Genomic DNA, 288,358 nt, shown 5'->3' with positions numbered 1-288,358 from the left:
TGATACATTATGAGAAAAAAAATTCTCCTCCTCTCTTTCCCCTCTCTCCCCAAACTCGCTTTATTTAAATACTATGACACTGTAAGGTGCTATCTCAAGCCTACACTTCAGGGAAATTGCTTAGTTTTATTAGTGAATGGAAGATGAGAAACAGATGAGACTAGCTAGTTGTTTCTCTGCTCTCCAGTGCTCTGCTCCGTCTTTATTGGTGGCGAATACCTTTAACTGTGTGGTGCTTGGTGGCAGCACCAGCCAAAACAATTGTGATCCATAACCATTAACTTAAGTCGGTGGTTCTCAAAGTGTGGTCCCAGGACCAGCATCCTCAGCATCTCCTAGGAACTCACTAGAAGTGCAAAATCTTGATCCCCACCCCAGAGCTACTAGATCAGAATCACTGGGGGTGGGCTCAGGAGGCTTTGTGTTAACAGCCCTCTAGGTGATTCTACACACATGAGTTTGGGAACCACTGTTTGCAATATCCACTGGTCCCTGGGGCCAGAGGAGTGTATCCATAGAGCCTGTCCTGTGTTTGGGCTAATGACTAGAGCTGCTGAAACTAAATTCCTAGAGGGTTCTTGAAAATGCCTGTGCCTCTGGTTTAGGACAGGATGGGCATATGAACTAATGCTTCATTGCCATACAACAGTGAGAGTCTTGCTTTAAGAACCTGTTAGTGCTTATAGCAGGCTTTCACCATTCGGAGATTAGGAACCTGGCCACTAGGCTTGTTCATGTCCTCATCCTCAGGGCTAAGGGCAGCTTATCTGATTTCTCTTTTCCCAGGAACTTTAAGCATCCAGACATCAGGGAGGTGACTCAACACAATCACAGGGTAGGAACATACTTTCTAAACAAAATCTGAGGAGAGCACATTATTCTATCTAAACACTGATTACCTAAAACCCCCATTTTGATATTTTAGAGAGAGTGCCTCCTAAAAAATGTAACTGGGAAAACATGAGGCAGACATGGGAAATTTTACTTGCAGATGGGACATAAACATTTGAATAAATATGAGAAAAATTTACAAGCATGAATTTACTGAGTAGTTGGTGTTCTTTTGCTCGTAGTGGGATCTGGTTTTGCCTTACATGGTATAATTCAGCATTTCATTTTATCACCTTCTTATTTATGTAATCTATCAATAAATCAGCTGTTAGTACAGTATATTCTACAATTTGGAGAGGTCAAAGATAATTGAAACAATTTGATAAAAGGCAATAGAGAATAGTGGTTAAGAGGTAAGATTTACCAGCTGCGTGACCCTGAATTAATACTTAACCTTTCTGTGCTTAAGTTTTCTCCTCTGTAAAATGGACATTATACTAATACACCAAATGGTTGTTGTGCAGATAAAGAGTTATACAGTAGTATCTGGCCTATAATAATAACTATTAGATGATACTTTGGACTGGGCCTTACTATTTTTTTAGACTGTTTTTACATTTTCTGACTATATTTTTAAATCTAAGTGTAAATAAAGTTAAGATGTTAGATAAAGGATTGTACTTAATTTATTGGAGTTTAATAGTCTAAAGTTTCCTAACGAGTATGCTTATGTTCTGGTCAATTGAGTTTTCTAAATAGCTAATATTTAGGATTGATAATTGGGCTATTTCAGGGTTTTTGGATCATTGTTTTGGATACAATGATAGTTCAATTCTGAAGGTATAGAATATTGGATTAAATTTATTAAGCTTGTTCTTTAAAAATGGTGTTTTGATTACGTCTCTGATAAGTGTTGACTTTGATGTCATTTTCCTCTTTTCAAACTGAGCTCAGGTAAAATCAAGTTAGTTAGGAGTTTTGGTTTGTTGGGTTTCAATGAGTTAGTTTTATTACATGTAGGTAATCTCTAGTTAAGAAACCTATTATTTACGATAAGTAATCTGTAAGTTAGTTTGAACTTGTAATAAATTTCCTTATAAACCATGTCTCCAAAGCATGAGCAGGCACAGGGCAGCCCCCAAAAGCCTGTTCAACCTGAAATATAGATACCTAGACCTACAGTGCTGCCAGGCCTAATCATCATGTAAGAATTTTCTATGGGAAAAGCAATTATAAACGACAATCAGGATACTAAGGTGACATTTTTCTGATCCTCCCGTCCCCTTCCCTAAGCTGTGTGACCCTGGCCTCATCTATAACAAGAATGATTTGGATCAGCCCTCCAGATACCTCTTTGGGAGGTGGGTAAAGGGGGGAGCTTTATGATATCATGATGGTGAAATGTGTAGGTATGAAGTTTTGGAGGTGGGAGATAGGATAGTTTCTAGGGTGCATGGGTGTTAAGGGACTGAGAACTTTTGGACCTATGCTCAGCAGAGTCTTGGCTGTGGTGAGAGCTCCAGGCCAGGTGAGGGCAGGTGAGCCACTAGCAACCTGCAGGTTCACTGTGGGGCAGTTGGCAACTAGAGCAGAACATTTATATCTGAGTGTTTGTAAGTAGGGGGCTGCTTGTAATGCCTCTGTTAATTTTTTTCTTAGGGGACTTTAGATGGATGAGGACCAGCAGTTTTATCAGCTTTAAATGCCACTTAAATTTTGTTTGTTTTACTTAGTTTGCTTGTTTTACTTACCTCTAATGCTGGAAATAAGTATTTTCTTGTATATGTAGTTTTGTCCTTACCTTGAAGATCCTACTTCATAGTCTGTAACTTAATATCTGTAAACCCTTTTATCTACCGATGAAATACAAGAAAATTTTCATTCAGTTTTATATGAGCATGCATTTACATTTGTGTTCGAAGATTGCGGGGTGTGTGTGTTTTAACACACAATATGCAAAGCATTAAAGATCCTTTCTCCTTCCACTGCTTATTCTTCGTAAAAGGATCTGAATTGTTTATAGAATCCAGCAAGCTTTTGGTAAAGTACATGTTTTTAAATCATGTCGAACATGTCAAGAAAAAACAGACTTGAGCTTGTTAAAAATTATTCCTGTCAAGTCCCATGTAGCTTCACGTGTCGAACATGACTTGAAAATGCTTTCCCCAAGTGGCCGTGTCTTAACGATTTATGTTCTTGAGGGAGTTCCTTGGAAGGAATTAAATTCTGGGAGGTCACATTTTTCTTTCAAGTTTGATTTCCAAAGTGAAAATGAACTTCTGTTTTTCAAGTTGAACTTGAAAAAGATTCAATGAAGGGCTTTTAGAACTGTGCAATGATCGTGTTATATGGAACTGGGATTCCCCATCTGTGCAGCCAGAAATGAAACTTGACAGTTTTTTTGTGGCTATAAAAATGAAGAGAGAACGGGAAGAACAGGTAAAAATGCGGAGTCTGGGAAACTGTTCTAGTCACTTAAATCTTAGTACATAAATGTTTATTTATATTAATGAGGTTGGACAAAATAAAAAGAATATTTCTTTTTCTCGTTAAATATCCTGCCCCCCTGCCAAGGATTTCAATTTGCAAATTTCTCAGATATTCTCATTGAAAACATATGAATAGCTAAATCAATATTTAGCCTAATTAGGAAATAATACAATTTTTACAGTGAAATTCCAATCAAGTTATTGGATTTCGAGTTACTGGAATTCCAATTGGTTATTTATTTTGTCTTGATATTTGAGCTTAAGGAGAAGGGAGGTAATAGGCATACTCTAAGAACAGTTTTACATACTAAGTTCTTGAAAAGGAATATATCTCATATTTTTCAGAGTCATAATGCAGTACTTTAAATTGAGCCATGGTGAATATCTATTTCAGAAAGTATTGGAAAGTGTTCGGAATTCCCTATTATGTTTCTTTTGCTCAGATACGTTTCTTGTACCCCATTTCATGTTAGTACTAGACTGTATCACCCCTCAGGTGGCTTGCAGATCTAGAGCAAGCTGAAGTATTCTTTTAATATACTGTTTTAAAAACTTTCTTGGGTTACAGATAATAATTAAATAATTCCATTTTTAAGTCTTATTGTTGAGTGGTGGGTGGTCAGAGGAATAACTATGAAGGGGAAAGAAAATCCTAAGGAGGAAGTAGTGATAAAATTCTTTTTAGACTAATTGTTATTGCACCATCTTGAATGGGAATTTTTTCTTCTTATTCTCTCCTTATTCAAAGATGTAACTGCTATGGGATTGACTTTTTTTCCCCAATGGCTGTAGAAGATTTATGATGATTCATTTTATTCTGTGTACAATTTCTTTCCGTGAATGAGCTGACTTCATGGCCATGGACATGAGCAAGGCGATTGACCTGTGTGGAAAAACCTAAGGTCATGGGGAGTCATTTAAATTTTGCAGCTGATTGTTAAGAAGTTTACCTCTGTATCTCTAAATATCATGCCTGTTTTGCTATTTCATGGTTTTTTTAGTTTTAAATATTATCTATTTATTGACTTCTCAAGATGAGGATTTAGCTTTTTTATTCCCTCAACCCAACCCCCTAGCACATATATATCTCCCGTCCCCATATCTTTCTGTTTAGTTCAACATTCAGTGTTTACAGTAATCTAATCTAGATAGATTTTTCTCTATGGCTGGTGGGTGTCTGTCATTCTTTGATCTCCTTTACTCTCATCCTAGAGATTTCCTCTCTATTTTAATGCCTGTCTCCTTTAACACCTTCTTGGTTTACTCTTTCATTTTGGTGACGCCCTGCCTCTGGTAGCTTCCAAAGGTAGATTAGTAGAGGCATGTTTTTTGCATATCTGTACTTTTATTTGATTGATAGTTTTGCTGGGTAAGGAGTTCTAGGTTTAAAATCCTTTACCCTTTCTATTTTGAAAACATTGTTCTTTTAGCTTCTTTAGTCTTTTGGCTTCCAATGTTGGTGTTGAGAAGCTGGAGACATTCTGATTCCTGATCCTTTTCATGTAACTTTTCTTTCCTCTGTAAAAGCTTTTGTGGTCAGTTCTTAAATCCTAGTGTTTTGAAATTTCACAGTGATGTCCCTTGATGTGCGTGTGTTTTAATTAACATTTGTTGAGTACTTGATGTGTTCTTTGAATCCAGAACTCTTTTTCTTTAGTTCTGAAAAAAGTTTTTGAATTAGTTCTTAATTTCTTCTTCATTTTCTCTCTAATTTTCTACTTAATGTTCTTTCTTTATATGTTAGGTCATCTGGACTGATCCTTACACTTTCTTATCTTTCTCTATGCTTTTCTGTCTCATTGTCTTTTGCTTTACTTTCTGGGACATTTCTTAATTATCTTCCAGTCCTTCTACGGAGCTTCTTATTTCTGCAATCAGGTTTTTAATTTTCAAGAGCTTTTGAATTTTGTTTTGTTCTGGTTATTTCTTTATATAATATCTTGCTCTTAGTTCATCTATGTTCTGTCTCTTATCTTTTTGAGACTATTAATGAGTTTTAAAAATTTTCTTCACCTTCAATAGTGTTTCTCCCAAGTTGTTGTATTTCTGTTTTTTGTTTGAGTGATTTTCCTGAGGTGTCTAGTAGTCTTTGGTTGTCTACACCTTTAAAAGTGGGGGAACTAAAAGGCTGTCTGGAAGATCTGAGCATTTTGACAGGGCTTGTCGACTGGGCGGGTAGATTTTGTGAGTTACCTCCTGTCGGTAACTTTAGATCATCTTAGGCTGCTCAGCTTTCCCAGGAAGATCCTTCTAACTCTTAGTAGGTGGGTAAGGCCTGGCTGTCAGCTTTACAGCTGGGTGGGGATAAGGCTGGGGCCTCAGCATTCAGACAGCAGCTGTTCATTTCATCCCTCTGGTTCTTAACTGTAGGTTCTCAACCACGCCTTGTATTCTTGGGGCCAGAAACTCTGTTTTAACCTCTTCTGAGAATTAACATCCAGTCTTCTGCCAGGGTGGGAGGGGTAAGTCACTGGTAGTTTGAAGTGGGGTTGGGGAGTGTAGGGTTCAAACTGCTCAAGCCATTTTTGACCAATCTTTACTTTAACTATTCCACCCTTCCCCAAGAAAGCCAATTTACCTCTGCTTCCAGAAGAAGTACTTCCAGTACTTGTTACCTCCAGTACCTAAGACTTGAGAACTCTGCAGCGTAAATTGCTTAGGTTCTTAGCTTTTCTCCCAAGCTGGTTTAGGATGGGCTTTATCGAATCTCCAGTCAGTTGCTGCTCAACCTTTTGTTTACCAGTTTCCAAAAATGTTATCACCTCTTCTCCCATTCTCTCCATCTTTTTGAAACAGTCCTTTTGCTGCAGTTTTAGTGGGGCTTTGAGCTAGATCTAGAACTGATATTTGTGTTAAATTCACTCCCTTTGCTATAACTCCTGGACACTTTATGTGTATGTTTTCCCGTCTGCTGAAACAGTACCCTTTCCCCACCCCTGAGTGTTTCCCCCACCTTCCCTATTCTGTTAAGGATAACCATTTTTCTAGCTACCAGAGCAGAACTTAGGGGCCATCTTTGACTTTTTCATTTTCCTTGTTTTTCCCATTACATATTCAACCAGTAAACAATTTTTCTTTCTTTCTTAAAGTTTTATTTTATTTTTAATTGACAAATTATATTTGTACATATTTATGGGGTACAATGTAATTTTTGATAGATGTATACATTGTGGAATGATTAAATCAGGCTAATTAGCCAAACAGTTTCTTTCTTAACAAGTCTTTATCTTACGAGTCACAGGGCCCCCATATTCCTGGAGGTGCCATATAAGTAACAGAGTAGATAAGGGCTGGATAACAGCTCTGTCCTACTAAGACTCGGTCCATTCTTAAACTAGATACTTCATTTGGTCCCAGGAGGAGAGAAAGGAGTTGGGTCTTCAAGTTCTCTAATTTATTCTCTCAAGGGCTGTGTGGTGTCTCCTGGGTGAAGTGAGCATTATAGTGAGGACTGATGAAAGGGAGAAAATACCCTGAATGATCATGGGCAGATTTGCCAAGTCGCCACCAAGAGTAAGAATACCAGATATGGGTCCCAATATCATATGACCCAGACCTTGTCATTTTTGGGTCACATTTGTTTCAGTGGTCTTTGAAGAGTCTTTCCCTCTTCAACCTTTCCTTGTTTCATCAAATTCGTCTTGTTCCTTGTTTCCAGATGGGTGTTCTTAAGACAACCTTCTTTATGTCACTTCCTTAGTTGAAAACTTGTTACCTGTAAAATGAAGTCTGAAGTCATGACATACAGGGCACTTTCTAATCTGATATGTGACTGGCCATGGTCAACAGATGGCTCTTGTCTTTGCTCAGTCCCTTTGCTGACTGTGTGACCTGGGTCAATCCCTTCACCAGTCCTGGTTCTCTCTTCTGCTGCATGGGAGGATGGTAATGCCCAGCTTCCAGGATTGCATGATGACCTAAGTTATTTTCTATTCATATTAATAGATATCTAACTTTATCACCTATTTTTCTCTAGCATTTACCTCCCCTTTTATTTCCTAGCCAGCTGCTTTGTCACTGTTCCCCGCATGTAACTTGCTCATTTTTGCCTCTACATCTTTTGTTTATGGCATATTTAGAATTTATAAACAACTAGATGAGTGATCAGATGCTTTTAAGACTGATGTAGACTCTGACAGGTTAGGGCCCTGTTCTGAATTCTTTGGGTCTATACCAAGCAACTTCTATTGTTAAATGTTTTGAGTAACACTCCTAGATATGCTGTCCTAGAACGATGGCCTTTTCTTTCTATTTATCTAAAATGGTGCCCATATTTCTGGGCCCAATACAAAACCCATTTCTTTCCATGTGTCTTTCTGGATGACTGTAGCCAACAGTGCCTGACTGCTCATTTTCTACTTAAATAGTAAAAAATCAGAAAATGGTCTGTTTTTCATGTTTTATGTATATACATAAATATATATATATATCTGAAGTCCAGCTAAAATACTTGCTCCTCAATTTTCCTCATTTGAAACATAGGTGAGTGAGATTACATGATCTCTAGAATCCAAAGTAAAAAACTTGTTTTTCTATTTAATTCCTAAGTAGCTGCAAAAGTTGTGATAATTGTGAATAACAAATAGAATGGATGAACACAGTAAGAATTGAATATCTGGTAATTCATTGTATAGTATGACCTTGGGCACTGAATGCAGCTGACATTTCTCTATTTTAGTAAAAGGGAGTTATATTTTCCTTGGAGTTCTGCTCAAAGTTGAGACTGTCCATGATGGTTTAACATTTGGCATATATGTCCATTTAGATGAGTTCTTTCTCAGTGGTCCTAAATTTACTACACAGTCTATAACAAAGATATTAGGATTTTTTTCTGATTTCAAAGGAAGAGTTAAATATTAACTGTTTAAATTATAGAACGATATAAGTTAAGTAATGAACTTTCTTTATAGTCTTAATCCCCAGATGTAACCACTACAGGTTGAGTATCCCTTATCTGACATGCTTTGAATCAAAAGTATTTTGGATTTTTTTGGGAGTTTGGAATATTTCCAGATACTTAGCTGATTGGGCATCTCTAATCTGAAAATCTGAAGTCAAGAATGTTCCAGTGAGCATTTCCTTTGAGCGTCATGTCGGTGCTCAAAAAGTTTTGGATTTTGGATTTTTGAGTTAGGGATGTTCAGCCTGTATTAGCAGTTGGTATATAACAGAAACATTTGCAAATCAAGGGTGTTTTCTAATTATTAATAGCTTATTTGAAATTCCCCTTTCTGAATTAGTGTTGATGAGGATATGGAAAGCACATGAAAAGAGAGAAGATAATAAACAAAATAAAGATACATTCTGTGAGCAGGCATCTAAAGGGTCTGAAATTCTTTCTGTTAGCTGTTCTGCATTTTGACTTGGAATTTGGTGAGTGAATGAAATTCTAGAAGAGAGTGAAAACATTGTGGTTGAACAAACATTGACATTTTATCCTCTTTTTCTTTCCCTCTTCTTTAGAATAATGTCTCGAGTGTATGCATTTCTATTCAGTTCTTTCTAAGAGAAATTATGTTGTGTTGAGTGATGGTCATGCTATCCTATTCAATTTTTTATATACAGCAGAACAGAAGTTTCACTTACATGATTTTTGCATTGTCTCAAATTATGACATAACATGAAAATCCATTTGATGTAGACTGGAAAGCAATGTTTAGTGTTGAAATTTTCTGTTATTTCAGGCCATCTTTTAACAATGCCAAAAGTTGCTCCGTCTTTTAAAAAAATTTTTTTTAACCTCCTGTCAAATAATTGTAGAAAGAAATATTCTTTAATTTCAATAAGAAGCCTATTGTATGGCAGAATATACCTTTTATTGTCCTAGAAAAAGACTTTCACTAAAGAATTGATGTTCTAAACTATTATTGGATTTTAACTCCAAAACAGCCCAGGGATAGGCATTTTGAAATTCTACTTTGTTTTTTGTTGTTATGCTTGTGCTATTAATTAGTTTCAGAAATGGGACTCTGCTTGTCTGTTCCTGCATTTGGAGCTCTGACTGGGGTTGCAGTTCTAGTTCTTTGCCTTTGCTAAGGGATTGCTATATTAAAGGGATGTTGACAGCAGTAGTATTGAGGACTTCAAATTATCCCATGGAACATAGCTCTGGAACGCTAATGGTTGCAAGTGGAAAGATGCAATCTGACATTAAGAAAACTGATAAAAATATTATTCTATACATTTCAGTGAAGGCATTCTTTTCATAATAGTCATACTGAGAGAGTATGTGTTTAATCCAGTGTTGCTGGTGTTGCTAAAAACACTGTTGAATTTTTGAAACAATTGAATCTGGAATCTGTTAGTATGTTTATATTTTTGGTTTGTACTCATATTAGTAATATGATTAAATTCTCACTGGAAAGATTCCAGTGTTACAGAGTTTTATTCCCCACACTTTCAGTCCTACTTCTTTCTTCAGAGTTAATCACTGTCAACAGTTTGGTATCTGTATTCACATTCCGTGTATCATCCCTCTCCTGTATATCAACACACATACATACTCTCTTTAAAAACATGATTGAGATCATATTATATATAAATTGTGACTTGAGTTTCCCCTCTCCTAAAAATATGTCTTGTAGTTTTCCATGTCAGTTCATATACATTTACCACACTTTCTTAGTTCCCCATGTATGAATGTCACAATTTCTTTAGTTGTCCTCCTGTTAATAGACATTGGGTTGCTTTTCAATTTTGACCATTTCAAATGATGTTTCAGTGATCATCTTTGTACACACCTCATTGTGTAGCACAGTCTTTACAATATCTAACATTACTGAAAAACTGTCCTTTGAGGAGGGTGGATTTGATTATTGGGAGCAGCCTAAAGTTATATGGCAACAAATATGGTCAGGCTCTTCAGGAATTCTAATATTGGCACATAGAGTTTCCAGATTTATTGCTGGAGTAAATGTCTCAAGATCATTAATTTGGAGGATGATACTTATCTGACTATATTAATCCCTGTGTGTGTTTAATTTATCTCATTTTATAATCAGAGAACTATACCAGATGTGACTTGAATTGTGTTTAGTTGTAATAGATTATTTTTCTGAACCTTTAATTGAACATATTTTGATTCTTCATTGACTTTTCCCTCAAGTTATAATTGATGTTGTTCTTGATTGTATTATCAATCCTCCAGTTTGTCAGTCTGGCTAAACCTGCTTACTTTTTCAAGGAAGTGGCATTTGACTGAAGTTGTGAACTATTCTCTCATGTCTCCATCCCTCATCACTCTCTTGTGTGTTCTTATGGCACCTGATGCTTGTTCTTATGGCACCTCATGCTTATCTGTCTAGAGCAGCTATAGGTTATTTTGTGGTTCTGTCTTTACTGTGTTTGTCCTTGCAGACTGAGTGCCTTGACAGCTGGCATTGTCTTATGGATCATTTCATTCTTGGTCAGACACAGTGTATGTTAAATACATGACTGATTATAGTAGTGAGGACTACAGAGAGAGCCTGGGGCTTAAATTGGGGAGGGCCTTGATCACTAGGGAGAAAAGCTTGTGCTTAATTCAGTAGGGAAGTAGAGGTTTCTGATTAGAGGGGTGATAGAATTATAGTTCCAATTAAAAAGATTAAGTGTTAATAATGTATAGGATGCAATGGAAAATTGAGACAGGAGTTGAAAAACAAACGAGGATATGGTAAAAGAGTTCTGCCTTCTATTTGTGTAGTGATAATGGAAAAAGAAAGGAGGTAATATTCTGAAATAGAATTTACCACAATTGACAACTGATTGGGTTTAATATTCATTGATTCATTCATCTAACTTACTGAGCAGCACTATGAGGCGGGTGCGGTGTTAGGCATTGGTGGTAAGGTGCAAAGGATAAGTGTAAGCCAAGGGTGCTGAACAGGTCTGGAGAGTAGGTGACCTGTGGAATGATGATGCTGACTACAGAAATTGTAAATTCAGGAAGAAGGAACTGGTTTTTTTTGGACAATTTTGTTAGTTTTTAGACTCATAGGCTGTCAGGAGATATTCAGCAGGATGTTGGCCATATGAGTTGTTTTGAAATAGATTTTGGGTTTAATCTGTGTGGAGGTGATAGTTGAAGACATAGAAGTGAAAAATTGCAAAGCATTAGATTCTGAGTCACTGGAAAGTTACGTTGATCCATTGGCACAGAAGCCCAGGGTTTCCAGAAGCCCTCTTCCTCTAATGGTAAGGGCAGTAGACACGTGGACTGAGAAATGAACACTGAATTTCTGAGGGAAGATGGAAAATAGACAAAATGAATAATATGAAGGGCCCAATAACTCCTAATTTTATTGCATCTGTCTCTCTACTTTTCTGACTTGGCTTCTGTGATGTTTAACTTTGTCTCTACTTTCTAGGCTATGGTGTCTAGATATTTGGTCAAACACCTGTTTAGATGTTGCTGTGACGATTTTTTTTCCTTTTCAGATGTGATTAACATTTAAATTAGTAAACTTTGAGAAAAGCTTCATAATGTAGGTGCACGTCATCTGATCGGTTGAATGTCTTAAGATAAAAAAGACCAAGTTTCCTTGAGGGAGAGGAACTTGTGCCTCTAGACTGCCTTCCGACTTGAGCTGCACCATCTGTCCTTTCCTGAGTCTCTAGCCTGCTGGTCTGCCTTGCAGATTTGAACTTGCCAGCTCCCACTAATGCAAAATAAAATTAAGAGATAAGTTAATCAGTCTGTCTTTCTCTAGATAGGTTAATCAATCAGTCAGTAGATAAAGCTGTAGATAGATGTAGCTACTTGTATTTATGTTTATCTACCTACATTTGCTTCTGTATCTATAGATTGAGATATACATCCTGCTGGTTCTGTTTCTCTGGAAGATTCTGACTTTTACATATTTCCACCTAACTAGAGTCAAAGTAGTGTTTTCTATTTTCGGAGCTTGAACGTTTAGCTCCATCTCTGCTGCTTTGAGTACTTTGGCAGACAATTCTCCTCTTTCCAGGCAGTTATCTAAGTCTACTGTTGCTCGGTAAGTACCTGTGTGTGCCTCTCTTGTGCCATTATATTATTGTAATTGTTGGCATGTGTGCCTGTTTTCTCAAACTAATCTGTGAGCTTCCTGCAAACTAGGACTTGCTCCTACTAGCTTGTGAAGCTCAGGTACCCAGCCTACTTGGCATGTAAGTAGCCTATGAGTTGAAAAGCACTATTTATCTGTAGAGTGAAAGAGTTTAGCTCTGACTTGACTCTTACATATGATATTAGGAAGGAAATTAAAAGGAGAAACACTAAAATGGAAAGTGTGACAGAAAAGCTCCAGGAGAGGTTGGCAAGCACATCATCAACATCTTTTAGATCATGACGTTGTACTGAATGGCAGGTGTGAAATGTATTGTGTGATTTGGAACACAAAGTGAGTGCTATCTAATCAGCATTTGTTTTTCAATTTACCGAGTATTTATTCATACATGATTTCGCCCAGTTATGGCCAGATAAAGCCAGACTTTAAAATATTTCATAGAGACATTTTCAAGAAAACAGAGAAATGTCAAGAAGGAAAAAAATGCTTATAACCTCATTACCCACAGCTAACTATGAACATTTTTTGTGTAGATCTTCCTAGGAATTTTTAGTATTCACACACAAATACAATGATAGCAGAATTTTTAGTATTTACAGACATATACAATGATAGCATGTCACATCTGCTGTTTTGTTATTTGTTTTTTCAAGTAAACGCTAGAACATCTTTTACTCTTATTAACTATACATTATTTTTAATGCCTGCATACTATTCCACTGCAGGGAAATACATACATTTAACCAGTCCCTTTATTATTGGACATTTAGCCTGCCTACCTCCCTCTTTTCTTCCTTCCTTCCTTCCTCCTTCCTTCTTTCCTTTTTTTGCTATTCTAAACATGAACTCAGTGAACATATTTGAACATGTATCTTTGCGTACTTGGCTATTATTTCCTGAAAATGAATTGTTAGAATTTCTGGGTCACAGGTAACCAACCTTTTTAAAGGAGGTTTTTGCTATATGTTACCTAAGTGCCCTCCAGAAATGTTTTACCAATATACATTAATTCTAGCAGTGTATGAGAATTAAAATGCACTCTTAAAACAGGTATAGGTACATACTTGACTAACTAATTTGTTGTTGTTTTCTTCTAAGGCAGGTTGCTTTTTCTTAAGTTGTGAGTATTCGCATAAGATCTTGTTCAACCTGTTAAGCCTATTAGTGATTCTACCGGGATAAATTAATAGTCATCATATATCCATACTTGTTTGAGCAAAATACTCAAGCTTCCAAAATATGAGTAGCCAGGCTTGCAGCATGTATGAATGACTCACTTGTTTGTTTGAAATGAGAAAATATGGGAGGAGGCAAGTCAAATGACTGTGCATCTTCATCAGAGAAACCATGGTATAGGATGTCAGAACAATGGGTTAGCCCCAGTGCCAACCTTTGGGGGATATAGAGTCACACATTAAATCATGTTGTATTTATTTTCATAAAATTCCAAACTATGGCAAATGATACAACTATTAGTTAAAAACAATGGTTTTCCAAGGACCAGGATGATCCTTCAGTTTGTACCTTAATGTGTCTTTGGGAAGAAATGTTAAAAGAGTAATGTTGTGTCCTCAAATTGAATTTTTCTCGTATGGATTACAGTTAAACTGGTAGTGTTATTTAATAATAATCCAGGAACCTTTTAGAACAGAAAGGAATCTGTGAAAGCTAAGGTACTCCGGTTTTTTTGTTGTTGTTTATAAAGATACATTTATTTAGCATAAAAGATTATCATTTATTCCAAGATCAGTTTTTTAAAAAAATAAGCTTATTCTAGGAATCAATTTACTTCTATTGAAATTATTCAAGACTCTTTTTCCTACCAAGATTTAGTTTATTCTCCATTAGTTCAGAGACATTCTAGAAACTTCACATTTCTAGCCAGAAAATGAAGACATACTTTGACAGAATCAGTCCTGGTGTTTCTTATCTGTGTTTACTGCTGTTAACAAATGTAATAGAAAGTAAACCCATAATATGAGAAATGAGACTTAAATTTTCTCATGTTCAACAATTTTTATTTTTATTAAACATCATTTAACAATTAGAATTTTGAAAATGTATGGATAATTTGAAGTAGTTCCCCTTATTTATAAATTAAGGGGACTTGGGGGACTAAATAAATTTTGCTGTCTGTGTCTTTGGTCAGACTTCTATATTTTTCTCTCCTAGATTTCAAGGGAAGACTACTTTTATTTAAAAATGTTTCTGTGTAATCAGGTCTGAGAGTTTGATTTCTTAAATATTCAAGTGGAAGTAATAAGACACATGTTAACATGAAATTTTCTCTGCTCAGACTCAAGTTATAGATCCCTGAAAACTTACATGTTCCAGCTTAGATAAATTAAGAGGTAGAGGAAGTATAAAAAAAAGTGAATAAACAACTTAAAAACACAGTACTGATACTAGGTATGCTGATTCTAGGCATACTACTGCAGAAAGGAATAATATAGGTGTAGTTGCTTTGCTACTGCTAGTTGGAGTTAAAATTGCTGGGTTAAAACCATTGGGGCTTGTGGGTCTTCAGTTGTGCAGACTTTTTATAGAGATGCAGTGTTTTGAATCAGCAAAGAAGTAGCAGGGGTGTGAGTTGTTATGTGAAGAAAGGACAAGTAGTGTGTTTGTGAAGGGTGTGGTAGGGAAAATAACTCTCCTTCAATTAGCTTATATGTTAGTTGCCTCACTTAAGATTATGTTCAATTAATATCATAAGTAAAAATGTCATGAAGTATTTTGACTACTAGGTATTTTTATAATTCTTGTGCTCTTCAATCCCCCAAGGAGTCCATTGTTATGGTTAGAGCATCATTCTCTTGACTCCAGAGCCATAACTTGGCTGGAGGTGCCCAGTAGTGTCTTGTCTTTGGTTGTGGAGAAATATTCATTCTCCTTCACAGCTGCCATTCAGAAATGCCTTAAATTTATTTATACTTTCACTAGTAGCCAAGAGAAGTAAGACGGTGATTTTATAAAAGTTAAGAATTACAGTATCTCAAGCATATTATGCATATGCTACTTTCTTGTTTTCTTGCCCTTTTCTAGTATGTGTGAATGCTGAGCAGGGGTTTCAACCCTGTCTTGGTGCAACTACAGGTCAGTTTACCAGGCTGTAGACATGACAGGTAGGGGAAAACAAGGATACCGTAGTAAATTGAAAAGAAACAAAACATTTTCAAAGTCTTCCTCCTTCCCGTTAACTCCAAAAAATTCCTTTTGTCATTAGAAGGATTTGGACAGTCTCATTTATGAACCCAGCAATCTCACTACTGGGCATATGTCCAAAGGAAATAAAATCAGTATATCAAAGATATATCTGCACTCCCATGTTTGTTCCAACGTTATTCACAATATCCAAGATATGGAAACAACCTAAGTGTCTGTCAGTGGATAAATGGATAAAGAAAATGTGTGTGTGTATACACACACACACAAAATGGAATATTATTCAGCCTTAAAAAAAAGGAAATCCTGCTATTTGCAACAACATGGATGAACCTGGAGGACATTATGCTAAGTGAAAAAAGCTGGACACAGAAGAGAACTAAGGCTACTGGAGGAGGGAAAGGTAGAGGATGGGGTTAGCAAGAAATTGGTAAAGGGCCACAAAAAATGAATACATTGTGTAATGATAAATATAGTAATTATCCTGATTTGATCATCACATATTTCACACAGGTATTGATATTCAAAGCTGTATCCCACAGATATGTACAATCAATTATGTTTCAACAACAACAAAAAATACTGCATAATCTCATATGTGGAATTTTAAAAAGTCAAACTTATAGAAACAGAGAGTAAGTGGTGGTTACTGGGAGTTGGGAGAAATGAGATGTTGGGCAAAGGGTACACTGTTTCAGTTATGCAGAGTGAATAAGTTCTGGGGATCTAACATACAGTATGGTGACTATAGATTATAATAATGTGTGAAATTTGCTACGAGAGTAGATCTTAAGTGTTTTCACCACACACATAGGGTAACTGTGTTAGGTGTTGGATATGTTAATTAGCTTGATTGTGATAATCATTTTACAATGTATATGTGTATAAAATCACATTGTACACCTTAAATATATGCAATTTTTTTTTTTAAGGTGACCAGTAAGGGAATCTTAACCCTTGACTTGGTGTTGTCAACACCACACTCTCCCAAGTGAGTTAACCGGCCATCCCTATATAGGGATCCAAACCTGTGGCCTTGGTGTTATCAGCACCACACTCTCCCAAATGAGCCACGGGCCGGCCCGATTTATGCAATTTTTGTTTGTCTATTACTTATATACCTCAGTAAAGCTGAGGAGGGGATTAGAAGGACTCATACAATCTCATTTGTGTACCACAACAGAACTCAGGGATAGCTAGAGGCTCACTTGTAGGAAAAAGATTTTTGCCAAGATAATTTTATGATTTTCTCATCAAATATTCTTTTTTAAACAAGAAACATATGTTCAGGATTTTTTCTTTTAATATTTTCAAATATTGTATCTTAAAACTTTTTTTGCAGTTCTCTCATTGAAATTATTTATAGACTCATTTTCCTTACCTATATTTAGTTCATTTTCCAGATCGTTCAGGGACAGTCTAGAAGCACCCAACCTGTAGACAGGAATTGAAGACATGCTTTCATAGAGACAACGTGGAGCAACCCAAGTGTTTCTTATCTGTTAACAAGTATCATAAAAGGTAAATCCATAATACTAGAAATGAAATCTAAATTTTCTCATTTGATCATTTTTATTATTTTTAAAAATTAAGCTTTGGTTTTAGTGCTTACAGTCTGCTGGGAACTATGTATCTTCTAAAATGCTTGAGCGTTGGCCCTCGTTGGGTGGCATGATTTCTTCTGGTGTCCTTACAAAGAGGAATCTTTGGCCCTGAGCTTCTGTCATCCAAGGTCTCTGATAATATATATATAAAACTTTTCTGAAAATGTATATGTTTCTTTTAGAATTATAGAAAAGGCAATTAAAATGTGAATAAGAAACCCAGTAATCCCAATTCTATAAAATCTGGTTTTCCAACACAACAAAACCTGTGTCGATTTTTCAATTACCTTGGTGTAGGCACCTTCTTGTCAAAGATGTTTTGGCTGTAAATCATGCAGCCCTCTCAGAGCGAGGCATTTGTGAGTGTAATTGCCCAATTATGCGTGAGGTATGGTCAGCACAGAAATCCAGTTCAAAGAGCAGAAGGTCATCACCTGTGGGTTGGAGAGAGAGAGAGAGAGAGAGAGTGTGAGAGAGTGTGTGTGTGTGTGTGTGTGTTTTACGAGGTGGAACACAGTGAAGACAGATTAAAGCAACAATACGTCAGGTTTAATCCTCTATAAATGAGCATTGAGTATTGCAGCTAATAAATGTGGAAATGGGTAATTAAAACATGATGTGTAAGGAAACATAAGTTTTCTTCGTGGTTGTCCTTTTAGGATAATTTGTGGTGTTGAGAACCTGCCTCAGGCTAATTAGGATGTGCTACTGATGTGATCTAAAAAGTGTTCAGCTCCAGAAGAAGTTGCCAAAAGAAGGGAAGCCTAGGTATATACAAGCCTGGAGATGGCATGCTGGTTTTATTTAGGGGTGAATGGTTAAAGCTGATCGCCGGTATGCCTGTGTTTATCATCACGTTGCATATTAGCAGCTTGTGTCTTTCCCTTTTCACTAATATCTGGTTTATTACATAGATCCACTCTCCCATTTCCCCATGTTATACTAGATCTTATAGTCTCAGCAACAGGATCAGTGCTGAGTGTGGTATGCGTCCCCCTACCAATAGATAATGTGTCATTAGGAATGCTTTCAGCTGCAACAAAACCCCTGCATTGGGGTAATTTTTTTTTAGGTAGCAGAAGGTCCAGCGGGCAGTCAGTCCATGGTAAGTGCAGCAGCTCAACAATGTCATTAAGGTCCAGGCTCCTCCTATTGGGGGCTGGGGTTCCTTTGTCATGTGAGTTCCTCCTCAGAGTCACAAGTTGGCTGCTGCATCGCCAGGAGTTATTTAAGGTAGAAAGAAGAGGAGAGGGCTTTCTCCTAGTGAGGTTTTTTCTTTTTTTTAGGAGAAGACTATTTCTGGTGACTTCTGCCTATGTCACATTGGCTAGAACTGTGTATAGCCACCACTAGCTGCAAGGGGGTCTTGTGTATCTGGGTATTTGGCTGCCCTGGAAAGCAATTATTGGATATAATCCCTTTGAAATAATTGCTCACATAAGATGGTAGTACTTCATGTGGCTTTGCTTACGTTTTTCAGTAAATGAAAAAAACTTAGCATTCATTTTATTAGAAAGAAAAGGCTAATTGTAATTTTGTTTTCAGCTGTTGCTATTGAATGTGATCCATTTTTCTCTGACTCAAATCTCAATGTCATAAACTAGTTAAAAGTCATGCCAATTTAGGTATTTGTATTAAGTATTCACAGATTTTTTTTTTTTTAAACATTATTTGACAGCCTCTTACAGAGCAGTGGCTTTTCTAGGTAGAAGGGGGAGTGATCAGTGGATGAAATAATTGTAAGTGTCCTCTGCCTTCACAGAGCTGCTGATTTGCAGAGCCAGGCAGGTGGACAAGCTGGTAGCTCTAATAAAAGGAAGCACAAAATACAAGCCAGATATGCAAGTGGGAGGTAATATTTTTATGAGTATTGTGGGAAGAGGGTGATAGTGGGGACATAGAACATAGGTAGTGTTATTGTTTAATTTCCATATTTTAAAATTTATTTTTATCATGTTTAATTAGTATAACAAAGAAAGGTGTTACTTTAATATGGAAGGAAAAGGGACTTTTATGACTCAAGTATGTCATTAGAGATACCTTAATTCCTCTTATCTCTTTCTCTCCTTATTTTATAGCTCTGTCATAGGCTCTACCAAATGCCAGTTCTCAAAATATCCACTTAAGGTTTGGGGATATATTATGGATTTTAGTTTCCCCAAATATTGTTAACTTAATAAAATTAAACCACTGTTACAGAATGAAAATCTTTTAAAAAATCAAAGAATATCAGAGCTCATAGAGCAGAAATTGTAAACCTCTCTTCACATGTCCCCTTACTCACTGCACACACCCAGAGTATGGTTGGTTTCTTTTCACGTAATTAGAATCATACTATATGTATTGTTCTGTAACTGTTCCCCCCAACATCTTTTTTTGATTCTTTTCTTTTCAGTACACATGGAATAGTGTTTTTAAAATCAAGAATGGTGCTACCCTCCCCCAGGGATTTTTAAAAAATATGTGGGGGCATTTTTTGAACAAATATCCTGCCTAGAATACTAATAGCATCCTGCTGAGAAACAATGATATGGAACTACCTTGTCTTTTAAACATTTCTTTATATAATTAAAAAATGTGATTGTAACATAACTATTTCCTCACTGGTGGTCAGTGTCCTTTTTTTTTTTGGTTGCTGGCAAGTGCTGAGATCCAAAACCTTGACCTTGGTGTTATTACCACTGTGCTCATGTCTTCAAACATATATCTCTGTGTATGTGCAAGAGCATAGTATAAATTACTAGAGTAATTGCTGGGTCAAAGAGTATGCATGTTTAAAATCTAGTGATGCTCCCAAATCACTCTCCAAAAAGGGCTGTGCAAAATTACAGTACTAATAACGTTGCGTACATTTTTCCACATCCTTTCCAACACTTGATATTATCAGTTAAAATTTTTTGCCAACAAAATAAGAAAAAAAATAAAGTCTTGTTTAAATTTCCACTTTCCTTTTGAAAAAAGCCTATTACAGCGTACTTTCAATATAGTGATAAGTGACTAATTGGCTCTTAGAGATAGTTATTGCTGGTCTGCTCTGGATATCTTGTTGCCTATTTCACTCATGTTCCAAAAACAGATTTATTTGCAAATCAGTCACCTCTTTGGAGTGTCTTTTAAGAATTTGCTATGAGTCAAATGTGTCCTCCTCCCTGCCCCCGAAGTTTATGTATTAATCTTCATTGTAACAATGTTAAGAGGGTGGAAAATCCAATTATGATACTTGAAAGGTGGGGCCTACAAGAGGTGATTAGATTGTGAGGACTATGCCTTTGTGAATGGATTGATGCATTCATGGAGTAATGGTTCTGATGGCTTTAAAAGGAGAGCAGATGAGGAGGTCAGCTCTCTCTTGCTCAGCTCATTCTCACTGTGTGACATCCTGAATCACTGTAGAGTTACCACCAAGAACAAGGCCCTCACCAGATGTGTTCCCTGGACTTTGGACTTCCCAGACTCTGAAACTGTGGGAAATAAATTTCATTTCTTTATAAATCACCCAGTTTCAGGTATTCTGTTACAAGCAACAGAAAATAGACTAACATAGAACTGATATTTGATTTATGAAGACTTGATATTTGTACAGAGAGCCATGTTCTCTGAACTGTGGTTGCTACCTAATCAGTAGGTTGATGAAATCAAATTAGAGATCATGAGCAGCATAAGAAAAGAAATAGAATAGAAAATATTGGAACGTATCATATATGATAGTATAGTAAGAGTAAGGCAAGTTTCATGAAACTTATTTCATATGTATTTTCATTTGTGTTTTGGATATGTGTATTTATATGTATGTATATATGCGTGTATATATGTCTGAGTGCTGCACTGTGATGTAAAGTATATTTCTGTGGGTTGAAGAATACTGGTATGGAAAATCTTAGCTTTAAAAATGTACTCAAAGCACATTTTATTTCTGCTCTAACTTAGGCAGCAGTTTCATACTCAATTGTGACATTAAAAAAAATAAGTTGTCAATAGTATCAATACTTTTCAAAAGGTTAAAGACTAAGGCTCTTTTCGAGGAGCTTAAATGCTTTAAGATAGATGTCACCTAATTGGGTCTGGAGATATAATAGGTGTGGAAAGTCAAATTGGCTTGGGTGCAGAGAGAAGAAATGAATAGCTACACCCTGCTGAACTTAATTTCATTGAGCAATTTAGTTTTTCTGTGCTCCAGTGCAGTTGCTGTGCTTGACTGTGTAGTGGCTGTGTTACTGTGCAGGTAAGAGAATGCAGAGGACGTCCTTGAATTTCAAGTTTCTCTCTGTGGGTGGCACAAGTTCAACTGATCATCCAAGAGAGGTTGCTTGAACTAATTTAGAATATTTAGCTTGCCTTGATTCCAATGCTGATCTTATGTTGCTTAGAAAATTACCTGTTGATGATTATAATAAATGGTGGTAATTAAAATTTAAAAAATGATGGAACATTCTGCATGTGGGTGTATTTAATTATCTGGCAGGTGTTCATGTTTCTAGAGTGTGAAACTTATGGGTAAACAATAGCCTTTCTGTTAGAAATTCTGCCCACACTTTTGTGCACACTTCCCTTTTATAGGTGGGTATTTTCCATCAATTTGAGAGTAATAGTGATGACTATATGTGTTGTAGACTAATTTGTGTTGTACTATATATTTCCTAAGTGGTTATATATTTTTTGTTTTACTTTAAACCAATTCTAAGTTTCTTACTTGAATTATTCTTATTCAATAATTGTATCTTCATAAAAAATATGAATTTTTTATTTTTAGATTTGTAAATAATGACGTTAGAAGAATTGTGCTTTTAACGTTCTAAAATATAACCACACATTCATTTCTTTTAATTTTATAAGGTATTCCTAATACATTTTTGGCAAAGATAAACACAAGATAATAAATATATTTCATCATCCAAAGAAGATGGAAACTAAAGTTCTTTAAAGACTATCAACCACTGTGTAAAACTGAGTCCTAATGTTCTAATATAGTACTTAGGTTCTATATTGTTAATATTGAAACAGAGAGAGGCAGGATTAACATCGGGTGTGCTTTATTGTGTTACTTTACATTTAGGTAAAATCTTCTAACCCAAAAAAGTTTAAAGTAGTTTTATACATATTCTTGTTCTGTCTCATCATATCTATGAGATGGCATCTTCTGTCCCTCTCAGTGTTTGGCTGGTGGTACCAAGGTATCTGATACCTATTGTGATTTCCAATGAGCATCTCCTACCAGCTTAACGAAAGTTTGCTTGCGTAAGAGCTTTAAGCTCTTTGCTGGTGGTGAATAGGATGACTGACATTTCTGTCAGGTGGCTTCTGGAATTTTGTTAGTTAGACAGGAAATCCTTCAGATGTATAGTATATGTGTGTGTGTGTACGTGTGTGTGTGTGTATCCCCTGGGTCCATGTTATTACCTGACACGCCCCCCCTTCCCCTTGGAAAACATTCCTTTCTATTCACCTTTCATCTAAAGAAGTTGCTGCATCTGGAAAGAGAAGACAAGGTTAGGTTTAGGTGATTTCTGTGTGTGTTAAAGTTTCATTGTTTCTCCTTCAACAGTTCTGTTTTGTTAACTTGTGTCATAACTTAAAGTGATGTAAATGCTAATTAAACCAATTGGTTTGATGAAAGAAGATTGCATATTGCAACAAGAAAGCCTTATTAGTAGATGTTTAGAAATAAAAAGCGAATGTCATATTACAATTTATGTCCAAAACGTATTCTGTGAGTTTCTTTGAATAGAATTCTGTGTTCCTCAACCTTTTTGTTTTTTCTCTTCTTTTTGTAAGGTTTGTCCTCCTTAAATTTAAATAATAAATTACAGGGAAAGAGATTCATCGACGTTTAGATAAAACTGAAGAAATGCCAGTAAGTCATTTGCAATATATATATGTTTTTTTCTTTGAAAAAATATTAGATATTGCCTTAAGTTGTTTGGCATATGTAGTTGTTGAGGCTTAACGAATGAGTTTCATGGCATGTTATCAGAATATGAGGTAATTTAAAACAACTGTGTTACAAATAGGTTTAACTTCCTCTAATTAAGGAAGACCCACACAAAGCCTTTCAGAAATAGAATTTCCTGGTTCCTTACAATGGCCTTATAGAAGGAAATAAAGATCTGTTTTATATGCAGGTTCATTTGTGAAGGATTCATAGAATACTGTGTTTTAACATGGCTTCACTGACTTGAGGAAGTAAAGCTACTGAATACAAAGGGTGCATGGAATGAGGGTGTTCTCTGTCTTTCCCAGTGAGAGACCACGAGCTTCTAGAACCCAGATCCACCCAGGCTAGTGATCAGTGGGGAGTTCCAGATGTGAAGGTTGAGCCATTGCTTGCTGTTGTCTTTCCACTGATTCTGCCTGTGAGCCTAACAGTCCCCCTAACATTGGATGAGGTGTAGCATATACACTTTCCTATGATAACCTGGTGTACACTCTCCATGTCCACCTTCTGGAGGATTATGTGGAGCATAATAAGCACATGATGGCTAAGCCTCTGTATGCAACACCTTCTTCTTAATTTTACCAGTAAACAAGTTATATTTTTAAAACCCCCAGAATATTAAGGTCTAGATTTTTATACTAGCTCTGTTCAGATGTGCTATTTTTGTGGCTGACAATAATCACCTTACCAGTAAGGATCCCCACCCCACCTGCCCCATCTACTACGCTCGTCTGTTACCTAACTTTCAAATATTTTGCCTGAATTTTTAAAAAAATTGTTGCCTCTTCCATGGTACTCACCCAAAGAGGTACAGTGTAAGTTCTGAAGATGGGATGTAAATTGCCCTTATCATCTGTTACATTGTGGGGGCTCCCAGTATTTACACCATTGTGTCGTCCTCTCCTTCTGAATGTGGGTTGGGTTTGAGACTTTAACTGATAGAATTAGCAAAATTGATACTGTGCAAGTTACAGGGCTAAGCCTTGAGAAGTCCCAGCAATTAGGTTTAAGAAGTCCAGGCCCTGCTCGGGTCCTGAGGTATGGAGCTGGGAAAAGCCAAACCCAGCTACAACTAAGCACACTGCCACTGCTGCCCTGGGGCCCAGCCCGGGGCCTGAGGGCTTGGAGCCAGGGTAAGCTGGACCCAGCCATAACCAGGTAAAGAGCCCACCAAAAGCACCATTTCCACACAGGTAGCCCACCATAGCCACTGCAATTGCCATGGCTGCCACAAAAGCGGCTAGTCTCTATAGCAGCAGTCACAGCCACTGTGGAGATGGTATGCCAGACTGTCAACTGTGTTGACACAAGGAAAGGCACCAGCAGAGAACAAAAAAGAAAAAAAAAAGAAGAGGTCCTCTCTCCTCTCTACAAATCACACTCCAGAGTAATAGAAGAAGCATCTGCTTTATGATAACAGGGGAGGACTTGATCACATCTGTCTCAGTGCTGGACAGATCATCTAGGCAACAAACCAACAGAGGACCAGTTAATCTATCAGATGGACAGAACAGATCTATGGGTATTAGAGGGGGGAGGGGAAGAGATTGAATAAGGGGCATAAAGAATAAGTATTTGTAGTAATAATGAATATGCTAATCAAATCAAATCAAATCAAATCAAATCAAATAAATAAAAATAAAATAAAAAGTCAAGTTACCTTAATGGAGAGGTTGCATGAATGGAGAGAGGTTCTGTTACTATGTGTGGGGAAGAGAGGCCTGGCCATCCCAGTATCCTAGCTTGTCCCTGTCAGCTGAATGTAGCCTTATGTAACGATGGGGGACATGGCAGAAGAGAACTGCTCAACTGAGCCAGACTGCAGAATTGTGAGCAAATAAAAAAATTGTTTTTTAAGCCTTTAAGTTTTAGGGTGGTTTGTTATGTAGCAATAAATAAATGGAAACACCCCTTTATTGGTGTTCATTGACAGATAATAGCTACTTAGCAATAATTTGTGTTTACATACTAGAGAAGCAAAATATAGATTATTGCTAATAAGCTATTAAGAAAGATTTATCAATATATTACATGCCATTTACTAATATGTGTTGTGTTAAAAGGGAAGGAAAGAAATGAAATAGACATTGAAGAGATTTGAATGTCGCTCAGTGCTGTTATAATGAAATAGAAATTTTCCCATCCTAACTTTGTAAGATATTGATGACTGAAATTTTTGGCAATCATGCACACCACAAAGTTGGAAGAGAAATGTATGTAAGAAGATTTTTTAAATTATATTTTGATGGGATGAGTTTTAAAGTTCTTTTTCCTCACAAAATCGCTTTCAGTTGATGTTTCGAGCAAAATGCCTCTGTAAGTTGACTAATTACAAATGTTTTCACTCAGGCACACCAGCTTCTTAATCTGTCTGGAAGCTGCTGTCTTAAAGTGAGTAAGCTTAGGAAATAATTATTCCTCAAAGTACACAAAACTCCCGAGCAAGCTTTTGTTCTGTAGACAGATCTGATTCATCAAGAAACATCAAGATAATTGTCACGATTTCAAACTTTAAAAGAAACCCAGGAGCCTTTGGCTCAACTATAAAACTTTCTGTTGCTTTCTTGGCATAATGCCTCAAGTTGAAATTTTTGTGCTGTATGTTGCTCCATTTTTTTGTATTTTATATTTTTGCCCCTGGGACAGGAAACTACAGAGCAAAATAATTCATTTTGGTAACCGATGCTGGTCCTTTGGTGACTCACTATTTTTGAGTGATTCGTATAGAAAGGAGATGTTGATACTTGAGTGCTGCACCCTAGTGGATACAAATGATGGCTAAGATTTTATTCTCCCATCACAGATAGTTTGCAAAGTGGGAATCACTCTTGACACCTGAAGAGCAGCATTCATATTAAAGTACTTTCCCATCTCATAATTTATTTATTTCAGGTAGTAGTATACTTCATTTTACTTAAAATTCTTAATAGATTTAGACAGTTCACATTGGAATACACCAAATACACAGTGTTTCCTCTCTCTTGGGATTAATCTGTATGATTGTGTAAAAGTAATTTTATGGAGAAATGTTTTCTTACCAGACTGTAAACTCTAGGAGGGCAGAATCATGTTTCACTTGTTCATGACTGTAAACCCAGAATCTAGGACAGATCCTGGCATTTGTAAATCTACACTCAAAAATTTTTTGAATGAATGAATTTAGCTTTTTAATCAGCATCTCCCCCCATCCCAGGTTGCTGGTTTAGGTAGAACAATAACAATTCCAGATTGGCAGGTTATGTTGAGGGAGTCATATTTTCCTATTTCTTCCTCTTGGATAATCACTGATTACAGTTCCATAAAGTATTGATAGCAATTTTTAATTCATGTTTCTAAATATACTGAATGTTTTCAATATATTTTTCTAATCTTTACAACAGGTCATTTGGAGTTAGGGCTTAAAAATATTGGTGTAGTTAAATTTCTTGTAATTCCTTATTGAAAACCTATAACAAGGGATTTATGTGGTATGTAACAAGGGATTTATGTGGAATGTTAAGAATGTTAAGATGGTTCTGGAATTACTGAGTTGGAAGATACTTGAGTAAGAGATGCATTGGAAAGACTTTTTCTATTATATGACGAGAAAATTTTTAGGGTCTTTGGAACTTGAATTAAGATTCTATTCTTGTATTTAAATTTTTCCCCCACTTGGAAGTAAAGAAATTTTGGTTCTAGGTTTATTTTTCTCAGATTATATTATACTCCCTTTCATTAAAAAAGCTTTAACAAATATGCATTGAGCATTTATTTTATGCCAGATACTCTTAAATTCTTGAGGTTCCTCAGTGAACAAAAAGACCAACATCCCCGCTCTAGGGAAGTTTGCATTCTAGCAGGGGAGAGAAACAGAAAATAAAAACCACAACAAAAAGCGATAGATAGTATGATAGGTTTTAAGGTGATAAGTATAAGTACTATAGAAACAATAAAGCAGGATAGTGGAAATCAAGAAGAGAGAGTGGGTTATAATTTTATATAGGCCAGGTAGGCCTCCTAAACAAAGTAACTTTTGAGCAACAGTGGGGGAGGAGAGGAAGGATGTGTTGGTGGGAGACCTGTCCTGGCTGAGGGAAGGGCCAGAGAGCTGAGTGCCCAGTCCTAGCCTGCCTCCTGCCTCTGAGAAATGCTTTGACTGTTAAACTTGGTCCATATTGCTGCGGGATCATGCTAGCATGATCATTTGTGAACCTTATGAGAAATGGTTATTGTATATCACTCTGTCACCCTATCATCAAATCATAAAATAACAGCAAAAAGAGAAATTATTAGAATAGAGCCACATAATAAGATGTGACCTTGAGACATTTCTTTTGTCCTCTCTGGTTTCATGGATTTACACAAAATATACAGTGCCTCAGTGACAGATAACTGTTGTCCGAGAATTCCTGGTCAGGCCCTAGAGGCCTTTTATATGTTTAAGGGTTCAAAACTATTGCCTTTGCATTCAAGGTAGGAGACCATATAAATCAGCTAATCTGAAAAAAGGAATTGGGATATGTAAAATTCTTTAAATATGTGCCTATACATAGTAAGTACTCTACAAATATTGAATCTTAAAGTCTTAAAAAAAAATAAGTAAAAATGGAACTAATGATTTCTGCACCTACAGAACTGGGAGGAATAAAGATGATGTTGTCAGAAGGCCCAGCACAGAGCTAGACATAGTAAGCCCTCGTTAGTGGTAGCTGCTGTTCATTAAAAAACAAAAAACAAAACAAAAAACCAAAAAACTCACTAGCGCTATAGTTTTGGCTTGATATGTTTTTATCTCTGAGGTGTCTTCTACCTGATATTTTAAGCTTACCTATCCCTACCCTGTTCTTCAGCCTTTTGAAAATAACCACTTAAGTGTTTGATGAGTATGTTGATGAAGCAGATCCAATATTTAAAGGAATCTTAGAGTAAAATACTCTGGGAATGATCACCCTTTAATTATAGTGTCTTTGAACTCTGAGTTTCCTTTTTATTATCTTTTCCCCTCCGTGACCCACAGCCCTGATCTCCTTATGCCTAGATTACTGTCTTAGCCTCCGTTAGGGTCTCCCCACTAATTACTACTCTACCTCCCCCCTTCTATTCTACTTTCTACATTGTTGCCAGCCTAAATTTTCTAAAACACTGCTATACCTCTTTTATTTTCATATAATTTATATTAGCTCTTTGTTACCAAGTCTGAACTCCTGTGCCTAAATTTCATGGAGCTATGTTATTTTTTTGTTCAGTTTGATTTTCCATGATTTACTATTCAGTGGAGACTGCACACCAGTTCTATACATTTCACATGCATCCCTTACTCAAAGCTTTTTTGCATGTGCCATTCTTTCCACTTAGGTTATTTATCCTCATCTTCTTTATCTTAAGTCAATCCCGTTTTGTAAGGTTGTATTCAAGTTCTACACTATCTTTAAAGTCTTTTTCTGACTCACTTAGATTTCAGGATTTTTTCCATTTTCAATGTATAAAATAGTAAAAAATTATATTAGAGAATGTGTTTATAAAAGTACTAAGTGCTCATTTTTGTCTTATATTTGAGGAAAAATATACATTCTTGTAGAAATATATAAATAGAAATATAGAAAAATATAAATTCTTGTAGAATTAGGTATTCTATAACAGTCTAGCCAAGCGCTGACTACTCGATAAACATTTGAGTGATTCTCTAAATTCTTGTTTTTAAAATTGATTTTTAAAATAAATTTGAGAGTGTAATATAATATGGTTTATAAAGGAACATTTAATCAGATGTCAAGCAGGCAAACTATTTTAAAAATTTCTTTGAAAAAATGTAAAAGATGGTACCCTAGATTTTTTTCTTTCTTCTTACAGTCTGAAATGATATGTTAGAGAACATGGAATTTGTCACCACTTCTGGTTTTTGGAGGTTGTTAGGGGAAAAGGAAGTATTTCACAAGTATTTTGCAAATATATTAGATTTCTCTGATAAAAAAGTAAAAAAAAAAGAAAGGCACGGGGAGAGGATGAAATGGAAAAGTGCACCATGACTCAGCTAATGTGTTTTCTCTATGTTTATGTTCATGACTCTCTTGAGTTGGTAACTATCCAGCACCTAATACTTGGTATTTGCCAAATTGACCTTTTTTTTTTTTTTTTTGCTTTTTAAAGATTACTTTTATTGAGGTATAATTTACAGAGTGAAATACACAGATCTTAATGTATAATTTGATCAGTCGTTAGAAATGTGTACTCACAAACAACCCAAATCTGAATTAAGATATAGATTATCCTTGATCCCCAAAACATCCTTGAAGTCCCTTGGTGTACCTTTCCAGGAAACAATACCTACTCGGCTATGAGAGGCACCTACTATTCTTTTTTTTTTTTTTTTTTTTTTAAAAAGATGACCAGTAAGGGGATCTTAACCCTTGACTTGGTGTTGTCAGCACCACGCTCACCCAGTGAGCTAACCGGCCATCCCTATATGGGATCCGAACCCACGGCCTTGGTGTTATCAGCACCGCACTCTCCCGAGTGAGCCACGGGCCGGCCCGGCACCTACTATTCTAATTTCTATCACAACATGTTGATTTTGACTTTTATATACATGGATTCATATTGTACATATTCTTGTGTTTGGCTTCTCTCACTCAATGTAATATCTTTGAGATTCATCCATATTGTTGCATGTGTCAGTAGTTTATTTCTTTATATTGCTGAGTAGTGTTTCATTGTATGAACATGCCTGAATTTGTTTATTCCTTTTCCTTTTGATGGACATTTGCATTATTTCCAGTTTTGGGTTATTATGAATAAAGTTGCTGTGAACCATTGTGTACAAGTCTTTGGGCAGACATAGGGTTTTTGTTTCTCTTGAGTAAATACCTAGTGGTGGGATTGGTAGGTCAAAGGGTTACTATATTTGCCTTCATAAGAAGCTAGACTTTTTCCAATGTATGAGAGTTTGAGTTGCTGTCAATCTTTGTTAACACTTGATATTGTAATTCTTTGTAATTTAACCTTTCTATTTAGTGTTAAGTCATATCTCATTGTGATTTGAGTTTTTACTTCTCTGATGTTGAGTACCTTTTCATCTGCTTATTAGCCATTTGTATATCTCCTTTAGGGAAGTGTCTGTTCAGACCGTCTGTCTATTTTTATTGGGTTGCTTGTCTTGGCAGGAGTTCTTTATATATTCTGCATATTAGTTTGTCAGCTATATGATTAGTGATATTAGCTTATATTGGCTTTTTGTTCTTGGGAACTCAGAGGCAACAATTCTAAAGAATTGCTGCTGTTTACAGGGGACTGTGTAAAAGCAAAAAGTTTGGGGGTGAGAGGGGAGGGTGGAGACCAGGCAGCAAGTGAGAACTTGTATCACATGTTCTCTCCTTTTATCTCCTAAGAAATATTTTTCTCTCTTCTAGACTCTCCAGAAGACTTCTCTCTGTGTCTTGTTGACAAGACCAGTTTTCTTGGCTATCACTATCTGCAAAGGAAGCTGGGAAAGTATGTTTTTTTTAAAAAATAAAGTCCTGGGCCGACTTTGGTAGAGTGCTGCGCTGGGAGCGCGGCGACGCTCCTGCCGCGGGTTCGGATCCTATATAGGAATGACTGGTGCACTCACTGACTGAGTGCTGGTCACGAAAAAAACGACAAAATAAATAAATAAATAAATAAAGTCCTTACAATGGTAGGTAAATGAGAGAAGGACATTAAGAACGTCAGTAGACTATGCACAGCCAAGGGCAGAGTGTCTCAGGAGAAGAAATATTTCAAGCTGTCAGAGTTGCAAGAGCCTGTTCAGGGAAATGTACCATTTTGAGAGAAAAATTTATTGCTTGAAGGACCTTTGTGGGTGTCCGTTTAAGTGCGTTGGTAGCCAATAGGTCAAACATTTAAGCTGGGAATTTGATTTGGAAGTGCTCAGTAAATAGATGGTGCTTGGAACTATGGTGGTATTGACTGCGCAATGAGCGCTTATAAAGTATGAGAAGAAGGCAGAATTTGGGGCCTGGGGAGAACTTCCTTGCAGTGATACGCAGAGGAAATTGATCTTTAAAAGAAAGAACCACTACCTCTATGTAGACTGAGAACAACCACTAGAAGAATAGAGACAGTATTAATATAGACAAGGGAGGAATTTGGGGAAGGAGAGAGTGGTCAGTGGAGTGGAAGTGCCACAGAAGCCATTGCTAAGGTGTCAGAGATATCTCTTTGGATTTGGCAGTTAGGAAGATATTATGGATCTTCTCAAAAGCAGTTATTTGGAGTGGAGGGAGCAGTAGTCAGGAGTTCAGAAGATGGTGGCATTGAGTCAGCATACTTAATTAGGAAATTTATCTGTTACTCCATTAAAAAAAAAACTGGAAGAAGCATTGAAATATTTATAGAAATTGAAGATATAAGAGAGAGGGAGGAGATATGGGGACAGAGAGTGAGGGATTATCTTTTTGGATAGGGTAGAAGGGGGCTGGGCCAGAGGAATTTAGCAAAGAATAAGGACACTTTATCTTTTAAAGGTGGAGGAAGGGATGGGTGCAGTATTTGTGGGAAGGCAGTGATACGGGGCTTGGGTAGGACATGCTGGAAGCAGAAGGGGTTCCCCTGACTGCCACTATTTGCTTTCAACTAAGAGGGGCAGGAATAGTCATAGGAAGAGGGGCAGCTGAGATTGGCACTGGGATGGGAAAACTGCTTTATTTTTCTTTATCTTTTTAATTCCACTTTTGACCAGGTCTACAATATTCTGGAAACACTACAGTTAGAAAAACATTGCTTATTGATGTTGGCAAAGTTGACAGTTTGTGTGTTTAAGGAATTCAGTCTTTGGTAATGTATCAGCCCATGTGCTTGGATGGGCTTAAGATTGAAAAAGTTGGCTTTGGTTTTATCAACCAATATTTATTTTAAAAATATGCCTACTACATGCTAGGCAGTTTGATAGGGGCTATGAAAATATTATGAAATATGAAGAAATTACAGAATAAGTTTGGCTGCCCTAGCCTAAAAGTAAGAATACTAGCCTCCTTCCTTTTTCTTACCAGCTATACCACTTGGTAATGTAAGGGAGCTTTGGGGCCTCAGGATTTCTGTAGTTGTATAGTGGATGGTGCAGACTAGATGTGCACTATAAGATAGTGAAAAGCTGATATGTGGTGTAGACATAAAACCTATAGATCATTCTTAAGGGGGAAGGTTACAGAATGTGCAGTGCTTCATTAAGCAGCATGGCAACACAGAAGTTCAAAGATCGCCATGAGATTACTGTATGTGCGGTATGATGAGTCTTCCTGATGAGAATTTTTGAAATGCCGATAGAACTCTATCAGGTATTTATGGTGAAATATAGCATTCTGTACAAAGAGCTGGATTTCCTCAAAAATAGCTAAAATTCAAAAAGTAGTTTGTCTATAAGGATGAGAAGGTTGTATACATCAATATTTTAGTCAGTTAATGGTAAGAGTTGCCATATGGGGATTATTTCTTTTGTGGTGAATGAAGTATGCTTGATGCCAAATTCCCAAGTTTTTAGATAGTATGTTTTATCCTTAAGATATTTCAGGGAATATCCATAATTGGTCTTAGGAGTAGGTAGAGAAAGAAAGTAATTTGACAGTTTCCAGATGGCCATTAAAAAAATAATAAATTTTCCTCGAGTTCTTGATTAGTGATGGTAACAAACAAGTCCTGTGGGATTCCCCGTCACCATCAGTCAACGTGTGAAAGGCTGACTTGGTCAGGGGAATCCCTGACCCGTGTGGGTCTGAGTGCTCGCAGCTGTAGGGTTGCCAATCACACCCGCCAGACAGAAATTAAAGGAAAGGCTTTTTATTTCAGAAGATGCTGACTGGGAGACAGAGGGTAAAGTCCCAACTGATAGACTGAGTCCTGGGATGTACATAGATAGGTAAATGTTTGGGGGAGACAGAATGTAAAATCTTCAAGTGTGATGGACAGCTGCTTCCTGCTTTGAGAGATTTATCAGGTGAAACAGGAGGTAGGGTCTTCAAGTGTGATGGACAGCTGCTTTAGGTGCAATCTTAGTTAATCATTAAGAGCTAGCTATAAAGGGAAAACAATTAGTTCTATAGTGAAAAACTGAGTGTGGGGGTTTTACTACTAACACTATGTTTATACTAACACTATGAATTTTGTTGTATCTCCAGACAAATCAAGTAATTCTGATGTAAGTATGAATCTGCTGTAACCCAGATTTAACTTTATTAAAACAGATGGTTACAAAGGAAGAAGAAAAGTCTTTTACCATGCCCTGTGGGCAAAGCTGAGACTTATTTATCCTCATCCAAAGGCAGTCTCTCTCTGTTTTGGCTTGACTTCTGGGAGCCCAGAACTCTTAAAAGATGTTTTCTTGAAAATAGTGAGCTCTTTTCTTGTCTGTCCTGGTATTCTTGGCTGAGTTTCCTATATTCCAGCTGCTTTTACTCATTAATATTCAGCTTGATCCATAGTGGCTGAGAAGGCAGCAAAGGGTTGGAAGTTAGTTCAGTGAAAGATCCTATGAGTGCTTTTTGAGGAAAGATGCTAATGTGCCCAGAAATAGTGTAACCAAGTTGCATTTTCTCGTCAGTTGAATACTTAAAGCTTTCAACTGATTTAAATAGACATTTTTTTCTCTTTTTCATTTGATTTAAATTCAGTTAGGATTTAACTTTTCTACCTCTTTTACAGTAAATATGCTTGCTTTTCTTGTTGAAAATAAAATGAGTTAAGATAAGCATTGCACATTTCTTAGCTCAAGCATATTTACACAGATTGACATATTAAGTTATTTTAAGAATTGCTGTCAGCAATGTGGCTGAAATGAAATTGATTATAACAATGGAAACTGTTAGAACTTCAGAATGTTTATTTCCCTTTTAGCATATTGAAAAAACACGTTTAGATATTCATCCAAGGATATAATTATTTCTTTCAAAGATGGTTATGAAAATAGTAATCAACATATGTAGTTTATAAGTCTTTGTGATGTAGAATCTTTTTAGTAGAATCTTTGTTTATTTTGGGAGAAAGTTATTGTGTTCTACTGAAGAAAATCTGAAAAACATAATTAGTGTGTTTATTTCTTCAGACTACTTTATGAAACCTTATTTTGTAGAAATCGATGTCAATTTCTAGTTACTCTCTGTTTGTTTATTAAAGTTTGAGGCTTCATGTATGTTTAGAAGAAAATCCTGTTACCACACATACTTTTGTAACAATTGCCACCACAACTAAACCTGTGCATTAGAGAAAAAAAAAAAAAATTCTGGTGGGGCTGACCGGTTAGCTCAGTTGGTTAGAGCATGATGCTGATAACACTGAGGTCCAGGGTTTAATCCCTGTACTGGCCAGCTGCCCCTCCCACTCACCATCACCAAAATCTGGCAATACCTCTCTTTAATTTTAAGTAATATTGATATAAAAATTATTGGGCAAAAAATGAATTTGGTATTTTCAAGTCTTAATGGGATTTGAACTTCATTGACATAATTAGAGATGAAGATTTCTTGTTACCTCATTTACAGGTCAGTTGTCCAACATAGTAGTAGTTTCTGGGCAGGGTTGGTGGGAGGCAGGTAGATACCATTGTCTCACCCATGGAGGCTAACTTTATTGAGTCATGTTTTACAGACAATATTCCTATCCATACTGGTGGCTGAGTTTGTTAAGATTATTGGAGATTGAGCACTTTTTCTGAAGTTGCTACCACGGAAGACAACCATACTTTATCACTGGAATCCACCTGTGCCTCTCAGAGGCTGACATGAAATGATTGAAAGTAGTTGAGCTCCATAGTAACATGTCTAATGTTTTGTTTTCAATCCTGCCAGTGTTCTGATAAAAATGCTGAGAACATTTAGCATTTGTTTGTCCCATAAGTATTTACTAAGTGCCTAGTTATGTATGTATCAGAGACAAAAATTTCTTGGATTTAACTCAGTTTTTGTACTGACAGTTTCTGCTAACCAGCATGGTTTCAAATGACTTCAAGTCCTGGTCAGTGGCTACTATGGAAAAAGAATAGAGGAACATTCTTTAACGAAACAAATAAATAATTCAAAATCAGTATTTCTAGTTACATAATTGAATAATTCTTCTTGTGGTACTCAGGGTAAATTAAAATACTGAAATGGGAAGTTAACTGGGGTAGGATGTACTATTACAAAGTGCAAAGATAAAGCTATCAGTCATCACCTGCATATAGCAACTCAAATTTGCCTTGTTTATAATACCAAACATTAAAATGTTTTCTAAGATATACATATTAAGGATGAAGTATAGGAAATTAATATTGATCATAATAAGAGATTTACAGATGTATATGTTTTATGTGTGTATATATATTTAAAAACTTAAAGTAACTTTGAGCTTTTTCCAGATAAAATATGTTGATAGCAATATTTTGAAAAAGCTACAGGACTCATAAATGAATTTCTTGTATCTAATATACTACTGATATATTCCAAATACTATGAAACTTTAGGTTTTTTCTTCCCTGATGGTTGAAGAACTTTTTTATTTTATAATGTGTGTGTGTGTGATGCTTTGTCAATATAAAATCAATAGTATTAATAGTCAAACCACTGCCATATTAGTATTCTAAGATGTTGCAGTGGGCTGTGTTGGTATAACCACTGTTATCACTATTTTTTGTATGTCTTGTACAGTAAACCTAGAGGAAGCAAATGGGGGTTTGGGGGAGATTTGCTGTTCTAGACCTAATCTTCACCTATAAAGGAGAATAAATTCAGGAATATTCTATGTAGGAATATTGTTGGAACATATCAAAAAAGTTTTTAATATATTAATTATTCATCTCTAAAATATAGGCCAAAATAGAGATAATTTTCTTGATTATGGTAATCTACAGAAATTGACAAACTGCATGGGAGTAGTTTGAAAACTGAATACTGTAGGTGTGGAATTTTAGTACTGTACCTCTTGGGAACAGGTTTGACATTACCTTGGTATTTTTGCAGAGAGCAATGTTGCATAGAGAAAATAATTTCTTATCAACTTCTCATTAATCCTAATATTATTCTTAGAGGGAAAAGAAATATCAAGTGTTCTGAATTTCTCTACGGGGAAAGCAGAAAGTAAAACTCACATTGTTTTAGGTATTTTATGTGCAGCGGAATTTTAGACTTCCAGTAAGAAAATGGATATGACATCCAATAATGTTTTTGTTTAGTCTTGATTATTAACAGTGATAGTCACAATTATGTTTCTTTGATTGTATAAACAATATTTGCTAATGCTGAAAATTTGAAAAATACAGCAACTTACCACATAGAGTTGAGCCCTCAATCCCAAAGGGCTTGGAAAGGTGTTTTTAATTTTTAACACTTAGTTAAAGCCTTGCCTTCACAAAGAAAAGTCAGGTGTGTCTGGTGATTTAGCAAAATTTAGAGATTGCATAATCCACCTATCAATCAATATCAACTGTGAGAAAATGACTGGCTATTTTATGATTTTGTCTTAAGAGGGAAGAGATTCCTGTTTTAACATTTTACCTAAAAGAGTTTGGTCCCAAAAGTTGAGTAAAAGTTTTTAGATTTAAATTAAGTGGACTGATCAGGTAGGACTAGGTGATTTGGACACCTCAGTGCCATGCATCATTTAGTCAGTTAAAACCGGAGACAGCCTTCTGACTGTGTTTGATTCTAACAATGGATTGTTGTAGCCACTAATGCCTTAGTGCGGGGACAAGAAGCTGGACTGATGCTGAAGGCAGAAGAAAAACACTCTTCAACAGTAGTTTTCCACGAGAAAAGCTACGATAAGGAAACAACATTCATTCAACAAATACTTTTTCACTTACTCTGTATTCATGGCACATTCTCCAAGAATATGTAGAGAGAAAGTAAAGAATCCTACTCTTGGTTTACCATGTAGACAGAAGACAGAGCAGTTACATAGTAAGGGGTGGTGGTAAGTTCTAGACTAGAAGTGTGAAAAAGACGTCAACTCTAGAAATATTCAGTCATAATTAGAACACATAGAAAGTTAACAGTTCACTCTGCTGTCCATTTTTTCCCACGCTTACCTGGGAGAACTTAGGAAAACCTGTAATTAAAAGCAGTAGAGACAGGTACAGCTATTTTAGAAATTTGGTTCTGATGAAGATGGCTTCCAAGGACCTGTCAAAGTTTTGCAAACACTCCCTCTGCTGCAATTTAGGACCCTTGGAAATATGAAATTCATCAGTTCACTTGCATGGCGAGGATATATGTTAGACAGAGTTTGATCTTATTTAATCCACATGAGAGAAATGTGAGAAGGAGGCCATTCCTGAGCAGTGTGGAGGCTTAGTGATCTGAGTGTCACTCAGCATGGGACTTCTGAGGGATATTAGTTGTCTACTCAGGAAAAATGGGACCCCATTGTTCTGCCTTGATATTACACAATTTGCCTAGTAATCTAATTTCATCCATTCAATGTACTGTGTATACATGAATTACTCTCAACTCTCTAGCTCCATGCAGAGCACCAGACTCATACATCCGACTTCAGTTACCCAGAGTGACTTTGTGTCATACAATGAATCCTTATGCTTGCCCTTCTTTCCATTTCCCTTCTGTGATTCCTGGTGCTTTTCCATCCTTTATAGTGGATTGAATTACATTCCCCCAAAACTCCCTGAAGCTTGAATTGTGTCCCCCAAGTTTTATGTATTAGGAACTTAGCCTCCACTAACTGTTAAAATGGTGGGAAATCCTATTATGATAATTGAAAGGTGGAGCCTTGAAGAGGTGATTGGATTGTAGGACTGTGCAGTAGTGAATGGATTAAAAATGGTGATAAGGGGCGTGGCTCTGATGGCTTAAAAGAAGAGGAGAGTGTCTTTCTCTCTGCTCTCTTTGCTTCCACCATCTTGCAATGTGAGACCCCTGGGCTGCTGTTGCCACCACCAGATGGACTTTGGACTTCCCAGCCTCAGAAATGGAGCAATAAATTTCATTTTCTTTATAAATCACCCAGTCCTGTGTATTCTATTAATAAACAACACAAACAGACTAATACACCCTTACATCTTAAAGTGTGGTCCATGACACATCAGTGGCACCTGCGCTTGTTAGAAATGCAGAGACTGGGGTGCCCAGCCCAGATCTCCTGTGTTAGTCTTCATCTTACCAAGCTGTCCAAGTAATTCTGTGCACATCGACATTGAGGGTGCACCGTCTTAGACTCCACCATCTCTCTCACCTCCTGACAACCTATCAATCAGTGATGGCAAGAGTGTGTCTCTTCAGTAATCTCTATAACAAGGGAGCGGATTTGGGCTCGGAAACTATTAAAAAACAAAGGGGAGGGAAGGGGGAGATAGCGGTCAAAGGATACAAAATTCCAGTTAGACAAGAAGAATAAGTTCTGATCTATTTTACAACATGGTGACTATAGTTAATAACAATGTATTATATACTTGAAAATTGCTCAAAGAGTAGATTTTAAATGTTTCACCACACAAAATAATGTGAGGTAATGAATATGTTAATTAGCTTGACCTAGCCGTTCCACAACATATGTATGTCAAAACATCATGTTGTATACCATAAATAAATACAATTTTCATTTGTCAATTTAAATAAGCAAATAAAAAAAATTTAAAAACCGGACAGACATAGTAGAGAGATAAAGCTCTCTGCAGCTCACTGTTGCACCCCAGGCCTCGGTGCTCTAGATTGCTTCCTGTCTCCTTCAGTCATTTACCTGCCTGCCTTTGCAAGCATCTGAGTCTCTAAGCATCTTGCCCAGTGCAACCTCGCTTTACTGCACCAGGTCAGGCCTTCGTTTTCTCTGGTCTGAATGACCAGAAGGGCCTTTTAACTGGCCTTTTGCCCACATTCTCATCTCATCATTCTTAGATCTACCTGACGAGTGGATGATGTCTTGTAACTACACATTACACACCTGCTGGAAATCCTTGGTGGCTTCCTGTCACTCACTGTCCTTTTCTGAGTGCTCCCTGAACACATCTGCTGTTGTGGTCTCTGTATTGCGGATGTGCTCTCCACTTCCCTGATCTCACCTTTTCACCTTTCCTTCTCTTCCCTGACACTTGCCTGTAGTGTTCCTACTCTGTTTCCTTGTGACCACCTCCCTGTCTATACTCCGTGATTATTGCAGTACCTGCCTAAAGGAATGCTCATTGTATGACTGTCTCTTCCAAACTAGGATGTGAAGAATCCCTTGGGAGCAGAGAATGTATTTTTTATTTATCTGATATCTAGTATACTAAGTGTGAGGTCTAATAATTATAGTGACTACTCAGTAGATGTTTATCAACTTGAATTAGTTACACTGACTAGGAAATTCTGTTTGTTTTCCTGGAATTATTAAAAGGTAATCATTATTTTTTTTACTTTTGGAACTCAGGTACACATAATTAGATTAATCACAGTCCTTGGCTTATGAGATTCTTATCAGTAGTCCATCCTTGCCCCCGTTTTTGTTTTATTTATTTAATAGTAAATTAATATGAAGGTACTTCAAAAAGTTCATGGGAGGAATCCAATCAAGATGGTGGAATAGATGGTCCGCAGCATCACTCTCTCCCACAAATTAACCAAATTTACAACTATAAAAATGTAACATCAGCCAAGCTGGGCCCACTGGAGCTCAGGGGAAGAGGAGGAGAGACCTACGGAGTTCATGACCACAGGAGAAACCACGAAGAGAGAAAGAAAAAACTGCTCTGAGCATTTAGGGCTGTGGCTGCTTTAAAAGGCTGGAGCTGCTGAGCGCATGGACCAGGAGCCAGCAGAAGCCACAGCTGTGCCCTTCAGATGGAGGTACTTGCAGGCAGCAGGAGAGAAGAGGGCCTTGGTGGCCCCCAGGACAGCAAGACCACTAATAGGGTTCCCATAGACCCACGCAGGAGCGAGGATCCAGAAGAACTGAAAAAGGAGCTACTCAGGGCCGGTGAGTCATCGCAAGGGACCAGTCCAAGGCTCATCCCTTAGGAGGTGTTTGGAGTATGAGCGGTGGGGCAGATGGGCCCACCAGAGGAACACTGGGACACAGCAAAGACAGCTGATCTGTCCCCCAATCAGCTAAGGACCACTCAGAGGAGACTTGTCAGGAATGCAGAATTGCATGGGGTACAGTTTGATGAAAAAACTCAGGCCCAGATCAGAGATTCTATAGAACACAGATCCACCGGGTCTCTGGAGAGCCGGAAGTACCTATAAGATCAACCATTAAACCCTGAGCTGCACAAAAAGCCTTCCCTAGTGAAACAGCAGCAAAGTAGCAATTTAAACAATCACACACTCAAGTACTGATTCCCACAGGAAGTTCCCCCATGTTAGAAGCAAAGGACAAAAAATTAGGGCCCAGGCACACCACCAATGCCTTGGGGCCTGCCTGGGAACCGGAGGCTTGGATCTGAGGACCGGACCCCACTTCCACTTCCAGGCAAACTGCGCTGGTGCCTCAGGGCCAGCCCAGGGACCCGATGCAAGGAGAAGGGGAATGGACCTCTCTCCCACAAGCAGGCACACTGAGCCAGCACTTTAGGGCCTGCCCAGGGACCTGAGGCATGGAGAAGGGGACCGGACCTCTCTCACACAACCGGGCACACTGAGCCAGCACCTTGAGGCCCACCCAGGGACTCAAGGTATGGAGTCGGGGACCAGACCACCCTCCCACAACCAGCCACAACGTTCCAGCACCTCGGAGCCCACCCAGGAACCCAGCGCATGGAGAAGGGGACTGGAACTCTCTCCCACAACCAGTCACAACATGCCAGCACCTCGGAGCCCACCCTGGGACCCAGGGCATGGAGAAGGGGACTGGACCTTTCTCCCACAACCAGGCACACCAAGTCAGTGCCTCAGGGCCTGCCTGGGGACCTGAAGCATGGAGAAGGGAACCAGACCTCTCTCCCATAACCAGGCACACCAAGCCAGTACCTCAGGGCCTGCCCACGGACCCGGGGCATGGAGAGGGGGACCGGACCACCCTCCCACAGCCAGGCACACCATGCCAGCACCTCAGAGCCCACCCAGGGACCCAGGGCATGGAGAAGGGGACTAGACCTCTCTCCCACAACCAGGCACATGGCGCCAGCACCTTGGGGCCTGCCCAGGGACCAGAGGCATGGAGAAGGGGACCAAACACCCCACAACCAGGCACACTGCCAGTGCCAAGGAGCATACCAAAAACAGCACCTCCATGTGGTGTGGCCCACCACAGCCACCACAATAACCATGGCTGCCGCAAAAGTGGATAGTTGGCACAAACACCACGCAGATGGTCCACCAACCACTGGAGTGCATTGATACAGGAGAGTCACCAGCAGAGACAAAAAGAAAAGGATGTCTCTCTACACAAAGCCCATTTCAGAGTGACAGAAGCGTCTGCTCTATGATAATATTGGGGAACCTGATCACATCACTCAGCATTGGACAGATCATCTAGGCAACAAATTAATAGAGTAACCATTATTCTTTCAGAAAGAGAGAAGAAATCTAGGGCAATTAGAGGGGGGACGGGGAGGGAATGGGAGAAGGGGAGAGATTGGACATGGGGCATAAAGAATAATTACGATTTGTAGCAATATATATGCTAGTAATATTGATTTAATCAACATGTCTCAATGTTCAACCCCCCAAAATGTGTATAATCGATTTTGATTCAATAAATAAAATAAATTTAAAAAAATTTTATGGGAAGATTTGTATTCTTTTAATCCTATTTTCCACAAACATTTTGAAGTGCCCTCATATACACTCATGAAACCTGCCCCCAACACAAGAACCAGTAAGTTATTGTTAATCTTTACCTATGCCCACCTCCTTCATATCATTCCCTGCTTACCCAATACTCCTCATCCTCCCGTCCTTGATGACTTACTCTTGAATTTTCTTGGACACTTACTCTGTGCCAAGCATGATGATGACCAAGGGTTTTGTTAATTTACTCAGTTCTCCCAAGAACTCCGTAAAGTAAGCATTGCAATAGAATTCTTCCTTTTCTGTATTTACACAATTTGGAGGCAGTGGCTAGGAGTGTTGACCCAGGGCATCCTTACCTAGTTGCTATTTTTTTTGTTGGTTTTTTTTGTTTTGTTTTTTTTGTTGTTGGTTTTAATGGCTCAAAGTATTTCTCCAGCAGGCATGAGGTTGATTCTTGGTTTTAAGTTTATGCTCATTAGTCCTTTTAGGGAGACACTTGCCTCGCTGAATCACTGTTTCTCTGCAATAAGGTTTAAATCTAGAAAGGTTGATTTTTACAGCCTTCTTGCCATCTACTAAGATAATTACTACTAAGATAATACAGAATCTCTGCTGTGTATATGAGAAATCAGAGTTTTTCTTTTTGTAAAAGTCCTATTGTTGTCTAAGCCTATATTCAGAAGTAAATATGGTTCATGATTTTCCTTTCCAATATTTTCAATCAAAATATTTTTTTTGTCTTAAGATATATTGGTAACATTTCAGCCATATCTGTATTTTATAATAATTTCTCTATGATAGGTATAGTAAGCACATTTGATGAGTTAAAGTGTATGGTTGGGTCTGATTAAAAATAGTATACTAGTATAATAATGGAACTGTTTGAAATTAGAACTATAAAAATCATGCTTTGTGGTAACCTTAAATATAATGATGATTTGTTATTTAAAAGATTGTGAAATGGTTCACTTGAATCTTCCTGGGGAAATGGAATTTTGTTAAATTTTGAAATTTCTTATTTTTAAATGTAGACTTTCCATTTATCAAATTTATTAATTTATTCCTAATTCCTAAAACTAAAGATAAGTTTTAGTTTCATTTCCTTTCTGCTTTCTCATTTTATTAATTTGTCCATTCTTCTTAGTTTAAAAATTTATTAACCCTCAGCATCAATTGTTACTTTTTAGAAGAATCATCTACTTTTTTGTGTGTGAGTTTTATTACATTTTCTGTATCATGTTGGTTTTTTTATTGAGTATGCTTTTTCTAATTTTATTTTGGTATTTTACTTTGTTCTTTTTCTAAGTTCTTTATCAAGAGGCTTGATTCATTGTGTTTTTTATTTTGTTACCATTATAATCACTTAGTCTTAGGCCAGTAAACTCCTGGTAGTACTGCTTGGCAGCTTTTTGTGCATTTTGTTATATATCTCATCATTTTAAAAAATATTATTATATTCTGAATTTCTTCCTGTGCTCAGGCTATAACGTAGTTTTTTTAGTTTTCATATTCAAGACTAGAATCCCTTGTGAAGTTCTGTTTTTACTCCTTGCTCTTCTCAAAACAATTGACTTAATGTTATAAATAATTATAACATTTTTCTAACATTATAACATTTTGCTCACATTAAATTCTTTTGGGGGAGGGCAATGAATCTCATTCAGAAACTCTTTTTACACTCTTGCTTTAGTTGTGACCTTCTCAGATGTAGGTCTTGTTGACGAATGGTTTCAGATCATTTAGGTCATGAAATACTTTTCTTCTGTCTTTAAAAAACAGGTTTTTGCCTCAGTCCTGAGCCTGTGGTGATAATATCCTTTGTGTAAATTTTCTTTCAGGCTTCCTCTTTCTCTTCATCTAAATCTGAAGGATTCTTTTCTTCGCATGTTAAATGATATCTCGTGTTCTTTCTTGGCAGGTACTAAGGAGTATCTCGTTTTTGTTTTTGTTTTAAAAAGAGTTTAGAAACTAACCATGAGACTGGTTGTTTTGTTGTTGCTTGTGTCTGCCTGAGTGGTTTTAACATGGGGATTGCTTCCTAATTATGTAATCTTCCCCTTCCATTCTTGGATATTTAAATATATATATTTTTTTTCTGAGATTTTTGTTATATTGTTCAGTTTCTCAAAACTTTCTGATCTCTGGTTTTCTTGGCCCTTGAATTTACCTTGCCTCCATAGTATTCATTTGTGCACACTGTCCTCATACATCTTCAAGTCAGTTAATTCTTTGGAGTTGATGTGGTTTTGATTTTATCAACTCATGAATACTTTTAGTTTCTTTCTAGAGGAGTAGTTTTTAAACACTTTTGAATTGTGGACTCCTTTCTGGGCTTGAGTACAATTACTGATAAGTATCCACAGAAAAGCTGTGGACTCCTTCCACAGGAAAAGGGAGTATGTAATTTCAGAGTTTCATGGATCTCAGGTTTCTCTGTGATTCTTCTTCCCTTTTTAAAACCTCCCTGGAGAACATACTATATATGAGGGTCTTCAAGAAGTTCATGGAAAGATTCGTATTCTCTTTTAATTTTATTTTTTCCATGAACTTTTTGAAGACCCCTGGTATATACTGCTTGAACTTGCTTGTTCACTTAAACATTTATGAGGATACTTCAAAGAGTTAATGGACAATGAAATTGAAATTGAAAGATAATTTGAATCTGGGTAGAGAATCAAGATGGCGGACGGTCCCCAGTGTCACTCTCTCCCACAGTCAACCAATTTACAACTGTTAAAAAGCAAAGACTGCCAAGCTGGGGCTGCTAGAGCTCCAGGGAAGAGGAGGAGAGACCTATGGAGTTTATGAAGGTGGGAGAAGCCATAATGAGAGAAAGAAGGGACTGCTCTGACTGTTTTGAGCCCCAGCTGCTTCAAGGCTGGCCCTGGTGAGCACATGGAACAAGAGCTGGCAAAAACCATAGCTGTGCCCTTTGTGTGAAAGTGCTTGGAGACTGCAGGGGAGAGGAGGGCCTTGGTGGCCTCCAGGCCAGCGTGGACCAACATAGGAGCAAGGAGCTGCAGACAGTTGAAAAAAGGAGTCACTCAGAGGCCGGTGAGTCATTGCAAGAGACTGATGCATGGCCCGTCCTATGGGAAGTGTTTAGAGTGCAGGGGGTGGGGGAGATGGGCCCACCTGGGGAACATTGGGGCACAGCATGGTGTCAGCTGATCTGTCCTCCAGTGAGCACAGGCCCGCTTAGTGGAGACTGGTCAGACCTCACAAGACCCAGAAGTGCCTAAAAGGTCAACAATTAAAATCTGAGCTGCACAAAAAGTCTTCCCCAGAGAATCAGCAGCAAAGCAGCAATTTAGCTCAACCACAGGCTCAACTGCTGGTCTCCACAGGAAGTTCCCCATTTTGGAAGTAAGCAAATGACAACAAATTAGTTCCAGTGCAGAGTTTAAGTGGTGGGGGTAGCAAATAATCTAACACAGAACTGAAAGAAAACACAAATAACCCACAGATCAGAGACATACTTCTGGTATTAACCAGTAAAGGTCTAACACCACCAAAGAACACCTGTAAAACCTAGAAGAGCCAGAAGCCCCCTGGGCTCCTGAGCCAAGATGAGGGGGACCCAACAGCCTCAGCCATACCCCTCTGATGTCTGCATCCAGCCTCATGACAATCGAACCTCCACAGAAGCCCCCTGAGCTGCTGAGCTGGGGTGGGGGGGTCTGAGGGCCTCAGCCATGCCCTCCCTGACATCTGCATCCAGCCCAGCAATGACCAAACTGCTGCTGGAAGCCCCCCGGGGTCCTGAGCTGGGAGGGAGGTGCTGAGGGCCTCAGCCACATCCCCTGATGTTTGCATCCAGCCCAGTGACAACCAAGCCACCGCCAGAAACCCCCCGGGCTCCGGAGCCAAAGGTGGTGGGGGGGGCGCAAGCCTCAGACTCACCCCTCCCCCCACTCCACAACTTGGCCAACTTTGCCCCCACACCTCCATTTCTGTCCCTCTACCCTCTTCCCCTCCCACTGCTCTGCAGCAACATCTTAGAATGTAAAAAAAAAAAATGATTTTCTTTTTTAAAGAAAGATAATATAAATCTTTTTATGAACTTTTTGAAGTACCATCATATTGTGGATGTGTATGGCAGGTCCTTTAATTAGGTGGGGATGGTGGGTATGAGAAGTAACAGTCAACCTCTCCCGTAATTGCTGGAGTTAATGATTTTTGTTTTGCTTCTAATTTAACTGGCTTTTAATAATCACATTAAGTATTATGTGCTGCCTCTGTAAATAGGCATTGATCTTGGGGAAATTTTGATGGACCAATTGGTACTTATGCATTTTTTCACTTTATTGTTTTAAGTAGCCTGTCTCCTCCTCCTTGTCACTCTCATAGAAGTGAATAATGGCAGAGGAATGGTAGGAGCTCCTGTGGCAGGTACAGTGACACCCCGAACCCGGAACTAAGGCAACAATGTGGGAATGAAAGGGTCATGATGTGTGGACATTAGCTTCTTAGGCAATGATTTACATGTATTTTTAATGCCAAGCATGACAAACTAGAATTAGCAAACAATTATTGCTCACCTGTGTGCCAGGTTTGAGACAGGCCTCCTGTTTCACTTGGATGTAATTGAAGTGGTGCCTCCTTACTGGCTTCTCATTCTATGTGGGTCATTGTTTCTTTCACACACAAGTGTTTTAGAAGAGCAAAAAATTCTATGTCTGCAGAAGAAGGCAAAATATTCTTTCCTACCATAATGGTATTTCTTCATTTCCCTTTATACCTTCTTCTTCTGAATATTATAATTGAATATGTTATTTTTAAAAATTGATTTCATATCTTGTTGCCAACATATCCTAAACTTCTTTGGTCATTAAGCAGGTGAGTGGTTTTTCTGCAATGATCTAAAGAGCCAGCCAGAAAATTATATTTGCGGTCAGCCTTTGCTTTCTGCTTGGTGTATTTGTTATTTGAAAAGTGCTTTCTCTTTTGAATTGGACAGGCGTGAACACACAGGCGTGAACACACCTGGTGAGTGTCCTACAGATTGCCCAAAGTGTTCTCAGTCATTCAAGACTGGTTTTTAACCAGGTTTTAACTGTGTGTCAGAACCAGTTGGAGAGCTTTTTCAAAATATACACATGTGAGCATCTCGGTTGTCCTACTGAATCAGAATTTCTAGGGGTTGGGGCTGGGCATGTAGCTCTTAGCACAATCTTCTTGGGTGGCTGATGTATAACCTTGATTAGGAAATACTGATCTAACCAAGAATGTTTAGTTCTTCCTCTAGCATTACCAAGAATGTTTGTGTAGTTTTTCCCTACAGGAGGAAGTCTCCATTGTAAGTTTCCATAAATTAAATAGTGGCATATAAAATCGTAGCCATATGAAAATATCAGTATACCCCTAAATAATGAATTTGCTAATGGGTGTGTTCTTTTTGACCCTTCCCTTTAGCTCTGTCTCTGTATATCTCCATAGTTTTAGATAAGTCCCAAGAGTGGGCACAATGCTTCATGAGAAATGTTTGGTAGTCAGAGTCAAAACTTGTGCAGCAGTGACAGATGCAGATGCGAGAGTGAAGCTGTCATCACCTTGCAGTTCACTATGCCCCACTGGGCACAAGTCAGTTGGACAGGGAGGGACCTTGTTGAGATCCAATAGGGAGGAGAACACACACTTTTTCATGTTAGCCCATCCTCCAGGGCTAATGGGAAGGTGGTACCTGCAGTTCTGTAGTTCTTGACATATTCAGCTCTGTCAAGCTTAGCTAATGGCTGTTTAGTATCTTAATTCTGTGTGTGTGTTGTTTTTCATTGTCTATTTGTTTCACAGGCATGACTTCCTCCTCTCAACTGTTCTCATCTTGGAGGATTCATGTTGTTCTGGAAAACAGTGTTTGCTCTATAAGCAAATACTGGAGGGAGAGAGAAAGGAATAGATCAGTAGATGGATGAGTGAATGAAAGGTGTACTTAATGCCTTTGAATGGAGGGGTGGCTTGGGGATGTTGGAGGGTTGAAGGACAGAGAGAGACAGAGGGAGAAAGAAACTGACGGGCCTTTTCAAGTAAGTCTGGGAGATAAAGTGGATTTCATTAGGGTGTGGGAGAATGCAGCTTGTCTTGGTGCCTGTGAGGTTCCTCTTGTAGCAAACAAGAGCACTGACTTGACTTCATATATATACGTGTTACCTGTGCCCCTTTTCTCCTTTCCCTCTCTGGTTAGCCAACATTTTCCATTTGCATTACATGTAGGTCTCAGTCATCATTACATAAAAGACCCAATTACACAAAAGTCTCACCATTGCTGCATGGTCAGCCCTTCTACTGGAGTCTCTAGTCTTCCTCCTCTCCCGACCCCCAAGTTACTATAGCACTTGAGTCGCCCCACTCACTTTTGCATTTGATTATTACCTCTCACGGTTTGCTTATTGCTTTATGTGAGCAAGGTAATTTATCTTCCCCAGTAGATGGTAACCTCTGAAAGAACAGCACTGCATTTTAGGTTACTTCTGCATTCCCGTGGCAGCTGGATGAGCTGTGGCTTATGGGTCCTCCACAGATCCTCATGGAGATCTCACAGGAGCACTTCCTTTCACCTCCAGCCCAGCCTTGAGTTCATTATTTCTTTGACCTGGTTCTAGCTGATTAGGCTGTTTTTCTAGAGAGTTTACCAGTAGTCTCAGTGGGAGGAGAGGGTAATATAGACTGGTTTCAAAAATTCCAAAGAACTAGCAAGACCTGTTTTGGGCCTCTCCCCTCCGATTCAGGTATTGTCAAGTGGGCCCTATGTTCTGGTTTATCCAGACTTGCAGGAGTACCCCTCCATTTGCTAAACCTTGGCCCAAATACTTGGGATGGGCAGATACACCAAGTGAACTTTCTCCCCTTTTTTCTCTCTGTCTCTGTCTGAATTTATTCGCCTTCTCTTTCTCCCTCTCTGCTTACCTCCCCTCTCCCCAACCTCTCTCCCTAGGGAATTTGTAATGTCATGAAGTAGCCGGTATTGCTCCTGCTATACATTTTGCTACACAGCAGAGTGAGTATTCTCCTTGAATTAACTGTTGTTCATTGACTAATATCCTGGTATTCAAGAAATGCAATGTTGTAGGCTAAGTATCTAATACTTATGAAGTCGCACTTGGCAAGTTTTTAACCTTGGGTAGCTGTACCATAGTAACATAGCTGTATTACAATGTATATAGTCTGCAGGTGGTCTCTTCAGTGTGTGTTTGAGAAGCAACATTAACAAATTCATACACAAATTTTATTTCTTGTCAGTTATTTCACTCTTTTTCAGAAGAATAGCAAAACAAATTTTAGATTTATTATTTCTGTGATTTCAGTAAATTTGATTAGAGCAGCTCTTTTGAATTAGAGTACTAAGTCACCTTCTGAGTCAGTACAGCCATGACCAGGAGTCATAGGTATTGGCATAAACTTGGGCATTGTGGCTCAAATCGGTTGATCAGTTTAGATTTGAGTCTTCTTCCTCTTCCTGTTCTTATTCTTATTTTAAGAACCTGATTGCTTGCTTACTTGTGTTATTTTCATACCAAAGAGTGGTTTCCTAAACTGGCCACTTCCATTCATACATAATTTGAATGTCTTTTTTGTAGCTAAAGAAGATTGGGAGTATGTGTATGAATAGAATCATGATTTTCACCAGCAGAATAGCTACACTGACAAGGAGCTGGAAAGCAACATTTTAAACATATGTAAGAGGGCCTTGAACCACACAACAACAATGTTTCTGTCAGGCTACTGTCTGGAGGGCCTGGCTGGAAGGCTCTCCTGGCTGGACAGAAAGTGTGGACATGGGGTGGACACATGGCACTGACCAGTTCACATCCTGCAGCGTCCCGGGGGTGCTGAGGTTTCCACAGTGTTGCCTGCTGAAACCTAGGGAGGACTAGGCTTTCTCACTCTTTCCCAGAACCCTGGAGTTCCACTGTCTGAACTCAGAGTCCAGCTTTGCCATTTGCTACCTTTGCAATCTACGGTATATTGTTTAAATTCACTGTGTCTCAGTTTCCTCAGTTGAAAATGAGGATATGAATCACAGCTACCTTACAGGATGATTGAGAGGATTCAGTGGGTAACTTACTTAGAACAAGGCCTGCTATACAGTAAGCATGTGTTTCATTTAGTCATTATTCAGGTACCAGTGACAATACATTCGAATGTTTGTTTTTCTCATGTGATAAGAAGTAGGCAGCCCAGGGCTCTGTGGTGGTTTCATAAGGCCATTCATGCATACTCTAGCATTACCACTCTGCAGTCCTTTGGGTGTCTTTGTTACCTCATGGTCATATGATAGCTGCCTCATCTCCAGCATCATTCTTATGTCCCAGGCAGGAAAAAGAGGAAGGGCAAAGAGCAAAGGTGAGCACCAGCTGAATTGTCTCTCTTTATGAAGAGATTTCCCAGAAGCTCCACCCATCAATTTCCACTTATATCCTGTTGGCCAGAATTATAACACATGGCCTTATTTATAAGGGAGGAAAGGAAACATAGTTTTTTAAATTGGACATATTATCATCCCCCAAAACATCAGGATGGTTATTGGTAGTAAGGAAGAATTAGTAAAGGGATATTGAATAGGCAAACCAGCAGTGTCTGCCACAGCACTCAGTACCATTACCAGAGAAATCGTCCTTGAATGTAGCTGTCCCTAGAGATAGGGACCTCAGAGGAAGAAGGTTTTAGGATCCTGAATAGGCATCGTGGAAATATGCAGAACTGTGGGGGACTGATCACTAGAGTGAAGCAGTAGCATTCATTTCCAGGCCATACAGGAGGAGATATGAGCCTACCACCAGTCCATTCTACATCTTTCTCCGGCTTTCCTAGCCTTATCCACCTACCCTCTCCCATTACTGGCCAGGGACTTAATGTCCTTATCAGATGTTTTCACTCTATTCTGTTGCCTGCAAGTTCCATGTTGCTTTTAGGGACCACCTAGAGACAATGCAGTGTGGTGGCCCCAGCAGCACTGAAGACAGGGTGCAGGCTGGCCCCATCATCCACAAGAGGTGGGGAGTGGGCAAGGAGCATGCTTTGGGGATTTGTCCAGTGTCCAGCTCTCTGCTTGATGTCTTTTTTCCTCCTCTAATCAAATTCTTAGGCCTACGTACTTCCTCAGTTTTATTGGATTCCATTCCCATGCTGAGTGTTGATGAAATGGAAAAAGAGCCTTTGCCTGAATTTGTCAGCAGGGGAAAACTTGGCTCACACTCTTGGACCCAGGCATGGTGTTTCCCATCTGTGGCAGCCATCACTGGAATGACATGCTTACAGGACACATCAGTCAGTGATTGTGAATTTCTTGAAGGGCAGGAGGCCAGATGGCATCATCTGGAATTCTACCTCAATCAGAAACAATGAAAACTTTCTCAGTATGGGAACAACTACTTAAAATGTAGGCTTGGGCTTTGTTATAGGCTGGTTTATTAGTAGCCAATATTTTGGGCTGCATTCAGTCAAAAGCATGAGACCAGCCAACACTGAAGTGCTTTCCATACCTGTTTGCAGCAGTCTCACTTCCCCTCCAGCATTAGCAAACTTTGAAAAACAAACAAACAAAGAAAACCTTGGTGTGGTGGTTTCCCAGGATTTTCTTCAAATCTGTTTCTAATTCCATTAGCTCTCAATACAGAGCTAATGCAGGTACAATTAAGGACAGCTCATTATAAAGGTATAAGTGCTTTGTGGTCTGGTTAATACTAAAAGTGTTATCTCTGTACCCTCTTCTTTAGAAAAGGGGTTCTTTTTCTCAGTCAAATGGCTTGTAAATGCAGTGGATGAGTGAGGGAAGTTTATTTTTAAAAAATTATATTTAATTTATTTAGTGCCATTTAAATTTCACAAATTAGTTCATTTGGTACAGAGAAGATATATTTTTAAAGTTTGCTAGTGAAATATAAATACTACTGTGTCAGTCTAGTCTAAAAAGGGAAGATGTTTGAAAAGACCAGTGTGTCATTAATTTAATTGTGTGTGTGTGTGTATAGTGGTTTTTGTTTGTTTGTTTGTTTTGTTTTTTGTAAATGGAAGCCTTCTCACAGTATAACATTCAGGTATTACAATTCTCCTTGAACAGCCTATTTCCTTCAGAGTCCCCTCCTCAGAGGTAACCAATATTTTCACTGTTGTGTGTCTTTCAAGACTTTTTTTCTGTGCATTTATATTTGCCCATGGAAATTATCCTTAAAACCGTATATAGTGTTATACTGTGCATTACACAACTTTCTGCTTTTGACAGAACAGTGTATCTTGAAGGTTATTGCCTACCAGTGCATTTATACTTATCTCATTCTTTTTCATTGCTGCATAGTATTGTATGTAATAAATACACCATAGTTTTAATCCTTCCCCTATTGTTGGGCATTTAGATTGTTGCCAATGTTTGGGGGATTTTTTTGGCTTTGTTTTTGGATATTACAGTGATACAGTTCTAGTGTTTGTCTTCCTGTACATATGTGTGAGTGCTTTTCTAGGATAGATACTGAGAAGTAAAATATTTGAGGCATAGGGTATGTATATTTTAAATTTGATTAAATATCTCCAAATTGCCTTCTAAAGTGGCTGTGCTAATGTACCCTCCTAGCAGCAATATATGAGAGTTTCAACATACTTTTTTACATGGCATTTCTTTCTATGTTTCTAGGCAGCCTTTAGTGTTTATCTTTTATATACATTTTTATTATATAATATGTCTGGGGCTACATTTAGTGTATATGTATTTAGTAATGCTTTTAATTTGAAATAGTGGTAAGTATTAAATCACTCTCAAAATCACTGAAGCAGCAGCAGCGCAATGAGAAATTGTGTCCTCAGGTTTTTCTCCTTCATTGAGGTATGTGTGGAGAGAAAACACTAACTATTGATTACTATTTATAGTTGACATTGTTGGTTTCCTACCAACCGTCCATCCTCATCATTTTATTATTAGAAGCTCCCGTTTTTTTCTTCAGAGAAGTGACACCAATTCAGGGGAAAGTCTTTGAAATATCATTTTCCTTGCCACTTGAATTTAGGAATAAGCATCTGATGATATTCTAATCCATGAGATAAGGCAAGACACCTGTAAAGGGACTTCTTCTCATTATTATTATTATTATTATTTTATTATTATTATTATTATTATTACTTCTCATTGTGGCACCTGCAGAAGTGGCCACGATCTTTTGGTTAAAAACAACATGTTGAGGGTGGTAGAATGGGAAGATGGAAGGAAACTGGATGCTCGGTCTGCTAGATCAGTTAGGATTGCTCTCAGCTGCAAGAAACAGAAATTTAACTGAAGTGGTTTAATTAGGGAGTTCTTTTTGTCATGCATTTTTGGCTCAGCTTCTCAGTGATGTCATCAAGGCTCAGGTTGTTCTACTTTCCATGTGCTCATTTTTTCCCCTTTATGCTTGTTACCTCCTGGTCACAAGGTGGCTGCCTCAGCTGAAAGGGGAAGGAGCTCTTATTAGCAGAAAGCAAAGGCCTCTCAGAGGATTGGCTCTTGTATCTCATTGCCAGTACTGGGCCACATGGCCATCTTTACCCCAAGGGTAGCTAAGAAGTCAGATCAGGAATAGGGAAAACAGTTCTCATGATTTGCTTATTATTATCTCATGATTTACCTCCAGGTGCAGTCTTAGCTAGAATTTCGAAGTTATATAACGAATTATGTTGTTGCTTAAGCCATTTGGGGCTGGGTTTTTTACCACTAGCAGCCAAAACAGTTCTAACATACAATTAAACAAATGGGGATATAATGCCAGCAATTACTGTGCTTCCTCCTGCAGGCATGAATCTGGTTATGTGTTCCTTTGATGGATATGTTATTTGTGCCTTTTTTGCATGCGTTCCCTACATCTTATGTGAATAACGCTTTTATTTTCTTTTGGAAGACCATTCATTCTTGGTTTATGTAGGGGCAGCTGAGTCAGTGTCAGCACATGCTCCAGGCCTGGCCAGAATTATCACCTTAGGTTCACTGAGACAGCAGGAACTTGGCTGGAGTTATGAAGATGGGATGAATCCAATATAGAGGAAAAAGGGAGCTGGGAGAAAGAGAACTTTGTGCTAAGTTTTGTGCTCATAGCTTCTGAGCTATCTACCCCTGACTCTTCACTCTGCTGAGTTGTTTAGGTTGTGTTTTTAGTATTTGCTACTGAATACCTAACATATAACCTCCAGATTAACTATTCTTTCTTATCTTAGTTGGCTCAGAAATTTGATTTGGGTACTTTGAGAGGAGGCATTGGTGGGATCCTGTGGGAACAAACAGCCAACCACTTTCTTGTCGACATAGATGTAGGGAAGAAAAGCTTAGAGTTTCCTGGTAAATGCGCAGGTCAGGTACAAGGGAAGAGTGGGGCATAGCACCAGGGGGCCTGAGATGCACTGGCTGAGCACATCGCTCCCTTAAATGGACATTCCTGGGGGGTGGAGGGGAGCAGGACACTACTGGCACTAGCAGTAGTGATGATAATTGAGCATTTTGGCCTGCCCGGTGCTGTGCTAACAAGCATTTCACACTCATTATCTCATTTAATCTTCATAGCAGTGGTCTGAGATAGGTGACATGGACAGCACCATTTTATAGAAGAAAATGAAGTTAAGAAACTTGGTCAGTGGCAGTAGTGGGACTTGAACAGTCTGATTCCATGACTGTGTGTAGCCCTGGGTGACGTATTTCCAGCTCACCTGAGCGACCCCTACTCTGTGTTCAGCGTTCTTCCAGGAGTCCATGTCCTCCTACAGTTCTGGTCCCAGCTCACCCTGCCACCATTCCACACATTTCCATTAGCTTTGGCCTGTGAATTCTGCCCAACTGAGGCCTGTAGACTTGCTATTTGCCTTTCTGGGTCACTTTATTTGAAAGTAACATATTTTTTTGGAGCTCTGTAGCATGTATCAGCAATTCTTATTTTTGAGATTTTGGACACTTTGGATAAGCTTTATTCTGTAGAAAAATGTATATATGAATGTAAGTTTGCATACAGTTTCATGGGCTCATAAATACTCTGAAAACCACTGTTTCTCTTTGTATGCTGAGAATCTTCTAGTTACTAACAGACTAGATGCACAAGACAGTGGGGTTGAATGAAATATTCCTGTCATGTAAATATCTTTCTGGTGTTTCAGGTTTCTTCCTAATTCCCTAGAAGGGAGGGATAGTCTCAATCTTGTATTGAATAATATATTTGTATATTATGATGTAATTAGCACAGCTATTTGTCTTATAAATTGTAGGGTTTTATTTATAGTGGCAGTTGAAAGGAGCACCTCTGCTCTGTTTTTTTGCCAAATCCTTCTTGTTCCAAGTAGTAACTGCATTTCATAGTCCATAGTAATGGGTCAGGAATTTTCTTTATGGGAAGTTAACTGGACAAAGTAGAAATAAAATTTTCAGGCTGGGTAACAAGTTTAATCAAATTTGATGCTCAAGAAATGATTGTGTGCTATAGACCTACCACATTACAACAATGTCTATTTTATAGAGAAAGCAGGAATTTGGGATTCGTATGGCATTGAAACTTGTTTCAAATTTTCCAACTCCACTTTCTTACCCGTTTGAGTTGACCGGCACATGAGCTCTTTTTTTTTTTTTTTTTTAAAGGCCAACTAAACTATTAAAATTCTGCTTCATGTATGAATTACAGCTTTTGGTTTTGGATCACTGGTGCTAAGATTTAAAATCTTGAAATGGTTTTGTTGTTGAAAGCTGACTTCCTGTATCTCAGAAATTACTTGATGTGAAAAACATGTCAGTTAAAGTCGTTTTCATGATTTTCTGAGAGACATACTGGTGCCTTTCAAACTAAAGTCTCCATTTAATAAGATTTCTTCTCTCATGAGCTAAAATAGGTACTTTGACAAAGCAGTTTCTTGGTCTAGAATGCTTTTGTTGAGGCTCACTGTTGCAGAACAGTGTCCCCTGCTGGTCTTCTGCTTTGTCCTAGACAATGAGTGAGGCTGACAGGGTTAAAAGATCAGCATCACAGGACCTGGGGAGGCAGCAGCACTTCTGTTAGGATGCTTGGGGCCTGCCGTAGTAGCTCCTGGGGAGGACCTCAAAGGGGGCTGTGCCTCTGAGTCCAAAAGAGGCATCCTGCCTTTGCTTGCTGTCACCTATTGTTGGTGCCTGGATCATGTGACTTTTGATTCTGGTTCATTGTAGGTATGAATTTATAGACATTACAAAGCATCCATTTGGTCTCCCAAATATGTTCTCTTTGAGTAACAGACCTCAGCATTTAACTTTAAAGCTACAGAGGGAGGCTGACATGAAACTCCACTCTGCAGTTGTGACTCCTGACAGTCCTTACGTTTGTGAGGCATTCACCACTGCTTTTATTCCATGCGACACAACTGGTTTTACCAGAGTTCCCCAAGCTTTTGTACATTGAAGAAAGAATTAGAGCATCAACACTTTAATCTGGATTATGTTCCATCTCACTTCCTCCTCATCTTCAAAGAAATGTGCACAATTTTAAGGTGTAGTATGCTCAGTTGAAAATCATATTGCTACAAGATTATTTGTTTGCATTTTTTTTTTTATGGACCAGGTGGTGTGGTTTGCCCTCTGACATGTTTCAGGGCTTATCTGTGTGAGTACCTCCTTTTTTTTTTTTTGATTGGTTATGTCAGATGATGGTATACTTAGGAATAATGTTCATGGCAATGATGTCAGAATGATGTAGCTGATTCATCTTTCTGTTCACAATGTTACCACCATGTCTTGTTTCAAGGAATGAATGAATTTATTACTTGAGCACTTTTAAGAGTGTCAGGCATGGTGCTAATTTCTGGAGATAGAAAGTTGACTGAGACAAAAGAGAGAGCTAAAGAAGAGGAAAAACCATTCCTAAACAGTGTGGTGCAGTACATTCAGATGCATAGGTTATAATGGTGGCATCTGGGGGTACCTCCTCTCTGAGGAGGGTCCTATCTTAGCTGATGAAAGAAGTAACACAGGTAAGTCAGGTGAAGGTGAGGTGGGATACTGCCAGTCACAGAAAGCACAGAAGCAATAATGGCTTGATGTGTGCTAGAGAATATAGTCAGTGGGGACACAGTGATAGGTGGCTGGTGGCAAGAGATCTATGAAGTGGGCAGAGTCCTTATCCTGGAGGGCCTTGCATTACATATTGCAAACAAAACAGATTTGGTCCTTTCTATAGAACTGACCAGGAATAGACACAGTCAGTAAACTGAATAAGTTGATGGTTCTGTAGGCTTGCTAAATGAATAGAGGTTTTAAAAATCCATCATAATGGATGCTGTGGGACTTAGGATCATTTTGTTTGAAATTTTGTTATGATGGTTGATGAAATCAATTAATCATGGTTTGTAGCACATGGAAATGAGACAATGGTAATAGTTCTCTCTCAGTGGAGAATGAAGTATTTTGGTTGCAAGAGGAGAAGAAAGGTGCAGGCTATTTCCTTCGCAGCCTCTCCAGGCTGGGGGAGTGTGCGTGGGCTGTGATTTGTAGGAGGCTTGTCGTTCTGTGGGTGGCGGGCACAGCGGAGGGCTGTGAGAATGCTGTAACGATTTGTATGCATGTAGCTCTTTGCAGTTTTGTGAAGGCTCTTCATCTGTGTTCTTAATTTTGAGCTCACAAAGTCCCTGTTTAAAAAAAAACAGTAAGGGGCCGGCCCTGTGGCACACTTGGGAGAGTGCAGCGCTTGGGAGCGCAGCAGCGCTCCCGCTGGGGGTTCGGATCCTATATAGGAATGGCCGGTGCGCTCACTGGCTGAGCCCGGTTCGGGCGACACCAAGCCAAGGGTTGCGATCCCCTTACCGGTCACAAAAAGACAAAACAAAAACAAAAACAAAACAGTAAGTATTTCCAGTTATCATTACAGCTGAAGTTAAGAGAAGTTAAGTGAGATATTCAAGACTGTGCAATTAGGAATTAAAAGATACGTCATAAACCCCAAATTTGTGACTCCAGAACTCATGTGCTTTCCATATCACCACACTTTTGCCCTATCTGATGGCAGTTCAGGAGACCTGGTCCTTTTGCTGCCGGCATTGCTTCCTTTGGCAGAGAGATTTGCCTGGGCAGACCACTGACAGTATAGAAACTTATCTTGATCAGGTGAATGTGGTGTTGGGTCTGTTCTCTGGAAGCAAGATTATTTTGGTTATGTGATGCCTCAACTTTGAATTTTTCCCTTTATGTTTTTGCCCAATGTACCCTTTACATCAAATAACAGTCATGGTGGGGAGGCACAGTGTGAGCAGTGCTGAGCTGGGAATGTTGTAAGAGCTAACACCTTTGTCTTTTTATCTTCACAGTAGTGACTTGCTACGTACTCAGAGCTGATGAAAATATGTTCTATTTTTGATGAGCTGCAGTATTTTAATTCTGGTAACCCCCATCCCCCCCTTTTTAGGTAAGAATGTGAGAGTTTATATTTTTATTTGTTCACCTAAAAAGGTAATAAGATGAATATATGCAAAAAATGTTGAAAAGCAAGTTAGGTCTGTTGTGTAGTTAACCATACTGTGCCAATCAGTTTTCTGTTTCTGATAATGCACCGTAGTTAGGTGAGATGTTACCAGAGGGGGAAGCTGGGTGAGGGGTACACTGATCTCTGTACTGTTTTTACAACTTCTTGTGATTCTATAATTGTTTCAAAACAAAAAGTAAAAGAAAAATAATTAGTATATGTTAGTAAATTTAATATTAAGGAAATCAGTTATTTTCTTTAGATTTGAAACAATTTGTCATGACTAAATCATAGCACAAGTAACATACTCAATTCATCCATTCACTAGATATTTATTGAGTTCTTTACTTTGTGTGAGGGATTTTAGTTGTAGAATAAGGAAGATGTGCCTGACTGCAAGGAGTTAACTAGAAAGAACCTTAATCTCTTTGTTTCTCAGCTATAGAACTGGGTTTCTTAACCCCAAGCCATGGATTTCAGGGGTGACGTTTGTGTGTACAAATATATGTGCTTTCTGCAGAAAGTGTCCCTAATGTCCACCAGATTTTCAAAGTTTAAGGACTGCTGCTTTGGATGATTAATTCTCTTGTGTGGATTTTGAAAGGAAATTTTAATATGCAGGAAAGCCTCTGGCATCCTGAATACATTAGGCTCTTGCTTAATAGTCTTTGGGAAACTTCAGCTGAGTGATGGGAAAAGTGTTGGATACTTAGAAAAAGTTTGACTTCTGCTCTGGATTAATTGGATTGTGTCCCCCAAAGTCCATATATTAGAAACTCAAATCCCAACTCTAGCTGTTGAAGGTGGGAAATCCTATTATGGTAATTGAAAGGTAGGGCCTTGAAGAGGTGATTAGATTGTAGGACCGTGCCATAGTGAATGGATTAATAATGGTGGTCAGGAGCGTGGTTCTGAGGGCTGTAAAAGAAGAGAGCATGAGGATGTATCTCTCTTTCTTCCATTTTCTGCCATGTGAGACCCCTGGGTTGTTGTTGCCACCACCAAGGCCTTCATCAAATATGTTCCCTGGATTCTGGCCTTCCCAGCCTCTGAAACTGTAAGCACTAAGTTTCATTTTCTTATAAATTACTCAGTTCCAGGTATTTTGTAATAAGCAACAGAAACAGACTAATACAACTTCCTAAACAAAAGTGTTTAGAACTATTGAACTGATCAGCATTAGCTGTGATTTTGGGGGTGGTTAACTCATTAAGCAATGCTTGTACATTGATTAAGAAACTTGTAAAATGTTTCTGAAGGAGCTTTTGTGTGAAGTTTAATACTGAACGCTATACTGGCACTTGAACACATTTTTATCACCCCCTCCGTTCCAAGTGGCCAACTTGCCTAACACATCTCCATTATTCAGAGTCTGCACGGTCTTTTAAATGAATTCCAGGTAAAGCTTAAAATTCATGATTTATTTTACATGTTGTCTCTTCTGTATATGGTTGGGACAGGTGTGTGATTTTTCTCTTAAAATCAATCTGGAACTTATATTGACTTATAGTGCCCTGCAACTGTAGATATGCTTCTTGGTAGCATTTAGGATGTTTCACGTGATTCCATTTTAAAGGAGTGAGATTCTGTTACAATAGGAGATATAAAATGTGAGAAGGGGATTTTGGACTAAAGTAAGTCTGCTTATACCTATAATAATGTATAATGGTAATTATAAAGTCATTAGACTGTGGGTCCCTTGAAGGCAGAGTTAAGCTCATTCAAATTAGTCCCTCAGCTTGTAGTGTGGGATCTGGAAGCCTATAAGCATCCAAGAATTGTTTGTTAAAAAACCTTTGTATTTAAGTACTATTTCTCCTGTGTAGGTACCAATGAACCTCATAATGCTCACCCAGGAATGTATGGGAAATCATCACACTATCAAAGAACCGTAGTGGCTAGAGCACTCAGTGTTGTTTTGTTTTTAAAATGTTCAGAACCTCAAATGGTTTCCCCTAAATGTGCATAAAATATTACTCCACTCTTAGCAAACTTTTATTTTAAAAGCTTACAACTAATAGTTGAATTTTATCCAGTTGCTTAAATAGCTAATTTTGGGAATGGAAAGCATCTTTCTTTTTTCCATAAAAGGAAACTGAGGCCAGCAATCAGAATGTGAGCTGAATTAATTTTTGTTCATGTTGTAATTTTTCTGTTTGTTTGGGGCTTTCTCTATGGATGTTTCACATGCTTAACCATGATGATGTTCATTTTAGATTTATGAACTGCTTAGGAAGGAATTCTGTTTTAATTTCTCACAGCATAACAATTTCTTGAATGCATAGATCTTAGTGCATCTGCTAATGAGAATGTAATTCTAAACATTTACGCATACTGATGATGAAAAGAATAAAAAGCATACCACATCCAGTTCCAAGTAGATTCTCTTTGCTGCAGTATCCATGGGAAATGATAAATGCCTCATACTGTTGGAAAACATACCAAATTAGATGAAAGAAACATTTAGAATAATAATTAACATTTGCATTTCTATGGAAAATGAAATTAAAAATACAATACCCTTATTTGCTTCAAAGAAAATGAAATACTTAGGTATAAATCTAATAAAACATGTACAGGATCTGTATGCTGAAAAATACAAAATGTTGATGATAGAAGCCAAATAAGACTTAAATACCTGGAAATTCATAGCATGTTCATTGATTGAAAGACTCACCATAGTAAAGATGTGAATTCTCCTCCAAATTCAGCTATAAATTTAACACAACTCCTATCAAAATCTTATCAATTGTTTTTGTAGAAATAGACAAGATTATTCTAAAGTTTATGTGGAAATGGAAAGCCCATAGAATAGTCAAAACAACTTGGAAATAGAAAAAGAAAATAGGAGGAATAGTCTTCCCAATGTTAAGGCCTGCTATATAGTTACTGTAATGAAGATTTTGTGATACTAGCGGGTGGATAGATAATAGATCAGTGGAACAGAATAGAGAATAGATCCATCCAAACATGCTCAATTTTTGACAAAGGAGCAAAAGCAATTCAAGAGAGGAAGAATAGTCTTTTCAGTAAATGATGCTGGAGCAATTGGATGTCCATAGGCAAAAAATAAACTTGAACCTAAACCTTATACTTTATACAAAAAATTAACTCAAAATGGGTAGGGAAAACATAAAACTTATAGGAAAACTATAAAACTTATAGGAAAAAATAATCAGGGCCTAGGATTAGGTGGAGTTCTTAGACTTGACATCAGTTAGATAACAGGCAGAGGATATGCACAGACGATTCACTGAAGAGAATACACAGATGGCAAATAAACATACGAAGATGTTTAACATTATTAGCTATTAGAGAAATGCAAATAATGAGATATCACTAGATAAGAGTACCTCTCAGCATCAGGGAAATGCAAAGTAAAACTACATTGAGATATCACCTCACCCCAGTTAGATTGGCTATAATCAAAAAGACGGTGAATAACAAATGCTGGTGAAGGTGTGGAGAGAAGGGAACACTTCTTCACTGTTGGTGGGACTGTAAATTAGTACAACCACTCTGGAAAACAGTATGGAGGTTTCTCAAACAACTACAGATAGATCTTCCATAAGATCCAGCAATCCCCCTTCTGGGTATATACCCAGAGGAATGGAAATCATCATGTCAAAGGGACACCTGCACTCCCATGTTCCTCACAGATCTGTTTGCAATAGCCAAGACATGGAACCAACCTAAATGTCCATTGATGGATGGTTGGATAAGGAAACTGGTATATGTACACCATGGAATACTATTCTACCATAAAAAAAGAATGAAATACTCCCATTTGCAACAACATGGATGAGCCTGGAGAAACTTATGTTGAGTGAGGTAAGCAAAGCAAACAGGGATAAATACCGCATGAGTCACTCATATGTGGGAGCTAAGAGAGAAAGAAGGAAGGAAAGAAAGATCACACTAGTGTGCTGGTCTTACAGAGGGAGAGAACATTTCTTGGGCTACAGAGTAGAGTTGGGGGGAAAGAGGGTGGCGGAGGGAGGTGAGGATAACTGGGTGGGGGACACGTGATACAAAAGCAATTTCTGGTAATGGGTAGGCTGACAGTATGAATCTGGCCCTCGCATCATGCCACGAGGGGTGACAATCAGCATTATGTCTCATGAATATTCATAATAAAATAAATAATTTTTTAAAAAAAATAGTACCTCCCTGAATGGCTAAAGTGGCAAATAATGACAGCTATTGAGAATATAGAGAAACTGTATTATTCCTGTATTGTTGGTATGGCCACTCTGGAAGATAGTTTGGCACTTCCATTTAAAACTAAAAATGGACTGGCCATGTGACCCAGCATTTGCACTCCTAGACATATATCCTAGAGAGATGAAAACTTGCACTCAGTGTTTACAGAAGCATTATTTGTAATAGTCCCAAACTGGGAAGTACCCAAATGTCCTTTGGTGGTTGAACAAACTGTGGTACATCCATATCATGGAATAATACTCAATAATAAAAAGGAATAAACTACTGATACATAGGATAACTTGGACAAACTCAGAGGAAATAATGCTGAATGAAATCAAGAAAGCTGATCTCAAAAGAAAACAGATTGCATTTATCTAACATTCATGAAGTAACATAATTATAGAGATGGAGAACAGGTTACTGGTTGTCAGGTTGGGGATGGTGTGGATGTGGCCATAAACGGTAGCACGAGATAGACTTCTTGTTAGATTTATGGATTGTGGTGGTGACACATGATAAAATTACATAGAGTGACACACACACGAGTTCATACATAACTGGTGAAATCTGAATAAGACATATGGACTCTACCATTGTCATTTTCCTGGTTTTGATATTGTACTATAGTTATATAAGATGGTAACATTGGGAGAGGCTGAGTGAAGGATGCCAGGTACTTCCCTGTACATTTCTTTGTGCTTTCTTGTAAATTGATAATGATTTCAAAATAACACGTGTAAAACATAGACCTGATACTGCATCTTCACATCTTAAAAATTGTAGCTTAATTCCTAGTTATTTTTCTGTGTGGTGCTATCTAATTGTAGTTCTAAGAAATAATGATACACTTATTGTACTTTAGGCATTTGTAAACCAATAGAACTTTTTATGAAAAAGTTAAAGCATACATATTTCCTCCCACTTTAACCGTAGTTTTTGGTTTTTTGTTAAAATAAGTGAATTACTGAGTTTTTGTGGTACAATTGGCTGATGTAAGAAATACTCCTGTGGCCACTATTAGTAGTCTTTTCAGATTTACCTCAGAGTAATTTTTAAAAAACTGTGTTCCTCTCACATGAGTTTTCTGCATGACAGGTGTGGTTGAGCGATAGCAACACAAGTTTCCAGGGATGGAGCTGAATGCGTAACAAAAGGTTAAGGGGTTTTCCAACAGATCACCAAGAATGTTTTGCATTTCCTGAATGATCTAGGTGTTGGTTTAGCAAGGGATTGAGTGTGCATAAAACTGGAGCACATAAGTGAACAGACTTTAAAAATAACAATAGATATGTTTACTCTGTTAGAAGGAAAGAGTTACTTAAACTCAGGCCAAGAAGTGTAACTAAAAGATGCCCAACATTTCTGGTGAATTTTATGTTAGAAAAAAGTTCTGGGATAAGTGATTTAGACTTAGAGTGGGACCACATTTTATATTCATTCCAGTTAATCCAGATTCTATCTTGTGCCTTTAGTCCCTTACCAAGTAATGAAAGCACATAACATTAGAATACTTTGTCTTCTGTTGAATTAAATGCTTTCATAATGATTATGAGAAAATACTTTCAGATGATTAACAAATGATTAGAAATTGAGGAAGCCCTTTTCAAGTAGATATTGTCTTCTAACAGTGATACATGCAGATATATCATGTTACAGAATGAAGTGGCTATTTTTGTGGGATGAATTTTCTAAAGAGCATTTTGAAATATTGGAGGTTAAAGTTATTGTAAAACATAATTTCCCTCTCACAAATTAAAGCTTTTGATCCCTGTAATCTCCAAACATAAGTTCTAATGAAGATATTAAGATCCAAGTGTCTGAATTCTCTGTTTACGTAAAAACATTAAGATAAGGAAAATTAAATTAAAATTTGGATTTTTAAAAATGCCAAAGATTATTTTCCATTTATATCTATAGTAATTTAATAAGAAACAAAATGGTTTAATCCCAAGGAAGCAAGGATTGCAATTGATTTTGCTTAGCAATGTTCTCTTTTGATTAAAAAGTAAAAGATAAAGTTTTAAAAAGCATTTGAAAAGATAGTTCTTCGGTTTTTATCACTCAGCAACCTAGAGATTAATAACCCTTTACAAGGCTGACAAACACTTAATTTTTGCAATAAGCATTGTTAATTCCAATTGAAATAAGGCAGGCAGAGAGATGATACTCAAAACACCTCAGTATTGCTTCATTTTGAACTTGCTTCATTCTCTCAGCACTAATCAACGGGAAAGACATGTAGGTGACACTGGAAAGTTACTTTCTGGTCCCTTCTCCAGGTACTAACCTGACCCAACCTGAGATCAGATTGAACCCAACTGAACATCTGTCATTTGATAATCTCAAGGTATCTCAAGCGCTCAATGAGAAACTAGACGTTTCTCAGGTATCTGGGTTACATACTTGGTTAGATAAGCCAATTCTAATTTCATTAGCACCATTATTTCTGCATAAGTTATACAAGAAAAAGACTTCTTTTTCAGATAGTACAGATTACCATAAAGCACTGTGTTGTATTGAATTTATTTTGAAAAGATATATAACAATTAGGAGCCCAGAAAGTTTTATTAGGTTATACTGTGTCCCTGTGTTACAAGGTAACAGACAAAACAAATGCTACTTTTACAGCTGGATAAACTTGGACACACAGAGAGTAGGTGATTTGCTGACAATCAAACAGAGAATCATAGGTGATTTGCTGACGATCAAACAGAGAATCGGGTGGAAGTCCAGGCCCTGAGCTCTGGCCTTGGACTCCTGCACATTTAATGATTGAAAACACAGGGGTGACCTGAATTAAAAAGAAATGTGTGGAAGGTCATTTACTGTAATCTCTTCTTCATTATAGTGCTTAGAGGGTGAGGATGTTGTTGTCTTAGGAGGAACAGAGACGGGATTCAGCACTGGAATTGGAGTTTATCCCACCATATGACAAAGAGACAAGGAAAAGCTGTATGTCATTTTATCCTGGTCAGCAAATCCAAATTTGTGAGCATTATAGGAAAAGGGTTTATGTTCAGGGTTTTTTTTTTAGTAGTACTTAGATGAAAGGCAAATACTGATTTTTAGGAAGGTGGCAGTTTCACCTGCTCCAGCTGTGTTGGGATCATAATAGAGGTCTGAAGAGTTGGACAGGCAGCTACATGAAGTGTTAGCTCATCCTTTAGAATGGTGTTTCTCACTCATAAATATTTTGTAATATCCCTTTTAATGTCCTGAAATGGGAATTTCATAGGCAATATAAAACACATTTCTAACCATTTTAAAAGTCAGTATAATGCCCTAACTGTAATGGAAGGAGAAATGGAAGTCATTTATAAATGTTCATATTCATTGCTCAGGCAAAACTATACTTACTAGAAGATGTGATGAAACCGTTAGATGCTCCATGTATGTGGAACTACCATGGCGAGAAAGCACTTGACCAGACACTGTGAGTGGTGGAGTGGCCCATGATGCAGTTTTCAAGTAGTCATCAATTATTATTATTTTTTTTTTGTCTTTTTGTGACCGGCCGCACCGCACTCAGCCAGTGAGCGCACCGCACCGGCCATCCCTATATAGGATCCGAACCCGCGGCAGGAGCGCTGCTGCGCTCCCAGTGCCGCACTCTCCCGAGTGCGCCACAGGGTCGGCCCTAGTGATCAATTATTGATCAAACCAAACAAACTAAGCCAACTAAAGTGATCTCTCCATGTCAGTGTTACCTGCATTCCTGGAAATTTTGGGTATGTATTAAAGTCAAGCACAAACATTGTGTTTTTATGTAATAAAAATACAATATGAAAAAGTTGTTTTTGTTTGTTGATTTTTGTTTTCTTACCAACATAAACATCTAAAACTTTTGAAATCTATCAGGATGTAGGACAGTATACTGTTGCACACATTGTGAGATGCCCCGTATCCCTGCTTTCTGCCCACCAAATGCTAGTGGTGTTACTCAATTATTATGACTACCCAGAATGTCCCACACATTTCCAAAAGGCCTGCAAGGGAGAGTTACTCCTACTGAGAACTGCTATTCATATCCTGCTACTTTTGGATGATTTGCTTACTTTTCAGAAAGAGCCACTCTGTCATACCTTCTAATTTCTCCTGCTCTCATTGGTTGTAGTTTTGTTGGGAGGTGGGTTGGGGAGGAGAAAAAGGATTGTAGTGGTGAAGAGTCTATGGAGAGTATGTGGAAGATTTTTTGCATTAATTCATGAGGGCAGGTGGAACAGTATCCTTAGTGCTGCATTGGCCCCTCAAAGCACTATTTGATACAAAGCGAAAATTTGTTTGCATTTTTTCAAGCAAATGAAAAAGTCTTTTGCTTGACTTCAGTTTCTCCATAGTTAATCTGAAGATTATGTTAGATACTATTGTGAAAGGATTGATAATTGGAATTTTTCTTAGGAACACCTAAGTGTTCAGTACTATCGACTATAACATTTCACAGCCTGTCAACCGCCTGGTTTTGGCCAACACAGTAGAATCAGTCACTGACAGCTGGGTGTGTGAACCAGCAATCAAACTGATAGCTTAGAAATAGTATTTGCTGTAACATCATAACAGTGATTTGTTATCATATTGTACCAAAATAATGTTAATTGTATTTCAGATTTTACACCTCAGGAGGACGCACGTCTCTGTCTGCCTCATCCCTACCCCTGATCCTCAAAGCCGTGTTCATTCTGGGGGCCTGATCCCAGCTTCAGTTGATTGGACTAGGTTGATCACCAATCCCAAGCTGGCAGGGTCCCCTTGTAGGAGCTGGTGTTGAGAGGAGGGAGAGAGAAAGAATGAGAGAATAATTTGAATTGAAGAGAGAGAATGAGAGATCCTATCCCTCTGGGTAGTGGATTCGGGTGCTGAGGGCTGAGATCTAGCTGTTGGCCTGGTTGGTTCCTCCTGAGGGCTGTGAGGGAAGGATCTGCTCCAGGCCTCTCTCCTTGGCTTGTGGATGGCCGTCTTCTCCCTGTGTCTCTTCACATTGTCTTCCTTCTATGCGGGTGTCTCTGTATCCAAATTTCTCCATTTTAAAAGGACTCCAATCATATTGGATTAGGGCCCAACCTAATGACCTCATTTTAACTTGATAGCCTCTCTAAAGACCCTGTCACCTGATAAGGTCACATTTGAGGTACTGGGGGTTAGTACTCCAACATCTTTTTTGGGGGGACACAATTCAACCCATAAGTGGTGCTGTAAGCAACTGTCCTGTTATATGGGTTGGGGAGCACAGGAAGGTGATTTGCAGAAAGAACGAATAAGGCACAAACAAGACATGGAGAGACATGACCTCACAGATTCCTGACTTGTCATTTCCATTTTTTCCTGGAGCTCAATTGTATTCCTAATCTTGGATCCTATGAGCTACCATTGTGGCCTTCCAATACATTCCCCTTGCTTAAATTTGCTTAGGCTGGTTCCTGTTATTTTTATCCAAGTAATGCTCACTGATAGAGAACCAAATTGGGGCAGGCATTCTAGTATGCTGCTGCAAGGAACTGGATATTACCTTCTAGCTCTTTTGAAGCCATCACCGATTAGGTGGAGTGGAAGAGAAGTAGGAAGAACCATTAGAAGCCTACTGTAATGGAGTCATGCATGAGGTGATGGAGGGAAAGGGGGGATGGAGCCAATAGACATTGGTCCATTTCAGAGTACCTGTTACTGTATAAGCTCCTTCATTTAAGCAGGGTCTGAATTAAGCACACAGATTAAAGAGATCCAAATAAAGAGGGAGAGTGGTGAGGAACTCATGTTGAGTTTGGACTTTCTGTCTTATGCAGTGGGGTTGTTGGTATGCTGTTAACCAGACAGAGGACTGTCAGTGTTGGAGGAAAGATTATGAGTCTGATTTGGAAGTGCTGAGTTTGACGGCCTTGAGGGCAGTGATCGCCAGGAAAGCTGGCTGTGGTAACTGCAGCGCAGGTGCAGGGAGTGTCCTTGGAGGTCACTGTAACATGTTATGATGGTGGAAGCTATGTTGACTGGAGGCTCTCACCAGGGAGAAGAGAGAATCCCAGAAAGGGCCATTTATGAACATTACCTTTTGAGGATCAATCAGAAGTGTCAACGAACAAGACCAAGGCAGAGAAGCAGCCATCTGATGTAGCAATTATGTTTAGCAAACTCAATAAACATTTAGCAAACATTTGTCAGAATAGTGGGGACAAAAACTGTGAAGTTGTGCTGCTTACAGAGTTACAGAGGCAAGAACTGTACATTGAAAAAGCTGAGGCAACAACATAGATTGTTCCCTTAAGATTGCAAGAAGGGAAGAGAATGATCGTGTGAGAGGAAGGCAAGATAGAAAGCGTATTCCCACAGGCAGGGGAACATCCACGTTCCTCCTAGGGTACAGTGCTTAAAATGGCCATTACTCATAGAGGCATGCACGGTGTCTAGCACTGGCCGGATGTTTGATATATATTATCTAATTTACCCCTTCCACAAACCTGTGAGACTTTAGAGAGAAAAAGTTAGACAAGCTACCCAGTCTTTCTGTGTACCTCAAATTCATACAGCTTGTACAAGGTCAAGCCAATAAAGGAACCGAGGTCTGTCTGAATCCAAAGCCTCCCTCATCTACCTCCCTGAAAAATGAATTATCAGCTAAATACAAGAAAATACAGGGAAGGAATTCAGGCCATCTTTGGAATTTCTAAAATGGGATTTGCTAAGCTTTCTGCATTATTGAATTAAGTGAATGATAATAGGGTTTAAAAAAAAATTTGTAAATGGCGGTAAGAGGCACAGATGTCCTGTTTGGTTTGAAAAGAAATTGGTCTGGAGTTAGATGTGTAAATGAATTAATAGGAGTAGAAATTCAGACTCACCAATTGACAATTGGGGGGGGGAATCAGTAATGGAAAACTAGATGAACACTTTCACTCAAGGTCCCTAATATTTGTTCAGTACCAAAAAGAGAATAATTAACCAAGGGTAGATATCAGTGTCAGAAAGCAAGAAAGGCATGAGTTTGAAACTAGACCAGGAGATAACAAAGTGCTAGATTAATGCAGGAAAATTAAATAGAAAGGGTCGAGTGAGACCTCCAACCCTCCCTCCCAAAGATGAATTCCAATAGAGATGAATTCATTAATGAATTCCATTAATTAGTTCTCCACTGGGTAACATTAATACATGCCACATCTTTTATTGTATATATCAAAGGGTATGTGTAAAATAAAACCACGCAGTTCACAGATTTCAAAGTTGGCTACCATTTATTGCAGTAATGCTTTCTAACTCACATTCCCCTGCCTTCCTGTCTTCCTGACTCTTAATCCCACTAGATCAGACCATGTGTGTTTTTGTTCATCTGTTTCCTTAGCAGTTCCCACTCTACCTAGTGTATAGTGGCCCTCAATAATACATGTTCATTCTGTGTTCTTTCATTTCCATTTAATTCAGGAATATTAAGAGATTTAGATCTTCATTAGACGATTTTAGGTACTTGATCAACAACTCACAAACTCAATAAAATATACACTATTTAATTTCTGTATCTGGAGTTAGAAAAAAGGGAATCTTAAGTTTACATTGGATTTTTATATGATTAGAAAATGATGTCTTAATTATCCCTTGGCCTTTGGTTGCAAGTCTGCATTTTTCTTAGGTCATCTTGGGTTTAAAAACAACATATCTGTAAATGTAGTAGATACTTTTATATTTAACTGTAACATTGTCAAATTGATACATAGCTATAGGAGGATACTCCAAAAAGTTCATGAAAAAATTCATATTTTTTAGTTTTAATGCTCTTTGATGAACAGTGGGATTGTATTATCTTTTCATTCTATTTTTCCACAAACTTTTTGAAGTATTCTTGTATGTTGCGTAAAGGAACAATGTTTTTTCTTGATTTTCTTTTGAACTTCTAATTGAAACATACATGTATACAGGGAAGTACATATACTTAGTTGCTTTTTTTTTACTCTGCAGATGTCCACTTTCACAGTAGAGTTGATTGGTTGGTCTTGCTTCTTGCACTTACTTTAACAGATCATAATGTTCACTTCTAGGTCTCCCTAATGTGCAGCTGCTAAAGGCAGGAAGAAGGTCAATGTCCACCCTAAAAGAACAACATAAAAAAGGAAAGTCATTTACTTAGGACCTGCCAGAAGCAGTGCCATATGATAATCGGTTTGATTTTTGAATTAAAGTTCTGTGACAATAGCACAGACAACTGAATGAGAAATTGTCAAATCAATATTTATATCGATTTTACCATTGAAAGGAAATCAGTTGTCTTAGATGGAATTAAAATTTAAGGCCTTCTAAAATTATTTCCTGTAAATTCTTTGTTCATTATGGTAGATGATACCAGTTAAAAACTTTCATTTTTATGGATTGATGCCTTATATGCTAGCACTTTATTAGGCTTTTATATTCTCTCAGTATTTGGAGGTCTTATTTTTTTATTGCAAGGTGCTGAGCACTTGAAACTATCCTTGAGAGTTTTTCTGTTGAGCTCAACTCCTGCAAGGTGGGAATAATTTGCTGTGGCTGCTACTGGAGATGATTTTAAAGGATTTCCCCCAACCCCCAATTGAATGCGGGTGAAAAATGGATGTGAACTTAAAAACTTACACAGCTTTATTAACCTCTTAGGAGCAGCTCTGCTAAATTAATTGCAGCAAACTCATTGAGATGTCCTTTTGTGGTCTGCTGATTGTTTCAAGCACTTTGGATATCGTGCCAAATGTATCACCCCTTTATAATCTTAAGCATTTTAACAAACGAAATACTGTCCAGTTTCTTTGCTTGGTTTTAAGTGTATCCTGTTATTTTAGCAATCCACATAGTCCATCAAAACCATAGTTTGCCTTCTCCACTTAATCCTTTTAGTCTATTTTTAGACTTATTAAGTGCTTCTCGTGTAGTTGATGAAAAAGCTTTTATTTTAAAAATGATTTCCACATGACCCTGCAGGCCTCCCATTGTAGTTTAACAATAGTTGAGATGTTGCCTGTTTATTCAAAACTGCCAAGTAGAGTCAATGCTGGCAGGTTAGGGAACTCTAGACTTACAGCTGGGAGAGCAGGAGAGGGGAGTAATTTAACCTCTTCTCTGCACAGTTATTGATGCACAGAGTTTCAGCTGCTTATCCGGGGTTAGTCCACTGGTTAGGCAGTGGTAGATCCTGATTCCTAAGCACTCTTGTTTTGCCTGTGAATACCCAAAGACATTTAAATCATTACCAAAGAAATGCCTTTCTAGGTTTTTTTTTTTTTTTTTTTTTTTTAAGGTGACCGGTAAGGTGTTGTCAGCCCCATGCTCTCCAAAGTGAGCGAACTGGCCACCCCTATATAGGGATCCGAACACTTGGCCTTGGAGTTATCAGCACCACACTCCCCCAAGTGAGCCACAGGCCGGCCCTACTTTCTAGTTGTTTTGCATGAGACCTCTAAAGGAAAACATACTTTTGTCCTGGATATTTTTAGTTTTAGCTTTGAAAGAGAGATTTATGACCTTTTGTTTTTTCCCTTTGGGATAGGGAAGAAGGGCAGTGTTAAAGGGGAAAACACCCGGAAACATCCCCATACTATTAATAGGGAGGAGAAAGTCAGGCCGTGTGAGGGTTAATTCTAGGTGTCAACTTGGTTAGATGAAGGAATGCTGAGAAACCTGGTAAAGCTATCTTTTTAGGTGTGTCCATGAGGGTGTTTCCATCAGAGATTAGTATGAGAGCCTGAGTGAACTGGGTGGGAAAGACCTATCCTCAGTGTGGGCAGAAACCATCCAATCTGTTGGGGGCCTGGAGAGAACCAAAAAATGGAGGAAAAAAGTGAATCTGTTTCTATCTGCTGGAACTGGGATACACTCTTCTGTCCTGTCTGTGGACATCAGAGCTCAAGACTCTTTGGATTTTGGGTTCCAGAACTTACACCAAGGATACCACTGGCTTCCCTGGTTTTGAGGCCTTTGGACTTGGACTGAGCCATGCTACTGGCATATAATTTGCAGACGGCCTATCATGGAACTTTTCTTCACAATTGCGTGAGCTAATTCCCCTAATAAATCCTCTCATATATTTATAACATATCTGTGAGAAGTGCCCTCACCTGTCCAATGCCAAAGGATGAACATGGAGACACAAGGTATGACGAAGTGAGAGTTTAATGGCGGTCACGCAAGATTGGGTGTCTGAGGGACAGGCACACCTGGAACAGTTACACTGAGCAATTTATTCCCTAGTGCATGAGTGCCTCCCCCAGTTCCTCGTTGGCTGAGTACTGTTGGGTATACAATCTTCCCGAACCTCATTTAAGTTTCATTATTTCCTTATAAGATATTTATTGTTCACTTCCTGCTGATGGAAAGGATGAACTCAAGACAAGCCTGTGAAAAAGGCCCACCGAGAAGTCCTGAGCAGGGAGAAGAACCAGGACATGAAAAGAACAAAGGGCTGGTACCCAGCCACCGTCTTGAGAAGTTATTTCTCAAAGGTGACGTGCTGTTGCAGTGACTTCCCGGGAGTGTGCATTCTCTGGGGTTGTCATACCTATAAACTGGTTAAGCAGTTTTTGTTAGGCTATTTTTGAAAATGAATCACTTAAGCTATTTTCTTACAATATCCTATCAATTCTGTTTCTCTGGAAAACCCTGACTAATACAGGCTGCATTGGAGCTACCTCTGTCTGTCAATTATACAAAGCCTGTAACACGCACATGTGCAACAGTGGTCTGGCAGCCAGGATTATTATTGTTTTCTAATAATCTCTCAACTCTGCCTTTATGTTGAACTATTCTTACCCATGCAATGTGCATAGTGATCTTTTCTGCTGATTTAAAAAAATTCAGAAAGAGGGAGAGATTGTTTTTACAGTCTATTTCCCAGGATCCCCTATTATATTGAAGTTGGTTCTTTTAAGACAATTTACTATATCTTTAATTTTAACTCTCTTAATCCTCGTGCCTATTCCTTTTTCTGCAATATGCTGCTTAGAAATTATATACATAAAATAGCCCAAGTAAATCTATTTAGGAAGAGAACTAGTTTTCAAAAATTGCTGTCTATCACCCAAAGGTGATTTGGCTTACTTATAAGACCACCAGAGGCCTACACTCTATGTTGTATATCGTACAATAGTCTTGGTTTTGGCAAAGTGATCATTCCTGGTTTTGACTTTCTAAGGTGACCTACAAAGGTCTAAGACATGTAGTGAAATGTTGAGTTGCAAACTAGGGTCATGTGCAGGGTAGGACTTGTGTGGGGGATCAGGGAGTTAGCTGCTGTCTGCACCTGGATGAATTTTGTGGCACACTCCTTGTTTTGTATTCTTCTCAAAGTAATACATTTTTCTTTCTTTGTCAAAATGGTCCAGAAAAGAAAAAGGCCACGAGTGATTCATATTGATTTGTCTGTAAACTTGGGACTCATTAAAATCTTGCTATGTAGCCCTTTCTGTATCAGTGTTAGTGTGCTCAGTTTATGGTACCTACCTTATCAGTTATTTGTCTATTGTCTTGATCTTGGTAGGAAGGAGAAGAGAGGTTTTCAGCTCTGGCTGCTGCTTGTTGGGAAGGAATCATGTTGGATTCTGCAGAGTTGGCATTGGGCCAATACATCTGTACAGTTAAAAGCTCCCTAGGTGATATTGATGTACAGCCATGGTTAAAAAACATTGAAATAGACTAGCGCATGCAGATCAAAGAGTTCAGGGAAAATATACAACCTCAGATTAATTCCACAGGATCAGGTAGAGGGGCTGTTTTTGCTTAGATCTGGGGAGTGGTTGCAGAAGCCCAGGGATATTGGCAGCCCTGTTGGTAATGGGAAGATAAGCTCTCAAGGATTTAGTTCTATTTAGGTTCATTCTCCCAATTGACTTAATAGAAACTCTCATCTTGTTCTGAAATAGTTGTGAATGGGAGCCTAACTGTTCTCTGCTACTAAAGACCAAAAATACTGGTGCTTTAGAAAAGTCTTGTCTCCACTCTTGCTTGGAAGCTACTGAATCAGTGTGGTATGTTTCTCCTATTTTATTCCCAACCCTTCTCCTTCTAGATAATTAAAGTGATCAAGTAAACTAAGCCTCCTCCCCCTAGTCCTTGGAAATTTACAGCATACATTAGCATATCAAAGGCTGGGAAAGTCCTGTGGTTAACAAGCCAAAAAGTCTTTTGAAAACTTTGCTAAAACAAACTCATTTGCATAGTAAGAGACTTTTTGCTCCTATACCTACAATTGAGCAGTTTGTCCCTTCTCACCAGATTGGGAAAAATTGGCCAAGTCACTTTTTGATTCAGTGATTTTTTTTTAGGATTAATTTCTAACAACTAAACTTCTCTTTAAATTCCCCTTTGAAGCTGGACTGAATTAACAAATGGAAGACCTGGCAAAGCAGTTTACTAATTCATAACTATATCCCTCTGCTTTCTTTGTGTTGCCAAGTACTATAATCTTTGACCTGAAAGGAAGAATACTGCTAACAAGTAAATATTTAAAAGGTCCGGTGAAGTAAAATGTGTGTGAGTTTGTGCCTGGGGAGACGTCTTCTGGATGAAAGAAATGAGTCACTTTTCATCTCCTAATGAAAGTGAGGTGGTTGTTTTATAGTATGGTGAAAGGAAGTATTTTAAGTGCTAAAGGTTACATTTCTTTTTCTTTTTAGATTTAGTTAGCCATTGGCTTCACTGATTTGAGAGCTGTGTGGTACGTCATAATTCCTAAGTGTATTAGTTCCCAGTGCAGGTGAGTGAGCATTATTGTGAATGAATGAACTCTGTGCTGCTAAGACTGCTTGGAACAGTAAGAGGAAACGGAAACATGACTCACTGATGTTCTTGAAGAGTATCGAGGGGGAGTTGCTCACTTCAGAGCCAGACCTAAAGCAGGCAGTGATGGAGTAGGCAGAGTCCAGATTGGGGCAAGACCAGGATTGTAGTCCCCACAATGTTACTGACTGCCTTAGCGTCAGTGGCAGGATCAGGGAACCTCTCTACCTTCTGTGCATAGCTGGATGTGTGACTTATTTGTCACTAGGATAACTTCCAGCTTCAAGGTTCAATAAATCCTTGAGTCCTATGATTGTCTGGTTTGTGTGGAAGTGGGTGTGTATGTTTTAATGGCTTTCAGATGGTATTCATTAAGCCTCCATTGAATGAAACTTTATTTTTTAAATTTGATGTGAACTGCAATGACAGTTTGACTAGGAAGGTTTATAACAGAAAATGAGGAAGCACATAAACTTTGATTTATAAGACTGCTGGCAACTTATTTCCTGTGGCTGTGGCATTGGGTATATAGAATGGTGCATATGTAATGCTTTTGAAGAAAAGTTAGTTGTCTACAGGCAAGAGTTTTGCTCCATCAGACTTTTTTCTAAAAAGCTCAAGTAGCTTTTAGCTACTCTGTTTGGTATGCTTTACTATATTTATAAAATTCTTAGATCAGCCTACTAAAATATATCCACAGACATTATCTCTTAAGAACATTACCCGCATACCTGCCACCTTCCAGTCTTTAGCTCTTGCTGCATACTTTTTATGCAGTCACTATTATGTAAGAAGATTCTTGTGTTCTACTACTTTCATTCAATTATTTTCTTTCATGCAGGCTAGACTGACAGCTACCTAGAAATGATGGTGCTATCCCTCTTAAAAATTACCTACGTATTCTTTAAAAGTGATAATCTGGCTTATTTATTTTATGTTTGGGGGAGCAGGGGGTAGTTAAAATTTGAAAGCTTCCATAATTTTATTTCTTTTTTCTGCAGTTTAAGCCCACAATATATTACTTCCTACCAGTGTTTTTTCTCCCTCTTCAATAACTGGTACCAGTAGTCCTTACCTATTCCTTTTGCTGATTATATTCTGCAAATTCTCAAATTCAAAAAGATATGTCTGACAATAGCAATAAGTTCTATGTAGAATGCCTAGCTGCTTGACTTGTAATCCCACTAGGTGGTGGTATTGCTGTTCTTTTCAAATTATCAATAAATAAATAAATAATAAAAAATAAGTAAATAAAAATGTTTAAAATAAATAAAAAATAAAATAAAACAAAAGTGTTGAAATCAAGATTAGAATCCAACTCTACCTGATTCAAATTTTTGTGCTGTCTGCTCCTTTATGTTGTTCCAGCATGTTATTGAGAGGGGAGAGGTAAGTATTTCAGCCTTGCTTCTTATATTGTCTATTCAATAAATTTTTCCTGAACACCCACAAAGTTAAACTTTTTCTTCTGAAGGAATTGAAAATAATTAGTGGACAGGAGAAGAGATAATGTAGGTGGCCAGACATCAGTGACCTCAGGCAAACTAAGGAAACCCTACATGACCAGGCTTTGTGGTGCCACGTGAGTTCTCAGAATGGAGAGAATAAATAAATAAAATAAAGAGCCACTTTGGAGGGTCAGAAATGGTGCTGCAGAGGAAGGAGGCCTGGAGAGAGTCTAGGACAGGTTGGGAATCTATTGTGGGGGCCTAAATGGAAGGCAGAGAAGCTTGGGTTTGATGAGCATTGGAGCTTGGAGCAGGGGTTTACAAGGTCAGGGCTGTGGGTTGGGTTGACTTGGCAGGGTGTGTATGCCAGAATGAACAGAGGTGGAGCAAGCTGCAGCAGGTGGGGCTGGAGCTTTCCTTACAGGAAGAAGAAAGAAAGGTAGGGGAAAGGTCAGACCTTGACTCTTCTCAGTTTTGTTCAGAGGGACATTATCTTTGAGTTTGGGTGTGAAGGTTGGGTTAAGACTTAAAGGAAAACCTGAAAGTTTGGAACAACTAGGGCCCAGTAGAGGGTGCTGATGAACCTTGAAGTCAGGTCGATCAGCACAGTTAGCCTCTTTTCTCCACTTAATGAGGCTGCTGGGGACCGACTGAAGGATTGGAGTGAAGAGGGAATGCTGATGAAGGGAGGCCGGGACTGTACCGACTCCAGATAGAAGTTGTACTGAGGGGAGGCCGATTGTTTGCAGTAGAGGGGATCAGTGTTGTTGGCAGAGGGAAAAAACACATTATCTGGAAAAAGAGATTGACAATACAAAGTAGGGAGCAAATTCATTTGTGTTGCCAGTAGGAGATGGGAATGAACAAAGAGGGGGAAGATGGGATAAAGGAGGTTTTGAGCCAGGGAGGCTGCAGGTGGAGAAACCCTTGCAGGTGACCCAGCTGAACCGAAGGCTCCTTGTGGGTGCTGAGCAGTAGTGGTTAGTTAGTCTTGGCCAAGCCAGTAACTTCTTACTTACCCTGAGCAAGTCTTGGAACGCGATTCCTCACTGGTGGGCAGGTTGTTAATGGTACCCATCTCATGACCACACATTAAATTGTAGAGTACGTGCCCTCCAGGTGGTACCCAAACCAGTGGGTCCCCAAACTCGACTGATAAGCGCACTAGGTGATTCTCTGATCCTTTCCCCAGAGAGTCTGTGCATCTGGGGTGGTGCCTAGGGGTCTGTATTTTTTTGGAAGGTGGGGCAGGGGGTAGCTGGCCTGTACGGGGATCCAAATGGGGTCTGTATTTTAATAAGCACCACCAGGTCATTTTGGGATGAGGCCAGTTTGGGAAACTGATATTTACAGTTTGGATGCTGTAAAGCCTGGAACACTGCCCTCTGTACTATTTCTTCTTTTTAGTTCCTTCCCCATGCTGTCCCGTCAAAAGTACAAAAGACACTTCTGAATTTTAACCTCTAGGTTGTTAAGGTAATTAGATATTTGACCATTTTATTTTATGAGCTACCCTGAAATTTTAGTGTGATGCAGGATCCTTCGCCGCTTACGAACCCAGTCTTGGCCAGTGTTTGAATTCAAATACTCCCTTGCTGTGAATGCAGCAAATTCTTTCCTCCTGCAACGCAGCTTTATTGAGGATGGGTTGTTCTCTTCTGCCACCTGCTGGTCACCTACAGGCAAACCGTACTGTGTTTTGAGGATGGCCCTGTATGTGTAAGACATGATTTCAAACGTGATTTTCCATGAAGTGGGGATGAAGCCAAAAGTCATTTCCAACAGAGGCATCTGCTCTAAGTTAAAACTTTTACACTTAATGTTGCAAATCTGACGAAGTTAATTTCCTCTTCTTTGGAGCTTTTTCCCAGCCCAGGTGTTAAAAGTTAACAACAACACATTTTAAGAGATCAGTTTGCTGTGTTACTTTCGGAAGGAATGTTCTTTATATGCTGCTTGTCTATTCTATGGACAGGTGATTCTGGGAATTGAGGGCAGTGGTGAAGATAGATGGGGTTCAAGCTTTATATTATTGGGGAGGGATGATCTTGGAAAATTGCTTACTTCTTTTAGCCTTGATTAGTTTTCAGTGTGGGTGCTTTGAGTTATTTTAAACTGTGCCTGCCTCTGGATCCCAACTTTGGCAACGATCTAGCCCTGACAATTAATTTCTACACATTTTATAGAGTAGCTACTAGGTGCTGGGCCACACAGTGGTAACCCTCTTAGATTCCCTCTGTCATGGAACCAGCATGACAGTGTAGCACATGACCTCTCAGATTCTTTGTTTCCTCATCTGTAAAATGAAAGAGCATGATCGGATTATCTCTAAGATCTCCTTTGAGCCCCAGCTTCTGTGACTTGAATAGACAGACACGTAGTATGAAGTGTACAATTTAGCTTTCCTCATGACTGTGGGAGACAGTGTCCATTGTTGTGTCCTTCCCAATGGCAACAGACTGTCACACTCAGAGTCCTCTTGACACTGGTGTTTTGCACAGGAAGCTTCAGAGAAGGCAAATTTCATGCTTTACATTTGTTGGGAAAATAGAATAATTTAATCAGGCCCCCTCGCCTTAGGTCCGGTTGAGGGTGGTGCTGCGCATTCTTTGTAAATAAGTTGTGTGTGGGTGGAGTTAGTGCGCCTGCCCAACGCTGTGACCTGGCTGGTGTTGACTGCCTCAGGAGGCCACCCCGTGGCCATGCTCTAGAACCTATGGCTCCAAGGACCTTTTTGCCGCTTACCTAGCTCATAGACCTGCATGTGACGGGTCTGGTGACCCAGCCTGGCATGTGAGGAGTCTGGGGACCCAGCCTGGTGTGTGAAGTGTTTGTGATCCAGTCTGTGAACGGGCTTGAGGGGTCTGTGAGCTCCAGACCCAGCCCTAGCTTGACAATTGGCATAGTTGGCAGGATTATGGGTGACAGCATTTGATGCGTTTTTAAACATTTTTAAATATTAAGTGTTGGAAAAATAGCAGGTGTCTTCCTTTTCTTTGTCCTATAAATTTTATCATTTAAGAAACAAAACTAGCATTTCACTTGGCAGCTATATCTATAAACAAAATGTAAACTTTCTCAAAGATTAGTGGTTCTTAAATGGGGGGGAGGGGACATACCTTACACAAACCGTGAAGCTTTTTAAATAAAAACAGGTGCTAAACAGAAAACCCAAAACCCAATCTACCCATGACCCATTGAATTAAGAATCTTTCATAAAGATGATTCTGATTGCAGCCACGGTTGAGAATCAAGGCACTGATAACAGTTTCGGTTGGGCCTTACCCATCCTATGTCCCTTGTCTGAGCAGTGCTGGCCCATTAAATGTATGTCCCAGGCATCATGCTTGGCTCTGGGTCCTAGCTACCCACAAATACTTGCGGATCATCCCTTCTGTTCCCACCTCTCCCTTCTACCTTTATTAGGCTGGTGGCAAAACACTTGATTAGACTATTTATTTCTTTAGTGAGAGGCAGGCTATACTCTAGTTAAAGATTCGGATCTTTCCTTACACTTCATTGTAATCTCATTTGATAGAGGATGTCTCTTCTGGAAAAGGCAGAGCATATACTTACATATTCTTAAGTAATTTAGTTAACTCTTAGGTGATATCGCTTTCTATATATTAAGTACAGGCTATAAGTTGCTATAATTTCTTACATGCTGACTAACTGGTGTTGTGCTATATTATAAATTAAAGGTTATTTATCACCATTAACTTTTCCCCCCTTATTTTGAAATGTTACTTTCTTTTAGCTAAACATTTTCTTAACTTATTACCAATAATGTGTTTTTTATGGAGCTCTACAGTGACTGGCACTTTTCTTCTGTGTTCATTTCTTTTCCTAGAAAAATGATCCATTAAGCAAACTTTAGAAATGCCTGGAACACGTTTTGATTCTGTGTGTGTGTAGTTTGACCAAATTTGGAGTTTTCTATAGCTGTTTTAAATAACTGGCATTATTTAGGTCTGCTACACCTGTCCTATTTTTGTAGCAGTTTTATTTGTTTTTTATTTGGGCAGCTGGCTGGTAACAATTTCTTTTAACTTGTCAGGATTTCACACTTTTTTTTTTTAAAGTTAAAATTCCTTAATTTACAGGGCAATATACCTGATGTAATGAAAAGAAAAAGACAAAGCTACAACAGATAAAAGACCTCAGGAATGTACATCTAATTGACACTATGTTGCATTAATCAATAGCTGCTCTTTTTGCAAACTGTGGCCATGACAATCCTGAACAAGAAGGATTTCCTCTTGAAGCTGCAGTAACTTTTCTGACTATGGATCATCGTTCCTTCTGTGGCAGATTTTTACAGTTCCTCTAATGCATTTGAGACGACTGTCTCTAAGTAACCTGCAGCTTTCCTGACAAATCCTCGCTCTCTTTCCTGCCCTTTTCTGCTGTTTTTAGAACCTTCTGCTACCATATCCACCGCTTACACCACCAGATCCATAACCACCACCATAGGGACAGCCTGCGTTTCTTCCACCAAAACTATCCCCCTTCATGGGTTCATAATTTGATTGCTGTTGTCCACTGTAATTTCCAAAATCATTGTAGTTCCCACAACCACCATAGTTACCACCGCCAAAGTTTCCTCCTCCCTTGTAACCATCATATCCTTCACTACCGCCACTGTATCCACCACCTTGGTTTCCACATCCTGGTCCACCACCACCATAGCCCACTCTACTACTATAACCAGGACCACCACCATAGTTGCCACCTCCAAATCTATTATATCTACCATCACCTCCTCCATAACTACCTCGGCTGCCACCCCCTCCACCCCATAACCTCTTCTACCAAAGTTTACACCACGGCCAAAATTACCTCCACCACCTCCAAAATTTCCTCCATGACCCATAAAGTTGCCAGCTCCACATCCACGATCTCTTCGTGATCCAGCAGACTGCATCTCTTGTTTAGAAAGAACTTTTCACTTCACAGTCATGCCGATTAATAGTGTGGTATTTCTGAACAATGACTTTATCAACTGTATCATAATCATCAAAAGTTACAAATGCAAATTCTCTTTTTTTCCCTCTCTGCCTGTCTTCCATAACTGCTATGGTTTCAATCTTGCCATACTTTTCAAAGTCTCTCAAATTACATTTTTCTGTATCTTCTTGAATACCAGCAACAAAAGTTTTCTTCACTGTTAGATGGGCACCAGGCTTCACAGAATCCCATCTAGAAACAGCTGTCTTTGGTTCCACTACTCGCGCATCAACCTTGTGTGGTCAAGCACACACTGCTGCATCCACCTCTTCAACACGAGAATAAGGCACAAAACCAAAGCCCCTGGAACGCTTTGCTGGATGGTCTCATTACCACACAGTCTGTGAGTGTGCCCCATTTCTCAAAATGTTCTCTCAAACTATCATCTGTAGTTTCAAAGCTCAGACCACCAACAGACAGTTTTCTCAACTGCTTTGGTTCCTTTGGATCATGGCCCTCACCCCACCGGCGTCGGCGGCCAGAGTCATGCTGGGGGCGACCAGGTGGCAGTTTTACCTCCACTTTGAGACCGGACTCGCCCCTTACAACTCGAGTTCAATCCACACTTTTCTTTGAACCATTCATTACCTCACATCGTTTTGGGAAGAAAAATGTGCCCAAAAACTAGGCAAAATGACACAACTAGCCAAGATCTTGACAGGTTACTTTAGAGTTTTATTTTTACAGATGAAATTTGGGTGCTCTGTTCTCTTCCTCATGATTCTGGCACGAGTGAAATATTTCCCAGAAGGGAATCTGCCTCTCCATCCCAGCTCCCCACCCCTCCCATACGTACCAGCTGTCACTTTAATCACTTGCTCTTGGCCTTAGCCAGTGTCCCCCGCTTGTCCGCCAACTACATCTACTTCAAGGACTATTAGGTCACCTGCTGCTACTTTGCTGCTGCTGTTGCTGCAAATAACCTACCAATTATTGAGTGCTAATAATGTCAGCCCTTTCTCATTTAGTTTTCATAACAACCCTAAGAAGTAAAGTCGCTGGTGTCTTTGGTGTGCAGGGGTGTGAGCACAGAAGTGAGTAACAGGGAGGGTAGAGCTGTAAGGCTCTGTGGTCCTTGCTCACTTGGTACTCTTTGCACATTGCTGTCATAGGTCTTCCTGTGTTTCATGGAGATGACAGTGTGGCTGGGCTGGGGAGGAAGGAGATTAGACAGGCAATCTCTGTTGCTAATGCTTTCATTTGTGTTTACCAATCTCTCCCAACCCACGCCAGTCCACCATCAGTGGAAAACCCCTGGTGTTTATTTGTGGGACTTCACCCTTCTTTGAAGTTCTTTTTAATGGCATATCTTGGAGTAGCATATCATAGTAACAGAAGTTCTCTTGATTAAACATATTCGTTTTGACCCTGGGGAACAAAGGTTGCATCCCCAAATTTTTGAGTGTCTTAAGTGTTCTTCAGGCCTTTTGTTTTCTAAGTTTCTCCTTAACAAATGAGTTTATTAATTTCAGATTCTGACAAATGTAATTGCACAGGGACAACTGAAGCACTCATTATCAAATTGAATTTCCCTTCTATAAATAGCGTTTTTACTTGGAGATTTTGAAGACTGTCGGAAGAGTTGGCAGTGCATATGACTGTAAATCCGTTGAGCCGAAGAGAAAAACATATAAAGATAAAGCTGTCTTTATATTCTGCTTGTTTCATTTTCATGTGTCCCAGAAAGCTTAACTTTGTTAAGTTTTTAAAGAAAACACGCTCATGCAATGCATAAATTTTAATAGACGTAGTATGTGGGTAGACACAAAAGGCCATGACCTTAATCAGATTTGTATATTGCATATAGAAATTTTGAAATCAATTTTTAGTTATATCCAGCTGTTAAGTGTTCCTTTAATTACCCAGAAAAGGTTGTATGAAAAAGATCAGGGGAATTGGTTTATGAGAGGTACCAAGTCCACGATTCCTTTAGTTGCATAGTGAGTGGAAAATGTTTAAAACTATTTTATAAAAATAAATTTTAAAATGATTTGGGCAGTATAATACCATTTATGAAACTTTAACACACAAAATAGTACTACCACTTGTTGAAGAACACACAGATGTGCAGAAAAATTGTGAAAAAATATGTTTGGGAGGGATACGCACCAAATGTAGAATAATGGGAGACTGGGGAAAGGAGGGACGTTTCTCTGTAGCATATTATGTTTAAGAAACTGAAACAAATATGTCAAACTCTTAACTATTAAATCTATGCTTGATTTCTCTTGTTTTCTATGTTTAAAATAATTCTGAATTAAAAATTAGGTGGTTAAAAATTTAATGTATGTTAGCATACAAATTATGGGAAAATAAAAAAGCCAAAATTAAAAAAAATTAAAACAAGCCATTACACTTTGTTCTGCTTGTAATATTCCTGGATAATATTTCAGTATATCATCCTTCTCTATTCTTTATTCATTTAGTACTATATCTGCACTTGTGGTATAATGTTTGTGTGTTTTCAGGGAAATCATGGGTAGAGACTTTAATTCTGCATATTTACTTGAAATTGTAGTATAATAATTTGAAATTAGTTATTTTCAAATTTTAATATGTGTAAGCCTCATCTTGGAGGCTTGTTTAAATGGGGATTCCAGATTCCTCTCCAGAGGTCTGTACTAAATAGAATCCAATAACTCCCCACAGCCCAAAGTGATTCTCATACAAGTGTCCTAAGGAATACATTTGGGGAAACACTGGCTTGAGCTTTTTGTGCTTTTACTGTCCATGCAACTCTGAGTGCCATTTTTACTTTTTCTAATTCAGGGTCAGCAAAATATAGTCTATGGACCAAATATAGCCCACCACCTGTTTTTGTAAATAAAGTTTTATTGAAACCCAGCCAACTTCATTTGTTTACATATTGTCCAGCTGCTTTTTTGTTACAATGGCAAATTGAGTAGTTGCAACAGGTGCAGTAGAGTTGGCAAAGCCTAAAATATTTATGCCTGGCTCTTTACAAAAAAAGTTTGCAGATCCCTGTATTGAATCCAGCCTTTCATGTGGGAGAATGTCAAAGACAGTCCAGTAAAGAAACTGGAGTACATTTACCAGAAGAGGGTTGAATGTGATGGTAAAGCACATTTAGTCAACCAGTTCAGGTTAACAAGCATTGATTTAGTGCTTACTGTGCACCGGGTACTGTGCATACGGTGACAATAGCCTTGGTTCTCCCTCTCAGGTGCTTACAGTCTTGAGTGGCAAATGCATGATTTTAAGTGTGGTAGGTTAAGCACAGAATCTCTCTGCATGGGGTGTTATGGGAACACGTAGCAGGTGCACCTAATAGGAATGCTGTTTTAGGAATCTTTGACCATTGGTAACTTGCACAGCAGGTGCCTGTAGTAGATGAGATTCAGAAACCCCTCCCAAATTCCTCTGATGAGTGGAGTGTAATTCCCTGCCCCAGTGATGTTGGGCATGGGCATGTGACTTGCTTTTGCTAATGGAATGTTATTAGCCCTGATGCAGAAGAGGCTTGCTTAGGCAGTTGAGCTGGAGTTCTCTGGTGCTGTTGCTGTGGCAGATAAGCTTGGACGGGCCTGCTGGTCCTAGGAGGTGAAGAGACACCTAGATGTCACCACTAAGGTGACCACCCATCTTGCTGTACTCAGGACTGCCCCCATTTTAAAACTGAATTTCCATGCCCCAGGAAATTCCTCATTCTCAGGCCCACAGGGACAGCTGCATTGGGGCAGAGCCACTCCCAGCTGAGAGTAGCTGACTTCCAGATGACCCACAGACTTGTGAGATATAACTGATTATTGTGTGAAGCCACCGAGTTGTGGGGTAGTTTCTTATGCAGCAATAGTGAAGCGATATGGTGCCCGAGAAACACTTGCTTATTTGAATTGAGACAGCCCCTGGCAGAAGTTTTGAAGAGTGAGTAAAAGTTAAGCAGGTGAAAAAGATGAGAAATGTTCCAGCAGATGGAGAAGTTTGCGGGATCAAGGGCCTAGAGGCTGAGAGTGTGGCTTGAGCTGGCAGTGTGGAGGGCATATTTGAAGGGGCGAACACAGGATGTTGCAGTAGCCCAGGTGGGAGACCTGTGGGCATTGGCCTCAGCATGGCGAAGACAAGGCCGCTGGTTTGGGTGTTGGGCAGAATTCTCAAGTCTGCTACCTAGGAACTTGGGACCTTAGTTAGGCAAGTGATTCTGTCACCTTATTCTTAGTGTATTCATCTATAAAATATGTATAATAATACATATTTAATATGGATTTTGTTAGAGGGAAGAAACTAAGATCCTCTGTTCCAGGCACTATTAGACACTGTACAAATGTTCCACTTAATCTTACCAAGAGCAGTATCAATTGGATGGTAGTAATCTACTTTTATGGATGAAAAAATTGCTGCCCAAGAGAAGCTACCATACTCAGAGGGATTATCTGTCCGTCTGTCTGTTTAACTGGGCATATGGTATGAGCTATGTAGGTGTTAGTTGCCATCCTTTTGAAATGGAGTATTAAACAATGGAAACTAGTTACAAATGATTGTGTGCTAAGGTTGTTCACACAGAAAGAATTAGTGAGACCATGTAAACTAGACATATCCAGCAAAATTAACTTCTCATTTGGCCAGACATGAGTTACAAGTTTGTATGTGTGCCTGTGTGTGACCATGGGGGCAGGTAGGGAGGAATTTTTTGTTGCCATTACAAGTATTTTATATAAGTTATATTAATACAGAGACACAGTAGTTTGGGTAATTTAAAGTGATTTAAAAACCCGTATCTATTTGATTAATATTGTGTTTCTATTCAAAGAAGATTGTAATTGATTTTCACAGCACAATTTCAGTACTGTGCTTGAATTAACAGTGGGAGAACAGGAAAGTTTGTGGTTTCTTTATTCTGACTCTACACTTTTCAAGCTGGCAGCAATGATCTGTCTAGAACAGTGTGACCAAAAGTAAGTTGGTCATTATGACTATTTGCTCATTGGTTTCAGAATTTTTTGAAATTTTCTTGGCTCTACTCTTTTTTTAAAAAAATATTTTTTAAAAATTCTCATTTATTTTCACCCAGTGTTCCCCAGAGGAAAAGGGATTTTGGGGTCTTAAGAAAAGAGAATACTCTGAAGTAACTGAAGATTCCTTCCTGTATGCCATCTACACATTTTCAGTAACTTAAAAATTGCTCTTCAAATTAAGGCCACTTTGGCTAAAAGAGTAGTATTTTTCGTCATGTCATGACCTACCTTACACAAAGCCAAAAATATTTTTAAACAATCAAAACAGGCATCATTGGCTTAAAATTGAGTTTTTAAAAAGTAGAATGTCAAAACTTTCAATCCTTTAAAGGTTTTTTTTTTTTTTTTTTTAATTCAAGTCATATTTATATGACAGAGACTAAAAGATTCAGACAGTAAGAGCTTAAGGTCAAACAATAAGTCACCAGTCCAGTGTCAACTACTCAGAACACTTGGCATATATATCTCCAGATTCTTATTAGATTTTTGGTCAAAAATTTCTATAAATTGCCAATTGTTGGCAATTTAGACTGCTTCAACTAATCCCCTATTAGGCCAAATTTTCCAACTTTTGCTTTTATAAACAAACACAAAATAAATGGCTGAAAAGAAATTAGAAAATATAAAAAGTATAAGAGTACAAAAAAAAATCTCAGAATTCTTACAAAATGAACAGAAATGCTTAAAGATAGAATTCCCCTTGGTATTCTCCAGCATTAGTTTCCTTTGGCTGCTATAATTTAAAAAAACAAAAAAAAGCTACTGTAAACTTGGTGGCTTAAAACAATGGAAATGTATTCTGTCATAGATCTGGAGGCCAGAGGTCAGTGTTGGCAGGACTGCACTTTCTCCAGAGGCTCCAGGGAGCTGCAGTTCTTTGTTTCTTCTAGCTCTGGTGGCTGAATCACTTCAAGCTATGCCTCTGTAGTACATCGTTTTTTTCTTCTGCCCCAAATCTCCCTCTGCTTCTCTCTCATCAAGGACATGCATGATTGCATTAACAGCCCAACCAGATACCCAGGATAATCTCCCCATCTCAAAATTCCTTAAAGAATCACCTCTACATACCTTTTTTCCATATAAGGTTAACATTTATAGGTTTCTCCCCCACACCCATACTGCTACTAAAAAAATTAGTGATTATGGAGCTATTAATTTTTTGTAAAGTCATTGTGTTTACCAAATTATCATGTTAGCCAAATTTAGTATGCTGGAGCCAGCCTGCAGTGACTGTGAGAGCCTGTTCTTAAATTTTCAGGATTTTAGCTGGCTGGTGATTAAATTGTTGGTAGCTTGAAATTGGCCGTGGTGCGGCCCTGTGGCGCACTTGGGAGAGTGCGGCGCTGGGAGCGCAGCAGTGCTCCCGCCGCGGGTTCGGATCCTATATAAGGATGGCCGGTGCGCTCACTGGCTGAGCGCGGTGCGGCCGGTCACAAAAAAAGACAAAAAAAAAAAAAAAAAGGAAAAGAAATTGGCCATGGTGGAAGTCTTTATACTGTAGAAATGGGCAAATACTACAAATCATGGCTTCCCACATCCCTTCCCCCAGCACACCACTGGTTGGCCAGATCCCCCTGACCGCTAGAAAACCCAGCTCAGAGAGTTATTTCTCACCTGTAGAACCTTCTCAGATCTCCAGAGGCTTGACTCAAGCCACCTTACTTGTTTTTTGCTTTTTGTATTTACTTTTTTGAATTATGTTAAAAGTAACTGCATATTTGTCTCCTACAATCAGTTTTAAATTCCTCTAGGGCAGGGCCAGATCTTTTGCGCTTTTGAATCAGCCTGCCTGGCTGATCTCCTAGCAGGGGATCAATAGATATTTGAACTGATCCCTTTATCTGTGCTCTTTCCCATTTCTGGAGATGACTCCCATACTTATGCCTAGGGAGTTGCAATAATCCTAAATATGTGTATTTGCATTTCTGACTTTTTTCTTGTTTGGAGACATTTAGATTTGGGAACTGGGTGCCACTGATTCAAAAATTTTAGGGACATTATACCCAATCCTGTTAACCTATATCATTAGGAATAAGATTTATCTGGTTCACTGGAAACCACTGCTGGTATCAGCAGTATTTAACTGTGTCTTGCATGTAGTAGCACAGTAAAGGTAGGCTGAATTGATAAAATTGTCTGTTAAAAAGCCAGATGTATTCAGTGTAGCACTATAGAGCCATAATGAAAATAGTTTTAAAGGTAGATTAAATAGAATAAACTCTTTGGAAGGTCACTTAAGGTTGACTGAAAAATTCTTTGTCTACCAGGAAAAACGGGTGTAAAAAAATTTTCCACTGCCACTGAGCAATTAAATTCACCTGGTGGAACCCAGGAGGACCCAGCCTGTGTGGATTACCAGGTAGAATGTGGGCTGCTTTTTTGATTTTGGCTCACAGTTGATTGCACCTGATTCTGGGCTGGATCATTGGATTCTGGAGTTTTTGCAGATGGAAGCCATGCAGATGTCCTAACAAATTATGAAAAGCATACAGCTTATGAGTTAATAACCTTCTTTCTTCTCAAAGTGAAGCAGTATAAGTATATAAATAATGGAATTTATCATTAAACCTTTAATTCAGATTATATATTTTTGCCAGTTTATAAATTTTTCTTTTGCTCTTTGTGATTTAGTGATAAAGGCATGATTACAATAAAGGTCTAATTATCTCCTTGCCCTGAAACATTTTAAGATCAAAAGAAAGCAGTAGTGTGGAAATGAATGGATGGTTCCCTTGTACACCCTTTCATCAGCATTGTTTAGATGCTGGCTGTGTAAGGTACTATAAGAGACACAAAGATGACAGATGCACTCCCTACCCTCAGAGAGCATTATAGTCTAATATCGTGCCAACTCAAAGGTGGTCCCAGGACTGGCATTATTACCTGGGCGCATTTAGGAGTTCAGGTTTTCAGGCCCTTCTCCAGACCTGAATCAGACTCTGCCTTTTAATAACATCTCCTTTGATTTATGTGCTTAATAAAGCTTGCAAAAAACTGGTTGAGTCGGTAGACAAAATTAATAAATACAGTGATCACCGGAGAGGTTATAGGAAAGGAATCAAGAACAAAGGAAGTCATGATTTAAAAAAAAATATTTATTTGGAATTTTAATTTGATCTTAGAATAAGTTTGCTTTTGGTCTTCAATCAGAAGAATCTCAGAGTTGATGCAGTGTCCCGACCCGCGGGATATTCAACGCAGACCCTGTAGGGGGGAGTGGGAATTGGATGGGACAAGAGACGTGAGAAATGGAGACAAGACAGTATTCTGATCAAGTCTCGTTTATTAGCCAGAAGGTCACAGCTTATATAGACAGCAGGAGGGAATCAGCAGATGGGGAAGTATGCAGATGTTTTCTGGGAGAAATCACAGGGCAAATCTTTCCAGGAAATGGAACATTTCTCAGCTATCTAAAGCAAAGCAGCGGTGATCTACGCCTAGCGCTGTGCAAGCAGTAAGAAGGAGAAAAGGGCGGAAAGGTCACAGCATTTATATCTTTAGTGTCAGAGGGCTATTGGCAGGGCTTCATGACCCTGGGCAGGCTATGACTGGGCTCTTTGGCCCCGGACAATGCAGGACCTTCTCATCTGAACCCATTGGACTGGGGACATTTTCTTGGTTAAGATTGCTGTAGACTTTGCATCCTTGATTACCAAGTGCTCACCAAGTCTCTACGGTTCATATTCTCTGCCTTTATTCTCGCAGTGAGCTCCACCTCGGGGGATCTGGGCAGTAATGGGCTGCCATATTGCTCCTGTATCAAGTGATCCCATGGGAACAATGTAGCTAAGGCTTAGGATCTGTTCGGAATCCTTTTCAGACACAAAGACATTGAAAGGTGGGATTTAGGCTTGTGATGATACATAAATATGATGTTTGTGTTTAATCTTTCCGTTTGAGGGGGACACCCCATTAATTCCATTGAAAGGTACGTGTGACTTTTAAAGCCAGGGTTTAATGAAAAGGCATTGCTTTTGCAGTGGTAGGTGAGGGCAACCTGAAAGTAAGACTGGCTCCAGATAGGTCATTAGCTGTGTTTTATCTTCCTTGACTTCTTTCTTGTATACAATCAGTTGTTTAAGTCCTTGGGGAGAATTTAGTGTTCTGTAAGGCATTTGCTGTGGTCCTGGAGCAATATGCTTTTTGTTGTTTTGTTTTTTTAGTTACAGTTATCTGGCTTAAACTATTTAATTTTAGATGTTGAGATAAGCTTTCATTATGAGTGTGTACAAATTACCTCGTAGGAAGATTTCCATTTAAATCTACTCTTAAATTATTCACAGGAGATGACAGTTGAGAAACCGACTGCACCCTGACTTAGAAGCTGAAGGTCCCTGTGGGTTGGCTGGGTGATTCATGTGGTAATCTGATAAGGGGCACACTTTCCTGCTCCCTACCCAGTCAGGGCTGCTTGTGAACTTGACATGGTGGAGAGCAGTTATCCTCACTGCTTCATATGGGTTTTTTTCCCCCACTTTTGTCCCTGTCCCTAAGCCTTCTGTTTGTGTGCCTCAGTCCCAGACAAACCACCCCACCCTGTCAACTCTAACCATCCGGCATGTTCTTCATGGGTCTCTAGCTTCAGAGTTCTGCCTGTCCTAGTCTCCCTTCTAGGGTTGACAGGGCAGGCAAGGTACACATGGAAATGAAAAGTCAAAGTGCTCATTTATGGCCTTTGAGGCCAAAAACTAATGGCACTTGAAATAAGTTCCTATTTGGGGCTGGCATTTTACACAGATGGCAAATAAAGCAATTGCATGCCTGATGAGGTTGAGGGGTTTGTCTAATCCTATATCCTGTTGTGTTTAACAATTTTTATTAAATCAAGAGCTTTCATTTGAGCTAAATTCCTTTTTAAGGATGCTGGTATATATTGAAACATGAATTATTGTGTCTTTTGGCAAGGACCTTCCAAACTTATTCAATCTATCTCTTTGACTCTTGGTAGAAACATAAATAAATCTTTCTAAGTTAATGAGTATTTGACTCAGTAATTCCCAAAGAAGATGATTCTGGAACTTCTTCTAATAATATATTCTGGTGCCTCTCAGTTTTTACACTTACTTTTCTTTAATGTATTACTTAAATCGTTCATAAGGTAGTATAGAGTAATTTCAGCAGTGACAGGTAAGTGACCCTCATATGCTAAGAGCTTAATGTAAAAGAGGCAGTCATAAACCTGATGCAGATCTATCCGGGGGTCATTATCCAGGGGCTGCTACTTCAGCCATTTCAACCCTTGGGCTTCTATCCCACATGTAAAGGACAAGGGTGCTGGCTGAGAGGCAGCTGCCACTGCGTGCTTCTACTAAAGCTGTGCATTCGATTCTGTGAGCCCTCATCGAGTCCCACTAAACATATAATTTACACGAGCTTGTTTATCTGATTCCCAGAGCCTGAAGCTCAGCTCTGTGGGAAGTGGTAGGAAGGGAGCAGCTATTGGCACATGTGATGACAGCAGAAGTTTCAGTTTGACAGCCTGACAGCGAGAAGGGAGACAGGGAAGCACACAGCACAGTAAGGAGCGTGGCTAAAATCTGTTCAGCAGGTCTGTTGAAAAGGTCTGGGTAGAGTGTATTCTATTGTAGTTTATCATGGGAAAAAATGGTTAGATTAAGATGTTTTATTACTTTGAATATTGTAGCTGAAGTTATTTGAAAAAGCTAATTATACTTTAAAAGTAGGGATTTTCTGTGGCTGGGTTATTGTGAAGATTAGCAATGATATACATGCAGCATGGCACAAAGTAGCCCCGGCCCTGCTGCTGAGAGGGGTGGATTTGTATGGCCCTTGAGTTGACAGTCCAGATAATTAAAATGTGTGGTTAACTGTAATTACTAAATAAGTGTAGTTTGGGTGAAAAGAAACTTTCAAACAGCCCACTTACGTGGTTTTCTAAGCTGATTGGAGTACATATCTAACATGGACAGTTAAAATCTAAATATTTCTTCCAAAGCTAGTTAAAATCATTATATTTTCTTTATTGGCCAGTAGGAACAGCATTGCGGGTGTTTATGTATTTTCTGGAGAGATGGTCTCTTTTTTTCTATTCATTTTATATTTTGATATTTTCAAAAGTGAGGAAGAGAAAGAATACATTGGATATTTGAATTTTGGTGTTAGCCACTGGTATTATACATAACTATATTATTTTTGCCTTTATAATAGTGGTCAAAGTAGAGTTACCATTCTAATTTGATAACTGAAAAAGGCTCAGAGCATTTGGTGATGTAGCAAGCTTCGCTGGTAAGTGGTGAAGCTCTGATCCCAGTGGTGTCTGACATGACCTGGTCCTTGTTACTGAATCTCCCGTGTGACACTGGGTATGCACATATTTCTCTGGGCCTGAGTGTCCCTGTCCATAAACTACATGATCTCTTAAGGACGCTTTTAGTTTTTAATGAGTCTGCATGTGTGCCACCTGGACTGTTCTGTAGCTTCGCCCTTCAGCCCTAGTGCCTGTTCTCTGTCCTTGTTTCTGTAGTGCAGCATGGGCTGCCTATCCTGGGAACATTTTGTGGAAGCTCTATGATTTTCTTCTGCAAGTGTTCTAGTTCTGGTAAGCTTAGAGAGCTTTTTTCTTAAAATCTCAGTGAATTGGAGTGGAAGTGTAATGCAAGATCCTGCTTTTATGATTTTTAATCAAAGTTTATTTTCTGTTGTATTTGTCAGTTTTAATATATTTGATCAATGCTGAGTAAAGCAAAGCTCTGGACCTAGTTCTCTACTTGTTGCTTATTCTCCTTACTCTGAATACTGCTTTGGGAAAGGGCATGTTGTCCCCAGCCTTTATGATGGAAAGTTGCGTGTACTTTTAACACCCTTAGGACGGAGTTATGTTGACGCTGTGTGAAGTGTGACACCCAAATGTTACTGGGGACCTCAATCCCTGTTAGGCTCAGTTTGTTTTCAGGTCAGTGAAGAATCAGAAACCCAAATCAATAGCAACAGCAAAGCTTTAACAAGTATAGGAAATATAGGAAGGAAGAAACACTTCAAGAGAGAAGTGGGCCATTCCCTCAAGCGGTGAATGGCTCTTACATGCAAGTTCATAGCTGTTTTATTCTACTAATTTTGCGTATGTATTTGTAAGCTTGATTGACACCCTTGATTGACATTTGGGGTTATGTAATCTTTTTTTCTAGTGCATATGCCCCTACCCATAATTCAGTCTGTTATAATGATATGTATTTATGGATTGCATATGTATTTAAAGATAATAAGCATTAGCATGTCCCAAGGTTACTTAAGGTCTCAAGGTGTCCCTTCTGTGCATGTTTCTCTATCTGGAAAATCCCTGGTGTGCCCCCGTGGTTAAATTGCGGGGTCTTTCTTCTGTTATGTTGCCCACAAAGCGGTGTGTCTGGGCAAAGTTATGGACGAAGTAAGTTTTTCATACCCCCCCCCCCAACCTGCTCATGACTCTGTTTAACGCAAATGCATTGCAAGATGTGGCTCCAGATATTTTGCAATGGAGTCTGGAGGCTCCAGCCTGTAGTTAATTGCCATTAGCACGACTCTCAGATGATGTACATGATAGGACGATCATTCAAAGCTAGGGAGGAGTAACCTCTGGGGGCTGCCAGTGAGGAGGCAGAGGAGGACCAGTCCTCAGCCCCACACTCTGGCTGCTGCTGACAGGCTGGAGAGGGAACAGCAGGTGCAGGACTGGCTGCATTTCACCTTTCCTGAAAGCTGGGAGTGAAGTTTAGCTGGGCCAGTTTTCTTCTCTTTCAGAGTATATTTCCTCCTTAGAGGAGGCATTCCTAAATCCATCTAGGAATGCTGGAGGTGTATATAATTACATAGTGTATTGAATCCCCTTCTCAAAATCACACTTTCAGAAGTATGAGCTAATAATTAATAATCCAGTTCTTTATCTTTTTCTTTTCCTTTTTCATCTCCAGAAGTCTGTGTTCTGCACAGACTAGCAATTTGCTGGGTTCAGAAGTTTGAGCGGCCGGTGAAGTACTGACTGCGGCGAGGCGGGGTTTTCCATCTCCAATGAGATGCCTCCGGTGCGGGGAAGGCCTATGGGCTCTCCCGGAGCGCTCGCTGCGTCCTCGGAGCAGCGGGCACGCAGCCCGGGGCATTGTTTGTGGAGCGCCGCGCGGCGCCCGGGCTGCACGGACGGACGGGCGAGGGCGCGGGGCGGGTCCCGGCTCTGCGCTGTGCTGGGACCGCGGGCTGCGCTCTCTCGTTTGTCGCACGTCACCTGTGCGGGTGAACTTTAGCCTGCGTGCTGGCCGGGCGCGGAGCCTTGTCCTCCGGGCTGCGGAGTCGCTCCCTTCTGCAGCGGACGGCTGGCTTTCTGCCCCAGCGGGGAAGGATGCCTGCGAGGGGGCTAGGGGCTCAGTGTGGGACGCTAGGGACACACCAAAGGGTCGGAGTGCCTTGGTTCTGGTCTTCGCAAAGTCCCGACAAGTGTTCCTGAAATGAACGCCCAGCTTCATTTTTAAAACTGTACTTTTATTTATTTTTTATTTTATTTTTTGCCGTGGCTGTCTCTGATTTAGAAACCGAGTACCACAATGCGGCTAGGCTAGTACACTTTGTTTTGTTTTTTCTTTCTTAACCCTTCACTTCCCCTTTCTTTTTAATTGGGTGACATAGAAGCAGTCTTTTTGCATAACCCTGTGCCTGACTCTCAACGTTGTCTGCATAAGTAGGAAGGAGGCTGCTCTTTAAAGGACCCGGGCCAATTTAAAAAAAACAAGCTTTTTGTTCGTTTCGCTGTCCTTTGTCTCTGGTCGGTTTTGACGTGAAAGAAGATGAAAAAGGAAGGCTCTTCAGGCTCTTTCAGACTCAGGCCAAATTCAGGTTCTCTCTCACGTGCTGTGAGTTGGATAAATTTCTCCTCCCTGTCCAGGCAGACAAAGAGGCTGTTTCGCAGTGATGGGGAGCTCTCGGTCTGCGGGCAGCAGGTGGAAGCGGACGATGAAACCTGGATATACAGGACCCAGCCCAGAAAAGGTGACTTGACTTTTTTTTTAAATTTATTTAAGCATTTTTAAAAAGTTTGTTATGCAGAATTCTTTGTGTCTGTTACTGATTTCTCTTTATGATTTTTGCCCCCGTTAGGGGTTTCTTTTTCGTTTGCTTTTGTATTGGAATTCAGCTTCATTCGTTTACATGTCTAAAATAAAAATGTTCTTCAAACGAGATTCATCTAGAGATTGTATCCTTCTAGGAAGGCTAAATTAGCGGTGGTTTGTCCTCAGCACTCTCCCTCTCTTCATCAGATCCACACACTCATGTGACTTGTGGAAAGTTCAGTGGTAAACCACCATCATGGAGAGCGTCTTCTGATCTTACACCGATCTGGGGTTAGAACGCGGAGCTCTTTTCTGAAACCGCACTGAGCTAACTTTGAGAATTGCGTACAGTCTTCTTGTATCTTTCTTGTAGGAAAACTGATAAGTTACATGAACATTTGAATTTAACAAATGCTGAGATGTGACATTAAGGAAAATGAACACACAAGGGGCTTCCACTTGACATCTTGGCCAAAAGGAGTTTTTGGATTTCTGTCAAGTGCCTTTTCAAACCAGTGTTAGTCTCTGCTCCCAGGATTAGCATGTTTTGCTTCCCTCAAGGTGAAGAAACATACCAGTCCTGCTGGGAGAGAGGGAAATATTTCAGTATTTCTTAACACACCTCTATTTTATATTTAGAATTTCTGATTTCTTCCTCTTGGAGTGTTTACTGTACAGATTGAATTGTTAAGCTCTAAAATGGTTTCTCCATTGGTGCAGTGGCAAAGCCCAGCAGGGGGGCGCTATTTAAATACTACAAAGAAACCTAGTCCAGACATTCCACGTGATTGTGTTTTCCCTGTTTATCACATTCTTCCCGTGCCAGGAGAAACCTCGCCAGAATCTTTCAGGGACCTGTTCTTCACCCTCTTTTGGGATAAAAAACTGCTGAAATGTGAGAGAATCAACTAAGCTAAATATGTGCTTATGGGTACAGTGATTATATTGCACACATTGAGAATTAAATGCAGCCCTTCAAGGATAATGGTGTGTTATAAACCATTTGTTCTTGTCTGTTAATTTGTGGCACAGGAGGGACTCGTTAATACTCGTATGAAGATGTCAGTTGTTTGTTATGTCAAGAAAGGTGGTCAACAGTGGTCTGCTGATACTGAGCTTAAAAATGTGGGATTTTAGTTCAGATGCTGTATAAATGCCAGGCTTAGAAAAGCCAGTTGTGCTTTCTGGCTGGAGTTGTGTAGTTTAATAAGTCCATGAACTTTGCTTTTCTAAATCAGGAATAAGCTGTGGTTTTGGTAAATGGTTGGGTTGTAATGTTTGACGGGTGGATACAGTAGTACTGTGGCTGCAAAAGCGTGTAGTTTTGATTCCTTTGCCTTTGCTAAATGTTACTTTTGGGGACTTGTTTTGCTTTAAATCAACTACTGTCAAGATTTTGTTGAAGATTGTATTCATGTGAGCTTGTGGCTTTAGGATTTCTACTGTAGATGCTTCATCTAAATTAACATTAAAGGGAAAGAGACTGAATTTTTGTGTATTAGTTTGTTGGTAAATAAAGCAAATACCGTACACTTGACTTGTGGAAAATAAAGAAGTCATTGTGAAGAATAGGGGTGATGTGTAAAAGGAAGGGAGGACTTGTTTATGTAACAATATAAGAGATTGTGCCCTTTACCCTTAGAATAAGGGGATACAGTAGCCTCCTGAATATAAATGGAGGCATAATATAGTATGTAAATTTATGTGATGCTTAGAAGTAATTGGGCATGAATGATATATGATTTTTAACATATGGAAATAGTGGGAATCCTTAAAAAGCTGCCTATATAGATGAAAATTCATGGTATTATATTCTGTTTTTATATTTTACTTACAAAAGAAAATTGGCTTCCAGCTTTGACGTATTGTCTCAGGGGCTTGTTATAACAGTCGATCTTTATTCCATATAATTCTTTCCTTTGGAGAAATGCAGAATTGACATTTGTTTACACTAGCAGATGAAATGAGGAAGTCTTTAAAACAAATTGTGAAGGATTGAAGTTTTTTCTAGGAATGCCCAATGGCCATATTAGGATTTGATTGCAAATAAATATTCATTGGAAGACACATTGGTCTGATGGGAATGTGTAGTATCTTTTATATCTGTCTGCCCAGACCACGTGCAACAGAATCTACCTTCCTTCTGGTAGTTTCTAATCTTACATCAACATTTTTTGATTTGCAAAGGTTTCTAAAAGCCTGCTCTCCCTCCTACCCTCCCCTACATACATATACTACCATCAAGTGGTGACAGCTAGAGGTAGGGCAACTGTAGCTTAACAAGCCAACCTCACATCAGTGGTCCCTCCTGTGGGAACTCTGGTTGGCAGGGAGTCCAGTTCTGCAGCCTCCTGGCTTCCTTCCTTCCCTCCAGCAGCTGCTACTAGATCAGCCTACTTGCCTGTTCCCTGCTCACTGAATCCAGGTGACATTGCTTTGCACCATTAACCCACCGACTCCCTGCTTGATCAGTGTGAATAAGACATACATTCATTTTATAAAACAGAAGGTCTCTTTATAGTGAATGTCTATGCTGGATTGCTTATCAGTAACATCAAAATAACATTTTTAAGTGGTTATACTTATGGATATCTATCAGTACAACAAACCCATAGTTGTATGATTTAATGTTGTCACTTAAACTCAAGAAACTAAGGATAAAATTACAGTGCTTGAGATTTCTTTGGAGAATCTTTTCATAATATTAGAAGCTACTAATGTGCATCTTTCTAATTAAACTGCTATTCCTGATCTTAAAAAGTAATTAGAAGATACATATTGGTATGTCCAAATCAATCACCAGTAAGCACTTGTATATATTTTTTTGTTACGGCACATTACAAGTTTCAGAACTCTCTTGTATCGACATTTGTATTCAGGGAAGTAAGAATGTATTGGGTAAGAGCAACGATCAGTTCTTATATTCTTGTGTGATGTGACCTGCTACAATAGCAGTTGAAGTTTTGACTTAATTAGCTGTAAAAATCAAAGGTATGAATCAGTATCTTCATTAGTGTTAAATTCAATGAATCATGAGTTGTTTTATTATATGCCTGTATAGTAAAAAAATGCAGTTTTAAATGAGACAGTATGTAGCTTTTCATGTGAACTTGTGAGAGAATTTACTGGTGAATCTTACTGAGTACTATGTGTAGGATACAAAGAAATAAAGCATACAGATCCTGAAGTCATAGAGTTCATACTTATATGGATGAGCAGATAAGACATCTAAGGGGGAATTAAAAAGGAAATTAAATTGTGAAAAAGTGTATCATGAATGGTCTAGGTGAAAGGGTCCAGATAAAGAACATTTTCATGTTTTGTATGGTCCTCTGCTGTTAGCATTGAGTGAAACAATATTTAATGAGTACCCACTTCTTTTCCAGCACTGTGGAAGGAAAACTGACTAGTGGTATTTATTCTGTGATTCCCTTTTTTTTCCTCACGCAAATAAAAGCCAAAGAGGTGGAATAATAAAGAATAATGGGGTATCCTGTCAGTGCTCAGAGCATGTTTTGTTGTGTCCCAGCTCTCCATTTAGCTGGCCCAGGGGCATGATTGATGATCTTGGTATTGGCAGGTTGGCAGATAGAGAGGGTAATAGTATGCCAAGCCTTGCTGTAAGCAATGTTTTCACTCTTTCCTTCTGTACTTTATCATATAGACTTAGTAATGTTACTAAATTTGAATCATTTGAATTTCGGTGTCCTCCCTTCCCAGCAACTGCAAAAATGGCCATAGAATGACCTTACTAGGTATCAAGGGTAATGAATAATCCATATACTAGGTAATCAATTCTTGAGTGTGTGAGTTGACTGTATTTAAAGTAATTTCATTCCACCCCCCCTCCATAAAATAGTTACAGAAAGCAGGATCCTTGTGCATAATTAGATTAGTAATTAGATAGTACAATGGAGAAAAATGGCATGGGGGACTAAAAGCAGCATGGTCAGGATCCTATTTCCATGTAAATAGCTGTGCTTTATTTTTGATACTAAGATTTTTTTAAATTATGGGACTTAAGAATAGTTTCTTTATGGCATTAAGGAAACCTGAAAAAAAAAATGGCAAATATTGTCAAAGTAGCCTTCCAAATTAGTTTTATTAGTAAAACTAAATAAGTTTTATTTATTCTGAGAGTCATTCATATATCAGAAAAATAGCTAAATAGAGTTTATCTTGGTGTCTTAACAAAAGACATTAGAAGGATATTCTCAGTGCAGTGAATGTAATATTTTTTTCTTACTTCCTTTTGGAGTTGCCATTCTGTGAAAGAGACAAGCGGTGAGTGGCACTTGACACTATCTGGTCCAGCGAGACTGCCCTTTATCGACCTTCTATTATTTTTTTCTTCTGGAGTTGTCAGTCCTTATTGTCTCTCTGCCTTGTTTCATTGCAAAAATGATTTTGTTTGGTAATTAAATTGAAGTTCTGTCGAAATGTTTTATCATTTATCACTTTTTTAAAATTAATAAACTTCCTATATTAAGTTTTAAAAAGTTGTGGACTTGTTTTGAGAATTAGACACTTACTTAGATTGCTAGAAATATCTTAGAATGATAAAAGAAGTAACTCATTGTCAGGACTTGGGTTTGGAAGTAAGTAACCTGTGTTCTTTTCCATTGAAATGTTTTAACTCAGTTATTAAAACTTTTTTGAAATTGTTCTTTACAAACAGTTATTTTTAAAAATAGTTTTAAAAAACACTGCCCGTGGGAAGTATCTGGCAATTGTTATAGAATGTGTTATATTTCCAGGTAATTTCCAAGTTTTTTGGTTTTAACTATATTTTTTTTCTATCAAAATAGAGGTTTTAAAACAACGACAATATTTCCTAGCAAATATTTCATTTAACGCCAGTCTCATCAATTTTATCTCCTAAAGGTCTGTTGCCTTTGCAACATATAGCTTAGGCCCTCATCCGTGATTTCTGCACTTCTGAATAGTCTTCTATCCTCTCTTGCTGTCTGAACTCTGTTCCACTTTCATTCATCCCTGAGTCTATATTGTTGCCAGACTGATCTTCCTAAAAACCAAATATAATTGGGATGCTCTTCTGTGGCTCCCCATTGCCTACAGAATGAAGAACATATCACTTAACTTAGCATGAAACCCAGTGCGATCTGCCTCGACCCTGTCCCCCCTAACCCCTGTAACTGCAGAAATAGCGTACAGACTCATTGCTCTTTCATGACTCCAAGAACTTGCATCTCCCATTTCCTTAAGCCCCCTCCTCTGCCTGTTGACTTCCTATTTAACCTTCTAGACTGACTTTGACTCTGTGAAGTCTTCCCTGATCCCCTCCGGGCAAAGCTGATTACTGCCTTGTCTATGTTATTTCTCTACCTTCTTCATCTCTCTGTAATTGTGTTTATCGTAACACTAGATCATACTTCTTTGTTTACTCGTCTGTGTCTTGAACTAGACTGTGAACTCTTTTAGGGACAGAGACCCGGTCTTATTTATCTTTTTTATCCCCAAGGCTAAGTGCCCAATAAATGGTTGCTGAATGGTGACCATGACTCATCTGGGACTCTGTTAACAGTGCTGTTTGCACAGGCTAATGTGCCAAACAAATACTTTGTGAATTTGGCTTAAAGAATGGGTTGAGGTTACACTGTGTGCTTATTACCAGTGCTCTCAATTCTGAACTTTTTTGAGTGTAGCGAAAGAAGAGTGTTCTGTTTGTGGGAACATAATTTTGATGGCAGCTTGCTGTTTACTGTAGCTCTACTTCAACTATACACATTATCAAACACTTTGTAGAAAAACTTGATCGTGGTTTGTTTTGACCAGTTAGTAAAGTTGACTTTAGTGAACAGAGGTAAGGCATAGAACTGAGGATGCCACACCTGATAAGGAGAGGCAGCTGGTGCTATTGCAATCCTTTCTCAGCCTGCATTCCTGCTTTCAGCTTTGCGTACCCCTGTCGCTCCAGATCAGGCTCATCTTAACAAAGCAGCCTCAGTGATCCTCTTAAATATCAAAATAAGCCTTGTCATGTAATTTCACTGCTTGAGACCCCTCAGTGGTTTTCTTTTTCAGGCAGCTTAATAACCAAGTCTCGACAGTGTTCTTTAAGGCCGTACATGACCTGCCTCCCTCACTGCATTACCTCCCTGCGCTACCTCCTTGCTCTTCTCCACAGTCATGCTAACTATGCAACTTGACCTTCCCCTCTACCTAGAGCCCCAGCTGAGCACATGGTTCCCTCCTTCCCTCCCTCCCCCTTTTCAGGTCTTCCCTCGAAAGTCATCTCAGTGACCCTATTTAAAATTGTCATATGTTACCCTCATCCTGATCTTTTTCTCCAAATCACTTACTACCATCTAATACAATATATGTTTTATGTATTTACTTTTGGTATTAGCTATCTTCTCCAACTAGAATTTAACCTCCAAGACAGAAGAGATTTGCATCTGTTTTCCCAAGCCTGGCATGTAGTAGGGGTTCGATAAATTTTAGTTGAAGGAGTGAATAAATGGTGGAAAGAGCACGTCTTAGTCCTTTTCTGTTGCTTGTAACAAAATACTCAGAACTGGGTTATTTATAAGAAAGCAAAACTTACTGCTTACAGTTTCAGAGGCTAGGAAGTCCAAAGTCCAGGGAACACATTTGGTGAGGGCTTTCTTTGGTGGTGACTTCAGTGACAGCAGGGTATCACATTGTGAAATGGTGTAGAACAGAGCAGAGACTAACCTCCTCATTCACTCTCTTATTAAAGCCCTCAGGACCACGCCCCTGACCACCATTTTTCATCAGTTCTCTACTGCACGTCCCTACAATCCAATCACCTCTTCAAGGCTCCACCTTTCAATTGCCATAATAGGATTTCTCACCCTCTTAACAGTCACAGTGGGGACTAAGGTTCTAATACATAGAACTTGGGGGACACAATTCAAGCATCAGTGAGTTTTGGGGGGACATAATTCAGTCTACTACAGAGCACTAGGTCTCAGGACATCTGGATATCTTGCTTTTGTCACTTGTTAATTGTATGACCCAGAACAAGTCACGCAATCTTTTCATGCTCTAGTTTTTATTTCTGTAAAATGGGATAATACCTATTCATTATATACATATCAGTAGAAGGTGTAATTTATTTATTGAACAAGGAGTATTTCTTTTACAGATACTTTATCAACCTACAAATTAGATTTGGTTGAATTTAATGGTATTGGCCATTGGGTTAGCAATCTCTTCACTATCAATAGTCAATTGAGTCAAAAGATGGCTTTATCCTACTGTGGAATATACTATTCTGTAGAATTTTCAGTATAGAAGTAAGTGTTTTTGGAGTACTTATATAACCTAGGCAACTCAAGTGGAAGCTATCACTTCCTTTACATAGTCCTCCAAGGAATTTGTACTTCACTGTTTATGTCAAATCCTAAGATGATTAAAATACTAAATTGAAAGTTATGTCTGCATTAGTCAACCCGCCCATAAGCATATAGCTAATACTTAGTGAGTGCTTTCCATCACTAGACACTATTAATAACACTTTACATGAATTAACTTAATATAGTCTGGATATCATAAGTGTCCAATAAAAATAATAGTTGGTTCGTTAAGCAAGGAAGGGTCAGATCACTAAAGAGAAATGAAAACTGGGCAGAGAAACTTAGATGTGGCAAGACAGAACCAAGTGTAATTCTTAAGAAGGAGAAAGCATCCAGGGCATTTTGGGGTCATGGACTAAATAATTTTTGGCTTAAGGGCAGATTCTCTGATTTGGGGATATTTGGGTACCTCGTCATATCTCTCTTGAATATGAAGCTCTTTGAAGTCTAGCCTTGTCTTATCCAGCATCTTGCACTTTGCAGATATCAGGTAAATATTTGTTGCATGAATACATGGTTGAAACAATGTTGAAGGAAAAATGCTCAGGTTATGGCATGCAAAATGGATTGGAGCATTAGGGACTAGAACCAGATCATCTCAGGGATGTTGTAGTTGAGAAAAGACAGAGTGCTGGTCAAAGCGCTTATTTAGGCACATGAGAAAAAGCAGTTATTAAACTATATATTTTTATGTTAGGCTATCTTTATTAAGGGAAGTTATAAGTTTGAATAATTACTTGTTCCTGTGGTAACAGCATCTGTGATTTTCAGAGGTATAGTTACACTTTTTCTAGCCTTATGAAATGTGGGTAGTCTTTACTGTATATTTCTAATCTTCCTAATTAAAGATTATATTTATGGCAATAACTGTCATAATAAATGTGATTGAAAAACTTATGTATAATCAACATACACACTCTTCGTATACACAAATGAGCATGATGTGAGGCTGGGGGAGCCTGAGCTGGTGGCAGTGTTGTGTCCGGTCTGCCCCTCTTCCACCTGCACATTTCTTCTCAGTACCATTGAACTCAGCTTTTCAGAGTGTGCTCTATCATTCCATGGCTGACATTTGATGATTAACTAGTTATCATAGATATTAAACCAGCAATTACTCATTTAGTTCTTGCTGAAACCCATTACTGTGCTGGCTGTATCACACTTTGGATATTTGAACACATATGATAAATAGCGAGCTCTCTGCCTAGCCGAGCAGTTGTCTGAGACTGTCTTCCTGGGTGAAGGGAGATTGTTAGCCAGATTTGCCAGCCGGTGCTTCCCAGTCAATACCCCACCCTTTACTAGACTCATTCCTAGTGTTCAGGTACACATTTGGGTATGTACTTCATATGGCAAGCATGTCATGTGTTCTTGTGTTTTGAGAACTCCTGTTGCTCAGTAAACTTGGTATAAAGCAACCTTTTGAGAAAGCACTCTGAGGGGCAAGCGTCTCCCAGACTCAGTGTGAAAATGGCTTGAATCCTGAGATCACCTGGAGTGACCTGGCCCTCAGGGCCTTTCCCAGAGTGGGCACTCATTAGGGTTGGTGGAATGAAGAGGGACTCTACCCTGCCATTTTCCTGGCCTCTTATTTTTGAAAAAGACTGTGTTGAGGGTGGTAATGAATGGAAGATAATGGAAGAAGGTGGCAATAAACTAGAGGGCAAAGGAGGGGATAAGCTATAAGGAGAGAGGAGATAATGAGTCTCCGTATTTCTCTGTTCTGCCTTCTCTTTGTTAAGAGCTTTTTGATCCCATCTTGTAAGTCAGTAAAGTAATGGTAGTCTGTGGGAACTCAGTCACGTTTCTAAATATGCTGCTTGCATGACTAATTGTGCACTTGTAGTATTTTAGGTTTGTTTGTTTTCACGACATAGCTTAATAAAACTTTTGTACATGGTTGAAAAAGTCACCGTACAAGGATAAAAGCTAATCTGTTCACTGGTTAAAATAATTTTAGTGGTACAAGTAAATTGTCAGTGTATGTTTATCCTTCTTGAAAGAAAACTCATTTATAAGCAAAAGCTATAAGCAGTTGAGATTTCAATAAACTGTACCACTTGACTTTTGTCTTTTCCATAAACTTGAAAAGAGAAAATGGAATAAATATATGTTACTGTTGGTACAGTTTCCTTGCCTCTATTCCCTATGGTTCGCTTTCACTTTGTAACTAGAAATGCCTCAGCCAAAGTAGAAACTGGGTATCTGATGTTTCTGGATTCCATTTTGAGATAAACCGGAATTCTTACCTGAACACAGGTGTGTATTGCTTTAGTCTTGATTGGTTGGGGATTCTTTTACAAAGCATATAAAAGGCAGTTTGTGAATTTACCTTCGTGGGTGGTTGTGGCTGTTGCTTGGTTTGGTTGCTGTAATCATCTTGCCTGGTAGTTATTTATTTACACAATTTTTTTTCACCAATAAAAAGTACATAGAGTGCTTGGTCTTCTTGGAAAAAGAACTTTGATTTCTACCTTAAAGTAATTTCACCAATAGAAAGTACATAGGGTGCTTGGACTTCCTGGAAAAAGAACTTTGGTTTCTACCTGAGAGTAATTTTGTTACTGAGTTAATCAACACACTCTATTCCTAGTATAAAAGTGTTTTTGATATTTTCCTTGCTAGCTTCCCAAGTCCAATTTTTTGTCCTTAGTATAAATGCCTGAATGTTGTTCTGTCATAAGGATCCCAGTTCTGTTTGATTCATAAGCAAATTTTGAGACACCGTGTCTCATCTGTGTGCTGTTGATGTTTTGTGAAGCTGGAAAGTTTGGGGTTTCTCTTCTTCAACATTCCTTTGCATCATCAGGCCCTGGTTATATGCACACTCTGAGGTACGTGTTGGTTTATCGAGTCGATCTGTGTTCTTACGTCGTTGTAACCAGGGAAAGGTTATGCCACTGACTTTAAAAATCTTGAATGTTACGTTCCAACTCCAACTAATAAAAGTCTGAACAAAAATCCAATTAGTAAAAAAATTAGTATACTTTCCTCTAGTTTCTGAGAAAGTTGAGCTAGTTTTCTCTACAATACATGTTTGCTTCAAGTGGGGGAAAGAATCTTCATATAAAGTGGAACCGTGTTATGAATGTTTTAGGTTCTTCAGTGCCCTAGAAGTTTAATTATAGTTGTTTTCCTAAGTCAGAGACTTTCAAAAGTTTTGTCTGTGTCTAGAATAATAAATATACTTTATATTAGTTTCTAGTCCACACATCATGTGCATGCATGTGCACGCACACACACACACGTACACATGTACACAGCTTTGTGAAACTACGTAACCTTTACTGCGTGTCTACATGTGGTACTCGCTAGTCTCTCTTCTGGTTTATTCTATTCTGTTTTATTAAACAGAAAATGTCCTGACCTACTAAATTGAATTTATGACTTTGTTAGGTCACAGTCTTCAATTGACAAAATATTACTTTCAGTAGACTTTACTTCTTTCAGTAGGATTTTATTATGTTGTGTACCAGATAGCTCCTTGCCAATATTTAGAAGTTGCAAGCTAGGATGGAGTTTCTGCAGATAGGCCTCTGTTTTCTTGGTGTTGTGGAAAGGCCTGGCACACCAAGACTGCCTTGAGATGCAGTGCGGATTAGCGGTGCATCTCAGAAAACCATCTGGTCTGAAACCAACTTGTGACTGTGAGCGCCTAAGTATTCATCCATCATAAGTCCTTTCCTGGGTTTCCCTCTGCACCCCTAGCCTGGTACCATGTTAGTGTATAAGGGGCAATGCTTAAAAATTAACAACAGGACTGGGTAATTTCCAGTCTGAGCCTTGTCACAGCATTGAAGATCCCACTAATGCTCACAGACTGGCTCCTTGCACCTGCTGACTGACCTGAGGGAAAGCCCGTGAATATCAATGTCTGACCAGTTTCTGCCGTTTTCCTGTAGGTTTCTCTGTCATTAGGCTTTCTGGCCTATTGTCCGTCCCCCATGGGTAGATTAGTTGAGAAATTTAGTCCATTTAACTTCACTTTCGAATTGTTGGACCTCTAGCCTGTATGTATCAGAGCTTTGTGTCTGAGCTGGTGTTTTCTATGAGATGTAGCATTATTGTTGTGAACAACTGGTGATTGGTTAGAGATGCTTTTCTACATTCTGATCGTATGGACTACATATTAGCTTGTATAAAATGTTAGAGGAATATGCCTTTTACTTACTTGTGTTTCCATATAACAGAAGCGTGCATTATTCATCTTTCAGAATTCTACCACAATTCAAAATTTTTTTTATGAACATCTTTCTGAAGTAGAATTTACAAGTAGAGTCTATTTGCAGGTCGTAGTTTACACAGTACTCACACACGTATAGTATCATTTCATCGTGATGACAGTCCTGTGAGATGGGCAGGACAGGGGGCATTACCCCTTTTAATGGTGAGAAAGCAGTTCCTAAAAGATTAAGTAACTTGCCTGAAGCCATATGGATAATAAGTGGTCTAAACTGGCTTTGAATCCACTTCTTGTGACTTAAACCCACACTCTTTCCACGACACTGCAAAAATTCCATTCAATCCGCAGAGTATAATTTTACCTTGTTTTGATGCCTTGGTATCACTGTGAATAGCCAGCCGTTCATCCTTGTAATAACCTGGTGGCAATTGAGGTTTGTAAGGACCTTTGCTTTGGCATGCAGTGGATCTCTACTGCCGTGGTCTTCAACCTGCACTGACTGCTTTGTATTCCCTTTTGCTGTAAGGCTTTCTCTTTTTATCAGTATACTTGGGCCTGCCTCTTGTAATTCTCACCACTCTTTGGTTTGGTATTTCTAGTTTGTTACCTTTGGGCGGGGGGGAGGCCTGGGCAATCCAGTTATTGCAACAGTGTTGGCCCGAAGAGTGATGGGGTCCTGAGCCACAGTCCTGTGACTGGTGCTGTCTGGGCAGAGGCCATTTTGACTTCTTGCTTCTTGGCCATATCTTGAGTGGTTGAGTTTGTCATAAAAGTGATCTCTTGATAAGTGGATGTCACTATAACATATAAATATGTTTTTGTTTTTGTTTTTTTAAAAAAAACATGTTTATCTTCTCTTGGCTTTTCTTTTTAATACAATTGAATAAAGTACATGCTTGCATTACTGTTATGGACTTGTGACTATGTTTGGGCATTCTAGTACTTTTTGTAAATGTTACATTTTAAACACTTCTGAATTTTTGAATAGGAGTACTGTCTAGTGCATTGTTTCACTTGTAAGTAAGTATAGCTTTTAAGCTTTTAAAAGCTTTGGTTTCACCATTAACCACTTTCTCTAACAACATGTTGGGCTTTCCCTCCCTTTCTTCTCTTCATCTGATATTTGCACACCAAATATATTTACTTGTTTTTCATATGGTTGAAATTGCCTCCCCAAATTTTCTATTTCATATCTGTCTTCCCATTATCTGCTTTAAAAAAGTCAAGAAATGGTGAAGATAAGACATATTTCTATTATTTGAAACCAATTCTAATTCCACTAAACACTTTTGGCCAAATACTTTAAATGACATCTGATCCTCATCAACACAAATGGGAATTATGTAAAATGTGTCTAAAAAAGCTGATCCGACTCTCTTTTTTCTGTGAATTTCTTCATAAACCACTAATATTACAATTCCTGGAATTTGTATGACCTTTTAATAGTCTGTTGAAATGCTGTAATCCCCATTTTGCATTCTGGGCCCATGGTAGTTGCTCAATGAGTACTTTTATTTATACATAGGAAAGCTACAAAAAGGTTTGAATGCAATTTGAATTAATTCAAAGTAGAGATTTAAAAAAAATTTTTTTTCCCCGTGGCTCAAGAAATGAGGCTCAGAGAAAGTAACAATTTCAAAAGCATTGTTATTCTTTCTCTGATTCTCCAAATATTGGAGAATTGACAAAAGATGCTCACTCCTGAAAGGAGAAGCTTTTGGTACCCAACATAGTTACTGTATGTTTTGGTTGTAAAATCTCAGAGATGATGACCGTTTTAAAGATGTCTTTCTTTTCTGATGAAAGGAAAATTAAAAGAATACTGACTGTTTTGTGTTTACTGAATTAGGGAAACCAACTTTAATAATTATTTAGGGAGAGGACTGATGGAAGCAATGACCGCATTTTTTCTCTCAGTGACATTTAAGGGCATTTTAGTAAATACTTGTATATAGTTTCTAAATTGGAGGTATGAAGGGATCTAGGAAGAGTTACCATTAACAAGGCTATCGTGTTAGGGCTTCAAGGAACCTCAGAGATAACCCTGTCTGATCCCTTGTTTGACATATAAGAAGTGAGGATCCAGAGAGGTGAGTTAACTTGTTCAAGATCTCACAACCAACAGGGGCCCAGTTAGGCTATGTCCTTAACATTCCTTTCTCCCCTCTTAAAGGTATTGAGAGTGTGTTCTTTTCTATTAGTTTTTGTAATTTGGGCATTCCTGACTGCCCTGGTGAAGGTCAAGTGACAGATTCCTTTGCCAACCTCACAGAACAGGTTTTGGAAGCTTTTTATTCACTCTGTATCATGCAGAAGGTTTTCTAAGCAGATGTTCAAGGGACAGGCAACTTACAAAGGCAAAAGAGGAAGAACATCAACCCTGAAAACAGGCCCTCTGGTGTCACTTTCATTCCACTCAAAACCAAAATTCGTTCAGTTTTCAAATAATAAATGGGGGTGGTGGGAGGGGAGAGAACCCAACCCAAGGGCAAAGGCTGCAGTCTTTCTTTTCTATGAACTGAAGTCCCTAGAGACAGTTGAATCACTTAATAGAGCTGTCAGAAGCACACCTGCCTCTAAAGAAACAAATGCATCTTAAAATATTAAACTTAGTATTCTGTTTTTGACATATAATTTTTTTCCTCTTGAGTGGCTATAGATTTATTATAGTTAACAGCTGAATTTGCAGAGATACATTAAATAAAAATAGAATACCAAGTAAATCTCAGCCATTACCATTAGCAGAATTGTAAGTTACTTCTATTAGAACTTTACTGACAGAGAGAGAGAGGAGAGAGAAGAGAGAGAAGAAAGAAAGAGGTAAAACAAAAATAAGAAAGGAAAGGGCTCAGGTCATGATCAAAGAGGAGGCTGAGAAAGGAGCTTTTTTGTGGGATGCACTGTACTCTGTGGCTCTTGTAACTCTGTGATTATCATGTCCCGTGGCAAGACTCCACCTCTGAAATTGGCCTGCCGATTTGAAGAATCATTTTTCTGCTTATTTTTAAACTCCTAAGGACAGGGAAAAAAGACTGAAGGAGCCCTAAGTGCTGTGGTTTCCTCAAACCATTATCGTTGTAAATCGTATGGGTCCTGAAATAACTCACTATTCCTGAAGTTTCGAACTGCCTGACTACTCAGAAGACTTGGCAGTTGAAAGGGAAATGATTAGCTCCTTCCTTGAAGCGTTGTCACCAAGGTTAAAGTGGGTCAAAAGTAGGGGTGATTTTGGAAATAAACAACCTTTTTTAAAAAAAGAAATTCTGTAGTTCTTTACAGAGCTTTGAGTTTTTCAAATATGTACATAGTTGGCTTCAAAACAAAATTTTAAATTTGTAAGTCTTAAGGAACTTAAATATTTGATTATCTGTGTAGAAATCATATCAGGAGTCTAGACATTTTAACTTGACATATCTTCCTTTTAGTATCTTAGTATTTTTTCTTAGATCTTTTTTTGCTTGATGATAGAAAGTAATTATAGTCCAGTTACTCTCCCTTGTTATGGACTTACGTTTTATTAACACATAAATTGTGGCAGAACTAGTGGTCCTCCTAGTTGGCTGGTACATGAACTTGAATAATTCTGATTTGTAGACTGCTTTCTCTTAAGAATGATTTAGGATGATGATGCTGTGGGCACAAGAGTTGCACCTGTTTCTGTAGTTGAAGGTTGGTTGTTGTTTTAACTTCCTCGGATTACTCAGATGCTTAGGAGAAGATGATACAAATGACCTCTTTATTTTAGGTTAGTTTTTGTTTTTTGGGGGGATGCCATTGATCTGTGTATTTTGAGAGTCAGTCCCTCAAGGAGCACGTTGATGAAATATATAGTATGGAATCGACATGGTGCCGTATCATTCCTTGAGGTTATTTTTATGTGCTTTAACCTAGATCCTCCAAAATATAATATACATATATTAGGTGTAGTGACAAATAGCTAAGCTTTAAGAGAGTAAAATTTAGACTCCAGTGCTTTTGTTTTTTTCTCTTAAAATGCGTTTTATTATACGTTCACTAAGAAAGGGGATTTGGGTTTATTATGATGACATCTTTTGGTATCCTCCCTCAGCTGGATGTACTGACATCAACATTCTTGTCATAGATAACTTGCATAAAAAGTTTTTTTCTTTTCCACTTTCATCATCCTTCAAATATTTAGTTCAGGCAAAATGAAAGTAGGAAAAACTGCTTTCTGAGTTTGCTCTGGTGAACATGGCTTGAGAAAGAATGGTATCTGTGCGTTTGAAAATGGGATCTCTTTAGGCTATTCATTTCTAAGGCAATGATGACTTATAAAAAGTCCACCATAAAATTTAACTATTAATAATCAGTGACTGTTATTTAGTAATGAGTTTCAATACATTTCTATGTAGGGAAAATAGTGTCCACTTATTTAATTTTAAGGGCTATATTAAATATTTTTATGACTTTTCATAGGAATCAAAATGCTATTGGATATATATCTCATCCAGGTTTTATACACTTTCCACTGACTATTTGCTTTTGGATTAGATAGTAAAGTAAAAATTATTCCCGTTTTATGTGTTTATGCTACAAACATCGGTCACCCTCACGTACCAGGCACCCTGCAAAGCCTCAGCAGTTAGTGTGAATGAGCAAGTCCCCACTTTAAGGAGCTCTCATTTTAGGTGGGAAGAATTGTGCCCCTGTGTTAGCTGCGTGAATAAAGTGCCATGGAGACATAGTGCAAGGTTGGGATTGATTCTGCTGCTGGAGAGGAGCATGATCAAAGTTAAAAAATGGGGTAGGGGTGGGGGCTGTATTCGAGACAAAGGAAACAATAGCCTGATCGAAGATAGTGGAGGTACAGGACCATATGGGATATGCACAGAGCCTCCCAAGGGGGCCTCTTAAGGGGATATGTCAAAGTAGCTTGGAAAAAGAATTGAGCCCAAGTCCAGAAGGACCTTTATTGCTAGATATGAACATTTTTGTATTTCTTCTTATCTCATGTTTTTTACATAAGTGAAATGGAGAGAGAATGGAACAATTGGAGAGGCTGGAGCAATTGGAGTTCTTTTGGAAAGATGAATTAGGTATGAAGGTGTATTAAGAGGTCAGATTTACAAAGGAAAACAAATCTTCTACCGATACCAGGGAGTGTTCTAACGCAAAGAAACATCTCAACCACAGGCAGTACGTGTTGAAGCTGCACCAGGGCTGGACGGATGGCACAAGGTTCCACAGTAAACACTGCTGTCTGCAGCTGTTGCTTAAGAGGTGTTACTGTGCTTCTGAGGAGATGGGTGGAGTTACAGCTGGAGTGAGGCAGCTGCCACCTCTAGGGTGATCAGGAGAGGCTAGAAGATTATCTAAGCTAAGAGCTCAGTCAACTTGAAAACTCATTGTTATGTTCCCTGGGAAGATGGACCCAAAAGGGCCCAAAGATTCTTTAAAAAAGAAAAACAAAACAAAACAAAAAACCAAATCTTTTGGATGTTAGGAGGGCTAGCTACAAATTTCACGATAAGGAGCCAAATGAGAACTCCTTTCTTGGTTGTGATGTCAGGAAATCTAGACTTGTCTGTGAAGGAAAAAAAAAAAGAAAGAAAAAAGAAAAACCTCTAAGAACTGGCTCAGTACAGCATATTTTTAAGTGGCCAATTAGAGCAGAACTGCCGTGATTCAGGGAGAAAATATAGTGACGTGAGTAAGTCTACCTGAGGCCAGACATAAGTGAAGAAACTCAGTGTGGTATTTGCTGGTTGCCTTGGAGTTCCATATTTGGTTTGTGTCCAGCACAAAATAACCCAGGCTTCAAATATTTCCTAAGAGAAAATTGACTGCAAAGAGGGTGAAGGTTGCACTTGGATCATGCAGGTCAGGCTGGCTCGAAAGTGCAGAAAAATCAAACAGGATACAGGGTCAGCTGATGTTAGGAGGAACAAGTGTCCAGAACAAAGACCTATGCTTCAGATTTCTCTGTCTACAGAGATGGCTGGACTTGGGGCACTAGAACAGGAGGATTAGTTTAAAACTAACTGGGGAAAAAGTGAAATTAGCCAATCTAAAGTTACAGTGGTATCAGTTTTTTCCTTTTTTTTCTTGTGCCTGCAGTAGTAATAAATATGCAGGAAAACCCAGGCTTCGCCTCTGTCTTCTCTAAGAGATTCAGAATATTGGTAAAACCAAAAGTATTCTAGAACAGTAGGGGAGCCGGGAATGACTAAAACTTGTGTAAGATGGTGCCAGTCATGAAGGTCATGGGTGCCACCAGGGTGAATTCTTCCCCAGAAAACTGGCTTAACCTGCTCATTCTCATCTTGAAAGTATCAGTGGGTTTCAACATCTTCAGTCTTTTGCCATACAAGGGAAAATGGATAGCATTGGTGATTAGAAATATTTCTTTGGTCTCCTCTGAGTTCAAAAGCTCATGCTTCAAAAGCATGTCTAGAGATATAGGTATGAAAACAGGCATTACCTGTTTGGATACTTCCCAGTTGATGTGAAACAGACCCTTAAGTGGGTATGGAGAAGGGCTTATTCCATGTTTGTCTGGCTTTTTGGTAAGAGTCAGGATGCACAGGTACAAGATACAATATGCCTGGTTTTCTTGTATAATTTTGTTTTGTGTTTTGCCAGGAATGAAGTAGAATTTTGAGCTGATCTAGACTCACTGATTCTATGTGTTATGTAAATTAATTCCTAATTTCTTCTCATCCCCATTGTTTATTGAAGGCAAAACAAAATAAAATTTATTTGGCAGTTTGCAAGGCATAATTATCTGAAATGTTTGGCTATTTATGTGGCTGCCACTCCCTCTTTTGAGATGATAATGTTAAACTTTAACATGATGCTAGATGTTGTAATCCTACAAGGGAGAAAAGTGGTTGCTGCCCTAAAATCATTATTGGCAAAGGCAAGACCTTTGTCCTGTCCAGAGTGGTTTAAATCCTGTGAGTCTGAATCATCCTGGGCCTGCTCTCTTTCATGCAGTCTTCGTAAGGTATTTATTTTTCAATCTCGGTAGCAGTGATCAGTGGTGGCAGACAATGGTAGTTTTAATGGATAGTTCCTTTTCCTCCCGAGTTTGAACAGTATGCTTTTTCATATTTTATTTCTCAAACATATTCTCAGTTGTTCTATGGTCAAGAACAAGGAATTTTTTAGAGTGATAATCTTATATTTGACATTAATGAAAGCCCATTTTATTTCCATTCCTTGAAATTGATGCTGCGAACTTTTCAGGTTGTGATATGGATAATTTCACTAACTTAATAGATGGTATTTGTGCTGTTTAGAAATGATCTATTACAGGAGGGTTTTTTTTCCAGGTAAAAATTTAGTCACAGTAAGTACAGGGTATGGAAAAAAATAGATATTAAGCCCCTGTAAACATAAATTGAAGGAAATGTAAAAAGAAAAAAAGAAAAAAATCATGCCTCTTCTCCCATAATTCTTACCTTGCTAAATGTGGTAGTTTCCTAGGGCCGCTGTAACAAATTACCACAAATGTCATGGCTTAAAACAACAGAAATTCATTCTCTAACAGTTCAGGAGGGCAGAGTCCAAAATCAAGGTGGTGTCAGCAGGGCCACACTCCCTCCAGAGGCCTTGAGGAGGAATCCTTCCCCCGTCCCTTCCAGCTTCTGGTGGCTCCAGACGTTCCTTGCCTTTGGCAGCGTAACTCTGGTCTCTGTCCTCATCTTTGCCAGACCGGCTCTGTGCCTCTGTGTGTCCTTTCCTCTCTTATTAGGACATGCTCATTGGATGTAGGGCCTACTCTAATCCAATATCATCCCATCTTGATCCTTAATTACATTTGCAAAGACCCTCTTTCCAACTAAGGTCTCATTCCAAGGGTAGACATGAATTTTGAGTGGACACTATTCAGTCCTCTACATTAACGTAGGAGTGTTTTAATCTGGTTAGCAAGAGTAGCTAATTAGATGGTAATAGGCAAGAAGCTATCATTGATCGTTATTAATTTTGTGTATTGTTTTATTATGTAACTTATCATATTGAATTATAGTTATTTATTCCACTCATCTCTTGCACTAAACCATAAGAAGGCAAAGACTTTTCCTGAGACCTGACATAATGCACCTAACAGAAGTGGGTGGGTGTGTGTGTGTGTGTGTGTGTGTGTGTGTGTGTATTCATACTAAAACAATTAATGGAACATGATGGAATCTTAGAGTTAATTTAGTCCCCATATTCCATTCATTCCTTACATTTACAGATAATGAACTGCTATAGAGACCAGCTATATAGTGATGTAGATATGACTGGAATCAGATTCTCTTTACTTTCCAGCATATAAAGTCATCTCTATTAAAAAAAGGTTTACACTGTCAGTATTCATAGAGTGCTTTTAAATAGATACAACCACCCCAGATTCTGTGTTAGAAAGTCTTCACTCTCCAAGGTAGGAATTTCTCTCTCTCTCTCTCTCCCCCTCCCTCCCTCCCTCCCTCCAATTTAAAAGTTGGATCTAACCCACAAGAATGTTTTCAGGAATACCTTTGCAATTCATATATTACATGGAAAACCACTCAAGACAGGAGAGTACAGAGAATAACTCCGAACAGCTATGGAGGGGGTCACTTGATGAGATGCAGCCACTAATTAGGTGGGCAAATCTCCTCATGGTCTACCAAATGACATGAGCTATGAGTATCCTTCCAGTTCTGTTCGAAGAGTTTGTATCACTGTTTATTGTGCAGGTTTTTTTCCCATCCTAACTAGCTTCTGTTTAGGGACCTCTACTTATATTTTTTTGTGATCATAGCAACTAGTATAATGACTTCCTCCTAATAGGCAACTTATTAACCAGGTACTGTTGGTAATACAGGATGATGAGGAGCAGAAACCCAACTAGAGGATATGCTGAACTGTATACTGAAAGCCAAAAGAACATAGACACCTATACTGTGTTGCAAGGGCTGCAGCCGGCACCCCAGGACACAGACAGACAGATAGATTGGTTCTGTGAGTCAGTTTCCTGCATCCTGTAGAGTCAAAAGGAAGACCTGCAAAGAGCAACAGGCCTCGTGAACAATGGCCACTTCCTGCAGCCAGGAGACTTGCCAGTCTATGTGTGGAAGGACCTCAGGGCTACTTCCTGTTCAGATGGCACTTTCAAGTAGAGTGCTCCTGAGGCAGTGTCTCTACAAATTCTCTTCAGATCTGTCATAAGATTCCTTCTTTCACTTTTAACCTGTATTCTAGAGTTCATGGTCATGTAGCCCCGAACTTGCCAGAGTGAATTTAGCTTTCCAGTGGAGGGGAAGAAATTTAATATTCTGATTATAAGAGTAGAGTTAGAAATTCATATGCTCTAATGCTGACTTTGTTTCATCACCTGAAAAAAAAGCAATGCCATAGAAGTGTGACATGCTTCACATTTTTATCCTAACACTCAAGTTTATTAATAGTAGTAGTGGTACTAATGATTGTCAACACTTACATGGTGCTTACCAGTTGTCTGGTACTATTAGGAGCTTTTCACATATATTCACTCTTTTATGTAGACTCAGACAGCTGTGTGCATAGTTTCATATTATAATGTTTAGTGTTAAGTATGTACCAGTACACGACAGTTATTCCATATTAGGAAAAAAGGGAGCATGTGAACAAAAAAGGAATTATGAAGTCAAAGAGTAGTAAGTCAGAGTTATAGCAAACAGTTAAAGTGAATGGAATGATTTCTTTTTTGTGTTGTTGATCACGTGAGTTGCTGCATCTGCTGTGATGGAAAATGCTGAGAGATAAGCATGAACCAGTGCCCCCCTCCCCGCGCCTGCTGGTTGCTGGTCTGCACTGGATGATGTGCGCACTGATTGCTGACCCCCGCCCCCCCCCCCCCCCTTTTCAAGATGATCCTGGGCTGATTCCAGGGTGTGAAATCACAAAGGAGAGAAAAGGAGGTGTCAGCAGCACAGCCCAGAAAGCTGGGGATTGGGCAGCGGCTTCCTGGAGTAACAGGCGCTGGCTGGCTGCCCCGCTCCCTGGCGGTGAGTGCTGAGGAGGTGGGCTGGGAGACAGCTGTGCCTAGCACTGCAGGCTGCAGCCGACACACTGCACCAGCCCCTCCATGGAACTGCTGCAGGATGTTCTGCCTGAAAGGTGAGGGGGCTTTCGGTCCATTGGGGTGGTAAAATTATAGTTAGGGAAAATTGTCATTTAGCATCAGAGTGTAAATCACAGTGCTGGTTCCATTAAAATCAAAGTTGGAGGGAATTTGGGAAGTGAAAAAGTTATTGTTCTTTTTTGTTGCAAACAGGAAGAAAGACCTCCTGCTGGGGAGATAGAATTCTCGATTAGACAGAAAGGGATATTTCTCTATTTGAATGTGTTTTGTGTGTGTTTTGTCATAGACAAAAGCAGTTAAAAGTTTAAAATAAAAGAGGGCTCTTTGAAAGTTAATAAACGTCAAACTAGTTTACAGTTATGGTGAGTCCTATTAGAGAAGTTTTTGTGTAATGAGTTTTTCATGGAAAGAGTTAGAATGAGGAAGAGGATGCCATCGCTTTAATGTGTGAATTCAGGAATAAAATTAATCTTACTGTAGAACATCCTTCTTATTCTAGCTGTATGGCTCGTAGTACTTCCTAACTACTATGAGATGGTGAATATGTGACTCTATGTAGTGATTCCCTCATTATTTGAAGAGTGTTTTCTCTTTTTAGGCAATTATTTTCCCCTTCAACTCTATTTTTCTTCCAACTCTCATCATAATGTAATTAATTTAGGCATGTCTATGCGCTTGTTGAAATGGGGCAGTTCAGATGAATTTCCTTGGAACTGCAGTGGACTATTTTGTTCATATCTTTCAGTGTATGTCATTCTGTTGATGGGAAATTCTTAACAGCTTTTTCATTTTTGAATAAAAAGTGGTCCTGGTTGGCTTGCTTGGCGGATTGCTGCTTTGTCCTCAAAGTCTGTTAATGAGGTGTAGACACGGATTCTGTAGTCTCCGCCTTCATTGTTTTAACCCTAATATGTCAACCTTAAAGCCCACCAAAGTCTTTAATATTAAACTTAGAGCTTGGGATATTTGTTTATATAGTAGGTGCAAAGTGTGATAAAGTTGGGGGTAAGAACAAAAAGGAGTATCCCATTTTTCTCTCCCCAAGCATTCAATTAATTCTCACTGTAGAGAGTATCTAGTTGCAATGAATTTCTAAGGAACCACAGGCTGAAGTGAATTTGAGTATATTTCTGGAAAATAATTTTAGATGAAAGGAGTTTCAAGTTCTCATGACACTGTTTCTTAAAATTTTTTTTCTCAAAAAAAAGAAAGTTTAAATAAAATAAAATAAAAAAAAAAAAAAGAAAGTTCGACTGTGAAGCATCAACAGTATTATTAGTACATGCTAACCTAGTGTCATTTCCACAGTGCAGTGGAAATCATCATGATCCAATGCTAGCTTAAGGTTTAGGGTTTTTAATTGAATGCAGGTGTGGAATTGTTACTGGGTATGACTTCTGCAGCTTCAACATATTTTTCTCCACCCATTCCCATAACAGCAATTTCATTTTATTAACGAATCTTCAATTTCATGGACTCTTAGTTACTGTGGTAACTCAGGAAATCTTAAAAAGTCAAGTATATGGCATGTGATGACAACTCAGTACTTTTATGCTGAAGTGTGTGTTCTAATCAGGAATCTACAATAGCACCCTTTGAAATCCCACTCTCTGATCTCCCAGAAGACAGGACAAAAGGTTGACATTTTGCTCTCTTCCTGTGATTTATAGCCTTTGGACTTACAATAGTGATTTGTAGGTTGTCCTTTATGCTACATGTTGAGATAAAGCCATGATGAAGTAATGGTGGGTGAGATTAAACACAGGAATATGAAGATCTAGCTACTAGTTGATGCTCTGTGTTCTTACTTTGAAAAAGAGGCTTTCAGTAGTTGGCCTGTTTTTATGACTAGCCAAGGTCCTAGGGGCTATTGAATATATGGTTGTTATTAGCATTGACTTTAAAGGAAACATGAATGCTCCCCCTTTTTTTGTTTGGTTTAAATCATGTGTCTGTGTGTGTCTTGTAATTGCTGAAAGAAAACATTCAGATTGAATAGCCTCCCACATTGATTTCAGGGTTTCTTTTTCTCCATTTAGATATTTTTTTCTCAAGTCAGGTCTACTCAGATTTTTGATTTGGTGCTTGGAAAAGTGCCTTCTTGGAAGAGAAATGCCATTTTTGTCATTACTGTCGCTATAACAACTCATGCAGTCGCAATCACTCTTTGCTATTGCTGTTGAACTATCTCAGGTACATCAGCTCCGCCCAAGTGCATTTTGTGTGAGTAACATCTGAGCGCCCAGTCTCTGGGAAGATGTTCTCCAAACTTCTGCCAAGGTCCCTGTGGTTAACAAAGGCATGGTGTGTTGATCCTTCACTGTGTAACCGATGATTCATCATGGTCTGGAAAGTTTCTGGCTAATCAAATAATATGATTAATAGCAGAATACCATGTGTACATAGCATACCATTCACAGATTACTAAAAAAAAATTAGAATAAAATGGTTTTGCCACTAAAACTACATGAAACGTAATTTTCTCTGAGATGGTTCAGAATACAGATTTCTTAATTATAGTATATCAACTTGATCTTTATAAATATTAATTGCCTTCTCTGTGATGAAGAGTTTCTTTAAAAATTTCCAATCTATCATAGACTGATAGTTTGATAAAACATAAAATCATGGTCTTGTGTGATATCACTACATTGTCAAACAGCTATAAAAGTCCTCAAACATTTAATCTTATTTCCTGTGCTCATCTGGTTGTGTACTGGTAGCAATGTGTTGTCCTTCTGACACTGGATGGTAGACAAATCTGTATTGGTTTTCTCTGGAGCTGTCATAACAAACTACCACTAAGTTAGTGGCTTATAGCAGAAATGTATTCACTCACAGTTGTAGAGGCTACAAGTTCGAGATCAAAGTCTTGGCAGGGCCGTGCCCCCTGTGAAGGCTCTAGGGGAGAATCTTTCCTTGCCTTTTCCAGTTTCTGGTGGTCCCAGGCACTCCTCTGCTTGTGGCAGCATCACTTCAATTTCTGCCTCTGTCTTCATTCACATGGACTTCTTTCCTGTGTGTCTCTCTGTGTCTTTGTGTCAGATGGCTTTCTTATGAGGACACCAGTTATTATATTTAGTAGGGCCCACCCTGATCCTCATGAGGTATATAACCTCATCTTAACTAATTACATCAGCAAAGATCCTATTTCCAAATAAGGCCATATTCTGAGTGGACATGGCTTTGGTGGGGACAATTCAACCCAGTACAGTAAACTATGCATAAAATCACATAGATTGAGGGTAGCTTTATAGTAGGTGTGTTTAATTGAGCTCTGCAAGAATGACTGTCCAACATAGCTGCTTTGAAGATGTACGTGAAACTTATAGCAATGCAAGTTTAAGAAAAGTTTGTGTAGGTAGGTAGAAGGGTTGAAAATGTACCCGTAATGACCAGTTATGTGGAAGAAAATGTCGCCTCTTTATTTCCTTTAAATGATCCAGTTTCCTTCATGAACTCCTATCCTGCTGAGAAGGGGAAAAACAAAAAACAAAATTGATCTTAGTTCACTGTAGTCAGCTCAGTGTGAGCCAAAACTTTATACGGTTGCATTAGATAGCTCAGTATGTTGGATGACTCAGTCTTTCAGAATTCTCGCACTTATTCTCCGTCTCTCCAAAGTGGGGTCTGTTGCTAAGTCCCCCATTGTTAGTATAACAAGTGATGCATGCTAAATTATATTCTTTTGAAATTGTCGGTTCATTATATAATTTTGAAAAATTTAAAGCCTGCTGTGTCTGTTATTGAGTTTTAAAAATGAGATAATACTTTTTAAATGATGTTGCTGGTAATATGGAAAGGATTAATACATCTTTCTGTGCTCTAAGAATAATTTCAATATGTTTTATGAGCATCATGGACCTTAAGTTGCTGAATTTAATATCGTGTTTTACCTGGTTCTGCATTTTCTCTAGGGATTTTAAACCTGGTTTTGGTGTTGGACTAAGTTCATTCCCTTTCTCAGCTTCTAATGTGTCTTCTAAGATCTAGAAGTCTAGTTCCATGGAGCAGGAAAGTGGTGAATTCTGTGGGCTGGGTGTATCCCAGCTGCCTGCATGCTTCGCATGACAGGGTCCTGTCTATACCCATTTCTGCTTCAGAACTTACAGATTTAGGAAAGCCTTTAGGTTGTCTAATAATAGCAAAGAGTTATGTTGGAGATTACAGCTATGAACAATCTCAGGCATGTGCTTCTGGTCCCGCAAGGGCAGTTCATGTTAGAAACTCAACTCTCTCCTTCCTCATTATGCACCCTGGAACAGATCACAGGCCTCTTTCCAGTTGTTTCATGCATGTTGTGTATGTAAAATAATTCCTTAGATTCTTTTCTTGGCAGCATTTGGAAAGTAATGTCAGGAATCAGAAACAGATCTGTTATTTCTGTGCTGAAACAAGTGCATTTTTCAAGTGAGCTAGTAAGAAACCATTTGCTTTGAAAGGTCCCTCGCCTCTTCTTAAATCCAGTAATAAGCTGTCAAATAATCAGTGAACAGTTTATGCTATTTTACTGTTTGATCTGACCATCATTTTGAAAGACTTTTTAAAATGAAAAAGTAAAGCAACCCTAGGAATATTGTGTCTCTGCAATGCTGGACATTTTACTATCATACATTCAGATTTTGAGTTTTATGTAAATTAGCAGTGGCTTTTACAATCATCGATCTGCAAATCTTCCCTATTCTTTCCTCCTCCTTTCATTTAAAAATTGCGTATAACTGTTGGTAATCTACAGCTACCAAGGGGAATTCACATTTGCTCAATCTGCAGTTTAAAGTAGCACTTTTCGTAAACACACTGGTAATAACATGCATTTTTCAAACTGGAGAGGAAACCCATTAGGTTTAATACACTAAACAAAGCCAGTCCCTTATTTCTTTTGTCTTTCCCTTGAAAAGTTTATCATGCTCTCTAGTTCTTTTTCCTTCTTCCACTAATAGTAAAAATCTGGTTTTTAAATATACTAGAAGCCAGATTACCATGCTGAATATATTGTATAATATTATAAACTAGGAGATGCTGTCCTTAAGGACTGAAAGAGCAGTTAATAGAGTTTTGCTGCCTGAAGCGCATCGAGCGCTTCAGTCTGCTTCTTTCTGGAGCATGTTCTGTGTGGGGATAACGCTCTGGATAATTTGGTGGAACTGAGTCAAAGGACTTGAATTACCGAAAGCAATGGCATAGATTTCAGTTAAATTCTCCATTTTAATATCTCCTGTTCCATTGTTACCTATTCTTGTTTTCTTTATTTGCTGATTTTTGTCTCTCTCTCATTTATTTTTTTCTTTCCCTCTCTTTGCTGTCTTCCTCTGTGATTGCCTATTGGGGGAGCCATATTATACCTAAGACATATTGAACTCCCTGTAGTTACAAAGATGTGATCAGTAGTCTGCATATGTGTTAGTAAAGGTGAGAGTTAATAGACTAAGGTAGATGGATCCGTGTGATAAAGGCAATTTATAACTCAGGACATCATGTCACCAGCATCAGTCAGCACAGAGGTATGCAGGGGTATGTATTTTTCTATTTTAAACATCAGAAGAGAATACTGGAAACATCCTAAGGGTCTTTAAGCAATTAATAGCTTTTGCATGATTAAACAGCTTGGCAAGATGGGGTATTGGGGATGCAGGGTAAAAGATGGATATTTAAAAATTGAAAAATATAAATTATTTTATAAAAGCATACATAGCAATTGAATTTAAGAAATCTTAATTTAACAGGTGACGTAAGAATAAACTATTGATATAATGTCAGAAGCGTTCATCTTCTATCTGCTGATTAACATGACATCAGTTTTCATTAACATAGATTGGGTTTAGGATTTTTGTTGTTATTCTGAGAGCCATTGAGACAAAAGGTCATGCTGACTTGACTGTGGGTTTAATTGAGGGAGTAGAGGGTGTGATAGGAGAAATGTGAGCGCTAATTGCCACTTTTTCTTTGGAATGCCTTTTTATAACAAGAAGCTATAAATAGCATAAAGTGAGCTTAGGAACCATGAGTTGAAATATAATTTAAGTGAATTTATATATATGTGAAGAATAGTTTTCAAAAGGTCAGATTATATACTATTCTCATATGTTTGCTTTAGAGAAATTTTGTAAGACAGCCTTTTAAAACAAAAGAGAAAATCTCTCCTTTGATGACAACAAGAAGCCATCTCTGTTCTTGATCATTTTGTTTCCCTGAAGGAACTGTGCTAGCTTCATTATTACTGAAACTTTCAGAATACAAATTGTGACAAATGCCTCTGCTCTCCCCCTGGGGCTGAGGGAGGGAAGGGTGGACTGCGCCTTGAGGAGTGGTCTTCTTGGGAAAGGGAAGGCAGAGGGGAGCCAGAGGAGTCAGGTCAATGAGCTGAGCAGGTGCCCAGGAGATCCCTGAGTTGGTAGAAGATGGACTGGAGAAAACTGGGTGACACCAGAAGTTGAGAGTAGTGACTCTTCTGTTTTCAAACAAAAGAGGTTCCCTAGCCAATGAGAAGGGCTCTCAGATGATGCCTGGGTGTTAGCCACATGAGAAGGCTTGGCAGAAGAAAACAAAGTTTGTGGAAGCACCCAGCTCCCAGGGGTCCTCCATCTGCTCTCTTCCTTAGCTCTCTCCTGCAAATTTGCATTTTGGCTTTATCCAGACCCTTTCCTAATTTTAGGAGAACAAAGAAAACTGAGGTCCCTTCTTTTTTCCTGTAAAAGTGTTGCTGTAACATAATACCCAGTATTTTATTGGGGGGGGAAGAAAGGCCAGTATTATCCCATGGTGGCTAATTTATATACCTAAACTTACCCCAAATTTGTTAATATTTTGAAATACCTCTGAAGTTTATCAAATCTGACCGAAGTGTTTTGATAGAATTTGGGTGTAAGTGTTAATTTACTGTATAGTAATGGCATTTACCATGTGCCAGGCACTGTCCCTCTCCCCAGGAAAGCCTTCCATCTCTCCTGCCTGCACTTCTCATGCAGGCCTGGGTCTCTTCAGCCCTCAAGACTTCTGTCCACTCTAAAGGTGCTACTGCTTGTGCCAGCTTTTGGGGGTTCCCCTTTCCCCAGATTGACTTTGGGAGCAAAGCAAAACCAGAGACTTTTTAGAGGATTTTCCTGCTAATCATGACCCAAATAACAAAAATATTTAACATAAGTTAGTGAAAAGGATTGAAGAAATCCCAGCTCTATCCATTAATCATATAAGCTTATCCCTTGAGTAAAGATCTCTTTAGCTGTGAGAATAAACTGTACCTAATAAGATATTGAGGATTAAGTAATAACTTGCATAAGATGCTGGGCATTTTCTTAGAAGTACATAGTAATGTTATTTTAATTTGACATCTCAAAGTGCTTAAAAAGTTTCTGGTTAGACTTAACTTGGGCTTGTGAAAGTAAAGACTAATTTGTACCATAATTTGCAAGTATGGTATTACTACATAGTGAGAAAGACAGATGTATTTCTTGTTTTCCATCACAGCATATTTACACCAACGTTCAAAAAGTTTTCTGGACTCACAGTTGTATAAATATATCCAGATGAATAAAAAGTATTACAAGTCCCATATACTGGCCAATGAACATTGTAGCAACACAAATATTTTGAAAGCTATGTAAGCCAGTGAGAATATCCTGATACTGTTCTAACTGCTCCAGCGGAAGTGTTTGCTGCCACAGCAATTGAGACAAAACCTTTCCTTTTTGGAAATGTTTCCTGGCAGAACAAATACTTGATAAAAATTTAAAGCAAAATTTGGACTGCTCAGATAATGCCTTTTATAAAATTGTTTTAATATTATTTATTTATTTATTTATTTATTATTATCTATTATTTATTATTTATTAATATTTATTTTTTTTACAAAGTCTCTTCACATCTAAATGAGAGAAATACATGGATGGATAGTTTTATCCTTACATAGGTGGAGATGCCTTTATTTTAGGTTGACTGCTGTCCTGAGAAATTGGTAACAAGTTCCCCTTAATCACTGGGTTATTTCTCTTCTCACTATATACCTTCTTTTATCAGTAATTGGCAGCCCATTTTCAACTCAGAACTGGCCAGTAGAAGAGTTATCCAGGTAAATACAACAGATAAATAATAAGCAGCACACTCAAAAGATGACATCATATGTACATCCTTCCAGAAATGCAGAATCCATAGACTCCAAAAGGATTGATGGCTTTAAGCACGATTAAATATAAAACATTAGTTGGTATTTGCCATCACTTTTAGTTTGGGTTTACAAGGCTACTCCTGTAGAGACGGCTTCTTTTCAGTCACCCATTGGGAACATCTAACACTAAACATCCAGTGCCTTTTCTGCTTCCCACAGAAAGTTAATGTTGGTATGGCAAATATTATAAATTTTTATTTGTAGGCTTTTTGATTTATGACAACAAATTTGGCTGGCAGTGAGTCTTAGTTGTTCCCAAACCCTCACTCACCTTCATGAAATTGTTAAATGGATCCATTGTTGGTGTGTTATCTGCAAAAGATAAAGTGTCTGTGAGTTAGGGAAAAACAGATGAGATTCCGTTGGTACATGGCATACCAAAGGATTCTCCCAGACTACTATTTTGGACTGTGTTTGACTAGATTTCCTTTACTCTAATTTCTCCTTTCCCTCTTTTCAACTTTGGAAAGTAACCGCCAAGCTCTGTGCCTAAAGAATAACTACCTTTCTTTGTCTCCTGCGTGACATTGCCCCTGGCAATTCAGTGTGATGTCTAAAATTAGGTCAGACTATATGAATGCCCTGGAGAGAAATGAGAGAACAGGCTCTTTCTGCACAACAAGAATTCTCCCTTTAACTCCAAGATAACTCTGTAGTCAGTGTTAACAGTCATTTCTTGTTTTCCAGTGAGGCAATCTAGTATTTGGTACATGTTTGTAACTCCCAAATTTCTATCTCTAGCCTAGAACCCTTCCCTAAATTTCAAATATGTATATCCAGCTGTCTATTCCACATTCCACCTGGAGGTCTATTTGACTTCATGAACATATCAGAACTCCCTCCCCACCCATCCCTGGCACCCCATCTGTTCCACTGCAGCATTCCTCGCTTCAGTAGCAAATCCATCCTTCCAGTTGCTTAGGCCCAAAACCTTGAAGTCATGTGTGACTCCTCTTGCATACCCCACATTCAGTTTTTCAGAAAATCCTGCTGATTCTATTTTAAAATTTTTCCACAATCTGACTGCCTCTCACCACCGAAACTGCTACCTGTCTGGCCTGAGTCTCACCTGGACTATGGCAATAGCTTCCCTTCACAGCCTATTTTCAACCCAGTAGCCAGAGTAAATCTTTTAAGACATAAGCTCCTTTGCTTAAAACCTCATTTCACCCAGCGTAAAAGCTCATCTTGGCAATTTCCCTTTACTTTGGGAGCATCAATCACAGGCCAAAACTAAACCATAGGAGAAGAGTGGTTTTCAAAGATACAGAACTTGCAGCTGCATCAAATCCTGTGGTCTGGCAGAAAAGGAAGAGGTTTCTTTGCCAGAATGACAGTCCCAGGTGAGTCATGTTCCCGTTCCATGCTTGCAAGAAGTGTGGTCTCTAATGAGACTCCTTCATCTTTTCTAAATGCAGGTGAAGATTATTCACCCCATCTCATTTTATCGTTAAAAGTAGTGATCTGTGTACTAAATGCAGCTACAGGGATTTACCTCTGGGCTTCTTTAAATAAGTTTGATGAATTACTGTTGGAATTTTGAAAAATGGATTCCCATGGCTTTGTTGATTGGGAGTAAGTTAGAACAAAACAGTAGGGAGCCTATCCAGATGAGAAAGCTAACTTAAATGTTTAATGAGCAGTTCAGTTTTCACTTTCATGCATAGATCTGTTGTGCTGAGGTTGGTGTGTGATAAGGATATCAAAAAGTCCTCTGGTGATAAGTGCAGGGTATTATACCCTTTCAGAGTACCTTGACTTTTTTCTTTCACAGAATTATTAAAATGGAGGGCAGGCTCCAACCCAACTCAATGAATGGGATTTGCATGTTTTTTTGGGACACCAATCAATTTTTGTTGTGTGGTAGTGATGTGCTGAGGTGCTTTGGATTTCCTGCTATATTGTAAACTCCTTGAGGGTTTAGCCCATTAAATTGACCAAGGATTTCAATTGATAATTGTTGATTAAAGGAATGAAATATTTAATCTAGTTCAGGTAAAAAGGACTTTAACCATCACTGTCTATGAAGATGGACCTTTTTGAGGTCAGCTTAAAATATAAAAGTAGATTTTAACTTTCAGCGGGACTAAGAATATGCAGGCAATAAGCAGAGCAAGAAAGATTTTTCAGGGCTGGCGGATGGCTCACTTGGGAGAGAGAGCGCAGTGCTGCTAACCCCAAGGTCAAGGGTTCAGATCTTCGAACCAGCCAGCAGCTGAAAAAGAAAAGATTCTTAACTTTTTGAGTTTTATTTTCTATAGCAACCCAATAGAAAAATCTAATTAAATGATTTCAATCATTAATGACTTGTAAGATGTGGAAGCTGGTCATAGACGGGGAGGAAAGTTAATGTATTTCTAGAAATTCAAACAATCAGAACAAATGAGTCAAGGTTTTGTGGTGACAGGGAGGGAGGTACATGTCTCTGGTGCCTTCTTGGTCTTTGAAGTGGCAGGTCATCCTCAAGGAAATGGCCAGTTCCCTGCTGGCTCTTCTCAAGCATGCTCTCAAGTGGTTTACACTTCTCTTGACTAAAGAATTAAGGATTTGCTCACCAAGGAGAAACATACCCTTTACCTAAGGGTTTTCAATTTAAAAAAATAAACAAAAAACCGAAAAAACCCACACTCCAATGAATGGGCAATTGATCATAGACAAAAAAATATATATGTATTTTAGAAATATGGGAATATTTTCCCTTAGCAAATAATCATTTAAATATGTGATTTTTAAAATTATTATATCTATTTTAATATTCATTGGAATTTCATTTCATTTTATCTTCCTACCCCTTATTCTAAATTTTTAGGTCCACTGGATTATTTTCTAAGGTTCTTCTGTATGCATTTCATTCTATTTCCATTACAACATTTGTTCCCCATTTTCTCTGTAAGCAAGTTTGCAATCTGGTCGCTTTGTCTTTCTGTCTGTATTAGGCACTATGTGAGCAAGCTGGTTACTACTCAGGACTTTATGTTAGAGTGCGCCTAGAGATGCTCATTAATATCTGTTCAGTGACTGGGCGCTTAGCTACAGTAGGGACTTTATTCCCTCCCCTTTATCTCTGTGAACCGTTGTGGTTATTCAAAGTTATAGGAACTTCGACCTCTGGTAGGTTGTCTTTTCAGCTTCTGTCTTGTAAAGGGGACCCATCGTTTTAATTGCCTAGTTGAGGTCTTACTAAATTATACATTTGGGATGAGCCTGAAGTCTTCCATGATGTTATTAACCATGAGTAAAATTTCTACCTGTGAACTAAAAGGACCCGTAAGACCTAGGAATCAGACAGAGTTTCTGATCCTGTGTCTGGCATTTATTCACTCTGAGTAAGCCACTTAACTACTCTAAACCATTTTCCCCCATCTAATAAATAGAACTGACTGTATTTTCTACTTGATGGGGTGATTTTGTGGGTATCATATGAGATAAGGTGCTCAGAATGTAGCTGGAAACTGGGAATCCTCTTTGCCTCCTCCATTCCCATTCTCTTATACTTCCTGTTGTTGGGGCCCAGAAAGTAAAGGCCTCAGAAGAAGCCTCAAAAGCAAAGTTTTCCTCTGACCTTCTTCTGCCTTCCTTTTCTCTTCCTCATTTTCCTGAGGCAAGCCATAGAAATTAGAGTCCCTCTTCCCCAAGGTGGGTCATAGATATACTCTAATCTTCTAATACCCCCACCCCCCATCTTTCTGTCTTGGAACTGGCCATAAAGATGTTCTCTGACCTGCCTTTTCTGATTATAGATCATAAGACTCCCATTCCAGAAAGGGTCCTGCCCCATACCCAGGAGGAATGAATGCTACATAGAGAGGCCAAGAAGTATCTAAACAAACAAGTCTTGCTGGGTTTCCCCACTCAGTCTAAGTAGCAGATCATACCTTTCTTGTCCAATCACTTTTCTACACAGCTGTGCCTGCCTCATAGAACCTATACATAAGAATGGACAGTTTTCCCTATATCTTTGGGTCTTCATTCTGAAGTTTCCCATGTCATGTAACACTATGGTATGATAAAATTTTTATGCCTTTTCTTCATATTAATCTCTTTATCAGGTGAGTTTTCAGAGAACCTTCAGGGGTTGAAGGGGATATCTTATCTTCCCTTGGCCACTACGCTGTCAATTCCCCCTTTTTAGTATGTTCTGGAACTCTTATCTCCATCCCTTGGGGCTCCACCGCCTTAGTGAGGTGACTGTTAGCATCTCGTGCCTTTGCTGCACCCCCAGGCTCCTAACTCGCTGATCGTAGGCTAATTTTCTAGCATCCCTTCTCCACACTCTATCCAGAATGGGACTAACAGACCACAAGGTGTTTCTTCTCTGGTTAAAATTCTTCAGTTCCCTACCAGCACCATCCCATTACCTTCAGGATAAAGTGTAAATTCCTCAGCATGACATAAAGGAGCTTTCATGAAAGACCTCAATTCTCACTAGCCTCTTCCCCCATCCGTATCTCCACTTTTGTTCGCCTTTCTTTGCATGTGCCAAGACCCTCTGCCTGGAAGGAATATCTGTTTATTCCTACATCCTCCCACCTGACATTTAAGTTGAAATTACAGGACTCAGTTCAGATGTTACCTCCTCTTGGAAGCTCTCCACAACATTCCAAAGCTGGTTGTTATCCCCTTCCCTGTGCTGCCAATCACACTGTCGTACAGCTGTGTGTTCTCCTGTACTAGGCAGTAAGAACCCAGCAGGCAGGGAATGTGCATTATTCACTGTCTTTGATGCTAAGAATCACATGAATATTAGAAGAATTAATTCATTAATAATTGAAAATCTTTAAAAATATGAAAGAAAATTCTAGTGTATCATCTGGCTTAGTATTTAGAAACAAAACAGAAAGCATCACCTTGCCGCCTTGTATAAAGTTATAAACCTGGAATACCGTGGCTTGCTTCACCTTCTATGGAATTGAAATGCACAGAGAATTTCAGGTAAGATTATTTATCTGGGAAGGAGATGTAACTATGCCAAGAAATCCTAAAATAATTAGGATTTTACCTTGAAAATTGTGTTTGGGATATAGTACCTCAATATTCTATAAAAGTAAATTAACATGGATGTTGTCAACCAAAGCCAGGTATTTAGGACTAGGGGTTTAGTATTTATTACCTGGAAAGGTGGTGAAAACTAAAAGTATGAACCCATTCAAGAAAAATGCAAATAAATAATTTAACAATTAATTCATATCTTAGTGTGGGGTGTCATAACAGTTCTGTAGACTGGTTGGCTTATAAACAAATTTATTTCTTACAGATCTGGAAGCTGAAAGTCTGAGATCAGGGTTGCCAACATGGGTTCTGGTGAGGTTCCTTTTCCAGGTTGCAGACTGCTGTCGTCTTGTATTTTCACATGGCAAGAGAGAGCAGCAGAGCTCCCTGGGGCCTCTTTTGTGAGGGCACGAATCCTATTTGTGAGTGATTCGCCCTCATGACCTTATCATCTCCCTAAGGGCTATCTCCTCATACCATCACGTTAGGGGTTAGGATTTCAACAAATGAATTTTGGGAGGGACGTAAACATTCAGTCCATTGCAATCCATAATTGATTATTAAGGTAAAATGGTCTGTTTGAGTCTTCTGGAATCAAGGTCTCCAAATAATGGAAAACTCCTCCTCCACTCTACGGACTATGGCAGGCAAAAACGTGGGCCCCCATGACCTTCATCTCCTGGTGTCATGCCTGTCAGTGTTACACCACATAGCAAAAAGGGATTTTGCAGATTTAATTAAGGTTACTAATTAGTGACCTTGTAAAAGGGGGAGTAGCCTGGATTATCCAGGTGGGCCCAGTATAATCACAGGAGCATTTAAAAGCAGAGCCCTCTCCTGGCTGATGGCAGAAGGGGACGTTGAGAGATTCTAAGTGGGAAGGAGTCAGTGTGTTGTTGCTGGCTTGAAGATGGAGGGGGGCCACTAGGAAACCGTGAGAAGAAACCAAATTCTGCCAACAACCTGAATGATCTTGGAAGCATATTCTCCTCCACAGCTTCCAGATAAAAGGTCGGGCCAGCCGACACCTTGATTTAAACTTTGTGAGACCCTAAGCAAGGGTACTAGCCAAGCCCACTGGACTGCTGACCTACAGAATTGTGAGATAACACATGGCTATTATTTTAAGGTGCTAAATTCATGGTAATTTGTTATAACAGTATGTGACATAGCTCACATCAAGGCAGCATTGAGAATGAACCTTTAGAAAGGCTGTAGAACACCACTGCACCAACCAAAACCAAAAAATGGAGTTGAGGGACAGGAGCATCTTGGTTTGGGAACTTTTCTATTAGGAAGATTGATTTTTAGTAGACCTTAATATTAAATTGACTATATCTGACCAATGCTAAAATTGAATGCCCTTTCTGACACCTGTAAGGAGTCATTATTTCTGGCTGATCCAAGATCTGTCCTTGACCTCTGAAGCATCGTAGTTGACCCAAGGCAGGCTCCTGTGTGTGTCTCAGATTTTTAAGAGCTCCAGTGGAAAAATCAACCAAGAGTGTCTTACACTATTATATGCTGCTTTGTTTGGGAAAGGTTCACAATAATAAAGGAATGAAGATTCTTTTTGGTAGTAGAATATCAAAGGCTCATTCTCAAATTTTCCAAGTGTTTTGTAAAAGTAGGACATTTGAGATGTCTGCTTCTTAACACTGTTTTTTAAATGTATTCACGAGAGCCATGCTCTTTGTCAAAGGCCCCCTGAAACCTCAGATACTTGAGGAGAGGATTTGATTTTGACTCCATTTCAGAATTACCGTACTCTCATTTCAATTCTAAAAGCCATTCATTTTAGTTTTCATGTACAGGACAGGGAAAGATTTAAATTTGGGCTATGCTTTGCCAACATGGTGAATTTGTCTATATTAAATATTAAAACAGTTAACTTGATATCAAAATAGACAGCAGTTGTGTTTGCGCAGGATAATAATAGAGTTAGGAATGAACGAGAGTTGATAATCCTACTTGATCACTCACCTTTGGAGAAATTAAGTGACTATTGCCTGCATTTGCCTAGAGAACAAATCATGAATTGTACATTTATTCCTCAAACCACCAAATAGCAAGATTATAGATAACTCCTTAAATGACTAGTCAAAGAATGAAAATTTAAAAGGCTACTGGCTTTGATGGGCCACCGGTACAACAAGGTTATAAAAACTTGACAAATGTTTTCTGCTTGCTTTGGTTATTTTATATGTGCAATGAATTTAAGATCTAATCCTTACTTTGGAAATGAGATATTTGGTTGATCTACTGCACATTAATTTCATCATTTAGATATTGTGTACATTTTCTTCCTTTTCTAAGCCTGTCTCTTCTCTTTGTCTCCGCATATTTATTTTTTCAAAAGAAACATTTATTTAGTGTGAGAGCAAACCTGTGGAACAGTGGTGTTTGAAGGGCAGGGTGGCAGGTAAATAGTCACTCTCCATTTCCTTTCCTCCTTGACTCTCAGACTTGGCACCGTTGTTAACCCAGATCTGCTTTGATTTTTTTTTTTTCTTTTCTTCTAAAGATGACCTCATCCCTTCCACCTGAATGGAAACCTTTGATTCCTTCTCTTTATTCTGCCACTCTCCTTTACTTCTCTATTTCTCCAACTATTCTCTGAGTATTAGGAATATATTTTTTAAAGTAATGCAAATAAATTAAATCTTGGTATTTTAGGCTTATCATGTGATCATCTGGAATTATATTTACTCATACAGACTTATAATTATATCAAATAACTTACTTTCTCTCTATGATCATCTCATCAGGGTCTTGTATGTTTCCAGTAGATTACAAAATATTAATTAGAATACGGCCCTCATGCCTCAGAGGAGGAACATAGGAGGAATAAATAAGGAGCAAGGTCTAGCATCCAGTTCAGGCTCTTGTCGGGGGCTGTGTAATCACTAATGACTTTGGCTCAGCCAGTGGAAGCATGTGGCCGTGGGGCAAGTCACTTAACTTCTCTGGGTCCCAGCTCTTTCATCTCTAAAACGCAGATGGTAATTCCTAAGTCATCATGAACTTTAAATGGGTAATGCATGCAAAGCTTTCCTGAAACCTGGCTAGATCCAATAAATGTTAACTACTGTTTTTCTTTCTGTCATATGTGTGTGTTAAATGCTGCATAGCCTCTGAAAATCTAACTGGTATTTGTCACACAGCAGTGTCAAAGAGGATCTTTTCACTTGGGGTTTTCAGTTTCCTAAGTGGATTGGTAAGGGTTGTAGTATGTCCCCACTTCTTCCTACAGTTCATATGTAAATGCTTTCAACAAATGCCTGGACATTGGTAATCTTGCCGCACTGACTTGCCATTTATCTTGAGCTATAAATTCAGCCGCTATTCACGGATGTAAATGAGGGGATTTGTTTTCATGGTGATGCAAGCCTCATAAGCCTTATTACTCTTTTGTCACTTCAGATTAAAAAAAGAAAAGAAACTTTTTCCCCTGCACTTTGCCTTTCCTGTTGCAGATTCCCAGACTGCTGTTTGTGAGCAAACTCAGAGAACGATTATCTAAATATCTGTGTGATTTTTGGTTTCATCATGTTTTTTTTCCCTTCTGTACTTAATCTCACTTTTCAAAATATGTAACTATGAAAGAAATCCTTATCTGTACAAAATCCAGTGCAGCCTCCCAGCGCTGGTTTTGACCTTGTGTGTCAATAGGAGAAAGAGGAGGAGACTGAAGCGCGATGACAAGGATTTGTGCGCTGCTTGTACAGCTGGCTCGATTGGCCCTCTTGTTCAAACACTGCAAAGCAAGGACAAAGAAGCTAATGCTGGACACATGACAGGGCGTAGTACCTTTTTAAAGCTTGTCTTTAAGTGGAAAGAAGCAGGATAGTTGCTGGCGGAATTTCAAAAACCACCATGAATGACAAACTTTTTATTGATACCATCAAGATGGATTTTGTTCAACTTAAGACCATGTGTCAGTTTATTTTAAAATTCAATAGTATAGCAGTTAAAAACAGAAGGAAAAGAGGATATTTAAATACAAAAGCAGACTCTTTAGAAAGTATTGATATAAAGTTAAATTTCAAAACTAATGGGATATGGCCCAAACTATATGCACAGAAAAATTAACAAATTTATATGTTTTAATTTTGAAACATAAGTAATAATAAAAATTAAGCCATCAGCTTGAGGAATTATATAGGAACATAGTTATTGAAAAAACTTATAATAAAAATAGAAAAATGGCAAACCCATTGGAATTTTATATATTTTCATGTGTTCTGTGTAAATGTAGAAAGGGCGGGGGAGTGACAAATGTAATATAAGAAGGAAGAAAAGCAGGAGCTGCATATGACAAAATATAATGTTTTAACATTATGACTTGGAAACTCAAGAGCACATTTACAATTTTATTTTTATTTTTGTGGTCATTTGGGCCAAAATTTTTTTTCTAAAAACTTCCTTATCAGATCCCAAAGTATTTCTTGAACACCTAGGTTGTTCTTAAAACTCCACTGTATGCTGTCATGTATCTGCCCAGCTAACCTTCATTTTTATTTTGTTTGTTTTTTTATTTTACAACCAAGTACATCCCTGATTTTATATATTCTAGCTTTGGATACATTGTATAGTGTGCGTATAGGACTGAATTGTTGCTATTTCTGACAGTCGGGAAACATTCTCTTATCTAATCACATGTAATTGTACTCAAAATAGAAATTAGAGCTCAACTAGAGCGACCCTGTCATCCAGGGGTGAAACATGCAAGGCTCAGAGACATCAGGTTCCAGTTCTGACACAGTAAGGTAAGGACTAGAAATTTCGGTGCTTGGCCAGAGAGAGGCTGCTCTGTCTCCACCATAGTTTGTAGCCAGCCCAGTTTCTACTTACACAAACCCTTTCAAGACCCATTCAGCCAAATTTCTTTATTATGAAGAAAATTTGGCAAGCAGGACTTCAATCATTCACGTGATTTTTAAGTATTCTTTTTAATTTTCTGATATTTAAGAATGGCTCTCTGATAATTTTTATGATATCCTTCAATATTTTAAAATTCTGTCTTGTGTGCCCATTTGCTGGGGAAGAAAACCTTTAAATCACTCTACTAGTGTTTCCTCTTTGAACAGTTTTTTTGGCAGTATCTCCTACAGCTGAACATGTATATATGTTTTGACCCCCCAAGTTCCCCTTCTAGGAATATGCCTACCATGAGGGTCTGCCTGTGTTCACCAGATGACACATATGAGAATGTTCATAGCTGCACTATTCCTAAACACCCCACCCAGAAAAACCAAATGCCCATTAATAATACAATGGATAAGAAATGCTCTTACCATGCAACAAAAATAATAAACACACTACTGCTACATGCAGCTATATAGATGAATGTTAGAGACACAGAAGACTGTGATTCCAATCATATAAAGTTCAGAAACAGGCAAAACTGATCTATGGTGAGTCTGTCAGGGCGGTGGTTATGTATAGGGGTGAGGTAGTCACTACAAGGTCATGTGACAGGCATCCTGGGAGCTGCTAATGATCTGTATCTTGATCTGGGTGCTGGTCACACGGGCATTCACTTTGTGTGGCAATTCTTTGAGCTGCATACATAACTTGTACACTTTTCTATACCCAACAAAAAGTTTACTTACAATCCAGGCTTAATTGTAGCTTTCAGTGCTCCTGCTTTGTGTGAGTGTGTGTGGGGCTCAGCCCTCTCTTTCCTTAGGTAAGTGCTCATTCCTGCCATAGGTATTTTCCAGAAGTAAGTAGTTAGAAGGGAGCCTCCAGGGTCCTGGACCTGGTTTGAATTCTTACCCCACCACCTTGCAAGCTTATGGCCTTTGAAAAGTACTTAGCTTCTTACTTAGTCTCCTGTTCCTCATCTGAAAAAATGGGGATAGTAACAACTCACATGGTGTTACATGAGATAATGCACATGAAGTGCACAGCTCAGAGTAAGTTCTATTAACTTCTAGCTATTATTTTTGTTTTGTTTCCCTAAAGACTATTCTGTGCTTTTAAAATAGGAAGCAATCTTGTCATTGGCTAGGCTAGACCTACAGCATAGACCCACAGCATAGGGCTTGGGCTCTCCCGTTTTCAAACCCTCAGAGGAGATTGCACACCCTCTGCTGCAGTACATTAAATTCACAATGACTTCATATACTGATACCAATGAAGATTTCCCCTGTCTCACTCTCCTGTCTTCTCTTCCTGGAGCATTTTGCTTTAGCTTTTATATCTTAACTTTTCTTTAATTCTCTGCCTCTCCCCCTCTCCCCAACTGTAATTTTTTTCTTCATAATGCAGAAAATGCTGGGTGGTCTGCAGAATACTCTGGGCTTGACTTTGCCGCATGGTCTTGGTGGGCATCTTCTGCCCAAATGAGTGACTGCCCTCAGGAATGTTCTAGAATCAGAACCCAGCTGGTGAATGGGTTGTACAGCAGAATGTTGTACAGAGAGATCATGAAAGGGTGGAGGGTAGAGACCTTTTTTTTTGTATTAATGAAACTCATGAATTTAGGAAATAATTCATAGCCCTTTTGCCTGAGGATTATTGTCATTTATTAACACAGATTGTTGAATCTTGTTTTGTGATGTGAATCTAAAACAGGCTTCTCATTGGCCCTGGACTCAGAAACAGAAGAGCTTGAAGAACAAAAGAAACCAAAAGTTTTCTTGCACAAGGAAGAGTTATCTTAAGTATTTCAGTTTCTGAAATTACTTTTTTGACCCCACATAACCTTGAGTGCCCATCCATTTTTCTATTTATCTTTATAGTAAAACTTATTAATAAGAAAAATATTCCAGGGCCTACCCCGTGGCGCACTCGGGAGAGTGCGGCTCTGGGAGCGCAGCAGCGCTCCCGCCACGGGTTCGGATCCTATATAGGGATGGCCGGTTCGCTCACTGGCTGAGCGTGGTCACAAAAAAGGACAAAAAAAAAAGTATTCTACATCTGATTACTCCACTTTCTCACCTCTTCACTTTTCAATACATCTACATTGGATTTCTGGTTCTCCAAAGCACTGTGTTATTCTTCTCAGGGATGTTAACAGTTTGCAAAGCATGTAGCACTTTTCTGTCTTTTCCTTACTATTAGCGTATTCTGGGGAGCTGACTACTACTTGTGAAGCAGTTTCCTCTCTTGCATTTCCTGAAGTCATTGGCCACTCCTGCCCTACTTCCTCAATGACTCCTCTATAGGTCCGTAGTCTACAGAATCTGTATACCAAGATTCTGTAGATTTATATTTTATTTTCTTCTTTTAAAACAAGCCGTTTAGCCTTGTTGTGTTATTATGTCATTATTTTTTGCCATTAACCTTAAAGAACACACAACATAACTGGATTTGGGGCAATAATAATTGCATACCAAATGTCAAAGTTTATGGGGAAAAAAATGTCCCTTGTTCCAGAAAGGATTTAAGACAAACGGAAAATATGAAATGTGGAAAAATGTTAGCGGGAGTAGGGAAAGTTTTGACTGACTAGTCTTTATCCTCATCAACTTTTTAAGGGATGGCTTGGAATGGTGTGTGTGTGTGTGTGTGTGTGTGTGTGTGTGTGTGTGTGTTAGTTTGCTTTGTTCTTTAATGATAGAGTTTTTTAGTACTATAACTGTGAAGCAAAGAGTTGCTAATGATCTCTGAATACTGAAATGTAGGAAATAAGAAATACCACCAATGTAAGTATTCTGGACTTTTCTTAGCCACCTTGCTAGACATCCCTAGCTGTATTTGGAGAAGTGTCCTTTTTGAACTGCAAGAAGAAACTAGCACCAGGCAACAACCTGCAGACGCTGTGCTTGTTCTCAAAGATTGTCCATGGGATTTTCCCCCTGTTCTCCTTCTGATTTTTTAACAGGGTCTCTGTATCATAGATGATTGAAAGAACATCTTGTACAAATATCATTCTGGAATTGCAAAATTAAATTATTCAGGTATCACAATGGCAGCAAATTATTTTCTTCATCTAAGATGGTATCTCTCTGATTTTAAAAACTGGATAGAAACATTAATATTTAATGCTTTTATTGTTATAACATTTGGATATTTATGAAGAAATACATAGTTTTGAGTTATGAGATACATACAAATTCCATCTGTTTTTTGATCAAAAATTTTTAAGGTTATTACTTTATCAAAAGGAACATTGGATGGCTGAACAGAATTTTTTTTTTTGAAGACTTTCCATTAAATGGCTATTACTGAGGTATCCTTTGAAAAAATACTATTGCAGGTGTTACTGTATGCATGGTAAGGCATTTTTTCTGCCCACTTAAAGAAGGCTTATTTATGCATTGGTGTTCAGCAAAATTATATTTTCTCAGTAGATGCTTAGTGATGGAGTGTTTTATTCTTCAGTGGCATTTTAGAATGTGTGAATACTGAAGTTACTAATGTCATTGCTCAGATTGTCTACCGTCTTCTCCATGAGAACATGTTATATAGCGTAGAACTAAGGCCAAACATAAATTTTTCTAGTGTTTAGTTTTATTCCTCGACTCTAATTACACAGGATAGCTGGGAAAGCGAGTTAACTGACTTGCTCTTTTTTTTTTTGACTGGTAAGGGGATCGCAACCCTTGGCTCGGTGTCGTCCGCACCACCACGCTCAACCAGTGAGCGCACCGGCCATCCCTATATAGGATCCGAACCTGCGGCCTCGGCGCTACCAGCACCGCACTCTCCCGAGTGTGCCACGGGACTGGCCCACTGACTTGCTCTTTTAATTTATGAATTGAGATTGCAACCCATGGAATGCTCTGGTTTTCTAAAAATCATTCCTGCAAACTTTGTACCCTTGTCCATTGCCATTATTTTCTTATATAATGTGAGTTCAAGCAGATCTTTTTAAAAATCTGTGGTGATTTTTTTAAGTTCTCAAGAGAGTGTCTGGAAAGAAACCAATCCTGGACTGTGTTGTGTTGATATACTTGGCAGGTGACACTGTTAAATAGTTCTGAGTGAATTCCTGTGGGCCACTGATACAATTGGAGTAAAAGATTTCTCTGACTTTCTCAGTTTCAGATTCAGGAAGTTCAGATGTAAATAACCATGTGTCTGGATTATAATCAAAACTGAAAAAAAGAGACTACCAATCCCAATTGATTCTGGAGCATATTAGTCATTGTCTTTACTGAATCCTATGGTAAGCTCTGTCACTGGTTCACTCAGCTCCATCTGTTAGAGTGCAGGTATGTGACCCAGGCTCTGCCATCCAGACCCACTCATTTAATTTGGATGCCAAACTGAATAATGTTATTCAGTAGCTGAGTAGGTTGTTTGGATCAACTGGCAAGGGCAGCAGCACTGGCCTCTTGCTCTTCCTGGAGTGGCTTCAGTGGACGCCTGGCCTCCAGACTTGTGCATGACCAGTGATGACCAGCAGGTGGCAGCGGCAGCAGCAGCAGCGTTTTACTGTACCAGTCCTGGAGATTCTGAGAGCTCCTTAATATCCCTTAATGAATACTTTTTGCTTAATATAGTGAGAGTGAATTCTGTTGTTTGCCTCTTTGTGCTCAGCATTGCCTTCATATCTACTGCAACACGGCTCTGGCTGTCTGGTTTCAATTATCTGATGTGCTTTCCTAAATACTGATAGTGGTTAGATCTTCTTATGTGTTCTTTATCAGAATTTATGCAATATTTCAGGGTCATATGTAACTAAGATTGGGGAAAACACACATTTGAATGAATACAGAGAAAACCTTTTATGTTATTGTTATTTTTCATTCATGGGCTTTGATCATGACCATACAGTTTATGCAAACCCCACCCTTAAGAAAATCAGTATAACAAAGCAGGTAATAATCAGGAACTAAAATATTCTTTCAATATTTCCCAACAATATTAAATTGAAAGGGATACTGGTAAGACCAGAGGCTAACCAGATTCAGTAGGTGACAGTTTTCTACCCCCAGGACTGTTGGTATCCTACTTGCAATAAAGCATTTAACAGAGGCAGAAAAGTGTTATGATACAGCCAAAGATTAGGCATGGGGGAAATCACTAACACATCGAGGACCGACTGTTTACTTCCCTTCCTTTTTCATCATTAAGTTACCTTGGATTTATACAATTGGCGTATTTTTTTCAGTTCAGTTTCTCATGTCTCTAAATTTTTTCTGAAACACAGATCACTATCTTGTATGAAAACTTTGATGTTCAACCATTGCTAACTGAATGAAGTCTAACTCTTTGGCTTGACAGGTAAGGTTCCTCACCACTATCCTGATTTAACTTTTTCAGCCGTATCTCCCATGGCCATTCCCACAAACTCCACCTTGTCATCCCATCAGGCCAGCAGACTGTCTCAGGCAGGTTCAGTTGCAGACAGCAATGTAAGCAGAAGGGGATTTAAAATAGGGTGTGCATGGTACTTACAAGATCTCTGGAAATGCCTGGGGCACAGGTCCAAGCTGGACACCCAGGAATGACTCTCTCAGAATTGGGTGGTCAAGGAAGCTGTTATCTCTGCTGCAATCAAAGCTGGCACCCAGTTTTTGACTCTAAAACCACACAGCTTCAGCTGTGTACCTTTGTCACTCAGCAAAATGAGTGACACATGCCCTGCCTCGCACCCTCCTGAGAGTGAGGACTGGACACTGACATATCCAATTCCACTGAAGACTGAGACTTCAATTCCCATTAGTGGGAAATGTGGTTTCCAGCTTCCAGCCACTCACATGCAGTGTGTTGTACAAGGTGGCTTGACTGGGACTGTGAGAGGAAGTGTGCACCATTGTACACATGACTGAGTATCCCCCTCACACAGACGACTCGTTTTTTCCATATGCTTTTACTCCTGCTCTTTTCTCTACCTGGAATGTCATCCATATCCTTCCCCCTGTAGCAGACCCATCAGGGTCTAGCTCACATGTTTCTTGCTACATCAAGTGTTCCCTTATACTCTTTCCTTTTGGTCCCCATTAGAGGTAAGCACCCTCTAATTTAAACTGTACTTTATTATCATTCCATTCTAGCCAATGAATAAGGAATAGATAGCTCATTTATTCATTGTATCATTTGAGCAACAAACTTAACTGTCATCTCCAAAGCCAATAAAGGCCCAGTTCCTGTCCTCCAGGAGCACAGGACCTAGTAGGGGAGACAGATGAGCACAATTATGAAGTGAATGAGCCACTGTTGATCTAAAAAAGATACCAAGGCCAAATACACATAGCAAGGATTTATTGAGCCAATGAGACAGTTGCAACCAGGAAGACGCATAGTCAGGTGGCTCTAAGAAATGCATTCCGATGAGGGCCAGCAGAGCTTCACGTCTTATAATCACAAGAAGGGGGCGGGTCAAAGGAGAGAGAAAGACAGCCCACCTGATTACTTCATCAGGTTTTCTATTTGCTGTATGTGACATATAGGTTTGGGATTGTTACTAGGTTACATAAAGGTTAAGAAACATTTTAGATCATTTTATGACTTTCTGGTGCCATTAAGTCTGCTTCTAAGTAAAAATGGTCTTACGATAACATTTTTCAGGACGGGTGGACATGACTACTAACTTACCCAGATCTCCCAAGGCACTATAATTTAGCTGACCTGGTCAGAGCAGATTTTTTAGTTATCGGCACAAAGGAGTAGATAATTCACTCTCCTAGGGAAAGGGCACATGAGATGAAGAGGTCACGGAAGGCTTCATAAGAGACGGTTGTCTTCATCTTGGTATCCATTGCCTAGAGTGGTGCTTGGTGTGTAGGTCTACAGTGAACGAGACAAGGCTAGAAATGAATGAAAAAATTTCTTTGTAACTGAACTTTTGTCTTCACTAAAAGCTCTCTACCCATCTGAGAGACTGCAGATATTTTAACATTATTTTTTAAAACCGTAAGAATAAATTCTCTGTTTTGTTTAAATTGTTTCTTTTCTTGCTGTAATTCACCCATTTGTTAAAATAGTATTAATTGTAGGCCTACTGAGTATGAGACTTGGTTCAGGGCCCCTAGACCTTGTGGATTCAGCTAGTCATGGCCTCTGTGTTATGGTCCAGATCCTAGGTCTAGTGGGAGATTTAGTCATCAGACAAATCACTACACAAAAACAAGTAGTAGTGCTACGAAAGAAGAGTTTTTTGATAAGAGTGAACCATAGCAGGTCCAAACAGAGTCAGAGGATCAGGAGAGATTCACTCTCCTGAAGAAATGGTGAATTAATCTGGGACCCAAAGGAAGATGGGTAAAAAACAGAACAAGTAAAAAGTAAACCCACTGGTTCCTCCGTCTCCATCTTTACATAGCAACTGAAAAAGTTTTTTTTCCTTTAGCTTTTACTTCTCTCTTTGCCCACCAGTCCCTGTAATCATTCGATTGCCAATATACCTGCTTTTCAAGAAAATAAATTCCAATTTCAACACAGGGAAATTTTTCAAAAAGTTACATTCAGAAAGATGCATTAGGTGAAAATAGCCAATACCTGTGTGGAAATTTTTGTTTCATATTTGCAAGCTATTTCTTAAGGAAAATTTTCATAGAGATTAGAAAATTATGGCACTACGGGATACATGCTTTTACATTTCCCAGGCTCTTTCCCTCCCCACCCATTTCTATGAATGTTACATGTTGTCACATTGTATGGCTTTCCAGAGCAGCTGATTTTGCATGGCACCAAGGTTGGTACTGTGCGAAGTGAACGGTGTGGATTTGGTGCTGCCCTGCAGGAACTTACAGAAATATCGGGGGGGGGGGGGGGGACTGCCATGTGTGGAATACACAGCACATTCAATTAAAAATCTTTTAAATGTTTTAATTTAGGAATGGATAATTGAGGCTAGAGTGTGAATAGGTTGAGGGTAAGTTTCTTAGGAAAGCAGTGGGAAAAACACGTTGGTGGTGGAGAACGGAGGCAACGTTAGGGAAATCCCCAATCTAGACAGGGCAGGCGGAGGGGAATTAGCTAGTCCTCCTTTGATCACTGTGGGAATCTTCTGAAACCTTTTTGTTGCTGTTTGCATAGACCTGAGAAGAATTTGCAAGCGACTGCTTCTGGTAGTCGCCTGCCCCAAGACTTCCTAATGATCCCCTTTGCCACTGTGATGTTTTTAGGACATTCTACACATTTTAGTTCTCTCTGAATGAAGCATTCACGTTGCCATTCAACATGTCCAGTTTAGAGTGCATTCTAAGTCAAATTATACAAGAAGCTATTTGTGGCATTCAGCAGCTGCAGAAAGAAGAGTCCGTTTTGGGGGGTGGGGAGGATAAGCACAATTTAAGTGAAGCTAGAGAGTTCAAAATGTAGAGTTACCCTGTTGATGAGCAGTTGTGATTGTACTGATGAAGAGGAAGAGGGAGGTTACTGAACGGAGAAGTGAATTTTATCCTATTTCAACCTGGGACATCCTGCTGGGACGAGTTCCCCATAGATGCTCTGGGATTGATTTTAATAATGAATATAATATATTGTGTGGAATCTGTGGCAGATCCCTCTATCCCGTGGGGTGCTGTTGGTGAGTATATCTCTTCAGAAAGCAATTACAATAAGTAAATTCCAGTCAGATTAAAGATGATTGTGCATAAACATCAAGACAGTTATGGAAAAGTGCAGGTATTTTAAGGCCGCCTTTGATAGCCTAAACGTATACTTAATTAAATATATTTGCTAATGAAAATTGATTGTGGAACTTCAGTTAAGCTTGTTTTATCATGTAATGATTTATATGGATTGCTGCTCAAAAACAGGTGTTTCAGATAAGGTTTTAAAAGTGGATTGATCTGACTCTTCTGAGAGCTGCTATGCAATTTTAGAGAGGCTCAGCAAAACTATTCAGTACTGTAAGATCCTATCTTTTATTATCTCCCCAAATATCTTACTTTTCTTTTTATTCTGGTTCAGGAAGACATTGATTGCCTGTATCTTCATTGTTGGTCAAATTCTTAGAGTGATTTTGGGGGAGTAAAAATAAGTCACCTTTTTTCTTTAGTAAAAAACAAACAGTGGACCAAATTATGAAGTATCCACATCTGTCTTTACAATTCTAAGCTTTGCATTTTGGCTGTATATTAAAAATATTGTTAGGTACGTGAGGAAGACTGCTGATCTCAATCCTTCCTACTGTTATTTGATTTGCTAAGATGTGAAGAAGTCCATTGTTATTTTTTCTGCTGATGGGGAGAATAGTATGTCATTTTCACAAAGTAAGTGGCCACTATCTAGTATCAGCATTATTGTTTTGATTACCCTTTGATTTTTCTTGGATTCTATATGGGCCTAATTATGTCAGTTCTGAAATCAACACACCTCCCATCCCTTCTGGCTGTGCTCTAGTTGTATTGCCCTCTAGTAACAGAGAATGCCAGCAAGCCGGGAGGTAATTCTGTGTACAATAATTGATGTTTCACTCTTGCAGCTTGCTCTTCTTTGTTGTTTACTTACTAAAAAGTCTTTCTGAATTGAAAAGAAAAATATAGTGAAAGAATATCAAAAATTGAGATTATAGGAAGGTTTTATTTACTTAAAAAGGCTTTGAAAGTTCTGTGTTCTCTTGATGAATTCCAAATATGAACATAATGATATTTTAAACCAGGCTGACCTTTGCTCCTGCTGCCTCCTCTGCAGCATAATTACAGAACCTTCCTTGCACTCATGCTTAATAATAACTGTGTATGGTTTGGCTGTTTGAAGAATTCTGCTGCTGTGTATTCAGTAGTTTATGACAATGGATTTTTTAAAATCAACACTAATGAGATAAATTAATAGAAAATTAAATGTAGTTGGAGACTTTTAACTGTAAGTATTGCTGTCAGCTCATCAGCAAACCAGAATTTGTCTCATCATTTTGCATATGAGACAGCTGTCCTCTTAACAAAAGCAGTCGATCACACCAGCTTATTCATGGTAGCATTCATCATAAGCATATGGGAAACAATGTGAGAAATCACAGGAAATAGAGAAAAGAAAAACTGAACAACTAAAGTTTTCAGAACACAAATTCACAGAGATTGTTCCATTGCTTACTAAATAATTAGCTCTAGTTATTCTTTTTCTCTAAATATTTATATTTATTGATCATTAATTGGGAAGACATTAAGCAATGATAAATCTGGTTTTACTTTGGTCATATTAAGTTAATTATATTTTGTATAATCGAATAGTGTGATTTCAGAATCATCTTTTCTCCAAATGAAAACACTCTCCTTGGGATTCCTGTGTTGTAAGGTTTTACTTTTTGGTTGTAAATTGATGTGGACCTCTTTTTTTTTTTCTTAGTCCTAGTTGTTAAATGTCGCTGCCCCCTTAATTAACTCAGAAATGTTTTGTATAACTCAGGGGTGCTTCCTTCATCTGAGCTTGGTTGCAGATACTAGATAATTTATGAACATTCACAAATCCTTCTGGAAGTATGACATGAATTTTGTCCAAACTGATGTGCAAAGGGACACAAATATCGTAGAATATGCTTTCTCTGGTGGAAGAAGACAAGGATATTCTTTTGAGACATGACCGTGAATGAGAGCGTGTTAAACCAGAGGCCTTTCTTCCAAGGTCTTCTGTAAGTAACAGCAGTAGGGATCATTTTCATGTACTGGTGTTTCACTGAGTGTCAGAGTGTCCCCCATTGGTGGTGACCACCTTCTTGTTTTTTTGTCAGTTTCTTCCTGGTAGTCTTTATTAGGAAGTCTTTCTTTGCTCTCAATTATTTTTGAAGTAGAAAAAGATTCCTTGTAGGTTTTATAACACTATCAACCAAGCATGTCCTTAATATTATCCAATTTAAAAAAATACAAGAGAGGTCAGTGTACAAAGCATTTTAGGAAACCACAAGACTCTTTTGAATTAGGTCTCTGGGATCATCATTATACTCTGGCTTTTCATTCCACGGTGAGGTTTTCTTTTTCTTCACTGAAGATTTTAGAAGAATTAGGTTGCATTGATTTTTTTTCTTTTTAAACCTTAAGATTCATTTCCCTTTAAATTATTTTGATCACAAAAGTATGTAATTTTGTTAAATATGAATAGCACAGAGGAATACACACACACACATACACACACACACACACACACACACACACTTTTTTTTTTTTTTTTTGCTGCTGGCCAGTATGGGGATCTGAACACTTAACCTTTGTGTTATAACTCTGCACTCTAACCAAGGAAAATATATTTTAATTTCCAAGTGATTGAGAATTATTTTCTTCTCTAAGATGTGCTAGACCCTTAATATGCATTCAGAAGATGAGTTCTGAGTGACTGAATTGGAAAAGGTAAGGCGAGTTAACTTTACAATTGAGCTCATTGATATGTAGCTCTATTCGTATATGGGTGGTCCCTGACTTAGAATGGTCTGATTTTGGAATTTTTGACTTTATGATGGGTTTATTGGGATATTAAATGCATTTCCAACATGATATTTTCAACTTACAATGGGTTTATCGAGATATAACCCCATCATAAGTCAAGGAGCATCTGAATGTTATTTTTCTCCAGAAATGAGCCTTTATATACCTAATATAGCCTTTGTAGAATGAATTAGATGAAGCAGTACTACTTGGGTGGATGGATTAGGGCTATACAACATCATGAAGAATAATTGGTTCAGGTATTACAAGCTTACAATTAATGAAATTATTCATTCTCTTTCTGCAAGACAAAGTTCACTTTTGGGGAAGTTATCCTTAAAATAGAACGATGTATTTTTGAAATAAAGAGTTACTAAAGCTCTGTTATGAATGCTGAATGCTTCTTAAGGAAGGTTAACATTTGAATTACAACTTGAAAAATGAATAGAGGCATGCCAAGTGGACAAGGCAAGGGTCAAGCATCCCAGGCGGATTAATGGCATGTTCAAAGGCATGGAGGCGGAAATGAGCATGGATGGTGGGACCCCCCCACCCCCACCCCACCAGCTGCCCCTTGTGGAATGAAAGCAGCAGGTAGTATCGTGTATTGAAAACCGAAGCACAAGATGGAGAATTAGCTCGGATGCTGGATAGCTCTGTGCTCTCCTGCAGGTCACTTATTTGTAAAATAAAGGTAGTGGACTAGATGCACCTTATCACTCTCAGTCAGCTCTAACCTGAGTTTAAGAAATCTCCCTGTTTTGACTTTCTGTGCTATAACCCTACTCACCATTAGTCCAACCTCAGGGCCCACCTTTTTCACAAAGCTCTCCCCTGTCAGCCCCACCTCATTCCCTTCAGTCTCTGGATGGCCCCACCCCTGCACTAGGGAGACTTTGCACCCTTCCATCCTGCAGGCATGGCTGAACTGTGAATGCTGTGTCAGCAGGGCTTCCTTTGTGTTTTGGACTTTTGATTTGGGCTTCTTTTTTTCATAGCATGTTTCTGTCTGCCTTGCCTTTCATTTGTTCGACATTTGTCACGTGAATATTGTGGCTTGACTAAAGTAGTCACAGTGATAGCAGACGTTTTTAATTGCCTGAGCAGATGGTAGCAATGGTATTGGATTAAATTATTAACTAGGATCCACAGCCGAAGCCTTTAGCTTCAGCACATGCAGAGTGAAGGATGTTTCCTAGCATCAGAATTAACTGGCAAAGTAGATGCCAGATCAAGTTGCTTCTAAAGAACTGGTACATTATCAACTCTTAACGGTTTTGCTTTCTGCCCCCAGCCACTCTCCCAGCCTTGTATTGATGAAGAGAGAGATTTCCATTTGCCTTTTTCCCCAAGTATGCCCTATGATTCATCATTAAAGATTAATTCAGAAGCAGAGAAAGAAAAGATCATTGTACCAATGGAATTCTAGAATATTGGTGATTTTTAATGTACTTTTATGAAATAACATGATCCACGGGGCAGTTAAAATAATTCTTGACGATTATCTGTCATCAGACACATGTTTGAATTCTGTGGACAATATCTCTACATTACCTTTCAAACCTGTGTGTGTGTGTGTGTTTGAAAGCATAAAAGTCAGATCACACCCAGTGTATATTCAAATTTTCCCATTTGTCTAAAAAAGGCTTTATAGCTGGGTGACCCAAAACTAGTATCCTGTCCCGGATCATGTATCTGGTTTTGATATTTCTTAACTCTCTTCTAATCTGGCACATTTCCTCCTCCATCATTATCATCATCATCATCATTATCATTATTATCATTATTTAATCATGCTTTATTGGCAAGTCCAGACCAGCATAATGTTCCACATTAAGTTTGACTGATTGCTTTCAGTTTTTCTCCTAGTTCTTGTACTTCCTGGATATTGAGAAAATTTAACTTGTCAAGAATGTTTAACTTGAACTTGCTATTGGTGATGTTATACCTGGTAGTTCATCATATAAGTAGACACATAATTTAATCAGTTGTCCTGCCATTAGTGTCTGCTGGATTAGGAAGATGCAGGCTGCTCCTGCTGTGTGGTTGCTCTAATACTCCACTCATATGACAGCTCTTCAGTAATGGCTTAAAACTCACAAGTATGTCAACGAAAGGTAGAAAGTTTCAATACTTAAGATCTTACACTACTAAGAGATAAATAGTAGGATATTGTAAGAAAAATGCCTGATGCAAAAAATAAGATTGATTTTTGAGTCACAAGTGACAAACTCATCTTTGTTTGTTTCTAATCAATTAAATGCCAAACAGCAGGAAACTATAGTCAATTCAATTTGTCTTTAATAATATAAAATACATTTTTTCATCTGTTATGTCGAATACTTAAGGCTATTTTTTAATATCGTAAATTGTATTTGATGAATTTTACGGTAGATTTTTAAAAATTCTTTTAATCATGTGAACTTTTTAAGAATCAATCCTCATCTATTCTGACCAGTGAGTTTTCTTCAAACTGTTCTCTTCAAACTTACTGTCCTATGACCTTAAGTAATTTTTTTAAATTGTACTTAAAAATAGGGTTGCCAGATTCAGCAAATACGAGATGCCCAGTTAAATTTGTGTCAGATAAACAATAAATTATATTTTAGTATAAGTGTATTCCATTGAATATTTGAGATGTGTTATATTAAAAATTATTCTTTATTTGAAATTCAGCTGTATCTGGGCATCCTATATTTTATCTGGCAGTCCTATTTTTAAAATCTGCTCCCTTATTTACACATTTATTGATTGTATTAGTTTACCTGCCCGTGTTATTAATTTGCTTTGCAGCAGAGTCTGAAAAGTATGAGAATGAATGGGTGTGCCTATGGATTTGAACATTGTATTTCAGATATGTTAACTATGCGTGAAGATAATGAATACATCGAATTTAACTTAGTCACAAACATAGATAAGCATGGGCTGAGAAATTTTCTGTTGAAGAGCTAAAATTCCTTTGAGAAGTGCTTGTAAGATCATCACTCAGTACATGGCCCTGACCAGAACTCTCTTACGTCTGACTTTTCTTTCTCTTCCCACCTCTTAAAGAATGTAGTGATCTTTATTAATTAAATCTTTAATTTTCAGTTGATCAAGGATTCAAATTTTCTGTAGCTCAACATGTGTGTATTTATGACACATAATCATACCTCATTTCTGGATATAACTTCTGTGCACAGTATTTGAAAATATTCCCTTTTAATCAGTATTGTTTAATAATATTTGTGAAAGTTTTTGGACTCAAATCAGAAAAATAATTTTAATGGCCCTAACTGCATTTAGTGCACTGAGGTGGGCCTGCAGTTTTGTGTAAAGGGCGATGGGCAAGAGAGGTGTAGGCTCTATCCATGAATCCTGGGAGCCTGAGACAGCTCTGCTCTTGAGAAGCTTTTAGGTTTAAATAGATAATCTTTGTCCTTCATGAAAATAATAAAGGTACATCATGGGTAGCAGCAGTCATTTATTAAATAGCTGGGCTTTAACTTTTTAAACTTTAAACCTTAAGTACATATGGTTCCTGAAGCATGTTACAATCTGTGAAATTACAGGCTGATAAAGCCAAGGAATGGTAGGAACAGAAACCTGCCTGAGAATGGGTTCCAACCTCTTCTCCTTTTGTATGGATTGTTGCACTGGTTTCCCAGTGTCTCTTCCTTTCTCTGTCAGGCTCATCCAAATCCACTTTTCATTTAGCACCAGGGATTTATTTAAACTGCAGCACTGGCCCTACAGCTTTCCTTCTTTAAGTCCTTCAAGATCCTTGCCCACCACCCATAACCCACCCCTGTGGCAAGCCAGGCCCCACGGGTCTGCCCTGCCACTCACTCCACCCCCCTTTCCACTTCCTGCAGCACTCTCTTGAGTTTTCCCCAAGGCGCTTGCAGCCTTCCCTGTGTCCCTTGACTGTGCTTTACCCCCATTCCTTCCCCAAGAGTCTCCTCCTCTCTGTTGATCTTTAAGGGAAGTAGGTGCGCTGTATCATTTTCCCCGGTAACCTCAGTCATACCTCTCTCCCCAGATTTATTTATTACACTATCATTTTTATCTGTTTGGGTGTGTCTCCCCCACTGGACTGTGAAGTTCCTAAGGTCAAGTGACCATATTTTATTCACTTTTAACCCGGATGCGTAATACCAGGCAGGTAATAAGTACTCAACATAAAATTGTTGAATGATTAAACGTAAGTGCGCAGTTACAGTTAAAAATTTTCATTATGTATGTGTCCTAATAAAGACTTCTTGGGTAAGATACTGTATATTAATTTGAATGTCCTAACTAAAGATAAGTTTTCAAGACTTGATATGTGCTAAAGAGAGAGAATGTAAATTCTCCTTTTAGCTGTGATATGTGTTAGCTTCTAAATCTTAGTTTTCTCATTTTTAACAGGGATTAAATTTTCCTGTCTGGTTCATTGAAAAAAATGGCCGTAGCCCGAATGGAAGTAAGAAGGTTCTGAGAAGCAGTTTGGGGGAAAAGCAGATTGCCTTAAATTAGACATGTTCAACTTGAGATAATGTGAAATTTGAGTAGAGGTTAGCAATATGGGACCGAAGGACAGACAAATGAAAGATAACAGAAATGAAGATTGAGCAGGGTGTTTAAAGGCAGTAACTTAAGCCATGCGCCAGCAGTCTTTTTCTCTAAAGGTCCAGATAGTAAATATTTTCAGCTTTGAGGGCCATAGGTCTTAGTCTTAGCTACTCAATTCTGCTGTTATAGCCCAAGAGCGCCATAGACAAAACATAAATGAATGGTGTGACATGTTCCATTACACCTTTATTATTGGACACTGAAATTTTAATATCATATAATTTTCACATATCTTGATATATTCTTCTTTTAACTTTTTTTCAGCCATTTAAAAGTGGGCTGGCTGGATTTGGCCCAAGAGCCATAATTTGCTGACTTCTGCCTTATCCTAACAAAATCATTCAAGTTTCAAGGGGGATTGAATACATACTATAGGGCAGAAGTTTAAGAACTGGATCTTTGAAGCTTAAGAGTTTGTCAGAATCCAGGGAAGGAACAATCACATGTAGGAAAGGAACTAGTGTACAATGATGTTACTGAAAAAGAGTTCAAGAGCTGAGTTGTTAGCAGTGTATGATTAAGAAGATAATTAGGAAGATGAGGGGAGAGAGAAAAAGACCATTGGAACCAGTGAGAGGTTATGATGACGACTGGGAATTTTTTAAAAAACTGTTAGAGGTAGAATTTTAGGAGATAGAAAAGATAACATGTAGATAAAAACTGGAAGCAGTGGGTTAGAACAATCATGCGAGCAGCTAGCAGATTAACTCTGAGGCAGGTAGAAAGACAACCATGGGGCCTACAGTGTTGATTCCCTTTGGTTAAAGCATAACCCTCTATTGAGCTTAGGCTGCTTAGTTATCTCTTGAGATCTGACTCATCAATTTAACAAACACTTACATATGCTTACCATATACCAGGTACTGTTCTAAGGGCTTTATCAATAATAACTCTTTTTGTTCTCCTAATAACCTTGTGATATAAGTGTGATTACCTCTCTTTTACAGATGAGCAAACCCTCTAGAGAGTCTGTGGCTGGTAACGTGGGTGGGATGCTCTTCGCTGCCGAGCTGTACCATCAAGTTTTCCATGTCTAGGATACTAGAATGTTTTTGTTGCTGCCACTATTACATGGCTAATATTGGAATAGGAAGTACCAGGGATTTATGTATTTTCTGTTGGATGTATAAATTGAGCAATTTGTTTTTTGTTTTTTGGTGGCTGGCTGTTACAGGGACCCAAAACCCTTGACCTTGGTATTGCCAACACTGTGCTCTAACCAGCTGTGTTAACTGGCCAGTCCCCTCATTAAGCAATTTTAATACTGCTTCCTACCCTTAGATTTACCACTAGATGGGTATGTAGCCAAATAATGGCATTATCTTTCCACAACTGTGGCTACTTAACATCAGACTTAATATTGAATGAGAGAGGAAATTACTCCATGCATGGTTGTTACTACAGTTCATTTTCTAAGAGGGGAAGAGCACTTCTCTAACTATTCCTGGTGACTAGAAATGTATCTCTGCCTGACGACTATTTCTCTTTCTTTAAAATGAAAGCCAGAGGAATTCATTGTATAGAGTTTTGTTTTATTGCCATCGCCTCCTTCAAGTTTTTACTCACATCTCACCTTTTCAGTGAGGTCCACCCTAACTCCTATTTAATACTGTCACCTGGCCACCTCCTCATCCTGACACCTCCTTTTATCCTGCTGAACTATTTCTTTTGTTCATTGCACTTACCACCTTCTAATATACTGTGTAATTGTAGCTTATTGTCAAACGATGTAAGCCCTGTGAGGGTAGGGATTTCACCTGTTTTGTTCAGTGATTTATTCCAACCGAGTGGCACTTACTAGGTGTTCAGTATTCAATATTTATCTTTTTCATGAATGTATCTATGTTCAGATGCCGTTGTGTACATGAAATGCGACATGCTGTAGAGGATTGAGTATATTCAGGGTTTATTTTCTTGAACAGTTTCTGTTTTCAGCTGGAAGTGTGCGTGGTGATACTTAACCTCAAAAACTTTGGAATGTGAAGAGTTGCTTATGCTCTACCTGTCTCTAATGTAATGCGCAGGGTGGGGTCGCTCTTGCCAATAAATTTGTATTCCAAAGGGGAACTTTGCCCACTAATTTAAGGCAGCTATATAATCTGATTTACAGTCTCAGTTTTTCATTTGCCATCTGACAATTTAATTACTTTTAAACAAAGCTATGTGAAGGATGAAAAAACACAGATTGGAAATCTGTGATAATATATATGGTAATATGTGTATTTTCTTTGGGTTTTTTTTTGTTTGCTTTTGTTGTTGTTCAATAAATAAGATTAAGGGGATAAAAATATTTGGGGAGGAATCATTACAAAGCTTTCCCTAGAGGGAGCCCCTTATATAAATGTTATACTTTGACTAAGAGCCTTTGTTATAAACTAAATGTTTTGCATTAGTGGATTATTACATTTTTCCATTCAGTTAAAAGTCTGGCCCAAAGCTATGAAATAAGAAGAGGTTGTCTGAATTGTTTCAAAAACTGTTTGGCCATGAAGTAGAGCTGGGGCGAGATGTGAGGAACATTTTTTTCCTTTGTGCCTTTTCATAATATTTCCTGATGTTCGTTCTTGTCCTTTTTGTTCCTATCTCTACTCCTGGAGAATGTTTTTCCAGTGCCTACTTACACACCATTTCTGATTCCTCCATCTCTATTTGTTTCCCCAGAACTCAGTACAGTATATTGAAGTTAAAGATTAATCCAAATAATGTTTGTTTGAGACTGCTACCAGGGAGGGGCAATTATGAAATTCTTGAAACCAGGTGCTTAGGTGATAATGACTTTTAAAATAAAGATTTAAATGATTAGAGTACTTTGATCTAATTTCTCATTTGAACTAAGGAAGTAACATTTTTTTTTTTTTTTTTTTTTTTTGAGAGTTGTGGCAGCTAGATGCAAATAAAGTCACACTTCGGAACACACAATGCTGATTCTCAATCACTGGCAAAGAAGGGTGAGAAGACAGCATCCTCATTTGCACAAAAATGCCACCAAGTCATCATTTGCAGTTCCTTCTAAAGTTTCACTGCTTGTAAACGTTTCTTTGTTGTGGGAGGCAGAGCCTGGGGGCGTGGTCGAGAAACAATAGTTTGGCATTTTTTCCCCCCTAAATCAGTTCAAATCCCATACACCCTGAATTAGCTGGAGAGTCAAAGAATCAGCATGGAATTGCTCTCAGACTTGTTGGCTCCTGTAAAAAGATCTGGATGTCCACGGTGGCCTAGTAAAAATGGGGAACACATTTGTTTCATCTTGACTTCTGTAGAGGAAAATCTGTATTATTTTTGTGGACTCCAGAGGGGAGAAACTTCTGATCTGTTGGAGAAAAAACGGAATGAATGAGCACTGAGGCAGAAAGCCTGATGTGGCTGTCATGCAAATAAGAACTGTGATTGGCTTTCTCTTTCTTTCTGTCTACGTTGTCACTGGCTGCTCTCAGCCTTAAAGATTAGGTTTCAGTGGGAGTTTTTCAGGTTCAAAGACTATTAATGGTTTGTAACTGCCTGACAATAAGCTTCAATCTCAAAGTTAGATCAGCCTGGGCAGATGTCTAAGGATATGAGACCAGAGGAAGAAAGTTAAAATCTGGAGCAGAAGGACACAGCTTGCCACCTGTCTACTAGTCTGAGCTTTTAATGTGATTTATATTTCTAAGTCCTATGTAGGCGTTCTGGAAATGGTGGTCTTCATTAATGCAAAGATCAAGTCTTTAATTAAACTTTTTAAGAAGAAAAGTAAGTAGTTCCTTTTCTCCCAGCTACTTATTGGTATATATGTATCGTATGTGTTTGTGTTGTGCATGTATTTTATGTGCTATTTCATCCTTTCAAGTGACGGTATTTGTGTGAAACAGCATAATTGGCATGAGTTGAACTCCATTCTATACCAGGTTGTTTAAATACATAGACTTTTGTAGCTCTAGCATAGTATTATGTAATCTTAGCATGTCTTTTTTATTTATGGTTGGGATTTTAAGTGAATTCACTTCTTTTGTGCTTCTCAAAAGAAGTCTTTTTAAAAAGGGAAAAATACCTTTGTGTTTACTTTATGTTTCCCTTAATATACAGTGTATGGTTTTTTTGTTTCTTTGGCTGAATATGCAGCTGAGGTAAGGGAGCCTCTGTAATTTTTCCCATGCTTTTGCAGGGTATGAACCTCTAAAACTCCCTGGTGCTCTCTGTTATGTATTTAGGAGCTTGAGGACATGCTGTCTAGACTGATCAGTGATTATTGTAAAGTACAGAGCTTTCGTGGTGTGGCTTTATTGTGTACTTACCGTTGGTTTAAATTTCTTTAATCCAGGTGCTTCTTTATTCCCTTGAAAGTATAATTTTTACAACTACATGGCTTTGTTTTTACAAGTTTTTGGTTTAGTTTAGTTTTTGGAACAATGACTTAAGCTGGATAAATGTGCATGTATAGAGGCCATGGGTAAGATAAGCTTTGGCAAAAGCCACAGAGAACAGCACTCCGGGCTCATTTTATGCAGCTCCCTTGTTTGAAGGCTGTCTTTCGATGGACTGATTAAAATCTACGCTGGCAAGAGGGAGGTACACCAGGGAAGAGACCACTACTCTTTCAAAAGAGCCAGTTGGTAGCTGCACAGTGGGGCTGATGGTGTGATTACACAAACTTGAATGCCTTTACTCGGATTGGATTTGTAACTGGCAAATAGGAAAAGTTTCAATTTTCAATATTTTCTATGAAGTATGGTAAATCAATCTTTAAAACAAATAGACGTTAGCACAGAACATTGTAGTGAACTCTGGATACACTTTGGGGGACACGTGGCAAATCTGGCACTGTGGTAGAGTCTCTGAAATGTGAATAAGAGTTAAATCAGGGCTTTGTGGATTTTATGGATTAACATTGATAGTTATATGCATCATGTAAAACATTTGTGTTTTTAACTTGATGTCTAGCTCTTAATGTCTATTTCCCCAGTTATCAATTTATGGAGAAGATGGGATCCTTGAAGAAATGAATCGTTCTTTTCAGATTTATGGGATTGTATCATTTCTGACTGTGGCTCAGGTTTACAGAGGAGCAGAGAAAGGCATGCTCCTCCTCACTGATGGCTCCTTTGAGATAATTTCCACTGTCTCTGTCACAGCCATTACTTTACATGAGTTATTTATGAGCTAAGAGCTTTACGCCTATTAGTCAATTTGATCTTTACAATAGCCCTAATAACTGTGTTTAGTTACTTTTAAATATGTTCAAATAGATTCAATAGTTCTTGCTTTTTCCCTTTACTTTGAGGATCTGTTTTATGGTTTAGGTTCCAAGTTCACCTGTTATGTTGTAGAAATGGGTGTGCAGGGTGAACTTGATAGCATAAGTCAGAGTCAAGGAAGACTTGCCTCTTCCTCTCAGTTCTAGTATCTGCTGGTTTTACAGGAATTAGACTTGTCACCTCAAGTAAACGCCTCAGCACAGAGACATTATCTTATGCTTCTTCAGTGTCTCCTTTGCCTAGGTTACATGGCAGATATATAGAAAGTACTGAAAAACTGTTGAGTTTGTTTTGCTGCTGTTGGCTTCATTTTGGATATCACTGATGCCCCAATTTAGGTTGTAATGTCAGGAAAAATGAAATAAAGAGGTCCCAAGCCCTAGGAGCATTAAAGGAAAATTATTATAGAGATTTATCTTAGTCTCAGGATTACCTATCATTTTCCCCTCTAACAAAACGTTTTGGCCTCGTTTGTGTTGGGATAGTTCAACTGAATTGTATTGTGTTGAGCAAGTCAATTGCATTGAAATTTTTTTAAAAACCCAAAAAACATTTTAATATGAAAGCAGGAAATGCAGAGAAAATTTTGTAGCACAAATGGATCTCCTCATCTATTAGATATGCCATTTAAATGTATTAAATTGAATGTTTATGCTTAGTTTTTAAAAAATTTAAATGAGTTTATAACAGTGATGTTTTAAAATAATGCTTTAGAGAGAAAAGATATGGTTTCAACATGCTGGTAGAAAATTTGTTTCTGCCAGGGCAGTCTAACATTTACTGATGCAATGGCATTATGCAGTTGATTAACTGATATTTGTTGTGGTGGATTTGGGAAATTGGAGGTCTCTATCAATTTTGTCAATCTTTTGCTAACACTGGAATAGAAGGAGGACCTAAGATGCTGGGAGGCAATTAACTGAGCAAACAATTCTATGAAATCATTGTGTGGATGATGGACAGTTCCAATGTTTCTGTTATAGACAAAACACTGTGGGCAAAGATCCCTGGAGTCTAAGATCAAATCCCATTTAGAATTTTTTCCATTTCCCCCTCGCTGGCCCTTGCTCATGGATGTGTCAGGCATCAAGGCACCATCTTGATGTAATAAATTTGTAGCCAACGAAGCTTAGTTTGAAACCTGAATTTATTCTCTCTTTCTTCTTTAGCGGTTTCCAACCTAGATGAGGAGAGTCGTTGGACAGTCCACTACACTGCCCCATGGCACCAGCAGGAGAATGTGTTCCTTCCCACCACGAGACCCCCCTGCGTTGAGGACCTGCACCGCCAAGCCAAGCTCAACCTCAAATCAGTACTGCGGGGTAAGACGGAGTCCTCTGTGAGCTTGACCTTCTTGGACTACTCACTCGTAAAATTGAGGGTATAAATTTGATCACTGTCTGTAAAAGAAGATCTGTTTATATTGAGTGTATAGTATACTGTGTCTTTTATAAAATCATAAATACAACCTAATGCATGCCTAAAATGTTTTGGTCTCTGTAGAAACCTGCCTATTTACAGATATGCAAATCCCACTCCTGCTTAGAAATCTTTTGGTGTGTCTAAAGCACCAGTACTAATTTAATCCAAGTAAACCCCTGCTGACATGGGAAATGTTGCCGCTGCCTTTTAAAAACCATTGTAAGCAATGAAAGCCAATTTGTTTTTCTGAACAAGTTCACTTGTTCTGTTTAGATCAAAGTGGGTGGAAGGGGGGACCTATATGTAGACTTTGAAGGAGTGCTAAATGGTTTGATTTGTTGGAACTTGGGTAGCACCCAACTGGGCTCCTCTGAGCATTGGTTCTGTCCACAGATGGGCTAGGTACACTGTGGTCTGCAGTAAATATAGGAAGAGTGTCTTCATATATCTATTTTTAAATTCTCATTTTTACTTCAGCTTGATGTTAGAGAGCAGGTGTGCGGCCAGGAGGGCTCCCTACAGGTGATATAGAAGGGAGGAAGTTTCTCAAGGAGGAAAAAGTGACTTGTAAAATTCAGAAACTTTTCTTAAAATAGCAAACCAAAGTTCTTATTCTACCAGATGCTGCTCCTTCCAGATTTCTCCAGCCATGCAATATTTGGGACAACATATATAAAAGAAGTATTTGTTGTTCATCTGAAATTTAATTTAACTGGGCATCTTGTATTTTATCTAAGTGTGGAATACTCATATCTGGGAGAAATTCTGTCATTGATTCAAGCAAAACCCAGCATGAGGAACCCTCTAATTTTTATAATTTTTTATTTGTATATCAATCATTTATTAACTGATTCATTCTTTAATGTACCTCCACTATGATTACTAGCTAACATTTGTTAAACACTTAACTATAACACCAGGTACTGTTCTAAGCCCATTAAATGTATTATGTGTTTAATCCTCATACTAATATTACGGTGTATTATCACTATGCCCAGATGAAAAAATGGAGACACAAAGACTAGAAACTTGTCCAAGATCTCCAAGTTAGTTAGCATCAGAATCAGGATTTAAACGTGGACAGTCTGAGACTGCTCATATTCTTCACTGCTCCACATTTAACAACTATTTGTTGAAAATCTGTTATCCTGGCAGAAGTACAGAATACAAAGGCTGTGTCCTAGCTCTCAAGGAATTTATCCTTTTATCTACAGTGCAAATCACAATGTGGACCATATTCAGGAGATGTGCCCAAAATTGCTCTATGGGAATTAAAGAAAACAGATAATTTCTGCTTGGAGAGAAAAGGAATAGCTATGAAGAGACTCACCATAGATTAAGTATTCTGAACAGAACTAAACAAACATTTTAGATCAGAGTCCTTTTTTCTTCCTTTGATCTTTTATAACACTTAGATTATCTTATGTATCTTAACAGTAACTTGTGTCGTATGGTCTTGGCATTGGACTGTCCAGAAATGAGAGTGTTATTGGGTTCTCCTTTTCACTGAGGCTGAGTAATCTATATATGTTTAGTGACTACGACTTAAATGAGAAGAATGACATTAGTGTGGCTTGTCTGTATGGCCTTGGAGTTGTTCTTTGAGCTTTGTTGCCTTCGTGATATTGGTTGCTTAATGTGTCCAAAACCAACCAAAATTTCTTCTCGATCCCTTCAGTTCCTAGTGATTTATCTTTAGTAAATTTTGACAAGGAACTTCTTATAGCTCACATTCCTCCACCAAATAATAATAGGAATGTTAAATGGCACTGTTTCCAGGACAATTCCTGAGGCAGTGCCTTGGTAACATTTCTCTGCCCAGCTTCTGAGCAACTGAGCACTGCATGGTTTGACTTATAGAAAACGCTTTCGTGAAGGTATGTGCGAGTTTAAATATTCAGGTCCAAATGTTTTTTGATCACTCTCCAGGAAACAGTGCTTCACTATGTAGTTCATGTATTTTCAAGTTCCAGATCAGAACTTTTCTTCCTTTAGAAAACTGAGCATCTGTACATAGACTTTTTTCCTTTTTGACTATTTATCCATGTAAAACATCATTACCACTGGTTTTGCCTACACTTGAATTTTATTTTGAAAAGATAATTATTTTTGTAATTACTTTAATGCCCTAAAATGGTTCATCAAAGGAATTTACTCTTAATAAAATTAAGAACTTCTTGGAGCTCAACTTTTAAAGTCTGGATTTAAAAACTCTTTGATTTTAGGTAAACAATAACTTTACAAACAGTGGTTGGGAAAAATGAAATGCGGGAGAGTTCTTGAGTTGTTTTGTTCTTCTTCATTTATTTACTTTTAATCACATGTACGGAACTTCATGGACTACTTCGCCTACATCATCTCAGCAACCTGAGATAAACACAGCATGAGTGCCGAGTATTTGTTGCCTCATTATCAGTGAAGATTAAAAAAAATTCATTCCCTGAATATGTGGCACTATTAAGGTTTGATGTAATGTAGGTTATTAGTCTAAGTTAGTTCAACCTCAACATTCTTCCTTAAACATGTAGAAAGGTAGCTAATTATTCACATTGAGTAATCTATTTTTTTTCCTTCTACTCTTCCTGTGACCTGGTCCACGATTTTAAGGAAAGTATACCATTCTTTAGTGTTGAACAGGTTGTTGCTTTTTTAAAATCATCATCAGGTACCTGTTGGATGAGTTATTCTGCCAGGCCTTATGTGGAGCTAGGCTCTACTTTTGAAAACCATAAAATGCAGAAAGAAATGATAAGGCAGGTGCTAATAAATTAATAACTAAGTGTTGTAAGCATGTACTTAATAAAATAATGCAGAAATGATTAGTGGTCAGTGGAGTGCCTGAGAGAGGCACAGGTTTACCGGAAAAATGTTTTATGAAAAGCTAAGTTTGAGTTAAAGACAGGTAATAGACACAATAGAATCAGTATTTGAGCGACAATTCTGTACTATGCCAGGAGTTTTAAAATAAACTGATGAAAGTTCATGGGTCCCAAGTTCTAAAGAGCTGAGCTTGCTGTCTTGTGTCAAGGCTGAAGCAAACAGGCAGTGGTGTAATGGAGATGTGTATGAGGTACAGTGGGCACATAGGGGGAGAGCTCAGTCAGCAGGGAAAGGAAAGCTTTAGGAGACCCCTACCCCCAACCCCCATGGGAGAGGTGATGGTCTTTCGAGGTGTGTAAAATGGCCTGGGAAGCACCTGGAGCAGCTCATCTTCCATGTGCAATTTCAGTCTGCTCTGGTCCAAATATAGCAAAGATCTTTGTATTTATTGATGGATCGTCTCTGGACAATTTGATAAAATTGGTGGTCACACTCTCAGATCAAATGTCTTGGTTTTATTGATTTGTTTTGCTACTAGAGATTTAGGTAGTGATTTACTGCTAATGAAGATACAAACATGAACCTAGATTTTAAAATAGTATTTTGATATTTGGTGCAACAAGACATCTGGTTAGCAAAGAATAGTGCATTTTTGAAGATGGATCCCATGATCTTTGAAAAATTCACTCACCTTCTTGCTGGATTTCCAGAAGAATTCTACCCTTTTTACCTCCATAATTGTTTGAACCCTTCATGAAATTCACTGGAGATAGCTGTGATGGTAAATAACTCTTATCTAACTAGATTTTAATCTTCATAGTTTTTTAGCTTTACTGAAAGGGCTACAATTAAGTGGGAAAAAAAGAATTGAGGGACAGGGATTGGCTCAATAAGAGGTTCAGATTTTGTTTCTTTATAATCTGTAGACTGCATTTGACAATTATGAGCATATTAAAGGCTGAAATAAAGACATGTCAGTTTTACAGCTCCATCCCCCCAAAAAGCCCAACTTGGGAGAGAGAGAACATAATTTCTCACAGTGTGTTTAACAGGCAGCTTAGTTACTGTATCTGTGTACACTGTTCCTGAATTAGTTTACAGAGCATCTGTTGTTGGTATCAGAAGTGTTCTGTAGTCACAGCTCTTCCCTGAAGGAATACATTTTATCAGGTCAGCCTGCTCTATGACTCTAGAATTAGAAGTGTGAGCACAGGGAGCATTGAATCTGGCCTACATTCATTCTAAGTCAGAGGCTTTGTATTTATTATATCTGGAAGCATGGGAGTCGAGGATTTACAATGTCAAAAAAAGACTACCAAGTGATTAAAAACACAATTGTTTTTAACATCAAAGAATGGTTTATCTTTCTTAAAAATATGGACTAGGTTTTCAAGTAGTTCCAGCTAGGTTCCTCTGACAGTTCTTGATACCAGACTCTCCCTGACGGTGACTGTATCTACCTTTCATTGTCATGAAGCCTCCTAGTTCCCTTTAGACCTAGACAAGTAAGTTTGTGTTGGGGGAGGTTGTAGGCTTCCCTCTGGATTGGATGTGAAGGAGCTTTGACTGTTTTATCTATCTGCCTTGGGCTTGTGGGTCCCTGGGATATTACACATGCCCTTTGTCTTTGGCTACAGATTCTCCGCTTGAAAGTCCTGGGGCACTTTTCACAAGGAGTTGTCTTTATGGGTATGGCCTCGTGGACACAGATGGAGAGCTCTCTCTCCTGGAATGATGCATGTGCCACCACCTCAGACAGGCGCAAAATGAGCATCTGCGTTGCCCGCCTTGAGCTAACCACATTGACTTCTTCATCCTTTTTGTTTCTGTCACTTTTTAAAATATAGACAAGTGCATAAACCATGGATAGCTTAACAAATAATTATAAAGAGAACATCTATGTAAATATTACCTAGGTCAAAAAAATAGAAGATGACCCAAACTCCAAAAGCTTCCTATTCTTGTTCTTTAATAAGAAAAGTTAAGTTTTAATGAAAAGTGCTTGGGTCACCTCTGGATTCCATTCCTGACTGTTACATACTAGGTGTGTACTATTTGAGTTTAATTTTGTTTGTTTCTTCAACATTTTTGAGCTTGTTTTCTCATCTATAAAATAAAGATCATAATATCTATCTTCATGGAAATAAAATGGACTTATTTATGTAAAATATCTCAAAGTATCTGCCCCTCAATGTGGAAGCATAAGTGTTTGTGGAGAAAGGGAGGGGTGTATTTTAATTGAAGCATGATGGAATACAGTTATAATTGTATAAATCTCAGTCATCCTTCCCACATGGCCATCATGACTTAGTTGATGCTTTTCCTCCCACCCATTGTATCCCAAACATGTGCTATGGTGAGAAAGGAGCAAGGAACAGAACAAGGAACACCTTCAGGTGACAGTGACATCCACAGACATTTGACAGGTTCTTTTCATCTATGTGAGTGAGACTTCTTTAGCCACTCACCATCCACCTCTGAAATATCTCTAGAATGCCAGAGCTAGGCAGAACCTCCCAGTCCTCTGGTCAGTCCCCCTTCCCGTTTTGCAGGTAGGTAAACCAAGGCCCACAGAAGTTGAGGGTTCCTGGTGCTCACTATTCTGGCCTATTCTGAGCTCAGACCCCACCTGTTCCTTTGATGCCCCTTCAGCTGCCCTCAACTCTGAAAGTTCACAAGGACGGGGCTCATCCTGGGAATCTAATGGCCTAAGGCAGATTTGGTTTCTTTAGCCAATTAATTTAGGAAATGCAAATTAGCTCATTGTTGCCTAAAGCTGGTGACTTCAGTAGTTGCTCCTGAAATCTTCTCTCCATTCATCCCTGATTTCATTAAAATTCAAATAATTTGTCTAAAAGAAACAAGGAAAGGAAAATCATGTGACTTCCTATATGATTAATATCTGTAACCACTGTATCATCTTACTGGCAATTGGTCCTTATTTTTAGTTTTATAATAGGTCATTAGTACCTCAATGGACTTAAGGAAAAAAGCACACATTACAAGAGAAAGAAAAATAAAGGCCTGGAAATAATAAACATACTAATGACTTAGCACTTGTGGCTGAGTTTATACTTTGCTTATTTTGTTACTTAACTGCAGATTACTTCACTAAAATTGATGTGTAAAAGGAGATGGTTGGATATCTGGTTAAAGAAAGATTATCTTAAATTTTTATAAGTAAGACATTAAGTTACTTATACTCATTTATATGGAGTTTTAAATCATTTTCTAGTTTAAACAAAAAATAGGCATAGAATTGGGGGAGAGGAGGGGTGGTATGTTATTCTGAAAAAGCCACTGAACAGAAGTAGGAGATATAATTGTCTCACCTTTCCTAAACCACAGCAGCATTATCTGGTTCCGTTGTCATTAACTATTCCAGAAAATGAGATGGGAGACCAGAATTCTGATTCCAGTATGTCACTAGCCAGCTGTGGGACACTGGAAATCACATCCTATCTACTTGGCTTCCTCCTCTGGAAAACAATTTATGGTCTCTGCGTTCCCTTCTAAGCTCTAAAATTCTGATTGGCCTCTCAGTACTGAACTGTTTAAGAGTGATACGTGTCAAGTTTCTTGACACAAAGATGTAACTGACTGCTGAGTGTAAGTCCTGACAAACTGGGCTGCCTGAAATCAAGTTTGTGTTGACATAAAAATTTTCTGAGCACATATTGCAGGTGAGGCATTGGGCTGGAGTAGAGCCAAAAATGAATGACGTTGCTGCTCTCCTCCGAGACCTTAAAGCTAGCTAGCCAGAGAGGTAAGATGTCTGCACGAATAACTCACGTGTAAGGTTGATGACGGTGGTAGCATAGAGCCCCGCCCCGCCCCTGAGTGTTGTCTTTAAACCATAAACTTGATCATGCCACTCTTTAGTCCCCATCACCAAGAGGGTAAAACCTAAACTGGTTAGCATCTGGGAACCTTCATGAGCTGACCCCTTTGTCCAGCATCACTTGCTGAATCACCCTTTCTCCCCCACGCGTCTCTGCCCCCCCCCCAAGGTCTTTAGCTAGTGCCTTCACATGTAAAGATAACGTCCTTCACTGGAGTGCTAGCTTGTCTTGTCCTTCTTTTCTCTCCACTGCATGTCCCAATGTGTACTTTTTCTCTTCCAAACCACAGCCTCGCACACCTGGCCTTCTCCTATTCCCCCTTTGAGAATCATCCTGTGGGTGCCAGAGTCCCCACAGAGTTTTCCTCTCCCCACTTTTCTGCATTCCCATGGAACCTTACACCCCCCCATTCAACTGCTTGTGATACGCCGTGTAATTGTGCTGACACATTGATCTCCCCCTCTCACAGCAGGACCGTTGGGAGCAGGACCTTGTCTTTTCACTTGTGTGTCCCCAGCACAGCCCAGTGCATGGGGCTGTAAATAGTGTTGTGTTTGTTGAGGTCTTGAAAACATTTAGAAAGGTCATTTAGGACTCAGGGGAGAGATCAGAGTCAAAGCCACAGAACAACTTGGGAGAAGGTGGGAGTGATGAGGTTAGGGATGGACGGAGCAAGGGACAAGGGGTAGTGAGGGCTGAGCCTGGAAGGCTTTATTGGAGGGGACTGGGAAGAAGTTGGTAAAGAGCAGTGGGGGAAGAAGAAAGTCAGCCAGGACGAGGCTGCCATCATGGTGCTCATGGATGGGAGAGAATTGGAAGAAGAGGTGATTGAATTGGTTGTTAGTGGCCATTGGTGACCTTTGAAAGAGCAGTTTCAAGGAAACCTTTAGATTAAGAAGCCAGATTTCATGAGACAATAATTTTTATAAACAGAAAGACAATAAAAGTATTTTCTTTTAAGAAATAAAGGAGAGTGAAATGATGCCAACAAAGGAGAGAAGGGACAGTATTTCGAGGTAGTGGCAGGGTAGAGGTAATATGGTTACTTGCTTTCAAAGCTAGGGCCTACGAAGACGTGATTTAGGCAACAGGAGCCAACAGGAGGGGAAAGGATTGCAGAGATAAAAAGAGAATCGGAGGATGTTTCCTGAGCGGGCAGGAGGCCTTGAACTAGGGCAAGGTGGAGGGTCAGAGGTTGCCGCCTCTGTCCCCTAGAGGGGAGTGGAGTAGGCATGTTTCTAGATGGAGAAAAGAATGTTGTTCACTGGGTGCTGGTGGAGGCCTGATAGGAATGTGGCCCCATCACAGTGTTAGTTCTTTGGTGAAAAGGATGACTTGGTTTGGTGCTCCCTGGCTCAGTGCTTGTGATTTTTATCAGGTTGACTTTTCAAAGGCAAAGATAATGTGATTAAAGGCATTTTTTTTCATATGTTTGGTATTTCTTAGATTCTTTTGGAATTTTGTCCTTAGGGAGAGTTGCCCAACCTGATAAAACAATAGATTAAATTCCCTATTGAGAAAAAAGAAGAGCAAAGACAAAAATATGGGATTAACAGAATGAAAATTACTTAACTTCTCATTGGATTTGATGGCTCTTGGAATTTTCTACAATACTAACTGCTCTGAGCATGGTAACCCTGAAGGAAGGGCTTTTCTCAGCGTGGTAACCCGTGAGAGGGAAGTCAGATAGATACAAGAGCAAAGGCAAAATGAACAATCATTGCTTTTTCAGATAGGTAAAGAGACATGTTGCCTTTTCTTTTCTTTTTTTTTTTTTTAGTGGTAAGCAACACACAATAGAATAGCAAAGACAGTCATTTAAATGATCCAGGTCTTAACAGAGCGCTATGGATTGTTTAAACAAAAGGATTTTTGTTTTGTTTTTGTGTCCATAGCCTGTCTGCTGTTTCAGCAATTCTATTTTAACTCCTGATAAAGTAAGTAACTTGAGTGGCCCCTGTATTTCACTCAGTGAAGCATAAAAATGCTACATTGAAGGTACCATGGATAAAGTTATCACTCACTATACAACTGAAGTCTGTGGTGTTGGTTTAGAATCTTTGCAGGCTATTTGATATTGAGTAACCTTGGCGATGCTCCTGTCCTGCCAGCGATAGGGCTTTTTAATTCTAAAGTGAAATGAGATCGCTTCCAATTTAGCTGCACTCTAGTGCTGCCCAACTGGAACTTACAGACACAATAATCGCGGGCATCAGAAAGCTTTCACCTTAATTTAAATCAGATTTAGTTCTTCAAGTCGTCTTAAATTAATTTGGGGATGTGAGGAAAAGGAATGTTAAAAACTGGTTTTCTGCAGTGGCGAATGACATTTTAATAGTAATTCTTTCCGTGGTGTGCAATGAAAAACAAAGCTAACAGTTTACCCAATGGCTTAAGTTTTAATATTTAATTCCTAAGGTTTTTTGGATGTTTTCATTCCACTTTAATAGGAATTAACTATAGAGGAGAGTATTAATCAAAATGGCCTTTTAAAAAATGCTTCTACATAAAATGAGATTGCCTATGGTGTTTAATGTCAATGAAGGAGATATTGGTCCCAGGACATGGGAGAGAAAGACTCTTTTCAATTTGTGTTAATACATTAGTCAGCAAATTTGTTTCCAATCTAACTGTTGAGCTGATGACCACAATTAGTAGTGTATTTAACCTCTGTGGTTCTCACCTTCCCCACCTGGTCACTTTATTTCCCCCAGTACACTATGCAGATTGAAATAAGAACTCATTTGAAATTGTGCTAAAATAATTTTCAGGTAGTCGGCTCTTCATTCTCTACGCACCCCCCCTTCCCCCTCCTGTGGCAAAGAAACCCATCTGCTTCCAAGGTAGCATTCTATCACCATCTCCTCTCTTCTATCTTACTCCTCCCCAAAACTTGTCTGAGAGCTTTCTCTGAAAATGCAGCTTTCCTGTGACATCTGTTCTGCCCAACCAGAAAGCTTCTGGGAGTTGCCCATGATGCAGTTAGTCTTAATTTGGTCAGTTTCTCCAAAATTCTCCTGAAACTAAATTTCCTTGGCTAGATAACCTTGATCAAGCACTGAACATCACTTTCCTTATCTCATACTGTCCCACCTGCTCTTCATCCTCTTATTTATTGAATATATGAATTGTGCATGGGGGGAATCCATTTATTGGGAGGGCATTAAAGTCTGTGTTGATGCTGGTGCCAGCCCATCCCCCCCAAATTGTGCTTAATAAACAGTGATGACATGGACTACCAGATAAATAGGCAGGTCAGATGCCTTGTGTTAATTAAGATGGAAAGCGTGGCCAAGGATAAAACACACCTGGGAGAGCAATGGGGCCAGCATCTCTATCATATGATCACAGTGCCCTTGCAAGTGTTCTGCTGAATGAATGCAGGTGATCGTTCATTCATTTAATGAACTCACTGAGCACCTGCCAGCCACCCACACTGAATAAAATCATGTAGGGCTTAGAAACTATTAGGAGGACTTTGGCTTTTACTTTTCAGGGCATTGGAGAGATTTGAGCTCAGGAGTGACATAATCTGACTCATCATTTGAAAATGGATCAATCTGGTTCTGTGTTAAAGTTCACAGTAAGGGAATCGGGTGTGGAAGTAGGAGACCAGGTGGAGGTTACCACAGTAATCAGGTAAAAGATGGAGGCCTGAATCAGGAAGCTTCCCCAGCAGTTGGAGCTCAAATGCAATGTTAAAATAAAAGCAAGAACCCTCCAAGCATTTTAAGGAAATCTTGACATGTAATACAGTTCTATAGTAGCAAAACTAAAGCTTTTCCTGAAACAACACAGTATTCATTAGGCGTAAAAGTAGATACGAGATATAACATTCTTCCCTCTCTCTCCCATTGATCTGCACCATATCAGCTAAATTCGTCTTCATCTTGTGTTTCCTGTTGTTCTCTGGGTGAGCATGGATCATTTGTGACACAGTAAAAGAAATAGACTAACCCTCTTTTCCTCTTGAGCCTTTTATCATTTCTATGTGGAAAATGTATGTAGGAGGTCTCAAACTATCAAAATTCTCCTCTCCCGTTCCAGAGCCCCACCTGGCACGTCCTCTAAGTAGAGAAGACTTCTCTTTTATTTCATCTCCACCCTAGATGGGTATCATGTTGACCACCTTCAATTTTTATTTCTACTTCTCCATAAGTATTTACCTTGCTCTGAAGCAATTTTCTCATAGTGTGGCCTCAGGCCAGCAGTATTAGCATTGTCTGGGAACTCATTAGAAATGCATGTTCTTGGGCCCCACCCCAGACCTACTGCATCAGACATGAGAGTAGGCCCAGCTGTGTTTTTAACAGGCCGTCCAGGGGATGCACCTTACTCTGGAGAACCAGTGCTCTATTAATTGTCATGTGAACTTGTTTAATCAGGCAACTAAATTGTAAGCACCTTGAAGGTTGGACACTAATCCTTCAGCCTACTAGCTCATTACAGGTAGGATTCCAACACACAGCTATTCAGTTTCAGAGTGTGAGCTCTTTGCGGCTGTTCCTCCCTCCGGCTGTTAGCAGAAAGGGACTTGAGAAACTGGGCTCTGATGCCCCTGCCTATTCATTTTATGTTTTCTCCACATTAGCACTGCTTTGACTATCTGGAAGAAGAATAGTCAGAGCTTTAGAAAGAAGTGGCTAGTCAAGGTATCTCTTAGAATCATAGAAACATAGTTAGAAAGAAAACATTATGGTCACCAGTATGACTTCCCTTTTTTCAAAGTTCTGCTGGAATGAAAGTCTGGATCACTTTAGCCCCCCTAAGGCAAAGTGAGACTTATTGCCTTCAAGAGACTTCCCTTTTCCTTGCCACCTGAGTGATAGTTGGCAAATTTTCTGATTGGCCCTTTCTTTCTTTCTTCACCTGCATTTAAGCAAATTATATTCTAGCACCTGGGACATTTAGTCTTTATATGCACCATTAAGAGATGAGATGTTTACTTTGAGAACTTTTAGAAAGGCTTGGGCTTAATCGTTAAAGCAATACATTTTCTCTTTATTCTTTTATGTTCTTTTGGATGCTAAATGTCATTTCAATGATGATTGGTGAAGAAGTGGTCTTATGGACTCAAATATGCATTTATTGGGAGATAAATTTGAGTTTAATACATGATATGCAATAACATGCTTTTATGCCATTGTAAGTATTTCTGCATAACTACATAGCAACTCTTACTCTAAAGGGGGGGAAGGATTAAAAGAATGAATCATTAGTCTAATAATAAGCCAAAAGGGCATATTTATTTGAAATCTGTCATTTGAAATGGCTATCAAATCATCTGGGAAAATATTCATTGAAAAGATCTATATTAAATCTGCCTTGTCTTTAAGATTTAACACAGAGTTTCAACTCTCTTGATGGGCTACGAGTAACTGAGTAACTTAAAAATGTTTGAACATCTATTGTCTCTTACTTATGTTCTAGTTTGTTGATTCTTGAAGACAGTTTAAACAAATTGAAGTTAAACTGCATTGAAGAATTTATGGAAAATCCAGTGAATTTTTGGAAAATTCCTTGTGCATGAGAGGCAAGCCAGCATCTTAATAACAGTATCAGTATAATTTCTTTCTTTTCCAGTATTGTCAAACACAATAAATTAATGAAGCGGAAGGTTAATCCCTTCTATTTTTAAATGCATTTTGGTTTGATTTTCATTGAGAATTTAAGTTCTCTAATGTTTACAAAGCATAATATTTAAGTGCAGTTTTTCCTGTGTGCTTACTTGAAAGCTCAAACTAGATTCTAAATAACACCAGAAACAGCTGTTGCCTGGAATTTATTTCCTTCAAAACATAAGTGTATGTAGTCTTATGTGTTCTCAGCCCTTCTGGGCTGAGACGAAGATATACCATAGAACTGGCCTTTCACCCTGTTGTTAATACTCTGATGAATAAATAACCAGGATAGAAGTTTAGAAACCTGGATCTACCAGAAACTTTCACCAGGGTTTCATAATTCATAAGACAGATATAACTCCTGCTTTCCTTCAATTCCCACAAAATTATTTTAAACACAAATATGATAATAATGGCAAAGGACTTTCAGCTTAGAAGAGTGTCGTTAGTACTGGTTTTAAAAATCAGTGATCTGAAAAAAGATTTTTAGACTCTGCTTCATCATAGGACATTCCCACTGAAGCAGCACATCGTGACCATTATTTTTGTAATTGACTTTGGAGCTGGAGTCCTCCCAATGTTTAATGACCTTGAGTTGTAGTAGGAGGAATGACCATCAGTTTTAGTACTATTAAAAATAAACCACATTCATGTTTTAAAATATGGTATGTCTAAATTGCTGTGCTGTTGTGAAATACCAAAATTGTACTTTTGACCTGGATGTTTCCAAACTTCCCTAGGAGTTCACACTCATACACACCCGCACGGCCCGTACGACCTGGGAGATGGCAGAGGTGCCCACTTCCCTGGCCCTGCAGTTCTTTCTCAGTGCTTCTTCCTTCGTGCCTTTCTCTTCTTCCTCACACAGCCTCAGAAGTCAACAAGCTTTCGCTTTTTTCTTTTAGCAGCCACTCATCTTCCCATATCTTTTCCTTGGGGAATAGAAAAACAAATCCCGTTTTACTTCATTTTGCATTCAATTTCTGTCTCTTCTACTCCTCTTCGCTCTCATTTAAGCAAGTCACCCTTACTAACCTTAACAAAGAGATTAAGAACTATTATTAAGTAAGGATGACTAATCTATTTGTTAAGAACTCCCTCCCCACCAGATTATATTTCAGAATCTTTATAATAAATGCAGGAAAGTGTTTCCTGCGTAGTATGCTTAGTCTTACGGAATTATACATATGAAAAAATCAATTATGACGAGTTACACAAATCAATGGTAAAAATGCCCGTGTACTTTTATTAGCATCACTAAGTGACTTGCTTTTTCTCATATAGAAAACCTTCAGGGCTGAGCCTGTGGCGCACTCGGGAGGGTGCTGCGCTGGGAGCGCGGCGACGCTCCCAGCGGCCGCAGGTTCGGATCCTATATAAGAATGGCCGGTACACTCACTGGCTGAGTGCCGGTCACGAAAAAGAAAAAAAAAAAATAAATAAATAAAAAAATAAAAAAAAAAAATAAAAAGATGCTTTGTATATTAAAAAAAAAAAAAAAAAAAAAAAAAAAAAAAAGAAAACCTTCAAACTCTTACTATAGCTTATTTGGAATTTATATATTTGAGTAGTTGTGAGCTGAATCCTAGCATCTTAGGGAAGGGCGTAGGCAGGAATAAGGTTTGATAAAGGCACATGAGATCATGTCACTTCAAGTCCCCAGAGGCTGGCTACCCCTCAACCTCATGGTAAAAGCCAGAGTCCTTACAGTAACGTACACCATCTGTCCCCTCTTTCCCTGCCTAACCTCATCTCCTACTATTGTCCCTTGTGTTCACTCAGCCCAAACCACACTTGCCTCCAGCTCTTTGTCAGGGTGATAGAACCCTCTTTCTGTACTCAGATGTCACTGAGTGAGGCCTGGACTGTCCCAACACCACCAATCCCCTCCATTCCCTGTTCCCTTCCTGCTTTGTCTTTTTCTTACCACTCAGGATCTGCTAACATGCCATGTAGTTTGTTATCTGTGCCTTCATTAGAACATAAACCCTGTGCAGACAGGAATCTTTGTTCTATTCACTGTGAAATCTTCTGTGCCTGTAACAGTACTTGGCAGGCAGTAGATGCTTAATACCTATTTGTTGAGTTAATGTAAAAATGTGGAGGTGGGGTGAGTGCTTTGCCCTGAAGTCATAACACATGAGTTACAGAGGAGAGAGAATAGTCTTAGGGGCCAATGACTTCTTGTAGCTATTATTCTGCCTCTCTGGCAGTGGTTGCTATTGTACCTCCTTAATCCTTTTCTTTGCTATTCTTTCAATTGAGGGCCTGGCTAGTTAGCTCACTTGGTTAGAACATGGCACTGATAACACCAAAGTCCAGGGTTTAATCCTTTTACTGGCCAGCTGCCAAAAAAACCCTGAACCTCTGTAGTACGTGAGGCACAGGAGAGGATCTGAGGAAGTATGAGAGATGGCTTCTTCCTTCAAAAAGCTTATTGTCTGGAGGGGAGAGTGAAATGTATATAAATGAAAATAGAAGGCTCTGCAGTGACTTAGTGGTATATGCAAAATATCGTAGGAAATCAGTTCTTAAAGCTATGATATCATCACTGTGATACTGAAGAATTCAGGATAGCACATTTGGAGTAACTAGGGAAGTCTTTGTGGAAGAGAGGACTTAAGGTCAACCTCAAAGGAGGGGTGGCATTTTGATGAAGCTGTCTTGAAGGAGTACATTGAGTTGGGTGGCCCACAAGTGTGGCAGCTGCCACCGCAGGCCAGTAAGGGCTAGACTGTTGTCATCTGTGCTTAGAACAGCGGCTATTCATAGGGAGCCCTCACTCAGAGTTAATGTTGTTAATGCACAGTCATTAATACTGTGCCTGCGGGGAGTTGTCATCCATCCCTCCTTTCCCTGCCACAAAAGGTAACTTGTCTTGGGGACCTTTAGATGTGAATTCCTGAGACTACAGATGTTTCTTGCTCAGAGTTGCAGAGCTCTTCAGGAGCCAAGTGGACATCTCCTGGTACCCAATTCTTATTGAAATTTCCTTATGTGATGCACTGAGGTTCCTGCCAAAGGGCAGTCCCCACTCATTTCTCTGAAGATCCTTATGAGTTTCTCCCACATCTTAGCATCTCCTGGTTCCATACTATGTTAATATTCTAGGGCTGCTGTGACAAAGTACCACAAAACTGGGTGGCTTAAAACAACAGAAATTTACTGTCTTACAGGTCTGGAGGCTAGAAGTCCAAAATCAAGGTGGTGGCAGGGCCATGCTCCCGCAACCTCCAGGGGGATCTTTCCTTGACTCTTCCAGCTTCTAGGGGCAGGTGCCCCTTGGCTTGTGGCAGCATCACTCCAACCTCTGCCTCTGTCTTCGCGTGGCCATCCTCCCTCTGTGTCTGTGTGTCTCTGTATCTTAAAAGAGTCCCCGTGTCTCTCTTTTCTCTTCTTATAAGGACATCAGTCATGTTGGGTTAGGGGTCACCCTGATGACCTCATTTTAACCTGGCTATATCTGAAAAGACCCTACTTCCAAGTAAGGTCACATTCACAGGCATTGAGGGCTAGGACTTCAGCATATTTTTTGGGGGGGACACAATTTAACCCTTAACACATACTCAGATCAGAGAACCTCTGTCCTTTCCTCTCCTTGCTTTGATAGTTACAATATGTCATTATACATTTACTAAGCACCAGTATAGTCACCTCTCAGTGTAAGGCTTTGTGTCATGAAAACTAATTAGATAATAATTTTATACATTCTGAATTTAGATCAGTTCAAATAGTTTAGCTCCATTTTGGATTGAGAGGAGTTAGAAATGTTTAGGCCATTGGCAGTGAGGGAATTCCAGTATGAGTGTCTTACGTAGGAAAAGAAATGCTCACAGCCTCATGATGTTTGGATGAAGATGTAGCCAAAGACAAGGTAAAATTGTGGAACCTTAATAATCGTATAGCCAAGCAAACTTTGTTGTGGATTAGCTACTGTCTTTTAAAAGTGGAAGAGTTCAAGGTAGTTATGGTTTATGTGCTCAATTCTGACAGCAATGACTGTTTTTTGAGCACCCACTTGTCAAGGGTTCTGTGCAGTTCTGGCATCCCAGCGTCTGACACAGTGCCTGGCACAGAGCAGAGCAGCACATTTGAAAATATTTGTTGAATGAATCTCACTACAGCTTCCCAGAAGGAGTAATGTTCCCGTTCTACAGAGGTAGAATCTGAGTATCTGAGAGATCCAAATGCTATCCCCGGAGTCTCACAGGTGCTAAGTGGTGCCAGCTCCCACGTGAATTCTACAGATATGCCACTGCTCCTCCACAAAGGGTCCCTCCCAGTGACCAGCCACCTGTTACCAACATGTAGAAGGGTAGCTTTTCATTGTACTTGTAAAGTCCACCTCAAAAGGCTCTCAACCTCGTTCAAGAAGGATTGGAAATAAGTAAGAAATAAGTGTTGAGAGAACAGGTAGCAAGAATCTGGGAAATCTTAAATTCAATGTCATCCCTCTTTTTGGTAGAGTAATTAGAGCTGTTCTTGAATATTCTAATTTTCTTCCTTGCACATGAGGTAGGATTGTACTTCCCTGTCCCATTTGCAGTTAGGTATGGCCTTGTGGCTTGTTTTGTCCAAAGAAATTGGAGCGGATATAACCCTTGTAACTTTTGGATGGAGGTTCCGAGAGCCAGTGTGAGATTGTACTGCTGGTGGTCGTGCAAGTACAATGAGGTGGAACTTCCATCTGCCTGGTCCCTACAATGAATGAGGTGAGCAAAGCCCCTGCCAGCTCTGCCTAGATGAGGAGAATGTGCAGAAAGAAACAACTAGTTGTGTTAAGCCTGAGATTTTGGGACTGTTTGTAACTGCTGCATATTCTAGCTCATTGTAACTGATGGAGTAAATTTAGGAACAATTACATAGAAAGTAGAAATTCAACAAGGATTTCCAGTAGTGAAAATTATTTTGAAAATAGCTCTTTAAAGCTTCTTGCAGTAAACTTTCTTAACATGTCTAAAGTATTAAAAATGTATCATCTAAAGAAACCTTAATGCATAAAGATTTGGAGGTTAAAGCAGTGTTAAATTCATGAGATGGTCAGATTATTTTTTTCTTCTATATGTAAAACTTTGGTCTACTAGAAATGTTTGTCCATGTCCTTGTGCTAAAGAAAATGGTTTGACATGAGAAGAAGAGGGAAGGAATTTGTGGTTGGGAAACCAGAGGGCGCAACGAACAGTGATACCTTTATCCAAGCAGAGCTGTGAGAACAATACACAGTTTTACTCTAAATTTCTCTGGTGAGAAGAGTGTGTAGTAAAGACAGATCTTCTGTTGCATTCAGTCTCTTGTTTCCAGCTGTGCTGCTGGCACAACCTGGCTGTGAATGATGCCCTGGCTTGCGCTTGCTCCCGCAGGGTAGTGTTTGAGAAGTCTTTGTTTATTCATGATGGCTGGCTCTCTTGTCAGACTCTACAGACAATAAACTCAGTTTTTAATGAACAAAGCCATGGTTTTAGAAACAGATCTAATGCAACTTGACAAGAGGAAATTTTCCTAGATTCCCCCTGGAGTTGGAATAAGTGACAATGGAATTTGATGAGTTTACTGGATTTCAGAAATTTGATAAGAGTGAAATAATCGATCATCTGCCATAAGCTTATGCTGCCTAATTTAATCTTAGAGCCAGCATTGTATTTCATTTGTTATGGTACTGTTTGTTATACTACTATTTAAACATCTCTGTGACAGAAACTTCATGGTAGAAAAAGATGCGTTGTCTTTTAGACTGGGCTCAAACAGGTGACACACACTGGAGTACTAATAATTGCCAGGCTTTTCTGCTTGTAACGAATGGATAGTGATTTGGTGATATTTTGGTCTTTTAATATTTAACATGTGTCAAGTCATTGTGGTTATTTTTAATATTATTGCCAAGAATATGAGAACTAATATTACCTTTAGAAATGACCTAGCCCACCAGACACTCCTTGTTTCCTGGGAGAGGAGATCTCTTTTCAAACATAATCATCCATGGTATCCAGTACATAAAACAGATTTTTAAAGGTAATGTTTAAATAGTGTTAAGTTTTATAATTTCAAACTGATAGGGTTAATTAACTTTCCTGTGGCTAGAAATAAAGCTATTTCTTCTATCTCTGTCAAACTGAAGTTTCTGAAGGATTAAGAGTGAACTTTGTAAAATAAGTCAATATAAACTGTTACCACTTGCAGCTACTTATCTAGGCATTTCAGGGTTTTCAAATATTTAATAAATAAAACAAAATATTGATAAAGAAGCCAGGACCCTTTTAAACTATGTCCTTTTTCTGTTCAAAAGTGTCCTTTTTGCCTCACTAATTAACCTTATAGGAAACAGCATAGTGTGAGAATCACTTATATATATATATATATATATATATATATATATATATATATATTTTTTTTTTTTTGTCTTTTTCGTGACCGGTACTCAGCCAGTGAGCGCACCGGCCATTCCTATATAGGATCCGAACCCGCAGTAGGAGTGTCACTGCGCTCCCAGCGCCGCACTCTCCCGAGTGCGCCACGGGCTCGGCCCACTTACATATTTTTTTAAATGTGAAATAACATAATCAATTGTTTAGTGTCCAAAACTATGGTGTAGTAGATTGAATTGTGCCCCCCCAAACGTCACTGAAACTTGAGTTGTGTCCCCCAAGTTTTATGTATTGTAAACTTGGCCCCCACTCTGACTGTTACGAGGGTGAGAAATTCTATTATAATTGAAAGGTGGAGCATTGAAGAGGTGATTGGATTGTAGGACCGTGCAGTAGTGAATGGATTAAAAGTGGTGGTCAGGGGTGTGGTTCTGAGGGCTTTAAAAGAAGAGGAGAGTCTTTCTCTCTCTCTCTCTCTCTCTGCTCTCTCTGCTTCCACCATCTTGCAATGTGAGACCCCACGGTTGCCATCACCAGATGGACTTTGGGCTTCTCAGCCTCAGAAACTGTAAGCAATAAATTTCTTTTTCTTTATAAATCACCCAGTTTCCGGTATTCTGTTATAGCAACACAAAATAGACTAACACATATAGAGTAGTAATTAAGGCCCTGGGTTCCTATTCTGAGTCTGCTGCTTACTTCTATAACATTACAAAGCAAATAATTTAATTACCCTAAACTTCAATTTCCTGTGAATAAATTAGAGTTAGTGATAGTATCGACTTCATACAGTTGTTGTGAGCCCTAAAGAGAATCCATTTAAAGTGTCTTATTATCATGGTATATAGTGTATAGTAGGAGCTTTGATAATTCTTGGTTGTTTTTTATCATCATTTTCATTATTAACATTATTATTTTGAAATCTTATTATGCCTTGGAAAACATTACTAGAAAAGCTAAGGAGAGAGGAGTAAAGAAATTCCGGGTTTTAATGTCCTTCCTCCCCTCCTGCTTGTGCCCTTTGCAGAATGTGATAAACTGCGGCGAGATGGCTACCGAAGTTCTCAGTACTACTCTCAGGGACCCAGCTTTGCAGCCAACTCCAGCCCTCTCTGTGATGATTATCAAGATGAGGATGAAGAAACAGATCAAAAGGTAAAGCTTCTAAGTTCAACGTGGGATCCCAGGTTGACCAGAACAGAGAAAGGACACGTGTGGAAAAACTGGCGAAATGAGAATAAAAGTCTGTATTTCAGTTAATAGTATTGTTCCAAGTTAATTTCTTAGTTTTGACAAATGTACCATGCTTATGTAAGATATTAACACCGGGGGAACTGGGTGAAGGGTACACAAGGGACTGTCAGTACTATCTTTGCAACTTTTCTGTAAATATTAAATGATTCTAATTTTTAAAAAGATAAGGTCAGAACCCAAGGAATTCATTAAAGGAGCATAAAATCAGCATATTTGTTCATTGCAAATATTCTCTTTTGGTTGGAAAAAATAAAAGTCTTATTTCTGTTTAGTTTTTCACATGACCAAGAACCCAGTTATGTAACAAATAAGAACTTTAAAAACAGCAAGAGCCACTGTTTCACAAGTGGTCAGGCTCTTCAATACAGATCAAACATGAGTAGTGCTTTTACCTAATATTACTGCACTGGCCAGTTGACTTAGTGATGCTGTTTTACATTTGGGTCCCTTTTTCTCATGCCATCTCTTAAGAAACTACAAACTACTTAAGAAAAGTATATTTTCTCAGTACTTAATGCCCATGAAACAATTAAAATGTATGGAGATTTTGATTTATGCAGTTTATTTTGATTTTATTAAGTAATGTGGACTGACATTGGAATTACTTAAACAAAATAAGATTTGATGAACAGTGTTTGATTTAGAAACCATTTTTAATTAATCTAAAAACTTTCAGTGGAATTAGGTAAATATATAAATGCCTTACTCATTGGAGAACATAATTCAAAATTTATATTATCCTTTTCGACAAATAGGTATGTTCAGAGAACAAAGTAAGATAATAGTTGATCAAAAAATGGGAAATTACTACCTTAAATTTTTGGTCTTCAAATTAATATTGAACCCAGATTTTTTTCTTAGATTCACATTTTTAAAGTTAATATTATTTTTAATGGACAAATCATAATTGTGTACATTTATGAGGCACAATGTATCTAATACATAGTTGCATACATTTATGGGGTACAGTGTGTACAGTGGTGTATGTATATGATGTGGAATGATAAAATCAAGCTAATTAACATATCCATCACCTCACTATCGTTTTTTATGGTAAGACATGAAATTTACTGTCTTAATTATTTTGAAATATGCATTATGATTGACTGAGTCACCCTGCTTGTGCAATAGATCTCAAAACTTAATCCTACTATCTGAAACTTTGTACTCTTGGATCAACAACTATCCATCTCCTCCCTCCCCACCCAGATTTTTATCACAGGATGTTTTTGCCATTTCTTTAAAGGTATTTTCACATATTAGGTTAGTGCTTTGGGACTCTAAAATATGCAGAGACTGTCTTTTACTATAATGGGAAAAGCAGCCATTTCAAAATTGATCTGATCTTTAATTTCAAAAACTTTTATTTTTCACTTATTGGCATGAGTAACGAAAATGAAGACCAGAAGGAGAACTGTATAGTGTGGTTTTTGTCTATTTAGTTATACCTCAGCCTTACAATGATGCTCAGAGAAGGAGGAAAAGTTTCTAGTGGGGCCTGGTGAGGCAGAGACAGTTTCTGGTGCAGCTGATTGCACAAGTTGTGAGTACCCAAGAATAGCAGAATCCCCTGATGGCAAATCGGCATTATCGTGACAACATCCTAGGATCTTCTGAAAAATGGAAAGAAACATAGTTTCTAAATCCTCACACAGCTCTTTTCTTACCATGACCCTCAACTCTGAGGGAAGGTGAGCCTCCATGGACTAGTTTCTACTCCTGCATACCTGTGCTGCAGCTCTACCTCTCAAACATGTGTGAGAGTGTGTGAAAAGATATCACCCCAGAGAAAACGAGGCTACTGGCATGTAGGTAATGATCATGTGTAAAATATGTGTGTGTGTGTGTGTGTGTGTGTGTGTGTGTGTGTATTTGTAAAGGCATATGTGTAATATATATATGTGTGTACACACACACACATATATCAACGTCATGCTTTATATGATATGATATGACATGACGTGTGCCAGTAAACACAAATGTTTCCATCATAAGCACCTTTGTGCAATTTGGTAGTGCTGGTATCTCTAAACCAGATGCCAGAAAGTGACTGTGAGACCTTAGACAGGTCTCCTAGGGCCTGCATGTTCCTTTTTTTTTTTGTAAAATAGAGGTGTTGGAGCAGTGCTGGCATCCCTTGGTGTGTGGGGGAGGAGAGCTATTTTCTGAGCTCCCTGTTACATGCTCGAGCACAGGATCTGCACTCAGGGCCTTCCTATATTTGAGCTCTCACAGAAGAATACAGCTGCTTTCAGGTCTTCTTTCACTGCTATAAATTTTGTGTTACTTTCGTGATTTAAAAAATTCAGGTTAATACTTGTTCTTGGTAGAAATTATGTTGATATCTTTGGAATTTATTGTTAGTGATACTTAAGGAGAACTTTCAGTGGTGGTCATTTGGGACCTGGACAATTCCTCATCCCTCCTCAATGTGTTCTGAAAAAGGGCTCTTTAAGCACAGAATTATATATACTTCATTTGTAAAACAAGTATTTAATGAGCACCTCCTGTGTGCCAGAGATGTAGAGATGAACAGTGAACCAACAGAAGAAATCCCTGCCCTCAATGGAGCTTTGATTTCAAGAGGAGGCACTAAGAGTAAATAAGTAATTTTGCTGTATTAGAAAGTGGCATGTGCTCTGGAGTAAAATAAATCAGGGAGGGGTAGTTGCAATTCTAAGTTAAAACGATAGCCCTTACTGAGCAAAGAGGTGATTGTGATTAAAAGAGTAAGCCAGCCAGAAATCTTGGAGAAGAGTATTCCAGGAAGAGAAAGCAGCCTATGCAATAAGTGTTTCTTAAGGATATATGCTATATATGAGATGCTGCAAAATGTAAAGATTAAAGTGATATCTGTTCTTGCTTATAGTTCTCAGGGGTAGGGAGAACTAAGAATAAAAAGGAGGGTGTGTGTGTGTGTGTGTGTGTGTGTGTGTGTGTGTGTGTGTGTGTGTGTGTGTGTGTGTATAAAACCTGCTGCAATAAGTATTTGGCATATAGGTAGGGGTAAGCAGAGGGTAATATATGTAAAAAACATAGTTATAGGGCTATTGCAACAGGCAAGAGGTAACTGAGGGCTTCAGAGGAGCAGCTGTGTAGTTGGTAAGGAAGGAGGGAAGTTAAGAGATGGTGGCATTCTAGGAGTTAGCAGACCGAGTTCAAGTTTAGCTCTGCCACTTGCTGTGTTTCTTGGGATGTATCACAGGCCCTTCAAGGCATTAATCTTCTTGTCTACAAGGTAGGGGTGGAATAAGATTGCTCTCTCAGATCTTTTGACAGGCCCTTTATTCATTCATTTACTCGGTAATTTATTCAGCACCTCCAGTGCGCCAAGCATTGTTTTAGGTCCTGAGGACCCAGCAAGTGAACAACACAAAGTCCCTGCAATGGAAGGGAAGATGATGGTGAACAAACAAATACAGTATAGTACCAGGTGATGATAAGTGTTTTGAAGGTAAGTAAACCGAGAGTAAGGAGAGTTCTAGAGGGGTAGGGCTGCCATTTTAGATTGAATGTTCCAGAACTGTCTGAGGGTGTCAGAACAGACCTCAGGGTGAAGTGTAAGGACATCACACATGAATGTCTTTGGGAAGAAGAGACAGTAAGTGCAAAGGCCTGGAGACTGTAATTTGGTTACCTTGTATATTAGTCTGTTTCTGTTGCTTATAACAGAATACCTGAAACTGGGTAACTTATAAAGAAATGAAATTTATTTCTTACAGTTTTGGAGGCTGGGAAGTGCAAGGTCCAGGGAATACATGTGGAGAAGGCCTTCAATGCAGGATATCACAGAGTGAGAGAATGAGCCAAGCAAGAGAGAGCTAAACTTCTCACTCTCCTTATGAAGCCATCAGAACATGCCCATTACTCCATGAATAGATCGATCCATTCATGAGGGCACAGTCCTCACAATCTAATCGCCTCTTATAGGCCCGCCTTTCAAATACCATAACTGGATTTCTCACCCTCTTACAGTGGGGATCGAGTTTCCAATACATGAACTTTTGGGGGACACATTTAACCAATAGCACCCTGTGAGAGGAACAGCCAGAGAGCAGAGCAGGTGGATAGTGAGCAAGGGGAAGAGAGGTAATAATGACTTCGGGGGAGATGACCAAGGGCCAGATCACATAGGGCCTAATTGGCCATAGTAAGGACTTTAGATTTTTTGTTCCTGGATGAGATGGGGAGTGACTAGAGGAGTTGAGCAGGGAAGTAACATGATCTGATTTACTGTTTAATGTGATTTGTCTGGCAACTCTATGAAGATTAGACCATGGAGAGTTGAAGACTGGAGATAAAAGCAGAGAGATGAGACAACAGGCTATGACAGTAATCCTGGCAAGAGGCAGCTGATTGTGGCTGGGACCAGGATGGCCATGGTGGAGATTCTGGATTTATTCTGAAAGTGGATCTTACGGGATTTGCTGAAGTTGTGAGAAAAACAAAATGGTTGAAGGTGACTCCATCTACTGTTTTTCCAGCTTGATCCCTCTAGAATCCCATTACAAAAATTATTTGACCCTCCCCTCCCCTTTGAGAAATTCTCGTCCATTGGCCCTAACCTTTCATGTCCTGACTCATCCTTCCCCAGCTTATATTACGTGGCTCACCATTATATTAATTTCTTTGCACACATATTAAACTTCCCTGGCAAAATCCCAACTCCAGTTTGATCCAGCTTTCTCCCTGCCCTGCACTAAAGCCTGATTAGCTAAACAAGGCTAGAGAATAACACGAGGTTTTGTTTGCTAGTCCCACTATAAATGTATGACCTCAAGCTTAGAGTGCTGCCCAGCAATCATACTATATTAGCTCATCATTCATTCTTCCACTCTTTCAAGTTATGTTTGACGCCTTCCTCTCAAACCTCCAACCACAGCTTTCTCTGCTTCACTCTCGAAATAAAAAGCAACCAGAAGTCGTATCTTTCACAACCAAACCTGTCAAACTTCTTGCATCTGTTCCTATATGTGTTCACCCTCTCCTATCATTGCAGTGGGTGAAGGGTCGTTACACCTTTTCTGGCCTGTTGCATCCCAAGTGCCTAGATCAGGGCCTGGCATGCAGTAGGGACTTAGTATTTTTCCACTGGAATGAATAAGGCCAACCTCTTTAGGACTTCATACTTGCAATTTATCCCTCTCTCTTTGGCCTAATCAGTTTCTCTGTGATTGCATCATAACCGTCATTATACAAACATTCTGGATTTTCTTTCATCTTGGAAAAAACCCTCCTTTGACCTTTCATCCCCCTCCAGTTTTACCACATTTTTCAGTTCCTCTTTGTAATAAAACTTCTCCAAAGAGCTGTCTAGACTTGCTGTCTCCACTGCCTTTCCTCATGCTCTCTTTTGAAGCCCCTCTAAGCAGACTTGTATCCCCCACGCACTACTGACACTGCTCAAATGTTAAGTCCACTAGTCCCTCCGCATTGCCGAATCATTTCGTTACTTATCAGGCCTCATTTTGCTCAGCCTCTCAGTGGCATTTGCCATCTTTTATTATTCTTTTCTTCTAAGAAGACTCTCTTCACTTGGTTTTTATGACACACTCCTGGTGTGCCTCTTCCCTCACTAACCATTGCCTGTCAATCATTTGTTGGATGCTCTTTTCTTCCAAATTTCTAAATGTTGGTGTAACCCCAGGGCTTAAACTTTGTACCTCTGCCCACTCTTTGGGTGATTTCATTGAGTCCCATGGTTTTAAATTACATGCATTGAAGTTTCTTCAATTTACATCTGTACTCTGGACTCATGCATTTATCTGCTTACTGTCTGTCTTCACTTAATGTCTTACAGGTACCTCAAACTTGTCCAAATCTACATATGTGTTTCTTACATCCCTTTTTCAAAAACAAAAAACCCCTGCCCCTTTCACAGTTTTCTCCACCTTGGTAAATGTAGCATCATCCTGCCGACGACACCAATTTGTCTGGCTAGGCTAAGGCCTGGAATCCTGTCACAGCACCAATTGTGTGGTGCTTAATGTTTGTGACACCAATTATCTAGCTACACGACTGTGCTAGTTGTGGAGCTCTTTTACCTGCCATTATTCCTGCACCGACTGGGCCAATGGTTGAGCTAGGGCTGGATCTGGAGCTCCCAGACCCCTTAAGGCCATTCACAGACTCGGTCACAAACCCTTCATATGCTAGGCAGAGTCACCAGACCCCACACACTCCAAGCTGGGTCACCAGACCCCTTCACACGCAGGTCTATGAGCTAGGTAACTGGCCTAAAGGTCCTTGGAGCCATAGGTTGGAAAGCATGGCTGTGCCGGGGCGGATGCCCGAGGCTAACGCCCACCTGCTTCACCAAACTCTCTCTCTCTCTCTCTTTCTGTACCTCTCTCTCTCTACCTGTAGAACACAAGAATAGCAACAAAACAAAAAAGACACATTGGTGCACATGCGCACTAACTCCACACACACAATTTGCTTACAGAGGATGCTGAACTACACCCAACTGGACCCGAGGCAAGGGCCCTGACCAAACTATTCTGTTTTCCCAACAGTAAACCACGACTCCATTCTACCAGTTGCTTAAGTCAAAAAACAAACAAACAAACAAAAAAAAAAAACCGTTGGGTACGTTCTTGATTCTTTTCTTTTTCTCATACCTTCAGCAAATTCTGTAGAGTTAATCAGTTTTTGAACCAACTCCAAAACCTCAATTCAGGCATCCTGTGACAGTTGGGTCAGGGTGCATGTCCATGACAGTAGGTGGCTGAGGCAGGTTGGCAGCGAGGGTGTGAAGAGTGGGAGCAGGTGTTAGACAGACCAACAGTGTGTATGTTGAGCTCACCAGGAGTGATACCAGGGCAGCAGGGGAGGGAGGCTGGGGTAGGATCACAGAGGCGCAATGCCAAGTAAAAGAGTTTGTTTATTGCATAGCTAGTAGAAAACCACTGCCACATTTTTTTAAACAGAGAATTTTAGAATTACGAATAAAAATTGTATATTTCTTTTTTTGTTAGATGAAAAATATATAGGTAATTTTGAAACTGATTTTCTATTATATGTAATGTATCAAATCTGACCCTAGAACAGAGGGAATATTTTACCAGTCTGAGTACCATGAAAAGAAAGTTTTCATAAAAAATTTGCACCAAATTGAAAAAAACACCAAGTCCAGGTAGTTTCATTGGGTGTGTATGTGTGTGTTTGGGGGGTGGTGTTCGACTGAAGATTTTAAAGTAGGTAAATCCAATGCTTGAAACTGTTTCAGAGCAAAGAAAAAAGAAGGAAAAGGTATAATTCTTTTTAATGAACTAATTTAACACTGTCAGCAAACCTGGACAAAGACTGTACAAAGCAAATTAATTGGCCAGTCTCACTCATGAATATTGGCATTAGAAATCATAAATAAAAACATTAAGAAACATAATCTAGCAGCTCATTAAAAGACAAATACTTCAAAGTCAACCTGGATTTACTCCAACAGTAATGCAAGGATGTTCAATATTAGGTAATCTAATCATATATTAATCATATTAATAGACCCAGGAGAAAAATCATTTCAAAACCATAAATACTGACAAGTTTTTTTTTGTTTTTTTTTTTGTCTATTTCGTGACCGGCACTCAGCCAGTGAGCACACCGGCCATTCCTATATAGGATCCGAACCCACGGCGGGGGCGGGAGCGTTGCTGCGCTCCCAGCGCTGCACTCTCCCGAGTGCGCCACGGGCTCGGCCCTACTGACAAGTTATTTGGTACAATTTAACAGCCATGGTTTAAAACAAAACAAAACAAAACAAAACTCAGTAATAGAGGAACAAGTGGAGACTCCTATAACTTAACAAAGTTTATCTGCCTTGCCCCCAAATCTAACATAATTTTTGTGAGGGTTTTTTTTTTTTGGTGGCTGGCTGGTACAGGGATCCGAACCTGCGACCTTGGTGTTATAAGGCTGCATTCTAACCAACTGAGCTAGTCAGCCAGCCCCAACATAATTTTTATGAGCCAGTATTTAGAAAAGTTGTACAATAAGAAGTACAAAAATGGAAAAGACTGAGGTTATACTATCGCTCTTTGTACATGGTAAATTTGTACACTTGGTGAATCCAGGAAAATAAATTTTTAAAACCACTATAAATAATAGAATTCAATGATGTAGTAAGCTATAAAATTATTATACAGAAGTCAATAACTTCATATCTACAAGGTCAAGTTAGAAGATATAATAGAAAAATTTATTTAAAATAGCTATAGCAGACAAAGTAGGGATAAATTTAATAATGAAAGTACAAGATCTATATAAAAAAACTTTAAAATACTATGGAAGAACACAAATAAGATTTGAATAAATGAAAACACATAACCTGTTCTCAGATTAGAGGAGTCAATATCAGAAAGCTGTCCATTCTATCCAAGTTAACTCATAAAATTAACACATACCAGTAAAAACGTGAGTAGATTTATTCTGGTTTGGTTTGGTTGGGGGTTATTTGTGGGGCAGGGGAGGACTACAGAAGCTGAATCTAAACTTCATAGCTAGGAAAGCTGGAAGACAGGAGCAGTGCTGAAGGAGACCTGCCTTTACCAGGTAAGGAAGTGGAGTCAGGAGTTCCTCCAGTACAAACCATTAGAACAGAATATTAAAAACAGAATATAAAGTCTAGAAATAGGCTTAAATCTTCATGGTATTTAGTATATCGTCAACTAGGTATTTGAAAACAGATGGGAATCCAGTATCTGTAAAAGGGGCTCCAGGCCAGCAGTTCATGGTCTTCTGTGTTAAGACCAAGACCCCTAACTGCAATTTATGTTCCTAAAGTTGCTCTAACAGTTGAGATCATTTTAAATACAAAGCATATAGAAGTCAATTTGGAGAGAAAATTCTACTGTGAAAACCCTTTCTTTTACATTTCCTAGGTAGGTGTTGGTGGGTAGTGATTTGGTGGGAGCAGTGGACTGTATAGAAGGGACACGTGAGTTAACAAATGCCTAGGCTACAAATTATCTGACATCAAAAAAGGTATTTATAGTGAAAGCAACTAATTTGCATTCAACTACTATTAAGCATCCATTATGTGCTTAGGATAGAAGCACTTTCCTAAAAGGAGAGTTGCTAATAAGGCAAAGGTTAAGGGCATATAAATTAGAAAAGAGAACCTGGAGAACATCTATTCTGGTTACTTATTCTGGCTAATTGTTCTAGAATAATTGTCCTAGTTAACCTAATGCAAAACACTTACCAAGTAAGACTCTACAATGTATTTATAGTGTGAGGAAAGGTATTTTGCTAATGATATGCACACACACCTTTGATATTAAAAGTGGAGATGTAGTGTAGCAAGAAAAAAATTGTTTTAAAGAATTTCCAATTGTATACGCTGTATAGATCATCTAAATATGCTGCATGAAAAAATGCTGTCAGCAAAGGGATTTTGAAATCCCAGAAAATACTTTTTTATTCAACTGTGATATCAAAGAGTAAGCCATTGCTTTTTGTTCTAGTTCTGACTTTTTTTTCCTTCAGTTTTCAGTGTAAACCAGGTACTACCAAAGAAGTTATTCAGGTATTTGAAGGGAGTTAAGTTATAGCTGCCAAAATACTTCCTATGAGTTGATAGGGAAATTCTCCAATTGCTGTCGTTGGGGATTACGTTTGATGGTAGTTTCACAGAATGTGGGAAACATTTACAGAGGTCTCATTGTCTCAGGAGAAAGGATGTCAATCACAAGTTACTCAATCTCTTGGGGGTGAAATTCACCCCCAAAGGGATGAATTAGACTGGAATTTTTTCAATAAGTGGTTGGCTTTAATGATAGTGACAGAAACCAAAATTTTCTGTGCTGTTTCCTGTTATTCTTTTAACTGCACCTCCATTTCTGTTTTAGGCTTCGTTGATAGGAAATATTAAAATCAAAGGAAGACTTTGAAGAAGAGGGCAATGGCCTTGCTGCTGTAACTGTAAACATAGAAGGCTTATTTAACATGCTGTTTGAGAGCACAGGTTTGGGGCAGCTTTCCCACCTGTCGAAGCTGGGTGGCTTTGAGTAGGTGGCTTTCCTTTGTGAGCTTCGGTTTCTCCAGTTGTAAAGAGACACAAACCACATGTCTGGTTTGCTCAGGATAGCCCTGGTTTACAGCTGTTATCCTGTGTAATTATTAATTGCACCCTCTTTCGCTCTCAAAGGTTTTCTGGTTTTGATAATAAATTACACAGTTACCCTACTTACCTTGAAGGGTTGTTATGAGATTTAAGTAAATTAATGTTTGTAAAACCCTTAGCACAGTGCCTGGCACATAGTATGTGCTCAAATGATGATGAGTAGTGTTACTAAACGGCTTGGTTTTCCAAACCAGACTTCAAAGAAAATGACTCAATAGACGGTCTGTTTTTATGAAAATTTGGCCACTCTCCCAATCACCCTGTCTTTTATTTCACCCACATAGAATTTCCTGCCTAAAGCAATGAGTTTGAGTGGTTTCTGCAGCGATTAAAAGATTTCTGATTGCTGTGGCTTTACAGGTTATCTGTGTGTGGAACTACTTTGCTAACTTTATAATAGTAGAATACTTTAGAACATTTTCAGAATTTTTTCACAAATTATATCTCATTTTCCATAAGAGCTTCATGAAATAGGTATTTTAATAGTCATTACTATCGTTTCAATGATCTGGAAACTGGGGCTCAGAAATATAAAATTACTTTCACAAGATCCCATAGTCAGAAAGCATCAGGGAGGATATGAATGCAGGACGTCTTAGAGGTCATTTCTTTTTATTGTACCATGTTGGTTAAAGAAAAGGATGAGATTACTAAATTACCCAAATTCCTTCTCATTATGCCTGTTTTTTTCATCTTTCATTCCATCTTTGACTTGTTTGGCATTCATTCATTCATTTACTCCCCCCTCCCCCCCAAAAAAGCATTGTAGTGCTGCTTAGTCTCAGTATATGGACAACAGTGCCTGACCTAGAGTAGCTTACAGTCTAGAAGTGATAACTCTAAATGCAATCATTTGCAACTGGGTTTCTCTGTGGGAGTAATTTCAGGACACAGTGGAAAAATGTAGGAGTCTGTTCTGGCTGCTGGCTCTATGTGATCACTGCTCAGCAATTTACGGCACCGTGTTACTCTGTACCATTGCAGGAGAGGATGAGAAAGTTGGGGTCTCTCATTCCCAGGCCTCTATGCATTGCAAACCAGTGAAGGTGTTGTATACATCCCATTCCACTGTAATCACTCTCCATTCATTTCTGCCTTTTCTTCTAGATGGGAGGACAGCATCCTTTTCTTGTTGATCTCCAAAATGGAGCCAAGCACCTGTCACATGGAAAGGGACAGGCACCAGAGACTGTACTCAGTGCTATATGCAAATATATTCAATATTGATTGCAACCGTGCAAGGTAGCTTTGATTATGCCTGTATCATGGATGAGGAAACAATCTTGAACAGATTAGGTCACTTGCTTAAGATCACATAGCTTTTAAATACTGAAACAAGATCTCTCTCTTAAAACACCTTTATTGAGGTGTAATTTACATAAAATAAACTGTATATATTTAAAGTGTACAACTTAATAAGTTTTGACATGTGTATACACATGAGACCATTACCACAATCAAGATAGGTCCATCACCCTCCGAAGTGAAACCAGGATTTAAATCCAGATCTACAACTCCAAAGCCCATATTTTCCTTCGAGTAATGAGTGTATGGAGAGTAGAACCCTTGCTGTAGGCCTTTTCTCCTAGTCACTCTCTTATGGGGAGTTTTGAATTGTTGAGATAAAGAAAAAACATCTTTTACAACCCAACTGTCCCTCAATAAAAGAATGGATAAATAACTGTGGTACTAGAGTGAAATGTGAACCCCAGTGAAATGAATGAATTGTAGAGTCACACAACTACATGGATGTGTCTTACATAATAGTAAGTCAGAAACCCTACGAAGAGAATGATACTATTTTCATAGAGTCAAAGCAAGTCTAAACATGTAATTTAGACATACTTATACACACAAACACACAGATATAACAAGTTAAGGAATGAAGAACATAAAATTCAGGCTAGGGAAGCAAGGAGATGGGACCAGGGAGGGACATGGAGGTAGATGTGGGTTATTAGTAATATTTTAGGTCATGGGTTGGGTGGTGAGTTCTTGAGTATTCATTATGTTATGTATTTTGAATATATTATTTATTATACTGAAATAATAATTAAAAAGAAATTATATCAGTTAAACATTTGTGTTCTAATTATTTTTATTATTTTGAGGAAAAGGTCACTTAACATGGAATAGTTAAAATCCAAAATGTTTTAATTCAATACCTGCTAAGGGCTGGCCCGTGGCTCACTTGGGAGATTGTGGTGCTGATAACACCAAGGCAGTGGGTTCAGATCCCTATATAGGGATGGCCGGTTGGCTCACTTGGAAGAGCGTGGTGCTGACAACACCAAGTCAAGGGTTAAGATCCCCCACAGGTCATCTTTTTAATAAATAAATAAATAAAAAGTAAGTTTAAAGTTCTTGATAAAGGGACTAATATATTGAATAGGAAGGGTAGGGCCTTGAAGAGGTGATTAGATTTTGAGGACCATACCTTGTGAATAGATTAAAAATGGTGGTCATGGGTGTGGTTCTGAGGGCTTTAAAAAGGAAAGTACACCAGGAGCTGTCTCTCTGCTCCACCATTTTCTGCCATGTGAGACCCCTGGGTCACTATCGTCAACCACCAAATATGTTTTCTGGACTTTGGACTTCCCAGCCTCTGAAACTGTAAGCAATAAATTTTGTTTTCTTTATAAATCACCCAGTTTCAGGTATTTTGTTATAAGTAACACAATGGACTAGTACAGGAGAGAATGAACAATTAAAGTTACTTATTAATGTGGATGTGGATATCACCTCTTCACCATCATGGAGTTGCAGAGTGGGCCGTGACTGTGTTTCTGTATGGATTCAGTTCTTCCACTCCCACTTTTTCTGTTATTGTTGGCTCCGGGGGGTGGGATGGGGGGGAATAATGGAGACAACAGAATTAAATCAGGGTCTTTCATGTCTAAGTATACTGAAGACAGAAGTAGCGTATTGCCAAAAAAGAACGTAGAAGTTTTGGCACCTCATAAAACTATCTAGGATCTTGAAAAGCAAGAGTCAACCCGAGAGATTTGATTCTGGAAGGAAAAACCCAAGGACTAAGTGTCCTCCAAAAAGGACTATAATGTATGTTGGTATCTTTTTAAGTAGTGCTCTATAGTTTTATATATTCTCTATCTATTTTCATGTAATAATTGCTAAATTAATGCTAAATTTAGCTCTGGTTTTAGTTCAGTTTTTTAATTTCTGAAAGCAAAGCAAATTTTTAGAAAAGACTGGGCTAATCTGTTTCACAGTTAAGCCCACTTTTGGCTGTTCTGCCAAAGAGACCATACATAGTTTAGGCCCCACTGTTCATCTGGTGGGAGCTTGTCTCATTTCCAGGCAGGACCTCGTAGTCTCTGAAGTGCAGGTCTTGCAGCATCCAAATGTCACAAAGCATCTACAGGTGTCACTGGTGATCTCCCTTTCTAAGTGAAGTAATTTGACACAAGGAATTATGGATTGTTGTTTTTTTTAAAGATGACCAGTAAGGGGATCTTAACCCTTGACTTGGTGTTGTCAGCCACGTTCTCCCAAGTGAGCTAACCAGCCATCCCTATATAGGGATCCGAACCCGTGGCCTTGGTGTTACCAACACCACACTCTCCCAAGTGAGCCACAGGCTGGCCCGGAATTATGGTTTTTTAAGTTTCATTTCTGACTTGCCATTCCTTCCCAGACCCAGGGTATGGGGTATTGAACATTATTGACCAATTTTACAAATCTAAAAACCACATATAAGTTCAAAAGCAAGGCAATTTTAAACTTAAAAAAAAAAGTCAGTCACCTTATATTGAGGGATTCCATTAGCATGAAGCATGTCAGTGCTACTTGGGTCATTCTGTTCTCTGTACAGGAGAGTGAGCATCTCAAAACATACAGCTAGTAAATGAAAGAGCCAGGATGATGACACATTCTGTTTTTTTATTCAATCTCCTACACCACATTGTTGGCTTTTATAGATTTTCAAAATATTTTGTTCTAATGGAGAGATATAAAAGGAGATTTTGTTTTTATGCCAGAATACCTAATAACTTATTGTAAATATTGCCACGTTATTATTTTACACTGTTTCACAGCAGAGATGTTGGGATCAGATCTGGGTTCTAATCCCAGCTACCCACTTGTGAACTTTCCAAAAGTATAGTTACCCTTCTGAATCTCCATTTCCTCATTCGTTAACCAAGGCTAACACTGTGAAGATTAAATGAGATAGTTCCTATAAAGCCTGCAGCCCACAGCAAGGCATATAGCAATTAGTTACTAAATGGTAACCCATTTGAAACCAAAATCCTGAAATAGCTTTCTGTGCAACTCTGATATAAAGCCTCATAGAACTTATATATATTTTCGTGGGAGAGACAAATAAGATAAATAAAATATATGTGTACTAGTGATATGTACTAAAGAGAAAAAAGAAAGCAGGGAATGGGGATATAAAATATTGGAGAAAAGTTGAAATTGAATAGGGTAAACAGGTAAAAGACTTCAACAAGAAGGGGACTCTTAAGTAAACACATGAAGAAAAAGAAGGTGCTACCTGTGTGGATGTCTAAGTGAAGAACTTCTGGGGTGGTAGGCACAGCAAATGCAAAGGCCCTGAGGCCTGAGTGTGCATGGTATGTACAAGGAGCAGCATGGAGGATGGTGTGGCGGGAGTAGAATAAAGGGGAGTAGAGCAGTAGGAAATGCGGTCAGACAAAGAACAGTGGGCCAGCTGGGAGGTCCTGGAGGGTCTTGTAGGTCATAGTTAAGACTTTGTGGAGGTTTTGAGCAGAGCGGCAACATGATCTTACATTTTGAAGGGATCTCTTTGGCTGCTGTGTTGAGAATGGACTGTTGGAAGGGGAAGAGTAGGGGAGGGTGATCAACAAGGGCAGAAGCCTGGAGAACAGTTAAGAGGCTAATGTAATAATCTAGGGCTTTACAGTATCCATCTTAAGGGAGTAATGATGCTGTGTTCTGCCACTGAGATGCAGGAAGTTTATTCCTGAGCCCCTGCTGTATTTGTAAACACTGGGAGGAATGGGAGTCACATCGTTCAGAAAGTAGTGCCACCCTGGTGTTTTATTTGTGTTTAGTAGATTGTGGTAGCGTGTAACAATCACATTTGCTTATAACTTTATCTGTGCTCTGCTTGTCTGGGAAATTTTCTTGTAAGAGAAGGGAACCCTTTATAAAATGGATTTTCTTTGTCAGTTGTCTTACTGGAGCAGTCCCTGGTCGTCCCAGGGCAACCAAGGCCACAGGGAAGTGCTCTTTCATTTTGAGAGTTATTGATTCTGACACTATCAGTCAACTCAAATAAAAGTAGGTTAGTGGGGCTGCTGAGCAGCATTGAGATGCTTACAAGTGACAGACATCACACACGGAAAAGGGAGCCCTTGCTGGAGGGCAGCGGGGCTGCATAGTTCTCTGTCACCCTGCAGCTTTACTTTTCTTTCTTTTAAACCTTTTTGGTTAAGATTTGCTTCTTATTGCCTTTAAAATTTATGCTGTATTTCCAGGTTGCCTGAAAAGCTATTTCTTTGTGTATATATCTGAAAATTGAAGTAACCTTTTAACTTACTAAATTGAGATTCAACCTCAGACATGTGGCCTTTACCAAAACTGCTGTGAAATTCTCAAATGAAATTAATTTTAATTATTGTGTGTGTGTGTCTGCACCTTAAGGGTAAAGAATGTGTATTATAAGTCAAACTTAACGAGAGCGTTTGTCACAACTACAAAAAGCCTGGAAATAATTGATTTACATTAGATGGATTAGCTGCTGCATCTGCTGCCGCTGGCTCAAAAAATCCGTTTGGTTGTTTTTCAAGGATCTGTGTGAGTTGTAACCATTTTCACCAGAGTCAGATCAAATACAAATAGATATAGTGCAATTTAGTATGATAAGACACAAGTGACATATGCTCACTTTATAGATTGAGTATATTTGTCAATTAATTACAAACGTTATTTCACATTTTCCTTAAGTGGGAAAGAAACTAGATGGTCATTTTATATATTAAGAACATAGAGTAAAAAATATATTAAGATATCTAATTATATGATTTATTTTATATTTTTATTCCACAATGCCTTTATCGTTATCTCCTTGCAATAAAAAAAAAGGCACTTATCAATTCATAGCTTTTCTAAAATCATGTCTGTATGACTACCACCTTCATATCCATGATACTTAAACAGTTATAGACACCTCCACACTTATCATCTCATTACATCCTAGGAGTACCTCTGTGAATGCAGAAGGTAGCCAGGATAGCCCCATTTTACAGCAAAGGAAACATCAAGGTTTAGGAGCAGACTTGGGTTTTTGGATTCTTAGTCTAGGACTCTATATCCCCAACACCTGATTATTTTCATTAGCTCTGATGTAGTCTTTTTCAGATTTGTGGAGCTTTAGTAGTTGTAGAATAAATACAGATATTTTGCAGCAAGATAAATTCAGTAGCAAAAAAAAGTGACAGTGTTCCTTGTGTTCAAGATTTCTAACCAAGCATTTCCATATATTTCCTACCCATGTCCTGTTAGAAACTTGCATTAAATCCACAAAGGCATCAACATGCTTTTTTTGAAAGTAGGTAAATCCTCACAAACATAATGTTGGATGAAAGAGGTCACAAAAGAGAACAGATAGTATGATTCCCTTTATAGAAAGTTCAAATACAAGCAAAATGAAGCTGTGGTGTTAGCAGTTCAGATATTCAGTTATTACTCTTGTTTGGGGTGTATGATGTAGGGGGAGAGTTTGAATTGGTCTGGGTGCTGGTTACACAGGTGTTCCTTTTGGGAAAGGTTTATTGACTTTTTTTTCTTCACTAAAATTATTTTTGCAAGCCTTATTTTCATAAGTGGTAGTTCAGTTTAAATGCTTTAGACTCGATGAGCAGTTCTTATAGATTTATTGTGTATTATAAACTGCCATTTTCCCAGAAGTCAATTACCTTTTTGGTTGTTGCTCCTAAGCAGGTTGCCATCATTTTGAATTCTTGGAGCTTCCCTTTCCCAGCGCCCGCTGCAATGGAGCTGTGGTGAAGTCCATCATAAACTTTCATGCTTACACTTTTTAAGATGTTTTGGGAAGAAAGGTATTGATTGAGGACGGGCTCTTCAGATAGGATGATAATCTGTATCAAAACAGAAACTGCTGGAAATGTCTTCATGGAATTCTGATAAGGCTCAGAGCAGAGCTTTAGTCAGCTCCTTATAATTTAACTATTTCACACCGATTTTTGCCTTTTAAATGGTTTCAGAAGAGCACAAATAGTTGAACAATAGCTCTATCATTTTTGAAATGTTCCTTGAGGTCAGAGCCTAAAGGAAATGAGATTGAGGCTAGAAGTTATTTTGAGCAAAACTAAATTTTAATAAAAATGGAAACTGACGGCCACAGCCACGATGTTTCTCCAGGCTTCTAATGTTAAACTAAATCCATAAGCTTTCTGACCACAGTAAATGTAGGAAAAACAGGAAGAACTTAAAAGATTTTGTGGATCAGCAAAACCTTTTGCAGTCTTCACAGTTTACAGACTAAGGCCAGTGTGAATCACATATATTATGGGTCCTGCTCAAGATGAGCAGTTTTCTTACAAACGCTTGCTTCTGTTTCTAAAAGGGGACCCATTGTTTTTGTCTTCCTTTAAATCAGTCTAATTTTCTTTTAATAAGGAATGTGTTTTTAAATGTTTCTGCCAGCTATTTACACACTGTGGCTGCTGCTTTTTTCTCTGCAGTGTTCTCTTTCTTCGTCAGAAGAGGAAAGATTTATTTCCAGCAGGAGACCTAAAACGCCAACCTCAAGTGACTTCTCTGACCTTAATACTCAGACGAACTGGACCAAGTCACTTCCACTGCCAACACCAGAAGAGAAGATGCGACAGCAAGCCCAAACAGTCCAGGCCGATGTGGTTCCTATTAATATAACTGGTACGCTCCCTGGGCAGACAGGTTCAGAATGTACTTGGGAGAATGGCTGTGGCTTTTGTTTGTTATATGCTCTTAGCATTTCATTTGTACATCAAAGGTGAATAGCTGTGGTTGGGCTTCCTGCTCGTTGCTTAATGGAAGGAATACTAAAACTACATATGTGTGTGCCTGTAAAATATCTGTTGTTTGTTAGATCAGAAGACTATGTCACCAAATGTTGGTGTCAAAAAATTCAGTGGTCCAACCATTCATTTAAAGAGTGCCTTTTTTTAATTGAATTGCTTTTTAGTTAGGTTTTGGTCATATTGGAACATCTTTTAAATGTGGTCCTGGGTAAGAACAAAATTATACATTTCCCTCCTAAAGGGTTATTTTAAGTAATATTTATAGAAGTGAAGAAAGAATAATTTTGTGATGTTTCTGAATGATATTTTCTTACCTTCCTGTTTTCTCAAGTAGAAAAGGGGAAAAATTACTTGAAATAAAAATAAAGTGAATTAATAGTAACTATAAAAATATTTTTTAAAAAACTATTTTTATTAACTTTAATAGGGTGATAAAATTGTATTTTGATTTTCATAATTTGAATTCCACACACTTTAAATAAAAATCCATTTCTTCTGAATATGCAACTTTTGAAATATGTTACATTAAGCTGGAATATGAATATTGTCAAACCTGGAATTCAAGTTCTTATGGAATGTTATACTCAGCCTTTAATCATTTGTGATAATCAAGGTGACACATAATTAGGTACATAAAGCTCAGAGATGATCTTTCACAAACTTAGAAGAGCTGTTGAAAAGATATCAAAATTTCCTTGCTTTATTATTTCTGTAGCCTGCAAAGAGGATAGGTCAGTAGTTTGGGGAGGGCACAAAGTGCAAAATAGACATTTTAAGAATTAATAGATTCGACCATGTATTCAATAGAAATAGATGACTATAGTGATTGTTGACAGTCCATATAACGCATGGCCCATAGGACCAGAACCTAAAAAAATCAGTTAACCAAAAAGGGTTAGTTGTCATAAACCATTAGGATGAAAACCCATAGACGCTTGCCATGCTTCTGAGGCTCTTGCTGTTGGAAAGCTTTTTGCTGTGGCATTGGTGAGCGTGTAAGGGGCTAATAGCACTTTGATAGTTTTCAAAAACCTTATAGGATGCTTAGAAATTACATATAAAACTCTTATTTTGAATTTCATGGAAATTTAATAAAGTACATCAATTTTTTTTGTGGTGGTGGCTGGCCGGTGGTACAGGGATCTGAACCCTTGACCTTGGTGTTATAACACTGTGCTCTAACCAGCTGAGCTAACCAGCCAGCCCAGTTATTTTCAATTCAAGGTCCACTTTCCCACATTTGTTTTACTTAAATGTTAAAGGAATAGCATGGCATTTTAATTTATTTTCTTTGCAGATAACATTGTTGGTCTTTCTGACTTTGCTTCCCATTTACTTAGATCATATTTTTTAAAGCTTATTGTTACAAGTAGCTGTGTTTCAGAACAAAGTGTTTATTGCTCAATGAAATACATGGATGCATATTTTCTATAAGAAAATGAATGATGTTATTTGATTGATTAAATGCAGCAGAAATGTAATTATATATGATTAAATGCCTAAGAAATAATATTATAAGATTAGAAAATTATGCTATGAAATATGACAATCATAATGGAATTAGGATGAGTGCATTATTTTGAGATTAGGAGATTTAAAGTAGAGTAACTAGAGTTTCAGGAATAAGGAATTATTTGCAATGAATTACATTGTCACAGCAGAAGACAGTGTCATATCTTTGAAGTTTAATTCACTCCTGTTTGATGACCAAGTAGATATAAATTACACGGAGTTTAAAAGAAAGTCTTTAAAATGCCACACATGAAAGGTGAATGACAGCAAAGAAATGAGCAATATGAGCTATGTCAAAATGCAGTTTACTTTTAATTGAGTGATTAGCATTTTGCAGAAATGTCAAAATTAATTATAATACCTAGTTATATATTTATTGATCCATTTTATGGGTCTGTGTTTTTCAAATACACACACATATTTCTTAAAGGATTTGTTTTTCTAATCTGGTGTAAAGAAACAATAAATTAAAATTTTTCACTTTTGGTGGTTGGCATAGTTTATACAGCTTCCTACTCTTTAAATTATGTATTTCTAAAGTCCTAGAAGACTTTTGAGATAAAAAGTTAGCTTCCTGTATGGAATTGTCATGTGCTTGTCGATTAAGGTGAGCATTGACCCTCTAGTTTGATTTTCAGTAAGGCTCAACAGGAAAAAAATGCCAATAAATATATTCTTTCAAATCCAGAGCAAAGCCCACCAGACATAGAGGTAGAGCATTAGGACAATGAGCTGCTACCTTGGAAATTGATTTAATCCTCATAATCCTGTAGGGACTTGGCATGTTCTAAGAGTAGAGAAGAAAAAGAAATGTTTAAAATAAAATGTGCAAATAAATATGTTCTGTAATCTGCCATGTGGGATAACAACTCTTCCACCTGGAAGATAAGTTTAGTGAGTAAACATACTTAATTTTTGCAAACTGCCTTTTACTGATATTCAAGCTACCTAAGTTTATTTCTAAAAAGTAACCATGACTAACTAATGCCATTTTTCAATGAAAAGGAGTGGTTAAATTCAGCAAGTGTTTATTGAATAACTGTTTTGTACCAGGCATTACCTGAGTGGCACAGGGGAAGCTAAGATGAATGAATCATGATCCCTACCCTCAAAATATGTATAGTCCGGCAGAGGAGACAGTCTTTTTTGGTCATCATGCAAGATGGAGTTTGGTGCCTTTAATGGTGTATGTTTTAGATGTTCATCCTCATGGGGTTTGTTTCTTAATATCCTTGGAGCTTGGGTGGCTTTATCTTTTATTTTTGTCTAGAAAGCAAAACTAGAGACTAAATGCAACTTTCTATTAATGTTTTGTCCATTCTTAATGTCTTCGTACAAGGAAGTTTTTCTGTCTGCTGCAGGGGACGAATGAGCCACCAAAATCATGACTTGCTTTTTGTAAGCACCATTTACGTGGTTGCACATAGTGAACTGATTTTCTCAGTAATGATACCTTCTGGTATTTCAGGGTCTTTTCTCACTAATCTCCATTAGCAACAAAATTGCAAGCATTTGCAGGTTTGCAAGCATTTTTTTAGTTTGTTCGTCAGTAGATGAAATGTGTTTTGATCATTCAGCTCTTTTATCCTCTGTTTTGATTAAATAAGTTTTGCAATTTATTCCGATCAAAATAGAAGTTACGTTGTCCTCAACATACCCACTTTGAATGTGTGTCAGTATTGCTAAAAAGAATGAATATTTTAATACTTTTCTTATGCATAAAATGACAGAAGTATGTAATTTGTGTGCATATATGTATTTTTGAAATCTATTTTTGAGTAGAGTAACCATTCAAAAAGTCAGTGCTCTAATTAAACTGTCAAGTAATTCATAACAGACCAATCAATAACTGATACTGTTATAAGCTTTATTATTTTATGGTTTCCCATGGTGTGTTAATCACACAAGCTTATGCTGTAGAAAGAAAAAAGTCCTGTGGATGTGGCATTCCGGGTTTGATTGTAACCTCACCTGAAATGTCAGAATTAAGATCATCTTTAAAAAGTGGTATGGAACAGAGAGAAGCAGTTCAGCTTTAACAACAGCCGTGCTACTGGGTCTCATTGTGATGAAAGTACTTTATCATTACAAGGCTTTTCTTTTTTCTCAACAGTTATATTTTACACCATAACAATGACCACAGTCTATCCAAATTGTCAGCCGCCTAGACTGAAGAAAGAGCTCTTCTTCCAAGAACTCTTGACTAAGTTATTTGCTTCATCACACAAAAGAAGACATTACATTGGTCTCTATGGGATGACCAGATGAATAAAGTATACGTATTGCTACTACCATATACATGCTGATGTAAAGAGTGATTTTGGTGATGGAGGACCTATGTGAAAGCTTTCCAAAGTTATTCATTTTTTAAGTAACACAAAATCATTCTTCCAGTGTGTTATTAACAAATTCGCATTTGCTACTACTCCAGCTCATTTGAAAATGAGATCAAGGTGCTTCCTTTGGAAGGACACATGCAGAAATTGGAAAACAGCCTTATGATGATAATGTGCCTTCCTTCCCTTTTTGCCCTTCAGCATTCATCATCATTTGACTGGCTAACATCATTGTTAATACCTTCTTATCATTTTACAACAAGCTTCTGGAAGAAAGTGCATGGTGTCAGCTTGCTTGGAAATAACATTGCTTTGCTTGTTCTACTACTCTACATTAGGGGAGAATTTTGATCGCCAGGCCAGCCTTCGGCGGTCTCTAATTTACACAGACACTCTGGTAAGACGACCGAAGAAAGTCAAAAGGAGAAAGACTATTACAGGAGTCCCTGACAACATACACAAGGAGCTAGGTATGGCTCATCAGAACTGTATTCGTTGCCCCTCCTTGCTGCCCGCCATTACTACGCTAACCTCATTAGTGGTGCTTATAAAATCAATACATTCTGATAGCCGTTTAGTGCCCCAAAGGGCTAGCTTCTTTCCTGAATAAGGCATTAGGTGCAAATCTTAATATCCCATGCAGACAGTTTACTGGATTTTGGGGAGAAGATGGGGGGTGGCGGTGGGGGAAGATCTTATATGAAAACTATTAACTGAGATGATAGAAATGGACAGTTATGTCATCATTTCTAGGTACCTCAAACACTGATTATTTCCACAATTAAATCTACTTTTCATTTAGAGCTTAAGTTTTCCTGAAACTAAAAACTCATTCTAGGACTTCAGATTATAAATACGTACTTCACTAGTTATACTGACAATACTGGTGGCATTTTGTCATCAGAGACATCAGTCTGGGATTATTGGTAAAGGTCACTACAATAGAAAATAATCATTTATGTTGGCTAATGCCTTCATTACTTTCAATGAAGCAATTTCATAGCTTTTTTATTCAGTTTTTTTCCACCTGTGATAAAAACAGAAAACAAAATTTTTTGACAGGTGCAAAGGGTTGTCTAGTTCATAACTCACTTATCCATTTTCTTTCTGCTTATCTTTCTTTCTGCTCTGGATAATCCTTTCATTCTCCTCTTTCTCTATGAACTTCCTTTCCCTGTTTTATGGTGGGGCCCAGCAGGAATGTCTGCTGAGGCGCATGGCAGAGTCCCTGGGTTAGGAGCAGGACGCAGTGCCAGGCTGCTTGGGTTGGAATCTTCATCCTGCCACTCACACCGTGGGTGACCTTGGGCAGGGTGCTTCACCTCTCTGAGTCTGCTTCCTCGTGGTGATGTTCATAGACACTGCCTCTCAGAGTCGTTTGAGGACTAAATGAATTTATACACGTGACACTGTTAGTACCTGGTACTACCATGAACATAATAGCTGCTGTTGTCGTTATTATAGGGAACTTAATACTAACAATCGTGAAATTTGCTTCTCCTTCAGCCAGTCTTTGGACTTATTTCCTATTAGGTACTTTCACCTGAAGTTTGTATTTACTATCCAAGGTTACACTCTAGAAACTTGAGTCATTTCTGAAATTGCCTATTAGTATTTTAGGCATAATGAGTTTGTTCTAGCAATAGTGATGTATCTGTTATAGCACCTTGAGGTAGCATTTCAGCTTCTGGGTGCTACAGATATTGTGCTCTGTATTTTTTCCCCCACCCTCCTGCTTACATCCCTTGTTTTCCGGAGGGCAGGCTCACTCTCCTTTACCTGGCATTTTCTCTTTTACTGCCACCCAATTCTACAGTATAAATGCTCTGCCTTCTGGACTGTAGCAACAGGTATAGCAATTCGCTGGGTGGCTTCAGTGATCCAGATGGTCACGTTATTCCATAATGGAGGCGTTTATTAGAAAAAAAGCAAGAGTGCAACTGCTTCCATGGGATTTGTGAAGTCTGTCTTTGGCTCATGGCCGCGTGCCGCTGCTTTTAGGCAGCCAGCCTTCCTGTGGCTGCCTGAGGCCTCCAGGCACCTTCCCTAAATCCACACCTTCCTGACACATGGGCTTTCTCCTTCTCCTCAAAACATAGCCGTGTCTTATTCTTTCAGACTGTTTTTTTTTTTCCTTCTTGAGGTGACAGCTAATTAATTTGACAAACTCATCTCTACTCATACATTCAGTAGATGTTCAATGGGCTAATTTCTTATAGCACTCGGGTAAGATTTATCTGGTCTTTTCAGGAGATATGCCTTAAAGACAGGCCTCTTGTAAGGTTGATGTTTAGAGGTGTGCTACATTTTAAGTGGCTTTCCAACAAAAATAGGTAGGTTTTGGAGGACTTTGTGCAAAAAGTATAAGGGTAGTTTGGCCCATATAAAGATACATGTACACATAAGTATTCAATGTTAATTATATATATGAATATGTAATATGAAATCTAGAACCTAAGAATTATGAATTTTTATCACTTTTATTACTGAACCAACCAGTACGAAGCCAATAACTCAGTTGCTTCTTTGATTTTACTGGAATGATCTGGCCAGATAGGTAAATCATGTCTTCTATAATTTTAATATATATATATATTTTTTTTAATTTTCTCGATATACATTGTGGCTGATTATTGCTCCCCATCACCAAAACCTCCCTCCCTTCTCCCTCCCCCCTCCCCCCCAACAATGTCCTTTCTGTTTGCTTGTCGTATCAACTTCAAGTAATTGTGGTTGTTATATCTTCTTCCCCCCCCCCCCGTTTTGTGTGTGTGTGTGTGTGTGTGTGTGTGTGTGTGTGAGTGTGAGTGTGTGTGAATTTATATATTAATTTTTAGCTCCCACCAATAAGTGAGAACATGTGGTATTTCTCTTTCTGTGCCTGACTTGTTTCACTTAATATAATTCTCTCAAGGTCCATCCATGTTGTTGCAAATGGCAATATTTCATTCGTTTTTATAGCTGAGTAGTATTCCATTGTGTAGATGTACCACATTTTCCGTATCCACTCATCTGATGATGGACATTTGGGCTGGTTCCAACTCTTGGCTATTGTAAAGAGTGCTGCGATGAACATTGGGGAACAGGTATACCTTCGACTTGATGATTTCCATTCCTCTGGGTATATTCCCAACAGTGGGATAGCTGGGTCGTATGGTAGATCTATCTGCAGTTGTTTGAGGAACCTCCATACCATTTTCCATAGAGTCTGCACCATTTTGCAGTCCCACCAACAATGTATGAGAGTTCCTTTTTCTCCGCAACCTCGCCAGCATTTATCGTTCAGAGTCTTTTGCAATTTTAATATTTTTTAAATTAATAACTGAGTCCCTGGAACTCACATTCGTTTCTCTTTTGCATGTGACATGGAACTACCACTGACACTAGAGGAAAGAAAATAGCCTTCCCCACATCATCTGTGCTGTGACTGTTGCCAGACATGAGACAGTTGATGTCATTGCACAATCGATGACATGACCTGGATCACAGCTGGAAGTCAACTGAGACAACTGTATCTAAGTTAGAGCTAGTTTTAAAAAAAAAAAAAGACAATTAGACAACACTCTAGTTTTATAGATAAGGTAGTTAGTTGGAGGATTGGGGGGCAGATGAGGGGAAGTAATATTTGAATACAGTTTTACTTAGCAAAAAAATTGGATCATGTATTTGCTTCATTCTTTCAAGACTTTTGGTTGACCTTGCTTTTTCCTCAGTATTTTGTACTTCTAAGGACTCTGGTGTGGAAGTCTTGTACTACCTAATGAATGATTATCAAAAATAGGCCCTTCATATTTTCTTTAAAATTAGTCTTATTCTAGTTATAAAACACAGGGAAGTATGGCTTTGTCAAGCAAATAGACAAAAAAGGAGGTGATTCTCTGAAGGAAAGGCATTCACTAGCAAAGGTGCACCCTGTCCACTAGGTGCTGCCCAAGTTGCCAAGAACTGTGGATTTAAAAAAGTTTACCATACAGAAGTGCTTTCATGAATTAGAAACTTACGTTATGCTTTATCATGTGCAGTTTTTACTTAAAAATCTGTAACTAATGGACTGTGGAGACTAGCCAACATAGAACACTTTAAAATTGAGGTGTGATATTTAATGTTTATAACTAGAGCATATCTAAGAACTTATTATAATTTGTTGCCTTCCATTTAAATGAATTGGACAACATTTCAAGTTTTTTCTTTAAACTTATCTTAAAACTACACATAAGTGTACATCTGTACATCATGTTATAAAGTTTCATTTTTTAGGATCAAGTAGGATTATTTTGTTGGTATATAATTATATTTAGCCATTGAATTTATCCCCATATATTCTGTCTAAGCAGAAGAATCCTCATTTAAAGGAATCCCTTTATGGACAATTTTTGATAGTTTGTACTAAGAGCATTACTAAAAATCTGACAAGACTCTTTTAAAAAAAGTCATATACTGAACCTTAACTTGTAGATTTTTCCCATCCTTAATTATATGTATTTTTTAGAAATTAAGAAATCCCTTGTATTAAGTAAAAGAAAAATTGTAATTCTTTTTTACATTATGTTTTAAAATCAGATAAATCCCATTAGGATTTTGTGCAGCACCTGAGTAGTCTACATTTGTTCGTAGTTCTCTTTTTATAGTTTCTTTTGTTCTTTAATCAATATAGCGTTCACCTGTGTCCTGTAATATTGTGAAATTTTTATACTGTGAAAATGTTGGAGGATCTGTGTTGGGAATAGAATTTTGGTGGTCCCTTTAATAAATTATATATTAATTTCTTAAATCTTTGTTAAGGTTCTTAAGAAAACATCTTAATAAGAAAGTTTCACTCAGCTGTAGATGGTGAAGAAATGGTTATATATCTATTTTCAGAAGGCCACAATGGTTTTACATGCAAAATTGTTACCCAAAAGTATTGGGATTTTATTTATAGCACTTAAAGGTAATTAAAAGTCGACCACTAACCCCATGCAAAAACTACTGCAATTTTGAAAGAGAAAGATATCAATAGCCATTGTTGAATGGCATGAGGTATCTTGAATGTCTGGAACTGAACCAGTACAATCTGATACACCAATGTAAGGCAGCCTCCCATCTTCTAAACTACCAAACGGCACGAACTTACACTTTTTGTTTTTCTTTCCTCAATGTGGATTTTTCTTCTGCTCCTGCCCTTTTGCCCACTTCCCCTCATTCTAAGGGACAGCCTCGTGTGTGGGGTGTGTGTGTGTGTGTGTGTGTGCCCACATGCACGTGTGTCTTCAGTGATTGGGTATGTGGCAGAGGGTGGAGAGAGGAAATAGACTGTCATTGCTAAAGATACAAGTATGAAAAATGATTCTCCATTGTCACAGTGAAGGAAAGGGCTTTATGCTGGGAAGCCTTCCTAGCAAGGTGGCATTTCCTTTGGGGTTGATGCAAGCACATTGCTGCCATTTTAGTAAGATCCTTTGCTGTGCAGATATGCAAAAGGCTTTGTATATCCACTCAGGGACATGTGCCCTACATGGTTAGTTATGTGGGGATAGAGGGAACTTTTAGGAATCCCATCACTATTGGTGTCCTTGTGCGGGTGTCCAGGGATGCAGATGGGTGCTGTACTAGCATCACTGAGCAAAGCCCAGGCTTGAGATACTTTCAGGTCCTTGTTGGATAAAAACAACATAGCAAGAACTATGGTTTTGCTATTTTTAAAGATTTATCCTAATGATTGACTGTTTATTCCTCAGTACACTTTGATAAGTTCTTGGCTTCATGATTTTCTTTTTTCTTTTCTTTTTAAAGCTCTGTAAGAACAGAGCTTTCCTGGGTAGCTTGCAATCTGTTTATCTATGCTGAAGTGTTTTTCTTGTTCACTTCCCTCTCTGTCTGCCCTTCCTCATGTTTCTTTCTTTCATTTTTTTTTTACATACTATTCTTTATTTGGTTGTAAAACTTTAAGAAATGAATAAACCTAATCTGAGGAAATGTTCATTGGATCAGTTCCTGCTTTTCTCCACTAGAACACAACAGATTGCTGTTACATTTTGAATGTCACCAACAGACAGATGATAATGGCTTCAGATGGATAATGAAATGTTTGAAACACAGATGGGCCTGTAAATCAATTTTCTCTTTCTTAGGATTTCCTTCTAACATAAACAATTCATGTAATTAACACTATTTTATACCAGTATCCTCATAGGTGGAATCTCTGTGGCCTTGTTGTTCAACTACTACATTAATCTGTCTTAGGGAAAGATGGTCACTACTTGATAGATGTTCTCTGCAGTCCCCTTGGTGGAGGAAAGGCCACCTTTATTTATTTATTTATTTATTTATTTATTTATTTATTTATAAAAGATGTCCGGTAAGGGGATCTTAACCCTTGACTTGGTGTTGTCAGTACCATGCTCACCCAGTGAGCTAACCGGCCATCCCTATATGGGATCTGAACCCGGGGCCTTGGTGGTGTCAGCACCGCACTCTCCCGAGTGAGCCACAGGCTGGCCCGGAAAGGCCTCCTTTAAGTCTTTAGTGAAAGGTGGTTATTTGAAAAGTAAATCCTCACAATGCACTCAGAGCCTTGATTTCAAAGGGAGTACCTGAGAATTCCATATGTGGCACTCAAGCTATAGGAGGATTTGAAGTACAAATTAGAAATGTACAGGAAATGCATAATAAGGATTTTTATCTTGGGAGTTATCAGTAACTTTAAATTCACTTAGGTACCTTACAGGAGAAAAGAAACTAAATGAAATAGATAAGTTTTCTTTTCCTGTCTTTTAAATTACAGAGTCAGAAGGAGGTGAGGGTACAGGTGATGAACACTGGATTTTTATTTTCAGGTAACAGCCTCTTTCTGCTTTATCTCCAGCATCAGGCACTGGCCAGGATGATGGTGGTGGCCACACAGTGTACAGCCCAGACCACTACCCTACACTGGGACAGCTTGGTAGCTGTCGGGCTGCAGGGCAGCGCTCAGAAACCAGGGACTCCAGCTGTCAGACTGAGGACATGAAGGTTGTACCACCTTCAATGAGAAGAATCAGGGCACAGAAGGGGCAAGGCATTGCTGCCCAGATGGGCCACTTCTCAGGCTCCTCTGGTAACATGTCTGTGCTGAGCGATTCCGCAGGGGTTGTGTTCCCCTCTCGCCTCAACAATGATGCTGGTTTCCATAGTCTTCCACGTTCTGGAGTGAGGGCGAACATTCAGTCCCTTGAGCCAAGGCTGGGTGCCCTGGGCCCTGCAGAAGACATGGATGGCACTTTCCACTACCAGAGGAGTAACTCACAAGTAGATGAAAACCTAGGATGTTTAGGAGGTGCCTCCAGGACTGCAGCACTTTTGAGGCCCAAATCTCAGGAGCTGCAGCACTTTGAGAGTGAAAATGTAACAAGCCCAGCGTGTGTGGTTTCTCCTCATGCAACATACTCCACCAGCATCATCCCAAATGCCACCCTCTCATCCTCTTCAGAGGTTATTGTTATTCACCCTGCTCAGAGTTCAGGGCAGCTGGACGGTAAAATTACCAGCTCATCCTCATACACAAAGGTAAAATCCAGAGACCGCCTCATCTCCAGGCATGCTGTGAAAGGTGATCATCAGCCTCCCAGTGGTCACTGGAATGAGGGCCATCCCACCATACCTTCACAGGCCCTAGGCACCCATTCCCCCAGTGCCCCAGCAAATTGGGAAAATGGGCCCCAAGCCATGCCCTATAATTGCAGAAACAACCTGAGCTTCCCATCCCATCCCCAGGATGTGGATGGCAAGAGCGAGTCTAGTTATTCAGGGGGCAGAGGGCACGGCAGCTTGGAGCCCTGGGAATACAAGGCCTCAGGTAATGGGCGGGAATCCCCACTGAAGTCACACTTGGCAACTCAGGGTTACTCCACTCCTGCAAGTAACATGAGCAGCTGCAGTCTGGACCAAACATCCAACAAAGAGGATGCTGGGTCCCTGTATTCAGAGGACCACAATGGCTACTACACATCTATGCACACCGACTCTGGACATGGATCTGGGAATCTGTGCAATAGCCGCGATGGCTTTGGAAACCCCAGGCACAGCGTGGTCAATGTTTTTGATGGAAGAGCTCAGAAAAACCAAGGGGACCGATCAAGTTACCATGATAAATCCCTTTCCAGAAACATCTCTTTGAAGAAAGCAAAGAAGCCTCCCCTGCCACCCTCGCGGACAGACTCTCTCCGCAGGATTCCCAAGCAGAGCAGCCAGTCGAACGGGCAGGTGCTCAATGAGAGCCTGATCGCCACGCTCCAGCACTCGCTGCAGCTGAGCCTCCCGGGCAAGGGCGGCAGCTCGCCCTCCCAGAGCCCCTGCAGTGACTGTGAGGAGCCCTGGCTGCCGCGTTCCCGGAGCCAGAGCACGGTCAGTGCCGGCAGCAGTATGACATCCGCCACCACCCCCAACGTCTACCCCCTGTGCGGGGTCACGCCCTCGCAGAGCGACACGAGCAGCGTCAAGTCGGAGTACACGGACCCTTGGGGCTACTACATCGACTACACGGGCATGCAGGAGGACCCGGGCAACCCGGGAGGGGTCTGCCCGGCCAGCAGTGGGGCGCCGACCAGAAACGGGCCGGGCCACCGTGCCCCAGAGGGCTCGAGGGCCGCGATGCCCCACGTGCCCAGTGGTTCAGTCAAACCAAAGATGACATCGCCGGAGAAGTCACACAGAGTCACTTCTCCATCCAGTGGGTACTCCAGCCAGTCCAATACACCCACAGCGCTCACCCCTGTGCCTGTGTTTTTAAAATCCATGTCACCAGCAAATGGGAAGGGAAAGCCCAAGCCCAAGGTGCCAGAAAGGAAGTCCTCTCTGATGTCTTCAGTGTCCGTTTCCTCGTCGTCCACTTCTCTTTCCTCCAGTGCTTCCACTGAAGGAAGTGGCACTGTGAAGAAGCCCGCCTCGGCCACGGCCTCTCCGCCGGCGGCTGCTGCTCCTGTCCCCTCTCTTCCCTCGCCACCTGCTGCCGACAGGTCCCCTGCCCTCCCTCCGCCCCCTCCTCTAGCAGGTGGCTCGCCCCTGCCGCGCTCTCCCGGTTTCCCGCCTACACCACCAGAAGCCCTCGCTCCCTTCTGCTCCACCACCGCCACTGCCACCGCCGGGTGCCTTCCTCGTGCCCCCGCAGCCCTCAGCCCCGTTCTTCCAGATTCTTCTGCTGCCTTGCCGCCGCCCCCACCTTTCTTACCCACCTCGCTGCCCCCGCCTGCCCCGCCGCTTGACCCCAGTCTCGTGAAGGACACCAGGCCTTCTTTCAAAACCTCTGGCCAGCCAGCGCCCTCCCGGGAGGCCTGCAAGCCTCCTGCTAACAAGGAGGAGGGCAGCAGGCCCCCCATGCCCCTGATAACCACGGAGGCGCTGCAGACGGTGCAGCTGAGGCCCGTGCGCAAGAACTCGGCCACCGAGGTAGCTCTGTCGTCTGAACCAGCAGCTCAGGAAACACCAGCTCCGGGTGCTCCACGATACCACTTGAAGCCATCTGCTCTCCTCAAATCCCCAAATAGCATCAATGAAATGGAGAGTGGAAGCCAGCCCGCCGCCGTGACAAGCTCGCTTCCGATGCCTGCCAAGAGCCAGAGTCAGGGTGACCATGGCAGTGCAGCCGAGCATGGCAGCCCTCCGAGCTGCAGCCGTGCAGCTCCGGGGCCCAGTGCTGGAATCGCCCCACTCCCGGACCCTTCACCCAGCAGGAAACCGCCCCCCGTTTCCAGGAAGCCCAAACTGTTCCTGGTGGTGCCACCTCCGCAGAGAGATTACTCCACAGAGAACGTGAGCGAAGCCTTCCCAGGGGCGCCCAGCCCGACGAGAGGAGAGGAGGGCTCTGTGCACAGCAAAGAGGCGCGAGAGAGTCCTGCAGCCCGAGCTGGTTTCCACGCGGCGCACCCCGGCAGCTCGGGTTTTGAGGGAGGAGCTGCAGGATCCTTGTCTCCCAGCAGAGTGGAAGCCAATGTCCCCATGGTACAGCCCAGTGCTTCTCCAGCCCCCACGCAGGAAGAGCCAGCAGAGCACAGTACGGCTGGTGGGGACAACGTGGAGAGCTGCTTGTGTCAACAGGATGGAGGAGGTAAGTGGCTTTTCTCCTGTGCCCCTCTGGCCATCTGCAGCAGAGCCGAGTAGGGCTTGTTGGGTGCTCACACGTGGAGCTCGGGTAGATGGGGTCAGAATCACGTGGAAGCCAGAAGCAGATGGGCTTCCAGTGCTGCTGCTCACATTTGTTACCAACTTTGCATTTTATGAATGTTTTTTTAAAGTGTAGACCTAAAGGAATGGCAGAAAATCGGAGGATGGGGATGATCTGCAGCGGGCTGGGTATTAAATAGCAGTGAGTGACCTCCCTCTGAGGAGTGGCAAAGAAATGTTCCAACAAAATTTCAGAGCGACTCAGTGCTAGTTCTATCCTTTTACAGAAAGGAGTGAGCTCTGGCTGTCCTGCCAGTGTCATTTTCCCCCATCCTTGTAAACTATCAAACTACAGAGCCCCCTGCCTCTGCTGTGGTTCTCACATTGTCAGGAATGGCAGGGAAGCAGTGTACTTAGCAGCTTGGCTGAGGACTGAAGTTCTAGTCATTTGTGCGTCTTATGTTGCCTGCTTGCTTGCTCCGTTATAGCTGGGGCGCTGGAGACCAACACGGCCAGTTCTTCCTCAGAGGCCTGCGACTTCCTTAAGGAAGAAGGGAGTGATGAGGTGATGGCCCCCTCTAGACCCAGGACCACAGAAGACCTTTTTGCAGCTATTCACAGGTATCCAAAACTCCTTCCTCTTACTTTATTTTATAATTCCTTCTTTCCAAACAGTTCCTTGATTTATTTATCTTTTCTTGAGGTTTCTTCTGTCACCTAATCATGACTCATTAACTTTATTATTGATTTTTGTGTGTGTGTGTGTGTGTTTCTATACTTTTATTTCCTCTGACTCCAGTTTCTATTTAACTCTGTTCTGCTGATTTTTTGGTGACGTAGGGGACAGAGGCTCAGTGTAATACCTTCTGGTAGGCATTGCTCTTGCTAGCAGGAAATGCAGTGTGTCATTCATATGACAGAGTATTAACAAGAGTTAGATCAAAGCAGCCAGCAGTCCAGAATGCTGTGTTCTATGGGGTTAAAATGCACGGACTAGCCCTACAGGATTTTCTTCCTAAGGGTGTTATAGTTTTTTTTTTTGTTTTTTTTTTTTATATATATTACAGAAAAAACAGAATTTTCTTTAGCTGCTTAAATGTTTCAATAAAACAACGCATTGCTTTTTAAGTAGGAGCAAAAGGAATTAAATTTGCGTGTAACTGTATACAAGTAGTGCCATCTACTGGCATCAGAAATTGTTAGGTTTTAAAAAAAAAAATGTAGGGCAAATTTTTCAGAATAACTGCCTGAACTGTTATACTGTTTATATGTGATCAACTTTAAGAATGAATATGATTTGGGACTAAAGTTTTATTTATTACATCATTTTTCTGATTGTAAAATTATATCTATGCCAGTACTTTAAACCATAATGCTATATAAAACCCTTTGCCTTCCTCGAAACTTCTTTAGTCCAGTATTTTCAGATAACTCTTAATGTCCTCATGCTACCAAGGCCTTATATGACCTGAATTAAGGCCTTTTTTCTCCCCTCTTGAAATAAAACATCCTAAAGTTATTTGATTCTTTGTGTGCATGACCATGTGTCAGCACTGTTTCCCCTACTCTTGGAATCTAACTGAAAAGACTGTTACATGAGATGAAAAGTGTAGTGTTGTCCCTACCTGGAATGTCTCATGTAGAACATAAATATCTAAGTTGGGGTGGCTGTGAGGGGAAACCATTGGTAAATTATGATGTTTGTCAAGAATTACGTTCTTTATTTTTCAGCTCTGGACTGCTCCCTTTCACACTGTCCAACTAGTTTCTTTGATCTCATTAGAAATAAAAGAGTAGCTAGTTATCCAATTATTTCTCAAAACAGGGAAATAAATTGTGTCCTTTGAAACCAACTTCAGTGTCATTTCTAAAAGTTTACACAGATGTTTCTAACTTTAACCATGCTAGACACATAATAAGCACTCAATAAATATTTTCTGAATTAAATGAAACCAATTGGAATTTAACTGTTAGAAAATTCTTCCAAGTTTCAGAGTCTTTCATTTAGTGTGGAATGCATTGGGTTGCTAAATATACAGACATGTATATTTATAATAGCAATCCACAAAGAAGATTTGTGTTGCCTGATTGCTCTGTGTACTGGATACTTGGTCTCAGGCAGGAAACCCAACTGTTGTGGGGCCAAATTACTGCATACTTTTCCTAAAAATACACCAAAGGTCTTTTCTATATTTTATTTTGGCAACCTTCTTAAGGCACTGAAAAATTCGTGGTTTCTCCTACCAGAGAGTTATATTTATTGCAGATGTAGAAACTGGTCAGTCTGTATCATTCTGTATATGGACAAGAGAAGTAAAGGCCAGATGGGCCTTAGGAGTGTAGTTCAAAGAGAAACAAGGACTCATGCTAATTCCTGTTGTATCATTGATGTATATTAACAGACAATAAACATCCATCTAAATTCTTTGGTTTTTAGGCCTTTATTTTCATATCCTTCAGCATCTAAGCTCATAATTTAAAATAAAGAATATCTAAATTGAAACACAGCTTTCCAATTTTATAATGCAAATTAATTCACTTCAAATTTAAAGCCAGATGGAAAATGTAGAACACCAGTTGAGGTGTGAAATTTCTGTATTTATTGAAATAATTAGTTTTTAAGCCAGTGTTAACTGTTTAAGTGCCTTTTGTAGCCATCTTCTTTAACAGTTAAAGGCCATAGCTTTAATCAAGTTTAGTGTAGTTTTTTTTTTTAATGGATCTCAGCACACCCTCACCATTTAAAAACCAAACAAAAAGTTATACCACCAGCCAACACCTGTAAGAACTGATGAGCACAGCTGCTTTGGGGGAGCAGCTGGCCTGAGGTGTACAGTAAGTGGGAGGATACTCCTTCCAGCCCTAGTTGTGCTAACAAGCTGTGTGACTTTGCTCTCCAGACCTCAGTTACCTTCTCTAAAACCTGAAGTGGTTGGACTAGACAATTTCTGCACCTCAGAGATGTACTATTTCTGTGGTTCTATCAGTTGGTCACTCACTTCTTTCAGGGCACTGCTCCTGCTGACCACTGAGCAGGACCGTTGAACCAGTGTCATAGGCCAAGTTCTACAGTTGCAAAGTGGCTGGTGTCCCATCAGCTCTGGCCACCCTTCAGACCCTGTACTGGGTCCCTACCATTTCTTGTCCTCCACTTTGGTGGCTTCTCTTTCACAAGAAGCATGGAGATGTCCTTGGGGGAACCATGCCCAGGGCAGCCAACATGGGCCCATTCTCTCCTCTGCTTTGCTGTATAAGCCACATAAAAACTAAAGCCTGACCCGGTGGAGGGAAGGAAGAATTCTGTTTCTCACTATGACATTCAGGGTTTGTTAGGTACCTACTCTGCGCCTGACACTTTAAGGCTTTATTGTTTATTACTTAAGGCTTTATTTTATGCATTCATCTTTATTGACCAACTATAAGTATACACTCTTATTCCCCTTTTGCAGATAGGAAACACCATCAGAAATTTTAACTCTCCCAGGGGCACAGAACAAGGAAGCTTTAGCAGTGGGATTTAGCCCAGGTTTGTGTGACTCCAGAGGCTCTTTATCTCATTTGATCCTCACAAACCTTTGAGGTTGGTATTATCATGCCCATTTACAAGTATGGAAACTGAGGCTCAGCATGGATGGGTACTTGTCCCAGCTAGAAGTAGGTAGTGCTCGGATTCAACTTTTATTCTGTAGGTACAGATAGCATACTTGCAACCTTTTCCTGCTGCATATTCTAGAATTTTATATTAGGAAAAGAGATACACCCACATGTTTATTTTATTAACTGTATGGAGGTTCCTTAAAGCAAGTCCACCTGCGCTTAGCTGAGAGAGACACACATGCTGAGTTGTTATGAAGAGACCAGCAAGGGGCCACTTGTCTCCTCTGCTTTTGCTCTCAGTAGAAAACACATCAAACAGTGAGGTTCTTAGAGACCAGGGACAAGAAATACCAACAGGAAATATTTTACTTGCCCTGACGGCTCCTCCTTTTCCACACTGCGCCCCATCCCTCACATTCCCTCACATTTTCTTGATCAGTGCAAAGTTCTCCGGGTCGGTCATGAAACAGGATCACTCTTGTTTTCTGGAAAACTGGACTTCTGGATGTTGACATATGGGCCTGTAAGAGCTGAGGAAAACTGGTTTTATGCGAAACTCTAGCATGACTGAGAATGTAAAGTTGTAGGGTTGTTCTAGGACCGGGGTGGGGCATGTCTTAGGATAGGGGATATTCCGGGTGTTGTCTTATCTATTAGGCCTGTTCAAGTACTAACATCAAATAAGAAAAAAAAGCGTAGAAAGAAAGGGTGGCCAGTCCGTGAAATTCACTCAGGATCAGCCTAATCTAGGAGAGTTCAATAAGTGACAATTATTCAAAACTTTGGATGTGGTCCTATCCAAAGTAAGTTAACACCATGTCCAAGACTTGTTTCTAGATAACCCGGTGAGGGTGGAGATGAAAGACAGGTGGTGTATTCATAATTATTGTAGGTATCAGGGCTCACATGGTAACACCATAGATTGTGCTTTTGTATGTGGGTGTTTGAGGTTTCCACAGTTAAATTTTTAAAAAATAACTCTTACGTAGATGGTGACCTGAAGATGTGATAAGAGAAGCAGGTGGTTGTGACTGACATCCTGTGGCCCAGTGGGAATTAACCTTTATCTTAATGTCATTAAATCTCAGATCCAAAAGGAAAGTCCTTGGTCGTAAGGATTCAGATGATGATCACGCCCGAAACCATTCTCCCTCCCCCCCCGTGACACCCACCGGCACTGCCCCCAGCCTAGCCTCTCCAAAGCAAGTGGGATCGATTCAGAGAAGTGTCCGAAAGAGCAGCACCAGCAGTGACAACTTCAAAGCTCTTCTGTTAAAAAAGGGGAGTCGTTCAGATACCAGTGCCCGCATGTCTGCGGCAGAGATGCTCAAGAACACAGACCCTCGATTCCAGAGATCAAGATCAGAGCCTTCACCAGACACCCCCGAAAGCCCATCAAGCTGCTCACCCAGCAAGAACAGAAGAGCCCAGGAGGAGTGGGCCAAGAATGAAGGCTTGATGCCTCGGAGTCTGTCCTTTTCAGGCCCCAGGTACGGCCGCAGTCGCACGCCTCCTTCGGCTTCCAGCAGCAGGTACAGCATGCGGAACCGGATCCAGAGCAGCCCCATGACTGTTATCTCAGAGGGAGAAGGGGAAGCCGTGGAGCCTGTGGATAGCAGAGCCCACTGGGATCTGGGTATTGCAAAGGGGTGCTCACTGGACGGCCTGGTGGGGGATGAAATGGACGAGGGCAGCCTGTTTTGTGGCGAGGAGCCCATCGCCTCCCTGCAGCCAGAGGCTCCTGACTCTGCAAAGGGCAGGGGCCCATCAGAGCAGTGTGGAGGTTCTCTGAGGGAGGAGAGTTAGGGACAGGAATGTGACTCTCCCAGGTGACCCAGTGGCAAATAAGCAGTGCATCCATCGCGCTAGGAAGCCTGGTGGGTGCCCCTCCTGCTTGCCCAGGGATCCCACTCAGCGTTTGTGCCATGGGCCCCACATGGCCAACCTGCAGCTAAGGTGAGGGTTGCTTAGGACTCACTTGCCACTTGCCCTATGGCTTAAAAGCAAGTAGAAGCTTAAACTTCTGAAAGTGCTTCCTGGGGAAGATTTCCTTTTTTTGCTAAATGCTGAGGGTGTGTGTGTAGAGGGGAGGTGTGTGTGTGCATTTTGAACAATTTATTTTTTAAAAATGCACACAAACAGCATGTACAGAAATAGGAGAAAGAAAGAGGTTAGCGAGGTAGAGTAATGGAGTCTTCTGGACTAGGTGGTAATGCTTTCAAAGCATTATGTTTATGGAAATTAGTTCTATAAGAAGAAAGAGGATCATGACTTCTAAGAAAGGGGTGGTAGATTTGCTGCTGCTTCATGCACAGAACACATGGATGTATGCACATGTGTGCTGCTGAGCTGAGTGAAGCGTGTCAGGGTGCACACACAAGCTGGGGAAGGGCTCAGTGACTAATTGGTTCAGGTACTTTTTTTCTGGGGGAAATAGGCTTTCTTTCTTTCTGTAAAAATGTCAAACATGGGAAAGTGGCGATGCTGTAACTTGGTGCGTGCTGCTGTGCAGCTGCATACACACAACTTTTAGCCTGAGTTTTAGAAGTGTAGGTGATTTTTAAACAAATTTCCTCCTTGAGTAGCAGCCAGGACCTTTTAGAACCGAAGTGATGGTGTAGACACACGGGGGAGAGAGATGAGCGAAGGGGAGAGGAGTGAGTGATACACTGCTGGACTTTGTTTTCTGCCTATTAAATAAAATTATTTTTCAGAATTAAATTTGAAAACTTGCACTACAGAACTGTGGGTAGAGCTTTTCCTTTTACAACAATTTTTACCAGAGTTTAAACTTCCATTTGGCAATTTCTTATCACTTGAAATGTCAACATTTGCTGACTTCTGGATATCTTTTTGGTTACACCAAAGAAAAAGTGATGGCTGTTGTTTTCCTTGAACTGCCTATGGTATCATGTCCTAATTTAGACAGGTTTATCAAAATTTATTTTATATTATCTTACTTTGAAGAAAATGCAGAAGAGCTCTTGTTAGTCAAATAAACTGATAAAAATTGGTAGGGCTGGGGTATTAATTAGCCCAGGGAAATGAGTTTTTAGATTAAAAAGACTTTTTTTGCATCATTTTGTTTGTGCGTTTTTATATTTGTTTATAAACGAGTTGCTAATTACCTTCTAATCTCCTCCAATCAGAATTTCAACACTTTTAGACATAGGAGAAAAGTGTGTAAAGTATTTATTTTAATGTAATATTCTTGTGACCCCCACCCTTGCTCCTTCCCAACTTTTGTGTACTTAGACTCCTTGATTAGTTAGTTAAGTAAACCAGTCTTGTCTTCTTCAGTAGCAGGTCCTAGGATGACAGTACTGAGATTCTTGGTCTAAATCCAGTGCAGCTGCCATCTTTTTTGGTATGAAAATATCATCTAAAAGTTGAACTACTCAGGTGAAAACATCATAAGGCTTATAAAATAAAAGTTTAGGTACCCATTTTAGACATGTCTTCAAGGCAGAAATAAACCTAATGAACTAAGACTTCTTCCCTTCTCTGAAGAAAACACAACATTTCTTTTCACACAACCAGAAACCAAGACCTGACATTGGGCCAGAGGCAAAAGGGCTTTTTATCATTTGGAACAGTTGTCTACTACATTGGACATATGGATCATTTCTTCTAAGTTTTAGAAAAGTGATATTGACTTTTGAATATGGAATCTTCTCATAGCTACCTAAAAAAGATTAGAATGTACGTGGATATCAGAAGTCTTGAACTTAATATATAAATCATTTATTTGAAGGTAAGATGAGCAACATCAAAACTAATTATAAAACTATAAAAAATTCCCAGTTTTAAAGAAAAATATATATTAGGTTTTAAATTTGCTTTGAATAAAACAATTGTAAAGTGTAAATATTTGAAACATTTCTTTTTGTGTGTACATGCATCTTTTGAATAACGACATAGGTCTTTGTCAGAAGTGCTGAGTGCTTTGCTGGGCACAGACAACAGCAGTGAAGACCAGAAGGTGCCTGTGGGAGGTGGGGCCCAGCAGGGAGGGGACAGAACATCACAGGCACTGGGTGGTGCCATCTAAAAGGGCATATGGAAAAACAACTCCAAATAATGTCATATGGGCCCTTGAATAAAACACAAATAATATATTGACTGGTAGTTCAGAGGATGTGACATGGAGGGACGTGAGGACTCAGGCACGGATGAAACCCAGGGAAACTAGAATGTAGGCTTCTCCCTGAACCATACGGTGTCTTCACTGTGCCACGATCCCCCTGTGGGGGCTCACTTCTGAGAGTGGACGGTGTTGAAAAGCTCCATGAGGGTACACTTGACCTTCCTCATACCCTGAAACTTTGCATGCCAGATAATCATAGACAGAAGCCCCAGGGCTAAGTTATTTCCAGTTTATTTTTTCTAAGAGTTGGGAGAGAAACAAATGATCATTTGATCTGTCAGTTGGAAACAGCCTCAACTTCAGTCTGATTTCACCCTCCTACTGTTTCTGAAGAATCTTGACTGAAATCTGTCGCTTCTCGTATGCGGATGAGAGTATTTTCATTTGGGGAGCCACAATGACAAGGAAAGAAAAGGAGGCATATCCAGGTCTTGATCCTCCTCCCCAGCCACAGGTGGTCCACCTGCCACGTGGGGCGTCTCAGGAGAACAGGCTTCAGTGTGTCTGCCTCACTGCGACTTCAGCCTACGTGCGAATAACTTTATATTCCGAGATTCCATCATGAAATGAGCACAATGGGATAACTTACTTCGGCAGATATTAGGATATCTGGGGGAAAACAAGGGTCTTTTGAATAAAACATTGACCTGATTCTTGAGGTCCGTTGTCCCGTAATCAACTGCTCAGTTACTATAATATAGTTTCTTGCAGTGAGCAACTCTAAACTACATTTCACACAGGCCAGACTTTATTCCCAGAACAAGGACTAGAACAATCTGTAGTCATCTGTTCAGCAGTGAGGAAAAGTCCTTTATTAAATGCCTCTCGTGTGCTAGGTAGGAGTGAGGGGTTCCTAAGAGAGAAAAATGTGGATGAGCTATAATGAAGGGAAAGCCACACAGTTAACTCTCCTGCTAAACATATGTCACCACCAAGAGTAGACGTAGAGGAGGAGCAGTCTGGGCTCCGGCAAACCCTGCTGTCACCCCACCTGATATCCATCACCAATGGGACACCTGAAATTGTTCAGGCTAGCGATGTACCCAACCAAAACACTATACCTTATGGCCTCCCCATGACATGGCCAGAAGGGCCGTGTAGCATGATTTTTGCCAATGAGACTTGGGCAATCATCTGGGAATTTGCAGAAACCTTGCTGTCCTTACATAGGTGCCATCCCCTCTTGTGGCTTCCTCCAGTTTCTCCCTACAATGAACGGGAGGCTGCAGGAGGAACTATATAATTTTGCAATTTTTAAAGCACCAGTGAGGATGGAAGCCATGGATTATGGGTGGCAGAGGAGAAAGGAGCCTGATCTGTTGAGTATCTATAGTCACTGCACCGGCCCTGGGCTGTCTTCCTCCAGACCCATTGGGTAAGGCATTTTTCACTAGCTAAGCAGTTGAGTGACATGGTTCTCAGAGGAAGAAACCACTGCTCCTGAGCAGGTGGATGGGGAGGGTTTGGCTGTGGTAAGCCTGAGCTGAGCCTTTGCAGATGAGGATTTCACTTTCAGAAGAAAAATTCCAGATGGAGGGGATGGCAGGAGCAGAGGCACAGAGGCAAAGTGTTTAGAGAAAGCCACGTAACTAAAATAGGAAGTCTCTAGAAAAACAGTGGGACACAAGGCAGGAAATGTTGTGGGGGGCGAGAATGTAGAGGGTCTGGGAGGACCTAAGGAATTTGGGCTTCGCTTCATAATATGGGGAAACGAAGGTTTTTGAGAAGGTGTGTTAGTCCGTTTTTTTGTTGCTGTAACAAAATATCTGAAACTGGGTAATTTATAAAGAAAAGAGAATTGTGGCTCACGATTCTGGGACAGCTGCATCTGGTATGAGCCGCAGGCTGCTTCTACTCATGGTGGAAAGCAGCAGGCAGCTGGCAGGTGCTAGATCACATGGCAAGAGGAAGCCAGAGAGGGAGGGAAGGTGCCAGAGTCCTTTAAACAACCAGCTCTTGTGGGAACTAATAGAGTGAGAACTCACTATCCCCCTCTCCCAGAGCACTAATCTATTAATGAGGGATCTGCTCTCCCATGACGCAAACAGCTCCCAACACTGCCACCTTGGGGATCGGATTTCAGCATGGGCTTTTGGGAGACAGCACATCCAAACTATCAGAAGGGGAATGATGTGACGGGACTGGGCTCTTAGCCCTTTTCTGGAGCTATACTGCCGCTTGGCGATCTCATCTAATCCCATAGTGCTGGATAAATATATACTGGTGACTCCCAAATATCTCTCGTCTTGACTTGCTTCATGAGCTCCAGATCAGTGTGCCAACTGGGAATTTGAAACCTGCATCTGGAGGCGCTTCAAACTTAGGATTTCCATACTCTATTTTAACCTACAACTTTCCCGTGGCATTACCAATGGCATTACCAATCACACAAGAGCTCAGGCCGCAAATCCAGGGCTATCCTTGTGGCCTCTGTCCTTTTCTCCTCTACACCATAAGCAAGTTGTGTCACCATACTGCCAAGATACATTACAAATGCAATCATTTCTCACCAGCTCTACTTCCACCTCTCAGGTCCAAACCGTTATCTCCTGACCAGACAACTGTGAAAGCCTCTCAACTGGCCACCTTACACATCTTCAACCACTCTCAACTCTGCATACAAAATAAGCTTTTAAAACTAATTCCTAGCACTCCCTGCTCAAAACCCTCCAAGGACTGGACATTACAGCTAGAATAGAATTCTAACTCCTTGCAGCAGCCTGCACCACCTTTAAGATCTGCCACTGGTCCCCTCATTCATGAAGATTTGGCTTCATTTCCCTTCTTTCTGTCCTACTTGTTGCTTCAGAGTCTTTATTTTTTTGTTTTTTTTTGGGTTTTTTTTGTCTTTTTCGTGACCGGCACTCAGCCAGTGAGTGCACCGGCCATTCCTATACAGGATCCGAATCCGCGGCGGGAGCGCCAGCGCCGCCGCGCTCCCAGCGCTGCACTCTCCCGAGTGCGCCATGGGCTCAGCCCTTCAGAGTCTTTATTTTATCTACAGTAGGTCCTTGACTTATGGTTCAACCTAACCATTCTTTGACTTTACGATGGTGCAAAAGCAATACGCATTCAGTAGAAACTGTACCCAAGTACCCACACAACTGTTCTGTTTTTCAGTACAGTAGTCAATAAGTTATGTGAGATATTCCACACTTTATTATAAAACAGCCTTTGCGTTCGATGATTTTGCCCAACTGTAGACTAATATAAGTGTTCTGAGCACATTTAAGGTAGGCTAGGCTAAGCTATGAAGTTCAGTAGGTTAGGTGCATTAAATGCATCTTTGACTTAGGATATTTTCAACTTACCACAGGTTTCTCAGGATATAGTCCCATCATAAGTTGAGGAGCATCTGTATTGAATATAAAAGTTCCCATATTCCTCTGCCGGTTTAGATTCTTCAGGAAGTAGACACTGAGAGTTAGGAACACCAAAGGTTTTACTGGAGTATAACACCTTTGAAAGGAAAAAAAGGAAACAGGGCTCTGGCAGGGGAGGATCAGACTCTGCTGTCAGACTCCAGTATGATCTTACAAGTCTGCCAGTCCAGTGGGTAACTCGGGAGAAGATCACTCATTGGAGCAGTCCTTTGTTGGATGAAACAGCTAGGTCCTTGTACCACTGCCTTGCCTGGACTTTGGCAAGAGGCTACCCTGAGAAAAATGTGCCCTCGGTTCCCATAGCTTAGTTCAATCATTGGCCACAAACTCCTCCTGCCTTGAGAATAGTGGGACCTCAGCCAGAAAGCTAACGTAGACCCTGATGAAGCTGACAGATGGCAGCTGTCAGCTACCGACACTCCTTGCCATGGGACAGCAAGTCTTTTCTTGAAGGGGGATCTAAGGGGCACATCTCCATGCCTGCCAGAGTCCACTGTTTGTCCCATGTGAATCCACTTCCCGACACTCATGTGGAGAGCAACCCTCTAGGGTTCTGATGGGCCTCTCTTCCTGAGGAGAAGGCTTAAAGGAGGAGGTTGGTGGGACCCACTCTAGCAATTTCCTGCAATTGGTTTTGGGGTCACAACTGGTACTCATCATTCCCTCCTGCACCCTAAATTCCCCTCACCCTCAGCTGTCACCCCTGCTGGTCTCAGTAGCTCTCCTGATGGTGTGAACCAAGCTCTCCTTCCTGTGGGTCTTCAGCTCCTAGGAGCCAAACCCTTCTCAGACCAGGGTTGCTGTACTTGATGAGCTGTGCTTTCAATGAGGTGCTCTAAACTACCTTCAACACTGACCAGCCTTTATCCCCAGATCATCTACTCAGGTGCCTGCCCACTGGGGAAAGAGGAATACCTGGGTATGTCAGTGTCCAAATTAACATTTGATACCCAGAATCCCAAAGTGTCATTATATTTCCTTCTCCCCCATTAAATGGGAGCATATGGAGGTTAGAAAGTAAATGTAGTTCTAATCAAAATTTGGCTTATAGCAGGTCCCCTGAGTCTGCAGACCCACCATTGGTTATTTCCCTAATCCCTACACGTATAATTGAGATTGACATATTTGGCAGGTAGATTAACCACATCAGTTCCTTGACCTTTGGGAAAGAGTGTAAGCCTCTAACCCCCCTCCCCTAACCAGAGTCGTAAATCAAAATCAGTATTGCCTTGAACAATGCTTTTTAAACTTCTTCAGTGAAAATCTGCTTCTGGCCACGATAATGAAACAGGAACCCAAATTACTCTTCCTTCTTAACTAAAAAAACAGAGAAAATATATAAAACAATGGTTTTCAGACAAGTCCATAGTGCGGGATGAGGTGAGTCCAATGATTGTGCAAGCTAATGGCTGGAGGCAGTTTCAAAGTAGCAGTGTAGGGATGAGTGGTCTCTCTGAGTTGCGGAGACAGAGATCAGGAGGGCACAGTGGGTAGAATGTGCTGGGCAGAGTGAATGAGCGGAAGCAGCAGCATACACAGAGAGAGCTCTGCAGATCTGCAGTGTGTCCCCTTGAGTGAAGATGTGAGAAGAAACTACCCAACCCAAGAAATGAGTAACTGGGAAGTAATAAAACAAATAATTAACAGATCACATATGGGGCTGGGAATAGTCTCTGTTCCCACTGGCCAGAACAGAAATAACTCATAATGCTTGGGAAATCAGGTAGAGTTCTCAAAAGGATATTGCCTTAGTAGTGAGGTTAAATTGTCCCTAGACCAAAGGCTTCTCTGAACTAACCCTAACAAAGCTTAAAAGGAAGTCTTGAAAGGATCAAACTAATTCCAAGAAACCTGGCTGTGCATCAGAAGAAAGCCCGATACCATTTAAAGGAATACAACAAAATCCATCAGCAAACAACATAATACTCACAATTCCTGACATCCAGTAAAAAATTACTAGAAACAAAAAGATACAGGAAAATATGACCAATAATTAGGGGGAAAAAAGATCAATCATTAGACATAGACCCAGAAGTGACAGATATGACAGAATTAGCAGCTTGGATCATGTGATCTGTCAGACCCTATGGTATTGGAGGTGTCAGTGTTAAAACAACAACAACAAAAACAACTAAAAACACAAAGGTAAACTGTGCAGAATATGACAGGACCCAATGGGAGAATCAAAATGCGGGTCCCTGGGGTCCTGAAGCAAGGCTGTGCTAAATGCCAGAGAAAATTACATGCTTTTGGAAAATCAGCTTCTGATGTGCTACTGGGCCTGGTAGAGAGGGAACCGTGAGAAACCAAGTGATGACGTAGCCAGAACTGCCCATCTTAGCTAGGTCCTGTTAGAACCACCAAGCCATAAAGTTGACAGGACCAGCAGCAGTACAGGAGCAGTGATGAGCAGGACCAGAGGACACAAGTGAGCTACATGAGCAGGTAGCCCAACCACCATATCCCATGGTTGCACCCTTATCCCTCCTCCCTATAGTTGTTCTTGGGAGGACTTGTATGACCCACTGAAGGAAGAGGAACAAGCTTGGGCTTGGTCTGCTGATGAGTTAGCTTACTATGTGGTTGCAAGCTGAAAATGGAACCTCACTCTAGGGTGACTCTGAAAGACAATTGCAAGAAAAAAATGTTCTGCAGGCTTTCTGCAAGAAAAGGGCAGAATTTTTGGTGGTGCACCTGGTTATTAACTTTGTGAGGGAAGAGAGGTGGAATACGGAATCTTGACATTGGCAAATGGCCTGCTCTCAAAAGGTGTATACCTCTCTTAGGCAACACAACAAGGATCCCATTGATCTACAATCTACTGCTGCCTCCCAGGCACTTTGGACTCCTTGTGTCCAGGGACAGGCAAGTGAGAAGAGTCACCATCTTGTCAGGGGTTGGTTCACACCATCAGGAAAGCTACTGAGACCAGCAGGGGTGACAGCTGAGGGTGAGGGGAATTTAGGGTGCAGGAGGGAATGATGAGTACCAGTTGTGGCCGCAAGACCAATTGCAGGAAATTGCTAGAGTGTGTCCCACCAAACTCCTCCTTTAAACCTTCTCCTCAGGAAGAGAGGCCCATCAGAGCCCTGGAGGGTTGCTCTCCACATGAGTGTGGGGAAGTGGATTCACATGGGACAAGCAGTGGACTCTGGCAGGCATGGAGATGTGCCCCTTAGATCCCCCTTCAAGAAAAGACTTGCTGTCCCATGGCAAGGAGTGTCGGTAGCTGACAGCTGCCATCTGTCAGCTTCATCAGGGTCCACCTTAGCTTTCTGGCTGAGGTCCCACTATTTTCAAGGCAGGAGGGGTTTGTGGCCAATGGTTGAACTAAGCTATGGGAACCGAGAGCACATTTTTCTCAGGGTAGCCTCTTGCCAAAGTCCAGGCAAGGCAGTGGTACAAGGACCTATCTGTTTCATCCACGTCCCTTCAGAAAAAGACTGGGGGAATCAGTACAGTGTATACTTGGTGAAATGTTGCTGAGACCTTTACCCTGGAATCCTGTCACCTTTTCAGTCAATGAGCTTCAGGTCAGAAAACTGGCTCAGGGCCGGCCCGTGGCTCACCGGGGAGAGTGCGGTGCTGATAACACCAAGGCCCCGGGTTCGGATCCCATATACGGATGGCCGGTTCGCTCACTGGCTGAGCGTGGTGCTGACAACACCAAGTCAAGGGTTAAGATCCCCTTACTGGTCATCTTTAAAAAAAAAAAAAAAGAAAGAAAGAAAACTGGCTCAGTTCTAGAAACTGGGCAAGGAATCTCGGTTTTTGTATTGGGGTGATCTTTCTCAGCCCCTTGCGCATCCATCCTTGCTCTCTTTTGTTTATATATAAAGCTTTTCCCACCTATTTTGTCCCCGGGGATGCCATATTCTATTATTAACCATCTGCATAAGACTTTACCAGCCAGCAACCCATTTGACCTTAGTGGTTAATATGATAACGACTGGCACCTGGCTTCTGTGGTTAGCACTGCCAGGGTTTCACCATCATGCGCATTGCCCTCAGCAAGCCAAGTTCCATCACAGCCTTTCCTGCCAGCTGTGGACTGCACAGGAGAACCACCACTGAACCACTGAGCAACTCGCTGACGCTGCCATCCCTCTCCCTAGCGCATTCCCATGGCCTTGGGGAAGGTCCTCTGGGAAGATATCAGGGATGATAATCCTCTGATGGCTCATCTTGCCTCAGGAGTCCATTCCAGCATGTCTCCTTCCCTAAGACTTTTCCTTCCTTCTTCTATTGTCTGTCCCAGCAATTCAACATTTCTATCCCCTTTTCTAGGCTTGTACGAGTCACCCTAGAGCAGTGAGTTTGCACTATCTCCTGGTGTTTCTCTCATGGGTTAAATCTTGTATCCTGAGAGGTATCCCCAAGTCACTAAACTCTCCCTTAACTAGTTTCATGAACTTGGCACCTTCAAACAAGCACCTCAAAATCTAGTCTCAGGGGTGCTCCTCTGTCCCCTGCCAGTACATGCTGACTAGGGTATGCAGCTCCTTTGCATATAGTCCATTTCTTTCCTCATCAGGCCCAGCACGGTCCCAACCAGGTTAAGTTGTGACTTAACTCTCTGTAGGCCTGGTAGCCAGGAGAAGAGGTGGGGACAGAGCCAGAGGGGCACCTGTCACCTTATGGGGGAAGGACCTTTACATTGTCTTCCCTTGTGTTAGGGTGAAGGAAGGGAGAGGGCGTAGTTCTAGCTCTTAATGGGGAAGAGTGGGCTCTTCTGTAGGCTCGGAATGTTATAGGGAGTCAAGATTGTTGGGGATATCCACCAGAGGTCCCCATCACATTTCAGGTTCCCAGGTTTGATTCTGACCTTGACATAGACCTAGCTTGGCTGGACATTGTTGGCAGTCAGCTACTTTTACCATCCAATCCTGTGCTTGACCTTCAGTTTTTTCTGCTTGGCTACTGCATGAGATGAGGACTTGTTGGCAAGCTACCAAAGAGACTCTGGCTCTCTCACTTACTTTTAAATTGTGTACTAATTGACCTCAGCTTTTCATTATTCACCTGTAGGGCATCAATCCAAGTCAATAACAGCCATTCAAGTCTATTGTCCTTGTGTTTATCACCCACCCTTCCTGCCATATTTATGACACCTGAGTCATCCAGCAGTCATTGCTTTCCCTTGTACCAGTGTGCCATTTCATCTAAAGTTTAATAATTGGACAGCTTTCTTGTGCCTGGGGCTGTCTATGCGCCATCTGTCCACCAGGGATGGGGCCTCATAACCAGCCAGACAGCGAGTGACTCAATCTCAAAATGCTGTCTTACCACCTACGTTCTTGGGCCACAGATACCCACTGTTTGATACCCAGCCAGTTCGAGGCTGAGATGGAGTTAGGTGTACAAAAGCTGTATGATGAAGTTACATCTCTGAAAGGAAAAGGGTAAAGCAGGATTGAGCAGGGGGACTGTCAAATTGCAGTACAGATCTGACAAAGTCTCTGCCAGCACACCAGGGGGTCCAGAGCAAAGACTGTTAGAGGGGTTCCAAGAAGGACAGAAATGGCTAGTTTTTGCTAGAAGTTGCCAGGAAAAAAGCATGCTGTCAGCTGCCACTGCCTTGCTCAGTCACAGGCTGAGGATAGTGTATCCTTCCTTATCTTGAAGTCAGAGGTGGACCCTAAAGCAGGTGACGGTTGGACACTCTCAGCTAACCGTACCCCTCACAGCGGGGCCACAGTAACAAATAAGTATCAGAAACAATGGATGACAACTTCCCATCTGTAACCTCACTTCTAAACCAGGCTTCTAAATCACGCTAATCAGCAGCAGCGTTGCTCTGGTAACTGCACCTCCACAACTAAAGCTCGATCAATCCCTGAATGCTTTAAAGCCCATTAATCCTGGAACTCTATGCTTCCTAAAACTCTGTATAAGGTCAGCAGTTTTCTTTGTCTACAGACTGTGCCCTACAAGCATGGCTCTCCTGCTCAGCAAGCAGTATGTGTAGCTTTTTGTTCTGGGTACTGAACGTGGCCTCTTCCTTTGACGCTGTCCCCTCTGCCCGAGATGCTCCCCCCACCTCCACCCCAGCTCTCATCTGACTGGCTCCTTCTCATCATCCAAGTCTCAAGTGTTCTTTGGAGAGGCCTTTCCTGACCATCCAATGGGACGTCCACTGCACCCTACCTAACCATACTATCCCACTGCCCTCATTCATTTCTTGATAGCACTCGCCAATTTCAAATAATCATATCTGCTTTGAACTCCCTCACTTGCTAGAATGTAAACTCCATGAGGACAAGCCTTGTCTGTCGTGTTCACTGCTGTAGTCTCAGCCAGAAGGTGGACTGAAGAATAAAAGATGTCGCTGGAGTTGTGAGTACGAAGTTCCTGCGGAGGGGCCTGAGGAGAATTTTTGCTGATCACCATATCCCAGCACCTAGCGAAGTGTCTGGAACACAGCAGGTACTCTATCATGTCTTAAAGAATGAATGAAAATACATGAAATTCCAGTGAAATGTTCAGGGGAAAAAAGCAAGATTTGGGGGGGTTAATCAATGACTACAAGGAATAAATAAATGCACAAAGTTTAAATTGATTTTTTTCAGACTTTAAAAAACATACTATCTCATGAAAAACTGACATGCACATGAACACGTGATGGCTCTGTGGGAAACACAGTGCGGGGTGGGGGCTGCCCCCTGAATTCCCTGCCATGGTCCCTGAGATACCTCCTCCAACCTTGAGCTCCAAAGAAGCCTTTGGACAAATCTCTAGAGAAAATGGATAACCAAGGCAAGGAAGAGATGGGAATTGTTGTCCTGTATAAGGGTCTAAGAGGAACTGGGGGGCGGGAGTGGGGGTGGGGAGGGACGGTGGGTGGAATCCGAGCCTGACGGGTAGCAGAGTGATGGGGGATGTGGAGAGGGATGGACTGGTGAGAAGACAGGAGCTACATGATGGAGCAAGGAGACACAGCACAGGGGAAGGCTCAGCCTTAGAAAAGAGTCTACACTCACAGTCCCCATAGATGAGAAGAAAAAACCCAAAAGAAATGTTAGCATAAGAGAAGATATTTCATAATCATGGCAAGCCACATAATTAAAGTAACTGATTCACTGCTGCAAGAAATACTCCTGGATTAACCAATTTAGGCTTGAAAAATATTTTACGATTTAAGAAAGAGTTGGGAAAAATGGGATACTCTGAACTTAAACTGTACAAAATTGATTTTTTTCTTGAACATGTTTCAGATTACAACTGAATCTTGGTCACCAGAAATAGGTTTCTCTCATTTAAGATGGAACTTACTGCAGAAGAGATGCATGTTTCACACAGGACTATAGAGTAAATATTAGAAACACTGACCTCCTAACAGCGGAGGTTAGTGCTGTGGACATACATTAGTAGAAGGGCGAGAAGGCATCCTCCAGTTAATGATGATAAATGTGTTAAAAAAGAAATGTGATTTTTATTTTTTCAAACATAAAAATGCAAACAATCAATGAAGTAACTCAAGCAAATACCTTTGGGAAATAATTGCCTAGAATTTAAAATGTATAACCATAATAATTTCAAAACCATAAATCTAGCTTTGTTTTATATAAAAAATTATAGTCTCAAAGGTATCTCTGAGGTCATAATCGTGAATGACTTCTATGCAGGAATACCACTACCCTACAGTCCTCGCCCACCGGTCAGTTGCCTGAGAGAGTTGCACTCCAGAATAGCCGGCCACCTGCAGAGTGCAGTCAACAGCACAGACCTGGAGCAGACAGCCTGGGCCAGTCAACCTCTGCCCTTACAGTTTTGCTCGGGGCAAGCTGCCTAACATCTCTGTGCCTCGATTTTCTCTTTGTAAAATGGTGACAATAAAATGTGGCACACATGGTTGTTCTGGAAGTTTAATGTGATAATTCAGGTGAAGCACTTAGACCAGCGCACCTAGAAGGCAATCCATGTGGAAACCGTTGGCCTATTATACCAGGTTAGGGAGATATTAATTTTAAGAGAGATCATATAATGTAGGGTTGAAGGGACCTTAACATCATCTGGCCTCATCCTCTCATCCACTGAATACTTGAATCTCCTATAAAAGTGACTGTCTCTTGATGAGTTAATGTGTGGTCTCTGTTTAAACAGGCAATGATGAAAACTGGGAGTGGTGACATTCATGGGCAGCTTTGTTGAGAAATGACTTTAGTTCCACCCTACTTTTCTCCCTCATCCTAAAACTACCATCCTCCAGGAGCCCAGAGCACAGCTACCGCTCTTCCCACGATAGGCTTCCAGGTGTCTGAATGGGACCTTATCTCCTCCAGGACAAGCACTTTCTAACACAATTAGGCAAGGATTTCTAACTTCCTTGATTTTGCAACAACCCACTCTTTGAATAACCATTTTTATATAACTTCTAGAAATACTCACTTTAAAAATTCAAGTGAATTTTAAAATTACATGTTTGTGGACATTTCTTCAAAAAACATGCCTTTATTGAGTGTCCAACAGGATAGGAAGTCCCTAACTTCATGAACATCCTGTCACAAGATAATTAGCAACACGTTGGGGTGAGAGTTTTCTTTGTGCACTGGGGGCAGGGGGCAGATGAGGAAGAGACTCCACAGAGAACCTAACAGAAGCAACTGCAAAAGACTATTTGGTTTCTGCGTTCACTTGAATTTCACCTTTCCAGGCCTGACAGCCTAGTTGTTACACACAGGATAAATCTTTTAACATTTTTATTGATAAAATCTGGAGGTGATAATATCCAACTGACACAAATCCAGGCAGAATAAGGAAACATGATTGCAATGCACTGAAGAAGACAGAAGTCACATGACTTCCCTTGATCCTCACAGAAATAAAGACTACCATGGTTATGACTAATTTACATGTTTATAGACTGCTGTCCCCTATTGTCTGTGTATCCAGATAAAGCTTCAAGCATTAAAAAGGCACACTGGAAACAAGCTCAACCCATAGCAGTACTCTCTAGAGGGCCCTAGACATACATGTTACCTATAGGTAATGCTGATGTCTATAGGTACTGTTGATGTCTATATTAAACAGAAATTTTGCCCTTGGCAATGGAACTTCTTTCATTTTCTCATTCATTTTTTTTGGAGGGTTCATTTTTCTGAATCAACCACACTTCGTTATTTCTATCAAGCAATTTAAAAGGACTGCTGTAGCCTGCAGTGTAGAAAACCTTTTCATCGAAAACTTTTCCTTCTTCCCTCAAAATGCTTGCTAATGTCAAAAGTTGTTCTTGATTCTTTTGGGCACTAGAGAATCCATCGAAAGACCTACAAAGAAGAAAGTAAATAACCATAAATGATTTTAATACTGATGCAAACGTCAGTCTGAAAGGAAAAGCAGGATCTGTTACCATGAATGCTGGATGAATTGCAGCTTCAAAACTACCCCCTCTCAGCAGCTGAATGCACGTTCCCTTCATGACAGCACACTGACCTACCCGAGTTACTGATACGCAAGCACAACGAATTTGATTTTGAAGGTTCAGAATACACTGAGAAACAAAAATATTCCTAATATGCCTTCTTTGGTATAAGTGTTACTCTTAATGTGCCAATGCAAAAGATCAGTCCTATCCTGCTTCAGATAAGATGCACACTCTCAAGGGTACAAACCATGTCTGTTTTATTCAACAATGTCTACCCAGCATTCCTGACATGTAGTTCCTTTTAAATCCTTATGGAAGAAGGATCTCTGCATGCATGTGCACATAAAATAAAGCACTGCAGGTGAGTTGATACAATTCTGTTCTATCATTTTCATCTTGTCAATTGAATATAATTCAGAACCATGTGTAAAGAAACATTTTGGCTCCTAAGTTTATTATTTATTTCCTTAATGAACAGCCAGTGCTTAGGATGTTCTGTGCAAAGGGAATTTGTTTTCAGATCCATTTTTTTCCTTAAAATCCAATCTTGAACCTCCTAATTAGAAATCATCTTTGTTCTGTGAATACATGTTGTTCTACACTGATCTATCCACTGCTTCATTCAGTACACAAACATATACCGTGTCCCCCACCCCCACCCACATGCCTGCCTTGCTAGGAGCTGGCAGACATGGACATAGTAATATGATGTCATATTCTTGAGAAAGCTACAGTCTATAAATAGGTCATTATAACTTAGAATAATAATAATAATAGAGGGAAGGCACCGAGGATAAAGTGGCTGGCTAACTGGAGAAATTGAGGAAGGCATCACAGGGGAGGTGTCATTTGTCCTGTACGATGAAAGTGAGCTCTCCGGAAAGAGAGAAAAGAAAGCTCTAGAGCTAGTAGTGTACAGATGTGCATGTTCTAAGTGTTTTACATAAGTTAACTCATGTGATCTTCATGGCAACCCTATGAGCTTGGTAAGTACTATGATTATACACATCTTACAGAGGAGGAGACTTTAGCAAGGAAAAGTTGAGTAGTTTGCCTGAGGTCAAAGGTAGAGAGATGTGGAAAAGCATGGCATGGAATGAAGCGTGGGTAGGGCAGCAGAGCACAGGTGGTGGGAAGGAAGAGCTGCTCAGACAGGGCTGGTCATGTTATGAAGGGCATTGTGTACTGTGTGAATGACCTGAGCTTCACCCTGGAAGCAAGAGGAAACTGACAAAAACTTTCAAATCAAGTAACAGGTTGGGGGTTTTGTTGTTGTAAGAAAGATCATAGTTCCAGTGTGGAAGAGGAGAGGAAAAGACTGGTGGCAGTGAGAACAGGTAGCAGGCTACCGAAGTGAAACAGTTAAGAAAGAATTCAATTGAGATCAATAAACATCCCAGTATGTACTGGGAGTGTCAGGCATTGTGCTGAGAGCAGGAATATTCATAGGTGACTTAGGTGTGGTCCCTATAAGATGAGGGCCTGACGAAGTAACAATGGGGATGGAGAGAAAAGAACAGAATCACAAATTATTTTGGAGGTGAATGGGCCAGATCTGGGGACCAGTTGCTGGAAAGACTGTGCTGATGATGACTAAAAAGTTCCTTGCTGGGAGGCTGGCTATCTGATGAGGCTCTTTACTGAGACAGGCACTATAAGATCAGACAAGGTTGATCTTGGAGGAAGGATCATTTTTAGAGCAGTTGAGTTTGATTCCCCAGCCCACACCCCAAAATGGAGATGTCCAAGAAGTAGGTAAGTCAGATCCGGGACACTTACTAGATTTGAGAGTCATTAGACACAGGGAGTTGAAGTAAAGTGAATGGATCACCCAGAGCACATTTGCTATGAAATGAGGATCAACAATTGTTATCAGCAGTGATTCCTGGGGTGAGAAGCCAAGCAGGAGCCAATGGCAGTAAAGAAACAGAAGGAGGAATGACAAGAGAGTGACACTCTGAAAGTTAAAGGATAAACATGTGTCGAGGGCACAGATTGGTTAACATATGGATGATGCAGGGGGCACATGGGAGAGAACTGTAATCATGTAACAAGTACAAGGGCACTACTAAGGATGGCAAAAGCAGTTCGAAGGAGATGGTGGGAGATGTACAAGACTGTGGTGGTCTGAGGTAAAGGTCATTCTGATGAACTCTTAGACAGAAATGAGAAACACATTACTGGAAACTGGAAGAAAGGTGATCCTTGTTATGATGCGGCAAAGAAGTGGGCTGATTTGTGTTTGTGACCTTGTGTTATATAGAGCTTGTGAGTGATAAAAAAGGATATTTAGCTGCAGAAATTTCTAAGAAAAGTGTTGGAGGCGTGGCTTGGCTTCTCTTGAATGCTTATAGTAAAATATGAGAAGAGAGTGATACTTTAAAGATGGAATTTCTAATTGAAATGGAAGCAGAATTTTAAAATTTGGAAAATTCTAAGCCTATCTATATTGAAAGAAATGAGCAGGCTTGTTCTGGAGAGAATAAGGTGTGGCCAAGCAACCTTTCAATAAGGAGATTAGTTTGGTACTGCCATCTAAAGAGAAACCAGGAACTATTCTTCAAGACAATGGAAGAATGATCCTGAAGACATTTCAGAGACTATCTGGCTGCCCCTCCCATCACAGACCAGCGCCAGTGCCTAAGGGGCAGAACAATTCCAAGGAAAGCACATGGGTATTGCCTAGTACCACCTCAAGGCTTTGCTCCCTATATTCCACTGCAGCACTTCTTGGCTGCCCCAGTTTCAGCGCCAGTCAGCCAAGATGTGGTGTGGGTCCCAATGCATCCCTCTGGAGGGCACAGTGTAGTGGATTGAATTATGTCCCCCAAAACTCACTGAAGCTTGAATTGTGTCCCCCACGTTTTACATATTAGAAACTTAGCCCCCCACTGTGACTGTTAAGAGGGTGGGAAATCCTATTATGGTAATCAAAAGGTGGAGCCTTGAAGAGGTGACTGGATTGTAGGACTGTGCAGTAGTGAATGGATTAAAAATAGTGGTCAGGGGCATGGTTCTCGGGCTTTAAAAGAAGAGGAGAGTCTGTCTTTCTCTTTCTGCTCTGCTTCCCCCATCTTGCAATGTGAGACCCCTGAGTCACTGTCACCACCACCAGATGGACTTTGGACTTCCCAGCCTCTGAAACTACAAGCAATAAATGTTGTTTTCTTTATAAATCACCCAGTTTCAGGTATTTTGTTATAAGCAACATAAACAGACTAATACAGACAGTAAACCTTGGCAGCATCCATGCGGTGCCATTTCTGCCAGCTCCTGGAGTGCATGAGCCATAGGGATGTGGCTACCTTGACCTAGATTTTGAAGGTCAGAGCTGCCCAGAGCCTTGGATGTGTGACTCAGAAAGAGGGCCACAGTGAGCACAGGGCCACCACAGAGAGTCCCCACTAGGGAAATGTCCATTGGAGCCATGGGAACAGGGCACACCTGACTGGTAGAGCCACTAGTATACAATTCCAGCCTGGCAGAGCTACAAGTAGGCAACTCATGAGTGCAGCACTGGGAGCAAGGCCACCTAAAGTCATGTGGCAGGGCCACTTGGAGCCTTGGAAGTCCAACCCCTGTATAGCAAAGCTTTAAGCCTCCAGCCCAGTAGGCTTGGAGGGCAGAGTCTTGAGTCAAAGATTAATCTCAGGTCTTAAGGTTTGGGACTTACTTGGGACCTGTTACACATTTCCTCTTTCCTATTTATTTATCCCTTTGGGAATGGGAATGTCTATCCTATGCTTGTCACATCATTATATTTTAGAAGTCCATAACATGTTTGATTTCATCGGTTCACAGCTGGAGGGAATTTGCCTCAGGATGAATCATACCTTAAGTTCTACGCAGATTTGATTTAGATGAGATATTTAGATGAGACTTTGGACTTTAGATTTTTGAGTTGATGTTGGAATGAGTTAAGACTTTTGGGGATATTAGGATGGAATGAATGCATTTTGCATGTGAGAGGGCAAGAATTTTGTGGAGCCAGGGGCAGAATGCTGTCAACCGAATGTTTGTGTCCCCCCAAAATTCATATGTTGAAAACCTAATCACTAATGTGATGGTATCAGGAGGTAGGGTCTTTGGTTACTGATTAGATCATGATGGTGGAGCTCTCATGAATGGGATTAGTGACCTTATATAAGATGCCCCAGAGAGCTACCTTGCCTATTCCACCATCATGTGAGGACACAGCGAGAAGGTGCCATCTATGAACCAGGAAATGGGCCCTTACCAGTCACTGAAACAGCCAGTGCCTTGAACATGAACTTCTCAGCCTCCAGAATGGTGAGAAATAAATTTGTTTTTTAACAGCTACCTAGTCTATGGTATTCTGTTATAGCAGCCTGAAAAAACTAAGACAAATATCAGGTACTGTGTTTTAAGGTATTTTTGTTCACATAAATGTGCATAAGCTTATGTTTTGGGGGAAATATAATCTGTGCTGTGTCTTATGTGTGGAAGGTGTGCAATAGACTTTTCATAAATGAACTGATTATATCTTGTGACAGACATTAGTAACATATATAACTAAGCCAGTGGGAAAACACAAGATGAGTTAGACCTGTTTCCTTGGAAGGGTGAAAAGTCTATTGAAATTGCATAGGAGCTAAACTGTGAGTGCACACAAAACTAGCAGTCAGCAGACGTAGCAGTCAGCAAGGCTATAAATTATCTATCACTTACCGTACAAACACAGTCATTTCAGCTCTATCTTCAATGAAGACATCTGACTCTGAAGGCCTGGGCGGATCAGATTGCTGTTCAGAGGGGATATACAGGGAAATGGTAATGGTAGACTCACTAAAAGGACTTGAACCGGGCTCCACATAGCTTGTCACTGGAGCTGTCATCTTTATTTTCATCTCTGCCATAAAAATGAGAGCAGATTTGGTGTATTTATGACTACTTTTAAAAGTTTAACCTATTCTTTTTTTTTTTTTTTTTAACATTTTGTTTATTTTTTATTTTTTATTTATTATTTGTCGTTTTTTCATGACCGGCACTCAGCCAGTGAGTGCACTGGTCATTCTTATATAGGATCCGAACCCGCGGCGGGAGCGTCGCCGCGCTCCCAGCGCAGCACTCTACCGAGTGCGCCACGGGCTCGGCCCTAACCTATTCTTTTTTAATCTGAGTTGCTTGACTGACTTTACACTATTGACATAAATATTTACTTTTAACATAATTTTCATCTTAAAAAATGAGGCAAAAATTACTCAATTATTCACTGCTCACATTCAACACTTCCTGTACTATTGATATTGTGGGTTAATAAATTCAATATTTTTAGAGATAAAAGGGGAAATTAGAGATTACATGGTTTAGTAAATTCTTTTTTTTTACAATTCAGAAAGTGAGGTCCCATAGGCTAAGAGACCTGGTAAAATATATTCAGCAGCAGAGACAGAACCAAAAATTATGACTTGATATTTGAGATTCCTCATCTTGCATACCTTCCTGTCTCCTGATGTATCTCTTTCCCTACCAATCTCCAAATTATCTTGAAGAATTAGCCATGGAAAAAGATGTATCACTAGTTACATAGAGCCTCCGTTCATCCAGCAGAAACACAGAGAACGGGGGCTGAAAAGTACTATGCAGTGCTACCCACCTCCAGCTGATGCTAAGGGGTCTTGAGGACCTTGTTTGGAAAGACTAAGTGTTTGATGATCTGGTTATTTTAAAATAAAGGATATTACTTTAACAAGCCAAAACTCAGTAAGAAGTCCGGGGACGCAATCACAACATACATCATCACAAGGAACAATGCCTGTACCTTTCTCGTTTTTGCCTTGAAGGTAGCTGTTTAGTTTTGTAAAGCCAATCTGGACGGCTGAATCCCAGTCCATAGACTCAACGGAAGTGCTGACCCACTTGGCTGGTCCATAGTGTCGGATCTCATAACTTCCGGGCTAAAATGGAACAGAGAAAACGTGAGAAACAGTTCTAAGAGGGCAAAACGTGAGATACAGCAGCACCGGCGCCCGATCTCAGGTCTACCTGGGACGGGCCCGTCCGCGAGGCCCGGCTCCTGGGGGTGGGCGAGGCCTCTTCCCGAGGTTTCCCTCCTCGGCATGAGGGACGGCGGCGGATTCACCACGGCCAGCGTCCATGACACCCCCTCAACCGGAAGGTCGCACGGCGGGACCATTCCTTCTTTGTTCGTTTTTCCGTAAAGACTGGTAATCGAGGTGTGGCTCCCATCTGGGGGTACGGCTAAATGACGAACTTACCCACTCGCGCGGGACGGGGGGCAGGGCCTCGAGCCATTTTAAACCCTGTACTTTTTACATAACTCCACGGGACCCTCCGACCTCCCTGCAAATCAGCCCGAGGGCGGCCCCTCCGCGCCGCGGGAGGTGCCTACCTGGGGGCCCGCGGCCTCCGGGGCCTTCCAGCCCGGCGTCTCCACGGCCCCGGGGTCTGGCTCGAGCTCGGCCATGGGCGGCGCCGACGCTCGGGGGAGAGAGCCCGGCCAGCTGCGCCGCGAAGGGTCCGCTCCGTGGGCCGCCCCGTCTCTTGGGCGCGCCGCGCCGGCCCGCCGAGGTCCCCGAGTCCCCGCCCCGCGGGCGCGCGTCCCTCCCCCGAGCCCTGCGGGAGACCCGAGGCCGCTTGACCCGCCTGGGCCTCGGCCACGAGGGGGCGTCGCGAGCGAGAGGAGGCACGGTCCGGATCGCGGGAGGCTCGGGCCGAGGCCGTGCTCCCTGCACGGTCAGCCTCCGCCAGGCAGGGGGAGCCGAGCCCGGAGACAGGGTGGCGGGGCCCGTGGCTGCCCGGCTTTCCTCCCGCCCTCGCCCTGTTTTGAAAGGAACGCGCACGCAGAGGTGCCCACCGTGGGGAGCCGGGGTGGAGCAGGCCGGAGCAGCCGGCTGGCGCGGTTTCTGTGGAACCGGTTTGGGCGCTCCTCCCGCGGGCCACGCCCGCGCTGCGAGCCGCTTCGGCTGCTGGTCTCCTCCTGAGCAGCGGCGTGAGCGGCCGCCTGCCCCGCGCGGGGGTCTCGGCGCGGCTGAGCCCAGAGAAGGGCGGGAGGGAGCATCTGCCCGCACCCCTGCGGCCGTGCGCCCCACGCGTGGGTCGGGTCGGGCGGCCTGGCCAGGGCAAGCGGCCCTACTCACACCTAGACGGCGACCTAGGTCCCAGGCGGCCTTCAAGGCCACCGGCGGGCGGAGATGATGGGGAATCTTGAACTGTTCTGGTTTCTTGGTTTTTTTCCCCAAAATGACCCCTGTGAGTCATTCCACCAGACCTAACAGGATGGGGGCGTGGTGAGGGCGCCAGCCAGACCCTAGGGCTTTTTAAAATTTTTAGTTAGATGTACTCTTTATTTTTTCCAAGAGATGAGACATAATTCACGTATCATACAGTTCACCCATTTAAAATGTACTGTTCAATGGTTTCTAGTATATTTACAGTCGCGCAACCATAACCACAATTTTCTAACATTTTCATAACCTTCCCCACCCCTTTAAAGAAATCCCCTTTAGTTACCACTTTCCAATGCACAATCCACCAGACCTGGACAACTTCTAGTATACTACTAATATAGGCTTGTCTGTTCTGGACATTTCCTATGAATGGAATCATACTAGTATGAGGAACTTTGTCACTAGTTTCTTTCACTTAGCAAAATATTTTCAAGCTTCTTCTAGGTCGTAGCATGTATCAGTACTTCATTCCTTTTTATGGCTGAACAATATTCCCTTGGATAAACATTTTATTCATTCATTGACGGACGTTTGGGTTTTTTCAGACTTCTGGGTTGTTTCAGACTTTTGGTTATTATAAATAATGCTGCTATAAACATTCTTGTACATGTTTGTGTGTGGATGTATGTTTTCATTTCTCTTAGGTAAATATCCAGGAGTGGAATTGTTGGGTCAAATGGTAACTCTATATTTAGCTTTCTTGGAACTGCCAGGCTTTTTTTTTTTTTTTTTTTAACCATTTTACATTCTTACCAGCAGGGTATGAGAATTCTATTTTTCCACATCTTCACCAACACTTGTTATTATCTGGTTTTTTGATTATAATCATCTAGTGGGTGTGTCTAGTGCTTTAAAAAAATTTTTTTTGAGATATTCACATTACATAAAATTCACTATTTTAAGATGCACAGTTCAGCAGTTTTTAGTATATTCACCATGTTGCTCAACCACCACCACCATCTAATTCCAAAACATTCCATCAGTTCAAAATGAAACCCCATACACTCCCATCTTTCCTCCTCACCAACCTCTGGCAGTCCTTAATCTGCTTTCTGTCTCTATGGATTTGCCTCTTGGATATTTCATACAGATAGAATCATATAATATGTGATATTTTGTGACTGACTTCTTTCACTTACTATAATGTTTTCAAGATTCATCCATGTTGTAGCGTGTACCAGTACTTCATTCCTTTTTTTTTTTTTTTTTTTTTTTGTCTTTTTCGTGACCGGCACTCACCCAGTGAGTGCACCAGCCATTCCCATATAGGATCCGAACCCGCGGCGGGAGCGTCGTGGCGCTCCCAGAGCCGCACTCTCCCGAGTGCGCCACGGGCTCGGCCCCTTCATTCCTTTTTATTGCTGGAAAATATCCCATTGTATGGGACTAGTGCTTTTAAAGCAATCGATGTTCTTTCTTTTCCTTGTCCTTCCCTCCCTCAAACAACTGTGCAGTGGCCTGTGGACTTTCTAGTGGTTATATCAAATCTATTATTATGCACAGCTAAGTTTGAATTATTTAGTGAGAGCTCAATAATGAATTTTGACATATTTTTAAAAATAGCCTGCTTATTTTAACTATGTAACAGATGTGACCCATTGCTTAGGTGACTTTGCAAAGTTAAGAATATGATTTTACTTCATTGCAGGTTTGTTTTTTTAAACAGGAAAATTAAGTAATTTACATTGTTGGTTAAGAAATCTGTTCTTTTAATCTTTAGAATGTCTTTTACAGTTTTCAATGCCTTTTTTGGGGGGAAAGCATTTTATTTGTAGAAAAACTGGGGCTAAATTTGGAGACATTCATTTTTTAGGGTTTGGGATATACAATTAATGAAGAGAACAGCAGATGACTAGGTTGAATCATCTATATTTAAAGGTGGTAATTATTCATATAAAAGAACAAAAGGAAGGAAAGAAAAGGATTTATTTCAAAATAATAAGATATAAGTTAGGACAAGTTTAATAAAATTCATAAGGTTCAAGTTTTATACCTATATTCAAAATAATCAATTTAGTTTTCTTATTGATTAATTATGGCTAGATTATGTTATTAGCTCATACTTAACCAATGTTTATATGACACTGTGAAGCAGATATTTTATTTAAGCTGTACAAAAAATTTTGAGATATATTCTATTTTTCACATTTCAAAGTCCATAAAGTGGAGGCTGAGGGGGGTAGTTATCCATATACCCAAATGTTTCTTTTTTGTTTGTTTTCCAAGTAATCTTTGTCTGCAATTAACAAGCAATATTTTAGGAGTAGGTATTTAATGGTTGCATTGGTCAGGAGAGACTAAGTTATGTTGTGGAAACAACCTTACATCTCACTGGCTGTAAGCAACAGTTGATTTCTTGCTTGTGGATGAAATCCTCATTGCCCTCTGTCCTCAAAGTCCTCACTGGGTCTGACTGACTCGTCAGGACATCCCCTCTCCATGTGATGGTGCAGTGTGGCACCTTTCTGTCCATGGCTGCCTCCACAGTCACCCCAGCTGGGGAAGAGAGCACTGGAGAGTCTTGAAGCAGTAATTTCAGCCAATTCTCATCATTCATGGTAGTTATGTTCTGTAAAGTCACCATGAACACTGAATTAGGGAGCACTGAACCATTGCTCCTAGGGGAAATACAGAGTTAGATTCCTGTGAGCCTCTGGTCACAACATTTTTGTGAACCAATCAATACATAACTTTGTTTTATGTGTGTTTCTGTATAAAGATACCTTATTTAGTATATATACATTGTTGATTCATTAACATTAAACTCATGACAAACAGCACTGTAACTCATTCCTGAATGAAGCTTATTTAACACACACATTTTCTCCCTAAGGCACATCACAGCCTTCTCGCAGTTAGGAACACTAGACAGCACTTCAGCACTGGGGACCATTTTAAACAGCGAGATGAGCAACAAAAAGTACAAAAATGCGAAAAACATGGCACTACGTAGATGTGAAAAGGACATTGTTCAGAGAATGAGAGCTGAAACAAGAAGGCAGAGCTTCACCTTATCCGACCTCAGATGGGAATGCGTGCACTGGGCAACTCAAATTTTCTGCTGCTCTATGTATGTGCATGTTTGTGAGTCACTGCAAAGTGCCGCGAGTATTCACTGTGGGGTTAGAAATGTATTTCAGCAAGTGCACAAATTTGCAAATACAGCATCTGAATAATGAGGATCAACTGTAAATCCTTCCTATAGCACATAAGCCGCTTCCATCCACATTTCATTGACCAAAGCAAAGTCACTGGATCTTGGCTAACTTCAAGGGGGCGTGAGAGTGCACCATGGGTTCTTAAAGGAGAACATGAAGTATTTGAGAGAAACACTAATGTCTATAATGCCATTCAGTCATTCATTGATTATGTACTCCATATGTGTGGCTGATTTTATTTCCCAAGGATGTAACATTATTTCCCATTCAATATTTTGTTCTTATAACATGACTTTGACACACCCATTGAGAGGTGGAGGTCTATGTTCTCCTTCCTTAGGCTTGTGACTACAGTAGAAGGAATACTGTGAGACTTCCAAGGCTAGATTATTAAAGCCTTTCACTTAGTTCTTCTTGGGACACTTGATCTTAGAATTCAACAGCCATGCTGGAGGGAAGCTCAAGCAGCTCATGGATAGCCATGGTCCTGGCTGACAGCTAGCATCAACCACTACACATGTGAGTGAGCAAGTGTTCAGATGATTCCAGCCCCTGCCATTGAGTCACCTCCACACATCCTCAAGTCTTCCCAGCTGAGGCCCCAGAGGTCACGGTGCAGACACAAGCTATACCAGTAGTACCCACATAATCTGTGAGGATAATAATTTTTTTTTTTATGATACTGTTTAGGGTGATTTATTTTTCAGGAATAATGACTTAAAGAGTATCTACTCTGTATAGTGCTGTAGTGGGTATTGCTGGGTTTTAGCAATACATAAAATTTGGTCCTGGCCTTCACACGTCAAGTCATCTTTTACTCTGGGGTCATTCTTGCACACATAACATAATTAAATATTTGCTCTTTTTATAGTTACCACTGTCTCAAATGTTATAACTACAAAATGGGTAGCAACTTGGTATTTTAACAAGAAATGTAATCTTTTCTTTTGGCTGACTTCTTTAGTTTTGATGAGAATTGTAATACACGTCCATCATTTATACGCAAAACAACACATGAAGCCCCTTCTACACTGAACACTTTGCTTAGTGCCTGATACATAATCGTTTGATAAATATTGGGTGACTGCCAGCCACAGAATATATCAGACACATACACACTGATTGAGTGTTTTCAGGAACACCTGTGACCGGCCTTTCTTATGCACCACAGAAAAGGAAGAGACATTTATTGAACTGTGGGGTTGAGGATAAAAAAGCTAAAGTCTAAAGTTGGAAATATCTTTAAAAATTAAAACATCAGTTTTAATCAGAGTTAGGCTTGATAGAACTTCTGAGACTTTGGTAGGTGTTTATGAAAACAAGAGGGGAACATCCATCCTGATTTTAAAAGGTTCATGCTTTGAAGTAAAAATAGATGATCAAACATATCACAATTAGGTAGCTTACATTCTCAAAAGCACTTAAACTAAATCCTTGATGCAACTAAGATAAAATGTTCCAAATAGATCACTTGATTAAAGGCCATTTCCCAAAAACTTAGGATAGCTAAGATGTTCCCTTAAACTCTTACATTTGGGGTTTTCACTGTTGCAATAGAATTATGATATCAACATTATTTCTTGATTAGGATGAATTAAAGAATTGGTAGGAATTAAACCTGACTCCCTAATGACATTTTCTGAATAGAGGTTTTACAGTGGTTCAAAGCCCCGCTTCCTAGAAGAGGAGCTCCTCTGCTGGGATCCTGAACCCACCTGTAAACCAGGCAATTCTCAGCCTGCTTATGCGTCCTGCACAATGGTCTCGCCAGGTAGTTCTATACCTGAGTTTGTGTCTGCATGTACAGAATGAGATCCAGGCATGGGGGAGGTGAGTAGTACATTAAAAATTGACTCCAAGATGGAGAAAAAGTTTTAGCAGTAATGCCTGGGACATCTCATCTTTTAGATCAGTGCTTCTCAAGCTGTCTGCTATGAAAGACCCTTTATTTATTTTTTTTAATCCTGTTAATCGTAAATCAGTATGTGATTCTACTGCACAAAACTATATGCAGCTCATGCTACAGGCTACTTAACCCACACGTTCTACAGTAATTTATTGGTCTACACCAATATCAGTGAGATGAGTTCACTGATCACGTGCATGGATTTTGTAAAAATGTTAATTTGCTGTAAATGTCCCTAAACACTGACTCTCAATTTCTCTAATTATCTTATCTCAGACTGGTAACAAATATTTTGTGAGCCTGCACCAATTCATGGAATATGCTTTGAAGAACACTGATTTAGAGGACTGTCCCAATCTCCTGTCCAATTGGAACCTGATTTAGAGTCTCCAAACATTCTGCATTGTAGTACCTCTGGGGTTCACTCTCTGGATACCTGGCTTGCATTACACTTAGGGAGGATTATTTACATATTAACATGAATTACGTAAGATTATTTTTTATATATTTGTATTCTGTTACTCATCAATTTCTACAAATTTATATTTAAATACATTATGTAAAATTCTATTTTACTCTTGTCTTATTTATTTGATGTTTAGGAATATGAATGTTTTTTTCCAGGTTTATAATTTATTGTACAAATTGACTATTACGTGATGAGTTGACATTAGCTTCTCCAGGCATGAAAACTCAACAGATGAGGTACAGACAGGTTGGAATGCCTTGTGTTGCTTTTGCAGCTGGAGTTCCTTTAGACCTTCACTTAAGTCTAGGACAAGCAAAGCAGTGCCTCTGTATGAGCACAATTCATTCTATGTATGAGAGTGTACTTGTGGGAATATTTTTTAATACCAGTGAGCTGGAATTGGGTATTAGTTCGTGCCATGATTTCAACCTTGCCACAGTCACAAAACCTGCAGCCTGTGTCCTTCAATGTGGGCAGCCACCCCTCTGCCAGGTCCAAAGAAAGCGCCTCTTTCCTGGCTTAAACCCAAGTCTAAGAATCTGGGCTTTCATCTGAACTCTATTACTTTCTGTTGTGTGGCCTTGGACACATGACTCAGCCTCATCAGATCTGTTTTATCGTTTGTGCAAATGAATGGTATTCATCTCACACAGTATTGTGGATTCTAAGATGAAATGCCCAATTATCTCTTAGCTCAATACTTTTCATGTTCTGCCCTGACAAATGTAGTTATTAGTATGGTCTTTTGTGATAAATTAATTTTTATTCCCTCTGGAAAAATTCTGATTTCTCTTGTTTGAATTGGGATAGCCCCCTCCCAGGGCTACATTGTAACTAATGTGGGCCCACCTCACTTTTGCCTTGGTGGGTTCCTTCCGCAACACTAATTATAGTTTATTGGTACAACAATAAATATAATATTTGGTCCCCAAAATTTATTTTTTTCTTTGAATTTTAAAAGAAATGAAAACATTTTCACGGGCCCCTAAAAGTAAGATAAACTCTGGGGCTGGTGCAGGTGTGCTGATCGGACCTGGTCCCACACATGCAGTTTGGATGTTTTAGTTTCCCTGTGGCAGAGTGAGAACACATGATGTATATTATATGGGATGATAAATACAGAGAAGAGCTAATACTTGCTGTGTGCTGAAGGCAGACGTGGGTTCTAACATTGGATCATCCCAACCACCCTCTGAGGCAGGTCCTATTATTGTGATAAAGGAATAAATAATGGATAATTTAGAAACAAGAAGATCCAATGCTTGAAATCAGGATATTAAATTTTTTTCTCACCTTTTTCAGAATCCAGTTGAAGAAGAATGCTAATATTGGCCCTTTACAGCCTCCAACTATGTACATTGTTTGAGAACTTTGAGAAATTAGAGGACAAGAAGATGTATGTTAATTCTTTATATTCGCAGAGTCCAGCCTAGCAGTAAGAACACTGTGGAGCTCAAGAGGTCTGTAGCTTTTTTTTTTTTTTTTTTCCCCGTATAATGTCTTCATTTGGTTTTGGCCTCATAGAATGAGTTAGGAACTACTTCCTCTCCTTCTGTCTTTTGGAAGATATTGTAGAGACTTGGGTTTTTTTTGTTTTTGTCTTTTTAAGGTTTGGTAGAATCACTGGTGAACCCATCTGGGCTTTGCACTTTCTGTTCTGGAAGGTTTATTATTGACTCAGTTTCTTGCCTTTTGTGGTTTTAATTGAGGACTCTATATGATTCTATTTCCTCTCATTTCTTAGCATATGAATTATACTTCTTTTTAAAAACAATTTTTAGTGGTTGCTCTAGAGTTTGCAGTGTACGTTTACAGCTAATCCAAGTCTTTCAAATAACACTATACTGCCTCACAGGTGGTGCAAGTACCTTGTAATAACAAAATAATCCTAATTCTTCCCACCTGTTTATCGTTGCTGTCATTTATTTCACTTATACGTAAGCATATGTAAGCACATATATGCATAAGTATACATAATCAAGTATGGTGTTGCTATTATTATTTTGAACAAACTGTTATCTGTTAGATCCATTAAGATTAAGAAAAATAAGGGCCAGCCCATGGCTCACTTGGGAGAGAGTGGTGCTGAGAACACCAAGTCAAGGGTTAAGATCCCCTTACCAGTCATCTTTAAAAAAAAAGAATAAGAAAAATAAAATTTTAAATTTTACCTTCATTTATTGCTTCTCTAATCTTTTTCCTTCCTTTATCCAAGTTTCTGACCCATATCATTTTCCTTCTCTCTGAAGAATGTCTTTTAACTTTTCTTGCAAGGCAGGTTGATTAGCAACAAATTTCTTCAATTTGTGTTTGTCTGAGAAAGTCTTTACTTCTTCCTTACTTTTGAAGAATACTTGTGCAGGATACAGAATTCTAGGCTGGTGTTTTTTTCCTCTCAACACTTTAAATATTTTACGTCACTCCATTAGCTTGCAAGCTTTCTGAGGAGAAGCTGGATATAATTCTTACCTGCTCCTCTATAAGTGAGGTGTTTTTTTCTCTGGCTTCATTCAGTATTTTTTCTTTATCCTGGATTTTCTGCAGTTTGAATGTGATAGGTTAGGTATAGTCTCTGGGCATTTTTTCATGCTTGATGTTCTCTGAGCTTCCTGGATCTGTGGTTTGGTGTCTGATGTTAATTTGGGGAAATTTGCACTCATTATTGCTTCAAATATATCTTCTGTTTCTTTCTCTCTTCTCCTTCCAGCATTCCCATTATGCATATGTTACGCCATTTGTGGTTGTCCCACAGTTCTTGGATATTCTCTTCCTTTTTTTCAGGTTTTTTTTTGGGTCTCTTTTCTGTTTTGGAAGTTTCTGTTGACATTTCCTCAAGCTCAGAGATTTTATCTTTACTGTGTCTAGTTTACTAATGAACCCACCAAAGGCATTCTTCATTTGTGTTATTGTGTTTTTGATCTCCAGTATTTCTTTTTTATATTTTTCTTAGAATTTCCATCTCTGCTTATATTACTCATCTGTTCTTGCATGTTGTCTACTTGTTCCATGAGAGATCTTAGCATATTAATCATAGTTGTCTTATGTCTTGGTCTGATAATCCCAACATCCCTGCCATCTCTTAGTCTGGTTCTGATGCAGTGCTTGCTCTGTCTCTTCACGCTGTGATTTTTGCCATTGAGTGTGCTTTGTCATTTTTTGTTGAGAGGTGGACGTGAAGTACTGGGTAAAAAGGAACTCTGGTAAATAGGCCTTTGGTAATGTGGTGGTAAGTTGTGCGGGGAGAGGAGTACTCTACAGTTTTATGATTTAAGTCTCAGCCTTTTAGTCAGTCCATGCTGCTGGGCTGTGAACTTCGCACGTATTTCTCAGTTTTTTTCTCCAATCTTATTTGGAAGAGGGTGGCTATAGGGGCTGGAGTTGAGTATTTCCCTTCCCTATGTGGAAGGCTACAAGGGGCTGAAGTTGGGATTTTTTCTTACCCCAAATCAGTTAGGCTCTGGTTCTCCTGAGGGCAGGCTCCTTTAAGAATAGAATTCTCTGGTGTATTTCAAAATGGTTACTTTTCCCTGCCCCTGCTAGAAGCACAAGGGGATTTTTTTTCTGATCTTCCCTGTGAGAACCTGGTAGTGCTTGTGGAGGTAAAACTCACAAAAGTGTAGGGGCCCTCCCATGAGTAGTGCCCCTGGAGTTTTTAACTCTCAGAATTGTCCATACCATGTGTCCAGCAATTGGTCAATTACAGTTTGGGTTTTCCTACACAGCACTGGTTCTGGAGGTTTCTGCTCATGGGTTTCTGCTCAGTTAAGTTCTGATTCTCTGTATCTACCCGGCTGTCTCTCCAACTTTGGACAGTTGTTTGTTCTGTGACCTCAGTTCTCTAATGGATCTAAAAAGAGTAGTTGATTTTTCAGTTTGTTTAGCTTTTCAGTATTATTTGGACAACTTCCAAGTTCCTTACATGCTGGACCAGAAAGCAGACTCCTTTTCCTTTTTGTAAAATGATGACTTAAAAATATTTTCCGGACCAGTATATAATTTTGTGGAAATGTCCACATTCTATATGCTGATTTCATTATATTCCCTTCCATTCTTAATCTTTTCTGGCTAGAATTATTTGTTCCCCAAATACTTCCTAGGTGTTAACAATTTAATTCGTCTCTTTGTTGATTTTCTTCAATTCCACTCTATCTTTCTTGATGTGCTAACATCCAGTACTGCCGGTGTTTGCCAGTTGTGTCAACATTTAAACAAGGATGCGCTGTTTACACTGGGTTTCCTTATGTTCTGCGCAAATCCTGCTTTGTGAATTGAATTGGTTGCAGCTGCACATTAGGCTGATGATGTCAGGAAACAGTTTACAGAGAATGTTGGGTTATAAGTGATGCCTCAAAACTGTATTTATAGATCTAGTTTTCTCTAAACCTTTAACGCTACATCTGTCTGCATTGAAGCTCACCTGCATTTTGTGGCCCACTCACATTACCTGGGGTAATGACTTTCAACCTTGGCTTCATATTGGAATCACTGTCTTTATTTCTCTTTAATTGGTCTGGGTAGGTCCTGGTATCAACATTTCTAAAAGTTCCTCAACTAATTCTACTGTGCAATCAGGGTTGAAATCCATTGGACTACAGGAAGGGCCAGCTAGCAAACCTCTTTGGTGCAGTACAAGGCAGTAAATGTACTCTTTGAAGGTCATATAGATTCTGTTGCAACTGCCTGCATTCAACTCTGAACTTTTGGCACAAAAGTAGCCACAGCAAGTGGGTGTGGCTGTGTTCCAATAAAATGTTATTTCTAGACATATAAATTTGAATTCATATAATTTTCATGTCATGAAATATTCTTCTTTTTATGTTTTTTCAACTGTTTAAAAATATGAAAACTATTCTTTTTTCATAGGATATACAAAAACAGGTTGCAAGTGGGATTTGGCCTGCGGGCTATAGTTTGGCAACATTTGGCTTATAGTTTATCTGTCTCCCTGCTTTGTTTTGGTTCTATAAGATAAAATGTCTCCTTTCCCATATCACTGATAACTTTTTTAATGAGTCCTAACTTTGATTACTGCTATGGGTTAAATGTGTCCCCCAAAAGTTCATGTGTTGGAAACGTGACCCCCACTGTAACAATGTTAAGAGGGTGTGAAATCCAATTATGGTATTTGAAAGGTGGGCCCTTTAAAATGTGATTAGATTGTGAGGACTGTGCCCTTGTGAATGGATTGATGCATTCATGGAGTAATGGGCATGGTTCTGATGGCTTTATAGGTAGAACAGATGAGCAGGTTAGCTCTCTTGCTCAGTGCATTCTCTCCATGTGATAGCCTGAGTTGCTGTAGAGAGTTCCCACCCAGAAGAAGACCCTCATGAGATGTGTTCCCTGGATTTGGACTTCCCAGTCTCCAAAACTGTAAGAAATAAATTTCATTTCTTTATAAATTACCCAGTTTTAGATATTCTGTTATAAGTAATAGAGACCGACTAATATAATTATTTTAAATAAGTCTTATCAGAACATTTTAAAACATGGCAATGTATTTCCATAGTAGGCTTGGAAATTGTAGCAGTTGGAGTGCTTTTGTCTATAAGTAGCAAGCCTGGCTTAAATGGCTTAAGACAGTAGGAAAGGTATTCTGTCATTAAAATATAAGCAGTTCCAGAGTTAATTCAGCTGCTCTACAACATCATCAACCCAGATGTTTTCTGTCTACTGTTCTCTTACCAGTCATGATTGACTTCGTGCCTCATGGTTACAAGATGGCTGTAACAGCCCCAGGCATCATGTGCGGACACATAACATCCAGCAAAGAGTAAGGGTATTTCCTTCTGTGTGTTTATTTTTTAAAGTGAGCAAACTTTTCTAGAACAAGCCCCTTCTCCCGTGTAGATCTCCCTTTAGGTCTAAAAGACCAAATTAGTCTCTTGTGAAGGAATTAAGATCATCATGATTAAGTATTATGATGCACCCCTGATGTTTGGAAGTGCCCAGCCTGACTTAAGCAGGTGGTTCAGGATCCCAGAACCAAATCAGGGTTCTGTTAGCAAGGAAGAAGGAGGAATGGCAATTAGGAGAGATTCAACAGAGTCCCACAAAGAACTAGACTCTTGGGATTTAAAAAAAAATCTGAAGAAGGTAACATGCTGAGCTTCTTATTTTGGTTTCTTTCTTTATTTCTCTTAAAGAATATTGCAGAATTATTCAGTACAATTTCCCTAAATCTTCTTGATTTTCACCTAAATACGTTATATTTTGCTTTGGTTCTCAAAGACACAACTATTATTTCTATCAGATTATATTTAAAATGAAATGAATCCAGCTTTTGCCTACTTTCCTGAAAGTTTGTTTTCCTGAAAGTTTACCACATAAAAATGTTCATGCCATCACACACACACACACACACACACACGCACACACGCACACGCACACACGCACACACATACACACACAAAAACCGGGGGCGGGGGGGGAAGAAGATATAACAACCACAATTATTTGAAGTTGATACAACAAGCAAACAGAAAGGACATTGTTGGGGGGGAGGGGAGAAGGGAGGAGGGCGGGAGGTTTTGGTGATGGGGAGCAATAATCATCCACAATGTATATCGACAAAATAAAATTAAAAAAATAAAATAAAATAAAATAAATGAATGCAAAAAAAAAAAAAAAAAAATGTTCATGCCAAAAAAAGGTTTATACGAAAGCCACCATTTTTTGTTCATTTTGAACTATCAAACATTGTCTACTTTTATACTTTGTATTGTGAAAATAATAAAAATTGTTTTCCAAAAAAGTTATAGCATTGAATAAGAGTTTAAGAAGAGTTTATGTCACCTTTCTGCCTCCCTTCCCTGCCACCTCCATGGGTATTTTCATATACCTCCCAAGTGGTAATACTTTCAACCTCCACATTTGAAATCATTGAGGGAGATTTATATCAATTCCAAACTCAACTGTACTTACCCTCCTCTGAGCCCTGACACCCATCAGGAGCATAGACTGAAATTCCACCTTTGCAATTTTCTTGGGAGAACATCTTGCGTAGTAGAAGGTGCTTCCACTCAGGACAGAGAGGCCAAGGCTTCTCATCCTCACCCTGCCTTTTATAAGGTGTGCAACATTGGACAAGTCACCTAACCTCTCTGAGCTCTAGTTTCGATATCTGTGAAGAGTTTGAACTACGTGGTTTATAAGATCACTTTTAGAAATAATCTGTTTCTCTTTACCATGTGATCCAAAATTTGATCTTTACTTTCCAATGTTAAACTGATTTCTGTTCTGTTACTGCTGGTGGTGAAGTCTGCAAATTCAGTCAGTGTTATAGCACTATATAGTAGTGCTATATAATTAGGTAATAGATTATGATATATAGTCATATATACAGTAATAAGATAATATGGCATATAGCAACTCTCTCTTCTGCCACAGCACTGTCAGATGACCCATGATGTTCTAGTGTAAGACATTTCCACCTAACTAAGCCAAATCCCTCTCCCATTCTAGGAATCAGATCAGAAGAAAAATAAGCAAGAGCAGCACCACAAAGGGGATAACTTTGGAGAGCTTTATTAATTTTAACTAAAATGGTTGCAAATGTCTGCACTTTCACTGTTAATATTGAAACATATTTCACCATTATTTACAACACAATTGACCACTGCAGCTCTAGAGTTGTCTTTTACTCCTTTTAGAACTGTCTATGCATCTTGAAGCATTCACACAGAAGTGAAACCATGAGACCCTGAAAAACTGGTGTAGGAAGAAAAGTTTTATTCAGTGGCAAAAGCAGTTACCTGTGGCTGATCCAGCATTTTTCTTTTTTCTTGCTCTTCAGAGCTGGTTCCCCTGCTCACTAGTAATTTGATTTTTTTTTTCTTTCTCAATTCACATAGAACCTCCCTATTTTTCTGAGGGGTGTTATATATGTTAGGACAGCCCAGTCATCTTTAGAAGAACTTGGAGAACTCTTCCCTAAGGAACTTGTAAATAGGGTAACTAGATTAACATGTATGAAACTTTCCCCCTAGCCTAAAGTGTCCCCCAGCCTAAAGTGTCTCATCGGCAGGCGTCTGTCGGTGAATAGTGGCTTCTTGGATCTAGATGCCCTTCTCCCCCTTCTCAGGGGGGCTCTAATTAAAGATTGAGAACTGTGTTTTAAACGGTTTCAAGAGCAGTTTATTTTTTCTCACCCAGTCCAGGTGAACCCTCTTCATATTGAAGTACTGCGTCCGGGGCCTCTTCCCCAGGAGGATTCCTGGTGGCCTCTTCATAGGAAGGTGGCAAACACGCCGAGTGGAGGGCCACCTCCGGGGGCAGTGGGGAGTAGGGGACGTCCTGCTCTCCGCTCCAGGGTAAGCCGGGCAGGAAGTCAGTCACCTCTCCTGCAGGTGGGTGCTCTGGGAGGTCAATGCTGAAAACCTGCCCCTGGGGCTGCGGGGACTTGCAGCGGCGGTACAGGAAGAGCAGCAGAAAGGCCAGGAAGAGCAGGATGGTGGCCGGAAGGAGGATGCACAGGAAAGGCTCCACATCTTCTTGGGTGGAACTTATCTTCTGGCTGCCCTGGAGTTAGGGATGAAATTGAGTTAGGAGTTAGGAGAAAAGGATTTCTAAGGTCCTGAAGTTCCCTTTCCTCATCTTTTATTCTTACCATTATTGCTGCCCCTAAAAATCACCATAATCATTCATTTATGACAATGAGCTTAAGCCTACGTGAGATAAAGTGAATTTACATGATAAAGTGTGAATTCAGAATGTCAAAAAGTACACGTTGATGATACCCTCCAAAATTTCCACTAAAGTAAAAAATATTAGAATAAATTTTAGTCAGAAGGCCTACCACTCATTCTTTGAATAGAAACTCTTCCTATTTATATATCTATTTTATTTAGAATGAGACCAATTATGATTTGTTGCCTCAAAAGGATCATATGGGACTTAAGTTCTTTCATTCTGGAACAAAATCTCACATTGTTATGTGTTTATATTACATATAGGTAATATTTGAAATCTGATTTGATAGCTGACACTTATGATGAATGAAAATTTTAAGTTCTTTAAATTTATTTTTGCAGTATTTGTAGGATAAAGATAGACATTTTTGAACTTCTAAAGAAAAAGAATTGCAGATAAATTCTTAGACAACCTAAAAGGTATTGATTGTATTGTATTAGCTCAGAAAACTAATGATGGTTCCTGATGGAGTAAATAATATATTAGGCATAAAATGATGCCTCAACAGCAAAGTAGAAAAGCAACTAAAAAAAAAAAATTTTTTTTCAATTGCATAGACATTGCTTTTAATAAAGCTACTAAGAAATAAAGTATTAAAGTTTCTCCTATAAAGCATACAGCAACAAATGCAGATGTAAGTATCAATTGCTGTGGAGGAAAAGAAAAAAATGTAAAGCCTTATACTGTAATTGTATTTAAAATAAGAGAATAAAACATTAAGCTCTTTATCTACTTATTTAAAATAAAACATAATAAAAATAAATAAATAAAATAAAATAAAATAAAACATAATAATCAAACTATGAGAGCTGGGGTTCTCTTCTTGATTTCGTTGGAGGGGACAAATGTCTTATTGGCCATGACCTCTTAAGAGACTGGCTTATCTAGTGCTGTTTGAATCTTTTTTACTCCCTGAAGATTTTACAACTAAACTCAAAATTAGATGGTTTATTTAATATTTATACTGCCAGATATTTTGTCCTTGGTAAGATATGAGTTAATATATTTTAGCTTAAAGAGCATTAAAATAAAAGGTTTCCTTGAGAAGCAGAGCGTCATCTTTGGGGTTTGACAGCTCTGGCTTTGAATTCCAAAAGGACCTCTGACACCTGTGTGACCATGGACTATTCACTTGCTGCCTCTGGGCCTGGGTTTTCTCCTTTATGAAATGGAAATAATAATATCTGTTTTTAGGTGTTAGCATGAGAATAAATGAATTAATGTGTGTAAAGCACTTGTGAATAATAGGTATTTATTAGAAACAAAATACAGATAACCAGAAGAAATCTAGAAATTAATTGTTAGGATTAGAAAATATAGTGAAGATAAAATCTGGCATTACTAAATTTATATTTTAATAGATGTGTGTTTTCAGAAAAAGATTTTAGCAATATTAATATATTTTATTTGTGTGATAGCTAAGTTATTTCTAAACTGTGGATTCCTTCTGTTTTCTCACATATAATCTAGTTTATTGTTAGAATTATTAACTTAAAATTTGTTGTGACAAAAACTGAACTTTGATTACAAGAGTGTAAGAATAGATGAACCCATGAATGCATTTACTATAATTATTAAGAAATCAAGTTGGAATCAAAAAGAAATTTAACTACCATTTGTTTTCTCCTTCTAGAGGAATCATTAAAAATGTTAAAGTTATTATCTTTCAGTAATTAAAACAATCACTCTTCAGCCGTGATGAACATGGACCATTTTTCGTAACCTATTTTGTTTTCTTCATTCTCCACTGATAATATGGATGACAGTAGTTTCCAATCAGTTGTGGCCATCAAATATAAAATTCTCTGTTATACTGTATAAGTTCAATATGCATCAAATATAAAAATACTTAATTTTCTATTTAAAAGGTTTTATGTAATAGACCCAATGGTTTGCCATTATGCTACTTACGGTATTATCAATTTTAGTTGCAAAAATTTGAGAAAAGAGAAATAGCATAGTCCCTGCTGTAATAAGTACTTCCATTGGTTGAGGTGAATTTGTCCACATACCAAGGGCATTAGGACTTTTATCTAATACAGCAGGCTAGGACAATCTCTAGAGATAAAAAAATCTTTTTTTCCAGTTAAGAGATGCACAGGGCTATAGAACAAATTTATTATGGTGTCCTTAATTTGCCTATTTAATTATTCAAGGTATATTGGTTAAAATTGTTAGTTGGTTTTTTTAATACAAAAAGGATATCTTTTTAATTCAAATGTTCTATTTGTTCCCTAGCCTCAAAGCTGTTTCTTAACTTTTAATATTTTTCTGATTTGAATATTGACTTTAGGACTTCGCCGCTCAGGGAATATTTCAAAGAAATATCCAATTAAAGGTGTAACTGCTGAAGGATAGATCAATATCTCTATCCATAACTATATATGTATATATATATTTTATATATTTTTCCTGTAAAAGGTGATTCTGAAGAACTGAAATACCAATTTCATCAGTTAATTTTCCAGATAACAAGAAAACAGGTTTATTTCCCTCTTTCTTGTGTGCTCAGCGATGTTACTCATTTCTCCTCGGATTATAAAATTAATTCTTTCTTTTTATGTTACTATAAATATTGTTTCTTAATGCTGCCTCAGACTGAGGATCGTTTGACGATTTGCCAGACAAAGCAAAGCAGCTGCTGCATTTCTTAGCGAGAGACAAAACCTCCTTAACCCCCCGTGCTCCTTCCTGAAGTGAGATGCTTTGTTTCTGCTAACTTAGAAACAGTGGTCATCACACAGCCGAGACCCAAAGGGAGACTCTTATTTTCATACTGAACAAAGAACTAAGTTGTAACACCAAAGCACAAAAATTGTTGACTCCTAGCTTCAGGGGTTCTTAGAAAATATTTCTGCCAAGTTTTGTTTGAATTTATCATTGCCAAAAAAAAAAAAATACAACTTTCAAGTTACTCCTTTTAGATCATGCCAATCAGGGAATTCATATCCTTCTCATACCCATAGTGCAAAATGCTGCCACTAAGTTTTCAGATCCTAAAAATATAGGCATTATTGGTTTTAAAACAGATGAAGATACTTTGGGGAAGAAAAGGCTTAAGCCATAGGTACAGACCTGCAGCTGGGTCTCCAGAAGAGGCAGACTTGGTTCACTAGTTAATCGCTCGTATGTCCCCCTGCCAGCATGTCCAAATGTCCTCCAGCTGCTGCCCAGCAGTCCCCTCATGTTTTTATCCAGCTGATGCCTTGACCACCCTTCCACCTAGCTGCCAAGATTTCAACAATGCTGCTTGCTCTTGGCCTGGATCCAGTTTGGATGTGCTTAGCTGATGGCTGTTGGTAAAGTCGTCTTCTGATAAGTGGCAACAGGAAAAAGAAACTAACCAGAGACCTCTCAGAACTGACTGTGTTTAGGTTCAGTGCCTCTGGATTTGTTTTTGTGGCCTTTATCACTGAAAGGGTCCGCATGAGATATCAGATATGCAATAGATTTCAGCCAGGGGAGTTTTCTGCATTAGCATTATTACAGTGCAAAGAATGGTCTGAGTGAATAAATAGCTGTTTATATTTAGATATAAAGAAGACCTCTCCCTTTGCTTACCACACCCCTCTCCAGAGACATTTCTGATCAAGAAAAACTACCCAAGCTGAATTCTCTGTATTTCTGGATTCTGTGGTAGAAAGAAAAGGGATATTTGGTAGAGAAGCAAGGACTCAATAATATTTTACTGAATTATTTAGATGAAAGATGCCTAATGAAAAAGCTGTACAGAAGCCAGACAGACAATAGCTTGGATTGTTTGGATGGAATGTTTGCTGATTTCAATTTTCAAAAATATCAAATTACCAGTACCTAAATAATCTCTCTTCTGATGATCTTGTGAACTATAGAAAATTACTGATATCAAGCTTAAAAATAAGAAGCTTTCAACTTGAGTGTTCACTGAGTTGACTTGGGGATATTTGATTCTACATGTTATTTAACATTTAAGATATGGTGGTTGAATTCTCTTTTAGGGAAGTAAATTTCAGTTTCAAAGATTTATTCAGAATGTTGGAACTCAACGTGGCAACTACCCCCATCCTCGTCTAAGCATAATTTCCATTCAGGCAATTGTCATAATGTTGAAATAATATTTCTTAACTGGGGTCTTTCTTTTTTTCTTTTTTCCTTAATTAGTATTCTCAACTACTGATCCATGGTGGTCTGTGGATAGGTTTCAGGGGGTGGAAGACTCTAAACTTTGTAGATATGTGTAATTTTCTTAGGAGGATCCATAGTTTTTATTAACTTTTCAATGGCAACTGCCCTCCCCTGTAGAATTTGGTACATTTTCAAGCTTCTTATTTGTGATGAAAGTTTTCACTAAGTTTTCGAGTGCCTCGGTGAGTATCTTAGTGTGAAACTCCTTTTTTCATTCCATCCTTTTATTTCTCTGAATAAGCTGATGTTTTGCTTTTGGTTAAAACATCACCTTGTTCCATTGATGTGTTCCTATTTTACGTAAATCCTGTCTCCCCACCTCTGATATGTCAGAAATACCTGGCAACCAGTGCACTATTTTGCTTTCTTGCATGTCAGTGTCTTTGCCTATACTATGGCCTCAAGTGGACCATCCTTCTCCATCTTATCTCCTTATTTAAGTACCTTCACTTCTGGAGAAGCAAATTGGAAGTCTGGAATAAAAGATTAAGTATGCATCTGTAAAACTGACCCTCTTCCAGCAGTGAATAAATGAGACAAAATTTCCTCATTTTATGGATACATTTTTGGGGACCAAGAGAAACAAATAAATTACACAAATAAAATGTTTGTCAGAAGGTGGTAAATGCTATGGAGAAAAAGCAGAGAAGGGTCAGAGTAAACACTGAAGGGAGGGGACACTTTGAAAGGAGGAAGTCAGTTAGGACCTCATAGGAAAGGTGATACTTGAGCAAAGACCTGAAGGAGGCGAGGGACTGAGCCATGAAGATATTGGATAAAAGAGCATTGCAGACCAAGGGGAGAGACAGCCAGTGCAAAGGCCCTGAGGCAGGCACATGCCTGATAACATCACCAAATGTCTAGTAGGTCAGTGTGGCTGGAGCAATGAGCTAGTAGAAAAGTAGGAGATGAGGTCAGAGAATGGGAGGGCAGCATAGAGTTTAGGGTTTATAGAATATAGTAAGAATTGTGAAATGGAGAAGTCATACAGAGTTTTGAACAGAGGAGTGACCAGACTGACTTCCATTTTAAAGGGACTACTCAGGTCCTTTACAACTCAGGTTTGACACTAGTTAGGGGTTCTTTTAATAATTTAGGAGAGAGATAAGGAACCATAGTACTAGCGGTGGAGGTGGTAAGTTCTAGAGTCTAGATTTATTTTAGAGGTAAAGCCAACAAAATTTCTTGAAGAACTAATGGTGGTGTAAAATAAGGAAGTATCTAGAAGGATTCCATGGTTTTAGGCTTTAGCAACTAGAATGATGACCGTTGTCATTTACAGAGAAGGGAAAGATGTGGGTGGGGTAGGGTTTTCTTTTGTTTTTTAAAGCGGGAGGAGTAAAGAATCAAGATTTGAGTTTTGGACATCGTAAGTTTCCAGCGTGTATAAGTTTGGATATTTGAATTTGAGTTTAAGGGGAGAGGACTAGACTAGAGATAATAGTTGGAACTCATTGGCAAGGAGATGGTATTTAAAGCGAGGAAACAATGAGATCACCCGGGGAATGGGTGTCAATAGGATAAGACAGAGTAAGTGGCCAGTGAGGTAGAATGGAAACCAAGAGCATGTGGTGTCCTGGAATACCTGTGAGGAAAACATTTCTAGTAGAAGGAGGTAATGATTGTCTATCTCAAAGGTTATTGTATGATCAAGTAAGATGATGAATGAGATTTAATATTGGATTTAACAAAATGTGTGTGCGGGGTGTAATCATTGGTTATTTGGACAAGAGCAGTTTTGATGGAGTGGTTGGGTAAAAGCCTGATTGGAATAGTTTTAAGAGAGGAAAGGAGAAAAACAAAACAAAACAAACAGAAAAGAGAAACAGAGGAAAGGTGTGGAGATAGTGAATATAAACAGCTCTTGAGTTATTCTGCTTGAAAGGGTGCACTAGCTGGACAGAGAAATAGAGTCAAGAGGGGTTATATACTCAGAACAAGTAAATAGGTTATAGAGAAAAGAGAGCATTAGCATATGTCAACCTTCAGTCATTTCACTTCTAGGAATTCCTCCTAAAGAAATAATCTGATGAATACTCAAACATATAATCTGCTAAGTACTCAGAGATATATATTGTTGAAAGATGTTTTAACACATCTCAAATGTTCATGATAACAAACAACTGGAAATAAAAAGAAGTGTCCATAGAATGATAATTGGTTAATAAGATATAAACATATAAAGAGATATTATCACCTGAAAATAAATACCAGAAAGATGTAAACATGTTTACAACATATTATGAGGAACATTTCAGAACACTGATGTTTATTATAAATTTGCATGTCTCTGCATATAGAAAAAAGTCAATGTTAACAATGGTATTTCTTCTAAGTGGTGAGATTATGCATTGTTTTTCATAGAACTTTGGTTCCTTTTTTTTTTTGCTGATTTACGATTTGTAAGTTTTCAATGAATATGTGTTATATAAACAAGATATAATAGTTCCAAGATTAGCCCATCCTTGAAGGATAAAGCTACATAAAAGCCACCCTGCAGTAATATTCTGTAATTTCCTGCCCTCCACTCAAATTAGAACAAACCACTATTTCCTCTGAATTCCCACAGCATGTTGGTTAATCCAATATGATAGCCGTTATTTGCATCAGCATAAATTAGGGCTCACTGAGGAATAGCATAAAATAGTGATCTCTTCTGTGACTCACAGCTTATTAAGATATGCTAAGCCATAGAGCCGATAGCCTGGATTTGCAATAACAACTTACAGAAATACTGTCATATTCATACGCTAGAAATGCTGTAGTATTTCAGCTCTAAAATCTGTGTGAATTTTAATGATCAAAGTCTTTTTTAGATCTCCATGGTATATGCTCTTGTTTTATTTATTTACTTACTTATTTATTTTTCACAGTAAAAAGCAGAATACTTCCTTTTATTTCCATGAGCTTTTTAACCATCTCACATTCTTTGGTTCAGGACTGTTACAGCTTGATGTTAATTATAAACACTGATTATGATTAATCCAAAAATCAGATTAGCTACCTCTAAAACTTTTGTAGGTATTTCAGCCCTAAAAATAGAATAGTATTTATATTTTCTCCCTAATTCCTATACTTATCTGCTTTTTTTTTTTTTTTTTTTTCTTAAAAGATGACCGGTAAGGGGATCTTAACCCTTGACTTGGTGTTGTCAGCACCACGCTCACCCAGTGAGCAAACCAGCCATCCCTATATGAGATCCAAACCCGCGGCCTCGGCGCTCCCAGCGCCACACTCTCCCGAGTGAGCCACGGGCTCGGCCCCTTATCTGCTTTTTGAAAATCATTTGAGGTCTTCATCCATTTCATTTGGCTGCTCTGTTTACCCCCTGGCCCCCTTATTAATTCCCTTGAACTCAACACAGTTGATTTGCAATTATATTTTCAAGAACTACCAAGTCTTCCAGGTTTTCTGGTTTTATTGGTTGTGGACGAGTTGGACACAGGGGAGCTTGTTTGTTATTGTGTTACCCACTTCATTTCCTGGGCCAATAATGAAAAAAGAAGTTCCAGAAAGTTAATGATCAGAAACGATTCAAATAAACCAAAGATGACTGTAAAATGGTAGCTTCCCCCCATATGCAATTTCTAAATTAGTAAATACATTTGAATTCTGGTAAACTTGTCAGTACTCTGTCTCAAGATGCTGTTACAAAAATTAAATAAGCTTATATTTGATTAGGGTGACAGAAAAACTAATCAGTAGACTGCAGGCACTGCTGTGACTAATCACCCTGCCCGAATCAGACTTCCTTGGAGACACAGGGGTTCACCTAAGGGTCACAGATCTGGTCCTTGTTTTTATTAAACTTTGGCTGTGACAATCTAGAAGGAAGGAGACAGTATGGTATGGACCAAAGAGGAAGACATCCTAGAGTGATTTTTTTTTTAATTGAAACAGTTGATTGTACATATCTGTGGGGTACAGAGTTGAATATCAATACCTGTGTGCAATATGTGATGCTCAAAATCAGGATAATTATATCAACATTATACAATGTAACCGTTTTGCATGGCCGTTTACCCTCCTGCCCCCGCCCCCACCCCACCTTTCCCACCTCTGGTAAACCTCAGTTCTGTTCTCTCCTTTTGGAAATTTGACGTATTATTATTGGGATTGTTGTATCTTTTTAAAACCAACCAAGAATAACAATAAAAAAGAAAAACTACTGATATGACGTTTACTTTGGAAAAATGTAAGCACTTATGAAATTGAAGGTTTGAATAGAAGACTAAAAAAATGTATGGAGGAATAATTAACCTAAAGTGCAAGGCAAAGATGCTGTCTTATCAAGTCCATGTTGAAATTGTCAGAAAGCCTTTCTTTACTTCATTCTCAGAGGGCAAAGAATTGTCTTTTAAATTATGTTCTCCTAAAGCCCAGTTTGATGAATTTTGACAGTTTTATTCACTCTTGTAATCACCACCTAAAACAAGATATAAAACATTTCCATCTTCCCAGAAATTTCCCCTATGCCTTTTCCTGGTCATTTCACCTTCTCTCTCAGTTAACTGCTTTCTGATTGCTATCTACAATAGGGGGATATTTTTAAAGATCTTAATTCTTTGGTAAAATTAGTGAGTAGGATATGAAATTTATGTTTATGGTGTTTTCCGATTATGAAATCAGGTATTTTCAAATATTAGGCCTTTAGTTTTCTATATCTGGATTTAAGGAAAACCTAGGCATATTTAAAATGGAATAATGAACATGAATGTTTGGGAATTAAATTAATATTCTTAAATTCAGAACAGAAAATAGTAAATAGACATTTATATTAAAAATTCTAATGTAATTCATCTATGCATATTTTCTTTATTCATGTGTATGACACGGAGTGGGTTAGATGGGGTGGAGGAACATTATTAATACCTAAATTGTCACATATTATTATATTATCTATTTCCTTTTTTATTTTTAACAACTCTGGGTTATAAGAGTTATTCCTATTTTGCAGATCAAGAAATTAAGGCTTGCATTAAATAATCTTGGGGGAAAATTTGTAAGGTTTTCCAAGATTATATAATTCCAGGGGACAGGTCTAGATATAACTATATGTCACCATCTCTGAAGCAATGACCTTTTGGTGAAGGAGAAGTTTCTTCCTCTTTCAATAACTATAGAAGCCTTACTCCTTGCACAATAACCTAGATGGCAAATGTCATATCACTAAAAATACAAAACCTCGTACGAAAAAATGAGTTGCCGCAGAACTCCTATTCTTTCTTTAAAACTTAATTTAGCATCATTTGTTTTGGTTTAGCCTCTATCGCTTCCAGCTCCAGACATGGTCAAGTACTACCTCGTCTGGACTGCTTCTATTACCTGCATGTGCTTTCATTACCTCACCTATTTCATTCTGTGTTGAAATTGTCAGAAAGCCTTTCTTTAATTCACTAATAGAAGGCAAAGAATTGTCTTTTAAATTATGTTCCCCTAAAGCCCAGTCAGGGCCTGACATACAGTAGGCACTAAAATGCTATTAGAAAAATGAAGTACTGGAATCTCGTTTTCTGTGAAATCTGCATTATTCTTTTGAATGCTGTCAGGAAGGTGGCCTCCCCAGAAGGCTCTTTGTGTACTGCATGTACCTGTCGCATGTGAGGGGCCCCATGGGGTGTCCTGTGGGGAGCTGCTGGAACTACATTCAGGCACCAAACCTGCAAACCCGTGCCCTACTCTGTGGAGGGTTCTGCTCATTCAAATGCCACACTTGCTGGGACTTGAGTTAGTGTACTGCCAATTAACCTGAGCTCATCAGAATCCTGTAAAAGATGTTCTCAACAAAATACCCTTAAGCAATGTCAAGTAAAATATTATTCAAAATGCTCTTGGGGAAATTTTAATCTGAGAAATTTAGCTAGTAATTTAGAACGGAGCAAATAATACTCATAAAACCAACAAATGTTAGGCGTATTGCATTTCATGAATAAGCAATAGCTAATGTTGGACATAGAAAAGAATAAATAGAATATCTGCTAATTTTGATTTAAGTATATGTTTTGAAGTCATCGTTTATATTGAGGTGTTCTTCCTCTGATTAGAAATATTATGGTATGAAAATGCTTGATGGATTTAATTTCATGATTTGAAATCTAAGAGAAATGAATTCCACATTTTGACTACTTTCATTTAAAGTCCTATAACTGAGGCAAAATCTCTTTACACAAATAATATGTTTTTGAAATACTTATATAATTAAAGTCACAATTTATAGATTCTCAATATTCTTTCTCCTACCAACATCAAACTTGAGTTTGCCTGAAATTCTATTATAGGGGAACTTAGTTGGAGGGATTTTGGGGATTGTCTTAATTTTATTTATCTGTATTCTTCTTCATTTAATTTTTTTTGTTAATTAGCCCATATCAATATTCTCATTCACTGTCTCATTTCAGGAAATTTTGTACTCATACATGGAAAAAATAAAAGGGGGAGGTCACTTTGGCAATATTTTCATACCTTTGTTTCTAAAAATATTGTCCTACTAATTCTAGCTAACACTATATAGGCAGACTCAAGCAATGTGAGTATGTATTTTCTTTTAGCACTATGTTAGTTATTCACACATCTCATCAGAAATGAGATGCTTCTGCTTATGTAGACAAGAAGTGATAACTAAGTTCTAAAGAGCACAGCACAACTGTAGGCATAATTGGGTGATACAAGAGTTTGTATTAAAAAATAGAAAAAGAAGGAAAGATAGTCTTTAACCTCAAGGAATTTACCTCTTTTTTTGTTTTACTGTATTTTGTCTAAATTAGTTTCCATCCATCTATCCTTTACAATCAAAATGTAAGCACAAACAGTGTATTGGGCATTGTTTCTATCAAAATATAAATATGGGGAAACATTCATAATAGTGACATTTTACTGGACTTTATTTTATTGGAAATTGACATAAATGATACCTAATCTGTCGTTCTCTGCATGTCCAGCCCCTTTATTCCCCCAGCATCCTCATAAGGCAACAACTTAGCAGAAGAGCTTTATACATGGCCTAAATTACATTTCTGTTCCTGACCTTGCCTTTTCTTTGTAGGTTTTAACCAAGAGAAAAAAATAAAAGCTTAAAGAAAAAACAAAGGATAAAAATAATTCAAATTCTAGATAATCATTTTTGTGTAACAGATGAAACTAGTTTTCTTTTTTGACATTTATAAGAAATTGTAGTGTGGGAATAGTTTAGAAAACATCTCCAACATCACATTATTATTCTTCACAACATTGACTGTAAGTGCAAAACACTGGGAATAACATAAATGCGTATATAGGAAGGAAGTTGAATAAACCGTAATACATCCACATAATGGCCGTACTATGCAGCTGCATAAAAGAACAAGAAACATCTCTATGAACTGATATGGAATGATTTCCAGGATATATGAAAGGAAAAAAGTGAAGGGTAAAAGAGTGTGTAGACCAGTGGTCAGCAGTTTTAGGTTTATAAAATAACTAAGTAAAAAGTACAGAGTTCCCATATATCTTTTTACCCCCACCCCCCAATTCCCTTGTTTTTAAAATTTAATAGATTATTTAATAAATGGTTTGGCTATAATAAGATATCAATTTGGACCCCACCAAACATACTGTATCCCAAAAATAAACTCTAGAGTTGAATATTGCAAATCAAATTATAGAAAAAGTAGCAGAAAATATGATATTTATCAGGTCTGTGCAAGAATGGCAAATTTCATGGCTTTAAAGCAAGAGAGTAGGGAAAAGATGAACAAATTTGAATATTTTAAAATTGAAAGCTTTTTTACAAATGAAGAGACAAGAAACTGGGCAATTCCCATATTTTAAACATTTTGCATAACTATGCTACATTTGTTACAATCGATGAGGCAATATTGATGAATTATTGTTGACTGAAGTCCATAGTTCACATTAGGATTCACTCTTGGTGTTGTACATTCTATGGGTTTTTACAAATGTATAATGACATGTATCCACTATTACAGTATTGTAGTGGATTGAATTATGTCTGCCAAAACTCCTTGAAGCTTGAATTGTGTCCCCCAAGTTTTATGTATTGGAAACTTGGCCCCCACTGTGACTGGTAAGAGGGTGGGAAATCCTATTATGGTAATTGAAAGGGGGAGACTTGAAGAGGTGATTGGATTATAGGACTGTGCAGTAGCGAATGGATTAAAAATGGTGGTCAGGGGCATGGTTCTGAGGGCTTTAAAAGAAGAGGAGAGTCTGTCTTTCTCTCTCTCTGTTCTCTCTGCTTCCACCACCTTGCAATGTGAGATCCCAGGGTCACTGACTCCATCACCAGATGGACTTTGGACTTCCTAGCCTCAGAAACTGTAAGCAATAAATTTCAGTTTCTTTACAAATCACCCAGTTCCAAGTATTTTGTTTTAAGCAACACAAAAATAGACTAACACATGTATCATACAGAATAATAGATTCACTGCCCCCAAATCCTGTGTGCTTCACTTATTCATCCCTTCCTACCCCTAACCCTGGCAGCCACTGATCTTTTTACTGTCTCCATAGTTTTCCCTTTCCATAATGTCATATAGTTAGAATCATACAGTATGTAGCCTTTTCAGATTGATTTCCTTTACATAGCAGTATGCATTCAAGGTTCTTCTGTGTCTTTTGTGGGCCTGATAGTTCATTTCAGTTCTTTTCTAAGTCCACAAGTAAGACAGTGTTGTTGTTCAGATAATTCTTGTTTAGAGTTTCCTATATATTTAACATTTTCTTGGCTTACTATCCTGCTTGCATCTCAGACCTTCCTTCACAGTCATTTTCCATCTTCCTTTCATGAAGGAATAAAATCACTCTTTAAAAAAAAATTGTAATATTTTATTTTACCCATATTGTTGAAAGATAGCTTTTCTGAGTAAACATTTCCAGATTGACAGATATTTTCTTTTGGTATTTTGAAGACATTATACTACTATTTTCAACAGCTATTGTTGAGAAGTGAATTATAACTGCAGTTACTATACCCTTCTGATTGTTCTGTATCTTCTATCTGTCTGCCTTTAAAGAGCTTCTCTCTTTTTTTGATCTTTAATATGACTATGAAATTAAAGGTGAAGATTTACTGTATTTAAATGTGCTTGTTATAAGTTGTAGTTCATGCATCTATGGGTTCATGTCTGTGATGATTAATTTTATGTGTTAACTTGACTGGACCCTGGGTTGCCCAGATATTTGGTTAAACATTATTTCTGGGTATGTCCATGAGGGTATTTCAGGATGCGATTAGCATTTGAATTAGTAGATTGAGTAAAGCAGAGTGCCCTCACCAGTTTGGGTGGGCCTCATCCAATCTGTTGAGAGCCTGAATAGAACTAAAAGGTGGAGGAAGGCAGGAATTGGTCTCACTGCCTGACTGCTCAAGCTGCTTGAGCTTGGTCTTTTCTTGTTCTCAGACTGGGACTTACACCATTGGTTCTCTTGGTTCTTGAGTCTTCAGACTCAGACTGGAAGTACACCACTGGCTCTCCTGGGTCTTCAGCTTGTAGATGGTAGCTTGTGGAACTTCTCAGCCTCCATAATCATGTGAGCCATTTCCTTATATAAATCTTCATATATCTGTATCTGTATCTATATCTATATCTATATCTACATCCCTATCTGTTCTGTTTCTCTGAAGAACCCTGACTAGCACAATGTCTTTCATCAGATTTTGGAAAGTTTGGAGTTACTGTCCTATGAAGTATTGCTTTTCTTTTATTCCTCTTATTTTTTATTCCTTCTCATTCTGTTCTCCATGTCTCATAACCTCTCTTTCCATGTTCCTTCCCTTTGATGCTGTGCTGTATTCTGTGTTTACTGACTGGTTAGTAATTCTCTCTTCTGTTGAGTCTAATCAACTGTAAAATGCATTCATCTCTGAGTTCTATAGTTAAATAATATTACTTTTCATATAAATTTTTTTCCCTCAAAAAGGTTCACCCCCCCTCCCCCCAAAGTGGTTGGCAGTTTTTTTCTAGTCTCTTATTCCTGGAATCCTTTATTTTCTTGAATTCTATTATATACTTTAAAAAATATTTTATATATTTTTATTTTGTATTTCCTTATCTGATACTTGAAATATCTGAGTCCTTTAGAGTCAAAGTCTATTTATTTTTGTTTATTCTCTCTCAGGACAGTGAGAATGGCTTTTTTCCCTCTCTGTTTGGTAACTTTTTAAACAGGGAGTTAATATTTTGTTAAACCTGATCTGCAGGAATCTTGAGAGACTAGATGGAAGATTCTTCCTTTAGGAATAATTTACATTCCGTACCAGGGGTGCAACCACCAACCTGGGACCACTGTAGTCACACTTGAGAAGTCAGGATTAAAATTGGGAGTTTCAGATTCAGCTTGTCCACCTTGTCGGAAACCTGAAGCTCTGTCTTCCAATTCCATGATGACAGAGGCAATTCTACTTTGCCGCTCTCTGCTTCGGTTTCAGTCTTGCCTCACCCTGCCTGGAGAGAGTAGCCCTACTCTCTAGTGAGCTCTACAAAACATCAGAAATGTTGTGCAATATACCCAGGATCCAGCTGAGTTCTAATGGAAGAGCAATGCATGTTGCCACATGATTAGGTTTCTTAACCCTTGACTTGGTGTTGTCAGCACCATGCTCACCCAATGAGCTAACCGGCCATCCTTATATGGGATCCGAACCCGGGGCCTTGGTGTTGTCAGCACCGCACTCTCCCAAGTGAGCCACGGGCCGGCCCGAGGTTTCTACGACTAATATCTCTGTAGTTTATTACATATTTTAGCTTTACATCTACTCGCTTAACCTAGATAACACAAAGCTAAAAATATTAGTGCTTATCTAGGTCATGGTTTCTCCAAAGGTGTTCCACACACTGCTAGTACTTTGGGATTTTAATAAATAAAAGAGGTGAACAAAGGTTATGTGGTCAAATAACTGGGAAATGCCAGGTCGCAGCTAGAAAACTTTCTTCACCCAATGACTGTCAGATTCTCAAGTATCCTGCTGTACATTGCTGTAGTATAGAGCTTTTCCTTACCTTTTATGAGGGCTAATTTTTAGCTCTATTTTTCCCATAAGCATTCCTTGAGCAATGCTGTTCTAGTCCAACCCCCTTATTTTATAGGTGAGGAAACTGAAGCTGTATGACTGGTCCAATGCTTCACAGTGAGTCAATGTTAGAGCCAGAGTAAAATGCTTTACATCATAACTCCAGTGTGCTTTCTAGCCCTGGAAAGTTCCATAAGTGGAACATTCATTTCATGACATGTTTGTAAGAACTGACTATCTTGGGGCAGATTTATAGATTTTTGTTAAAACACATAAGTAAAATCTTAAATTCTGAGGGGCAATGAGATTGATGTTATTGAAAATAAAAGGTATAGGCATTGTCCTTGGTTAGAGGTGTATGCTGTGTAGTTTTCCAATAGTTAGGCAAGGTGATTTAAAATTATATTTGTATACTCAAGGGTATTGTTGTTGAAATACAGAGGGGCAAGGCATTAATAGTAAGTTCATGGCCCAATTTATCCAGATGAAAGCCTCTGAATTGAAATGTGCATTATTTAACAGTCCTATTCTTTGGCATAGATTTGGGATACTGGTGACTTAATTTTGGGGACATTAGATTTAAAATGCCAACTTTAATCTGCACTCCCATTTTAAGCTTTATTTTCTAAAAAAACAGCTTTTATAACTCAAAATTTTGCTGAATTTTATATTTCAATTTCTTGCCTTTGTCTTTTTATTATACTTTATAGATATTTTTAAGGTTCCTGTTGGTAGTTATCCTGCAAAAAGGTATTTGTTATTGTTGTAAAGTCATAATCAGTTAGTATTGAATTGAAATTTAATGGCCCTTTATCATTCACTCACTGAATTATAGAATACTTGAGTTTGGGGGATTCTTAGATTGTGGAGTCTAAGTTCAGGGCCTCAAATTCTGAATTAACCACCAAGCAAGTGGTACAGAGCTCTGTGACTTGGCAATATTTTTATGTCTTTATTGAACAAATATTTTTTCTTGGGTATCTGTTAAGTTCTAGGCATGATGATGTGTACATATAAAACAGACCCTGACCAGAGAAGCTTGTAATCATGTGGGGGCAGACAAGTAAATCAACAGAAGTCAACGTGAAGCATTTGGGCAGCTGTATGCTTAAAGAGCAACTGGAACCCTTAAGAGGGCCTCTGAATCAAATAGGGTTGTGAGGAGTGGTCTTCCGGAACAAGTATGTGATCAGCTCGTTCCGCACTCCTTCTAAGCATTCACAACTTTCTTTAAATCCTCCGGCAATTCAATTTTTTTTTTTTGCCATGAAATAGCTATTAAGCAAGACTGCTTTCTATCTTCAATTTTGTCAACTTTCCCCATTTTTTCTCATTCACCATGGTGGGCATCTGCTGGGGAGGAGCTGTCCTTTTTGTCTAAAGCAAGTGCTGCCTACCCAGGTCCCCCTCCAACCTACCACCCAGTCCAATCCCCTCCCTCCTGGGGTCCTGTTTCCTTTCCTGAACACTACAGGATGCCACGTCCACCCCTCCCTGCCCACCCCGCCACTCCTAAGGGATAGTGAATAGCTTCTCTCTTTCAAATTATTTCCCTTCAGTCCATAAGCTTTAAATTTTCTCCTATCTTGAAATAAACAAAACAAGAACTTTAACCCTTTTCCTTGGCACTCATTCCTTCTATGAGCTGCCTTCTTGTCCCTTGAACCCCCACAAATTAAAAATGGTCCCCATTCCTGCCATCTCCCAATTGCTCTTCTCTCCACAGTTTGACTTCTGCCCTCACACTTGCCCTGAAGTTGGTCTAATGAAAGTCATCACAATCTTTAGATTGACTGTGGACTATTTCCTGTCTTCATCTCACCTGGTGCTCCTGCAGCACTGGCCCCTGCTGAATGCTGTCTTCTTGAAGTGCAAACTCACTTGGCTTTGGAAATACTCTTACTCTGTTCTCCTCTGGTTTAATTTCTCAGTCTCTTCTGAAAACAACTCATCCACAGGTTTCTGTCTTTGCCCAATTTGTTGGACCCAATAATAAGCTTTCTTCAAAACCTCAACTTTAAATATAAGGATCCAAATAGGTTAAATGGAAAAGAATGGAAAAAGTATTTCCTGCAACCATTAACCAAATGATTAATATCATTAATATTAATATCAGACAAATTGATATTCACACAAGGAGTATTAACAGGAATTTAAGAAGACATTTCGTAATAATAAAGGGGTCAATTTGTTAAGATAACATAACAGTCCTAAATATGCATATACATAATAAGAGAGCTTCAATACCTAAAGCAAAAACAGAATAAACTAAAATAAGTGGACTAACACATTTATAGTTGGAGATTGAAACATTCTCTCCCAATATAATTGGCCTAGTTAATATTTTTTTTTTTTTTTTTTTTTTTTTTGTGACTGGCACTCAGCCAGTGAGTGCACCGGCCATTCCTATATGGGATCCGAACCCACGGCGGGAGTGTCGCGGCGCTCCCAGCGCTGCACTCTCCCGAGTGCGCCATGGGCTCGGGCCGGCCTAGTTAATATTTACATAACAGTTCATCCAACAACAGTAGAATATGCATTCTTTTCGTTTCATGGGACACTCAACAAGGCAGACCGTATTGTGGGCCATAAAAAGTCTTAATAAATTGAAAAGATTTGAAAGTATGTTCTCTGGAATTTAAATGGGAAATCAACAGAAAGATACTAGAAAGTCTCCAAATACTTGGAAATTAAACACACTTTTCAATAACGCAATGATTAAAGAAGAAATCACAAGGAAAGTTAAAAAACTATTTTGAACTGAGTGCCACCTTAAGAAAGTGGAAAAAGGAGTGAATTAAACAAAGTAAGCAGCATGAAGGAAATATTCTAGTAGCAAAAATCAAAGAAAAAGAAATGGACAAAAATTAATATATAGAGAAAATTAATAAAATTAAAAGCTGGTTATTTGAAAAGAATCAATACTATCAATTAACATTTAACCAGACTGATTAAGAAACAGAGATGGCAAAAATAGCCTAAGTAAAAGCATTACTACAGATATTTAAAGAATAGTAAGAAAATATTATGAATAACTTTAGGTCAATAAGTTTGGCAACTTAAATGAAATAGGTAAATAATTACCAAAGCTCAGTCAGGAAGAAATAGGTATACCATATGACTCAGAACTTTAATTCCTGGTATATATATAAGAGAAATGGAAACTTGTATACAAATGTTTAGGGCAGCATTTTTCATAAGAACCAAAAGGTGAAAACAATCCAAATTTCCATCAAATGGTGATTGGATAAACAAAATGTGATATATCCATACAATGGAATATTAGTCAGCCATAAAATGGAATGAAGTACTGATATGTGCTATAACATGGATGAACCTTGAAAACATTAAGCTAAGTAAAAGAAACCAGTCACAAAAGATCATATATTGTGTGATTCCATTTATATGAAATGTCCAGAATAGGCAATTCTAGAGAGATAGAAAGTAGACTGGTTGTTGCATAGGGGTGGGGAAGGTGGATGTTACCTAAAGTGTAGGGGGTTTCTTTTTGAGGTGATGAAAATGTTCTCAAATTTATTGTGGTGTTGGTTGCATAACTCTTTGAATCTATAAAAATCCATCAAATTGTACAATTTAAATGGAAGAATAATGTGGAATGTGAATTATAGTTCAAGAAAGTTGTTATTTTAAAAAAGAGATGAAATAGATAAACCTGAGTAGCCCATATCTATTAAAGGAATTAAATTCATAGTTGAAAATTTCCCCCAAATAAAACTTTGGTCCCAGATGTATCATTGGTAAATTCTACTAAACATTTAAGGAAAAAACAATACGAATTCTACAAAAACCTTCCCAGAAAATAGAGGAGGAAGAAATTCTTTAAGTTAGCATCACCCTGTTGCCAAAACCAAAGGCATTACAAGAGAAGAAAACTACATACCAATATTTTCATGGCTAGAGATGCAAAATCCTTAACTAAATTTTAGCAAATTGAATTCAGCAATATATAATCAGACTAATACCTCATGACTGTTATGGACTGAATTGTGTTCCGCCAAATTCGTATGTTGAAGCCCCAGCCCCATTGTGACTGTATTTGGAGACAGGGCCTTTAAGGAGGTACTTAAGGCTAAATGAGGTCATAAGGGTAGGGTCCTAATTTGATAGGACTGGTGGCTTTATAAGAAGAAGAAGAGACGACAGAGATATCCCTCTGTTGATGCACGCACAAAGGGAAGGCCATGTGAGGACACAGCAAGAAAGCCATCTGTAAGCCAGGAAGAGAGGCCTCACCAAAAACCATCTCTGCCAGCACTTTGATCTTGAACTTTCAGCCTCTAGAACTGTGAAAAAATAAGTTTTTATTGTTTAAGCCACCCAATCTGTGGTATTCTTTTATGGTAGGCTGAACAGACTAATATAATGACCAAATGGAGTTTATTCTGGAAATGTAAGATCGGTTTAACATTAGAAAATTAAGCCATGTTTTTCACTGTATAAACTGACTAAAAAAAGAAAACCCATATAATAATATTCATAGAGGCAGAAAAATATTGACAATCTTTCACAAACACTCATAAGAAAAAACCGTCAGCAAACTAGCAATGAAAGAGAACTTTCGCAATCCGATAAAAAACAGATAATATTATATTTAATGGTGGAAGACTGATTGATTTCCTGCTAAGTTCAGGAATGAAGCAAAGATGTTCTCTCTCACTCCTACTCAACATCTTATTAAAGGTCAAATCCAGTACAATAAGGCCAGTAAAAGAAATAAAAGACCTACAGATTGTAAAGAAGAAATACAACTATTTTAACTTGTGAGTGGATGACAAGATTGCCCACACAGAAAATTCTATGGAACTTAGCATAAAGTCAATATACAAAAAAATCAATTGTATTTCTACAAACTAGCAAAAACTATTGGAATTTGAAAACAAAACAAACTATATAACATAAAAACATGAAATAGGAATAAATTTAAAATATGTACAAGAGTTGTATACGGACTACAAAACATTGCCAAGAAAAATTAAAGAAGACTTAAGTAAACGGAGAGATATTCTATATTCATTAAAATTAGTACATTTTACTAAATGTGGTCTAGACTTCTGTAAACTAATTTTTAAGCAATGTTGTGAGAATACATTGTCCGGGGCCAAAGAGCCCGGTCATAGCCCCCCCCCCCCCCATGGTCATAGCCTAGCCTGCCCAGGGTCAATAGCCCTCTGGCACTAAAGATATAAATGCTGTGACCTTTCCGCCCTTTTCTCCTTCTTACTGCTTGCACAGCCCTAGGCGTAGATCACCGCTGCTTTGCTTTAGATAGCTGAGAAATGTTCCATTTCCTGGAAGGATTTGCCCTGTGGTTTTTCCCAGAAAACATCTGCATACTTCCTTATCTGCTGATTCCCTCCTGCTGTCTATATAAGCTGTGACCTTCTGGCTAATAAATGAGACTTGATCAGAATACTGTCTTGTCTCCATTTCTCATGTCTCTTGTCCCATCCAATTCCCACTCCTCCCTCCAGGGTCTGCGTTGAGTATCCTGTGGGTTGGGACATTTCTGGCGCCCAAACATGGGGCACTGGATACGGGGGATACCGTGAGGAAGACGGTGCATCAGAGGGTCGACCGCTGAAAACGAAAGAGTAAAACCTTCATCCGCCACGGGAACCTGCCGCATCAGGATAAGGTGAGTAAGCGCGCCCGATAAAGGGACAAGAATTAAGTTGTCATGATGTCTACATAAGACAGTTACAAAAGGCTTTAAAGATGTGAGGAGTAAAGGTTAAAACAACTGATCTATTAAGATTTTTTGATTTTGTGCGGGATCTTTGTCCTTTGTTCCCAGAAGAAGGGACTATTAATTATAAAAAGTGGTCTCGAGTTGGAGACGCTTTACAAGATTTCTATGAGACTTTCGGGCCAGAAAAGGTCCCCGTCACTGCCTTCTCCTATTGGAATTTAATCAGGGACATGATTTAGGATAGGGAAAAATCCCCAGAAGTTTCAGAAACTGTGGCCCAAACTGAAAAAATATTAAAAGCCAGTTCCAAGACTGACCTCTGAAGTCCCTCTCCACCGCCTAGGGAGGACGTAGATCTAATCTCCCTAGAAGATGAGAGTGAGGAGGTCAAGGCAGCCGGTGCCATACCTAAGAGATCTGAAAAGTATCCACTATTAAAGTTAAGGAGGAATCATTTCCAGTCCTCCAACGAATACGGTCATCTGTAGATTGTGGTGATCGCATGGCTTTCCAGGCTGGCTGGTCAGGGACATCATCCCTCCAGTGGCAGTGTGTCAATAAGCCTAGGGCTATACCTACTGCTGACGGGCGCCCTGGCCCATGCCCCTGTCAGACTTTTGCTGATTCTATGCATAGTTCTTGGTACTCTGCTTTTCAGCTATGCACCCATGGAAGCAGTACATATTATACAGCCACCTTAGATAAAATTTATTCAGGGTCTTTTGGAGGGGAGTTTGCATCTCCCTCCTCCACTGTTGGATCTCCCTCGTCTAAATATAGCCTAGCCCTTTGCACGGGCACAGTGGGCCAATCTGTGTGTTGGTCTCTTACTGCTCCTATTCATGTATCTGACAGAGGAGGCCCTCAAGATCAGGCTAGGACATTTAAGGTACAAAGAAAAATAGAAAAAGTGATCGAAACTTTGTTCCCCCCATTACAATATCACCCTATAGCCTTGCCTAAGGCCAGGGACAAGTTTAAACTCGACCCCCAGACCTCCAACCTCCTTCAAACCACCCATAGCTTGCTTAATGCCTCCAATTTTAAACTTGCTCAGAACTGCTGGCTTTGCTTAAGAGTAGGACAGTCTCTCCCCCTTGCCTTCCCCAGTCCGCTTTCCAATTACTCCTCTGAGGGACAGTGCTCCTTAACCCTTACTTTACAGGTACAGCCTTTACAGTTTACTAATTCCTCTTGCTACCACTCTCCCTCAGTTAACAATAGTTAGGAAATTAATGTTGGCTTTGCCACATTCGCTCAGTGTTTGACAATTGTTAACATCGCCACTCCCCTGTGTGCTCAGAATGGCTCAGTCTTTGTTTGTGGGAACAATGAGGCTTATCCCCAATTACCCACTAACTGGACAGGGTTATGTGTTTTGGCTCTCCTTCTGCCCAATGTAGATGTTATATCTGGGAGCGAACCCGTCCCTGTCCCTACTTTTGAGCATATAGCTGGAAGTTCTAAAAGGGCTGTACAGCTTATTCCTTTACTTGCTGGTTTGGGAATTTCAGCAGCAGTTGCTACTGGAACTGCCGGTCTCACCCATTCTCTATCTCAATATACAAAATTGTCTACCCAGCTGATTTTGGATGTACAAGCCCTTTCCCAAACTATACAGGACCTCCAAGACCAATTAGATTCCCTGGCAGAAGTAGTCTTACAAAACAGAAGGGGTCTTGATTTACTAACTGCAGAACAAGGAGGTGTTTGTTTAGCCCTACAGGAAAGATGCTGCTTCTATGCCAACAAATCCGGGATAGTTTGAGACTGTATCAAACAACTACAAGATGACTTAGAAAAGAGAAGGAAACAACTGGCAGAAAACCCCCTTTGGACTGGACTTAATGGATTCCTGCCTTATCTCTTACCCTTTTTAGGGCCGCTTGTGGGCTTGCTTCTTTTGCTTTCTTTGGGGCCCTTTTTACTTAATAAAGTCACAGCCTTTGTTAAACAACAAATTGAGGCTATTCAGGCAAGGCCTATACAGGTCCATTAACAACACCTTGAGATGCAAGAACAAAGTGGTGCCTATATACCACCACATTCACCTTAACAAATGCTGCCTCTGTGAGCTGAACTGGATAGCCAAAGACGGGTAAGAGGGTAAGTCCCCTGCACCACCCTAAACAAGAGGCTGCCATTAATGGCAACCCATTTCTATGATGGGTACCCTGCTCAGGATGGGTTACCCCAACCTAAGACAGGCACAGTTCCCGAGAGGTTCTCTTGGCTTGAAAAAATAAAAAAGGGGGACCTGTCCGGGGCCAGACGGTCATAGCCTGCCCAGGGTCACGAAGCCCTGCCAATAGCCCTCTGGCACTAAAGATATAATGCTGTGACCTTTCCGCCCTTTTCTCCTTCTTACTGCTTGGCACAGCCCTAGGTGTAGATCACCGCTGCATTGCTTTAGATAGCTGAGAAATGTTCCATTTCCCGGAACGATTTGCCCTGTGGTTTTTCCCAGAAAACATCTGCATACTTCCTTATCTGCTGATTCCCTCCTGCTGGCTATATAAGCTGTGACCTTCTGGCTAATAAATGAGACTTGATCAGAATACTGTCTTGCCTCCATTTCTCTTGTCCCATCCAATTCCCACTCCTCCCTCCAGGGTCTGCGTTGAGAATCCCGCCGGTCGGGACAATACATAGTATGTAAGGTGTACCTGGAGTAGTGGTGGTAAGTTAATAGGCTCAAAGGCTTGAAGGGATTGTTGGATTTTGAAAAACAGGAGTTGAATGGGCGCTTCCAGAGGGTGGGATGGTGTCTTTCTGAGGCACCACTGTATATCCAGGTTGTGTCATGGTGGCCAGCACACGGTACATGCTCAATAAAAACTTGTTGACTAATAAAGAATGATGTTCTTTCCAAGTGTTATATAATGAAGATTAAGACCAAAGAAGGAATGATGTTAATGTCTAGCACCCAGCAGGATGAGGTCAGGAAAAGAATACAGGGCCAATCATGTAGAACCTTCAGAGCTACAATTATGCGCATTAAATTTTTTCCAAGGGTAACAGTATTAGAGCTACGTTCTATTACTTTTGGCCTGACTCTGAAAGTTTCAAGGAATAAGGATCATCAAGGAAAAGCTGATTTTCAAGGTGAGTGAGTGGAAGAATCTGTCTAAAAAAAAAAAATTGCCAAGGAAGGGGAGTTTATCCATAATAGGGCGTTATAGATCACCACCATAACTGAATCAAAAACAATATATAAGTTCAACCCAGGAGGATAAATCAAGTCCCTTTTTTTAGATTTTGGATCTAAGCATAAAATAGACTATTTAATAGAAAACTCTAATTTGTTGCTATTCTGAAAAGTATTTAGACCATCTAGTGCCATTATGAGAACTAAATATTTGATCAATATATCCTACTGAATTTTGCCTATTCTGGATTAATATAAAATTAAAAAATTTAAACATAGATACTACTTGGGTGCAGTCATTTAATAAGCTTTATAGTTTTCAAGGTTATTTTGGTCAATGGGTTTATGAACAGGCTAGTAGTAAAAAGTAAGGCTTTAGAGCCGGATTTTTTGGTTTGAATCCTACTTCCACCATTTAAACATGAATGACTTTGGTGAATTAAGTAATTTCCTTAAACCTAAGGTTCTCCCTTTGTAAAATAGGGATAATGCCTAGCTCAGAACTGTTCTGAGGATTATATGAAACAACCCATGTAAAATGTTTTGTATTTAGTAAATGCTCAATGTTGGCTACTGTGATAATAGGAATTGCTATTTATTCTATTAATAAGGAAAAATTGGCACACCTAGAAATATAACTCTGAAAACTCTTGGGTTACAATTCTCTTCTTTTTGGTCTCAAGTTTTTAGACAAGGACACATTCTAAAGAGAGACTTGAAACACCATAGTCCTTTTCTCTCCCCATGGGTAATGGGGGATTGAGGGATACCTGCTTCAGACTCTCTAGATTATGTCACCGATTTTTGCCACTGAACAGTATCTGGCTAGTATGTACCTGGAACTCTGAGATATCTGGTGTGACTCATTGTTAAAAGTATCCTTAGGTGCATATGCTAGTTATATCACAGAGGGAGCTAAATCACATATTTCTTGACAGAATAGTTTAATTACATGTGATTTATACAAAAGGCTTTAAGGTTGTTCATAAATAAAAAGACTGCAAAACTAACAAGCAGGTTGCTACCAGGAAGTTAGGATGAAACAATTTTTTCAACATGTTTGGAAAAGTTTAATGTTGATTCAGAACCAGGCTTGAATTCTGTTTCTTAGCTGGGCAGCCTTAGAAGAGGTCTCTCAGTACATTGTCCCTGCCATGAGATAAAATGAGTTGCAGCCACCTTGTTGAATTGTTACGAAGAGTAAATAAGGTAAGCAAAGAAGTGCAGTGCGTAGCCTGGCGCCTGCGGTTTGCTCTTCTCTTGCTCCTACACACTCCTCTACTGAATTTAGCTGTGACTTTCCCAGCAGCTAAGGCAAAATACAAAACAAACACATACCCCCTTTTCAAAAAGTCAATAGCTGATACAAGATCAAATAATTATCAAAGAAGTCCCTGGCTTTGAATTCTTGAAAAATTGGCCTCATGCTTCCTTATATAAGGGAACAAATGAGTAACGTAACGGACCCCTACTCTTAATAGATTTATGGAAGAAAAGTTTGGCGATTCCTTATATCCACCCTCTTTAAAAGCTGAGGCATAATATTAAATTTTAATTTAGTGAAGGCATTTTTAAAGGAAGCTGAGATAATTTGGTATAAATACATTGCTTTCCCACAGCATAACTTCATGCAGGATTAGAACTGAAATTCTAAAAACTGGATATTTAAATGACGTTTAAGTATTGAGTATAGCTTTTAAGTATTGAGTTTGAGTATTAGCTCTCTCAAGTTATCCTTTGGCAAATCCTAGATTGTCAGGGTGAATACAATCATATGTTGAATTGTGTGCTGTTCATTCCTGTAGAAGATGGATTTATTGTTTCCTGTGGTTATGAGACTAGACTGAGTCTCTCATTGTGGGAACTAGTATAAAACAATCATTTTGAGAGTACAGATTTAAAAAAAAAGCTTGAATTTAAGTTTGTGGGTGATTTTCAGCTGATTGAGGTTGGAGATGCTACACTGGACAAGGCTTCACTTTAGCCAGGCTGTTAATTTCATTTTAATTCTTACATCATGTTATCATGTCATAGTGGAGAGAGTACACTGAACTGGACGTGAACTCTGCCTTTGCCAATTTCTAGCTATGTAACCTTCAGCAAGTTATTTCTCCTTTCACTTCTCTGAGCCTTTACTTTCTCCACCTGTAAAATGTGTTCTGGAACACTTACATTGCAGACTGTAGAGAATGAAAGAACATATTTAAAACACGTAAATTGTCTAGCATAGTTCTGAATATTGAGATAAAGAGGATGTGAACTTGGGGGCTTGTTTTGGCTTCTCTACAATTTGATGCTCCATTCGGACTAGAAATATGAACACGGTCATTCCTTCCATGGCGGATTAAACATGAAATAGAAGAGACCCGTGTTACTTTTGAAAATTCTGTCCTTTCAGTTTCCCCTTTAAGAAAATGATCACTTCACTGGTTTGTAAATTTATTCTTAAAATGAAAATAATGAATAATGAAACAATTATTAAGTAGTCAATACTGGTTGACCTATTGTTGGTATTATAAGTACAATTTCTCTAGATTTATAATCTGATGGCTAATACTATGAGGTTGTGATGATAAATAAGTTTGATCATTTATATATCAGACTTCCTTGGTTAAATCATTGCCAATATTAATTATCAAATATTTTAGAACAAGAGTTAGCTTAGTAATCGGCAGTCCAACTTGTTATAGACATCTAAAGTGTTGGTATATTCATTAATAGGAAGCTGAATCTGGATAGGAAATTCATTTATTTATGACTTACCCATTTTATCTTCAAATGTTTTTAGCTTTATTTTTTATTTTTGAAATATTCCTAATTAAATTTCTTACTTCCACGAGACAAGCCTTTAAAAAAAAATTTTTTTTTTTTGTTTAAGGAGTCTATCCTGACAAAAACATTGAATTTTTCCATTTTGAAAAATGGGGGTAAGGAGAAATTTTAGGCCATTCTGTTTTTTTCTTGACAGTGATTAAAAAACCAAAGCCAACTGGAATTTTAAAAAGTGAATGCAATGTCTGAGTACATACAGAACTATATTTTTAGTAAGCTTTACTCTATGGTGGAGTACATCTCCTCTTAGTAGGAGGACATCTGTGCATGGTCCCTCCTTTGAATGCTTCCAAAGCAGAAATCTTGGTGAGAATTTAGTGGAACCGCCTTGCTGTCAGAATGCTGGTCAGGGAAACAAAATGTTTATGTTTTAAGAGACTTTGGCAATCACTTCACTAGACCATCACATAACAGGTGAGGGAATGAGACAGAGAGGTAAGGTAATGTGCTCACAAACATGCTGTGTTGACCTAGGGCGAGGCTTAGGGCTCTAATTCCAGGTAATCTTGATAGAATATAAGGTGACATGAGAAAAAAATGCACTTGTGTGAAATATAATTTGCTAAGTTTACCCCAGATTTACAGACATCCTTCATCATGATAACCCTCGGACAGGGTTTCTTAACTGATTATTGTGCCATGGACTCCTTTGCAGTCTGGGGGAACTCTATGAATCTCTTTTCAGGATAATGTTTCTAAATGTATAAGATAAAATATATTTTGTTACAAAGGAAGCCAATATAGTTATGAAAATACTCAACTTGTGATAGAGTAACATATCCGAGCATTCTTCCCCATTAATACATTAAACAACAAGAACTAGCAGAGTTTCTCATAACAACTACTGTGCTTTCCAGATATGGGAATTTCTAGGTACCTGCTGTAAGGAAAGATTTCTATCGGTAACACATTGCAGTTCCTGCCCATATCCCTGTGGTTTGTTGCCTACATTCAAAATTGAAGAGCGTGTTAAATTTCAGTTAAAAGTCAGTGAAAATAAGGCTATAATTTTTCCCTTTCTTGTTCATGGACCCCTTCTTTGCATACCCCAAACGTTACAAACTTCTGTTCTTAAGTGAAGCTGCCTGGGAAGTAGAATGTGTGTACAACTTCTACCTATTTCTGGGCCTCCACCTAAACTTTTCTATTTAGGGGCTAGACCTGTATCTTTTTTATTTTATGTCAGATTATAAATCAGATTTCTAGAACCACATTCTTAGAATGAGAGTCTTAGAATAATTTTTGAAGAGTGATGCACAGATCTTGTGTCAGAATCCTTTTGAAGGCTTGTCAAAATGCGGACTCCTGAGCCCTGCACCATACTTACTGGATCAGAATTTCTGGGGCAAGGCCTGGACACCTGTAAGTTCAGCAATCAACGATCTTTGATTCTTACGGACACTAGAATTTGAGACTGTCTAGGGTAGCTTACCTAGCTTAGGTGACTAAATGAGCTAGGCGGGGGTGGTGGTTGTGTAAGCAGAGGGCGGTATGGTTTTGATAGGGGTTGAATCACTCCATAAGCTGGTTGCATTGTCCTGTTGTGTTCCTTATGAAGACTATGTAAAGAACCATTTGAATTTCTAAGCCGAATTTGGCTATCACGCACATGGAGTGAGCGGTGTCTTTTGCTGATTACCTAAAACATGAAGTGGGGCTGTTCTAGCACTGGCAGAAGTGGATGTGGGGTGTCTAACTTCACCCAGAAGCGAGCAAAATGGAGGCTATGGAATCAGGTGGGAGAACCCATTTGTTCAATGGGTAGAACCAAACTCCACTCTGTCAAAATGGCTCACACATTCAAGGGAGAGAGCTTGGGACCCCAATGGAAGATGACCTGAAGATACAGCCTTGTTTCCAAAGAGTTTTCTGAGGCCAAGGGCCACTGACATTGGACTTAGGAGATCTTGTTAATTGCCAACTCTGTTAGCACTTCCTTGGAAATTTGCATTTGTAAGGACAGCTGCTTTTGGGGGGTTTGTTTTTGTTTTTGTTTTTTTCCATTCCAATTGCTTTACAAAACCAGACATAAGGGTTTAAAGTGATTTTTACATTATTTACTACAAAAGCAGATATAAATAGCCCAGAATTTCATGTATCACAATTTAAATTTTTTTCTCTAATACAACTAAAAAGTGTTCTGAGCTTCCATTCTTCCAGGGTGGCACAAACTTAACATTGGTTTTTGTGGGATTTCTACAATGTAGGATTGAGGCTCAATTTAAATATGTATATATTTATTTATTTATATTTGGGCATTTAGAATACAAGAGCTGGAGAATCTCATAGGAAATTTTTGGCATTCTGCCCCATCATGTGAAACAACGACCTTCCAAGCCAACTATTTACTTGAATAAGGAGAAAGAAATGAAGGAGAAAAAGAACATAGATTTATACCTTAAATACACTTTCAAGCCAAATATACTTTTAATACTTTCAATGAAAAACTTGTATTGAAGGAAGGAAGCCTGGTAACATTCATCTACATCTTTGGATCGGGGATCTGGTCCTTAAAATCCATGTCTGTGCCCATTCCTGAATGTTGGCTAGTCCACAATTTCATGGAAGACACAATCCATATCATTCTGATAATTAGTGAATCCTGTGCGTTCTTTCAGGAGCAGACTTTGAAACAACTTTGTGATTTATGCTAAGTTGTTTCCAGTTGACTCCTAAAGTAGCATGAGCAGGTAAGGGGACGAGCACACATGTATGCTCAGCTGAGTGTGCAGGAGGGGGACGGCTGCTGCCCTTGGCCACGCAGAGCATGGGCTGAGAAAGACCTGGCCAGGAGGAGATGTTATTTTTATCCCCATGCCGTGCTATGCTCTCATCCCCAAGGGTTTACAGACTGTCTTCTTCATAGGAGTAAGAGGTAGTTAATAAATTTACCATTTTAATAATCAATATTTTAACCCTCTAAATCTGTACTGATGTATATAACTGCTTGTGTCTGCAGTTGGTTGTGTTTAGAAGAAACATTAACTATGCTCAGTTAATTTTTTAAGTAGCCCATTTCTAAATGGTTTTGATCAGAGAGGTCTTTAATAATATATATTACACTTAAAAAAATCAGTTCTAGCGTTTAAGAAAATATTTTTACAACCCATTGTTACATTAGAAAAAATATTTCAAGTACCTACTAGTTTGATAACCATCCTAGGAGCTGATTAAACATACTTTGGAATATTGAACTATAATATAGCCAACCGTATGTTTCCTTTGTAACTGGTAAATTAGATTTCAGTACTCATTTTTTCAAGTTGAGTTATAAATGGAACGTTCTGCATCACAACATTTAACATCCAATTCATTTTCTTGAAAGTTATTCTTTGCTAGAGACACTGGTGAAAGAATGTTGTTTTACTTCCTCACATCATTTGTACTGGTTACAGTAATAGCTCAATATAGCAAATAATTAAGATGCTGATATAAGGAAATTTAGGAAATCATATCAAAGCAAATTAATGTTTAATATTTGAGTTCTCAGTTCTATATTGTGCATTTGATCCATTCATGCTGAAAGAGAAAAAAAACTAGTACTTTTTTTTTTTTTGGTCTTTTTCGTGACCGGCACTCAGCCAGTGAGTGCACTGGCCATTCCTATATAGGATCCGAACCCGCGACGGGAGCGTTGCAGCGCTCCCAGCGCCGCACTCTCCCGAGTGCGCCACGGGCTCGGCCCAAAAACTAGTACTTTTTAAAAATGATTTAGAATCTGCTTATAAACTTCTCTGGGATTTATAATCTCTGAGTTTGAATGAGATCATCAAAGTGGATAGTTTGTTTCTCTGACAACAAAACATTTTGTGCAACCAGATTAAGTTAGCAGGGCAGACTCAGGGCATGACTGAGTCTGTAACCAAGAGACAATAAATAAAAGCAAAGAAGGTAAATGACACAAAGTGCTCTTTCAAAGGCTTGAGATAACAGGAATGTTGGTCAATTTGTGAAAACCACGATATTGGATTATGCTTCGATTTTATTTTCACTTGCTTATTGAACCCACCTTGAATCCAGGTGGGAAAGTGAATTTTCTAATGAGTGATGTGAAATATATATTAAAGCTAAATTATAATACAAGTTTTGTTCATAAGCCAATTGGTGGAAGCGTATCAAATCTGTGCTTTAAAAAAAATATATTTATGCACACAGTATATTCATTGTTGGATATTAATGCAGATGCTCCTCGACTTACAATGGGGTTGCCCTGATAAACCCATCGTAAGTTGAAAATAACAAGTCAAAAATGCACTTAATACACCTAACCTACTGAAGTTCATAGCTTAGTTACATTAGCCTACAGTGGAGCAAAATAATCTAACACAAAGCCTGTTTTATAATAAAGTGTTGAACATCTTATGTAATTTATTGAGTTCTGTACTGAAAGTGAGAAACAGAATGCTTGTACGGGTACTTAAAGTACGATTTCTACTGAATGGGTTTCACCTTCAGGCTATTGTAAAGTCAAACAGAACATCGTTCAAGTCAGGTACTGTCTATAAAAGAAGAGTTGGCCATTGACCTAGAATCTATTTCCAAAATGACTGATTAAAGAGATCTCTTCATGAGTTGCTGACCTCCTCATATTAGACTGGCATAAAGTGTTAAGCTTTCTGCACTGGAGTACATTCATGGACATGAATGTCAAGGTTATGCTCATATTAGATCTCAAATATAAATCAACTTGCAAAACAGTGGGGCTATTTATGAAAGAGTTATTCTCCTATGCATAGCAGTGTTTATTAGGCATTAGTGTTTGCAAAGCACTGCAACATCGAGGTTTCATATGATCTTAAGACATCCATCTTTAGGTGAGTTTATTTTCATTTTACAGAGCAGGACACTTGAGTTCTCTCCGGTCAAGCGTTGTCCCGGTTTCCCATTCCCAGAAAGGAGCAAAGCTTGGGATGTGAACTCTTTCTGGCTAAGGCCTAAGGCCTTTTCCACAGAAGAGCTGTCTCCATCTGTGAACATGGTTGGTCCCTTATGTTTGTGACGTCCTTATGCAAAGTATGTTAGTGTCTACTTTAGTTTTATTTCATTGTTATGAAGTGATTGAGTCTTGGTGGTATGAGATTACCAGAGTGTACGATAAAATGATAAAATCATGATTTAAGGTCATACATAAATGACTGCAGCACTTTGTACCTCTATTGTACAAATGTTTTTATACCTCTATTAGCCAAACAGCAGTTTTCCATAATTTGGGCATAGTGATTCCTAAGCTTATACTATTATAGACTTCTGAAGCAGTCAATCCAAAACCACAATCCAGTAAGACCATGAAGTTAAAAGTGGTTGTAATTTTCAACATTACATTTTAATAATGTTCCTATTATTGAAGGGCTTAGTCATTTATGAACAAACAAAAGAGATAATCCTCTAGTTTTTTAAATGAACTACATCAATATCTAGTGATATGAATTTGATATCCATTCTTATGAAGAAAAAAATCAAAACAATATTGTAGAATAAGGCTTTTTTTTTTTTTAAGAGGAAACAATGATGTACATATTTCTGCAAATTTGTTATTAGGCATACACAAAATTGTCAGTAGAGACTATCTCCATGTTACAGGAGGGGAAAGGGGCTTTTTACATTGAGTTGTAAAATGTCATGGAAAGAAATCGAAGTTCTTTTGGCAGAATTCTGCAAACAGGACATTTACAAAAATTATTTTGATATATTTATTCAGTAAATAAAATTGTCTCATAACAGATTTTTAATGCATTTGAATATTTATTCTATAACACAGGCAACATAAATACAATATCTCTTAAAATATTTTCTCTTTAGAATTTCCATTTTCACCTCAGATAAAATGTACACAAAATACACTTGCAAGCTTGCTTACAGAGACCAGTTAAACCATGAGCAGATTATATCAAATCAAACAGTTCTATCAACATAAGGGAGGGTGGTTTTCGGTTTGCTTTTTAAGTAAGTGAGACTAAATAGAAAGGCAAAACAAAAACTATACTTTCTTGACAAGGCCTTTTGAGTAAACAAATTGCTTCCAGTCTCCTGGTGAATGGGGATACAAGGATGGATTTTGCACTTTAAAGGTAAAATGGCATACTGACGCAACTTATGATGGCTATACCAAGCTTCATTATTTATAATTTTCAGTGAAAATAAGTTGATTCTTTGGCATAATGCAAGAAGGGATAAAAGGACTCATACCACCCATTATCTTTATCTAGACTGGGAGATGGGAGTAGAAAACTGTTTATAATGAAATTTATTTAAGTTTGCTCCTCTTAGAAAAGGAAAAGCATCTTGAATAAATAGTCTTTTGGCATGATTAGGGCAAGAAATGTCTTATTCTTAGCTCCCCCTCCCTACCCCCAGCACAAACAAACCAAGAAACAAAAATAACCTTTCCCTCTAGGCACCTCCTCCTGCCCCATCATGCCACACCTGGATATTCTACCACGTAGTTTTGACCAAAGTGAAACGAAAAATATCAAAAGCATTCATCTTTGTCCAGTTTTGCCTATTTAGTGGGAAATCAGTTTTTATCAGAGAGAAGCACTTCCAACAAGAACCAGAGGAAAGAACTGCAGAAGGAGCAGCAGACAGTAGCTTGCACATAATCATGAGGTAGCCACTGGTGTCTGGAGCATCAGGGGCTTGAGTCTCCCTAATTTTAAGAGAAAACTTAGTATTTTACATGTTAGTTCAAAAGATTGGCTTTCAGATTCTCTCCTCCCCTTTTTGGCATCAGTTGGTCAAACAAATTGAAAATAAGTTATTCCTAAAGATTGATTTTTAAAATTTAATTTTAAAATCAGTTATTATTAAACGAACTAAATGTACACATAATTTTCAAAAATGATTATGGGAAACAAAAGTGATATAAAAAAATCTCCGATTATTTCCATCCACAGAGGCAAGGACATGAATCCTTGTTACCATTAACATGGGTATGTTTCCTGATATCACTAATTCTTGTAAATGTAATTATTGCCTTCTATTCACATAACAGTCTAAATTAATTTAAATGATGTCAGGGTATTAAGCAGAAGTCTTTAGAGAAACTTTACTGAATCAATAATAATTATGTGTAATTAATATAGTTTATAAATGTATGATGATTTTTAAGGTACTCGATTTTTTTTTTCTCTTGAATCATTCTCTCTATGGTCCTTATTTTTAAATGGAAAAAAGAATTTCCAAAGCTATTAATTGAATAAAGAGTTAAACTAAAGCCCCATCTATATTTGAGTTAACAAGATTTCACTGTATTCACAAAACACATTGATCCACTTCTGTATTTTTCTCATCATTTGGAAGATGAGATAATGAATACGGTGTCCACTGTGCAGATAATGTGCAGAAACACAACATATTTACTGAAAAGCCAAAATAGGCACACTTACTGCCTAAAAGGGAGTTGGTTCATTTTGCAAATTTCCATGAAGCTACTTGGTAGACTCTACAGATACATACGAAATTAAAATATTAACTTACACCAGACACTTAAGTGAAAGATGAAGGTAAAGCAAGTAGTGTCATATCCTCTTGAAGTGCTGATATTTTGGTGACCAATGAGAGATGTAAAACAACTGGCAAGCAAGCAACTACTCAAAAGCCTGTGTAAACCAAGAGCCACTGTTGTAAGGGAGCCAGCATCTCATTAAAACTATATTGACTGAAGAAATTCAAACACTACATACTTAAATTTAAAATCACCTTCAGTACAAGTAAAAGTTCAATGTGATACAAATGGTCATCCATAGAACCAATGTTTCTAAATACAAAGACAAAAAACTTAGACTTATCTCACTGTTGTATAGAACTTATACATTCATTGTCTTCTAGCTTGTAAAAACCGATTGTTGGTATAATAAAACTGGAAACTGGGAAGATTTGAGCAGGAATGCTATGGAGAATCCAATCCCAACTTGTCTGCCCAAGGTTAAATTCAGTTTTTCTGTAGTGCTTGGTAAGTCAGGCTGATCTTAAAGGTAGTAGTTGAAAATTTTTTCAAAGCAGTGGTTCTCAAAGCATGGTCCCCAGAGAAGCAGCACCGGCCTCACCTGGGAACTCTTGTTAGAAATGCCAATTTTCAAATCTATGGAATTGGAAACTTTTGGCGTGGACCCAGCAATCTGTGTTTTAACAAGCCCTTCGGGTGATTGTGATGTGTGCTAAATTTTGTGAACCACTGTTCTTACAAGCTGTACTAGGCAATCACTGGTTAAACCTTCAGGATAGGAATACAAACTATTCTTGGTAGTTCACAAGGATGGAAGGTCCATAACTAGATGGGATTCACCATCAGCTGGGTGCAGTTTTCTCACTAAGATGGTTTTCTACCTGGAACCCCTTTGCATTACACAAAGAGATAGGAAAAAAGTTTTGTACGGTGCTGGTGGTGTAGTAGTGGTTTTTCTTCACTTAGTAAGTTGTGCCGCCATTCATAAGTAAATTGAACATTGTTCTCAACTGAGTTTCTCCTAGACAATCTCAGCGGATAATTTTTTTGATCTGTCTTCCCTGAAGTAATAATCATGTCTTAGATGGTGTTCAATTTCAAAATCTTAAGTTATTGGTTTTTTTGCACATCAAACACTATAATACAGAGAAAGGGGATCTCCCAAACAAAGGTGTGTTTTTTAGATTGTTCCACTAGTGAATAAGAACAATACTTTTTTTTTTTTTTGAGGAGGCATAATTATAAATCAAATTTTTTACCAATTTTATAAATCTTTCCCAATAACAAGTTCATATTTCCAAAAAAAGTGCTCAAAAATGTTCTTTTGCTTTTTTAAGGCTACACTGGGATCATCAAGCATATTTAAGCTCTGTCATCAGCTTACTGCAGGACTCTGGATTTTCTTTCTGCCTGCCTCCTTATCTGTAAAACAAGTAGAAATATTTAGGTGTTATGGCACTTGGTTACTGTGGATATTGACCTGATGCCCTCAGTACCTGGGTCTTTAAATAATCTTGTTCAACCAGTTGCTGCTTCTTCAGAGAATGTACATTTAAAAAAGTATATCATTTATTTTGCATATTTCCAAACTTTGATAATGACCTACAAATTTAGTACTACATACTTCCCAGAGAAGCAAGTAAAGAGGCACTGTTGGCTCCAGGGCACTTCATTCTGAGTTGGCTAAATGGTATTTGAAAAAGGTATACAAATTATGCATGCCATTCCAAATACAGGATTTGTAAACCTTTTTCTTTTGTGTCTGTTTTTCTGTGTTAATAGCTGGTCGTGAACAGTATTATTCCATCATTTCACCTAACTTGGTGAGTTTTCTGTAGTAGCACTGAATATCTGCTTTAAGATTAAAGTTTAGATTTTCATTTCCTTTATTTTCAAACACTCAGAATATGTTATATATGATCTTTCTATATACAAACACTATTTTTTTCTTTTTAACCTTATCTCTTAAAAATCCCCTTAACATCCCCTGACAGATCTGGGGTGTCAATTACATGTTCTCATTTTAATTGCCCAATACTTTGAAACTTTGTTTTTCTCGTACTAGAATGCTTACACCATGGATTTAGAGCATGGTGTCAGAGAGACAGAGTATGGCCTTTGAACTCAGGAACAACTCTTTTGCAACCAACTTTGCCTTTTACTTGTTATCTTGGGTGAGTTTCTTAACCTCTCTATGTCTCTGTCTTCATCTGAAAAATGAGGAAAACAATACCTGTTTCACATGGTGAGAACTAAATATGATAATATAAGTAGAGGTCCACATTGACAGTGACAATTAACATGTCACCTTCTCCCTGCTGTTTGCAACCTCTTGTTACAGCTCTAAACAAAGGTCTTCATTATGTTTAGTCTGATGAGATTGACACTA

General features: G+C 39.2%; 3 protein-coding genes and 1 pseudogene across 6 annotated transcripts; 1 reads left to right on the top strand and 3 right to left on the bottom strand.

The window, feature by feature from the left end:
• Positions 1-80,883: 80,883 nt before the first annotated feature.
• Positions 80,884-94,227, bottom strand: LOC134379166 (heterogeneous nuclear ribonucleoprotein A3-like; annotated as a pseudogene).
• A 577-nt stretch (positions 94,228-94,804) lies between these two features.
• On the top strand, positions 94,805-216,378 carry NHSL1 (NHS like 1). Of its 2 annotated transcripts, XM_063097121.1 has the most exons (8): positions 154,743-154,800; positions 157,472-157,624; positions 177,397-177,524; positions 195,456-195,648; positions 199,960-200,091; positions 206,466-209,681; positions 210,226-210,358; positions 214,423-216,378. In XM_063097121.1, the coding sequence occupies exons 1-8, from the start codon at positions 154,743-154,745 to the stop codon at positions 215,138-215,140; spliced, it is 4,731 nt and encodes a 1,576-aa protein (XP_062953191.1). In that variant the 3' UTR covers positions 215,141-216,378. The 2 variants fall into 2 exon arrangements, with proteins under 2 accessions (XP_062953190.1, XP_062953191.1); XM_063097120.1 differs by lacking the exons at positions 154,743-154,800; positions 199,960-200,091 and adding an exon at positions 94,805-95,424.
• A 1,283-nt stretch (positions 216,379-217,661) lies between these two features.
• On the bottom strand, positions 217,662-236,794 carry HEBP2 (heme binding protein 2). 3 transcript variants are annotated; one of them, XM_063097408.1, is made up of 5 exons: positions 236,602-236,794; positions 236,011-236,146; positions 234,918-235,098; positions 220,793-220,940; positions 217,662-218,334 (listed from the first exon to the last, which is right to left on the bottom strand). In XM_063097408.1, the coding sequence occupies exons 1-5, from the start codon at positions 236,674-236,676 to the stop codon at positions 218,314-218,316; spliced, it is 561 nt and encodes a 186-aa protein (XP_062953478.1). In that variant the 5' UTR covers positions 236,677-236,794; the 3' UTR covers positions 217,662-218,313. The 3 variants fall into 3 exon arrangements, with proteins under 3 accessions (XP_062953478.1, XP_062953479.1, XP_062953477.1); XM_063097409.1 differs by lacking the exon at positions 220,793-220,940; XM_063097407.1 differs by lacking the exons at positions 217,662-218,334; positions 220,793-220,940 and adding an exon at positions 228,435-230,130.
• Positions 236,795-251,108: 14,314 nt separating this feature from the next.
• On the bottom strand, positions 251,109-254,849 carry SMIM28 (small integral membrane protein 28). Its single transcript, XM_063098367.1, has 2 exons — positions 254,739-254,849; positions 251,109-251,492 (listed from the first exon to the last, which is right to left on the bottom strand). Exons 1-2 carry the CDS (start codon positions 254,847-254,849, stop codon positions 251,109-251,111), a joined length of 495 nt encoding a protein of 164 aa, XP_062954437.1.
• Between the last annotated feature and the right edge of the window lie 33,509 nt (positions 254,850-288,358).

The sequence above is a fragment of the Cynocephalus volans genome, chromosome 5, assembly GCF_027409185.1.
Source record: "Cynocephalus volans isolate mCynVol1 chromosome 5, mCynVol1.pri, whole genome shotgun sequence".
In the NCBI taxonomy this organism is placed as follows: Eukaryota; Metazoa; Chordata; class Mammalia; order Dermoptera; family Cynocephalidae; genus Cynocephalus; species Cynocephalus volans.
This window is presented reverse-complemented; position numbering and strand designations above follow the sequence as displayed.

Bases quoted from the DNA above. Each gene is read 5' to 3' on its own strand.
- HEBP2 (XM_063097407.1), bottom strand. From the start codon at position 236,676: ATGGCCGAGCTCGAGCCAGACCCCGGGGCCGTGGAGACGCCGGGCTGG. The intron at 235,099-236,010 runs GTACAGGCATTG...TTTTTATGGCAG, and splicing joins TCAAGGCAAAAACGAGAAAG to AGATGAAAATAAAGATGACA. The intron at 230,131-234,917 runs GTAAGTGATAGA...TCTTCTTTGTAG, and splicing joins GAAATGACTGTGTTTGTACG to GTCTTTCGATGGATTCTCTA.
- SMIM28 (XM_063098367.1), bottom strand. From the start codon at position 254,849: ATGAGGGGACTGCTGGGCAGCAGCTGGAGGACATTTGGACATGCTGGC. The intron at 251,493-254,738 runs GTCTGTACCTAT...CCCTAACTCCAG, and splicing joins TTCTGGAGACCCAGCTGCAG to GGCAGCCAGAAGATAAGTTC.
- NHSL1 (XM_063097120.1), top strand. From the start codon at position 95,223: ATGAAAAAGGAAGGCTCTTCAGGCTCTTTCAGACTCAGGCCAAATTCA. The intron at 157,625-177,396 runs GTAAGACGGAGT...TGCCCTTTGCAG, and splicing joins CCTCAAATCAGTACTGCGGG to AATGTGATAAACTGCGGCGA. The intron at 177,525-195,455 runs GTAAAGCTTCTA...TTTTCTCTGCAG, and splicing joins ATGAAGAAACAGATCAAAAG to TGTTCTCTTTCTTCGTCAGA.